The 288,358-nt window shown below is 40.6% G+C and overlaps 1 protein-coding gene and 1 pseudogene across 12 annotated transcripts; both read left to right on the plus strand.

The window, feature by feature from the left end:
• The first annotated feature begins 40,078 nt into the window (after positions 1–40,078).
• Positions 40,079–223,468, plus strand: slco4a1 (solute carrier organic anion transporter family, member 4A1). Of its 12 annotated transcripts, none has more exons than XM_087994815.1 (16): positions 40,079–40,150; positions 74,053–74,175; positions 101,974–102,064; positions 116,127–116,262; positions 163,792–163,838; positions 166,318–167,219; positions 178,687–178,777; positions 188,517–188,638; positions 192,921–193,032; positions 198,578–198,732; positions 202,476–202,671; positions 204,449–204,614; positions 207,112–207,284; positions 212,090–212,154; positions 213,108–213,256; positions 214,327–223,468. In XM_087994815.1, exons 6-16 carry the CDS (start codon positions 166,481–166,483, stop codon positions 214,474–214,476), a joined length of 2,118 nt encoding a protein of 705 aa, XP_087850941.1. In that variant the 5' UTR covers positions 40,079–40,150; positions 74,053–74,175; positions 101,974–102,064; positions 116,127–116,262; positions 163,792–163,838; positions 166,318–166,480; the 3' UTR covers positions 214,477–223,468. The 12 variants fall into 12 exon arrangements, with proteins under 12 accessions (XP_087850941.1, XP_043566552.1, XP_087850938.1 ...); XM_043710617.2 differs by lacking the exon at positions 116,127–116,262 and adding an exon at positions 166,105–166,215; XM_087994810.1 differs by lacking the exons at positions 40,079–40,150; positions 116,127–116,262 and adding exons at positions 42,660–42,800; positions 69,518–69,583.
• A 57,761-nt stretch (positions 223,469–281,229) lies between these two features.
• LOC148147629 (syncytin-1-like) lies at positions 281,230–282,641 on the plus strand (annotated as a pseudogene).
• Positions 282,642–288,358: the final 5,717 nt, after the last annotated feature.

Raw genomic sequence — 288,358 nt, forward strand, 5'->3', positions numbered from 1 at the left:
CAGAGGAGACGTTGATCTGTGTGTTTAAGCTTTTGCATCTTCTGCCTGACGGAAGAGGTTGGAAAAGCTTATAACTGGAGTGGAAGGGACCTTTGATGAGGTTGGCTGCCTTTCCATGGCAACAAGAAACATAGATGGAGTGAATGAATGGAAAGTTGGCTTACACGATGCACTGCTGGGTCCACAACCCTCTGTAGCTTCTTACTGTCCTGGGTAGAACTTTTGCCATACCAAGCTGTGATGCATCCAAATAACACGCTTTCTGTACAAGTTGGTGAGAGTATTTATGTCAAATTTCCTTAGCCTCCTGAGGAAGAAGAGACATTGTTCTGTCTTCTTGACTGTTGCATCAATGTAGGAGGCCCAGAACCTATTGTTGCTGATTGTCACTCCTAGGAAATTGACACTCTTGACCCTCTCTACCTCAGCTCCATTGATGTGCTCTCCTCCTTGCTTCATGAAGTCAATGATCAGCTCTTTAGCTTTGCTGACATTGAAGGAGGGGTTGTAATCATTGCGCCACATCAACAAGCACTCTGTCTCTCTCTTGTATTCTGTCTTGTCATTGTATGATATCCAGCCTACAACAGTTGTGTTGTCAGCAAACTTGTAGATTGAGTTCAGATGAAAATTAGCCACACAGTCATTTATGTGTGTTTTATTGTATAGTTAAGTTGATTAAAGAAATTAGGAGCACATATCCTTCCTCAATCCCAGGTAAGAAATTGTGCACACTGAGAGTAAGCTGTTTGTTCTTTGTGAATGCCATATTGCTTATGCTTCCTAGTGGTATTCATGGCATCTGAAAAAGTTCTAGCTTATCTCACCAACTTCATTTCAACATGTGTCCATTTGCTATGTACTTAAAGGTGAAAGCTGGACATAGCAGGCATTAATAAATACAGAGGAACCTCAATTATTGGAAGGACACGGGTGGGGAGTATTTTGTTTGGTTAATCGGATGCCGGATAACATAGATTAGCTGAGCATCAGGACCTTGCGATCTTGCCAGATTAATCCGAAATTCAGATAATCAGATGCCAGATAATCAAGGTTCCTCTGTACATTCAAGAGGGTGTTAACAAACAGAAAAGCCATGACACCCACATAATCAGATAAGCACATAAGATACATATATGTGCTTAAGCAACAACAATATTTAAAAATTCCAAATACTAGATCAAAAGACTACAAGAAATAGGAGTGGAAGTAAGGCCACACCACCATTCAATCATGGCTGATGGGCCCACACTCTTCCCATATCCCTTAATTCCTTGCGAGATAATGAATTTATCAATCTCTGCCTTGGAGATATTTAACGTCCTGGCCTCCACTCCGCTCCATGGCCATGAATTCCACAGACCCATTACTCTCTGGCTGAAGAAATGTCTCCTCATTTCCATTCTAAATTGATCTCCTCTAATTCTAAGGCTGTGCCCATGAGTTCTAGTATCTCTGCCTAATGGAAACAATTTCGCAGCACCCACCTTTTCTAAGCCATGCCATTATCTTCTAAATTTCTATTAGATCTCCCCTCAACTTTCTGAACTCTAATGAATACAATCCCAGGATACTCAGCTGTTCATCATATGTAAGGTCTACCATTCCAGGGATCATCCATGTGAATCTCTGCTGGACACGCTCCAGTGCCAATATGTCCTTCCTGAGGTGTAGGGCCCAAAACTGGACACAGTATTCTAAACAGGGCATAACCAGAGCTTTATAAAGTCTTAGTAGCACCTCACTGCTTTTACATTCCAACCCTCTTGAAATAAATGACAACATTACATTTGCTTTCTTAACCACTGACTCAACCTGCAAGTCAACCTTTAGAGAATCCTGTATGAGCACTCCCATATCCCTTCATACTTTGGCTTTATGAAGTTTCTCACCGTTTATAAAATAGTCCTTGCCTGTGTTCTTTTTTCCAAAGTGTAAGACCTCGCATTTGCTCACATTGAATTTCATCTGCCATTTCTTGGAGCATTCTCCTAAACTATCTAAATCTTTCTTCAGCCTCCCCACCTTCTCAGAACTACCTGCATGTCCACCTAACTTCATATCATCGGCAAACTTTGCCAGAATGCCCCCAGTCTCTTCATCCAGATTTATTTATAAAGTGAATAGCTGGAGCCCCAACACTGAACATTGTGGGACACCACTTGTCACCAGCTGCCATTCTGAAAAAGAACCTTTTATTCCAATTCTCTGCCTTCTGTCAGACAGCCAATCCTCAATCCATGCCAGTAGCTCACCTTGAACACCATGGTCCCTCACTTTACTCAGCAGTTCTCCCAAAGGGCATCTTATCAAAAGCCTTTTGGAAGTCTAGGTAGATAACATCCACTGGGTTTCCCTGGTCTAACCTACTTGTTACCTCTTCAAAACATTCTAACAGGTTTGTCAGGCATGACCTCCCCTTACTAAATCCATGCTGACTTGTTCTAATCTGACCCTGCACTTCCAGGAATTTAGAAAGCTCATCCTTAACGAAGGATTCTAGAATTTTTCCTACAACCGAGGTTAGGCTAGTCAGCCTATAATTTTCTATTTTTTGTCTTAATCTTTTCTTGAACAAGGGGGTTACAACAGTGATTTTTAAATCATCTGGGACTTTCCCTGACTCCAGCGATTTTTGCAAGATTACAATCAACACCTCCGCTATTTCTTCAGGTACCTCTCTTAGAACTCTAGGACGTAGCCCATCTGGACCAGGAGATTTATCAGTTTTTTAGACCTTTTAGCTTATCAAGTACTTTCTCCTTTGTAATGGCCACCATACTCAGCTCTGCCCCTTGACTCTCCTTAATTGTTGGGATATTACTCACGTCTTCCACTGTGAAGACTGACACAAAGTATTTATTAAGTTCTTCAGCTATTTCCTTGTCTCCCACCATTAGCCTTCCTGCATCAATTTTGAGCGGTCCAATCTCTACTATTGCCTCTTGTTTGTTTCTTATGTATTGAAAGAAACTTTTACAATCATTTCTAATATTATTGGCTAGCTTAATTTCTGGGCAGTGAACATTGAAAATCAAACATCAGGAGTTATTTCCAGGGCTAAAAAGGAATCTTGCATTTCAGCACTCACCTGACTGGATTAATTTTACAGGAAGCAGCCAACTAGGACAGCATATGGGCTGCAGAAGTGGGCGGTCTAATCAGAGCACCCAGAGAGACAGTCGGCAGGCAGCCCTGCTGTCAAGGTTTTGGGCTGTGGCCTGCTGATCTGAATGGAGCAGCGAAGGGCAGCACAAGATGGACGCACCATGATGATGACGATGATGTGAACTGGCAGCCAATTACTCCTACTCAACTCTACCTGGTGAATCATCCACTTGAGAGACAAATCCATTTTGCAAGCAGGTAGCCCAAGGCCTCCAAGTTGGATGTGCCAAAGCGAAAAGACACTGAGCATTTGATGGCATTCTGATCTCCAGCCCTAATATCACATCCTGTGATTAGGTGAGCTGCAGACATATTGGCGGGTCCCAAGTGTCTTGGGCAAAATTGCAGCCAGCTCATGAAGTACCCACTAATTACCTCACTCATCACCAGCAGATATGCAAGGCTGCAGCCGGGCTCTTTGCTTGCTAAATTTGCCAGTGCCCCCACCCCTCAAATTTGTCTTCATAGGCCTGGGAAAAGTCTGCTCAATATGTTTGGGCAAAATGACCAAGTCATAAATAAGATTTGTTCAGCTAATTATCTTGTTGTTTGTCCACCAATATTCTACAACATCCACCAGAATTTAAACAATAATTTTGGAGATTTACTGTACACAGGGAAAGTTTTCACTTTAAACTGCATGCTGTGGGAGTATGCTTATATGTTTGCTTACAAAATAGAGAATCAGTAATATGTTTTGCATTAAACTGTTGGCTTGCTATTGATGAACAGTTAAGTCAAAATATTTTCCCAATTGCCCTTGGGAATCACAGAGGAAGCATTTTAACTATTTTTGCAATACTGCCCAAGAGATTAGCATTTCGTGCCAGCTTGGGTCTGTTTTTCCCTTTCTAAGTCAAAAGGTTACAGATTCAAGTCCAATTCTCAGGTTTTGAATACAAAACCTAGGCTGCCACTTTCAGGCCTCATTAAGATGTTCTTCATTCTTTGAAGTGGTGCCTTTTAAGAAAATCATTAAGCCAAGAGCCGGTTCATTAGCCTGTTCAGATGGATATACCTTTCCCACGGTAATTAAGGATAAACAACAAATGCTGATCCATCCAGTAATGTTTACATTGACGAAAGGATAAAACATAGAAATGTAAAAAATAGGAGCATGAGTCCCCCATTTACCTCTTTAAGGTTGTTCCCTCTTTCAATATGATCATGGCTGATCATCCAACTAAGTGCCCTGTTCCTGCTTTTTCTTCTTATTCTTTGATCCATTTAGCTCTAAGATCTATTACGAACTTCTTGAAAGCATTCAATGTTTTGGTCTTAATCACTTTCCATGGCAGAAAACTCCAGGCTGATTACTCTCTGGTTCAAGAAATTTCTCCTCATCTTATCCTAAATTGTTTACTCTATATTCTCAAGTTGTGACCACTAGTTCTGAGCTCCCTGGTCATCAGGAACATCTTTCCTATGTTTACCCTGTCTAATCTTGTTAGAATTTTATAGGTTTTCATAAGACACCCATTCATTCTTCGAAACTCCAATGAACTAGTTGTAACTGATCCACTTTCTCTTCATCAGTCAGTCTTGACATTCCAGGAATCAGTCAGGTAAACCTTTTTGCCCTGCCCCAACAGCCACAACATCCTTCCTCAGCAAAGGAAACCAAAACTGCACATCATAAACTAGGTGTGGTCTCACCAAGGCCCTGTACAACTGCAGCGAGACATTCCTGCTCCTCTCACTATGAAGATCAACATATCATTTGCCTTCTTCTTCACCATCTTAATGTTTATTACTTTAACAAATGATTGTATGGACATAGGACCCCTGAGAGGGAGAGTTAAATAGTTTTTGAGAAAGCTGCACAAGTGGCTGTACAGGAAGAGAGTGATCAGCAGATTATAAAAGGCATGGATGTAGAGGAAGGAAAAGAACTAGCTGAGGTAAACTGTGGAAGTGACAAGAGCAAGGTAAAGGTTGCATCAGATAAGATAGGATGTTTGCTGAAACGAATAGAATGTTATGAGATGATCATGAACAGTGTTATGTGCAGCTGTGCTGACATGAACGGAAATGGTCATTGGAGGCTTTGTTCAGAGTTGAACCAGTTTACTAACTGATTCGTTTTATAGAATTAACAATAATAAATAGGTGATGAGTGCATGCAGCATGTCACTCAATATACTGATGGTGGTGGCAGTAGTGAGGAGTTCAACTAGCATTCATTGAAGGAATCTCCAGGGAAAGATATTGGCCCCATATTCCAGCCACAGACAAATGACAGAAACATATCACAATGTCCTTAACAAAGTCCTTGGCAGCTTTGCCTGTGAGAACATTAAAACATGACCACACCCATCATCCCAATTGTATTAATGTGTAAGGGAAAGACCCTGGCACTCAACTGATATACCTTGTCTGGCAATAAGCCCAGGACCAGAAACTTGATTGGTGGTGGTAAAGAATTGAAATAATTTATATGATGATGTGCATTATGAGCTAGTACTCATTATTAAAAGCATCTCTAATATTGGCTTGCCTGAGTGGTGGTCAGTTCAGACCCAAGCATTGTTTGGACCTTTGGTAAATGAAGTGACAGCACAGGTGGCTTAGTCTAGCATTGGCTACACCCCTGTTCAGGAATACGGTTAAATGAAATGCAGTCTGGTCAGTGATTGTCACCACAAAATTTGACACAGTGACTTCAGTGGGAAGTTTAATTGATTTGGCAACAGTGGTCCAAAACGTTCTCAACTTTCAAATTTTTAACTTAAGACAACCTGAAAAGAGAACAAGAAATCCAGAAAAAACGTTTTGTACCAATCAAGATCTGATACAGTTCCTTTGGAGCTTGGTCAATATGTGAGGTAAGTTCATGGGTAGACCATTAATAGATTGCTAAATGCTTAGAAAAACCTCTCAAATAATACAGTTAGGAATGATATCTGGAAACCTATAGATCATGGATGTTTGAGCAGACAAGGGAAAACCTAAAATAATTCATTAGGGAGTGGAACCCTGTGGATAATAAATGCACACTTGTTTAACCAGTTACAACACAGAGAGCGTGACCTCACTGGCAGCCATGTCAGATGTTTAACATGTATATACAAAACAGATATAGAATGTGTTATAAGTAGTTATATGATAAATGGCATTATGATGATGATCCCAGTTACACCATAATCATCACCTATCATGATAGTTTATATACAGTCATGAACATTGAGGTAATGAGAGTGAATATTATGCACAGTCTCATAATGTACCACAATTTGCAGTTGAGATAGTAGGTTATATAGTTTCATGCCGCGCAAAAGCTTCTGCAGTGATGTGGCCATATCCAATATATAAAACAAAAGAAGCAAGATATGAGTTTAGTACAACAGCTAGTTGTATACTGAAAGCTAAATGAAAGCTCTCTAGGCTGCAATGAAACCAACTCACATTTGCACATCTGGATGCATGAAGATATTACATTACCACATCATTGAAAGTGGAGCAATATGGGAGCAATTGATTCTGTCCTATCAGCAGCCATGCAATGTATATGCACAAGTGTCAGCCATGGTAGGAAAGGCAGAACTGGTGCAAATCTACTGGAGAGAGACAGTTAACATACTGATTAAGGAAAATATTAAGAAAAAATCTAACACAGCATCTTAGGCAGTTCCCCTATGTAGTCCCACTGTTACCAAATGAGGCTGGGGATTTAATAATAGGGAACCAGGAACTAACAGAACAGCTGAATAAATACTTTGTAACAGTCATCACAGTAAAAGATGCTAGTAGCATTCCGAAATTACTAAATTATCAAGGGGTGTAATAAGCTGAGGAAATAAATACAATAATTGTTACTGCAGAAAATGTGCTGGAGAAATTAATGAGACTAAAGATCAGTCAGTCCCCTGCATCTGATGAGTTTTAGGATATTAAAAGAAGTGGCTATTGAGAAAGTGAATGTAATATTGGTCGTAATATTTCCAGAATCCTTAGAGTCTAGAGAAATCCTAGAGAGATCAGGAAACTGTTAATATAGCACTTTTATTTAAAAAGGAAAAGAGACAAAATATAGTATGGCAGTTTGCCTAACATCTGTTATTATTAAAATGTTACAGTTTATTAGAAAAGATGTAATAGAAGAGTGTTTAGAAGTGCATAACATAATCAAGCAGAGTCAGTATAGCTTCATGAAGTGGGAATCATGCCTGACAAATTTACCAGAATTCTTTGAGGAAGTGACAAGCAGCATAGTGAAAGGGGAAACAATGAATATAATATGTTTGGATTTTCAGAGGGTGTTTGATAATGTACCATTACGCTACTTAATAAAATTCCTGGGTTTTGGAAATAATCGATTGGAATGGATTGACAATTGGCTAACTAATAGAAAACACAAAGTTGGGTCAAGGGTGGGACTGTCAGGATGACAACTTGCATGCTGCACAGATTACAAATATGTACAATATACTTCTATTACTTGGGTGAGGAAAGTGACTGTACAATGATGAAATTTGTAGTTTACACAAAAATAGGTGGGAATGCAAGGGATGAGGATGACACAAAGTGGGGATGACTCTGCAAAGGGATAAGGACAGGTTAAGTGAGTAGGCAAAAAACTTGGTAGATGGGATAGAATGAGGGAAAATTTGAGGTTATGCACTTTGGCAGGAAGAATAGATAAGTTGAATATTAAATGGAAAAGACTGTGGAATGCTACAGAGGGATTTAGGATTCCTTGTCCATAAATCACAAAAAAGCTGGCATCCACATTCAGTAGATAATAGGGAAGGCAAATAGAATGTTGGCCTTTATTTCAAAGGGAATGCAACATAAGAATAGGGAGGTTTTGCTAAAATTTTACAAGGCATTAATTGACCATAGCGGGAATACTGTGAGCTGTTTTGGGCCCTTATAATTGGAATGATATACTGCTATGGGATATAGTCCAGAGAAAGTCCACTAGATTGATACTAGATACAGAGGGATGAACTTATGAAGAGCAGTTGAATATGTTGCACATGTACTCATTGGAATTTCGAAGAATGAGAAACATACAGGATAGTTAGGGGACTTAACAGGGTGGATGCAAGAGGTTGTTTTCACTTGTGGTAGAGTCTACTAACAGAGAGCATCATCTCAGAAAAAAAGTTAAAACATTTGAGACAGAGCTGAGGAGGAATTTCTTCTCTCAGAGGTAACGAATCTCTGAAATTCTTTACCATGGAGGGCTGTCAAGACTGGACCACTAAATATAAACAAGACTAAAATAGACAGACTTTAATTGATAAAGAAACAGGGGAAATGCAGAAAGGTCAAGTTGAGGATTATCAGATCAGCCATGATCTTATTGAATGATTGAGCAGACTCGATGGGTTGAATGATCTGTTTCCACTTCTATGCCCCTATGGTCTTATGTTTTAAGCCAGGGCAATGGCAGACAATATTGAACAAGTAGCTGCTACCACTTAGTGGAAGGATCTTTGGAATTTGAAATTGCATGTACAGAAACATCCATGGATCAGGATCATCTCCCATGTTTTGGTTGTTGTCCAGTTAGTATTGGTTCCATACTTGGTTCACCACACCAGAAAGACACACAAGTGATGGCAAGGAAACTGGATTCAAAGATTGTGCAGCCATCGCACATTAGGCAAGAGTCCATATTGCTGGGCCAACTTGTATAGATGATATAACAAAATACCTTTAAAATCCTAAACTCAACACCTGATCAGTATCTATGGGTCATGGAACAAAAGAAGAAAGGGAAATGCCACCAAATTGGCTATCCTGGACTAGGCCGAGAACCAAAAGGTAGGATTCAGAATGGGTTAAAGTTAAAATAAAACTTTAATAAAATAAAATTGAACAGTATATTAGCAGGTGTACTCTAGACAGGATGGCAAAGAACCAGGCCAGGGAATGAGTGAGAGAAAAAAGCCTAGACTGCACAATCAACAGGATAAGGAAAGCATTGTGTGGACCCAAAGAATGCCTGATGTATTTACTGTTGGAAGTAAGTGACATCTGGTTAACAAGTAGTTACAAGTTGATCAGGTTACAAATGGAGTACATTATGTACAAGGGATGGGAACCTCTAGGGTTTTTTTGTCAGGGTTCAGCCTTCAAACATTTATGATCACATTCTTTGTGTCCAAGTGAACAAACAATCAAAGCTCAACCTGCATCTCCTGATGATTTGTCAAGTTGAACCACAACAGCAGTAGAAAGATTTATTATGTAATAGTAAGATACCATGTTACAGCAGAGTGAAATTAGATATCTATATAACACTGAAAAAAGATATGAATATCTCCTAAAAGATACCAAGCTAATTTCAGTTACATGGTTGTGAACAGTACAAGTAAGACTAACAGACACACAAAACATGAACAAAAGTGAGGACTGCAGATGCTGGAGATTAGAGTCAAGAGTGTGGTGCTGGAAAAGCACAGCAGGTCAGGCAGCTGAAGGGCTTGTACCCAAAACATCAATTCTTCTGCTCCTCAGATGCTGCCTGACCTGCTGTGCTTTTCCAGCACCACATTCTTGACAAACAAAACATACTGACTAACCTCCCCGCACACCCCCCCCCCCCCCCCTCCGAGACTGCCTTATATAAAATATAAAGCAATATAAAGGCTTCATACTAAACAATTCAGGCAGTTGGCTTGTACAAAATAGTGTGAATCCAAAGTGATGGTACAATTTAAGTCATTCTCTAAAGTGAATTTTTCTGTTATGAACTGACTGCCTTGAACTCCATGTATCCACTCCAGTAGAATTTCCACATATAAAATTGCACTTGTTAGCTTATAGTTCATCTTTTCACTAAAATGTAATTGGATAGCTACAAGCATGAGACTTTCTACAAATCAAACATGAGAATGTAAACATTTCATTTTTTTCCATTAAGAAGTGTTCCTTCAAACATTTAAAATGATAACCAAGCTTTGCTTTGTTAATACAGCCAAGATTGGTTTACCAGAAAAAAAATTACAAAGCTTACCTGATCTCCAACTCCAATTAAACTGATCTAAAATCACTGAAGCTAGTATTTTAAAAATATATACCGCACTGTATAATTGTTTCATTGGTGTACACTAGCTACTTTCTTAACAGATAGGTATGTTTTGATACACCAACATAGCTGTATATCTAAGAGAATGTAAGGGACCTTCCTGAAAAGTATGATAATCACACCTGGTGATGTGGTTAATTTTGTGGTAAAGCCTGTTTCTGATTATTTAAGTCTTGAAGCAATGTAAAAATAAGATTTTAATAGCCTGAAAGTTTGCATTTTTAAGCATCACTCATGTTTAAAATCCTCTAATAGTTGTACGGGTTTGTCCTATTCTACATTGCTATATATTTATAGAGTCATAGTCATAGATATGTACAGCATGGAAACAGACCCTTCAGTCCAACTTATCCATGTCAACCAGATATTCTAACCCAGTCTAGTCCCATTTTGCCAGCACTTGACCCAAATCCTTCTAAACCCTTCCTATTCATACACCCATCCAGATGCCTTTTAAATGTAATAATTGAACCAGCCTCCACCACTTCCTCTGGCAGCTCATTCCATACATGTATCACAGTCTACATGGAAAAGTTGCCCCTCATGTCCCTTTTAAATTTTTCCCCTCTCACCCTAAACCTTTGCTCTCTAGTTCTGGACTCCCCCACCCAAGGGAAAAGACATTGTCCACTTACCCTATCCACGCCCCTCATGATTTTATATACCTCTATAAGGTCACCCACGGTTACCTCCTCAGCCCCATTTAGTCACACAAATGAGCAAGACTCTATCCTAATGATGTAAAGTTGGAATGAAGTGAAATCAATTTAACACATCCCAATATTATACAACTGGAAAGCTTTAAGGCATTGATTTACTATCACTTTTGTTTGAAATAATAATTATTTGCAATCTTAATGATAGTATGAAAAGCAAAATGTTTAAACTTTCTAATAATGCCAAGTTGTGTGCATGATGTGAAGCTGTCAAAAAAAATTCATGTCATTTATGTCTCGTTTGTCTGACTTGTGGAACTCTCAGTCCTGCCTTCTTTACTGTTAATTAATCACAGATAATGAACAAAAATACTCCCTCATTAACTTCATAGAAAGATAGCCATATATAGCAATACCAATCTTAATAATGTTTTAAAACAATTTTCATTTCAGGCGTATGTATCTAGTAATCAAGAGTGTGGTGCTGGAAAAGCACAGCTGGTCAGGCAGCATCTGAGGAGCAGAAGAATCGACGTTTTGGGGACAAGCTCTTCATCAGGACTCTTATGCCTGAAACGTCGATTCTCCTGCTCCTCGGATGCTGCCTGACCTGCTGTGATTTTCCAGCACCACACTCTCGACTCTGATCTCCAGCATCGGCAGTTCTCACTTGCTCTTATTATATATCCATAGCTATGTGACTTAAAAACAATTATTTGTCAATTAAAAATGATGTCATTATATGTTCTGTATCCATCTCTGAATCTCAGTGTCCATGACATGAATGCTTCAGAAAGCTGGAATAAAGCATGGATATTAAATAAACATACGGCCTCACCTACTTTGCAAAGGGATGCAAGCAATAAACTATTGCTTTTTTGACAAAGCTTAACAAAACAGATACTTCCTGCAATGACTAGAGAAGTGGCATAATAGGTAAAGCCACTACAGACCATGTGGCTGTTCTCCATCAGAGAGAGGAATGACTGACAGTTGGCAAGGAAATGGTTGAGAAGCAAAGTCCTTCCAAGTAACCTCAGCCATGGTGGAAATTTAACCCATACATCTCACATTACTCTGCATCACAAAACAGCTATCCAGCCAACAGGACTAATTGACTCCTAGAGTCAAAGTGCATGAAATCTACACCACACATTCCGATAGTATTGAATTATGGAGGCAGATTAAATTTCACTAGTGCTGACAAAGTTCTACCAATCATGGAAGAACATTCATTTTGAAAAATGTGGCTCAACGAGAGAATGGTCTATCTGTCTCCTACCCATGATTGTGCATATCAGTGCACAGAACAGCCTGCATGCTCCAGCAATCTGAGCTACAGCAGTATTTTTTAAAAATAGTTGAGGCACCATCCCAGGAAAGTGGGAGTGACTCCAAGGAAGACAAATTAATTGTGCACCACTGTCATGCCACCAGCTGCCTCTCAGGTATTAAGCCCAGACTGCTGTTATCCATTGAAATGGTGGTGCAATCTGAAGTTGGCAGTTTAGGATTCAATGCTGATGATGCCTTCCTGCAAAGTTAGCTGCACTGAAACCTGCATCCATCAGCCAGTCATGCAGCTAATGGTTTTGGAGTGGAAGGAAGTTAATGACATATCAGGGGATAGTTCAAATGATTATGTATTATTGGATGCTTTGTTGAACACTCTCAACATGGTGTTTTCTTAAATTCAGGATTTTTGCTTACGGAACTGGCAAGGTCAGCAACATTAGGATTGGTTGGGGGGAGCCATGGTAACGCTGGGATGCGATCTCAGGGAAACTGGAGTCTGAGTTCCTTGTAATAGACAGTCTTGAGTGATATAGTCATAGAATCATAGAAGTCTGCAGCACAGAAACAGGCTCTTTGGTCCATCAATTCTGCACTGGTCAATAACAAGCACCCAAACTATATTAATCCCATTTTCCAGCACTTGACACATAGCCTTCTTTGCTTTGATATCAGAAGTGTACATCTGAATACTTCTTACTTGTCACGAAGACTTCTACCTCCACCAACCTTACAGGAAGTGAGTTTCAGATTCCCTTTGCTCCCGATTGGCCCATCTGACCACCCGTCTGTCTCCTCCTGTCCCACTAATTCTCATATCATTCACAAACGAACTGTTCCACCCACCTATATTCAAGTTTAACTTGTTTATATCCATATATATAATATGTATATGACACAAGCAACAAAGGCTTTAACACTGTGAAACATCACTGGACAGAGTTACCAGTTACAATAACATGCCTTGACCCATACCCTTTGCTTCCTGCCACTCAGCCAATTCAGGATCCAATTAGCCAAATTTCCTTGGATCTCATGGAGTCTTACCATCACTATCAGGTCTCTCATATGCAGCCTTATCAAAAGCCTTGCTGAAGTCCATTTGGTAGTGAGAAATGCCAAACCATATGCTTCCTCCCTTCTTCTTCCTCCTCGCCCTGTGTTGCTTTCCAATAGAGCTGCATTCTCATATAATCTGTTTAGAGGCTGTAGCAAACCATCATGAACTTGAGGGCATGCTCAGGAGTGCACTGGAAGGCTCCCTACTGTGTGGTCAAAGCAAAAAAACTGTTTATTTCAGTAGCACAAACCATTAGCTCCACCGCATTCTTGATAACAAGATGGTTCTCATTGTAACAGCACTACCCACATGTGGAGAGTGAGTCATGAGCCAGCTGTAGACCACCTTGCACTTGTCATCAAGCAGTCAGCTTTGGGTTCATTATGTTGCTGACCTGAAGATGGCAAACAATGCTCACTGTATGATGCATTGTGGCCGCTGCCAGAATAAGTGGGTATTTATTGACTTGAGGGATTGCACCAAGTGCATTTTCATGAGACGGTGAACTGGAAAAGTGTTATCAGCTGCTTCTAACTGGAAGGTCCGCTGGTGCTGAAGCTTGGTGATGCCATCCTGGCCTGGTATGTGACTGTAAATCTGGCAGAAGTGGCACATTGCTCAGAAACAGGAGCTACCTCAGCTATTGCTCCTGGCTGAAGTCAAGGTAGGACAAATGCTCCTGGAATACCCTTGATGGATACAATAGCCAAGAGGAAAGGCAAACACTCTCCCCTTTATGGAAACAAGCATTCTGTGGATGGGTTTGCTAACTGTTCCAATGAGTCCTACTCACTGACTTACTGGCTTTGAATTTAGCTGACAGTCATGTCTCCATTAGCAGCACTTCCACTCTAAATCCAAAGGATAAGGCTCCTGTTCCACTCCAAGAAACATCGTGCAAAAATCTCGGCTGAAAATTCAGTTCAATACTGAGGTTTGCTAGATTGTCAAAGGTGCTATCGTTCAATCACACTTTTAACCAAGGGTCCTATCCATTCTCTGTTACGTGGATGTATAAAAATTCGACAGCAATATTTTAAAGAAGAGTTTGGTAGTGTCTGTATTTAGTCCCTCAATTAATATCATAAAACAATTGAGCTTAGCACATTGCTGTTTCTTGGAGATTGCTGCGTTTAGTTAACTGCTATGTATCCTAAGCTATAACAGTGACTACTTTCAAAGTACAAAGTCTCAAAGTGGTTCTAGTATTTAAGAAGGGTTGTAGAGATAAGCCAGAGAACAACAAACCAGTGAGTCTCACTTCAGAGGTAGGGAAACTATTGGAGAAAATTCTGAAGGAGATCATTTACCTCCATTTGGAGAGGTAAGGCTTGATTAGGAATAGTCAGTAAAAACCGAAAGAAGTGTAGATGCTGGAAATCAAAAACAAAAGCAGAAGTTGCTGGAAAAGCGCAGCAGGTCTGACAGCATCTGTGAAGAGAAATCAGAGTTAACGTTTTGGATTCTGAGGATTTTGAGGTAGTGTCACCGGACCTGAAATTTTAACTCTGATTTGTCTGTACAGATGCTGGCCGAACTGCTAAGCTTTTTCAGCAATTTCTGTTTTTGTTTCAGGAATAGTCATCATGGCTTCAAGTGGGACATCATACATAGCAAATGTGAATTTTTTGAGGAGTTGACCAGGTGTGTAGGTGAGTGTTGTGCATTTGGTGTAATTTATATGGATTTCAGCAAAGCCTTTGATAAGATCCCACATAGAACACTTATCAAGAAGGCAAATGCACATAGGATAAAGGATAATTTGATAAAGTGGATTGAAAATTAGTTCAGTTGTAGGAGACAGAGAGTGATGACAGAAAACCACTTTAGTGACGAGAAGCCAGTGTCTAAGTGGTATACCACAGGAATTTGTGCTAGGTTTCCTATTATTCATCATTTGTATAAATTGCATAGATGATTGAGTGGGCAGTTGGATTAATAAGTTTGTGGATGACAAAGATTGGTCAGGCAGTTAACAGTGAGCTTGAGTGTCTTGGGATACAAGAAGATATAAACAGGATTGTCAAATGGGCAGATAAGTGGGAAATGGAACTTCACCCTGAAAGGTGTAAGGTGAGACATTTTGGAAGGAGTAATTTGACAAGGATGGTTTTAATGAATGGCATGGCACTAGGCAATTCTGTGAAACAAAGAGACCTTAGCGTGTTTATCCATAGATCTCTGAAAGTGGAAGGGCATATTAATACGGTGTTGAAAAGGAATATGGGACACCTGCCTTTAACAATTGAGGCATAGATTACAAAAGTAGGGAATTCATGATGGAATTGTATAGAACTTTGGTGAGACCACAGTTAGAGTACTGTGTGCAGTTCTAGTCATCATATTATAGGAAGGCTGTGAGTATATTGGAGGGAATGCAGAGGAGATTCACCAGGATGCTGCCTGGGATAGAAAAACTTAAGACATGAGGAAAGATTGGATAGGCTTGGATGGTTTTCATTAGACCAGAGAAAACTGACGAGTGGTCTGGTTGAAGTGTACAAGATTATGAGGGGCATGGACAAAGTGGATAAGGAGCGGCTGTTCCCCTTAGCTGAAGGATCAATCACAAGGGGACACAGGTTCAAGGTGAGGAGCACAACGGGACTCAATAGATTGAAGGGCCTTTTCCGCATTGCATGATTCTATGACTCTGCTTCATTGACTGAGTGACTTTAAGTAAATGAACAGCAATCAGTGTGAGAAGATGTTTGCTATGGGGTTTTCTAGCTTGAGTTTTACAACCCAGGGAGGAAGAGAAATGGGAGACCAGAAGCAAATTCACTTTGACAGCCAAGAAGACAATTCAGATAAATTAAGTTGTTAACAGTTCTGGTGCTGTTATTCACTGTCTAAGTAATAGGGCTGGTGATGGGGATCTTGTAGCACAGTGGTAGGTCCCTATCTCTGAGCCAAAAGGTCCATGTTCAAGTTCTACGTGTTCCAGAGATGGGCCATAATATGTTTGAACATGATGATTTAAAAAATCTTCAAGGACTGGGAGAAAATTCCTGAGTTGCTTACCGAAAAACCAAAAAACAAAGTTTAAAGAGGTGCCAGAGAGAAAAAAACTATTTGACAAGGTTGTTGAAGACATGAGGATAAGGAACCCATGTTCACTACTAATTAATTGATTGAAGAGTCCAAGGAAAAGACATTGACTAGACATGAACTAATTAACTTCATTAGCCTGGGCCCAGAATTTAAGAGCAAGGACTTCTTGTTACTATTTTATAAAACTTAGGCCACAGATGAAACACTGTGCATAGTTACAGTGATACAGTCATAGAGTCATAAGGTACAGAAACAGACCCTTTGTCTAACTAGTCCATGCTGACCAAGTTTCCCAAACTAAACTAGTCCAATTTCCTTGTGTTTAGTTCTTATCTCTCTAAACCTTTCCTGTTCATGTAGTTGACTGAATGTATTTTAAATATTGCAGCTGTACCTGGATCCACCACTTTCTCTGTCAATTCATTCCACTTTCGAACCAATTTGTCCCTCCTATTTGTTGATTCTATCTTTTTGTGTAAGATATTTGTGTGTAAGATTACCCTAACCTCCTGACAATAATATTCAATAATTTCTCACCATTTTAAATCCAAACATTCTGTTTATTTCTCTCTTCTTCTACAAATGTGAATCACATTTCACCGTGTTATGTTTCACCTGCCAATGTTTTAAATATAATTAATATGAAACAGACAGCAAAGTAGATAATATGATATGATATAGCAGATCCTGTTACAGTCATTACACTATAGGAAGGACATAATTGCACTGAAGTGGGTGCAGAGGAGATTCACCAGGATGTTAAGTCTCAGTTGTATTGGGATAATAAGTCTCAGTTATAAGGGAAGTCTGGATAGGCCGAGTTTATTTTCCTGGAGCAGAGCAGGCTGAGGAGAAGGAATGATTGAGATATATTCAACTATGAGAGGCATAAACAAGGTAGATCATGAGAATCTTTTCCCCATAGGAGATATGTTTAAGGACAGGAATAAGTGTTTTAGAGAAAATTTGAGGAAAAGCTTTTTTTTTCACCGAGAGAATGGTAGAAGAATGGAACACACGGCCTGAGAGGGTGGTGGAGTTAGGTACTCTTGCAACAATTAAGAAGCATCCCGAATGAGCACTTAAAATACTAGGGCTTAATAGGCTGTGGGCCAAGTGCAGATAAATGTCATAGTATAGTTTGGTATTTATTAGTCAGCTTATGATTGGGGGTTCGAGGTGTGTTTCTATGCTGTATGACTCTCTGACCAAAGAAAAGAGTATCGAGTGAATGTAGAAATTTGACAAAAATTAATTGATCACTGCTGTATTAGCTGATAAAGAAGATAGGGTGGACTTACACTGAAAAATAATTGTCTTTTGGATGCTATTTGGTAATTTCCACAGTTCCTGAGTCGTGTAATTTAGACCATTTTTCTTTAGTATAATAAACTGGTATGTGAATAGAGATATAAAGATGATGGAGGCAGCAGGTTGGGGAGTGTTTTGGCTCCTGGGCCTGTCCACTCCTTCTTGCATGACCAGCCGCATATTTAATGTTATTTTCTTCATTTAACTTTTGAATCAAACTCATCATTTCTTTTTCTCTGCAGCTGCAGTGATGGAGAAAGGTTACAGATAGCTGTTGAACGGCAGATCTGGTCCATTCCTCGTGGTTATGGCAGTCGCAGTTTGAGCAATGAATTGGGTTCTGTTCCTTTCCTCTGATATTTTGGCAGCTTCCACAGCGGTGGCAGAATGAATGATCTCTCGGTCCTCAGGAGCTGATTTGGACGGTCGGTCAGCTCTTGGAGTTTGAGATGGGCCCCAATGTCGAGAGTTGGGACAGTCTCCTGGCTATTGTGGTGGCTGGAGTCTCGGCGATGCTGAGGTGGCTTTGGCAGAGGTGACGTTCTGCGTCTGGTTGAGTGGCGATGGGGGCTGCTTCAGCATGCTTCCTCCTTGGTGTTGCCGCCTTGAGGAATGGTTTGGCAGCTGTGAAGTGTGGCAGAACACCATAGCCACTTAGGAAATCAAGAAGCCATGGATGGAACAAAAACATGAAATTTGTCCCAACTTTATCTGATTTATTTCTTTTTATAATTTCTGTAATTAAAATGGCACCAGATTATGGTGATTTATACACATTTTACTGTTTTTATGAATGCCTGCAACAATAAATTACATTCTTTTGTTCAAAATAAATTCACAGCATCTTGTGAATATATTTACTGGCTGACTTTCATGATAAACTAAAAGAAAAATAAAACTCACTGTTTATCCAGCCAGGTTTTACTTTGGGATTTGGTTTTTCATTTGGGATAATGACAGCATGTATTAAACTGTTAGTCTTTGATTTATGGAGTGTGCATCTTTGATTTCTGAGCCTGGTATTCAGCTGGTATTGTTAATAAAACATAAATATTCCAAAAGTGTCTGACCTCACCTATTTGGTGCCAAGACATGAGGTCATAATTGCGAAATTTTGGCGGACACATATGGATTGGAGCGAGTGGGCAGACAAATTATAGGTAGTGATTAAACCTTAAATATGAAAATTTCTCACTGGTATCAATGACTGCAAACATTACGCAATAAAACTATGTTATATAATTAAGGATCTATCACAGGAACCAAGGTCAATACTTTTGCAAAATAATTAAGTAAATATTGAATTAATTAGGATAGAATAAAATAGTTATTGTGAAGATTAGTAAATGTGCTATGATGAAACACTTTTGCACTTTCGATAAAATTTATTGCAATAGGGTTTCTAATCTCTCTCATAATGGTAATTATGAACTTAACACTGCTAAACAAATTTGGCAATTTAGATTGCAGTATTCACACGATTTCCAATTCTTGAAGATGATGCAACTCAATCATCATCAGTTGCACATATTTTTTCTCATTGGTTGTTTTTGTTTGAATGCTGTGGCTTGGAGTTTTAGAATGTGGCTTTTGATCCCAGTTGTTTGATTAAAGGGTGGGATTTTAAATCCTATTGTCACTATATAAGTCTTTCAGTCAACAACTTGAAGATCCTACTAAAGAGGAGGCAGTGGCGTAATGATAATGTGGCTGGACTAGCAATCCAGAACTCCAGGTTAATATTCTAGGAAGATGTGTTTGATTAGCAGATGGTGAAATTTGAATTCAATAAAAATCTGGACTAGAAAATAGCTAACCTCGTGATAACCATGTAACCAATGTTGATTGTTGTAAAAACCCACCTAGCTCACTAGTGTCCTTTAAGGAAGAAAATCTTGCCATCCTTACCTGGTCTGGCCGACATGTGACTCATTAATTCTGGGTAATTAGGAATGGGTAATAAATGCTGGCCTGACTAGTCATGGCCAAATCCTGTGAATGAATAAAAAAAGAAACTGATGGGACGTGGAGTTAAACTCTATATTTCCTCCTGTGAAGCTTTCTGTGGCCCACATTGACAAACAGTTAAATATTTACCTCCCTAAATTTGGTTAAAACAATTATGCATGATTATCATTCTTCCTGCCACCCTTAACATTATTGATAAAAGAAATAAGGAAGTTGTATGGAGGGAGAGCAATTTCAACCATGTGCATGCCCACACTCCTGACAGGAAGACTGAACCATTCAAATAACCATAAGTTGGGCCTTCTTTTGTGGAAGCCTCTGGTTCCCCTTTAACCATTACTGATTTGATCACTCACAAACTGCAAGGGCAGCATTGGCACGTTCGTCTCTTTCAAATTTGCATTCAGAGTTCAGCAACAGGAAAGATGTAGGATAATGATTTGCATAAACAATGCCTTTGCATTGCTGTGGGGGTAGGACTGCTTGGAACCTAATTATGGGTTTAGCTGAAATTTGAATCAGGCAGTCAAATTAGCACACAATGACGCTCCACCAGATTATCTTTTGCAGAATGAAAGTTTTTAAGGCAAAAATAATAGCAACCAGCAATTGAAAGTTTTCTCCAGGATGATTCTTTGCAGTGTGAATTTAATCCTTCAAAAGTACGTGGCATGCATGTGGTGTGGATTGTTTAAGATACTTCAAATAACATTTATTGTTTGAAACTGAGTTTCAGGATGTTACATTTTAGCTTTTTCAATCTTCAAGACCAATCATGTGGTCAAATGATGCATTAGTATTGTGGTTTCAGAGCAATGATCTGGTAATGCTGTGTACCAAATCACGTGCACTGGAAACAAGCCACTGACTTTTCACCATAATATAAGGTTAGCATATTGTTTAATTATATTTGTGGTGCTCCCAGCTCTCAATATATGTCCTGCAGGGACAGCATAATGCTGGATATTTTATAGACAAAAAAAATGGGTGTCCAATGTTCCAACATTGTCTTTAGGAAATTTATGTTCATTGCTTCACTGACCATATTGATCTAGAAAAAAGGTTAGGCATTCAAAGCCGTCACCGGAAATGGGTGAGACTCTTCACAAATGTATCGAGAGAGTGTGGAGTTGACCCTCTGGGGTGGAATAAATCAGCTACGAAGAGTGACCACATGAGCTGCAGTTCTAATCCTTTGAGTAGAGAAGGCTGAGAAGGGATCTGATCGAAATGTGTAAAGTGATCAGGGGCATAGATCCCACATTAATATTAAACTTTTCCCCTGAGTGGTAGATCAATATCCAGAGGACATAATTTTAAAGTAAAGAGAGGAAGGTTTACTTGGGATTTGATGGAAAGGTTTCACCCAGAGGTGAACTCAGTGCCTGAAAGGGTGGTAGAGGAGGGAAGCTTCTAGATATTTAAGTAGTACTTAGATGAAATCTTGAAACTGAAAGCATACAAGACTATGGGCCAAGTGCTGGAAATTGGGATTAGAATAGATAGATGTTTGATGACAGGGGCAAACATGATGGTCTGAAGAGCCTCTTTCAGTGCTGTAAAAACTCCATAATTCCATGACTCTATATGTGATTAAGAGGCCAGAAGCCTGTTTGAGATTGCCAGTAAAAGATTGGATGTTCTAAATGCAATCTAGACCTAGAGTCTGGAATGCAATATAGACAGCATCCTTATGTTCCAACAGATCCCATCCACACTATCCCTCAGCCTGATGCCCTATTAAACACAGTATTCAAATTGGCCCTACAATCCCACTTTCCCCAATTCCAAAAAATGTCCTCTTGTATTGCAGTGCCGGAGTTCAAAGCAGTTTCCACAGAGGCTGGCGATGAGGTGTAGGTATCTACTGAAGTAGGATCTGAATTCCAATGTTGGGTAAAAACCAAAAGACCTGTGGATGCTGTAAATCAGAAACAAAAACAGAAATTGCTGGAAAAGCTCAGCAGGTCCATCAGCAGCTGTGAAGAGATAGGCTCACCGAACCTGAAACGTAAACTCTGATTTCTCCATTATTGGGTATGCTTGGGACAACCAGCTCAGGCACAGGGAACATTTCCTGCACCCGCTTTGTCCTGGCTGGTTAGCAATGCTCCTTCCAATATGTTTTTCAGTATGCAGGCCTCAAAGTCCTTGTGAAATTGGAGGCACATGTGTTGGCACAACAATCATGCTGATTGGTGTCTACAGAGCCTCAGAGTGGCTGCATGGTTGCACAATTTAGAGGGAATGTTGCTGGCCAGTATGAATGCAGTTATTGGTCACAGATTGGAATTTTCTGCACTAATTGTGGTATGTGCTATTGAACTGAGTCTGTGCATTCCATTCTCTTTAAGTGGAAGGAACTACAGGGTCTGCTTGGTCTAAAGTAACAGGGGAAAACCACTTCCTCGTCCAATTAGAAATTGCATTTAGAGTGAGCAAGGAGTAGGTTATTTTTAGCAACTACTTACAGGTTACATTGATATTAGAGCGATTGTTACAGAGACCACATTGAGGACCCAAATATTACATCTTATTTCTCCAAGATCCTAAGGTGTTCTGCTAATTAAGCCATATGACATCATCATTGTGAATGGTGCTTCAGGCACTGTTCAATACTAACACTTCAGACCATAACGCTCCAACACTAACAGTTTCTGAAAGTGATGTAGTCTGCATTGAATGAGCTGCAGTGTCTGAGGTGAAAGAAACCTGAGAAGACTGGTTCCATTCAGCAGTCAGACTTTGGGAATTCTTTTAAAGAAGATCAAGAAAGTAATCACTGGGGAAGTGGAGAGATCTGTAATTAGTTTTGGTGTAAAGGGTTAACTACAGAATTTGTACATAGGAAGCCATATCATTGATGATGTTATGACCAAATAAGGATAGACACAATGAAAATCTGCTAGCAATGGAACATTAGCCGAGACCACATTCAGAGTTTTATGTAAAAACCCTAACTCTGTCACCACATCAAATGGCTGGCCTTTTTGCCTTTGAACTAAACACAATTTTAATGTTGCATGCATACATACAGTACTTTAAAAAAGTTGTTTAGTCCATCATAGCACGCATCTATGCATGCATGTGAGTCATTTTGTATTCTGGATGATCACTAATATTTATTTTGCAAAATTTTGCACGACAAGGCAAAGGGATTACCGTCAGCACAGAAAGGAATATGGGAATTTTTAAAGCCTTTAGCTTGTTACGAGAAGAAGATCACAAGTTTAGGTGTGGGTGCAAAAGAAGGGATTTGGTAAAACAATGTTACAGCTCTCTCTGGGCTAGTAAATATTATTGTATATTCCCTCCTTAACTGAGATATGGGAAGAAGAAAAGACTTGTAATTATATCGCAACTTTCATGATCATTAGTCAATCAAACATGATCCAGATTTCGAACATCCATTGCAGTGATTGGAACAAGGTCAGCCGGGTGGACCTCCTAGAATATGAGTTTCCTGATTAGAGCTGTTAACCTGGGACAATCAGGGACTCCTGGCTAACTGATATGAACAGAAGATTTCCAGGCAGCGGGCCGTGGAGGGGGTTGTTAGGGCTGACTGCCTGCCCCTCTTCTGCGGTTACGTTAGAGCCCGGAGTCTCTGGAAAAGGAGCATGCAGTGTCCACCGACACCCTGGAGTTGTTCAGGGAGAGGTGGGCACTGCAGGGAGTGAAGTGCAATATTTCCTCATCCAACTCTATTTTGATTTAACCCCTGCCCTGCCCTTCACTGCCTGATCACACAGTGTTGCCCTTTGATGTGAAGGGCACTGCTTGTCACTGGCCACTCGCGTGTTTCCTTTCTTCCTGGTGGTGGAAATTGAATAAAGATTCATACACCTTGTGTCTTTCACTGTGTCTCACACCTGCACACACATACAACATGGGTGCTGGGGAAAAAATAAGCACTGAAAGAAAAACAGGAGTGTCAAAAAAGAACAGAAGTAATAGAGGTCCTATTCGCTCTGAGAGCTGGCTCTGAAGAAGATGGACCAGTGTCAAGCACATGTAAATAAAGGATGATGGGATACTGACTTCTTGTGGTGTTATTTCAGGGGAGAATGATTTTCAAAAAAACAAAAAAAAAATGAACAGGAGATTTCGTGGGCGGCACGGTGGCACAGTGGTTAGCACTGCTGCCTCACAGCGCCAGAGACCCGGGTTCAATTCCCGACTCAGGCGACTGACTGTGTGGAGTTTGCACGTTCTCCCCGTGTCTGTGTGGGTTTCCTCCGGGTGCTCCGGTTTCCTCCCACAGTCTAAAGATGTGCAGGTCAGGTGAATTGGCTATGCTGAATTGCCCGTAGCGTTGGGTAAGGGGTGGATGTGGGGGTGTGGGTGGGTTGCGCTTCGGCGGGTCGGTGTGGACTTGTTGGGCCGAAGAGCCTGTTTCCACACTGTAATGTAATCTAAATCTAAATTTCCAGGCAGCGGGCTGTGGAGGGGGTTGACTACCTGCCCCTCTTCCGCGGTTACGTTAGAACCCGGGTGTCTCTGGAAAAGGAGCATGCGGTGTCCGCTGACACCCTGGAGCTGTTCAGGGAGAGGTGGGTGCTGCAGGGAATGGAATGCATTATTTCTCCCTCCAACTCTATTTTGATTTAATCCCTGCCCTCCCCTTCACTGCCTGATCATGCAGCATTGCCCTTTGATGTGAAGGACACTGCTTGTCACTGGCCACTTGGGTGTTTCCTTTCTTCCTGGTGGTGGAAATTTGAATAAAGATTCATGCACCTTATGTCTTTCACTATGTCTCACACCTGCACACACACCACATGGGTGCTGGGGAAAAAATAAGCACTACCGTAGTTAGGCGGTAGTGTGGGGGAAAGAGGAAAAGAAAATAAAATAAAAATGAACAGGAGATCCACAGTCTCCTCAGTTTAGGGGACTGACTCTGTGCTGGCTGGGCCACAGTCCGTGTGTTACTGTTGGTTTCTGTTTCTCTTTTTTTGGAGGGGGAAACCTGATTCCTGAACTGGCTGAATTATTTAGCCAATTTGTTAACTGGCATTCCTTTTAGTGAGGACTGATTACTAAACTTCTGATGCACACAATGTGTTTCAGGTGTAACTCAGTTTTCATTAGGAGATTGTTGTTTCACTGGCTGGTGACAATCTGTGTGTTACTTTTTTTCACTTTTGAGAAAAGGACAATGTTAATTTTGTGGTAGGGCTGAGCCCTTGGACTCTAGTTTTCTTAGTTTTTTGTATGTATCCTCACTGTTTTTGGTGTTTGGACTGAGCCCTTGTGGAAGACATACATTTTACCAGAGGAGCTGTTCCTGTGGGGAGGCCTAGCCCTGGGACTAAAGCCTCTGAAGATTGAACACCTGTGTGTGTGCTGGGAGGTGAGCAGTTGCTGTATCCTGGAGTTTGAGAAGATGTTGCCTTCAGGAGTGGACCAAAACCCCTGTGAGTTAACTGCACCTTTAAAATGTACTGTGTTCCTGTGAGTGGCCCTGGCTCTCCAAGGATGTGCCAGGACTCCATGGAGACTGAACACCTATGTGCTGTGCATTTGCTGCCTTTGGGAGTGGGCTCTGCCCTTGGTTGTGGACTCTGTTTTTAGCAGCAGACTCTGCAGTTTGGAATGGACTCTATTTCTGACAAAGCACATTGTATACTGGAGTGGACTCTGTTCCTGGAAATGGACTCTACATTGAAGAAAAATGTCTGTGCTAATGGACTCTGTATTACAAAGGACTTTGTTTGTTAGTAATTAACTGTCATATAGTTTGCTGGGGTTATCACCTGCACTGTCTTGCGTGTCCCTGGGTCTGGCAGGCCTTACCATGAGCTGGGAGGCTCATGGGTCGCCCTGAAAGCTGTCACCCCGAGAGCCGGAGGGTGGGTTGGCCATCCTGTGAACCTGAAGGTTGGCAGGCTGTCCTGAAAGCCGGAGGGTGGTTAGGCCACCCTGATGCCAGTCGCCCCAAGAGCCAGATGGTGGGTAGGCCATTCTGAGCGCTGTCGTCCTGAGAAGGGGTAATTGGGATGGGCTGTCCTAGAGGTGGTTGAAAGGTGTCAGAGCAGCCGAGAGCCAGAAGGCGCGTAGGGGTATGCTGAGATCCGGAAGGCTTGTGTTCTACCCTGCATGCTGTTGTCCCAGGGGAAAGTTGATTTTTGTGGCAGAGCTTAGCCCTTGGACTCTAGTTTTCTTTGTTTTTTTCGTATGTGTCTTCACTGTTTGTTTGTTTTTTGGTGTTTAGACTGAGCCCTTGTGAGAAATTACAACCTTCCAGATGAGCTGTTCCAGTGGGGAGGCATAGCCCTGGGACTAGGCCTCTGAAGATTGAACACCTGTGTGTGCTGGGAAGCAAGCACTTGCTGTATCCTAGATTTTGGGAGAAGACCTTCAGGAGTAGACCAAACCCCTGTGAGTTAACTGCACCACTGCATTATATGGTGTTCCTGGGAGTGGGCCTAGTTCTCAAAGGATGAGCCAGGACTCCATGGAGATTGAATACCTGTGTGTTGTGGAGTGTGCATTTGCTGCCTTCGGGAGTGGAAGAGTGGACTCTGCCCTCTGTTGTGGACTGTCTTTAACAACGGACTCTGCAGTTTGGAGTGGACTCCATTTCTGATAATGCACTTTGTATATTGGAGTGGACTCTGTTCCTGGGTTGCATTCTACATTTTGAAGAGAACTGTCTATGCTAATGGACCCTGTGTATCAGAAAGCACTCTGTTTTTTGGTAATTAACTGTCATGTGGTTTGTTGGGGTTATCACCTGCACTGTCTTGTGTGTCCCTGTGTCTGGCAGGCCTTACTGTGAGCTGGGAGGCTCATTGCTTATCCTGAAAGCTGTCACCCTGAGAGCCGGAGGGTGGGTAGGCCGTCCTGATCGCTGTCACCCCATTGGGAACCAGGGTGGGCTGTTCTAGAGGTGGTCGAAAGGTGTGACAGGGCAAACTGAGAACTGGAAGGGGCATGGGATGAACAGAGCCGGAAGGTGTGTAGGGGTAGGCTGCCTTAGAGTGAGAGGGACCGAGAGTCTTGCTGGGTTTTCTGGTAGACTGTATTATGTGCACTGTTTCTTATGTAATTGGACTGTCTTAATGTACAAATGTCATTGTTACTGTTTGTAATGAATGAAACTGGGATTTGGGGTTTGTCCTCATTTCCCTGAAAACTGGTTGAAAGTTAGGGTTTGGGGCCTGGCTTTGCCATTCCCCTCCCTTGTAAAAATTGCAGTTTCTGTGTACAGCTGTAAATGTTAATTGTTTTGTAAACTATTTTTTAAAAAATATTTTTAAAAAGTCTCCTCATTCAAGGGGGTAAATAAGAAAAAAAATAAACAGGGGAGTCAGATCTGCTTACGCAGACTGTGGCTCAGAGGAAGCCAAGACAGTGTCAAGTACTAGAGAAAAATAATAAACAGGCTGTGCCACTTGCATGTTTTTTTTCTTCCTGGTGGTAGAAATTGAATAAAGAAAGAACAGGAGTATCAGATTCTATTCATTCTGAGAGATCTAGATCAGAAGTAAACAGGAGTGTCAGGGCTTCTGTTTACTTGAGGAACTGGCCGAGCGAGCTGGGTCAGTGCCATTTACGATGCACACATAAATAAAGGGTGACTTGGTGATGAGATACCAACCTTTGTGGAGCTATTGCATTCATAATATTTTGTTTTTATTATAAAATACTTTACTTCTGGAATACTTTTGAAGTGTCATCACCACCACAAAGTAGGAAACATGCCAGTCCAGGTGAACAGTGCAAGTTCTTGCAAATACAAATGCGACACTGATCACTGTTTCAAATAGTTTGCGGACTGGCTCATTAAAGTTAAATGGAGCAATGAAGAGTATTTGAATTGTGCTCAAAAACATGCCTGGGTGATTTGGTTGTTAAAGGATAAAGGGAAGCCCAGGATTACTTATTTTTAGCAGCAGACTCTGCAGTTTGGAATGGACTCTATTTCTGACAAAGCACATTGTATACTGGAGTGGACTCTGTTCCTGGAAATGGACTCTACATTGATTTCCACATCTAATGACAATATCAAGAGCAGTTGTGTTGCCTCTGGTTAGACTGTCAATGTCCAACTGTCATGCAGAGCTGTTTAATAAATACTTATACTTTCAACTGATGGTTTATTTGTAGGATAAAATGGAAGTTTGAGATCTAGAAGATAATTACAAAGCCTGTTTCATTCACCCTGATATGAAGATAAACTCTGTGAGAGGAAAGTCATTGTAGTATTAGCTTGTAGGAGTTTCCTAAAATTTCATTGAACTTGCGTATTGCTGAAAAGACACATGTACCGTTGATGCTTTTCACCTTGCACTCATCAGGATAGATGCAAGAGTGCCAAATTTCAAACGGAAATAACAACCTTTCTGCAGCCAGAGTATACAAAGACTTACACTAACAATCAATTTAAGATTATTAGTTGAGATTATAGGGATCTCATTTAAACTTGCTAGAAGCTACATCTATTTATAAACAGCACCCTGCACTCTGAAAACAGGAGTGTCCAGGCATTGTCTTTTTCAATTAAACAAAACCACAAGGGACAACTATTCTCTGATGCATTCTGCAAGACAAGGTCTCAACCGGTCAGGATCAACATGCATTTTTAAAAATTTAAATTTGAGCAATAATCTGCACTCTAGGGATTCTAAAATGAAATGAGTAATAATTGTTTCCAGGTGCAGTTCAGTTCGTCAAGACAATGACACATCAGAAACCAAAAGAGAAAATGCTGGAAAATAGTCTCTTTTGGTTTCAGATTCCAGCATCCGCAGTAATTTGCTTTTATTTAATGCCACATCAGAGTCCGGTTGCCAACCAATTTCTCATGTTGCCACTTTTGAGAGCCTGATGACTCTATTCTGGTGATGAGTGTCCTTCTTTTTGTAAAAAATTAACCATGGTTATATGGGTCTGTCACTGAGCTCCTCCTCCTGCTCTGTTTCAAGTCCATGAGTCTGCCTACATGGTGCCATTGTCATTTTTCAGCTTTTTAACCATGATGTCCACTCTCTCCTTATTTAGCAGCCTCTGCTTCTTTCCACCAGGGTGCCTGAGTCAGAAGAGGCATAAATATCTGTCTATCCAAGACCAGAGGCTCCATGCTCCAACTCATGTGAATAGCAACCAGACACCTTTGTTTGAATTTGTTAACATCTGTGGTACTTGGTGAAAACTTTTCAAATTGTTGAAAGGGATACTCTTCCAAAGACCTCTGGTAGATTCAGACCATTACCTCAAACTTGTAAAATTCAGAAGCTGTGTTTCAGATAGATAGGTGACAAAATTTGCTTCTTGGCCAGCCACACTTTCACAGGTGCCCCTGCCTCTGTGAATTGTATATGCATGGAATATGGCAAAGCCCATTTTCCCCCTTGCGCTGGTTAAACTGGTAGGTGCTGAATACAGGGGAGATGGGACTTTCAGGTCGAGGGCTCCAGCATTATTTTGGTTAAGGTGTGTGACCACAGAAGGTTGGTCTGGAAGTACAACAAGTAATTAGGAGAAAGTGAGGACTGCAGATGCTGGAAATCAGAGTCGAGAGTGTGGTGCTGGAAAAACACAGCAGGTCAGGCAGCATCTGAGGAGCAGGAGAGTCGACGTTACGGAGATTCCTGATGAAGGGCTTATGCCCCAAACATCGATTCTCCTGCTCCTCGGATGTTGCCTGATCTGCTGTGTTTTTCCAGCACCACACACTCGACAACAAGTAATTAGGAAGGCAAATGGAATTTTGTCCTTCAGAGCTAAAGGGGTTGAGTTTAAAAGCAGAGAGGTTATGTTGCAGCTGTACAAGATGTTGGTGAGGCCACACCCGGAGTACTGTATGCAGTTTTGTTCTCCTTACTTGAGAAATGCGGCACTGGCACTGGAGGTGGTGGAGAGGAGGTTCACTAGGTTGATTCTGGAGTTGAAGGGCTTGGTTAATGAGGAGACACTGAGTAGATTGGGATTATATTAATTGGAGTGCAGAAGATTAAAGGGGGAATCTTATAGAAACATATAAAGTTATGAAGGAAATAGATAAGATAAAAGTAGAAAAGATCTTTCCACTGACATGAAGCTAGGATTAGAGGACATAGCCTCAAGATGAGAGGAAGCAGATTTAGGACTGAATCGAGAAGGAACTTCTTCACCCAGAGGATTGTTAATCTGTGGAATTCCTTGTCCATTGAAGTAGTTGATGCTACTTCAGTAAATGTTTTTAAGGCTAAGGTGGATTTTTGTTTTGAACAATAAAAGAATTAAGGGATACAGTGAGAACGTGGGTAAGCAGATCTGAGTCCACAAAAAGATCAGCCGTGATTTTATTGAATGGCGAAGCAGGCTCGAAGGGCCGGACGGCCTACTCCTGCTCCTTTTTATGGTCTTATGTCTGCAGCCCCTCTGTTTGGGTCTTGGTGACCAAATTCTTAAAATTTGATTTTGCAAATTCAGTAAACAAAATAATTCATAATTGCAGACAGAATGTTAACTATTTCTATACATAGTGCAAAGAAACCATAGACACTGCTTGTTAAGTTAAACCTTACATTAAACTTGACGTTATTACTAGTGTCTAGATTAGTGGTGCTGGAAAAGCACAGCAGGTCAGGCAGCATCCGATCTGACCTGCTGTGCTTCTCCAACACCACTCTAATCTAGACTCTGGTTTCCAGCATCTGCAGTCCTTGTTTTTACCTAGTTGATTATTACTAGCGTTATTGCAGCAAGTTCCAAAGCTGGTCATGATATCTGCATCAAAGATCATTTTCAACACATTGCATCACTCACAAATGAATTAGCCTGAAAAACATGTTTGGATTGCTTCCCAAATTAGCTTCTGTCTCACTAATAAATAAACTACAGCAATATTTAATTAATGTAAATAGGCCGATGGGAGCTTGATTTCTGGATGATTGGAATTTTATCCAATACTCATCAATGTTACAGTACCACTGCACCAAGTGGCACCAAAACTATTAAGTGTGGTTATGTTGCCTGTTCATATTGCCCATGAGTAGGGGAAGGCATAACTCCTACCACTGTACTCAAACATATGTGTCAAGCAATTAAAATGGGAAAACTGCAGAGGATTATGGAGCTCAGAAATAAACACTGACAGTGCTCAAAAAAACTCAATCCTAGGAAGAACAACTGGACTCAGAACACTCTTTTTTTTCTCTCTACTGAGATTGTGTAGCATTTTTCTGTTTTTTATTTGCATCAAGCAGTGTTAATCAGCCTATGACTGATGTTGAGATTTATAATGATAGACTAGAACTGACTGGGTAGCCAGCTCCATTTAGTCATGAGAAATCAAGCAGCAGAATAGCTGGACAACAGAGTCATTTTCAAGCAATTTCAAAGTACGAGTATATAAAGCTGGTTCCCCAGCATAGGCTGTCCATTTTAAACCCTTCCACACTTATTCACCCTTTCCAAGTGGACACATTATCAGTGTATTATACATCATGTTTGGATTACAACAAAAGATGGATCAAAGGAATATATAATCATGAAGTGACAGTCAATTTTCAGTTTGGGCGTATTGTATATATGTACACTTCAGTATTGGATATTAATTGAACATTAACATAGGACTGACAATATTTATGCGCCTTTGTTTTCAACTATGGATGTTTCGGTTCACGATAGAAAGCTGCCTCTATTTGCATGTGAAAGAAAACAATTGATTATTTATTAAAGCCTAATTCTCTCTAGAGTGTAAGCATGTCACACAGTCTTCCTTGTTCTGTGAATACTTGGCACACTTACACAAGTAGTGAAATACTGCTGTGAAATGTTCAATCTTTGTTAACTCCAACTATCGTGGAAGAAACTAAAAGTATGACAAGTTTATTGCATGGGGCATTTGCTGTCTGGCATATGTACCTCAAAGCAAATTACCAAGCCTGTAAACAAAATCTGTCCAATTAGATTACTGGATCAACAATCAAATCGGATACTAAATATTTTGGTCATTGGGGCATGGAAGACAACAACATCAAGGACGTGACAATGAACTTGTACAGGAAACTCGTTAAACTTCAGCTGGCGTATTGTGTACACTTCTGTGCGTCACACTGTGGAAAGGAAGTGAAAGCATGAGTGAGACTGCAGAAATGATTTACAAGAATGGTTCCAAGGACAAAGCAATTCGGATTTGATGAAGGATTCAAGAAATTAGGGCAGTTTCCCCGAAGAGAAGAAGGCTATGAGGTGTTTTGAGAGCAGTTTTCAAAATCACCAGGGGTCTGGACAGAGGTGATAATGTGAAACTGTCCCCTCTTCTAAAAATGTCAAGAACCATAAAGCTCAGTTGTAAAAACGCTTTGGGAAAAAAAAGGAAATGCGAGTGAGAGAAAAAAAATCAGTGAGTATCTAGAGTAGGGAATGCAATAACTGGAAGTTGTAAGGGAGGCATGTTCAATTGAGGCATTCATAAGTGCATTAGATGATTATTTAAATTGAAATAAATGAGTAAGGCTATGAGGAAAAGGCAGGATATTGGCACTATGTTAAAATGCTCAGAGAGACAGTGTATACACAATAGGCTGAGTGGCCTCTTTCTGCACCGTAGCAATATTGTGATTCTAATATTTAAGCCTAATTAATTTTTGGTAGCTTTATTGTCTGATGCACAGTGAAAAATATTTCATAGTTTCATAGAAGAGCTTTTTAATTAATCCTACTACTCTGCTCTTCCCATTGCCTTGAAATTTTGAGCCTTTCAGAACGCATTCAGAATTTATTTAAACTGCTTCTTCCATCTTTTCAAGTAATGCATTCCAAATTATTACACCTCATGCACAACATTAATTCTTCCTCATATCACGTCTAATTTTTTGCCAATTGTCATATATGTGGAGAGAAATCAGAATTAATGTTTCAGTCCTCAGAACAGGTCATTCAACCTGAAACCCAGAATTCAATTCTGATTTCTCTCCACAGATGCTGCCAGACCTACTGAGCTTTTCCAGCAATTTCTGTTTTTGTTTCTGATTTACTGCATCTGCACTTCTTTCAGTTTTTATTTTGTTTTATATTTGCATCTGGTTACTGATATTTCTGCCAATGGGAATAACTTTACCTCATTTACTCCATCAAAATCTTTCATGATTTCGAACACCACTATTAAATAACCAGGTAAAAACATTGACTGCAGATGCTGGAAACCAGATTCTGGATTAGTGGTGCTGGAAGAGCACAGCAGTTCAGGCAGCATCCGGGGACAGGCAAAATCGACGTTTCGGGCAAAAGCCTTCATCAGGAATAAAGGCAGAGAGCCTGAAGCGTGGAGAGATAAGCTAGAGGAGGGTGGGGGTGGGGATAGAGTAGCATAGAGTACAATAGGTCAGTGGGGGAGGAGATGAAGGTGATAGGTCAGGGAGGAGAGGGTGGAGTGGATAGGTGGAAAAGGAGCTGGTCAGGTCGGACAAGTCCGGACAAGACAAGGGGACAGTGTTGAGCTGGAGGTTAGAAACTAGGATGAGGTGGGGGAAGGGGAAATGAGGAAGCTTTCCTACTTTAAAGAGAACAATCATAACTTCTCCAGTGTGTCCGAGAGACTAAAGTTGATCATTCCAATATCATTATAGTAAATTTCCTCTGCTACCTTTCATAAGTGTTGACATCCTTCTTAAAGTTTTCTGTAGAGACCTAGGTACTCCAGGTGAGAGCTAAACAGTGAAATATGAGTCTTGTTTGGTAAGGTTTGATTTGATCCTTTAGCTGCCTTTACAGTTCTATAATATATGAAAGTAGTTATTGCTGTTTAGCAGTACCTCCTTACTTCTGTGTTCTAAATCCTTTTGCATAAAGTTAAGAATTCTGAATGCTTTTAGCAACCTTATCAATGTTTCCGATAATTTGTCCAGCTAGTAAGAGTTCTTGTGCTTATGTTCTAAGAGTTCTAAGTGCCTGAAGAAAGGATCACTTGATCAGCACATATTAAAATTGCCATTTTATTCAACATCTCTCTATATTCCCTCACTTTTTAAAATATCTTTCTTTGTAAATTGCATTCTGTTCTGACAGATTATGAGTCATTATCTGCTATTGGCAAATTCAATAGCACAAGTGATGGTTAATCAAGCTGAGGTGAAAGAAATCACTGAAATATATTGACTCTGTTTTTTCAGGTTTCTGCAGGTGGTTTATACTCCGGACCTTCAATGGAAACTGAATCTGTTTCCTTTATAAAGTTTTCAGTTCATTTACATTCAGGTTCATTTGATTAATAGCCTGTATAGCACATTCTAAGCAGCTTGGTGATAAGTAGGCCAACTTTTTAACTTCCGAATTCCAATTCACGTACTGCAGTAGCTTTCTAGGTATTGTTACAAAAAGTAATAAGTTTGCGCTCAAAAGCAGACAGGACCAGATTTGATGATAATTTATTTTTGGTGTTAATGATACAATTACTACTTATTTTCTTAACACTTTGTGTGGAATTTCTGCAGGGTTTCTTGCTATCAGCTCCTGTAAATATAGTGTCAAATTGCTGCAATATCATGAAGTTATGTAATAAAATGATGGAAGAAAATGCCTATTTTCATATGATAATATGATAATACATATTAGATATCTAACTCACACCTATTGAGCATGTGTCTATGAACCTATGTGATCTGCTGACACAACTTGGAAGCTGATCCATTAGACACCTTCAAAGTACAGAAATGATCCTACTGCACATTATTTTTTGCTGAGTTCATCCATTCACTGGACTGTTAAAATTTCTGGTTTTCTCTCAAAATTTTTATCATAAAAGTAATGTTATTTATTTTTTTAAAAATCCTTTAAATAAATATATATTACGTACATTAATGGATGTTTGGAATCACGAGTCTTGAAATTACAAGTAGTATTTTAAAACACATTCTTGGTAGATTGAATTAACTGTACCACTCTCTGTCTTCTAGGTGTGGACGGTGCAAATATTCCTGCTAATGTGACTTGTATTATATTGTGAGTCTTTGCAATTTACCCCAGAGTTGTGCAGACTGTTCCTGATTGTGGCTCACCTTTTTCTGCAAGAGCAGGGGAAACGTGTCACTGACTATGTGCAATGGAACTGTCACAGTTGAATAGCTAGAGACAAAAATACTGCAGATGCTGGAATCCAAAGTAGACAAGCAGGAGGCTGGAGGAACACAGCAAACCAGGTGGTATCAGGAGGTGGAGAAGTTGATGTTTCAGGTATAACCCTTCTTCAGGAATGACTGAAGAAGGGTTGTACCCAAAACATTGACTTCTCCACCTCCTTATGGTTGAATAGCTAGCAACATGACTGAGCAATAAGTTGTGGGTGTGACGCTTAAGGCATTAGTAAGTAGTGAATTGATGGTTGATTGATGGAGATAAATAGTAAGTGAATGATGAGGGTGTGGTGAATAGAGAAATATTTAAGACTGATGATGCTGTTGATTGAATATGGCATGTGAAGATGCATTTCCAAATACTTATTTCAAAACATTTAATTTCTGGCAGCTGCCATCAGGATTAATGGTCTTGATTTCAGGCATTGTTCTCTTGGGCAAACTGCTTCCACTGCCTTCTAAGCATATACTTTGAGTGCCTCCTGCCCTCTGAAAATAAAGCTCAACTTTTCTATTTTCTACTTCTTCTACTAAGACCTCCAGCGAAGTGTCCAATACACTTAGAATTCTCTCTGTCCCAGGTCATGCAATCTTTCACTGTTTCTCCAGTCAGATTCACCTCCTAGGTGACTGCCAGCATCTGATCAAGCCAAGATGCATCCTCTCTTTAAAAAGGTACAAACTAGCTTTAAGTAGTTAAAAATCACACAACACCAGGTTATAGTCCAACAGGTTTAATTGGAAGTACACTAGCTTTCGGAGCGACGCTCCTTCATCTTCACCTGATGAAGGAGCTTCGCTCCGAAAGCTAGTGTACTTCTAATTAAACCTGTTGGACTATAACCTGGTGTTGGGTGATTTTTAACTTTGTACACCCCAGTCCAACACCGGAATCTCCAAATCATGAGCTTTAAGTAGAGCAGGCTCACTTCAAGTGGTGCTGGCAGGTTACAATTCTGGGCTGGCATACAGCAATTATTAAAATGATCAAACAAGCATGAAGTTGATATCCTGGCCATGTTACATTGTACCATCTTGGGTTAATCATGTACCTCCATCCCAATCCCCATTTCCCTGGGTTATTCAAATTCGACCCTGCAATATCTGAAAATAGAAAGTGAAAGTGAGCCTGGTAGCGCAAGACATTTCTTTTATACGTAAGCTTCAACAAAAACATGTTATAATTCACTGTAAAATTATGTAAAATATGAGGAAGGACATAGGTATTGGACATTTCATTGGCTGTAATATGATACTAGGAAGAGTTGGACTGAGATGTTTGATTAGTAACTGAATAAGAATCTTTCTTCAGTAGTGGCTCCCAACACAAAAAAAAACTTCTGTCTGGATTTTCAGAAATGATTTTGAGGTATTTAATTTCCCAACAAGTCTGCATTGCTGTAGATTTGTTTTTTTATGTTCTGGATGCTGAAATGTTACCAGACGAGACAGATTTGAGGTGCTTAGTTAAAAAGAGAACATGAGGAAAAACTTTTTCCGTAATGAGTGGTTAGGATCAGAAATTCTCTGCCTGAGAGTGTGGTGTAGGGAGTTTCAAATGTGGTTTCAACTGAGAATTCTGGATCTGATGAAGGACATTTTGCAGAGCAAAAGTGTTGTCCCACAAGTCAACTGTGGCTCATTTTATAGCAATCTTGCCTCTGGATCAGAATGCTATTGGTTGAAGTCATTTTCAGGAACTTTGAAGAAAACTGCATGCTGGTACATTGTGTTGCAGAGTAGGATTTCTGCTCTGCCCTTTTTCAGGTGAGGTGCTGGACTGAGATCCTGTCTACTTTCTTACATAACAATAACATATCTCATTGTTTTGAAGAACAGTGGGGGGGAATTATCCATGGTGTCTGGTTAATACTTATCCCTGGATCAACCAAACAGATCATCTGGTCATTATTATATTGCTCTGTGTAGGAGATTACTGTCTGTAGATTGGCTGCCATATTTAAACATGATACCAGTGACCATACTCCATGTTTCACACACTGTAGAGCATTTTGGTGTTTCATGTTTGTGAAAGGTGCTGTGTAAATATTAATCCTGCTGGTTGTCTTTGTGATTTTTAATACCTCCTCTCAACATCATTCCATCTCTCCACCACCACTTTACTTAGAAGAAGACCAGTTTCAGCTTCTCCAAGCTTTCTATGAAACTGAAGTTCTTCATTCCCATGAAGCTTTAGAAACAGAAAACAAGAGCAGGAGCAGCCTTTTGAACCTGCCCCAACACTCAATATGATCATGGCTGATTATATGATTCAATCCTCTGTTCCCGCTTTCTTCCTTTATTTCCTTTAGCATTAAATACTCCATCTAACTCCTTCCCAAAGATGCTCACCATTTTGGCCTGTACTGCTTTCTGTGACAGTGAATTTCACAAACTCACCTCTCTCTGGTGAAAAAATTTCTCAATCCCAAAAACCCAGCTACATATCCTTAAATTGTAACTCTTGGTTTTGGACTCCAGTATCATTGGGAACATCTTTCCTGTGCTTACGCTGTCTAGCCCTGTGAGAATTTTATAGGTTTCTATGAGATTCCTCTTAATTCCTGTAAACAGCTGTGAACATATTCTGAGCCGTCCCGGACTATTCAGAAACCAATCCTGCCATCTCAGGAATTAATCTGGTTAAACTTTGTTGCATTCAGTCCATAGCCAAAACACTCTTCTTCAGGTAAGGAGACTAAAACTGCACAGAATACTCCAGGTGGGCCCCTCAAGGCGCTGTACACTTTCAACAAGACAAATTGTGCTAATGAGTTTTGAGAAGATTTGTAGCTCAAGTTGAAGTTCTGGATGTAGGTTTGCTGACCAGAGCTTCATTCAGAGGCTCACTGAAGATGTTACCTGGTATGGTGATGAAACATCTGAAAACGAACCTTCCAGCTCAGCGAGCAAACCTACATCCACAAATTGTGCATTTGAATCCTCTTGTTATGAAGCCCCTTTTCACTGCTTGCTGCACCTGCAAGTTTACTTTCAGCAATTGGCGCATAAATGCACCCAGGTCTTGGAGCATCTCCCGTTTTCCGAACCTATCATGATTCAGATAATAGTCTGTCTACCTGTTATTGCAATTAAAGTGGATAGCCTTACATTTATCCACATTATACTTGATTTGCCATGCATTTAGGAGAAAGTGAGGACTGCAGATGCTGGAGATCATAGTTGAGAATGTGGTGCTGGAAAAGCACAACAAGCCAGGTAGCATCCGAGGAGCAGGAGAAAAGTCTTGGCGTTTCGGGCATAAGCCCTTCATCAATTCTCCTGCTGCTCGGATGCTGCCTGAGCTGCTGTGCTTTACCAGCACTACACTCTTGACTCTGCCATGCATTGCCCATCATTCAATTGGTCCAATCACACTGAACCTCTGCATCCTCCTCACAGCTCATCTTCCCCATGCTCAGCCTTCTGTCATCAGCAAACTGGGATATTACATTTAGTTCCCTCATCTAAATGATTGCCAATAGCTGAGGCCTAAGCACGGATCCCTGTGATATCCTACTAATCACTGAGTACCATTTTGAAAAGGCCTGTTTATTCTTACACTTTGTTTTCTATCTGCCAACCATATTTTTATCCATGGGGTAAAAACAATTACTGCAGATGCTGGAAACCAGATTTTGGATTAGTGGTGCTGGAAGAGCACAGCAGTTCAGGCAGCATCCAAGTAGCTTCAAAATCGACGTTTCGGGCAAAAGCCCTTCATAGGAATGAGGGCAGTGAGCCTGGAGCGTGGAGATTATCCATGTCAATACACTACCCTAATTCCATATGCTTTAATTGTACATGCTCATCTCTTAAGTGGGATCTTTTTGGAGATGGACATCTGACAGTCCATGTAAACCATATCCTCTGGCCCTCCTTTCTCAACTTTACTAGTTAAGTCCTTGAAAAATTCCTGTTGATATGTCAAGCATAAGTTCCTTTTTGTAAATCCATACCAACTCTATTCAATCCTGTCACTGACTTCTGTGTTATTAAACCTTTTATAATGGACTCTAGCATGTTCCAATGTAAGGCCAACTAGTCAATAATTCTGTTTTTTCTCGCCCTCCTTTCTTAACTAATGGGGTTATATTAGCTACTCTGCAGTTTATAGAAACTGTTCCAGAGTTTATAAAATATTGAAAGATGACCACAAATACATCTATTATTTCTACAGCCACTCCCTTAAATACTCTTTGATGTAAGTTATTAGGCCATTGGGATTTATCAGCCTTTCATGCCATCAATCTTCCCAACACCATTTCCATACTAATTCTGATTTCCTTCAGTTGCTCCTTCTCGCTAGACCCTGTGTTCACCAATATTTCGGGACAATATTTGTATCCTCCTTTGTGAAGACAGACCAAACTATGTATTCAATTGTAATTGTAATGGCATTATAAATTCCGTTGTGACTATAAGGGGCATGCATTTGACTTCACCAAATGTTTCTCGGCACATACCTGTAGAAGCTTTTATAATCAGTTTGCACGTTTCCTGCAAGCCTTCTCTCATACTCAATTATCTCCCTCTTAACAAGTTTCATTGCCCTTCTTTTCTGAATTGTAAACTGCTCCCAATCCTCAGATCAGCTGCCTTTTTTTGGTCAACTCGTATGCCCTCCCTTGCATCTAATACTATCCCTAATTTCCTTCATTAGCTATGGTTGGGTAACCTTTCCCATCTTACTTTGGTGCCTTTGTTGCGCCCTCTCTAATACTTTCACATCTGAAAATATGGTGCCCAGAATGGGACACTTGCCTTCAGTTGAGACCTATTCAGTGTTTTATACATATCATAACAATAACCTTGTATAACAGACTGAGTCAATGTCAGCATTGCCCTTATTGGGCTTTGCTTGGTACTGGTTCACTGGCCACATTGGGGTTTTTGCTGGTGGTGAAAATATTGAATAAAATCTTTTGCACAATGGTGGTCTTTACTAAGTCCCTGCATTTACACATACACACACGTCCAGGTGCTGTGGGGAAATACAAGCACCTCCTGTTGTAAAAAGAACAAAAAACTGAACTAGCCTCAGCTATAGACCTGCGTGCAGCCCTGGCACATCAAGCAATCATACTGGGCACAATATAAATGCAAGTCTTTCTTTCACTGAAAGGATGGCAGGATACAGAATGTGGTTGAAATCAACGGTGTGAATTTCTTGGCTGTTGCAGATTTATAAACAATTTCGGGTGAAACAAAGGTAAATAAAATCAATTACATTAAACGCTGCGATTGTATCACAAAAAAAGTAACAATTTCAGTTATGTACTGATCATCTTCGCCCAGCGTGGGCTACAGTGAGGAGATGTGGATGTATCTTATTCGGGATCCGCTTGTGATTGGACCATATTCATGTCATTCAGTCAGCCACAGCCTCTCTGATTGGTGCACAGACGTAACGCCATATACTGGCGTGGTCATTAGCCGAGCCGGCTGCCAGTCACTATCTGCTCCCTTGCTTCATGAATGAGAGATTGGACCTGGACTTGGACGAGCGTGAAGCTAATAGTCAGCGCTACATGTGAGTCTCTTTTCACTTTTCCAGACTGGAAAGGCTAGGGATTCCCCTTAACTCGCCTCCGAGAAAAAAACATACACATCCTGGAATGGAAACTGCTAAATCAACTCAATTACAAGCAATGGAGATAAAGATGATTAATGACAATTTGAAACGTGCTGTTATCATGCGGGCTACCTCTGATCCTTTGTTTGCTTGGCTTTCGAGACTTGGTTTATTTTAAACTCATCGTGTGCCCTGTGTTCATATTTTACACAGAATGTGGTTGTAAACATGTGGCTGACAGTTTGCCGTAAAGACAATTTAATATATTTCCTTCCAGATGGATCCTGAGTCCTCTATTAGCAATGTTAGCTTGTGATCCTCAGGAAGGTTTTGCCACATAAAATGTAAGATATTGCTATTTATGTGGGGGGTGGGAGGAACAGGAGCTGTGAAATGCGATCTGAAAACTAGCGGCATCAGAGTCACTCAGCGCCTTGAACAAAACGATTGTTGTTGCTGTGTGGTACAGAAGGCAGTCACTGGGGTTACTGTCGGTCACACCTGCCGTGTTCCTCTCAATGCAGTTTAACAGGTGTCTGGAAGCGCCGCAAACAGTGGGGAACAGTTTCTGATAAAATTCTTCTGCAGTGATAGAAGCAATAATCTTACTACACACTCCACGTGTTTCTCTGGTCATGAGTTTGCGGAGTCATTATCTGGTTTCCTTCAAATAATTTTGTGAAACCACGTTGACGTTGCAAGAAATAAGTCATCGTCGATCGAGGATAAAGTGCAACGTAGTTTCACACAACTTATTTTTTTTCTCTCTCATGTATAAAACAGCCTTAATGATTTCTTTAAATGGTTTATTATCTTGGCATGACTCGATTTTTTTTTTATTTAGCTAACGAATGTCTCTCCCATCTCAAATGTCAGCGTTAACCTTTAGAGATATCTTGCATCTTTATGCAGGAGTGGCTATGAATCTATCCTATTCAGCTTCAAGATTCTTGTTATACTTGCATCTCTAGTTTGAAGTTGTACAAGATTCAAATACCCAATTCAGGTCTCGTTGGAAAGTTTCATATTATCTAGCTATTTCAATGTAGACTTACAAAGCAAAATGTGAGATGGGGAAATAAATCGATTCGTTTCTGAACGATAAGCATCATCCAGTGAAGAATTAAACACGATTGCAGTTGATGAATTGAGAACCAAACAGAAATTGCTGGAAAAGCTCAACATGTCTGGCAGCATCTGTGGAGAGAAATCAGAGTTCACATTTCTGATCCAGTGATCCTTCCTCAGAACTTCCTGGACCCAAAACATTAACTCTGATTTCTCTCTACAGATGCTGCCAGACATGCTGAGCTTTTACAGCAATATGTGTTTTTGTTTCTGATTTTTAGCATCCACAATTTTTTCGGTTGAGTAGAGAATCCATTCTATGTACATAATATGTACATTCTTTGATATTGTGGAACTAAATTCAGTCAGGTTTGGATGTTAAGAAAACAAACGCTCTTTTGGATATAAGCCAATGTGACTTTGTATTGTACAACACCTTTGTCACCGCTTTCTACTGACGTGGTGTTCTCTGCTAGACCTGTGCTATTGCTTACTTCTGAGACTCAGTTTTCTTCTGTTAGAAATATTCACTCTGTTCAATTATCTCTGAATTGTTCTTGCTGCTTCTGACCTAATCTAGATTTTGCTATCATGTTGTTGAGTGATCTTCGCTTTGCCACAATCTGTTTGTTTCCTGACCTCGACTGAAATTCGCCTTCCAGGTGTTGACACCTTGGCCTAAACAGAGGCTTCCTTTTCCACTTGCTCTGTCTGAACCTGCACAGTAGCGGTGTACCCCTTTTTACCCAGTCACATTTTGGTCTCTCTCCGCTACTACTCTTCTTCAACCTGTCTTTGCCACTCCTTTCAAAACTTGTTGCAAACCGACACAAGTTTACCCTGCCAAGTTCCAACCTTTCATAACACAAAAACAGAAATTGCTGGAGAAACTCAGCAGTTCTGGCAGCATCCGTGGAGAGAAAGTAGAGTTGATGTTTTGAGTCCAGTGACTCTTCAAGGGTGCAGGACTTCCTTTTTTTTAGATTAGATTACTTACAGTGTGGAAATAGGCCCTTTGGCCCAACAAGTCCACACTGACCCTCCAAAGAGCAACCCACCCAGACCCATTCCCCTACATTTTCCCCTTTACCTAACACTACGGGCAATTTAGCATGACCAATTCACCTAACCTGCACACATTTTTTTGGACTGTGGGAGGAAACCCACGCAGACACTGGGAGAATGTGCAAACTCCACACAGATAGTTGCCTGAGGCAGGAATTGAACCCGGTGCTAACCACTATGCCACCGTGCCGCCCAATGTTTGTTTCAGATCTCTAGCATCTGTAGTTCTTGGTTTTATTTTCAACCTAATATGGCCTTCTTCCTTCTCTCTGTCATATTCAGCCTGTGATTTCCTCATTCTCTGATTGTTATCTTCATTTCAGCTGCCCACACTCCATCAATTCACTGTTCGAAACCTCTTCCTCTGTTATAACCTCGCCTACCCTAATCCATACTCAGTCTTCGAATCTCCTATGGTCCTGAGCAGTGACATTCTGTCATGACTTTATCAAAACAAAAGATAGACCAACATTGAGTAAGTATATCTGGGAATTTGATTTAAAGTTGGTTTTCGATGCAGAGGGGGAAGAGGTGTTTTAAGTGAGGTTTACTGCGAAATGTGTAACGCGAAATGGGAACTTTGGTGAAGGCTGGAGAGGTTTTTGTTCCTACTCTTCTACAATAAGTTCAGTGTTTAGTAAGAATTTGCTATTAGGGGCTGTCTTTCAGTTGCTGTAAAGTACTAAAGTATTATTTTTAAAGAAGTGGCTATACTTGGATTTAACTGAGAATCACCAGGAATAGGGAAATGCCAGTGCCAATATAATAAAGAGTTTGAAGCAGAGTAAAGTTGATGCATGGTCGCATAGCTCAGTTGAATGGAATATGTGGCTGTAATACTTGAGAACTCATGGACCCTCCGATGTCTGAAGAGACCTGTACAGGAAGTGCTGTCAACTGCAGAAACCTGAGCTCTAGGTTTCTGAGTTCGAGCAGTGACTGCACTCACTGTGATGCATTCATTAGACTGAGAACTATGTGGATAACATGTTCGGTGAGGAAGTCACACTATAACTTAAGAAACCAGAGGCAGAAAGGGAATAGGTGACCACCAGGCAGTCCAAGAGAAACAAGCAGGTAGTGCAGGAGTCCCCTGGGGTTCCGCTTCCAAATTGTTTTCTGCTTTGGAAGTTGATGAGGGTGCTAGTTCTTCAAGGGAATGCAGTCAGAGCTGTATTTGTGGCACTGTAAGCAGCTCAGGTGTACAGGAGGGAAAGAAGAAGCAAGAAAGAGCAATAGGGGTTGGGGATTCATCTGTTTTGTGGCTATAGATATGACTCCAGGATAATATGTTGCCTTCCTGGTGACAAGGTTCAGGATGTAACAGAACAACTGCAGGACATTCGTCTGGGGAAGGCAAACAGCCAGAGGTTCTAGTCCATATCGATATTAATGACTTGGGTAGGAAGGCACATGTGGTTCTGTAATTCGAAGTAAAGAATAAAATTATCAGGCAGTACATCAAATGTTGTAATCTCTGAATTACTGTCAGTGCCATATGCAAGTGAGCACAGACATAGAAGCATAAGGCAGATGAATAAGGTTGGTAGATAAGATGGTGCAAGAGGGAGCATTTTAGATTCCTGCAACACTGGAACTGGGACTGTGGAAGACAGCACCTACAGAAGTAGTAGTAGACAGAGGATGTCCATAGATGTGAAGTGGACCGGGACATCTTTATGGATCTGTAGTGAATATGGGTTTGTATATAGATGTTGTTTATGTGGACCTCCAGAAGGTATTTGATAAAGTCCCACAAATTAGATTATTAACTAAAGCAGAACTCTACAGAACTGATGGCAAAATACAGACATGGCTCAGAATCTGCAACCTTATGGCCTGGCATATCCTCCACTCAACCATTACCATCAAGGCAGGGGATCAACCCTGGTTCAATGGAGAGTGCAAGAGAGCATGCCAGGAGCAGCATAAGGTGTACCTGAAAGTGAGGTGTCAACCTGGTGAAGCTACCAAACAGGACTACTTGCATGCCAAAAGGATAAACAGTAAGTGATAGACAGAGCTAAGTGGTCCCACAACCTACGGATCAGATCTCAGCTCTGCAGTCCTTCCACATCCAGTCATGAATGGTTGTGGACAATTAAACAACTCACTGGAGGAGGACGCTCCACAAATATCCCCATCCTCAATGATGGAGGAGCCCAGCACATCAGAGCAAAAGATAAGGCTGACACATGCAATTTTCAGTCAGACATGCCGAATGGATGATCCATCTTGGGCTCCTCCAGTGGTTCCTGACATCACAGATACCAGTCTCCAGCCAATTTGATTCACTCCACGTGATATCAAGAAATGGCTGGAGGCACTGGATAGTACAAATGGGCCCTGATAACATTCTGGCAATGGTACTGAAGATGTGTGCTCCAGAACTTGCAGCTCCCCTAGCCAAGCTCTTCCAGTACAGTTACAGCACTGGCATCTACCCAACAATGTGGGAAATTGCCCAGGTATGTCCTGTACATAAAAAGCAGGACAAATTCAACTCAGCCAATTACCGCCCAATCAATTTATCCTACATCATCAGTAAAGTGATGGAAGAGGTCATCAACACTGCTTTCAGTCAGCACCTGCTCAGCAACAATTTGCTCAGGGTTTCGCCAGGGTCACTGAGCTCCTGAACTCATTACAGCCTTGTTGGTTCAAGAGCTGAATTCCAGAGGTGAGGTTAGAGTGACAGCCCTTGATATCAAGGCTGCATTTGATGGAGTATGGCATCAAGGAGCCCTGGCAAAACTGGAATCAATGGATATCAGGGGGCAAATACTCCGCTGGTTAGAGTCATACCTGGCACAAAGGAAGATGGTTGTGGTTGTGGATGGTCGGTCATCTCAGTTCCAGGACATCTCTGCAGGAGCCCATCAGGGTAGTGTCCTAGGCCCAACCATCTTTAGCTGCGTCATGAATGACCTTCCCTCTGTCATAAGGTCATAAGTGGGACGTTCGCTGATGATTGCACAATGTTCAGCACCATTTGCGACTCCTCAGATACGGAAGCAATCTGTGTTCAAATGCAACAAGATCTGGACAATATCCAGGCTTGGGCCGACAAGGGGCAAGTAACATTTGTGCCACACAAATGCCAGACAATGATCATTACCAATAAGAGACACTGTAACTGTCCTTGATATTCAACGGTATTACCATCACTGAATCCCCCACTGTCAACATCCTTTGGGTTACCATTGACCAGAAACTTACCTGGACTCACTGGATAAACACAGTGGCTACAAGAGCAGGTCAGATACTAGGGATACTGTGGAGCGTAACTCGCCTCCTGACACCCCAAAGTCTATCCACCATCTACAAGGCACAAGTCAGGTGTGTGATGGAGTACTCCCCACTTGCCTGGATGGATGCAGCTCCAACAACACTCAAGAAGCTTGACACCATCCAAGACAAAGCAACCCGTTGATTGGCACCACATCTACAAACATTCAAACCCTCCACCACCAGCGCTTAGTAGCAGCAGTCTGTACTATCTACAAGATACACTGCAGAAATTCACCAAAGACCCTTAGTCAGCACCTTCCAAACCCATGACCACTTTCACCTAGAAGGACAAGGGCAGCAGGTACTTGGGAACACCACCACCTGCAAGTTCCCCTCCAAGCTACTCACCACCCTGTCTTGGAAATATACTGCCATTCCTTCACAGTCATTGGGTCAAAATCCTGAAATTCCTTCCCTGCCAGCATTGTGGGTCAACCCATAGAAAGTGGACTGCAGTGATTCAAGAAGGCAGCTCACTACCATCTTCTGAACAGGAAATAAGGATGGGCTATCAATGTTGGCCAATCAGTGATGCTCAAGACCCACAAATAAATTAAAAAAAAAGTGGTTGAGTGGCAGGCAACAGAAAGAAGGGATAATGGGTCGTTACTCACATTGGCAGTATGTAACCAGTGGTGTCCCACAGGGAGCTGTGTTAGGGACTTAATTATTCACGTTATTTATTAATGACTTGGATAATAGCATAGTAAGTTATATATCCAAATTTGCCAATGGCACAAAGTGGCATTACAGACAGTGGAGATGATATCATAAAATTACAAAGTGATATTAATGGACTAAGTGAGTGGACAAAACTGTAGCAATGGAGTTCAAAGTAAGCAAGACTGAAAAATGATAAATCGATACTTTCTAGATGGTCTGAAGTAAATTATTGTGAATGTCCAAAGAAGGGCTGAAGAAGGGCTTATGCCCGAAACGTCGATTCTCCTGTTCCCTGGATGCTGCCTGACCTGCTGCGCTTTTCCAGCAACACATTTTCAGCTCTGATCTCCAGCATCTGCAGACCTCACTTTCTCCTGAATGTCCAAAGAGACTTGGAGATTCAAGTGTATAAATCTTTAAAATTTCACAAACAGGTGCAGAATATAATCAAGAAATCTGTTGGAATGTTGCTTTTTATATTGAGAAGACTGAAGTAAAAGGATGCAGAAGTTATCCTGCTGCATCCTTATAACCCTGGTTAGATTCCTGTGAGTAGGTCTGGGCATCACATCTTAGGAAGGATCTTGTGGCTTTGGAGAGAGTACAACATAAGTTTTATAAGAATAATACTTGGACTTCAGTGGTTACGTTATGAGGAGAAATAACTGGCCTAATTCGTGTTTTCTCTAGAATTTAGATAGTTAAAAGGCGATCTGATTGAAGTCTTCAAGGTATAAACAGGAAATGACAGAATGGATAAATATAAACTATTCTCATTAGTTGGAGATTGTCGAACTTGGGGGCAGAGCCTGAGAATTAGGGCCAGACCATTAGGAGAGATGTTAGAAAACACATACACGCAAAGAGTTGTGAGTGTTTGGAACTCTGTTCCACATTTGGCAGTAGATGCAGGATCAATTGATAATTTAAAATCTGAGATAGTTAATTTTTTGTTAAACGCAAGTGTTAAGGGATATTGGCCAAAGGCAGGTATATTGAGTTGAGCCAACGGATCAGCTATGATCTTACTGTATGGTGGACCAGGTTCAAGGCGCTAAACCTGCTATTCCTATGTTCCAATATAAGTTGAATTGATTGTTCCTGACCAGATTTGGAACTGAACATCTTGCAGAACATTTTACTAGTTCTGTTGAACCAAAAGAGTGACAGAAAGAATACCAGGGAACTTCACAACTTTGTAATATGAAATGGATTACTGGTAGTGTAAGGGGAAGTGAGGGACAAGTGTTCCTAAATTCCGTTGAGAAGAATTTACCACAGTTGTTACGTGTCCAGTCCAACAAGGAAAGATCTACTATTAGACATTGTTCTTTGAAATGAGATGGGCCAAGGAGATCAAATGTCAGTGGGGGGACAATTTAGGAGACCATAATTATTGTATCAGAAAGATTAGGATAATGGTGGGTGCAGAACATAAGAACTGGGAGCAGGACTAGGCAATTCAGACCCTATATCCTACTCCACCATTTAATACAAAGATGGCTAATCTCATCTTGACCTCAACTCCAGTTTCCTATCTGCTCTCCATAACCCTTCAACCCATTAGTAATTAAAAATATGTCTAACTCCTCCATAAATTTTTTCAATGTCTCAGCATCCACCACAATCTGCTGGATTCAGAACCCTTTGGGAGAAGTGATTTGTCCTCACCTCTGCTTTAAATCTGCTGTCCCTTATAATAAAACCATGACCTGTCATTCTAGTTTGCCCCACATGAAGAAATATCCTTTCTATAATTATTTCGTCGATCTCCTTTAGAATTTTTTATCATTCAATTAGATCTCCTCTCATTCTTCTGAACTCCAGAGAGTATAGGCCTAAACTGCTCAGTCTTTCTTCATAATTCAAACCGTTCATCTCTGGACTCAATCTGGTGAATCTCCTCTGAAAAGCCTTCAGTGTAGCTACATTCCTCCTCAAGTAAGAGAACCAAAATTGCAAGCAATACTCCAGGTGTGGTCTCACTAATTGCAGCAACACTTCACTACTTTTATGTTAATGATGGTCAGTCCAGAATTTTCAAAGATCTATTGGCGCAGAGCCAATGAGGCAAGCATGGAGCTGGGCCAATTAGTCAAAAGGCTGGCAGGAAAACTGTAACTGTGAAATGAGCCACCTTCAAAGAGAAGGTTCCGGTAAGTATATTCCCTCAAAAGGAGAACGGAGGGCAAACAATTCCTGGATGACAATGGAGATGGAAATTATGATAAAGAAAATAATGTGTGCTTTTGAGCGGTTTCGGATACAGAATAACAATTGAGAACCAAGAAGAATACATAAGGTTCAGAGAGGAAATGAAAAAAAATCATTCGAGAAGCAAAGGTGAATCATGAAAGATTAGCCACAAAAAGGTGAATCCCACTGTCTTCTATTGGCACACAAATAGCAAAAGGCATGTAAATAATAAAGTGTGGTTAAAAGGAATAGTAAATTAATACTTTGCATCTGTATTTACCAAGCAATTAGTCACCCAGGATATGGTGAGAGGAAATTCTAACTTTATAAGGGTTCAAAATTGATAGTGAAGAAGTATTTGGATAGATTGTTTGTACTTAAAGCTGACAGGGCACAGGGACTGGATGAGATTCATCCAAGGGTATTAAACGATATGACAGTGAAAATTGTTGGAGCATCTTACAGGCCTCCCCAGTCTCAGAAGTGCCAGAAGAAGGGGAAATTGCAAAAATCATACCCTAGATCAGAAAAAGTTTATAAGGATAAGGCCATCAACTACTGATGAAGTTAGTTTAACTGCTTTGGTGAGGAAGCTTTCAGAAACAATTATTCAGCAGAGAATCCATACCCACGTGGAAAAAAGTGGGTTGATTAGAAAGAACTAGTATGGATTTCTAAAGAGTAAATGGTGTTTAACTGCCTTGTTGACATTCAATACAGTGCCACACAACAGACTTGAGAAAAGTTATAGCTAACAAAATAAAAGAGATGGTAACAACATGAATACATATTGTCTCACCAATAGGAAATGGTCAATGACTGATGGACTTTTTTCAGACTGGAGAAATGTTTGTAGTGGAGTTCCCCAGCGGTCGTATTGAAATGCTTGTTTTTGCTAATGTGTGTGAGTATATATAATAAATTATCTAGGTCTTGGAGTGCAGAGGACAATTCCTAAGTTTGTGGATTATACAAAATTTAAACTGTGAAGACTCAGTTTAGAACCTCAAAAGAACAAAGACAAGTTGTTGGTGTGGGAAGATAAATGGAATATGACGTTCAATGCAGAGAAGTGTGAGGTGATGCATTTTGGTAGGAAGAACATGGACTGACAATATAAAATAAGGATTACAATTTTAGCGGGGGTGCAGGAGAAGACTGCGAATGTGCGTGGATCATTGAAGGTGGCAGAACAGGTGGAGTGAGCATTTAATAAAGCAGACAGAATTCTGGGCTTTATTAATGAATGTATAGAGTACAGGGGCACAGATTAAATTAGCTTACTTACAGTGTGGAAACAGGTCCTTTGCCCCGACAAGTCCACACCAACCCTCTGAAGAGCAACCCACCCAAACACATTCCCCTACATTTACCCCTTCACCTAACACTACAGGCAATTTAGTTTGGCCAATTCACCTAACCTGCACATTTTTGGATTGTGGGAGGAAACCAGAGCACCTGGAGGAAACCCACTCAGACACGGGGAGAATGTGCAAACTCCACACAGAGAGTTGCCTGAGGCGGGAATTGAACCCGGGTCTCTGGTGCTGTGAGGCAGCAGTGCTAACCACTGTGCCTCCATGCTGCCCACACAGTTGATTCAGAACTTGTCTAAAACACTTGTAAGATTTCTTCTACAGAATTGTGCACAGTTCTGGTTACCATATTTTAGGAATAATTGAATGCATTGGGGAGATGCAGAAGGTGTTTACAAGAGTGGTGCCAAAGATGCAAAATGTCAGTTATGAGGAAAGAATGGAAAGATTTGCACTGTTCCCCTTGGAGAGGTGATGGCTAAGGGACCATAATGCCATGCTGTTGACTCGAATGATAATCTTTTGCTGAGTCTCCTTCAACCATTTTGAGGATCATGGCAATTTAAACAAAAACTCCCTTATTTGCACATTTCAGTGCTCATGTGCCAGAGATTTCTACAAATTTAGGCCTTAATAGTCCTAAGTGCTGTACAGTCGAGGCCAATTGTCTTTTCAGCCTGGTTTTGATTAAATTCCACTGTGGACTTAGTCATACAGCACGGCAACAGACCCTTTGGACCAACTTGTCCATGCTAACCAAGTTTCCCAATCTAAACTAATCCCACTTGCCTGCATTTAGCCCATATCCCTCTAAAACTTTCTTATTCATGTACCTATCCAAATGTCTTTTAAGTGTTGTAACTGTACCGGCATCTACCACTTCCTCTGGCAGTTCATTACACACATGAACCACCCTCTGCAGAACCTTCAGAGAAAAAAAGCTCAATGAATTTTCCCATTGTACATATAATACTTCTTGCATAATTCTGGAAAGATATAGCATGAAGGTCTTTACTCTTCGATTTCTGGTTTTGATATGGTTTTTTTAGGCATGTAAAGTTTAGAGCTCCTTGTCTTTAATCCAACTTTGTCCTGCTGCCTGGTTGGAGCCTGCTTTGGCCAGTATCAAGTTTTGCAATATCTGAACTTGGTCCACTGGAACACTTACAAATATACTATTGGTTCCTGGCTAATTAGTTCCTAGCTTTTTACAGGCTTTATAATATTAGAATAATCCTTTTTCTTGAATACCCTCATCACTGTAACTATTCTTGTCATTAGGTTCTCAAAAGTAATCACTGTGTGGGCGGCACGGTGGCACAGTGGTTAGCACTGCTGCCTCACAGCGCCAGAGACCCGGGTTCAATTCCCACCTCAGGCAACTGACTGTGTGGAGTTTGCACATTCTCCCCGTGTCTGCCTGGGTTTCCTCCGGGTGCTCCGGTTTCCTCCCACAGTCCAAAGATGTGCAGGTCAGGTGAATTGACCATGCTAAATTGCCCGTAGTGTTAGGTAAGGGGTAAATGTAGGGGTATGGGTGGGTTACGCTTCGGCGGGACGGTGTGGACTTGTTGGGCCGAAGGGCCTGTTTCCACACTGTAATGTAATCTAATCAATCCAATCTAATGCAATCTAATCTAATCTTTCCAGCACTTTTAAAAATAAGCTGAGCCCCTTTTCGAGTCATCTAAAGCATATATTTTTCTCATAAGTATATTATTTATGATATCGTTTGGGAAGAAAAGTGTTTTAGGTCTTGCATATTTGGCATTTCTCCTTCTCTGTGGTGTGAGTTGACTGCATGGGTGATGTTGTACATGCTGCTCTTGGTATTGCAGGAATCATTCTTTCTGTTGCCCGTAGTGACAGCTGCACAGAGATGATTCTGATGTTTATGATAAGCTTTTCTGGTTTATACATTTCAGCTATATGTTGAATATGGACTTCTTCCTCATTTCTTGCCTGTTTTGGTCTCAGCTTCATCAGCAAATTTTGCTACACGCCAGATTTTTATGATGTAGAGTTTGTCTTTTTTATAGCTCGGGTAGGAACCAAGATTCAGGAAAATCGACGCTTCTGGCAAAAGCCCTTCATCAGGATTTCTAATGAAGGGCTTTTGCCCAAAACGTTGATTTTCCTGCTCCCTGGATGCTGCCTGAGCTGCTGTGCTTTTCCAGCTCCACACTCTTGACTCGAATCTCCAGCATCTGCAGTCCTCACTTTTGCCTAGAGACCAAGATTGCCTGTTGCAATGCAAATCCCTTTCCTGTGTTTCAGTGAGTTATTGTCTCATTTTTTTTTCCTGGCCATTTGAAAGGATGATGAATATTATGGATATAGAGTAGCCTGGTATTTTCATCCACTTAATAGCTGTACGGATGATTTCCTTTTAGGGTCGAGGGGTTTGGATTGGCGTGAGAATAAGACTCTCAGTATTTCACAAGGATTCTTTTGAATGTTCAGATTTGGCTATTCTATAAACCCACTTCCCTGAGGATTCTGGTAATTAAGTGATTGTGTTGAAACCATTTTGCACATCAAACTTGTTAAAATTTTCAGATGTGAACTACATGCCACTGTCATATCGTCTCAAAGGAATTGCTCGTTCAGTAAACAGACCTCATACTGGGAACTGATTGTTGTGGCTCTTGTCTTTCATCTTCTGGATAAAAGGCAACTTTGAATAAATTGGGTCCACCAGTATGCCATGGTCTGGTTGGTACTTTATTCATTATCAATATGTTTCTGTACTACTGGCATGCACTGCATGTCGGTACCAGGTATTTGATTGCTTTGTTGATACCTATCCATTGCACGGCTGATGCATTTCTGCCTTTCCATTCCTATGTAGTCTTTGTGTAGACCTTCACTCCTATCAAAGTTCTTTCTACATTATTTTAAGATAATTCTAGATCTGGCTGTTATATCTCTTTTCAAGATTGTGTTCTGTATTGCAAGCCTGACCTTGCTGTATCTCATCAGCCCAACCCTGAATTTCTTGCTGAGACAGCATATATAGTTCCTCATCTTTGCTGGTTTAATCTCTAAATTAACTCATTTTCAGTATTGCATTCACTGGATGATGAATCTTTATTTCTGGATCTTCTATCTCATGTTTCTTGTGAGGCAACAACTGAGATAATTTATATTCCAGCACTATTTCTCTTCCTGGCTTGTATTTCAGTAATCTCTACAGTCTTGTTAGTTCTTTCTCACATTCTTCTTTTGGATCTGCTCTAGTGGGTGATAGTCACTCTTCTCTACGATCGTTCTCAGGTACAGATACATGTGGGATTTCTCACATTCATGCGTGACTGTCAGAAGCTCTCTATGTTGACCTGTCACCAAGAGTGGAATGGCAGCACCACAACTGACTGAGTTGATCAAGTGCTCTGGGATATTGCTGCTAGACTCGGTGAGGGAACTAACAAGAGGCAAAAATAAACATTGTATTCTCACCAATCAGCCAGCTGTAGAGACAATTTTGGTAGAAGTGACCATCACACTGTCTTATGGAAACAAAGTCCTATCTTCACATTAAGGATATCCTCCATTATATTGTATAGCACAATAATTGCCTAAATGGGATAAACTTCAAACATATCTAGCAATTTAAGACAGGACATCCATGTTGCAATGTGGTCTGTGAACAACCGTAGAATTATACTTCAAAACAATCTGTACATCATGTCCCAACATATACCCTGCTCTTTCATTACAATCAAGCCAGGGATTAATCCTACTTTAATGGCTAATGTAGGAGGGCATGCCAGGAGCACCATGAGGCATATCTTAAAATGAGATGTCAATCTAATTAGCCTTCAGTACAGAACGACTTGCATGCCAAACAGCTTAAGCAACAATAATAGGGATAAGCAATTCCACAACCAACAAATTAGATGAAAGCTTTGCATCCTGCAGCATCGAGTTGCAAATGGTTGTGGACATTTAAACAAAGTTACTGGAGGAGAAGGCTCCAGAAATATCCCCACCCTCAATGGCATGGAAGTCCAGCACATCAAGGCAGAAGATAACACTGAGGTATTTGCAACAATCTTCAGCCGGTAGTGCTGAGTGGATGATGCACCTCAGCGTGCTGCAGGGATTCCAAGCATCACAGTTGCAAGACCTGAGCAAAGTTGGTTCACGCCACATGATATCATGAAATGGCTGAAGGCATTGAATGCTGCTGGGAATTTGGGCCCTGATAAAATTCTGGCAACAATACTGAAGATGTGCTCCAGAATTTGTTGCTCATCTAGCCAAGCTGTTTGAGTACAATTACATCCCTGGCGTCTACCCGACAATGTGGAAAATTGCTGAGATGTGCTATGTACACAAACAGCAGGACGACTCCAACTCTGCCAATTACCATCTACTCAGTCAACTCTCAATTATCAGTAAAATGATGGAAGAAGCCATTGACAGTGTTATCAAGCAACACTTGCTTAGCAATAACCTGGTGAGTGATACTCAGTTTGGGTCCCATCGCAAGGCCACCCTGACCTCTTTATAGACTTGATTCAAACATACAGTAAAAAGAGATGACCTCCATGGAAATGAGGGTGATTGCCCTTGACATCAAGGCTGCATTTGACTATAAATGGCATCAACGGGGTCAAATGGGAAATGGGGGGATAGCTGTCTACTAATTGGAGTTATTACCTGCAGAAATAAAGGTGGTTGTGGTGGTTGGAGGTCAATCATTTCAGTATCATTTCATTTCCGCAGGAGTTCCTCAAGGAGTGTCCTAAGCCCAAATATCTTTAGCTGCTTCATCAATGAATGTCCCCATCATCTTAAAGTCAGATGTGGGGATGTTCATTGATGATTACACAATATTCAGCATAATTTGTTACTCCTTAGGTACTGAAGTAGTCCATATCCAAATCCAGCAAGATGCGGAGATAATAAGGACTGCAGATGCTGGAAATCAGAGTTGAAAAAATGTGGAGCTGGAAAGGTACAGCAGGTCAGACAGCATCAGAGGAGCAGGAAAGGTACAGCAGGTCAGGCAGCATCAGAGGAGCAGGAAAGGTAGAGCAGGTCAGGCAGCATCAGAGGAGCAGGAAAGGTAGAGCAGGTCAGGCAGCATCAGAGGAACAGGAAAGGTACAGCAGGTCAGGCAGCATCAGAGGAGCAGGAAAGGTAGAGCAGGTCAGGCAGCATCAGAGGAGCAGGAAAGGTAGAGCAGGTCAGGCAGCATCAGAGGAGCAGGAAAGGTACAGCAGGTCAGACAGCATCAGAGGAGCAGGAAAGGTAGAGCAGGTCAGGCAGCGTCAGAGGAGCAGGAAAAGTACATCAGGTCTAACAGCATCAGAGGAGCAGGAAAGTCAAGTTCTGATGAGCAGCCAGTAACATTTGCCCCACCCAAGTGCCAGTTCCAACAAGAGAGAATATTACTATTGTCCCATGACATTCAATGGCAACCTTATTAATGAAAGCTCCACGATCAACACCTTGGTGGTTTCCATTGACAGACTGAACTGGACAAAACCATATAAATACTTTGGCTAAGTGAACAGATCAGAGACTAAGAAACTTGCAGCAAGTAACTCACCTCCTGACATCCAAATCTATCCACTATCTACAAGTTACAAGTCAAGAATGTGATGGAATACTCCCCACTTGCCAAGATGTCTGCAACTCAAGCAATACTCATTAAGCTTGAAACCATCCAGGACAAAGTAGCTCACACGATTGGCCCCACATCCACAAACTCTCAGTCGGTATAACTGATGCTCAGTAGTAATAGTGTGTATTATCTACAAGATACACTGCAGGCATTCACCAATAATCCTCAGGCAGTACCTTCCAAACCTATGACCACTTCTCTAGAAGGACAAGAGCAGTAGAGACATGGGAACACCATCTCCACCTGCAATTTCCCCTCCAAGCTATTTGCAATCCTGACTTGGACATATGTCATCGTTCGTTCAGTATCACTTAGACAAAATCCTGTGATACCCTCCCTAATGTGGATACATCAAAATGGATTGCAGCAGTTCAAGAAGGGAGCTCACCATCACCTGCTTAAGGGCAACAGGAATGGTCAAAAAATGCTGGCCCAGCCAATGAAGTCCTCATCCAATGAATTAGTTTAAAAAATAAAAGCAGTTTGATTAACATTTAAAAATTTAAGTGTCTGCACAGAGTCAAAGGAAGTTTTATGGTTCAAATATGTTTCAATAAGGAACTATCTGCCTAACAACGGAATTTGTGGCTTTAAATGACTGTTTCTTGTGCTATGAGGAAGTTGGTGCAATTTTTAAAAGATTACTATTTTTATAAAATAAATGAAAATAAATCAACTTCTTTAAAAAATGACTCTTTTTATAGAATTTTCTCAGCATGCTGTGTCTGTTTTGAGTTATCCTCATAATTTTAGCCATGAAACCCAACTGTAGTATGAGCAATGACAGTGCAGCTGACCACCAGAATGAATGCGGTTAAGTTGATGGTTGACACACTTCACCATAAACTACAACATTAATATGTGATCTTGAATGTTGTAGTTCAATATTTTTTGAAGAATCATTCTGCTTTGTGGGCAGTATTCAGAGACAAAATGTGTTCAGTGGAGTTAGAATTGAATGGATTTGCACAGCTTTGTGGAAGGAAGAGAGCTTGGGTTTATGTGACTGTATTTACATCCTCTAGATGTTTCAAAGTGGGGACCAGCTAGTTAGTAACTTTGCAGCGGTCATTTCTGGTGTTTCACCAGAAATAATGTCAAAGAAAAACAAGGCCGAAGCACTTGCAATTATTTTCAGCAAGAAATGCTGGTTGTATCTTGGCCGCCTCCCCAGTATTATTCAGCAGATCAGGAAAGAGATCCTCAAGCAATACTCATTAAGGTTGAAACCATCCAGGACAAAGTAGCTCACACGATTGGCCCCACATCCACAAACATTCAGTCGGTATAACTGGTGCTCAGTAGCAGTAGTGTGTATTATCTATAAGATACACGGCAGAAATTCACCAATAATCCTCCTCCCCAGTATTATTCAGCAAATTCAGAAGATCAGGAAAGAGGTAAGTATGATCGATACAGAAAGGGCCATGGACCTCACAATGTCCCAGCTATTATACTGAGGGACATATGCACCAGCACTACCCAGTAACTTAACAAAACTGCTTTAGTACCTCGGTTTACCCTCTGCACAAAATGCAGGACAAATCGAATCCAGCATTATAGCCCCTTCCCTCTGTTCTCAACCATCAGCAAAGTAATGGAAAGTGTCACCGATAGTGCTCTAAAGCAATACTTGCTTAGGAATAATCTACTCACTAACGATTAGTTTGGATTCTCCAGACAATGTCCAAACTTGGAAAATAGAACGGAATTCCAGAGGCAAGATAAATGGCTACCTTTTATGTCAACCTTTGATTGAGTGTGGCCTCAAGGATTTCTAGCATAATTGAAGTTAATAGGGTTCTGGATCTGTGAAATCTAGTTGAAGTTATGCTTAGCACAAAGAAGATACTTTGTGATTTTTGCAGGCTAATCATTTCAGTCCCAGCACATTGCAGGACTTCCTCAGGGTAGGGCCCTCGTTCCAACTGTCTTCAGTTGCTTCATCAATGACTTTCATCTAAAAAGGGGTGGTACAGTGACTCGGTGGTTAACATTGCTGTCTCACAACTCCAGGGACCCAGCTTCGATTCAAGCCTTGGGCGACTGTCTGTGTGGAATTTGCACATTCTCCCTCTGTCTGTGTGGGTTTCTTCTGGGTGCTCCAGTTTCCTCCCTCAGTTCAAAGATGTGCAGGTTATGTGAATTGTCCATGCTATAGTGTCCAGAGTGTCCAGGGTTGTGCACACGAGGTGGGTTAGTCATGGGAAATGCAGAATTACAGGGTTTGGATAGGGGAGTGGGTCTGGGTGGATGCTCTTGATGGGGGTTGATGTGCACTTGATGGGCTGAATGGCCTGCTTCCACACTGTGGGAATTCTATAATGTGACTCTATGATAAGATGAAAAGTATTCATCATGCTTGCACCCTAATCAGTATATTCAGATGCCCAGATGCTGTAAGACCTGATAACCATCAGGCTGGGTTGATGCATGTGGCAAATAAAATTAGCACCACACAATTGGGCTGAAGGGCCTGTTTCCGTTCTGTAGACCTCTATGACTGTAATTGTCATCTCTAGCACAAGTGAACATACCATTTCCATAACTCCCCTCAACTCCTACATTCAGTTGCTTCCCTAAGAGCACTTTGTACATCTGATGGACTGCAGCATGTACAGTGCGGCATAATGTATCAAGCTGGACTATGGGCTTTAAACTCTCAGCTTTCTGATCCTTGAGTGAATGTAAACCAGACTAACTTGTGCATTTCTAGTTTCACAACTACTCAGAATTTATTCAATATTGCAAATGTTAAACCTCCACTTTCAATCCCAATAAGGGTTTTTCAGAGCATTGAGAGGATATAGATGCAAACTGGTCAGAAGGGAGAGCTTCATGGGTAAAATTAGGAGTAAAGTTGAGCAATCAAGCAGCTGTAGGGAAAAGGAGAATGGGCTGAATTTTTACAGTGATGTCTGGGAGGGGGGGGAAGGCTGGTCAATAGCCCAAGAAGGCATTGGGATGTGATCCTGACATCATCCTAGTGCCCTGGCTGCATGCCCAAGGTTGCAGTTTAGCAGCATGCTCATTAAGTGGATGACAAATTAAGGATGCAATAAAAGGCTGCATCTTATACCATCAACATTTTCCTAGTATTGGGAAGGGCTGCTGCCATGCGGGGAGACCACCACAAGGCCATTTCACAGTCCGTGGAGGCATCACTACCCCTGTGAGTGCAACATTGCATTGCATGAAAGTGTATCCCCCTCTCCCCAGTCTGATCATCTGGGCTGGCCTATCAGATCTCGACTCTTCGAAGATGCTTCATCAGGCAACCACCTTCTTCCTCATCCTCCAACCTCAAAAGTGACCACAACTGGTAATTGTGCTGCATGTTGGAACAGAATGAGCTTCCACTTTTGGTCCTCACAATGAGACTTCTCCATTGGAAATAAAATTCAGTCCAGTATCAAGAGGAGGAAATAAATTATCACCTCTGCTTTTTAGTGTGATGTGAAACACATCAAAAATGTGCTGAGGGGACCCAATGGTACAAACCTGTTGTTATGTCAGTTGGAAACTCTTTCCTTATTAACCACAGTCACTTGCAAGTATTGTAAAATGTGCAAAATCACATTAAACTAATAAGATCAAGATGAATGCCTCACTGTCTTAGCCTCACTGTCTTAGGATTTTGCTTTCAAAAGAAATGCTGTCTTTAGTTTCCTCCCTTGGAGAAAGGTATAGAGCACTGGAAAGATTTTTCAAGCTGATTAGCAATCTGCTTTGAGCCACTTGAATACTTGCGATATGTTCAGTAAGTTCACAAGTGGAACATGAACGCTTGTCCTACTTGACTAAGTGGCTGGACTGTAATCAACTGAACCAGTTACAATGCTGCAAATGTGCTGTAAAATGAAATGCTAATATGTAGTCAATTTTGTTTTTGAATATCATCTTTGAGGACATTCTGATAAAATTGCGCTAATAGAGATGCCAACTTTTGGATGAGATATTCAACCAACTCTTACACAGATTGATGTTAAAGATCCCACAGCATTATTTGAAGAAGAGCAATGGAATGCTCATCATATGTTGACTAACATCTGTTCCTTAACCATTACTGAGTTTATTTCACAATGGAATGTGGCAGTTTGGTGAATGCTCGTTGGTTGCTGGGCTTCCTATTTCAACAGTGATGACAGTTCAAAAGTAGTTTGCCGTAATTGTTCTGGATGTGGAAAGTCATTCTTTCTTTTTAATGGACTCAAATGTAGATATCTAAAAATAGTGCTGGGGAATTAAAGAGCTAAATTGAGTGGAATAAATGTTCATGTTGGACAGGTCATGTTTTATTTTCCTATGCCTTATAGGGCCTCTATTGACTAGGGAGCATGTACAACATCTTAGTCTGCTGAAAGAAAACATGCATCAAGATCTTCAGCTTGTAACCTAATTTAAGACATTTGGGTAACTGAGTTTAATGTCACCTCTGAATCCCGCAATTACATTATGAATTTGTAAAAGATGTGGATTTACTCATTATTCTAGTATCTGGCTGAAAATAATCCAATTAATTTTGTTATCTGTTCATTCTACTCTTGAAGAAAAGAGTTAATTTTATATTAAAAACGTCTGTATTTTTCCAAAGATATGTATGTGCAATGAAACTTAAATTTAAAAAGACAAGAGTCCAGTAGCCGTTGTGTTCAATTTCCCGTCAGTTGGAAATTCCTGTCTCTAGATGTAGGTTTGCTCACTGAGCTGGAAGGTTCATTTCGAGACGTTTCGTCACCCTACTAGGTAACATCTTCAGTGGGCCTCCAGGCGAAGCACTGTTGATGATTCCTGCTTTCTATTTATATGTTTGGGTTTCTTTGGGTTGGTGATGTCATTTCCTGTGGTGATGTCATTTCCGGTTCTTTTTCTCAGGGGTGGTAGATGGCATCTAACTCGATGTGTTTGTGATAGAGTTCCAGTTTGAATGCCATGCTTCTAGGAATTCTCGTGTGTGTCTCTGTTTGGCTTGTCCTAGGATGGATATGTTGTCCCACTTGAAGCGGTGTCCTTTCTTATCTGTATGTAAGGATACTAGTGAGAGAGGGTCATGTCGTTTGGTGGCTAGTTATGTTCATGTATCTTGGTGGCTAGTTTTCAGCCTGTTTGTCCAATATAGTCTTTGTTACAGTCCTTGCATGGTATTTTGTATATGACATTAGTTTTGCTTGTTGTCTGTATAGGGTCTTGCAAGTTCATTAGCTGCTGTTTTAGTGTGTTGGTGGGTTTGTGGCCCACCATGATGCCAAGGGGTCTGAGTAGTCTGACAATCATTTCCGAGATGTCTTTGATGTAGGGGAGAGTGGCTAGGGTTTCTGGATGTGTTTTGTCTGCTTGTTTGGGTTTGTTGCTGAGAAATCGGCAGACTGTGTCCATTGGGTACCCATTCTTTTTGAATACACAGTATATGTGATTTTCCTCTGCTCTGCGTAGTTTCTCTATCCTGCAGTGTGTTGGCTTATTGAAATAATATTCTGATGCAGCTTCATTTGTGGATTTTGGGATGATTGCTTCAAAGCTCGCTAATTCCTCTCTCTAACCCAAATTGTTTATTGCAGAAAGTCCAAAATCACATTAAGATATTAGGATCAAGGTGAATGTCTCCTTTTCTTCTGGAATTTTGTTTTAAGAGAAATACTGTCTTAAGTTACATCATGTACGCACAATATACTGTACAGTTAACTTTTAACTACTTAGAGGTCAAACTAATTAAGTACAGACAGGCAAAACTCAGTTCACAAAATAAAACAATAAACTACAGATGCTGAAGATCTAAAACAAAAGCAGAAATAGCTGGAGAAACTCACCAAACCTGGCAGCATCTGTGCAGAGAAATCAGAATTAGCATTTCAAGTCCAGTGACTATGCTTCAGAACTTGGTTCATGTTGCTGGCCTTGTTGAAACAATTGATCTTGAGACTTGCAGCTAATTTGATATGTGACTATTTTGTTTTAATTTGATGTGAATGAGATATTTATTGTGCAGCTAATACATTTCTGCAGAGTAAATTCAAGTTGCCATAACCATGAGGTGAATGAGCGGTTATCAAATAGCAGCCCCTCAAAGATGTTACAAGTTGGGGTGATGTTGGTGAGGAGTAGGTACAGTATTTAAATCCTACTGCACTAAAGATAGCTGGGAAGTTGGGAATCCCTGAATGTACTTTTTATATGTACTCAGCTGTGCTGTCTCCTCTTTGCCCAGTTTGAAGATTATGTCATATCCTAGTTTACAATCTCTTTTCTAAATTATGTTGTATTTAGCAGTTTGGTATTTCAGATGTAGATTAAGTTCAGCAAGAACTTCCAAATGAATTTGATCATAATCCGTGTCCATTTTTTCATTTCGCTGATGGAGTGTGCATATTCTCTGGAGTGATAATAACAGTTTGGAAGGGCTGAAATGATGTCCTACGGAAAATGTCCTCAGCAATCTCCTAGAAGTTAGGTGAGAACTGGACTCTGGTGAAGGACAGCTGGTTTAGGACACCACGGTGGCTCAATGGTTAGCGCTGCAGCCTCACGGTGCCAGGGACTGGGGTTCGATTCCACTCACAGTAACCGTGTGGAGTTTACAAATTCACCTCGTGTCTATATGGTTTCTTCCAGGTGCTTCGGTTTCCTCTCACAGTCCAAAGATGTGTAGGTTTGGTAGATTGGCCATAGGAAATGCAGGGTTACAGAGATAAGGAAGGGGGTTGGGTCTGAGTGGGATGCTGTTCAGAAGGTCACTGTAAGGTTGATGGCCTGAATGGCCTGCTTCCACATTGTAGGAATTCTGTAATTTCTGTGTAATTACTGTAATACTTTGAGGTTGTCGACTATGGAACAAGGTATGGGTGTGCACCAGCAGCCAGTTAGAGGAGCAAAGAATTTGAGAAGTCTGTAGGTGGCAGCAGTAATAAGGCTTGAGAATGACAGGAATCAAAGAATAATATAGAATTGGAGACATTTGACTTATCGATATAAACGTAGGTTAGCAAGGTCTGGATTGATGAAAAGGTTTATGCGTGCGATGAGGTCTGAATAACATGATATAAAATTTCATGGAGAGTGTTGGATTGAAGCTTCATAAAGAGACCTTTTCAGAGATGACTGTGACATGTATGGGAATGGAGTTTGCACGTTCTCCCCGTGTCTGCGTGGGTTTCCTCCGGGTGCTCCGGTTTCCTCCCACAGTCCAAAGATGTGCAGGGTCAGGTGAATTGGCCATACTAAATTGCCCGTAGTGTTAGGTAAGGGGTAAATGTAGGGGTATGGGTGGGTTTCGCTTCGGCGGGTCGGTGTGGACTTGTTGGGCCGAAGGGCCTGTTTCCACACTGTAATCTAATCTAATCTAATCAATAGCAGATGGCTGAATGGAGAGAGAGAGGGAGAGACAGAGAGAGATGGGGAGTGATATAGAGATGATAATGACTCTGTGATTAATTGGATATGAACACTTGGCTTAGATTTGATGAAGATTTAAATTGCAAACAACCTGGTTGAGATTGAAGTTGATAATCAGTGGCGAAGGAACTTAATTATTGTCAAAAACTGAAAGGATCACTTCTGTTCATCTGTGGGACAGATTGAGCCATCATGGGGAACAAGCCCAGCATGGCCAAGCACTGAAAAAGGACTGTAATGTTGAATTTTTAACTTTATTTCTTGATTTTTCTATATACTAGAGGACTGCAATGTTTAAATTTTGACTTTATTTCTTTATTTTTCTACCTTGTACCTAAGATTTTGTATCTAGATATCTTGTAACTAAGATGGCATTAGGAATGTGAAATTCTTACACTTTTTACTATACTACTGTACATGAGTACACTTGACAGTAAGTTCTAATTCTAACATTCCTGAGGAAGTTACGCTAATCAGGACTGAATATCAAATATTCAGTTTCAGACCAGAGGCATTAGAGATTCTGGGAAAAGTGACCAGTTGGAGAATTTAGGTTGTCTAAGTCTTTCAGAGTCCAGTCTCCTATTAGATAGGTCAACCTGGAGCCAACTCAGAAAACCTCTAATTGGAAACGATTGACTAGATAAGCCAATGTGAGGAGTTCTTTCCACAAGGCAAATTGAACTGCACAAAGTATGCTTTAAGCGTTGAAGCACATTGCCACTAATTTTTGACTATGTGGGTCCACATTGGCTCCCACTGAGTCATAGCTCCACCAAATTTGTATATATGCAATTCAGTCAATATTGATCGTAAACCTTGGATGATGTTGGGCAATGTCACTTGGAATAATTGTCAGGACCTTCTGGAAGGCATGCCAACAATATTTGGAGACGGTGAACTGTTGGCATTGCTGCTACAAGATGCAGTATATTTTGTCTACCAGTGGGTTAATGAATAAAAAAAGTCAAAAACAAAAATTGCTGGGAAAACTGGTTCTTCAGAAGAATGATCAGTGGACCCAAAATGTTAACTCTTTTTTTTTTCCACAGTTGCTGCTAGACCTGCTGAGTTTTCCCAACAATTTCTGATTTGGTTTCTGATTTCCAGCATTTGCAGTTCTTTTGGTTTTGTTAAAGAAAGATGGATGCCCAGGCATGATTTTGCATGAATCAACACGATTTGGAGAATTGGAGATGGCAGGAAGGAGGAGATGGTGAATGTGTTCCAATTGTCAGTTTACATCTGTATTTGCTCTGATAGATGCCAATGTTAGAACCAAATAATTTGTTTTTTATTGTCTCTCTCCATTGTGTAACAAAGTCTTAATGCAAGTTGTATTTATGACTTATAATCAGAGTAGCAGAACAGTTCTTTAGAATTCAGAACTCCTAAACACAAAATAGACAAGGGTCCTTTAGTCTATGATAAGATCCAAGGTTTGCATAGAAAAGGTGCAGGAAGTTGAGTCTTAAATCTAGCTACCATTTTGCACCTTTAATGTGGAATAGATCATTGCAACTGCAGGGGATAGACACACTTGAAATGTGGAGCTTGTTCAAGGAACAGCTACTGCAGGTCCTTGATAAGGATATACCTATCAGGGAGGGAGGTAGTTGTCGAGAGAGGGACCCGTGGTTTAAAAAAGAAGTTGAAGCTCTCATCAAGACAAAGAAGAAGGTTTATGTGAGGATGAGGTGTGAAGGTTCAGTTAGGGGGGCTTGAGAGTTATAAGTTAGCCAGAAAAGATCTAAGGATAGGGCTAATAAGGGCCGAAGGGAACATGAGAAGTTGTTGGTGGATAGGATCAAGCAAAACCCTAAGGCCTTCAATAGGTATATCGGAATAAAAGAATGATTGGAGTAAGATTAGGTCCAATCAAAGATAGTAGTGAGAAGTTGTTTGTGGAATTTGAGGACATAGAGGAAGGGCTTAATGAATACTTGGAAAAGGCCAATGTTAGTGAGAATACGGAGATACAGGCTACTAGATTAGATAGGATTGCAATTGACAGGAGGTTATAGCAATTTTGGAAGATCTGAAAATAGATAAGACCTCTGAGCTGGATGGGATTTATCCTCAGATTCTCTGGGAAGCCAGAGAGGAGATTGCAGAGAATTTGGCTTTGATCTTGATGTCATAATTGTCGATAGGAGTAGTGCCAGAAGACTGGAGGATAGCAAATGTTCCCTTGTTTAAGAAGGGGAGTCGGGACAACCCTGGTAATTATAGGCCAGTGAGCCTTACTTTGGCCAGTGAGCCTTACTTCGAGCCCTACTGGAAAAGGTTATAAGAGATAGGATTTATAATCATCTGGAAAGGAATAATTTGATGAGGGACAGTCAACACGGTTTTTTGAAGGGTAGGTTGTGCCTCACTAACCTTATTGAGTTCTTCGAGAAGGTGACATAATAGGTAGATGAAGATAAAGCAGTTGATGTGGTGTATATGGACTTCATTAAGGTGTTTGATAAAGTTTCACATGGTAGGCTATTGCACAAAATACGGAGTTTTGGGATTGAAGGTGATTTAGCGGTTTGGATCAGAAATGGCTCGCTGAAAGAAGACAGAGGGTGGTGGTTAATGGGAAATGTTCATCTTGGAGCTGAGTCAGGATCTCTTTTGGGGCCACTGCTGTTTGTCATTTTTATAAATGATCTGGATGTGGGCGTAGAAGGATGGGTTAGTAAATTTGCGGATGACACTAAGGTGGACAGAGTTGTGGATAGTGCCGAAGGATGTTGTGGGTTACACAGGGACATAGATAAGATGCAGAGCTGCGCTGAGAAGTGGCAAATGGAGTTTAATGCGGAAGGGTATGAGGTAGTTCACTTTGGAAGAAGTAACAAGAATTCAGAGTACTGGACTAATGGTAAAATTCTTGGCAGTATAGGTGAACAGAGAGATCTCAGTGTCCAGCTGCATAAATCCCTGAGCGTTGCCATCCAGGTTGATAGGGTTGTTAAGAAGGCATGTGTTGATGTTTATTGGTCGGGGGATTGAGTTTTGGAGTCACGAGGTCAGGCTTCTGCTATAACAAGACACTGGTAAGGCCGCACCTGGAGTATTGCGTGCAGTTCTGGTCACTGCATTAGAGGAAGGATGTGCAGCTTTGGAAAGGGTTCAGAGGAGGTTTACTAACATGTTGTCAGGTAAGGAAGGAAGGTCTTATGAGGAAAGTCTGAAGGAACTGAGGCTGTTTTCATTGGAGAAAGGAAGGTTGAGGGGTGACTTAATTGAGACGTATAAGATAATCAGAGGGTTAGATAGCGTGGACAATGAGAGCCATTTTCCTTGGATGATGAAGGTTAACACGAGGGGACATAGCTTTAAATTGAGTGGTGATAGATTTAGGACAGATATCTGGGTAGTTTCTTTACTCAGTAGTAGGGGCATGAAACGGCCTGCCAAAACAGTAGTAGACTTGCCAATGTTAAGGGCATTTAAATGGGCATTGGACATATATATGGATAATAATGGAACGGTGTAGGTCAGATGGGCATCAGATTAATTACACAGGTCGGCGCAACATCGAGGGCCAAAGGGCCTATACTGCGCTGTAATGTTCTGTGTTCCACGTTCAGAAATCTTTTGGGAGGGCTTGTATTTAGTAGGTGAATGAACTTGGTATATAGCACTATGGCATAACATGTCAAGGAAATCAAGGGAGTGGAAGATCATATGGATTCATCTGTCACACTGAAGACTAATGTTCATCACATTGCTAAATAGGATGCTCTGATAGTTAGGATGTTGGAGACTGGAAGATTCTACCTAGATGGCAGATGCAAAACAGAAGCTTTTAATAGTTATTTGCGCAGGACTTTTTTTTTCTTGAAAATGGTTTCCTCAACCTGTTAGAGCTGTGTCTGAGGCTAAGTATTAACATCTATCCACAACTGCCCTGAAGTCTTTATTTTCATTTTAAAACTGTGTTTGAGAACTAATGTGTACTTTTCAAAAACAAAATGCAAATATGTAGCATCAATTCCATTGACTGACCATTGATGATTTCACAACTGAGTTTGGAACAATCACTCAATTCATTTGCTGAATGCAGTTCAACATGATGTTTAAATTTCTCCACGTATTCCTTATTATTTTCATTCCAGCCAGTGAATATACAGTTTGTATGGCTTTGGGATGGCAAAATTCCACACTATGCTCTGTTTCTACTCGCACAGAAATGCATATGATATTTTTCAGTTATTATATGTTGAAGTTGCTTTGCTTTTCAATGATTGCTATCTCACATGTACTTAATGTGCTTATTTGTATCTAAAATATAGAAATTTACGTGCACGTGTACGTGTTAGGACACAAGTCTTTTCAAAAGGAATGACCTTCAGGATTTTTCAAAGAATTGCGTGGTTTAATTTCCTCTTTTTTAAAAAAAGCTGAACATGCTGAGTAATTAATTGTTCTGAAAGTGTCAGTTGGATGACATTTGATCCCTGTATGTACAGTCACACAGTGGTTAAAATTCTGGATCAATAGTGCAGAAGCCTGACTTCAAATCCCACTAATGCAGCTTGATTGTGTAAAACCAGTTGATTAAACTAATTTTGAAAAAGATAGTATTATTAATAGTGACCATGAAACAGAAAGGTTCTACTAAACACTCATCTGGATCACTAGTTTGCTTGGGAAGGATTTTTGGCAAGTTTATCTATCCGTTATCGTCTCTGGCACATTTTCTTTTCAAGGTGTTTTCACGAAGCGACTCACCAGTACCTTCTCATGGGCATCTATGGACTGGCAATAAATGCTGACCACATTTACATCTATAAATGAATTTTTAAAAAAGCATTTTAATGCATAGTAGAAACTCAATGATTATCTCCTTTTAATTAAAAGGGACAGAAGCCAATTCTGCCCCTGCTGGATTCCTGGCTTAGATTGGCTGTTACAGCAAAACCCAAGATCGGGGCTGGAGACCTTTATTACACATTGCTGTATGAACAAAGCTTTTGAAGAGAGCATTAGGGACAAGTTGTTCTTCTTTGAGGATGCCATTATCAGTTAGTTCCACACATAGTAACCATTTTCACGATGCTGTTGTACATCCTGTGGTGCTTGTTGCCACCTTGATCATGATAGATGTGGGGAACTGCATAAGGGTTTTCTGGTGCAGATGTAGTGTCCCTACCTCTGGGGAAGAAGGTCCAGGTTCAAGCTCCCACCTTGCAGAGTTTCCCTTAATAGATTGACTTGAAAGTAATTAAGAACCAGGAGGCCTGGTTCACGTCCTCTCCGCTGCAGAGGCGTGTCGTAACATTTCTGAACAGGTTCATTAGGAAATACGTGGATGTTAGAATTAGAGAACTGAGAGAAAACTGTTAAGGAGAGGGATGTCAGAGCTGCCAATAGAATTAAATACTGGACAGCTAATATTAGCATGAATATATGTAGCTGACAGACTGGTATAGACCTGTAAACCTTTTCTGTTCTGTTCCTATTAATTTGTCCTCATCTCAAATGCAAACGAACACTGAAAAGATTCTAGCACTGTTATCCTGCTTAATCAAACTTAATGGGGACTATGAAGGAGATTATTATTAATTTGCGCTGACTTTTGAAGGCGTGAGTGCTGTCAATTTGCTTATTGTCGTTAGAAACTGGATCGAGAATGTCTAAATGTCGTCTTCTTATAAATCTGAGCCCTTGAGCTCACGGAGGAGAATGTTTCATTCGATGATTCACAGGTGGTATCTCCAGGTCAGACACTGAAAGAAGTCCATGCATTCTTTGGAGCAGTTCAACCCTTCAAAATGTGCATTCTTTTACATGTATAAATTGCTGTAAACATCATTATTTGAAATACACTGCCAATTATTTTATATTTCTAATGGTTTTTATAGTAGCCAAAATATTTGAGCTTTGAATCAACACAGATAAGAAAAATAAATAAATACATTGCTAACTATTTCTGAACAATGACATTGGGAAGAAACATAGAAACATGAAAAATAAGGAAGAGAGTAGGCTATTCAGCTGATCAAGAGTTGAGAGTGTGGTGCTGGAAAAACACAGCAAGTCTGCCTGACCTGCCGTGCTTTTCCAGCACCACACTCTCGACTCTAATCTTTAGCATCTGGAGTCCTCACTTTCACCAATCAGCTGATCAAATCTCTTTCACCATTCAGCATGATCCGTGCTGATCCTCTACCTTAATGTCATGCTCCTGCCCTCTTCCCATTTCCCATGATGCCTTTAAATCTAGAAATCCATCTGTGAACTGGCCTCCACAGCATTATGTAGGATCGCCACCCTCTGAGTGAAGACAGTTATTTTTCCTTCAGTTCTAAAGGGTGTATCCTGTGTCCTGAGGCTGTGGCCCGTTGTTCTAAACCCCAAAACCAGAGGAAATCTGTATCAATCTATTCAACCCTTTCAGAATTTTGTGCTTCAATGAGATCCCCTCTCATATAGGCCTGGTCAACTGAATGTTTCGCCATATGACAAAACTGCCTTTAGTAAATAGTAGGGTTATGTTTGCAGCTCTTCAATTTGCAAGGTTAGTACCAAAATTCCACAGATTCTAGAAGATGATAATCAATGCATCTATTATTACTATGACCACCTCCTTTAGTACTTGGGAATGTAAATAATACGATTCTGATGATTTATCTGCTTTCAGTCCCATTACTTTTGGCAGCACTTTGTTATTAATACTAACTTCTTTCAATTCATCCTTTTCAGTAGGTGATTCTTCCTTACTATTTCTGGGAAGTTACTTCTGTTGTCTTCTGCAAAGATAGAACTTAGGTATTATTTAATTGCTCTTCCATTTCCTCATTGCCTGTTATTGAAGTTTTCACAATCAGCTCTTACATTCTTTGCAAGTTTGACGTCATACATTTTCTCTTTGTGTCTATTTTGCTGAATTTTAAGTCACTCCCAATCCTCAGGCTTCCTAGTCTTTTGAGCAACTCTATATTACTCTTAGAGTCAAAGACTCATAGAGATGTACAGCATGAAAACAGACCCTTCTGTCCAACTCTCATCCATGCTGACCAGATATCCTAACCTAATCTAGTCCCATTTGCCAGCACTTGGCCCATATCCCTCCAAACCCTTCCTATTCATATACCCATTCAGATGCCTTTTAAATGCTGTAATTGTACCAGCCTCCAGCACTTCCTCTGGCAGCTCATTCCATACATGTACCACCCTCTGGGTGAAAAGGTTGCCACATTGGTCCCTTTTATATTTTTCCCCTCTCACCCTACACCCTCTAGTTCTGGACTCCCCCATCCCAGGGAAAAGATCTTGTCTATTTATCCTATCCATGCTCCTCATGATATTATAAACTTCTATAAGGTCACCCCTCAGCCTTTTCAACCTCTCCCTGTAGCTCAAATCCTCCAGCCCTGGCAACATCCTTGTTAATCTGTTCTGAACCTTTAAAGTTTCACAACATCCTTCTGATAGGACGGAGACCAGAATTACACACAATATTCCAAAACTCCTCTTTAGATCTAATTTAGTTTCTCTGTTTGAGGCCCTTTTCCTGTTCATATTTTTTCACTAAACTGAAACATATAACTGTTTGCATTCATTCCTTAAATATTTGCCATTATCTATCCATCAGCATGTTTTTTAATGAAACTGCCCAATCTATTACTGTCAAATTATGCCTCACAGATTTGTAATTTCCTTTGTCAGATTGGATTACTGAAGAGTTCTCTGATGTTATGGTCATTCTTCTCTAAGTGATCTCATTCAACAAATTTATTAATTAACTCCATCTCAGTTGCATAAAACCAAATCTAAGACAGCCTGTTACCTAGGTGGCCTTCAATATATTATTTTTAAAATCTTGCATATATTCGAAGAAGTCAGCCACACCATATTATTGTCAATGTTTTTTTCCTGTCTAAAATTACCCATAATTACTGTTGCAATCTTGTTACAAAGATTGTAGCAAAGATGCTGGAGACTCATAAGCACTGTGGGGATGTGTTCAGGGCAGTTTAGCCCAAAAACAGTCGGTTGGTTGGGTTTACGATCAGCATCAGTTGTGGATCAGGAGCGCGCAGCCTGACAGCAACTCTGAGTGTGAGCAGGTGGACAATCTGCGGGTGAATAATACAGTGGCAGAAAGCTTCCAGGCTCGAAAAAGACAGTATTCTCTCTTACCTTTCAAAGAGGTAACAAGGAATTGGAACATCGCTAGCTATTCTCACTCACCATTTTTCTATAAGATGTTGTCTCGAACCAGTAAATAAGAGAGTCAACAGTTTAAAATGAGTCACTGGATTTGAAACATTAATGCTGTTTTCTTCCCATGGACGCTGCAAGATCTGTTGAGTTTCATCAGCAATTTCTGTCTTTGTTTCAGATCCCCAGCATCTGCAGTTCTTTGTTTTATTTTAGCAGAAAGTAGGTTTCCGCACTTAACGAAAGATTAGTTATCACAAATGTATTACTCCCGATCATAAAGAAATAAAATATGAATTATCAACATATAAATGATTGACTTCTTAAACCCATGGCACATATTCAGACAAATGCCACCCCTTCTATCTTCCATGTGAATTTACCACTGCTATACTAACTGCTGTGTACATACTGCCACAAGGAAAGGTTGAGGAAGCTCTGGATATGCTGTATTCCATCACTAACACCCTGGAGACAGAACACCCTGAGGCCCTGTTTATTGTCACTGGCGGTTTCAGTCTAGCCTATCTAAGGAAGGTGTTGCCCAAATACCACCAGAACATTCCCTGCCCCATTAGGGGCCTGAACATTTAGACCATTGTGAAAGATGCCTACAGCTCCATCCCCCCGCCCTCATTTCAGGAACTCCGACCACAATGCCGTCTTTCTTCTCCTGGCTTACAGGCAGAAGCTGAAGCAGGAGACCCCCTCACGGATACAGGTCCAGTGCTGGTCGGAGGAAGCAGAGGATCAACTCCGGGTGCTGTCTGGAATCAGCTGATTGGACCATGTTGAAACAGTCCACAGATACCTTGGACGAGTATGCCACCACCATCATAGACTTTATCAGCAAGTGTGTGGAGGACTGCATACTAAGGAAGTCCAATCCGGGTGTTCCCAATAGGAAAGCCTGGATGAATCAGGACATACAGTACCTGCTAAAAACTAGGCGTGAGGCCTTCAGATCAGGAGACCCACTCAAATATAAGGAAGTCAAGTATGACGTTCGCAGAGCCAATAAGACAGCCAAGGACCAATACCGATCTAAACTAGAGACCCAGACAGACACCCGGCGACAATGCAAGGACTGAATGACATCACAGGTTCTAAAAAGAGACAGTACAAGATACAGAAGATGACATATCCCTCCCAGATCGTCTCAACGCCTTTTATGCTCGCTTTGAGCAGAATTTCAGTGGAGAGGTAACACCTATTCTGACAGGTCCTGACGAACCTATCCCAACAGTCACTACATCAGAGGTCAGATTGGTTTTTCTTCGTGTGAATCCAAGGAAAATGATGGGACCAGACGGAGTACAGGCTGTGCACTCAGAGTATGTGCAGATCAACTAGCAGAGGTCTTCTCGACATCATCAACCTCTCTCTGTAGCAGGCCACTGTCCCTGCCTGTTTCAAAAGGGCCAACATCATCCCTGTGCCTAAGAAGGCTCTTGCAGCATGTTTCAATAACTGCTGCCCAGTGGTCCTAACTTCGGTGGTCATGAAGTGCTTTGAAAGGTTGGTCATGGCATTAATCAACTCCAGCCTCCCCACTACTCCCGACCCACTCCAATTTGCCTATCAAACCAACAGATCCAAGTCAGATGCCAGATCACTTGCCCTTCACTCCTCCCTGGAACATCTTGACACTAAGAACAGCTATATAAGAATCCTACTCGTTGACTACAGTTCAGCCTTCAACACTATTATCCCCTCAAGACTGATTACTAAACTTAGTGATCTCGGACTAAGCCCCACTCTCTACAACTGGATTCTCAATCAGGCCATAATCAGCGAAGATTGGGGACAATATTTCATCCTCACTAACACTCAACACTGGAGCCCCTCACATGTACGTACTCCCCCCCCCCCCCGTACGGTACTTACTGTACAGAGGAACCTCGATTATCTGAATGAGATGGGCAGGCACTATTTCATTCGGATAATTGATTATTCGGTAAATCGATTCAGTGCCTTTCATTTGGGGCTCGGAGTTTTCTATTAAGTCTGCTCCCCTGTTCAGGAGACTAGCAGCAGCACAGTTCGCGCGAGCCCTCGCCTACCCCCAACCCCGTCCAACATCGCCCCCTGTTCACCTGCCCCAACACTATCCCCGCCCGCGCCCCCATCCGCCCCCAACACCATCCCCGTCCACCCCCCGCCTGCGCCCCCGTCCACTCCCAACACCATCCCCACCCGCGCCCCCACCCTGGCAATGTTTTTCTAAACCTCTACCATCTGGGAGAAGGTACTGAAGCCTGGACACATGCACCAGCCAGTTTCAAAACTGTTTCTACCCTACTGTTAGAATTCTGAATGGACTCAAAACTCTGAGGATTTGCCTATACCTGTGTTTTTGTTTTTGCTGCTGTTTACCTATTATTTACTATCTATGCTATTTAACTCTGTGTTCTGCCTGTATTGCTTGCAAGACAAAGCTTTTCACTGTGCCTCGGTACACGTGACAATTCAATTCAATTTAATTCAGACAGAAATAAACAAACAGAGAAAAGTGGATGTTAGGAGTAGACAAAAAAAAATAGGGAAAAACTATTCAATAGCACCAGTCCAGAGGATTCAACAAAGTACCCTTATTTTTCTTCCAAGTTCTTCGGATCTTCTTTGATTCAAATCCCCTCAATTCTTTACTGAAGATTCAGGGTAGTTTGTACCTCTAATTATTGAGTCTCTCTTTTATGGTTCAAGACAACAGTTTCTAACCAAATGGTGAGTGAGAATTGCTAGCTGTCTTCCAATTCCTTGTTACTTCTTTACCAGGCAAGGGAGCATTTTTCTATTTAGAGCTTGGAAGCTTTCTGCTTGTGTATTCATCTCTCACAGATTGTCCACCTGCCCACCAGCCAATCAGAGCATTGTTGCCATGCTGAGCACGCCTGACTCACAACTGGTCCTGTGGAAAAGGCAAGTATCTGTCTGTTTTGGGGCAAAGCTGCCCTGAACACACAGCCACAGAGTCTCCAGCATCTTTCCCTACTGCTTGAACAAGGCAACAGTATAAATACATGACAAAGAATTATCGCATTCAAAACATTAACTCTGCTTTCTTCCTACAGATGCTGCCGAACATGCTTTTTGTTAATCTGAGTTCAACAGCCAGGAAAACTGGGGATTTTGAGTAATTTGATTCAAGTGTTACCCTTTGTGATGACCTCAGGAGTATCAGAACACTTTTCCAGGTGAGTCATGACATCTCTTAAACTTTAATCATATATCTACATTCTCACATTCTGCTTGTGCTTACATAGAAACATAAAACACTGCAGTAGGAGTAGCCTATTCGGCTGTTCTACTTTGCTTCATAGGTTGAATATCCTACTTTCTCTCCTATTTTTGATGTTAGCTTCCCAATCTGAAGAACAACATTTCCCTTTGCCACTCGTAATATTTGAAACCATCTGCAATCAAGAAGATTTAAGATGTGATGTGTCACTGACATGACTAGTTTTATGTTAATTGGCTCATGTGGGATTGGAACTTTAGTATTCATTTCTCTAGATGTCATGGTTTAGATATTTTATTTGCCTGTGAAACATTCTTGACTTTAGTTACAATGTAGTACTTAACTCCACTATGCTAAAACTAGTATCTAATCCAGTTTGATTGCCCAACCAGCTTAACAGGCCAATCAGGCTTCACAAGTGCTGCTTGTTTAAATATAACATCATCCTTCTGTTATGACAGAGGACAATGAACCAGTAACAAATAAGATTATCGATTTAACATTCTTCCAGCTGTATTCTGGTTAATATTGATGCCAATGTTCTATTTGCCAGCACAACGAGCCTAGGGCCCAATTTTAAGAACCACCCTAATCTTTATTCATAACCCATTGCTTAAAAATTCTGCAGTACCACCCCATTAGTGCTCACCATCCATCATGAAGACAGCTGAAAGCTTGCCTTTTGAATGCTACCAATAAAAACACTGTGGTATTTACTTGTAGTTGTACACAACCTGTTTCTGTAAGGTAAATTTCGCTGAAATACAACCACACCCAGAAACATCTTTTCAAAGATGCACTTGTTTAGTTTGTGTAGTTTTTCTTCTTCATCTACTGTCTCTTTGGCTGGTTTCAGAAATATTCTTTAAAAAATATTACCCACACGGCTTTTATGTTGATTGATCCAACGTCAGAAATGGCCAAAGGAATTCAAACGTTTGTCGAGGTTACTTTTCCAGATGTGGGAGAGTTCACGCAAATATCTGTACCACCCAGTTGCTCTTTAAAACCCCTCGCAACTAGTTTGCTTTAAACTTTCCAAGTTCTGTCTGCTAATACTTTCAATGCAAGTCCATATCTGTGAAGACCAGTTGTCCCTTACTTGGTGCCTCCAGAATTATAAACTCTAATTTTCCAATTCCATTATGTTTTGCCCCTTTATTAGTTTATCCTCAAGTTTATTGACTGCCACCAACATTTCACTATCTGAAGAATTGTGCTCTTATTCAATTTATGGGCTCATTAGTTGGGACTAGTACTGCACAACCTCCTTCTTGCACTATTGGGGAGACATCCTCTAGTTTGTGACTGTTTTCTGATGCAAGCATTATTTCCAGATTTACTGTGAATACAAACTGCGTTTTCTTATTCTCTGCTCTTACACCCCATTATGCAAGTGCATGGACTTTGTTGCTTGCCTATCATCGTCAACATTTAACCAGTATTTAAATTTGCCAGTACTTGTTCTGTATGTCCCACAGATGCCACTCCCCTTCTTTCACGAGACCTCTCTGGAATATATCACCTGTCAATCCACCACAGGCCGTTAGAAGTGGATAGCTCTGTCATGTGAATCAACATCACTTACATTTCCACTATCCAGCTATTGAGTTACAGCATTTTACTCTTCACAATCTTCACCACAAAATATGATATTTGAGATGAAAGCATAATTCTATGAACTGTTCAGAATTTGATATTGTTGTGATTACATAATCCTAATGAATGCCAAGCAATTTTGTTATCATTTTTGATAAGTACTACCTTATTATCATTGTGCTTACCAGGGCCTTCCTGCTCCTCACAACCCCCTTTTATAGTGCACCGAGTCTCCTGACGTTCCATCTTGAATGGTATTAATTTAGGCTTAAGAGCTCTAAGTTTTCGGAGATCTCAGCCTCCATTAAAGCATTTGCATGTGCAGAAAAAAAATGTTCACTCGTTATAATGCTTTCTTGCGCAGGAAGATTATAGCACAGAAGACATTTTTTTCTCTCAAACTATTAGATGGAAACATTTCCTCCAACCATTGGGAGCGATTTCTTTGCATGAATAAATTTCATTTGTACTCTTTCTCATAAATGATTCATTCAACAGAATAAGTATCTCATTCGAAACTCCATGAGTACTAATAACATGGCTTGCTCCAGCTATTTTATGTGGAATTACAACTCACTTTAATGATCTCAGTAAGTTTCATTCTCACTTTCATCGTCTTTTTCAGATTTTCTGTGTCATTTTGACCCTGTCTTTATTCTGTCGGAAGATAATTCACATAATGATACTCTGAAACACATCTGAAGCCCTTGTTAACTATTGTTGGGCATCCGTGTGATTAATTTGTTCATTATTGCTGTCCAGCTCTGTTATCTGTTTTCCTGGCCCAAGCTGCACATTCTGCTTTCCTTTAACTCTTTCATTGTTTAGACACCTGCGTTCATGTCAGGGATAATTCTGAAGCCTCCTTTCTTTGTGTTACTGTAAAAAAAAGCCTATGTGTGCCACTGAAGGACTAACACAAATGTTATACTTTTAGGATTTTTTTTTAAGCTCTTAGATTCCAAAGGGTGACTATCTCCAAAGCTGTAAACCCATTCGAGCTAGGAAATTATCCATAGCACAATTACTTTTGATTTATTCATTGGATAAATTTATTTATTAATTGCTGTCCGAGCCAACATTTATTTCCCATGGAGGGGAGCTGGGTTTGGACCAGGATTTTGAACTAATGACACTGAAGGAATGGTGATATATTTCCAACTTAGTCTACTGAGTGGCTTAGAGAGAACTTGCAGATGTTGGTATTATCATGTATCCCCTGCCCTTGTCCTTCCAGATGGGTTGTGGGTGGGTGCTGTCTAAAAAGTCCTGGTGAATTTCCACAATGCATCTTACAGATGGTACACCTTAGAACATAGAACATAGAAAAATACAGCGCAGTACAGGCCCTTTGGCCCTCGATGTTGCGCCGATCCAAGCCCACCTAACCTACACTAGCCCACTATCCTCCATATGCCTATCCAATCCCCATTTAAATGCCCATAAAGAGGGAGAGTCCACCACTGCTACTGGCAGGGCATTCCATGAACTCATGACTTGCTGAGTAAAGAATCTACCCCTAACATCTGTCCTATACCTACCACCCCTTAATTTAAAGCTATGCCCCCTCGTAATAGCTGACTCTATACGTGGAAAAAGGTTCTCATGGTCAACCCTATCTAAACCCCTAATCATCTTGTACACCTCTATCAAGTCACCCTTAAACCTTCTTTTCTCCAATGAAAACAACCCCAAGTGTCTCAGCCTTTCCTCATACGATCTTCCTACCATACCAGGCAACATCCTGGTAAACCTCCTCTGCACCCGTTCCAGTGCCTCCTCATCCTTCCTATAGTATGGTGACCAAAACTGCACATAATACTCCAGATGCAGCCGCACCAGAGTCTTATACAACTGCAACGTGACCTCAGGACTCCGGAACTCAATTCCTCTACCAATAAAAGCCAGTACGCCATATGCCTTCTTCACCGTACTATTTACCTGGGTGGCAAATTTCAGAGATCTGTGTACACGGACACCAAGATCCCTCTGCTCATCCACACTACCAAGTATCCGACCATTAGCCCAGTACCCCATCTTTTTGTTACTCATACCAAAGTGAATCACCTCACACTTAGCTACATTGAACTCCATTTGCCACCTTTCTGCCCAGCTCTGCAGCTTATCTATATCCCGCTGTAACCTGACACATCCTTCCTCACTGTCAACAACTCCACCGACTTTCGTATCATCCGTAAACTTGCTCACCCAACCTTCTAGCCCCTCCTCCAGGTCATTTATAAAAATGACAAACAGCAATGGTCCCAAAACAAATCCTTGTGGAACACCGCTAGTAACTGCATTCCAAGATGAATGTTTACCATCAACTACTACCCTCTGTCTTCTTCCAGCCAGCCAATTCCTAATCCAAACCTCCAACTGCCCCTCAATGCCATACCTCCGTATTTTTTGCAGTAGCCTACCATGGGGAATCTTATCAAACGCCTTACTAAAATCCATATACACCACATCTACCGCTTTACCCTCGTCCAACTCCTTAGTCACCTTCTCAAAGAATTCAATAATGTTTGTGAGGCACGACCTGCCCTTCACAAAATCATGCTGACTATCCTTGATCACATTATTCCTAACCAGATGTTCATAAATCCTATCCCTTACAATTCTCTCTAAGACTTTGCCTACAACAGAAGTGAGACTCACCGGCCTATAGTTCCTAGGGTTATCCCTACTCCCCTTCTTGAACAAGGGAACCACATTTGCTATCCTCCAGTCTTCTGGCACTATTCCTGTAGACAACGAGGACATAAAAATCAAGGCCAATGGCTCTGCAATCTCCTCCCTTGCTTCCCAGAGATTCCTAGGATAAATGCCATCAGGCCCAGGGGACTTATCTATTTTCACCCTTTCCAGAATTTCCAACACCTCTTCCCTGCATACCTCAAAGCCATCCATTCTAATTAATTGTGACTCAGTATTCACATCGGCAACAATGTCCTATTCCTGAGTGAATACTGACGAAAAGTATTCATTCAGTGTCTCCCCAATCTCTTCAGCCTCCACACGCAACTTCCCACGACTATCCTTGACTGGACCTATTCCTACCCTAGTCATTCTTTTATTCCTGACATACCTATAGAAAGCCTTTGGATTTTCCCTAATCCTACCAACTAAGGACTTTTCATGTCCCCTCCTTGCTGCTCTTAGCTCTCTCTTCAGATCCTTCCTGGCTATCTTTTAACTCTCAATTGCCCCAATTGAACCTTCACGCCTCATCTTTACATAGGCCGCCCTCTTCCATTTAACAAGGGATTCCAATTCCTTATTAAACCACAGCTCCCTCACACGACCCTTTCCTCCCTGCCTGACAGGTACGTACTTATCAAGGACACTCAATAGTTGCTCCTTGAACAAGCTCCATATATCAATTGCGCCCTTGCCTTGAAGCCTACTTTTCCAAGCCACGCATCCTAAGTCATGCCTCACCGCATCATAATTTCCCCGACCCCAGCTATAACTCTTGTCCTGCAGTGCACACTTATCCCTCTCCATTACTAGAGTAAAAGTCACCGAATTGTGGTCACTGTCCCCAAAGTGCTCACCTACCTCCAATTCTAACACCTGGCCTGGTTCGTTACCCAGAACCAAATCCAGTATGGCCTCACCTCTTGTTGGCCTGTCTCCATATTGTGTCAGGAAACCCTCCTGCACACATTGGATAAACACCGACCCATCTAACGAACTCGAGCTATAGCTTTCCCAGTCAATATCAGAAAAGTTAAAGGCCCCCATAACAACCACCCTATTACTTTCACTCTTCTCCTGAATCATCCTCGCAATCCTTTCTTCTACGTCTCTAGGACTATTAGGAGGCCTGTAGAAAACTCCTAACAGGGTGACCTCACCTTTCCTATTTCTAACCTCAGCCCAAACTACCTCAGATGACGAGTCTTCATCCATCGTCCTTTCCACCGCTGTAATACTATCTTTGACAAGCAATGCCACACCTCCCCCTCTTTTACCCCCACCTCTGACCCTACTAAAACATTTACACCCTGGAAACTGCAACAGCCAATCCTGTCCCTGTTCTACCCATGTCTCCATAATAGCCACAACATCGAAATCCCAGGTACCAACCCACGCTGCAAATTCACCTACCTTATTTCGTATACTTCTTGCATTGAAGTATACACACTTCAAGCCACTTTCCTGTTTACAGGCACCCTCCTTTGAGATTGATGCCATGTTCCTAACCTCCCTACACTCCAGGTCCTGCACCCTAAAGCTACAGTCTAGGTTCCCATGCCCCTGCAGAGTTAGTTTAAACACCCCCCAAGAGCACTAGCAAACCTCCCCCCAAGGATACTGGTGCCCCTCAGGTTCAGGTGTAGACCATCCTGTTTATAGAGGTCCCACCTTCCCCAGGAAGAACCCCAGTTATACAGATACCAGAATCCCTCCCTCCTGCACCATCCCTGTAGCCACGCATTTAACTGTTCTCTCTCCCAATTCCTCAACTCTCTATCACGTGGTACGTGTAACAAACCAGAGACAACAACTCTGTTTGTTCTAACTCTGAGCTTCCATCCTAGCTCCCTGAAAGCCTGCCTAACATCCTCAGCCCTCCTCCTACCTATGTCGTTGGTGCCAATGTGGACCACGACTTCAGGCTGCTCTCCCTCCCCCTTAAGGACGCAGAAAATACGATCGGAGACGTCACATACCCTTGCACCTGGGAGGCAACATACCAAACGTGAATCTCTCTCGCCCCCACAAAACCACCTATCTGTGCCCCGAACTATCGAGTCCCCAATAACTATTGCTCTGCTCTTCTCCACCCTTCCCTTCTGAGCAACGGGGACAGGCTCCATGCCAGAGGCCTGAACCCCATTGCTTACCCCTGGTAAGTCGTCCCCCCCCCACAAGTATCCAAAACGGTATACTTGTTCTTGAGGGGAACGGCCGCAGGGGGTCCCTGCACTGGATGCTTCCTCCCAGTCCCCCTCACTGTCATCCATCTGTCTGCAATCTTTGGAGTTACTACTTCCCTAAAGCTCCGATCTATGACCTCCTCTGCCTCCCGAATGATCCTAAGTTCATCCAACTCCAGCTCCAGTTCCCTAACACGGTCTTGGAGGAGCTGGAGATGGGTGCACTTCCTGCAAGTGTAATCAGCAGGGACGACCATGGCATCCCTCACCTCAAACATGTTGCAAGAGGAACATTGCACTGCCTTCACTGCCATCCCTCTAAAAGTAACCTTTTAAAAAAAAAACTAGGTCTAAAGAATCGAACAAGCAAAATGCAGCACTTACCTCCTTACCACAACGGGTCTTATTATTAGGTTAGAGGAGGAGGGCGGGTGGGAGGCACTACCTCTGTAGTGCCTCGGGTTCCTCTCCTGCGCGCTTTTATAGGGGAAAAAAAACCTGCCTAGGTAGGTTGCTGGCACTGAGCTTTGATGGTGGAGAGAATGGATGTCTATGGATATATTGCCATTCAAATAGGGTCCTTTTACTGGATAGTGTCAAGTTTCCTGTGTATTGTTGGAACTGCCCTCATCCAGGCAAGTAGGGAGTATTTCATCACACTCCTGATGTGTGCTTTGTTGCTGATAGATCAGCTCTGGGGAGTCAGGAAGTAACATATTCACTGCAGACATCCTGGCTACTGTCCTGTTCTTGGAACCATAACATTGATATGGCTATCATTGTTTGATTTCTGATCAGTAGTAATTCCCCAGGATGATGATAATAGATGATTCAGTAATGATGATGCCATTGAAAGCTAAGGGACAATGACTGACTAAATTCTCTTTTGTTGAAAATGGTTGCGGCCAATAACATAAACACTAGTTCCAATCCAGTAATCTCTAAATTAAATTCATCAGTCTTTGATACAGTCTGTTAAAAACTACAGTGAAGTAAAGAGATCCTGTGGGTCAATGGTAACGTCCTTACCTTTGAATTCAGATTCCACAACAAGATTTGTTGGCCAAAGATACTGTGCTTGTAACCTGACCAACCAAGCTGATTGTCAGACTGCAAATCCTTCCAATGTGCCTGACAATGAGCGGGAAGAGTAAGAGAGTTTCCTGGTCTGCCATCCTGTAAGGGGCAACACCAAACCAATATAGCATTTTGCTGATAAAGATGGATCAATCCAATGGAGGTCCATGACCTAACCCCTGAAAATGATGACAAAACACTGGACAGAAATGACGATCTGAGTCTAGAGTATGGTGCTGGAAAAGCACAGCAGGTCAGGCAGAATCTGAGGAGTAGGCGATTCGACATTTCAGGCATAAGCCCTTCATCAGGAAATGCCCGAAATGTCAATTCTCCTGCTCCTTGGATGCTGCCTGACTGGCTTTGCTTTTCCAGTACTATACTCTCAACTCTGATCTCCAGCAGCTGTAGTCCTCACATTCACCTCCATGAAGTGACTATCAGTACTTTTTCGAAATCTATTGAATTCTTGTCATGCCTCAGGAATTTAACTGATCATTATTCTTGTAAAGAATCCTGATAGAAGGCGCACATATTCTTTACTATTCAATTGACAAACATCCTAACCTGAAAACACTTTATTTTTGTTTCTGTTGGAACATAGTACATATTATCTACCCACTTTGTTCTTCCATTAGTCATATAGTTCATACTTGGAGAACCTCAAAGAGCCACCAAACCCTGCTGTTGCCACCTGCCATTTTTCTACTAGGATTGCAAGTTTTCTGACCGAATTACTTTCTTCATTTCCAATCTTCACTCTTAATTGAACTCCCACTCCCCCGCCCTGCTAATGTAATAGAAACAAAAAAAACTACAGATGCTTAAGATTTGAAACAAAAACAGAAAGTGCTGGAGACACTGAGCGGGTCTGGCAGCATCTGTGGAGAGAAAAACAGAGTTAACATTTCCAGTCCAAAATGATTCCTCTTTGGAACTGGTGAGGACTGGGAAGGGACTTTTTCCTATGCTGTTGATAAAGGACAAGATGGAGTAAGTGGAACAAATTGTGAGCGAGCACAGAGCAAAAGGAAAAGGGAGTGCTAATGGATGTAGAAGAGGAATATAAATGAAAACTGGCTGTTAACAGTAGGTATGAATATGACAAACTGACCTCGCATTTAAAACTCACTGCTGCAGTGTTCAGCAATTTTATTACTAGCAGAGAAACAGCTTCTGTTAAAAATGTAGAATCTTTAACTGAGCCTTGCACAATGCAGCTTTCACAACCTCAGAGTATAAACAGTAGAAAATAGGTCAGCTCTGATGAGAGCAAAGCCATGCAAACGAGACGAGGGAATGAGTGAAGTGTGGGGGGAAGTGGAGGTGTAATGAAAACGGTGGACAACGGTCAAGCTCTGAAGTCATTGAATTCAATTTTGAGTCCTGAAGGCTCTAAAGAGCCAAAGTGGAAAATTAGCTGCTATTCCTTCACCTTGCATTGGTCTTTAATGGAACACTACACAGGCCTTTACAACCTTAGGGACTCAACATTGAATTTAACAGTATCAGAGCAGGAGCACTGTCCTTCATTTTGATTAACCCTCAAGCTCAGTGTCTTGTTTACATAGTTTCTCCCTCGTCAGAGCAGGCTTATTTTCTGCTATTCACCCTTATACCCCCATTATACCCCCATTTTGCATTAGCATATCCTTTGTCTTTTATTAAGGGCACCTTCACCATCTGTTCCACTCAATTCTTTTCCTCCTTTGTTAACCACCTAAACTCCACCATTTTCCAGCCTCACTCAATTTCGATGGAGAGTCATAATGGACTCAAAATGTTCACTTTGTTTCTGTTTCCACAGGTGTTGTAGAGTAGAGGGACCTAGGGGTTCAGGTACATATGGATAGTGTAGTTAAAAAGGTATTTAGCACACTTGCCTTCATTGCTCAGTCTTTTGAGTATAGGAGTTGGGAACTCATGTTGAGGTTGTACAGGACATTGATGATGCCTGTTATGAAGTACTATGTCCAGTTCTATTTTGGAAGGATATTATAAAGCTTGAGAGAGTACAGAAGATATATACCAGGATGTTGCTAGGTATGGAAGGTTTGAATTATAAAGAAAGACTGGGATTTTTTTCATTGGAGCATAGGAGGTTGAGAGGTGACCTCATAGAGGTTAATAAAAAATTGAGGAGTATAAATAAGGTAAATGGAAGGTGTCTTTTCCCTAAAGTGTGGGATTTCAAGACTGCGGGGCATATTTTTCAGGAGGAGGAGAGAGATTTTAAAAAGCTATGAGGGGCAAATCTTTTACACAGAGGCTGGTTCATGTGTGGAATGAACATCCTGAGGAAGTGTTGGGTGTGGGCACAGTTACAACCTTTATAAGACACATATAAATACATGAATAAGAACTGTTTGGAGGGATATGGACCAGGAGCAGGCAGGTGGGACTAGTTTAGTTTTGGATTATGGTTGGCATGGATTGGTTGGACCGAATAGTCTGCATCTGTGCTGTAATACTCTATGACTCTTTGCTGCCAGATCTGCTAACTCCTGTATTATGTTACAGAAAACAGATTTGATAAAACATGAGGCAATTTTTTAATGAACTGATCCAGTTACACAAGCCTACACCTCTCAACCCAGTGACCATAGTTTTAATGGGTGTTTATTTCCCAAGCTCAGGTGAATCTCTATTGATGTCCACCACCTAAATGCAAATGAATACAACTAACATTTAGTTAGCAAACTTGTGCTGTCTAGGTAAGTGATAGACACAACAGTGAGTTGCTGGCAATGTGCAGTAAAGCATCAGGAGAAATTGCCCAGGAAGTCAGCAGTTGTTGTTTCCTTCAGATTAAAATCTCTGATATCTCAGATGCAATGAATCTAGCAAAGGACTAAAATAGAGTCTTAGAGACATAGAGATGTACAGCACGAAAACAGACCCTTCAGTCTAACTGGTCCATGCTGACCAGATATCCCAACCCAATCTAGTCCTACCTGCCAGCACCTGGCCCATTTCCCTCCAAATCCTTCCTATTCATATACCCATCCAGATGCCTTTTAAATGTTGCAATTGTACTGGCCTCCACCACTTCCTCTGGCAGCTCATTCCATACACGTACCACCCTCTGCGTGAAAACGCTACCACTTAGGTTTCTTTTATATCTTTCCCCACTCACCCTAAACTATGCCCTCTAGTTCTGGACTCCCCCACCCCAGGGAAAAGGCCTTGTTTATTTATCCTATCCATGCCCCTCATGATTTTATAATTTGGAGATGCGGGTGTTGGACTGGGGTGTACAACATTAAAAATCACAACACCAGGTTATAGTCCAACAGGTTTAATTGGAAGCACTAGCTTTCAGAGCGCTGCTCCTTCATCAGGTGGTTGTCAACTCCCTGAGGAAGGAGCAACGCTCCACAAGTTAGTGCTTCCAATTAAACCTGTTGGACAAGAACCTGGTGTTGCATGAGTTTATAAACCTCTATAAAGTCACCCCTCAGCTTTCAACGCTCCAGGGAAAACAGCCCCAGCCTATTCAACATCTCCCTATAGCTTAAATTCTCCAACCCTGGCAACATCCTTGTAAATCTTTTTCTGAACCCTTTCATGTTTCACAATATCCTTCCGATAGAAAGGAGACCAGAGTTGCATGCAGTATGCCAAAAGTGGCCTAACCAATGTCTTGTACAACCGCAACATATGGGCGGTACGGTGGCACAGTGGTTAGCACTGCTGCCTCACAGCGCCAGAGACCCGGGTTCAATTCCCACCTCAGGCGACTGACTGTGTGGAGTTTGCACATTCTCCCCGTGTCTGCGTGGGTTTCCTCCGGGTGCTCCGGTTTCCTCCCACTGTCCAGGTGAATTGACCATGCTAAATTGCCCGTAGTGTTAGGTAAGGGGTAAAGGTAGGAGTATGGGTGGGTTGCGCTTCGGCGGGCGGTGTGGACTTGTTGGGCCGAAGGGCCTGTTTCCACACTGTAAGTAATCTAATCTAATCTAATCTAAACATGATTTCCCAACTCCTGTACTCAATACTCTGACCAAAGACAATATCTTCCTTTGCGTTGACATGATGGCTGGTGAAATCTGTATTCAATTTCCAACCTAAACAACTTAATCAATCCTGAAAAGTACTTATCTCCATCTCTACTTGGCATCATATTATTTAAATTATATTCACACACATTACACTCAATATTAGAAATGGTAAATGGCCAGCTTGCAAGTTTGTAACGTGCAATGCTAAGGAAGATAATGATGATTATATATTTTTCAATATGTTTACATAACTTTTGTTTTATAGCTCATTTCAGTTTGATGGGCAAGTTTACAGAGTTGTAATTTTGTAGTATGCCTGTATTTGGAAAATGCTAGAACGCAGTGGAATATAATGCACAGTACAAGATAAAACTTTGCTAATTTTACAGTTAGCCTGTGTGCATAAACATTGCCATTCTGCTGTGTTTTTGATAATATTTTGCTGTTGTAATGTTTGTTGAATATTACTGTAGTGTCACGGTCTGTCAATGCAAGAAACACAGAAAACACAATTTCTGAGAAGCAAGAGTATGATAAACTCAAAAGTGTCATTTGCACATTATTACAACACAAAGTTAACTTCATTGTGGTACAATTGCTGGTCTTATCAGCTGAAGTTCAGTAAGTAACACTAATGGTTGTCAACAAGTTTATTTAGTTAATTTTCATTGTTAACCTTGAAACAACACCAAAATGAGCTACAATCTGCATGAGACATGAGATGTATAGTCATCATGAATGCCTCTGTATTAGCTTGGTGAACCACATAGAATTGTAAACAATTGCAGCAAATTTCAGTAGTAAGAAAATTAGATCACTGACCTAAGCAATGATGATCAGCTCATTCTGTTAGCTTTACCTCATTGTCATTTGAGGCCTGGTCTCATATTGGGAAAGCTGTCTCAAAGATTCATTAAATTCCCTCCCTAAAAGCATTGTGGGTCTACCTACAGCAGTGGTTCGAGAAGGCAACTCACCACTACCTTCTCAAGAGCAACTTAGGATAGGCAATAAATACTGGCTAACCCGTGATACCCACATCCTATGACTGAATAAACAAAACAAAATATGACTACACACCCAATCTAATCTATAAATCAAAATGTTTGGTTTCACTATTAATGTTTGTTGTTCCATGAAAAACATATACTAACTCTGTGAGGTGGGAGTATGGTGATAGGAATTAGAAAGACATTCTTGACATTCCTTGACATTGATTGTGATTTGCAATAAGCCACTTAACTTCAGTTCAGTAAAGACCAAGAAATTCCCATCTTGATCTCTGCCCACTACCCTTCCCCTTCAACTGAGATTTCTCAGACAAAACCTCCTTTGTCCACTCATGCTGCTGACTGCTTGAGTGAAATTCTGGCAGTAGATCTTTCCCAAATAACCTTGACTGTAAGAGTAAATCAAACATATATAAGCCAGCTGGAGTGCAATAATGTGAAAGTTTTACTTTTCTGCAAAAGACACCTACATGCATTTTTAAAGATGAGAAGTGAGAAGTGAGAGTCTTTTTACCTCAAAACATAACATTGAGGGCAGAGGGAACTGTTTTAAGCAAAGCATCAAAAATCATCTGCCCATTTCTTATTGTGGCTATGTTATTTACTAAGTGGTATTATGAACTGCAGTTATATTGTACTATAATTTGAATTACAGGTCATTTTGTCAGTCACTTGACTTTCATTTGTTGCATTGATGTTTAAACCAGGTGTCATGATCATTTGTGCTTCTGCTGAGAACATCTGCCACTAAACATGTTTTGTGACCCAGGCACCTGGGTGAAACCAGTAAATACTCCAACTGAACCCAGGACAAAACCGGTTCATGGTAATGTGGTATACAAGACATATGAAGCAAAAGTTGTGGTGTTGCTTTGTTCAAGAACTCCTTGAGCTATTACATTGTAGCATGATGTTAGATTAGACTAAGTTCAGTATTTCAACATGTATAAAAAGATAATTAAAATAAAATAGATACGTATATAAATAAAACTGTCGTGTTCATGCATGGTATGTTTAGAATATCTTTAGAAACATGCAGAAAAACGCCCATATGTTACTTAATGTTGTGTCTTACAGCTAGAATGCAGTAAACCCTTCAGAGACATGCTTGTAATATCATCACTGCATCATGGCATGTAACCTGACAGTAGAAACATCTCCACTCCATCTTAGCCAGGGCCATTTGAAGAATGACACACACTGATGGAAGCACACTACTGCTTATAATCGAACAGCTTAACATTAGCTCGGACACTGAAGTGCCTGTAACTGTAACATATGCATATATCAGGAACTGCAATAAACATCTATTAACCCAGTACTGTTGCCCAGATTTAGTTTTTGTGTAATCAAAGTTAACATAAGTAATTGCTGACTGAGGAATAAATACCCTGCCCAGGGCAAAAGCCCACATTGCAGTGACAGGTCAATTACAACGTTTTACAAATTCATGTTCTGAGTGCAATACTTTAATTGCCCCTGAAATTGATAATTAAGTTACTGATCTGTAGTCTCTCTTGCTTCATTTCAACAGAGCTATGTTAGTTATTTCCTAAGACATCTAGAATCTGTTTATGAATTTGCTGCATGCTTATATGTATAGGAGAAAACTTCACTGATGTCACTCTGGAACTCTTTTAACATTCTTGGATGGAACTTTTTAGGCAAGGTGTTTTTCTTCAGTTTAAGAGCAATTAATCTATTTCTTACCCTTACAGTAATTGCTTGCCTGCCACTTCCTCTGGCTTTCCTGTAACCTTGTATGTGGAGAAATGGTGAGGAAAGTCCCAGTATTTTCTCTTGTCTCTTTGTCTGCTGTCAGTGTTGATTCCTAATGAGGCAGAGACAGCTTCTGGGCCAATTAATAGAGGACATTTCACGTGCACCAGGGAGGATAGTGAGTACAAAAGTAAAATACTGCGGACACTGAAGACCTGAAATAGAAACAGAAAGGGCTGTAGAAACACAGCAGGTCTGGCAACATCTGTGGAGAGAAAGCAGAGGTAACGGTTCAAGTCCTATGGCTTTTCTTTCGAACAAAAGAAGAGGAGGTATGGAACATGAAATATTATCTTTGATTCTCTCTCCACAGATGATGCCAAACCTGCTGAGTTTCTGTAATACTGTCTGTTTTCTGCTGAATGTATTCCATTTGAGCAGCATTCTTGACAATGGAGAAGGTTGTCAAAGTTAAGGTTGGGCTGATCTCTTCCAGTAACACCAGTGCATTTTTAACATTGATGAAACAGCAATTCAAAGTTCATAATGGACTAGTTTTCCATTACACCTTATGGTCCAACAATGCGAAGACCTATTTGTGGGTGGCACAGTGGTTAGCACTGCTGCCTCACAGCGCCAGAGACCCGGGTTCAATTCCCGACTCAGGCGACTGACTGTGTGGAGTTTGCACATTCTCCCCGTGTCTGCGTGGGTTTCCTCCGGGTGCTCCGGTTTCCTCCCACAGTCCAACGATGTGCACGTCAGGGGAATTGGCCATGCTAAATTGCCCGTAGTGTTAGGTAAAGGGGTAAATGTACAGGAATGGGTGGGTTATGCTTCGGCGGATCAGTGTGAACTTGTTGGGCCGAAGGGCCTGTTTCCACTCTGTAAGTAATCTAATCTAATCTAAACACCTGCACTGCTAGTTTTCCAGAGATCAGATAACTCAGTATAGAGTGGGTATGAAACATAAGACGTTCTGGTGTGTAGGACTTAATGTGCACAATATCTTTACCAGTTGTTTTGATGAGGGAACTGGAAATTAATTTTGCGTGTACTTAGAGTGTAAGTAAAGGCATGTCTGGGCAATGCCCGAAACGTCGATGCTCCTGCTCCTCGGATGCTGCCTGGCCTGCTGTGTTTTTCCAGCATCACATTTTTCAACTCTGGTCTCCAGCATCTGCAGTCCTCACTTTCTCCAAATTATGTCCAGAGTTTGTTTTGTCAAGCTCTAGAACTAAGAGAACATTTACCACTTATGTATTCAGCAAGCTCTCTTGAAATGCATTTAAATCTAAAGAGTACTGTGCCGGTATACTGAACGGTGTGAAACCCTTTCCAACATGAAAGTTCTCTCCATTCTGCAATCTGATTGAGGCTGGAACTGCAGTGTTCACTAGGCATTGTCATTGAGGGCTCTTAAGACTGGTAACTGATGTTGGAATATTTCCTGACTTGACAGGGAGACCCAATTTTCATTCCAGGAGGTGGGTGTGGAATTGAGTCAGGTCCAGCAATCCTGGAAGCTGATTCCTGGTGGCTACAGTGGTGGTGGTGGTGGACTGAATTAGTTAGCCTCCCTCGGTCTTCTGGGACTTTGCACTGGTTGTTAGAGAAACATGTGACTGTTTGGTTCTGGTCCTTCAAATCTGTACATCCCCTGCCCCCAAGGTACCTACATCAAGTCAACTCAATACTCGCATCCATTTGAGAAATTTAATCCACATGCACATTTCCATTCCAGTAGGCGGGTGAACTATAAAATGCTTTACCTTTGTGCAACATTTGATGCAATTCCATAAGTAAAATAAAAACCTTGTGGGAGTCTGACATATTGTGTTTTTGATTCACTGGTGTTAAGCACAGTAGTATTTATGAGTATTTTGGTTAGTGACGCAAGGACCTAGAAAATTATTTGTCTTTAAAATACATGATTAATGGCTTTGAGCCACTGATTAGTACTTCGTTTCACAAATGAGCAGGTTAATGATTGCACTCGACCAAGATCTGTGTATTGAAACCTACCATCTCCCAGCAGTTTACAGTCTATTGCTTAGTTTAAAACATATTAGCAGATAATGCATTTTGACTAGTAGCTTCTCAAATTAATTTCAGGAAAACATAACTAAATCACAAGGCAGAAAATGAATTATACCCAAAATTGCAATGTAACTGTTCTGCAGTATTGCATTCATTACTATCTTGCATTACGTTTAATCTGAACCTGGCATCATATGAAGCTTCTAACTGACAACACAGATTTATATAACATAGAAGGAAGCCATTCAGCCCATCGCATCTGCTGCAACACTCTAAATAAGCATTTCACTTAGCACCATTTGCCCCCCACTTCTCTTCATAAGCCTATGCAACTTTCCTTTTCACAGTCCAATTACTTTTTGAATGCCTCGATTGAAGCAGCCTCATCAGGCATTCTCCACAGTGCATTCCAGAATTGTGGGCGGCACGGTGGCACAGTGGTTAGTACTGCTGCCTCACAGTGCCAGAGACCTGGGTTCAATTCCTGCTTCAGGCGACTGACTGTGAGGAGTTTGCACATTCTCCCTGTGTCTGCATGGGTTTCCTCCGGGTGCTGCAGTTTCCTCCCACAGTCCAAAAATGTGCAGGTTAGGTAAATTGGCCATGCTAAATTGCCCATAGTATTAGGTGAAGGGGTAAATACAGGGGAATGGGGCTGGATGGGTATGCTTCGGCATGTCGGTGTGGACTTGTTGGACCGAAGGGCCTGTTTCCACTGTAAGTAATCTAATCTTAACCTCTTGCTGCATGAACACGATTATTTATTTTGCAAATGCATCTTTCTCTGATCACGTTACATCTGTTCCCTCTGGTTCTGGAGTAGGGATGGCTTTCACAAGCAAGAACAGGTTCTCCCTTTCAGCTGTGTTGGTACACCTCACAGGATCAGGACGATGGGGGAAATACCTCAACCGAATTCCCTGCCCACCTTCTCTTCCCAGAGGAAAATAATCCCAGCTTCTCCAATCGATCTGAATAACTGAAGTCTTTTATTGCTGGAACCATTCCTGTAGAGCTTTTCTGCACTATCTCAAATACCTGCACATCATTTCTGAGTGGAAAAAGACAAGAGAAGTTGTGAGTATTTTGTATAAGGTTAAGTGAAGATTTAATAAAGGCATTTAAAACTATGTAGTGTTTTAGTAGCCTAAATAGAACACATAACTGTAGGAGATGTGGGACCTCAGGATGGTTACTGCCCAGGAGGAAGTCATTGTTCAGGCCTTTTTGAAAGTGTACTGATATTTCTTTCCTTGAGAAATTTCTCAAAAGTCAAAGGGGTGATTTCCTTATTCCACTCTCAATTTCAACAAAAAATTGTTGAAATTGAGAGTGGAATAAGGAAATCACCCCTTTGACTTCTGAGAAACAAAAAATGAATAAAAAACCAAATTCTACCTCCCTTACAGTGCCCTTCCATAAAAACACCAAAGGGGTACACCACAAAAGACAGTCAATCAACTCATCATTTCTGTGCTGCAGGCTAAACAGCCATACAACCAGGCCTCACTCTCCAGCTCTTGGTCAGGAGCCTATCAAGATGCTTTACTTTAAGTGCAATAAGGGTTTCTGCCTCTATCAGCCTTTCAAAGTGGGTTCGAAGACTTCACCTGCAATTTTGTGAAATAAAAAAAAATCACTACACTCACATTGTGGATTTTCTAACACTCTTTGGAAAATATTCTGTTAATTGTACCACATTAATAATTAGGACTGCAATATGAGCTCCCAACTCCCGTACTCAATATTCTGACCAATAAAGGAAAGCATACCAAACGCCGCCTTCACTATCCTATCTACCTGTGACTTCACTTTTAATGAACCTGCACTCCAAGGTCTCTTTGTTCAGCAACACTCCCTAGGACCTTACCATTAAGTGTATAAGTCCTGCTAAGATTTGCTTTCCCAAAATGCAGCACCTCGCATTTATCTGAATTAAACTCCATCTGCCACTTCTCAGCCCATTGGCCCATCTGGTCCAGAGCTGAAAATGTGTTGCTGGAACAGCGCAGCAGGTCAGGCAGCATCCAGGAAACAGGAGAATCGAAGTTTCGGGCAAAGGCCCTCCTTCCTGAAGAAGGGCTTATGCCCGAAATGTCGGTTCTCCTGTTCCCTGGATGCTGCCTGACCTGCTGCGCTGTTCCAGAAACACATTTTCAGCTCTGATCTCCAGCATCTGCAGACCTCACTTTCTCCATCTGGTCCAGATCCTGTTGTAATCTGAGGTAACTCTCTTCACTGTCCACTACACCTCCAATTTTGGTGTCATCTGCAAACTTACTAACTGTACCTCTTATGCTCACATCCAAATGATTTATGTAAATGACAAAAAGTAGAGGACCCAGCACCAATCCTTGTGGCACTCCACTGGTCACCGGCCTCTAGTCTGAAAAATAACCCTCCACCACCACCCTTTGTCTTCTATCTCTGAGACAGTTCTGTATCCAAATGGCTAGTTCTCCCCGTATTCCATGAGATCTAACCTTGCAAATCAGTCTCCCATGCGGAACCTTGTCAAACGCCTTACTAACGTCCATATAGATCACATCTACCACTCTACCCTCATCAATCTTCTTTGTTACTTCCTTATGTATAGGACATTGGTTAGGCCACTGTTGGAATATTGTGTGCAATTCTGGTCTCCTTCCTATCGGAAAGATATTGTGAAACTTTAAAGGGTTCAGAAAAGGTTTACAAGGATGTTGCCAGGGTTGGAAGATTTGAGCTATAGGGAGAGGCTGAACAGGCTGGGGCTGTTTTCCCTGGAGTGTTGGAGGCTGAGGGGTGACCTTATAGAGGTTTACAAAATTATGAGGGGCATTGATAGGGTAAATAGGTAAAGTCTTTTCCCTTGCGTCAGGGAGTCCAGAACTAGAGGGCATAGGTTTAGGGTGAAAGGGGAAAGATATAAAAGAGACCTAAGGGGCAACTTTTTCACACAGAGGGTGGTACATGTATGGAATGAGCTGCCAGATGAAGTGGTGGAGGCTGGTACAATTGCAACATTTAAGAGGGTATATGAATAGGAAGGGTTTGGAGGGATATGGGCCGGGTGCTGGCAGGTGGGTCTAGATTGGGTTGGGAAATCTGGTCAGCATGGACGCGTTGGACCGAAGGGTCTGTTTCCATGCTGTACATCTCTATGACTCTATGAGGAAGATGTACATACAACACTATAAATGCATTTTTGATCATCTGAAGATCTGTGGTTCCACCATAATGTACCATCAGTCAGGACTGCGTAAATTGTGCTTGATTTTTCATCCTCATTTTGCAGGAGTTCAGCTCAATTTGAGATATTTAGTAAGTCACATTCTGTCTGCATGTCAGAATGTCATGATGCTTTTAATGGGCAGGAAGTAGTTTGGTTGGGTGCTTGTTCATTATGAGCTGTCTGCTACACATGAATTCTATTAGATTTCAGGTCCTACACCATTGAAAATGTCAATTTTCTGACATTCTTTTCATTGAATCATTCACCTTCAGCAAACCTGTTCACTGAATTAGATTAGCTGTATTTTAACATTTTTTTTGTCCAAAACTTCTCATCTGGTTTGAATTTCCCTATTTCTTACGGAGATCAGATATAAAGGTGCTGCTGTGTGTCCTGGCCCATTCCACTTGGGACCTTTTACAATGAAAAAGGTGCAGCAGTCCTCATGGGAGCTGTGAAAGCCATGCCTCTTTTTATAACACTTGCTGCAGTATTCCAGAAAATGCACAGTTATAGAGTTATAGAGATGTATAGCATGGTCCAACTCATCTATGCTGACCAGATATCCTAAATTAATCTAGTTACATTTGCCAGCACTTGGCCCAAATCCCTCTAAACCCTTCCTATTCATATACCCATCCAAAACTTCATTGAGAAGTTATGAAAGAAGGTCAGGGAGGTCGGGTGGGGGTAAGGGGCTTCAGGGTATCGATAGTACATTTACCTAAGGATTAGAATTGTTTTTAACCCTTCAAATATTTTCTGAGTAACTGTCCAGGTAAGTGAGCTGGATCCATCCTATTAAGTCTATGATTCTAGCTCAGATCTGGAGACTTTCTCAAAGGATACAGGGTAACTGCCTCTCAAGCCTAAGCTGCCTCAGAAATGACCATAGTCAGTACATCAGGACTTCCACGGGATCCTGAAGAACATCTTTTGGGGCAAGCCTGACCTCTGATTTTTCTGAAGACCAGAAAATCTGGGCCTTTGTGATTTTCAATGCAGCCTGTCTGAATTTCTTGGGATTTGTTTGGTTTTACATTAACTCAAAGCATTTACTTTGATATTGGGTGGTGAACTTTCACAAGTAGGCGTATGTGTTAGCATCAGAAATCAAAATTGTGCTTTTTAGACTGCCATCTGGGAGAAAATGTGAAACAGATTATTACTGTAGGCGAAGGGACAAATTTCAGTCTTTGTTTGATATATAGGAATATGCTGACCAGGCTACAGAAATGTAGCTTTGCTCTTTAAAACTAATCCATCTGGTTAACTGCCTACATGAAAACAAAAACAAAATCATATATATGTCAAGACCACTGGATATTTCAAAGCAATTTAGAGCTGATGAAGTGACTATAAACATACAGGAAAGCTGACTGAAAGTTGTGGCCTGCAAACTCCTACATACAATAATGTGATAATGACCAAGTAATTGTTGTGGGGTGTACATTATGGGATAAATAATGGCCATGGCAAAAGGTGAAACCTCCATGCTCTTTGTGAAAATAGTGCCCTGGGATCTTCTACATCCAACCAAACAGACAAATAGTGCCCTGGTATGTGTCACCCACAAGCTAGCCTCTCCAACAATGCAGTGCTCCTTCACTCGAGTGTCAGCTTTGATTAGATTCTCTATAGTGTGGAAACAGGCCCTTCGGCCCAACAAGTCCACACCGCCCCTCCGAAGAGAAACCCACCCAAACCCATTCCCCTACCCTATATTTACCCCTGACTAACACTGTGGGCAATTTAGCATGGCCAATTCACCTGACCTACACATCTTTGGATTGTGGGAGGAAACCAGAGCACCCAGAGGAAGCCCATGCAGACACAGGAAGAATGTGCAAACTCCACACAGACAGGCAGGAATCGAACCCAGGACCCTGGTGCTGTGAGGCAGCAGTGCTAACCACTGAGCCACCGTGCCACCTCTTTGTGCTCAAGTCCCAAAGTGGGACTCAAACCCAGAACATTGTGACAGTAAGTAGCTCTAATTAGATTAGATTACCTACAGTGTGGAAGCAGACCCTTCGGCCCAACAAGTCCACACCGACCCTCCGAAGAGAAACCCACACCCCTGACTAATCCACCTAACACTATGGGCAATTTAGCACAACCAATTCACATAACTTGCACATCTTTGGACTGTGGGAGGAAACCGGAGCACCCGGAGGAAACCCACGCAGACACGTGGAGAATGTGCAAACTCCACACAGACAGTTGCCCAAGGCGGGAATTGAACCTGGGTCTCTGGCACTGTTAGGCAGCAGTGCTAACCACTGAGCCACCATGCAGCCCGTGCTCTGTAAATAGATAACCTTTTGAAAATTGCTTTTGTCCAATCATGATCCCACTAAAGAATATATGGCTCCATTTTTGCCCAGGGGATCTCCAGAACTTGCTGAATTTGGCTCGGGGTTTTGGAAACCCACCCTATGGAAGAGCTGTGTTGTGTTTCTTACATAACTCAACAATGTTGACCATGACATCCCCAGGGGGATGTTGCTGAATAACAAAAACACTCATTAGCATTGAAGTAGTGGCATTTTGTATCCAACTGAGTTTGAGGATGCTGTGATATTGGATAACGATCTAAGCAATGAGTTCTGATGAGAGGGTTTTGGTACCCAGGTATAATCAGTATTACAACATTATTAGAAATGACCGGTGTTAAGTTCTATGTAAAGCAAGGTCAGGTTATACCCCTTCCCATTTACTGATATAACCACTGATTCTGTAACATTGAACTCCCCTCTGGCAGGAACTTTCAGTTTTATTCTTCAAATGAGCGTCAGCAACTTCATTCCATTATGTTGTATTTCCTGGAGTCAGAACTAGGTCACCATTTCTGTTTTACAGGTAATTGCAGAGTTTTTACGTTTCCTGGCCCAGAACAGTTCAGGAAATTGCATATGATTAATGAATAGATGAATGAACCTTTACTTAGTTGCCATTTCCCAGACAACAGTCATTCCATGAAAATTCACTAGGCATTGTTCCAAATAAAATTAATAACCAGGCTTCTTCATGAAGCAATTAATATTAGTGCCCAGATTTAACTGCAATGTGCACGCAATGCCTTTGATGGGTTGATTGTTATAGATGCTGTTATGACATTTTCTCCAACTCTGCTCCTAATTTGTTTTCTGTTGATTAACTCTTTAAGCATTGTAGTTCATGGAAAAGAGAAGACATATAGTATGTGTCTCTTGCACTCCAGTATCACCAATCTATTCCTGCAATTCCATGTGGAATTTTGTTTTAGAGGATAATTTTTGGTTTGTCTCAATGTGAACTAATGTATTGCAGCTTGGGTTAGAAATAATTCAGGTGATTGTGGGTATGAAAGAACATATTTATTTGGATTGTAAGAATGTTTTGAAATCAAATAATTAGAAATGAAATAATTTATCAGAATCAGAGAATGGTGACTGCGGAGCAGGAGGCCATTCAGCCCATTGTGTGGCCTCCTGAGGGAGCAATTCAGTTAATACACTCCACTGCCTTTTCTCTATTGTTGTGTAAATACTTCCTTTGCAGATAATAATCAAATTCCCTTTTGAACGTTTTGATTGACCCTGCTTCTATCATGCTTTAACAACTTGTTCTATAAAACAGTTTTTCTTCATGTTGCTTTTTTTTTTGACAAATTGTCTTAAATCTGTGACATCTGGCTCTTGACACTTCCACAAATGAGAAGGAATACCCTCTATTTTCTCTCTCCGGATCTTGACTGTTGTTATCAAGTCTCCTTATCCTCATTACCTTCTTCAAGAAGAACAGTCCTAACTTCTTCAGTCTATCAACATAATAGAAGTACCTCATCCCTGAAACCATTTTTGTCTTTGTCAATTTGGCAAAATCAGGCAAAATTGTTTTGTCCTGCAATCTCTCTGATGCCTTCACATCCTTCTAAAAGTGTGGTGCTGAGAACTAGACGCAATACTGCTGTTAAGACCAGTTCAGTGTTTTATAGAGCCTGAACATAAAATTGTGCTTTTATACTCTATCCCCTGTTAATGAAACCAAGGATAATGTATGGTTTATTAACATTCTTGCAACATGCGCTGCCAACTTCAGTAATTTATGCACATAAACACCCAGGTTTCTCAGCTCCCATTACTCTCCTACCTTTGGTATTGAACCACTTAGTTTGTATTATTTCTGTGTTCTTCCTACAAAATAAATCAGTTGGCATTTTTCACATAAAATTTCCCCTACCACATGTCTACCATTCCATCATCGTATGTCCTTTTGAAGGTCTCCAGTATCCCCTCCTCATTATTCACAACCCTTCCAAATTTTGTATAATCTGCATTTTTTTAAGTTGTGCACTGTATACCAAGATTGTGGTCATTAATATATATCAGGCAGATCAGAGTCCGAATGCCAACTGCTGGAGAGCACCGCCACATCTCTTCCTTCAGCCTGAAAAACAACTGTTCCCCAACATTCTCTGTTTCCTAATACTTAGTAAATTTCTTATCCATATGGCAACTGTCTGTTATTTTCCAGGAGGTATAACTTTGATCACAGCTCTGTTGTGCCTTATGAAAGTCCATGTATATTACGTCAAGGACATTACCCTCATCAACGCTCTCTGTTACCTCCTCCAGGGAGTGAAGTGCAGGTAATGTCACCTTAATGAGTTGCTCAAGTGCATCTGGCAGATTCACCAAGATTATGTATATGTTTGTCATGGAAGTAGTCAATATATTAAGCAAAATTGTTTTGTCCTAGACAGTACAGAATTTGCCATTGCTACCTCTGGGTCATATATGGTTTGAGAATGCCTCATCACATTTATGAGTTGAACTTTGTTGATCGTGCATTCAGGAAGTGAGTCATCCAATAGAATAAACCCTTCATCTAGTTTGCTGGTGGGAAGGTGGAGGTGGTTGAAAAAAATTGGTGCATTGTAACAATAGAACAACTGCTGCTACAGGAGCTGGTAAACGTTCACAACCATATCCCAGACTATGCACGAGTAATGTTCCAGATGAGCAGCTTTAACATGGATTTAACAAACTCAAGGAGGATATCTTATATAGTAAAAGCAAAAAAAGTGCTGGATATATTCAGCAGAACAGGACAGCATCTGTGGGGAGAAGCTCACTTCAATTGCACCTTGCAGGTAGAAATGTGGGTTGAGGAGGATATGAATAACTGAAGAGCAAGTTCATTCTTCACCTCATCTCGACCCAATTTATTTTTTTCTGTACAATGTCCATTATTGGTCCCATTGGCTGTGGTGTTGTGAAAAGTGTTATTTTATCTCTCTTGTCCTCTACCTTATGGTCACCATGTTGTCTTCCTGCATCTTTCTTCCCTTGCAGTAAAGGGTATAGAATCTGATAAGGATTTTCAGCATTTTTTTTAATTGTACTATCCGAATTTAGTGTGAGGGTTTTGAACCATGACAGCTTACTTTTGTTGCTTGTTCAAACTCCAATCAGCTTCCATTTTCAGCTACGCTCTTAGGCGCAAAAATATTGTTCTGTGCATAACAGTTCTCAAATTCTTCATTTTGCTTCTTCACATGAATGTAGGGATAATTGTTATAAAACCTTTACTTAAACTTTTAAATTATAAGTATTATACTGTACGGATCTAATGTCGGTAGACTAAACATCAGTCGATTGACAAATTTAAGTACAGTGGTTTCTGCCTGTGACTCATTGAATTTTTGAATCAAATGCTTTTTGTTCAAAACATTTGCAAAAGAACGTTTGCAGTTTTGTAAGTGAAAAACAATGAAGTATGATAGGAGTGGAAAGCTGTCATAGAGAGCTGACACAAGAGTGGGTAGATGATGTCATAGAGTCATCTGTATCAGAAGCTTTATATTTCATTACCTTGTAACCTGGCATCGTTGAATCATTGGTTTTATTCAAACATGGTACATTTTGGTCAAACTACCACTGATATGTTGGAGGTTGCTGTCAGTATATTAGCAAACTTAGAAGAGAATCATTCTGTAGAGAATCAGTTTCATTTTGAGTATTAATTATTGGATTAGTTGCATTTTGCAGAAGAATACAGAAATAGCAGCCGAGTGGACCATCCCACATGCATGCTCAACCATTCAAGCTGATGTTGTCTGATATTCTGCCTCAGTACTTTGTTACCTGCTGCCCTTATCCCTTGAAAGCCCAACAGACCAAAGCCTGGTTTATCCCAGCCTTGAGTGCACTCAACAATGGAGCATCCACTTCTGAGGTTAAAAAATTGCACAATATTTTGAGTAAAGGAATTTCACTGATTTTCAGAGCTAAATAATCACACTCTTACTGAAACAAAAAAAACACATACACACACACACAGTTATAATTTAGAGAAACAACATTTCAGTGTCTAACCTGTAACATCTCATTACAGATATGAACCTTGGCAGTAAAGCTATTATTTTATATTATCTCCAACCAGTTGCAGTAGTTGGAGGGATGGTAGAAGTTTGAAATACGAACCTGCTTTTATCTGAAGTGTCCAGATTCAAATATGACAGGATTCCAGTAATTTCTCACAGTCAGCATTACTATTTACAATTTCATTTAAAGGAGAAAAGAAAATGTAAATTGTTTATATGGAGGGAGAGTCACTTGCGAATTCAACAATGTTTCAGTTTGATTTTAGTAACTTGATAATGTTACACAATTTGCTACATATCGATAAAACACTCAGAAAACTCTAAGTATGAAGGTACAGTGCTTAAAATAAATGGTCTTGTGGTGCTGTTTTGTGACTGCACTCATGCTGGTGCCCACTGTCTCATTTACGTTTCATCTGAACATATGTAGTTAAAATGTGCTTTTCCTTCTATTGCATTCATCAGCAAGCAATTTTCCACCCAGTACCTTTATGCTTTTAAAAGCATAGGCTGGCAAGGGCAGATTGGTACAAAGTATTAGCATAACTTTCAAAGTAGGATGTTTTATGGCTCAGCATGGTCATGGTCCGTACATACATTTTTCATCTGAATGATAGTAATTGCAAATACTAGCTGAGGAAAGTTATAACTAATTATAACACCACCTGAGATCTGTTAATCAGCACTGATAGCATAATAAACCTAGGGTTTTGAAGCTTATACCTTAATCTTTTAAAACACAGTGTGCAATTGTTAACTGAGCCATCGAGTGTGAACTGAACAAGGGATTCATATAATGATTAATTAGAGTAATTTTCTTTGTAAATATCTGTCCTGTGGCCTAGTAAAAAAATTGTGATGTAAAACAGAAGCCTAAGTCTCCGAGAAATGTATAAATTTTAAGAAATAGGCATTTGACTTTTTTTGTTACCAGAACATTAAATTGATTTTGAAAGTAACCGCCCCACACCTCTCTGACAGCCCTTTGCTCCGTTACAAAAACAGGACTGAATCATTCTGTTATAATAATGGGTGATTGACCTACCATGTCAGTCTAGATGACAAGTTAAAAGTTTCGCTGATATTTACATAAATCTTCTTCAATCTTTGGCCAGCAAGCTGCTGTTCTTCTGCTTAACAGAAATTGTCCATTTTTTACATTTTTCCCCAGCTCTGTTTGGAGTACAGTTTATATTGGCTTGATGATTAATAATTGTTCAGCACTTAGTGGTAGCAGAGACAGTCTAACTATTTAGTTTAATTTAGAACACATATACAATAGTACTTTGGGATTAGTACCTCAAAATGTTACTGTTGAGTAATCTTGCAATAACTGAGAGCAGTTGTTCTTATCAGAAATGAATCAAGTGCAAATTCAATTGTAATTTTTCCTCACCCATTAAGCTAGTATCCAGTGTATTTTGTAAATATTACAAAACATTGTTTTCTTGCTGCATTCACCTCTGAACAGGCATTCTTAATTAATTATGCATATTTTTCACCAAATTAGTAATCATGTTTGCCTACAATTCAATTTTTTACTTTGCTTGAAAGAACTCTTAGGTTTACAACAACAACAAAATGCATTCTTATAATGCCTTTGAGGGATATGCTTAATGGACATCAAGCCAAAAGAGGAGCTGTTTTATGTTGGTCAAAGAGGTGAGTTTGAAATCAAGTGCAATACAGTAGATGAGTCATTGAAGTATCTACCAGTGTACTTGTTAGCTAAGTTTTGAAACAGTTGGAGCGTAACCTTCAGAAATGTTGCAACATTTTTTATTAAATTAAGAGTTCATCTAAACATGAAGCCTCATGTGATGTTTCTCTTTTAGGTGCAATGATGCTGTTTTCCAAATTTGACAAATTTCAATCAACTGGTCCCAATGAGTGTCTTGCATTGTCTGGAACTACCGGCAAAGCATAGTAAGTATGAAACTTTACTCTAGTTTTACCCCAAGTGTTTCAGCACATGGTGTATATGCATGTCAGTTCAGCAAAATTACCTGAACTTGACGATGAAATTACTAATAATAGGTTAACAACTAGCTTTTAAATTATTTCTGATGCTTACATATAATATAGCATTACTTAGAAAATTGTAATTTTTCCTAACCCATTAAGCTAGTATCCAGTGTATTTTATAAATATTTTACAAAACATTGTTTTCTTGCTGCATTCACCTCTGAACAGGCATTCTTAATTAATTATGCATATTTTTCACCAAATTAGTAATCATGTTTGCCTACAATTCAATTTTTTCCTTTGCTTGAAAGAACTCTTAGGTTTACAACAACAACAAAATGCATTCTTATAATGCCTTTGAGGGATATGCTTAATGGACATCAAGCCAAAAGAGTTGTTTTATGTTGGTCAAAGAGGTGAGTTTGAAGTAAAATCTTAAATGAAGAAAGAGAGCTGGAAGGGCAGAGGCTTCAGGAAAGAGAATTCAGTGAGAGGTGGGTGATGAAAAAATGCAGTGACTCTGGGCATTGTCAGCATCCTTGAGAGAGGTGGGTGCTGCTGCAGCAACTTCAAAAAATACAAAGGCAACAGAAAGTGTCGTGGCTCTCAGAGGGTTAGATGTGACTTTATTGTTCAAAACAACAAGTAGGCAGACCTCTACAGTTGGAGGAGAAGCCTTGCCATTGCAGTGTTGCAGCCAAGGGAGTGTCTCCAGTGACACTCAAGAAACTGCAGGGAGGTTGCCCCCATGTGGCTTGAGGATTACTACATGGTGAGGGCCTCTTTACTGTTGGCAAATGTCAAACTAGCCAGGAAAGTCACCCTTGATTCACCCTTTAATTATTCACCTCCCTGGCATTAGGACTGAGATGGAGAGCTGTCCCTATGCACCCGTTCATCATTATTCTGGCTCCCTGTCTCTCAGGCCATTTCCGTGGTGCCAGGTAACATTCAGCCCATAGGGTCAGTAATTTAGCGTCAGGTTGATTAGGAGGGCAAAGTTGTAACCAGTCTGAAGTGACATTGGAAGACAGTGGAGGTTTCTGGTGTCAGGCTTGGTTAGGTGAGAGTAGACAAAATGAGGGCAGTCATAGAGAGGAAATTTCAAATCTGATGGTTCTTAATGTCATCCAGTCAAACTTGCTGACAGATAACAAAACCAAAAACTTTCTGGATTATGTTCCTTGTATTTGAAGAAATGAAGATGGGACTTGTACTGGGGAAATGGCCAGGATGATTGAGGGCTTTGTATCACATTTGTAGGTGAGTTCAATGTGTAAAAAATTATGATCACATGCAAAATAGTGTGTAAGCATTTGGAAGTGTGTTGCAAGTAACTTCATAAAGAATTTCTTTTCAGTGACAATTGATTTCAAGATCACGAGAGAGGAAAGGGAATTGTGTTTGATGAATAATGTGTGGAAGTGATTGGCGATAACCTGATTCGAGGTCAAGATCATGGGAAATACTGAGGCAAAAAGTCATCGCTACGAATATGTGTGGAAGGAATTATGGGGAGGAAGAAGGTTTCACTCAAGACTTTTTTAGCGATAGTAGAAATAATGTATTAGTTTATTTGTGGAAATTGTTTTTTGTCAAAATGTAGAATATTTATTCAAATTTTTTCACTAATCTTTGTAGAGTCATAGAAGTGTGCAGTGCAAACAAGGCCCTATGGTCCATTGAGTCAGTGCTGATCAAACACAATCAGCTAACTATTCCGATCACATTTTCCTGCACTTGGCCCATTGCCTTGTATACCTTGATATCACAAGGGTATATCCATATGCTTCTTTTAAACTTGTAGTTCTGTTGCTCTCAATTTTCTGGCTAATGGTCATGGAAAGGACTTTTGAAAATCTATCCTTAAAATTCAAAATCTTTACTAATCATGTAATTCAACACAAGGCAAATTATACCCCAGTCAATTTTTTGTAACCCTGAATGAATTATTGAGGCAGGCAAAAACAGCTTAAAAGGATGCTACCATGTCAATCGGTCCTCTATATTTTATTTTGTCATATCTCTTGAAATCATCATGTTTGAAACATCCTAAAGTACTTCATGTACATTGAATTTTTGGAGCATGGGAGTGACATGCAAGAATATGGCGCTGATCATGTTGATAAAATATCGTTATCATCATGCAAGGAAGGTCAAAGCATGAGAAAGACATTTTTTCATAATCTTATTTTGCTTTATTATCACGCCCCTCTAAGGTACATTTGCTAGACATTCAGGGTCAGTTTCAATTTTCTACTCTAACTTTATTACCAATAATGGAGAACAGCCTATATGACAAGTAGTTGTCATTGTCAGCTGGCTATTAACTATATGAAGAGTAAATTTAGGTTGATCTTACATGATTATTTGAATCACTTTGGAATATATGAAGTCTAAAAAGAGTTGAGTGAAAATGAAATAATTCATATGAGATACAGTGAAGATTTTGAAAATGCAAAGCTTCATCAGCAAGGAAATCAGAAATTATTGCAGAAGCAGTTTGATGCGGAGATGATGGAAACATAGGTGTACAGACAAACTAAGATAAAAATATGCAGTGGATAATGATTCCAAAGAATTGCAACTCATTTGGCTAATATAAAATAAAGATGATAACTTCGAGATTTTCTCATTGAATTTGAAAGATGAGAGCAAAGCAGCTCAAAATTCAGAAACTTTGCTTTTCTAATAGGAAAAAGCAAACTTTCCAAAGGGTTTAGTTTTCTGTCTGCATTAATCAGTCCCGGATATATTTGGCTGAGATTTTTGAGTTATGAGTTGTGATTAATCTATAATGGAATTCCCCATTGGAAAGTAATTGGAATTAAATGGGTCAACATTTATAAAAGAGGCTAATACTGAACAAACTCTCAATTTGTTCAGGAGCCACCAGGACAGAACCCCACTGGTCCTCACCTACCACCCCACCAACCTCCATATACAGCGTATCATCCGCCGTCATTTCCGCCACCTCCAAACGGACCCCACTACCAGGGATATATTTCCCTCCCCTCCCCTATCAGCATTCCGAAAAGACCACTCCCTCCATGACTCCCTCGTCAGGTCCACACCCCCCACCAACCCAACCTGCACCCCCAACACCTTCCCCTGCAACCGCAAGAAATGCAAAACTTGCGCCCACACCTCCCCCCTTACTTCCCTCCAAGGCCCCAAGGGACACTTCCATATCCGCCACAAATTCACCTGCACCTCCACACACATCATCTATTGCATCCGCTGCACCCGATGTGGCCTCCTCTATATTGGGGAGACAGGCCGCCTACTTGCGGAACGTTTCAGAGAACACCTCTGGGACACCCGGACCAACCAACACAACCACCCCGTGGCACAACACTTCAACTCCCCCTCCCACTCCACCAAGGACATGCAGGTCCTTGGACTCCTCCATCGCCAGACCATAGCAACACGACGGTTGGAGGAAGAGCGCTTCATCTTCCGCCTAGGAACCCTCCAACCACAAGGGATGAACTCAGATTTCTCCAGTTTCTTCATTTCCCCTCCCCCCACCTTGTCTCAGTCAAATCCCTTGAACTCAGCACCGCCTTCCTAACCTGCAATCTTCTTCCTGACCTCTCCGCCCCCACCCCCACTCCGGCCTATCACCCTCACCTTGACCTCCTTCCACCTATCGCATTTCCAACACCCCTCCCCCAAGTCCCTCCTCCCTACCTTTTATCTTAGCCTGTTGGATACACTTTCCTCATTCCTGAAGAAGGGCTCATGCCCGAAACGTCGATTCTCCTGTTCCTTGGATGCTGCCTGACCTGCTGCGCTTTTCCAGCAACACATTTTCTGGTACCTTTCATTAAGGTAGCCTGCAGTATAAAGAGACGATGCAATTTGGTTGCAGTAGCTGCTGGAGCACATTTATGCAGAAGTTATTATCAGAGAAGGATGAAGAGAAGCAATGGAGCAGCAAGCCAGAGAATTAGCTCCCGGGTTCTCTGATGCAGCACTTATCCACAAGCTTTTAATGCACTTCTCGCAGTCTCATATATTTTTAGTTATTAAAAGTGCATCACCCATACACTCAATAACACTCTTCCATCCCTTATGTAGCACAAGATCAGGTCAGGAGGCAACTGTAGAGAATTGGCAGGGACATACCTGACTGCACATCCTAAGACCTTCAGATAGGATGGTGCTGGTGAAAACATCGAGGTTGATGGTATGCTCCAGCTTGATGGCGGTTTGCAAATCCAAGTTCATTCTAGTCCTGCAATCTGCAATGAAGCACAAACTGCATCCCATGCCTGTTCCTCTCCCCCCCCCCACCCCCCCCCCCCCAGTCCTTCCTTTCTGCACTTCTTCTTCCAGATATGAAAAACAGCTGCAAAGTGTTAAGGAAGAAAGGCTGAAAAACACTGGGAGACCATCACAGAGCATGTTGTCAGTGTAAAAAATCATTGACGAGCCCAGCTCCAACTTGGCACAGGATTTTATGCAAAGCATGGAAGTGTGGCCAATTCATGACAGAACTTGTGGATTTGGCCATGATGCAGTGGGTGGACAATGTCTTGGCTTCTACTACAGTATAGAAAGAAGCTGTCCGATATTTCAGTGTTACTATGAAAAGTCAGACTGAGGTCATGTCATCTATGGCAACTGTGATGCAAACTCAACACGTAATGCGGGTTCAGACCGTGGTCATTATGTCTCCACCTGGCAGTGTCCAAGAAGGGCTGAAAACAAAAGATGCTAGAGATTACAGCTGGTCAGGCAGCATGCGTGGATAGAGAGCAAGCTAACATTTCAAGACTAGATGACTCGACATCAGAGCTGCCCAAAAAAAGGCTTGTGAGCACTTGCAGCAGTCCGGAAATCTGTGACAGTAGATCACTAGGATTGTTGAGGCACGCTTTGGGGTTCAGAGTCTGGTGCATGAATGTGTTATCGTCTCTCAGGAGGACAGATTTGTTCCCTGTCAGTTTGTCAATGCGCCTTTTGATGTCTGTCAGTTTGTTAACCAGTCCAGACTGCTGCTGCCCATGCCACCCTGGTGCAGTATGAAGTTGGGTATTCAAAGCCTAGAGTCATTAAAACAAAAATGACCTATCAGTCCATTTTCAGTGCTTGCCAGTGAAAGATGGCGGGTTTTCACTAGGGCTTCTGCAACTAACAAGGTAACACTTTACGAGAGCACTCAGTCAACAAAGTACCTTGCAATTATAGTTCAGAAGGGAATGCACAATGATGCAAAGTTCCATTTTGCATTGTTAGTTTTTTTATGGAATGCTATTTGTGGTATTTTTGTTTTGGAATTTTGGCCAGGAAGACTCTGTGATGATTTGTAACAAAAGGGTGGGAAATATTGCAACAACAGTGATACGGGATTTAAGGGAACCACAGACTGCTCATGGATAGCTAGCTTTCTTCTTGCTTTTGAGGTGTTTTCTGAAGGCATAATTGGAACGGCTGTACCCTCATGAGAACCAAATTGCAGCATATTCATTGGACACCAGCAATGGTGAAATATTCGGCCCCTCCTGATGAGTCCCCTCCCATGCTCAAGCTGCTCAGGCAGAATAACTGTTGATTCAGGCTGCTGATGGTCTGCCCCTTTGCAATATCTTGTGGCAATATGGCTTTCATAGTAAGTGTGCTGACTCTGATTGGGTAAGAGAATGAAATCTGGAGCCACCACATATAGAACACTAGCCCTTGTCACCATGCAGCTACCTTCAATATTGACATGGTGCCTTGAACTTGGCAGAAGGGTTAATCAGGCCAGAATAAAAAAAATGATACCACCAACAGGCTAACAGCTTGATTGTCTGTACATGGTTGGACACATTTAGCTGAATGATGGCCCTTGAGATTGCCATTCGTCTGTGCATACCCAATCAAATGCTACTAAGAAATTAGAAAAGAGATAAAAGGATAGGGAATCAAATACATTTTGGATTGCATTAATTATATTTTCTGAAGGAACATTGCAGTGAAGTTGAATGTTAATCATAAGCCAGGACTCTAGGTAAAGTTCTACATGTATGCATGGCTTATACTTTGGTGCAGAAATTCTCCAGTGGCTGGAGTTTAGTGCTTCTGGGCATGATGCTGGCATCAAATGGGGAATTAAGTCAGTATTTGCTGAAGGTGCCCCTCTGGTGTATTCTTCTTGGAAGTGGCCTCTTATTTGGTTACAATCTAAGAATTAGAATTAAGTTTATTGTCACACGTACCTCAGTACAGGAGTGCAGTGAAAAGTGTACAAAGTCACCATTCCCATGCAGTTTACAATGAAATGCTGATCAATTAGGTCAATAGGCTGAGGAGTAGCAGATTCAGTTTAATTTGGATAAATAGGAGGTATTGTACGTTGATAATACAAGCAAAAACAAGAGTTGTACAATAAATGGTAGGGCCCTAGGTAGTGTTGTAGAACAGAGAGACCTAGAGGTTCAGGTACATAATGCTTTGAAATTTGGGTCACAGATAGACAAGGTGGTTAAGAAAGCATTTAACATGCTTGCTTTCATTGTTTACACCTGTGAGTATAGGAGTTGGGATGTCATGTTGAGGTTGTACAGGACATTGGTGAGGCCTCTCCTGGTGTACTGTGTGCAGTTCTGGTTGCCCTGTTGTAAGAAAGATATTACTAAATTGGAAATGGTTCAGAAAAGATTTACGAGGATGTTGCCAGAAATGGAAGGTTGAGGTATAAAAACAGACTGCTAAAACCGTGACAGTTTTTTTGTCGGAGTGTAGGAAGTGGAGAGATGACCATATTGAGGTTTATAAAATCATGAGGGGCAGAGATAAGATGAACTTGAGGGCATATTTTTAAGGTGAAAAGAGAAAGATTTAAAAGGACACAATGAGTAACTTTTTCACATAGAGAGTGGTTAGTGTTTAGAATAAACTGCCAAAGAAAGTGGTGGGTGCAGGTACAGTTACTGTGTTTAAAAATTATCTAACTAGTAAAAGGTTTGGAAGGATATGGGCCATGTGCAGGCAGGTGGGACTAGTTTAGTCTGAGAACAGCACAGACTGGTTGGACTGAAGGGTCTATTACCATGCTGTATGACTCTATGCCTACATATCTGGTAATCTCTTCGAAAAATGCAATCAAATTGGTCAGATGTAACCACCCTTAACAAAATCATGCTAACTGTTATTGGTTAATCCCTGCCTCTCCAAGTTTAGATTATTTCTGACCCTCTGAATTGCTTCCTCACCATTGAGATTAATCTGACTGGCATGTAGTTCTTGGACTTTTCTCTCATTCCTTTCATGAATAACAGTATCACATTGGCTCTCCTTCAGTCTCTCACACCTCGCATGTGGCCAGAGAGGAAGTGAAAATTATTGCCTGTGTCCCTGTTATTTCGCCCCTTGCCTGACTCAACAACCTGAAATACATTTCATCTGCCCGGGAGATTTATTTACTTCTAAGCCACTCAGAAGCTCCCCTGTGTCTACACTAATTTCTGTAACTGGATTACAATTCATCCCCTTGACTTCTGTACCTACATTGTCCCTCTCACTCATAAATTCCGACACAAATTATCACTGTGGTCCTTAATGGGCCCTTTTCTTACCCTAGTTATTCTTTTACCTTTAATGGTGAAATAACTTGGTATTATCCATTATTTATCATTCATTATTTATCCTCCATTATCAATGCCTCCTTTTTACTCTTCTTTGTGAGTTGCTCCTTGCACAATCTGCACTCCTCTAGGGCTTCTGATATTTCGAGCATAAGCCTCCCTTTTTGTCATTATCAAATCCTGTGTATCTGTCGATAGCCAGGCTTTGCTGGGTTTATTGTACCATCATTTATTTTTGTTGGAACATGTTGGCCCTGAACTCTCCCTAATTCTTTCTTGAGTGAGTCTTACAGCTCTGTCACAGACTTACCTAAATGTATCTGTTCCCAGTCCAGTTCAGCAAATCATAAGCCTTCCCCAATTTTAACTTCAATTTCAGGCCCATCCTTGCTCTTTTCTGTAACAATCTTGAATCTAACGGAGTTACGAGCATTGTTTACAAATGCTCACCAACTGATACTTCAATCACAAGCCCAGCTTCATGACCTAAAATTAAGTCTAGGACCTCTCCCTGTCTTGCAGAGCCTTTTGTGTACTGGCTTAAAAAGCTCTCCTGGTTGCATTTTAAGAATTCTGCTTCTTCTAAACCTTTCACTCTGTGACTACCCCACTTAATATTAGGGAAGGTGAAAAATTGTGACCAACTTATTCCTTTGACATTTCTCTGAAATTTGCCAAGGTGTGTGCTCTTCTATTTCTCTTGGACTGGTGGAGGTTGAATAGTACACTCCCAGCAATGTGATTATTCCTTTTTGCTTTTTAAGCTCTACCAATATAGCTTCATTTGAACAGCCTTCTAAGATGTCATCTCTCCCTATGCTATAATTGATTCCTTGATCAATATTGCAACACCCTCTTTTTTACAGCTTCCTCTGTCTTGCCTGAGGACCGTATGCCCTGGAATATTGAGCTGTTAGTCCTGCCCCTCACTCAATCATGTCTCAGTGACAGCAATGACCCCATGTTTTAATTTGAGTCTTCAACGCATCTGCCTTGTTCATCCTAGCATTAAAATAAATACCACCCAACCTTGCCAAACGCCCTTGGGTCTTCCATGGCCTATAATTTCCATGTCTTCCCGACTCACTGCTGTCTCTTCTAATTTTGGCCATTCATCGCCTCCTGAAGAACCTTGCGTCAGGATCCAACCCCTCTATCAAGTTACTTTAAGCCTTTGCCAGCAGCATGAGAAAACTTCCCAGCCTGGGATGATAGTCCCATTCTGGCAATGCCATATTCCTACTTGTTCCCCACCCTCCTTGATGCTTTAAGATCTAAAGATGTATCTATCACTTTCTTAAATATATTCAGCAACTTGGCCTTCACAGCCTTCTTTGGTAGAGAATTCCACTGGTTCACAACTCTGTGGGTGAAGAAATCATTGCTTATCTTAATGCGAAATGGCTTTCTGTATATCCTGAGACTGTGTCACCTGTTTCTAGACTTTCCAACCAGGAAACCAGCAGTGGTTAGCACTGCTGCCTCACAGCGCCAGAGACCCGGGTTCAATTCCCAACTCAGGCGATTGACTGTGTGGAGTTTGCACATTCTCCCCGTGTCTGCGTGGATTTCCTCCGGGTGCTCCGGTTTCCTCCCACAGTCCAAAGATGTGCAGGTCAGGTGAATTGGCGATGCTAAATTGCCCGTAGTGTTAGGTAAAGGGGTAAATGTAGGGGAATGGGTGGGTTGTGCTTCGGTGGGTCGGTGTGGACCTTGTTGGACCAAAGGGCCTGTTTCCACACTGTAAGTAATCTAATCTAATCAAAACAAAATTCTCCCCACATCTACTCTGTCCAGCCCTCTGGAAATTCATACATTTCAATCAGTTCTTCTAAATTCTAGTGAATACAGGCTCAAGAGAAAGTGAGGACTGCAGATACTGGAGATCAGAGTCGAAAAGTGTGGCGCTGGAAAAGCACAGCAGGTCAGGCAGCATCAGAGGAGCAGGAGAATCGATGCTTGGGGCTAAGAGATAAATAGGAGTGGGAGGAGCGGTGGTTGGGGCTAGGGGGGAATGTAGCTGGGAATACAATAGATAGATGCAAGTGGGGTATGCTGGTGGTAGGTCAGAGCGGAGGGTGAAGAGGATAGATGGGGAGGAAGATGGACAGGTAGGACAATTCAAGAGGGTGATGCCGAGTTGGAGGGTTGGTTCTGGGATGAGACGAGAGGAGTGGAGATACGGAAACTGGTGAAATCAATATTGATGCCATGTCGTTGGAAGGTGCCAAGTTAGAAGCTGAGGCATTCTTCCTCCATGAGTCATGTGGCTCGGATTTGACAGTGGAGGAAATCTCCTTTCCCACCTACCAGCACCACCCTCCACTCCAACCTATCACCATCACCTCCACTGCCTACCCATCTCCTTCCCAGCTACCCCCAGCCCTAACTAAACCCCCCCTCCTATTTATCTCTCAGCCACCTTCACCCCCCCCACCCCCACATTCTCGATTCTCCTGCTCCTCAGATGATGCCTGACCTGCTGTACTTTTCCAGCGCCACACTTTTCGACTGTACATACAGGCTCAGCCAAACCATCTCTCCTCCCAGGACAATCCTGCTGTCCCCAGTTATCAGCTAAATGAACTTCTTCTGCACTCCCTCTGTTGGAAAGTGTATCTTTTTTTTCCAGTTGGGAGACCAAAACTGCAGGGAATTAGACTGGTTTAAGAAGGTAGCTCACCACCGGCTCCTCAAGGGCAGTTAGGGAGGAGAAAAATTGTTGGCTTTTCAAGTTACATTTACTTCACGTGATTGACTGAAAAGGAAGTTACTGTATTCCCAAGTTTTTCCTCTTAGTCTTCCATGATCTGCACTTCCTCACCTTTTCCATCACCTCTCATATTTGCATTTTTTTTGTGTTAATTTTGGCATTTACAATAAGGCAAAAAGGCACAAAAAGAATCATAAGTTTGTATTAATATAGCATATTGAACATGATAAAATGTTCAAAATGCTTCACAAGAGTGTTATAGAGTTTAAATTTGATATTACGTTACATGTATCAGAACAGGTAATTAGTAGTTTGATCAAATAGATGTTGAATTGAATTGAATTTTTTGTCACGTGTACTGAGACACAGTGAAAAGCATTGTCTTGTGAGCAATACAGGCAGATCGCAGAGTTAAGTAGCATAGATAAGTAAATAATAGGTAAACAGTGGCAAATACAAAAACACAGGCACAGGCAAATGTTGAGAGTTTGTGAGTCCATTCAGTGTTCTAACAAAAATACGGTAGAAACTGTTTCAAATCCGGCTGGTGCATGTGATCAGGCTTCTGTACCTCCTCCCCGATGGTAGAGGTTGTAGAAAACATTGCCAGGGTGGGATAGATCTTTGAGAATGCTGGCGGGCTTTACTTGACAGTGGGCCTGGTAGATGGATTGTATAGATGGGAGGTTGGCCTTTGTCATTGTCTGGGCTGAGTTCACCACTCTCTGTAACTGTCTCCGATCTTCAATGGTACAGTTGCTATACCAGGTAGTGATACATCCAGTCAGAATGCTCTCGATGGTGCACCTATGAACGTTGGCAAGGGTATTCACCGTCATGCCAAATTTCCTCAGCTGCCTGAGGAAGAAGAGACATTGTTAGGCCTTTGTAACCAGTGCATCCATATGAAGAGTCCAAGAAAGCTTGTTGTTGATGACCACTCCCGGGAGCTTGACACTCTTCACTCTTTCCACCTCTGTACTGTTAATGTGTAGGGGAGCATGAGTAACATCCCACCGAAAGTCAGTAATGAGTTCCTTGGTTTTGCTGGCATTGAGAGCTATGTTGTTCTCAGTGCACCATTTTTCCAGGTCTTCCACCTCCTGTCCGTAGTCTGTTTCGCCACAATCTGAGATTCAACCAACTATGGTGGTGTCATCAGCAAACTTGTAAATGGCATTAGTCTGGTATTTGGCAACGCAATCATGGGCATATAGTGAATACAGTAGGGGGCTGAGTACACACCCCTGGGGGCGCCAGTTTTGAGTGTTAGTGAGGATGAAATATTGTCCCCATCTTCACTGATTTTGGCCTGTGGGTTAGGAAACTGAGGATCCAGTTGCAGAGAGTAGGGCTTAATCCAAGATCACTAAGTTTAGTAATCAGTCTCGAGGGGATAATAGTGTTGAAGGCTGAATTGTAGTCAATGAGTAGGATTCTTACATTGCTGTTCTTGGTAGGGTCTTTTAAGGATTGCCAAAAGAAAGAAAGAGATGTGTAAAGATGAAGAATTGTAAGAGGGAGTTGCAGAGCTTTGATCCAGTCATCTGAAGGCACAGCTACCAATAGTGGAGTGATTAAAATCAGGATGTTCAAAATGCCAGAATTAGATAAAGAGAGATACTTCGGAAAATTGAAGGACTGGAGGAGATTACAAAGACAGAAGGAGCAGTGTGGGGTCATGGTGAAGCATGTGCATAGAGGCATTTAAAAATGAGGAGAACTTCAAAATCATTTGTTAACCTGAGAGCTATTACAGATCAGCAAGCACAGGAATGGTAAGTAAATTGAATTGAATATGAGCCAGGCCAATGAACAGTTGAATTTAACAGTTCCTTGCTTCTTTTAACAAGCGGTTTGCAGGGTCATTGCACCTGTTAACTTGTCTTATGCTGCAATTATGTAGCATCTGGCAGTATTGGCTGAATCTTTGCTCAATACGTTGTTCTCGGCTAGAGTTCAAAAGTTTTGAGACGTAATCTATTTTTAGCAATTGCTGTTGTGGGTAGATTTATGTAAAAGCTGAACATGCAATCGGAGTTTTATAGAAAATAGACTAAGCCAAAAGCATAGTCACTTAACGTGAAACTACATTTAATCATTGAAATTTTATTTAACAGAAATCACTAAGTTCACTGAGTGAAGGTACATGGTAACATGGTAACATGGTTAGAGACACACAGACTAACTGATATCTCTGTACTTTCATTTCTAATCAATTCAAAGTGAAGATGGTAGAATGTTGCTCGAGAACTGTTGTCCTGTGATTTAAAATGGAGCAGCTTGTGTTAAAATTTTATACATTGTTACAAAGGCATCAAGAGGTACTTAACGGAGGCATAACTTAAATGTTATGGTTCAGACTCAATAAGTGCCTGAGCTGAAGCTAGACTTTAAATTTGGAAATTTACTGTCTCTCTCCCGCCCTGATCAGCATTGGAGGGTTTGGGTGGAGTCTTCTCGTCCATGAGGAGATGAGGTGGAAGGCTGGAAGGGTACGTAATTAGTCAGGGCGGAGACGTTTCCAATCCCTGATACCTTCCTGCCTTCACCAGAATTAATTTCTGAATTTGGAAAGTCCCAGGTTGACCTCATTGTCCTACAGACACAGAAGCCTTTTGGTGAACAATTAACCACTTAATATCTCAGCGCACCATTGCTGGGATTATTCCAGTTCAAAATGGGCCTTCCATTAGCAGCCTTCCTGGAAAGAAGCAATGTGTGAGCTACTTGGTGTCTGGGGCTACAGGGATGGTTGAGTCTCACCCATACCATTGTCTTTCAGTTTCGCTGACCAAACCATAAAGTTTTCAGCAACTTGACATTGTCGTTGAGCACAATGGAAGTCTGTGTCACAAAATACTTCTTTCCTTGCTTTGACATAACATGTCACAATGGCACAGGGTGTACTCTGAGTGGGGCACGTAAGTGCCGTTCACAAAGAGTCACGCAGTGGCAACGTGACTGACTGACTGATTGTATTTGCGATGGCCTGAAGGACATGTCTCCCAGACTGGACCTGCAGAGAGTCGTGAGAATCAACAGTGGTAAAGAATTTATTGGACGAATTCTGGACAGTTAATGTGAACCATGACCAATGTTAATTCTGCAATGAGAATGTATTGCCATTGCACCAAAACCTAACCACTTAAAGAATTTCTGCAACACTGACGTAAAGCATGTTGTAATGGTAAATTGTCAGAACTAAACTAATTGGGAGCCAAAGGGAACTTCACGTTGCTAGATCGAGTAGAGAACAGAAAAATAGGCTGTTCAGACAATGAAGCCTTTTTCAGGTGTTTACTGTTAACTGTAGTTAGCCATACTATCTTGACTCTCTCTCATTATTCAACTTGGGAAAACATATATATAAAACTCCCTTTAAAAGGAACTTATAGATTTTGACTTAACATTAGTTTGTGTTCTTCTAGATAACCTGCACCATGTAACAGATTGAAAGTTGCAAAATATGGGTTGCACCATATTTTTCAATGGATAGTCCCAGGCAGCTGGCATGTCAGAGATTGTACTATGTGGCATTGTAGCAATCAAAAGACAAATTTGTTAAAACCAGATGTTGGATGAGCCTCAACAATTTGTTTTGGTTCCAGCTAAGATACCCCAAACCATTAAGCTCCTGTATATGATGGGGTGAACTGACTCCCTTTCTTTATTCACCTGCACTCTCAGTTGATTGCAACAAGATTAATTTTAAAAAGCATCATTTTTCTTCTAGATACCTTTCTCCCAGACCAGATGAACATAGGATTTGACAGAAATTAATTTAACCAGGCTTTCTTCAGTTACCAAGCAATGAGTTTATTGATTACTTAACACAAGAATAATCAGTAAAACAATGCACATACACAGAGGTGAGTTCAAAAGATAAAAGTTAATAAACAGTTTTAAGAATCAATCAATCAGTCTCTTGACTGTTCATGAAGAATGGCTAGTTGCATGTTGAGGCCATTGAAGTGAAGATTGTGGGGAACATTGACATTGGTAGTTGACAGTTGGTTTCATGATCCTGAGATTTGCAGTTTGTTTGAGAATACTTTCAGCAGTAATTGAGTTCCAGCATTTAGGGTGTGTGAGAGAGAGAGACCTTTCGTTATCCTGTTTTCTTTTTAACTGATCTGTAGCATTTCGAATCAGAGATGGTCTTTATCTCCCACATGGGGGTAACTAGGGGATAGTTTTTTGACTGTGACCATCAGAGCATTTCACAATCAAGTCCACTCTGGTACACCCAAGAATGTTCGGTCCCACTAGAACTGGAACTAGCTTTTTGATTCCTGTCCTTGTGCATTCTTCAAAGGGAAAGTTACAGTGTTTGAGACATAATCTCAAGGGCTACTTATTTTTGAGCAGGGTGTCACCAATCTCCCACTATCTTGCACAAGCAATCATAGTCCAGTCTGTTTTGTCTTAACTGTTCCAAGCCCCCTCGTTGGAAGAATATTGTTTGATGTTCCCTTTGCATCATAGGTGTGAAATTTTGAGTCTCTGTCTCTGTCTCTCTCTCTCTTCCCAGATAGTTGTTTAATTTACATCCACAGCTTTTTGGCTGTGCTCTTCTTCCAAAAGTCATATTTTGAGCTTACATATTAAAAATGTCCTCAGTACTTTAGACAAGTTCTCTCCTTTTGCTCTCTTGCAAGAATTACGCTTAGAAGGAACTTGGAATTTCAAAGGAGAGTCATTGGATTCACAAGATTCACTCTGTTTCTCGCTCCTCAGATCCTGCCAGACCTGCTGAGTTTCTTCAGCAGCTTCTGTTTGTATTTCATTTAGTAATTACTGTCCATTATTTTCCAAACTGTAATCCAAGTCAGACAGCTGACCTTGGGCTTGACGCAAACTAATGAAGTCACATCCAAAAGTATGTAATATCTTTATTTGGATAGTCCCTTTTTATTCCCATACATCTGGCAATAATTTATTGCCTAACAAGAATGTCTTTTTGCTTGGAAGGAGCATTTTATGTCTTATTTTACACATTGAAATGTCACTACTGAACATTTTGTACATTGACTTGCCGTGGAGGAGGAATCTCAGCAAATCTGATTCATTTTTTTAAAAAAGGAAAGGATAACAGAAGATTTCAATAATCTGAAAGCAGTCAATCTCAGAACATAGTGACCACAGCAATTAGCTAAAATGGAATCCTGATTTTTGGGGAGTCAGCTATGATCATGGGCACAGGGAGAGAAATTGTCAGATGCCAGAGATAGACCATAATTGGCAGAAGGGAAGACAGAAGAGCAATCCTGGCAGCAATCCTTGCTTCCATTTCTCTGTCCAGTTTTCTGAGCTCAGGAAATCGCAAACAGCAGCAGTTGAATTTAAATCAGGTATCCAAGCACTGTGGGCATCTGCTTTTACATTAATCCAAGAAGAGCTCTTGTGATGCAACAGTAGTGTTCCCACCTCTGAGCCAGGAGACCTGGATTCAAATTCTACCTGCTCCAGAAGGGTATTCTAACATCCCTGAATGGGTTGATTGGGGAAATCTCTATCCTTTGCAAAATGGCACACTTCACATTGCTGTAAATGAGAGTAAGCGTACAGTCTTTGGTTTGGGCATTTTGGCTCTTTTCTAGGGGTTTAACAACTCCACTGACTCCTTCCAACCTCTACTGAGGAATTAATATCAAGGCTTTAATGTTCAGATCAGTTCCGATACATCCCAGAGATTGTGTATGAGAGTGTTTGACTTTATAAAATAATAAGGTTTGTTCAAACAAAACCAAATCAAAGATTCATAATGACTACAAGTGGAGCTAGTTTTAATTTAAATTCTGAGGTGGTTTATATGTCATAGAGTCATAGAAATATACAGCATGGAAACAGACTCTTCGGTCCAACTCGTCCATGCCAACCAGATATCCTAAATTAATCTACTTCCATTGCCAGCACTTAGCCCATAACCCTCAAAATCCTTCCTATTCATGTTCCCATCCAAATGCCTTTTAAATGTTGTATTTGTACCAGCCTCCACTGCTCTCTCTGGGAGCTCATTCCATTCACCCACCAACCTTTGTGTGAAAACGTTGCCCCTTAGGTCCCCTTTAAACCTTTCCCCTCTTAAACCTATGCCATCTAGTTCTGGACTCCCCCATCCCGGTGGGGGAGGGGAGGAGTCTATTTACCCTATTGATGCCCCTCATGATTTTATGAATATGTTGGAATAAACATGTATTAATCTATAGAAATGATAGAATCTACTTCTGTTTCAGCCAGAAGGTACTCGTCCTACTTTTGATATAATCTCTGATATATTTTATTACAAATAGTCATTTGGTAGTACAGACCTTGAATGCTGCTTAAAAAAGAATACAATTTGTCAAAGTTTTTCATCTTGCTCTCACGAGAATATTGATTCAAGGAGAAAACAAACATTTATATCACCACGTTCCTCTCATAAAGTATAAATGTTGGGTTTACTGCTGAATTGGTATTGTCATGAATTGTTCTGATGAGTGTAACACAAGATGCTTTGATAAAATGTGTCCTTCACCAGCAGCACAATTTGTTTTTTCTTTTTATGTTCCATTTCTGATCCAACTATTGCACTTACCTTTTGAAGTTCATCCTCTTTACTGACACTTGGAATGTATTTGATTTATTCCTAGTCCACTTGTATTTAAAATAATTCTGCTGTCATCCTGCCATTTGATCCACCATGTATTTTCAACTAATTTGGGCTTGACCCTTCGCATGTCGATGAAACAGGCTCACTTCTCACCCAACTTGACTATTTGAAGATGGAATACCAATCAGAATATTCCTGTTTCTCCCAGACCATTTAAGGATAGCCTAAGTTGCCATTAGATCAATTCTAAATGGTTTCAAAACTCCACCTCATTATTCAGTCATCTGTTAAAATGTTCCTAAATGGAAACAAAGCCATGAATATTCTATGTTTAGAAATGGAGCAATAATTAATTTTAAAAGCTTAATTCTCAATGACTGTAAATATCATTTCCTAATTTATAAAGTGAATCCTCCCTTCTTCTCGTCACTAGCTTTTAGGATTGCTGATACATTTAGTTGCTTGCCTTGTATTATTGGATAAAAACCTTCAAAGCTAATATTATCCATTTCAAATTGGGCAAATGGTTCCATGACAATTTCTAATGTCTTTCTGACCTCATATACTGTTGTCCTTTCTATTCCTTTTCTGTATCTTTCTTCCTAACCGCTCCTTCAGTGTATCACCCCTTAGTTCTGTTTTGGCCTTACCATTACAGATTCATTTATTCACCTGTGAAGTAGTTGGTTGTAATCTCTCTTGTAAACTCCCAAGATTTGGGATACCAAAGGTATGTTACTGAGGCATTCAAACAATCATTAAGCCATCCTTTCAGCAGTTTTGAGCAAAAGTAAATTTTAAAATAATGCAAAATTTCCATTGTTTTATGTCTTCTTCATGAATCCCTTGGTTTGATTTGATGGGTCATGAGATGGCCAGACAAAGATGCCATCTGCAGACTATCACATGTGGCTGTTCATGCTTGGAAGGCAGGGTATAGAGATATTTTGGGGCTTTGCCTACTCTTTCTGACACATTGATTTCACCTCTAGACATTGCTGACAAAATTTCTCATCAGTGCCTTCTGCATTTTGGTCAATAACAAGTCAAGGTCTCCCACGAATTGATGAATATATTTGATCTTTTTACAGATGCATTGAAGATATCCCTGAAGCATTCCCCTTTCTCTCCTGTTGTGACCAAGGTCTGAGTGGTGTAATTGATATCAGGCATCTCACTGACATTTTTTTCTCACGGAATGTAAGGACCAGTGGGGGTATATGCTATCCATAGATTTTATAACATGAACCGTAATCAACTTGGAACCTTTGGCAACCACACTTTTGTTTTAAACGTGAACATTAGAATGCTGTGAAAGACCATGACCTGGTATAATCTGATTTGAGTGCTGGATTCAAACTGCCACCTATTTCAATTGGGTAAAAAGACAGCTTGCAGACTAAGTCCATACTCATGTTCTTAGACCAACCAGGTGAGATTTCTTGACTTGACTGGCTGCTTTCAGGACACAGTGATTGTCTCAGACACCCAAGGTGTATATCTGACCACAAATATCTAGGATGTGTTAATTAACTTAAAGTCCATGTTTGGAAGGGAGGTGTGAGAGACCTGTTGGTTTCACTTTTTAAAAAAAATTAAGCGCTGTCTGTAGAATGCAGAACATCAACTGCAGAACTGACAGCAGCAGCAGAAACGGCAACACAATCAGTATCATTAGAAAGTGGTGCCTGCTAAACAGTTTTCAAGTCCAGGATACAGAAAGTTGATCTCCTAGTAATAAGATTACCAGTGACTATATTTAGCTTAAGTGACCTGATGAAATTCCAGCTCTTTGAAAATCACTGATGAGCTTTGGTGTTGCCAGGGTCGGAGGAGTTGAACTATAGGGAGAGGTTGAATAGGCTGGGGCTGTTTTCCCTGGAGCGCGGAGGCAGAGGGGTGACCTTATAGAGGTGTATAAAATCATGAGGGGCATGGTTAGGATAAATAAACAAAGTCTTTTCCCTGGGGTAGGGGAGTCCGGAACTAAGGTGAGAGGGGAAAGATATAAAAGAGACCTAAGGGGCAACTTTTTCACGCAGAGGGTGGTACATGTATGGAATGGGCTGCCAGAGGAAGTGGTGGAGGCTGGTACAATTGCAATATTTAAAAGGCATCTGGATGGGTATATGAATAGAAGGGGTTTGGAGGGATTTGGGTTGGGTGCTGGCAAGTTGGACAAGATTAGGTTGGGATTTCTGGTCGGCATGGACGAGTTGGACCAAACGATCTCTTTCCATGCTGTACATCTCCATGACTCTATAATTGCTGGATCTGCTGAAGTCTGCCAATAGCTGCTGACGGTGAGACTGCCTTCTGCTGAGAATTGGTATTCTGCTGTGAGGTTGTTTAACCTATTTCCGGCATGTAATAGCTGTGAGGTAGTTTTTTCCAGGTGTGTTGGCTCCTGGCTTCTCAGGGGACCAGCAGTACAATCACAGTAAAATCCAGCCAAGTATAGCAAATAAGGCTGTAGCTGATCTTTGCTTCACTCCAATTCATATTAAATTGTGAAATGGCTCAGGTTTATTGCTGGACCATGTTAAAGCTTGACCAATCATTCATTTTGTGGAATTCCATTCATTTTTTGGGAGTGCTTAGGGAGAATGTTGTCATAGCTAAGACTATTCTGCTACTTTAATTTTGCGAACAGTAGAATTTTTAAAGTCCCACTTTCTTAACTTATTCGACAAGGTTATTCCCTGCATAGCCATCAGTGCTGCTGGAAAAGATTAAAGTTGCACAAACATGTCATTATAGTCATCTGACTTTGAAATATTTTAATATCAATTAGCTTTTCTACAGGGTTTCTTCTGTGTAAGTGGCTGAGTTTTTGTTGTACACTTTTAGTCATCGTTCATTGATTTGGGCAAGTTTAAGGTCTTGTTCCTGTTTGTCCTATTGTCCTTTTAGTCTTCCTGACATTATGCATTGCCAAGACGCATGCAGGTAGCTGCAATAGTGGTGCTGTGCAACTGGAAAAATACTAAGACCATCTTGACTTGATTGCCTTTTGTTTATTTTATTTTGCTCCCTGTGAGTATGCTAATTAGTGTATCAGTATTTAGCTGGCTATTCTCAATATTGCTATATATGTATATATATATATATTTATATAGGAGAAAATAATATTATTTTTAAAAAGTAATTTTCTATGCCACTTCCCAGTTATTTTACATCCCAAGCAAGCTGCTATCTTGCTGGTGCTAAATTGTATATTCTTTTAAAAAGCCTATTTTAGTTGGAAGTTGTTCAAGAGGAGACTTGTTGGCTGATAGATGGCCCAAGTAGGATGTTTTCGATTCTGAGTTTCATTACAACATTCATCTGTTGTTGATCAGTTCACAGTTCTCATAAATGCATCATTTATAGGAATTGAATTTCAGAAATATAAAAGATAATAGAGTAATTACATTTTCTTTCCACTGTCTTATTAAATGCCCTTTTTCAGTTTCCAAGTTCCTTCAAACATTTATGTCTTTATTAACTTACTTTGCAAAAGTTTTGTTCTGTTTTTAAGATTGCAAAATAGAATATTAGACTAAGCATTTAGTTTTATTGGACATGTGCCACCTGTAAAGCAATGCTACAAGGATAATTGGCTTGTGTATGGAAGATGCTTAAAGTTGGTAATGTCAGCAGATATCCAGTTGCATTGCTCATGGCGAGTAGGAGGATGTTATTAAAGAATGAGATTATGGGGGGATCCAAGATGGCGGCGACCCAGTAAGACTGAGTCTATAGTGCTCCTCCCAAGACTTGGGCACAGTGGGTCACCTACCCCCTACCAAGCTCACCAAATTATTTATAATAGTTTTGTAATTTAATTAGTTGTGTAATATTACATTTAAACAATTTAATCCTAAGTTAAAATGACTAAAGGGAAGGGAGCCCGCAGCTCTCAGCAAGCAGGAACCCCTCCCCCACCCTCTCCAGCTGCAGCAGAGGCGTCCACAGCCGCACCGGGGGGACTTACCAACAGTAACAAGCCTTGCAGAAATGATTTCTAAGCTTGACTCGAAGATCGATGCCTTTATTGTCGAATCCAGAAACCGTTGGGAGTCGCTCTCGGCCGCGCTGCAGAAGCAAGACCGAGACATTGAAGAAATTCAACGCCGAGTCGGAGGGGCGGAGCTAAAGGCCGCGACCTCCGAGACAACCGCTCAATCGGCCGTGGATCAGGTCCGGACTCTGGAGCAGCGAGTCCGGACCTTGGAAAATCATATTGACGACCTCGATAATCGAGGTCGCCAAAAAAATATTTGTTTGCTGGGCCTTCCCGAACGGGAAAAGGAAGGCCAGCTTACAGCATTCCTGGAGCAGTGGCTGCCACAACTTTTAAATCTGCAAACTGGATCAGGCCAGGTAAGGGTGGAATGGGCCTACCGGGTAGCAATACGCGGGCCCGGCTCGAACCAGCGCCCGCGCCCGGTCCTGTTCCGGCTGCAGAGCTACAGGGAGAGGCAGGTACTCCTAGAAGCCTCTAGAAATCTCGGAAAAGACCCCCAAGCTATGATCTACAAAGGATCCAAGATCATGCTATTTCAGGACTTTTCCCCGGCTCTGGTTCGAAAGAGGAAGGCATTCGACGAGGTGAAGAAGCGTTTAAGGGACTTAAATGTTCAGTACTCCTTACGCTACCCAGCGATGCTACGCTTTAACCATGAAGGATCCGTATATAACTTTGGATCACCAGAAAAGGCTAAGGAATTCTTGGACTCTCTTAGATAAACTGTAGGACATAATGGATGTTGGTCTGCCTTTCCCCCCCGCTTTGGTTTATATCCCCTCCTTTTTTTTTCTTTCTCTTACCTTACTGCTTAATATTATCATGGGGGGTGGGGAGAGGGATTTGATTTTCTCCCCCCCCCCCCCTTGGAGTTGTTTTCTGTTATTATTTTATGTATATATGAAGGATGTATGTATATGTGTGTGTATGTGTGTATGTATATGTGTGTATATATATATATATATATATATATATATATATGTGTATGTATGTGTATATATATATATATATATATATATATAAGCTGGGGGATTTGGTTAATGTTGGTGGGGGGAGGTGGTTACCTTATTCAATTTTACTTCTGTCTTTAGGAGCGGGGTTGTTTTCCCTTCGTTATTTTGTATTATCATATTTAATTATTATTTGTTGAAGTGGTAATTTTATAGTTATATGTTTATATATGGTATTAACATTACCAAATATACCCAGGTGTTGGTATGGGTGGGGGTGGGGTGCTCACTGTTAACTCTAGCTTTGTATTATATTTGAATTCTCCTCATTTTATTGAGGAGTGCCTGGGTCAAGGGTGGGGCATTGGTTGGGAGAGGATATGAGGGACTTTTGGAGAGGAAGTGACGCCCCCTGGGAACAAGGGGGAAAGTCTCCACTTAGATACGTTTTATATTTTTTTAATTTAGAAATAGTTTTTTACTGTATTATTGTGGGTGTATTAAAGAGGCTTTATTTTTGTAAATTTTACATGTTCCACGCTCGGGATGTTCTGGATAGGGTTCCCCCTCCCGAGGGGTCTCGGATTGGCCCAGAGGATTATGGTTGATCAGTCGGTTAAGTGGTGCACCTGGAATGTCAAGGGGAGTAATTTGCCACTCAAAAGGAAGAAAATATTATCAAATCTTAAGAAGGAAAGAGTTGATATAGCTCTCCTACAGGAGACACACCTGTCAGATAAAGAACACTTGAAATTACGACAGGGCGGATTTGATCAGGCCTTTTTTTCTTCTTTTAGCTCAAAAAGCAGGGGAGTTGTTATTCTTGTTCGGAAGAATTTCCCTTTCAAAATCCTAAAGCAGATAAAAGACGAATCTGGACGATATATCTTGATTAAAGCCCTCATAAATGGAGAGGAATATGGGATTTTAAATTTGTACTGCCCCCCCGGCACACCCCTTTAAATTTATAACGGAAGCCTTTTCAAAATTGATGGCTTTTGATGCCCGTCATATAATTATAGGGGGAGACTTTAATTGTATTATGGATCCGGAAATAGATAGGATTCCCAAGAGTACTGCAGGAGTATCTCCCAGATCTAGACAATTGATGGATCTGAACAAAGAATTAGGATTAGTAGATGTATGGAGATGTCTTCATCCACAGGGTAGAGATTTTTCTTTCTACTCTAATCCACATAAATGTCATACCAGAATTGATATGTTTTTTGCCCCCTCGATTTTTTTAAATTCCATATCATCCTGTAAAATAGGTAATATAGCAATTTCTGACCACGCTGCTGTATATATGGAAACTAAGGCGAGGAACAGTGGGACATCCCCTCGGCATTGGCGTATGGACCCATTCCTAATGAAAGATAGTAAATTTGTAAAGTACTTCTCTCAAGAATTTAAAACTTTTTTAGAAATTAATTCAGGTACAGCTAGCAACCCGTCAATGATGTGGGAGACCATCAAAGCTTACACGCGAGGCTTGATCATCTCCTACTCAGCGACCCAGAAGAAATTAAAGGGAGAACAACAGCGTCTGCTTGAAGCCCGCTTAAAAGCGGCTGAAACAGCATACACTGATAGACCTTCTATTATTAAATTGCAAAGGATTACAGCTCTTAGGACAGCTCTAAACACTACACTTACTCAAACGGCTAAGAGGGAAATATTATTTGCAAAGCAAAGGTTATATGAATATGGCAACAAACCGGGTAGATACTTAGCATTTCTTGCAAAGAAAAAAAAGGCCTCTCAGACTATTATGTCTATCAAGGAAAGTACGGGTATTTTGACTCATGATCATAAAAAGATTAATGCGACCTTTAGAGAATTCTATTCTGAGTTATATAAATCACAGGATTGTGAAGATAGGACGAAGAGGATGCAGTCATTTTTTAAAAATTTGACTTTTCCAGACCTAACTCCGGAACAAGTATCGGTCCTAAATGCTCCTCTTACACCCCAAGAAATAGTTGATGCAATTAGGCACCTTCAAAATGGTAAGGCGCCGGGCCCAGATGGCTTTCAAGCTGAATTCTATAAAGAATTTACAGAAATACTGGCTGGTCCACTTATGGACATGTATAACTATGCATATAGTCAGGGCTGTCTCCCGCCTTCGCTGAAAGAGGCAAATATCTCTCTTATCCTTAAAAAAGGAAAGGACCCAGAAGATTGTACATCATACAGACCAATATCCTTGCTAAATGTAGATTTTAAAATCCTCTCTAAAACGTTAGCACTGAGACTAGAAAGGATACTGCCACATATTATAAAGGAGGATCAGACGGGGTTTATTAAGGGCCGTAGATCATCCAATAATGTTAGAAGGGCTCTGAATATGATTCAAGCTTGTCATCAGGGAAAGATACCAGGAGTAGTAGTTTCATTAGACGCGGAAAAGGCATTTGATAGGGTCGAATGGTCATATTTGTTTTACACATTGGAGAGGTTTGGCGTTGGACAGGTGTTTACCAAATGGGTCTCAACATTGTATAGTGATCCCAAAGCAGTTGTGGTTACCAATGGGTTAGGTTCGGATAGCTTCAGTGTGGGTAGGGGCTGCCGTCAGGGATGTCCCCTCTCGCCATTGTTATTCACGCTAATAATTGAACCACTAGCAGAAGCTATACGAGCTGATCCTAATATAGCGGCCCCAAGGATTGGTACAGGTAAACATAAAAGTACCCTTTATGCAGATGATGTTCTTCTATTCCTCAGTAACCCTTTGATGTCCATACCTCGCTTAATCCAAGTTATTAATACATTTAGTGCATTCTCAGGCTATAAAATTAATTTTTCAAAATCGGAGGCTATGCCAATGGGTGGCCTTGCTGTGATACCCCGCTTAGCGGACGGTTCCCTTTTTCCCTTTCGCTGGTCCCTGGAGGGTTTCTTATATTTAGGCATTTTTATTACTCCAGTATTTGGTCAGTTGTATAAGGCTAATTTTGTGTATTTATTGGAAAGGATAAGGCAGGACCTCCAGCGATGGGGAGACCTACCAATTTCCTGGTTGGGTAGAATAGCATTAATCAAAATGAATATCCTGCCCCGTCTCCTTTATCCTATGAGAATGCTTCCGGTGATGCTGCCGAGGACAGCTTTATGTAAATTATACGGCTGGCTGAGTTCCTTTATCTGGAATCATAGGCGGCCCCTCATTAAGCTGAAGAAGCTACAGCTTCCACAGGCAAGGGGTGGATTGGACTTCCCAGACTTTAGGAAATATCAGTTAAGTTCCCTATTAAGTTACATAGCTGATTGGGTCTTGTCTGATCCACAATCAATCTGGTTGGACATCGAGGCTTCTCAAGTAAAATACCCACTTATTAACCTTTTATTCTCAGACAAGAGGAAAATCATTACAAATCACTGTAAAAACCCTATAATACTAAATACAATCAAGGCTTGGAATATAATGCGGCAAAATGAGGGTAATTCACATAAAACATCCCCCTATGCACCGATAGTGGGAGCATGGCGATTCCAACCGGGATTAACAGATGCCACTTTTAAACTCTGGAGATCCAGGGGTATCTCATGTCTAGGGGATTTATTTAAAGATGGGGTCCTGATGTCTTTCGGACAGCTGCGTCAGAAATTCGGATTACCCAATGGAGACCTCTTTCGATACTTCCAAATTCGAGATTATATACAGAAGAAGACTACGTTATTAGATAGTCTTTATAAATCCGATAGAGAATGTAGTGTCCTACGACCAGTGGGGGTATCTTCCGTCAGTAATATTTATCATTTACTACATGATGAAGTATCGGGAGATATGGATAATCTGCTTAAAACATGGGATCAGGATCTGGGACTAGAAATCTCCACAGAAACGTGGAATGATATCTGGGAAAATGCTAGAAGAATTACTATTTGTAACAGAACCCAGGCTATCCAGCTGAAGATACTTCATAGGGCCCATATAGCACCGGTTCGATTGGCAAAATTTAAGGCAGGAGCATCTCCATTGTGTCCTAAATGCAAAATAGAGGTGGGCACTTTTGTACATTGCTTATGGACCTGTCATAAGATCCGTAGATATTGGACTAAAGTAGCAAGTACCCTGACAGAAATTTTAGGAACGGAAATAAAAGTGGACCGTGTATCTCTCCTCTTGGGCTTTTCGAACTTTCCCTCCCTGGACACGTACGGGAAGAGACTATTTTCTATTCTTTCTTTCTGTGCAAGGAAAAATATTTTGGTGAACTGGGCGGCTGAGGGCCCCCCTGGACTTTCAAATTGGCACAGACTAATTATGGAATGTATTCCCCTTGACTTCCTTACAAATATGGTGCACCGAAAGACCGAATTATTTTATAAAATATGGCAGCCCTTTTTGAATTACATAAATACAGATATTTCGGCTATCCTAACAAGGGCTTTTATTTAATTGAGATTACAAACCTGGCTGGTCCGCGGCCCCTCGGGGGAGGAATCCCGCACGAATATGGGTTTTATTATATCTGATGCTTACACATCCCGAGCATGTAAGAGACTTAAATATACACCCTGGTTAGTTGTAGGTTAGATTAGTAGATAGTTGAGTTTTGTTTGTTTGTTTTTTTTTTCTTTTCGGTTTTTTTTTTGTTGTTTTTTTTTGTCAAATTTTGGCTGTTGTATATTTGAGTTAATTGTATATCAATGTTTATATCTGAGAGTTTTGTTTATTTTTGTAAATTTGTAAAAATGTTAAATTTCTAATAAAAATATCTATTAAAAAAAAGAATGAGATTATAGCACGCAGAGTACATGTGATATAATAATTACATCCTGTAGAATTGTACATGGACAAAAATCATGAACACAATCTCAGTGTAGTGTTGGATTGGTACACAACAGAATTAATAGAACTTAGAAATTCCTGGGAGATTTTATAATTTATGAGGACTTGGGAAAGGTATCTCTGATCAAGTATAATATTCAGATAAAACTTGCAACCTCTTGCTGAAAGAAAATGGAAAAGCCAATTTACAGGATCTGAGATTTTTTATCTGGGCCATAAAACACAGAATAAGGTTGAACGGGAAAGGACAGCTAGGATAGGTTGCATAAATATGCAGAAAGGCTGGAACAATGCATGAAAGTCCTTGATGCATGAAAATAAAGTATTGATGTTAGACATTTCATGACGTATAAATGCTAAAGGATTGCCACTGATTAATGGGTGTTTGGACAAAGCTCAAGTGGGAAAGGCTGAAGCTGGTGCAAAAATACATCGATTAGACATTTAAATTAAGGAATGGAATAATAAAACAAACGAATCAATCAACAGAGAAGTAGTTTTGCGAAGGTGAAAGATTATTCAAAATATTGTAAGTTTATGTTTTTATTGAGTGAATTTTAGATATGGATTTAAATCCTATGGGAAAACATAGCAAAATGTATTTCGGTGTTACTCCCATCTGCTTTGTCCCTTCTGCTGCTTCTACATTGGTGTCATTTTAAGTCATTTTTGCAACTTGCACATTCATATCTGAAACAATGTGTTCCTGCTTGACTGCGGAGTAACAATTTCCTGACTAGTGACCCATGCATTATGTTGCATTGTATGTTTGTCTTGTAATAATCTCTGATATAAAACTTTGTGGTCTGATGGTAGAATTATTCAATTAAATCTATTTTTGTGGAAACTCTTTACAAACCAAGGGCAGAAAAGGAATGCTAAACAGTTTTGTTTTGATTACTCAGAATGTGGAATTAATTGGACATGGATCAGTAACTATGTATTGTGTGGTCATAGAGTCATACAGCATGGAAACAGATCTTTCGGTCCAACTAGTCCACGCCGGCTTTGTTCCCATACTAAACTAGTCCCACCTGTCTGCATATCGCTCCAAACCTTTCCCCTCCATGTACTTATCCAGATGACTTTTAAATGTTGCAACTGCACCTGCATAACGTATACTTCGGGGTCTGCTTGAAATACATAAAGAAACAAGTTAGTTTGGATTTTATTGAAAACTGCTTAAAGTTGTGTGTCTCTGGAAGCAATTCTAATGGAGTGATTATTCTTAAGTGATTGCCATTGCAAAAAACGAGCCAGGGACAGATGAATGTTTTGGAATTTCGTCCATTCTCAGCTGAGAACCTAAACACCGTTTAGAGCGCTGAAACAGCTGGGCACAAGGGAAAACATTGGGTAATTGATAGCTGTCAATTTCATATTGTTTACTTACACAAGGTTAAGAGATTTCAACTGCTTGAAGTTTCGGCTACTGGTAATTTAGAATTCTGGATGATTGATATTTTTGTTGGATTGTAATCAGAGCAAGTTTTGTGATGAAATTAATCTTTCAAGTATTTGTTTAAACACATACAATTAACACTAAGGTTCATTTGTCCTATACAGTATTTAGTTGGTGAATTGGCATGGAAGGGGCATAGCTTGACTTGGAGAATATGAGGTGCCATGAGGGTGCTGATGGAGGGGCACAGTTTGACAGAGAGAATATGGGGTGTGTGGTTGAAGGACATAGTGAACATCGTCCAAGACTTCAGTGTGGAGGGAGGAGTGACGGAGGAGGCCTAGGACTCGCATGTCCTTGGTGTCTGGTGGAAGAACACCTCATCTTCTGCTTGGGACCCTCCAACCACATGGGATCAATGTCGATTTCACCAGTTTCCTCATTTCCCCTTCCCCCACCTTATCCCAGATCCAACCGTCCAACTCGGCACTGCCCTCTTGAACTGTCCAACCTGTCCATCTTCCTTCCCACCCATCTGCTCCACCCTCCACTCCGACCTATCACCTTCACCCCTCCCTTCATCCACCTATCGCATTCCCCCCAGCGCCAACCCCCCACTCCCCATTTATGTCAAAGACACCTTGGGCCATCCCCTCGTTCCTGATGAAGAGCTTATGCTCAAAACATGGACTCTCCAGCTCCTCAGATGCTGCCTGACTGCCTGTGCTTTTCCAGCACCGCACTTTTCAACCACGTCTCCAACATCCCCATTCCTGGGTATATCTTGTCCCACAAACAGGATAAACCCACCTGAAGTAGTGGCACTTGTATATATTTAGGAGAGAATTGCCCTAGGAATCTTCAACATTGAGTTCAAACCCCATGATGTCTCATGACATCAGTTGAAATGTGTGCAAGAAAACCTAAACATGAGATAGCAAACTGGTCAAGCCAGAACACAGGATTACTTTCATACCCAAACCACACAAAGAACATCTTATAAGGCTGCTTAATCCCACAAGCAAGAGATCAGATCTGAGTTCTGTAGTCCTGCCTCATCTAGACATGATGATGGTAAATAGCCAAATAAATCAGTAGCGGGAGATATTCCACAGATATCCTCTTTGTTACTGTTGAGGAAGCCCAACTCATCAATGCAAAAGACAAAACTGAATCATTTAAAGGCCAGAAGGATGCCAGAAGGATAATTCATCTCAGCCTCCTTTTCAAGTCCTCAGCATCACAGATTCCAGCCTTTAGCTAATTGATAACCACTTCACATGGTATCAAGAAAAAGCTGAAGGCAACGGATACTAACAACATTGTGGAATAGTGCTAAAGATTTGTCCTCCAGAACTGGCCATGCCCCCATCTGAGCTGTTTCATTATGGCAACAATACCACCATCTATCTGGTAATATGGAATATAGCCCAGGTATGTTCTGTGCACAGAAGGCAAGTCCAACCTGGCCAATTATCACCTCAGGAATCAGCAAAATAATGGAAGGTGTCATTCACAGTGCTATTGGGTAATTTGCAAAGAGATAACCTGCTCACTAATATAGGTGCTGCCTAGCCCACTCAGCGCGTGACCCCCTCAAAGCCTCTGTCCTGACATTGACAAAAGATATGAACTCCAGAGGGGAAGTAAGAGTGATAGCCTTTGACATAAAGGTGTAATCAAGTGTGATGTCTATGAACCCAGCAGCGATTCAAGAAGGATACTTACTTCCAACAACTCAAGGGCAATCGAGGATGGACAATAAATGCTGGTCTGAGCAGTGGCAACCACATTCCTCGACTGAATAGAAAATAACTTGGCATAGAGGATTTGTGGGGCCATATGTGTGAATATTGAGGTCCATTACTTGGTGTGGAGGATATGAGGAGCCATGGGGGAGTGTGGTAGATGGCAGATGTTACCTCATTATGGAGCACAGCTAAGACATTTTAAATGTACCTTTCAAAATAGTCCCTCATCCAGACCATCATTCATGACAGCTCTGAAGTGCCATAAACAAATGTTTTAAAAGATGCATTGACATACATGTCCCTTAATGGAGCCAACCAGCTCAGGAATCTAGGGTACACAGTTATGACCCAAACCAGCCTTAGCCTTCGGAAGGGACTGGTGAAAAATTGGGATGCGAGAAATGGGGTCAGAAGTCAGGGTGTATTGCATAAAATATAACAGAAACAGATTACATCCAATTACTTTGGTCTAATACTTACACTCCACATTAGAATCCACCCATTCCAACCTTTCACCTTATATTTGCATTTGGTTTCCTCATGTCAGTGTCTGGTTTCCTTTTGAAAGCATCTTAGCTGCAGCTCTCGACCACTTCTTGTGGTGAGCCCAACATTCTAACCATTCCCTGCTTATTTACCTGTTGGATTCATTAGTTACTCTTTTGTATTTATGTCTCATAGTTCTAGATTTTCTTACGAATGGAAAACTTTCTTTCCATATCTACCACATCCAACCGATTCATAATGTCAGGTCCCCTCTCAATCTTCGCTTTTAAAAAAATCCAATCTGTTCAACCTTTCCAAATAGCTGTAATTTTTGTTTGAATATCATCATTGTAAATATTATTTGTCATACTTTTTCCAGAGCTTCCTTATCATTTTAATAGTGCGGAGACCAGAACTGCACACAACACTCTTAGTAAATCATGACCAAAGTTCGACACAAATTTAACATATTATTGCTACTTTTCAATTCTATAGCCCTAGTAATAAATTCCAGTGTTTTGCTAGTGTCTTAGTTGATTCCGAGTCCTAGAATGCTGCTTTACATGATCATTTTGCTTGTCTCTGGATCCTTTTGCTTATCATACTCAATTATTTAAGGTTAAATCTGTTTTTCTGCCAAAGTGCTTCACCCATTTTTGTTTAGAATTCACTTGTCACTTAACTGTTCAATCTGCAAATTTTCAATAGTAAACAATTCTGTCTGGAGGAGGAATAAAATACTGAAGGGTTTGGCAACACTGACTGCAATTTTGTTAACAACACAGAAAGGAAATATAATGTATGGGCCAAATTCAACACTGCTTTTCTAAAGAAGTGTTCTTGGATTCCAAAAAAGCTAGTTCTCATTAGCCAATACTTGGCAGAGTCTGCAGAAGGCCAATACCAAAATGCTGGAGTGACTCAAACCTCACATGCTTGACCATGTCGATTTAAAAGTCTGCAAGGTGGAACCATAAGTTCTGTGTTTCTTAAGCTTATGGTAAGTGCACAGCAGCCATTCTCTTAGACTATGTAAGGAGCACTGCTAATAGTTACTTTTTACAAAAATACTTACTTCCAGTACTGACTGTAATAGATTTGTGATGTTGTGACTGCTTTTGTTCTGCTTAATCTGTGTTCAATTATGTGATTGTTTTAGTTTTAACTGAACAGTCTGACTTAACCTTGCTAAATTAATATCGATTTTAAGACAACACTAAGAATTTTATTTAAAACTCTGTCTCTGAGATTATTGCGCAGTGTTTGATTTTATCGAGTTGTGTTAGTGTTATAAAGTGACTCCATTGTAAATCTTCTGAGGACAATACAACGATAAAAATTTTGGTTTTGTTAAATTGAAAGATAATGTTACTTACTCATGGTAAAAGGGGAGTGACAAGACAAAGGCAAGGAACAGTGTAGATTTAGTTCCTTGGTGACATTAAATGTACAATGTATTGGATATGGAAGGGAGCTGAATTTTTACTGCACAATTTAATCTTGCACTTGTCAGTCAAATCCTGGCTGGCTGTTTATAACCTACTTTGGCTTCCTTTCGGGCAAATCAATAATCCACAAAGGACATAGAACAGGCGTTGGGTCCCTTGTTCCACATGTAAACTATCCAGTGCCTGTTTTGTGTATATCTGACACTTCAAGCCTTCTTTTCCCTACTAATAATAAAGTAAGATTCACACTACCAGCTTAATATTGACTTTACCATCCTACCTACCGTACTCTCGGCTTAGTTTTCTAATGCTTCAAAAAATAGGAGCTGTGAGAATAAATGTCTAAATTATTGACCTTTATTTTAAAGTGAGACATTACATCTCTAAAATATTTTCAAAGCAACTAGATCACCCTCCTTTGCTAAATTTTGTAATCTTTTGAATTTTAATTTGTGATCTCAGGGTCCTTTTTATAACATTGCAAATATCCCTCTTTTGATCTTTATATATTCGGGACCTTTATAATTTCAATTTACAAAGTTAATAAGAAGGACCACATATACATACCTATATGTGTATATATATATGTATATATAATATATCATGACCATTGAATGTCTCAAGACTCTTACAATCTTTGAACTTCTTTTGAACTGTGTCACTGTTGTAATGGAAGGAATAATTACATTCTCGGTATTTTTATCACATGGTTTTGAGATATGATTGGCAAAATTTCACAGGCTACCTGTTGTGAAAGGTACACAAGGGACATAGTTTTAATATGGGAGGCTGTATGCATTCCGGTGTTATTGAGAAGCAGGGCTTGGTTAAAAAAAAAGGGGCAGCAGTCTCCAGAAGTCAGCACTAACCTGCTGATTTTAACTCTGGTTGTTTAGACAGGCTATACGTAGTCCTATTTGGGGAGAGGAGTGACCAATTTAAAATGGTCCAATTTAGTAATATACTGACATTATTTCATATGTAATTATTTTTGGACTCGTTTCTTGTACTTCCTGAAACTTGTAACCAAGGCACAACCACAAACTTGTGAGGTTTATTAAGATCAGGGAAAACACTCACTGCTCAGAGTTGTTTTTTTACCTTTCCCTGAGGAACTATGCTGACTGCTTGTTACTTTATGCATTTTGGACATTTTGAGATTCCAGTCAGGATGGGTGGCACTTTTCCAACCTTAGTTTGGACCTTGAGCAAGGATCAAAGTGATTATCAGAAGAAAGAGGTTTCAGTGTGCAAATGATGTGTAACCACTTGGAAAGGTTTTTGCAATTGTGCACCAAATGCTTAGGAAGATGTCATGTTGCTTTCACTCCATGGTTCCTCAACGTGATGAACCTGGAAGCAGATTTAAGTAGCGATTACTAGATAAAGGTTAACCCCTTCAAGCTTGGATGGTGATAATCAAGCTGACTCCAACCAAGCTGTGATACTAACTCAATCATCAGCCTGCTCAAGGTGCCAAGATAATTCTGGAGGAGTACTTTAGCATTAGGGATCTAAAAATTCATTGCGAATTGCTGTGCTCTTGAACAGAAAGTGTGGGAGCTGAAGGAAGAGCAATAGACATCATTTGTGGATGGTTCCAAAGAGAAAGGGGAGGAATGCTGTTACAGCGCCTGCTACTCACATTGGTTCTCATATCTGTAATGTTCAGTTAGTTGCCATCACCTATTCCATCTAAAAGGCCACACTCAGCAACGTCCCTGAACCCCATCCTCACACCCTCATCTCACTAACATGAAGCAGTCTGAATGCTAACCAACCATTCATTCTATACCACACCACCCCTCCTGTCTCACAGTGAATCCTGTCCATCACATCATCAAGTAACTGAAAAAGCAACTTGCAACCATGAATGGACAACACAGGGAAAGTGACAAATTTTGTGATTCTGCTAAATCATCACACGGTCATACCTGCAGACCCTTGTGCAATGACACAGCTTTACTCCTCTTGTTGCTAGCAATCCTGTATGGTTCAGCTGAAGTAGAGGAGGTTACATAAGTCACTGCTCTGATTAATGTGATGAACTTTGTGAACAGCCTCTGTATTTTGTACCCCAAATGGACTTTCATAAAGACTGTTCCAACTAGTAGGGATAGATTTAATCATTATGAAAGCAAGCAGAACAACAGGTACTGACTAATGGACAATGTGACAGAAACTGAAGAACCTCCTTCCTATCTGTAGTCACGGACAGAGAGCTCATTGGTACATCATTCTCTTTAATATATCCTTGTCCTCCTTCCACTCAGCATGTGTTTTCTAGCTTTCAAACATTTTTTAAAATTTGTTCACAGGATGAGAGCATTGCTGGCTAGGTCAGGATTTATTGCCCATCTAAGAAAGGAGTTCAGAGTCAACCACATTGCTGTGGAGTCACATATTGTCCAGACCAGGTAAGGATGGCAGTTTCCTTCCCTAAAGGACATTAATGAACCAAAAGGATCTTTCTGACAATCAATTCATAGTTATCAAATCCCAGGTTTGTTTAAAATTTAAATTCCATCATCTGCCATCCCCGGTCCCCACAGCATTACCTGGATCAACAGTCCAGTGACATTCCCTCTAAGTCAATGCCTCCCCTTATCCCGAATTAGAGCTTGGAGAGACTGCAGCCTCTGACATGGATTCTCTACAGCTGTTCCCTTCTATTGCTATCTGATTTTACTCAATTGTAAAGTGAGAGCCATTAGAGGACGTCCTAACAGCAGTTTAACTGAACCCACCAAACTCTGCATATCTAAGCAAATGCACTATAAACTTGTGTGACAATATAATCGTTTTAAGAGGCATATTTTATCCTGGTCTTTTTTGAAGAGCCATAGGTGTAGAACTGTCTCCACCAAGCTAATAAACATCTTTTGAGGACTTGGTTTTTTTTTAAGTTGGGACAATAGAATCAGCATGAATGGGTGGAGACAGACTACCATAGAACCAGGGTTTTAGTTAAGCTTCGGCAGTTGCTGGGCTTTTGAAGCTGGTTGTGGAAGCTGATACATCTTTCTCTCTGTTACAGCTAAAAGCTTGGGTTTTCTTCCTGTTGTCAGAATCGCATGTGAGATAGTCTGTTTTACTGAATTTGCATTTGACAAGGGTATGTTTATAGCATGTTGCTATTCTGAAACAGTCACTGCTTAGTAGTGAAATAATCTACTATTCAATTGATTTTTTTCAATAGATTTAAGTTAATAAAATACAAACAAAAGAAAGGACAATTGTAACTGTAGGATAAGAATAAAGTGTGTTTTGCTTCAAGCCGAATAGTGTAACCAATTGAATTCTATCTCGAACACAGCACCTTACGCTTGCCTTTAAATAAGGTAAAAGTTGGGGTCTAGGCTATCTCCATGTTATGTTTGAAGGTGATTGGTCTGGTCCATAATACTTGAATCTAATAATGGTGCATCTACAGAGAGTACAATCCCCTTTGCATCATCCAGCAAATATTTACATGAAAAGCTCTGGTGAGGAAAGAAATTATTGGCTAGGTAAGAATGTTGCTGCTTATCTATATGATCGTGTTTCAATTGATATTTGAAATCATGTCAAAATTATTGCTTATTGTATGACATTTGGGAAATAGAAACATAAAATGTAGGAGTGGGAGTCGGTCATTTGGCCCTGCCCCACCATTCATATCATCAAGGCTGATCATCAAACTCTCTACCCTGCTCCCACTTTCTCCCCAAACCATTGATCCTTTAGCTCTCATAATTATACCTAACTCCTTCTTGAAAAACATTCAATGTTTTAGCCTCACCTGCTTTGTGGCAGAAAACTCCACAGGCTCATCACTCCCTGGGTGAATAAATTTCTCCTCATCTCAGTCCTAAATTAACCACCCTATATCCTTAGACAATGACCATAAGGCTGTGGGGATTTGGTTTGCTCATTGGCTAGATGGCTGGTTTGAGATGCAGAGTGATACCAACAATGTGGATTCAATTCCTGACTCTCCTTCTCGACATCTCACCTCGCTTGAGGTGTGGTGACCCTCAGATTAAATTGCCACGAGTCATCTCTCTCTCTCTACTGAGAGAGCAGCCTTTTGATCTGGTGGCCTATGGTGACATCTTAGATTGTGACACCTAGTTCTGGACTCGTTGGTCATTAGGAACATTCTTCCTGTGTTAATCCTATTTGTGCAACTGGAATTTTACAAATTCCTGTAGATCACCCTCATTCTTTCAAAGTCCAGAGAACATAGTCCTAACCAATGTCAAATGTTATTACCAAGTAGCTGGAAGCTTCCCATCTATCTTGAGACACCTCTGATCTCCAATGCAGACCAATGTGCAGTTGTCAACAGAAATCCGTGGAGGATCATTTCCATATCCTTGCTCTTAGCTCCCATCACCTTCTGAAGGAAGGGGAACAAGAGATTTCAGAATCACAGGAAAGGCATATTTGTATTTACCTGATAGATGGAGTGCATTTGCTGCAGTTGACAATGAGGGGGAGGCATCAAATTATGTAAAAGTGATGTTTGTGGTAGGTGGATAGATGGGTGTTCTATAGAAAGTAAATGGTTATATTTTTAAGGTGAGTGGTTGGAGGAAATACTAGGGTAGACGTGATAGGCAGATAAAGAGGGGAGGAAGTTGTGTAATCAGTAGGAAAATCCGTCTGGTTTGCTGATGCGCTTTTGGGGAAGGAAAATGTGTCATTCTCACCTGATCTGCCTTACCTGTGACTTCAGACCTACAAGAATGTAGTTGGCTTTGTGCCTTTTGAAATGGCCTAGCAAGACTCAGTTGTACTTAACTCCTACAATTTCCGATAAAAGGGCCAAAATAACGTGGATTGTTCTCATTCAAACAGGCAGTTTACCACTACCTTCTCAGTACTTAGCCATTACTTAGTTACTGATGTCCATAACCCTTGAATGAAAATAAATTCTATACTTCCTTTCCCAACCTGGTTAGGTCACTAATGCACCTCTACCATAGAGCACAGGAGCTAGGCATACTATTCCTGTTGCTGACAACCCGAGCCATTTCTAGGCTTATCGCTTTTGGCATCACCAATCGATTTCTTTCTTCTGTTACTGGGGAAAGGCATTGTTGTCTGGCTCCATACTGCCCCCAGCAGTACATCAAGTGATTTGTCATTATTCAAGACTCCAGTTGTGAGCCAACCAGAGTCCATATTCTACGTACAAACGTGAACCCTTCGTGCCTGCTCTGCCATTTTGATTTTCACCTCAATTCTACATTCCTGGATATCCCAATAATTTTTCATCCCACCGGTAATCAAGAATCTATCTACCTCTGCCTTAAAAATGTTTAAAAGTTCTACGTTCAGTATTCCAGAATATCTGTGTATCAAAATAGATCTGCCCTTGAAATACTGGAATTATTTTGTCCCCAATCATGCTACTGCCCTGCATTTGATGCCAAACTGGAGTAAAATGATGACAAGGTGGCTGCTTTAAATTGGCACATGTACATGTGTTGCAATTATTTCTGGGCTTCTGATGTGCCTCATAGTTAGGCAAGAACAAAATAGTGTGAATGCTGGAAATCTAAAAGAAATCTTAAATGCTGTAAATACTCAACTTCTCATGTGCCATCAGAGGCATGAGAAATGGAGTTTACAGGTAGAATATTCACAGCTTCTGAAGGATTGTGGGAAAATTGGGAGAATGATGTGAGTTGGCCAGTGAGGAGCTGCCTGACGTTAAGAGCAAAATGTTCATCTTTCCGACAAAGTGTTGAACTGCGAGACAAGATTCTTCCGAGCAAGTGACAAAAGGCCGAATGCACATTTTGACATCATCTCACCTGACCGAGGTGCAGACTTTCCATTTTTCCATCCAACTCATTGGTGACAATTCCCAACATGGAGGTTGAAGCAGTAGCATGCCAACTCCAGCTCTCCACTGCCTGCAGTACTGGTCCTCCTCAGTTACCAGCATTTCCAGGCACACTGCATGGGCAAGAAAGTGAATGCAACCTCCATTCACAAGGATCTCCAGGTTCCTGTTAGCAAAGCAAGTTCTAATTTGCCTCTACCCAACACGTCCGGAGCAATATTACATGAACCATGCAAGGCAGCTGCAGACTGCCAGCACTTGACTGGGTGCATATATGAAGGTGCCTTTAGCACACTTCCCATCAGGTTCCCACAACAGCCAGACCTCCATCTGCGGCGAGTGGGAGAATAGGTCAAGCATTGAGCCACAGGGACATGGTGTGTAGGATAATGAAATGCATTTGATGAGCAAATTTGCTCAGATTTGTGGAGGGAAACTCTGCTGGAAACTCACCTAAATTGACACACAGCCAATTTCAGGTAAAATTCAGCCCAAACTTTCAGATCAATGATTCTTCATCCGAACTGTGAATTGGTAGAAATCTAATAGGTTTCAAGCAGGTTAAATGGGGAAACGTGGACAACTGAACAAAGGCAAGAATCATGATGGTGGAAGCAAATGACTGTGGATGCCAAAGATCTGAAAATTTTAAAAAAAACAAGCAAAGTGCTGGAGAAACTCAGCAAATCTGGCAGCTTCTGTGGAGAGAGAAACTGCGTTTACATTTCCAGTCCAATTTGACTTTTTTTTTATATTGAAGGGGGATGAAAAATGTTTTTTTACGCTGCTCACAAAAGGGGAAGAGGAGTAAGCAGAATAGATAGTGCTAATGTGACTGGAGGAGGGATATATATTGAGAGTAAGTGTCAAAAGTAGGCATTAATAGCAGAAGATAAGTCAACTCAGCTGAGACCAAATCAATGCAAATGAGACATGGGGGGAGGGGCTTAACAAAATGGGGCAGTGTTCATGGTCTGAAGTTTCTGAACTCACTGTTGAGTCCTGAAGGCTGCAATGTGTTTACATGGAAAGTAAGGTGCTGTCCCTCCAGTTTGCATAACACTTCACTGGAATATTTTAAAAGGCCTAGGACAGAAATGCTAACATGAGAGAAATTTGGTATATTGAAATTGCACCTAACTGGAAGGTCTGAGAAACTCAGAGACTTGACAGAGTGGAAGGAGAGAGGGAATATGCAACAAAAGAGTTCATCATGCAGGGCCAAAAGGAATAACATTTGGATAATAAAGAAAATGCTACGATGATGCAATATTTAATTTCATTTTGTTTTTATTATGGAGCAAAATCATGACAAATCAAATTTAGATAGCACAAAACTCTGGTGCTGGTGAACTAGTCAACAATTCACACTGACAGATGACTAAATCTGAAAATTTGATGCACGTGGTAATTTGGAATTCAGGACATGAACATTGCACTTGTCCAAAGACAACACACTAAAGATCAAGGTCATTAGAAATCTGCTGGAGCTAATATTTTTCAATTAATTTTTATAGGGTCAGGTGTGAACAAATTGAATAAGGATTTTAGTTCGCATATTTTCAATTTTACTTGTTTTCATCTTACATTCTTGTGACAGAGTGTGTTTGTAGGAGCCCCCTTTGTTATCTCAAAGCTCCATGAATCTGTGGGTGAACCTCTTAGATTGTGCTTATTGGGATTTTGCTGCGTGACTATAAAAGAACTGTATATGGTTTACTTTGGTCACGAATGAACTTCGGGAAATTTGAGTAACTTGGACTTTAACATCTGAATTTACCAAAACAACAATGGGCGGTGCTTTGCTTAGAAGCCAAACTTCTTAGGATTGGGAAAGAAAAGTGGGTGTGACCTTTGTTCCCACTAATTACTCAAAAACATTGGCAGTTGAAAGTAAATAAAAACCTTGACACATCCATTAACTGTTTGTGGGTATGCATGGTACTGACAGACATTTGGCTTGTTTTATTGATAGCACTTAGAGAACTAATTAGCTATTGATGCTTCTGCTTTTGGTTTTATCAGCTCCACAGACTAACACTCATATTTCACCCATGTTTCTAGTTAACAAGATGAAACTGACCACAATCTGTTTTTGCAATGTTGTCTGAGGGATAAATATTGCTCAGAACTGCACTAATTTTCTTTGAAATAATGCCACGGGGTCATTTACATTCACATGAACAAGCAAGTCTGGCTTAACTTTTCAGCAGCTCATCTGAAAGATGCCACCTCTTGCAATGCATCCCTCCCTTAGTACAATACAGAATTGTCACTGTTGATCTTCTTTAAATACTCAAGCCCTGGAATGGGACTTAATCTTGGCATTCAGAGCAGTTCCAACTAAGCCACAGTGGACAGTGATGAAGGCAATGAATCAGTCTTTTTCACCATCATGGTACATACCACTGAAGCTTATTTATGAAATTAATCTATTTCTATTAAGTTTCCTGCAGCTATCAACAGATCTTAAAGTTTCAATTTATGATTCGTCTACAAGTGAAAGAATGATGCTAAAACTAGCCTCTTCCAGGTCTACAAAAGTAGACCTCAAACAAAAACAGCAAAATGTGTTCATTAGCAAAATAGGATTACTGTTGGGTTTAATGACAACATGTCCCAGGTCGGCATTCAATTATTTAATTTATTGTTGCAAAGAATAGAAGCTTATTAAATTAGTAGACTCGTGAAATATTATTGTAGATAGCAAGCACAGGCTCAATTGGTTGAAAAGCCATTGTCTGTGCTGTAACCATTCTGTGCTGATTCTCTCTTTTTCTTTCTGGTCAATTTGACTCCTTATCACTGTCTTGGCTTGGTTCCACTGTTCCAGTCTAATTTTAGCCAAAGATCTCTCTCAATCTTTGCAAACTACAGATCTATGCTATCAGCTCAGGGGGCACTCAAGGTTCATTCTATAATCTATTCTTCTTCCATGTTTATATGTGTGTTCTTGGCAATAAATATCGATTCAGCTTTTTTTTAATGTATGTGCTTCCTAGTTCTTTCTCACTAACGACATGCCTCTGCCCACTATATCTGTTGTCCAATTGCATATTAGATATTTACTTTGGTTCATATTTAACTTCTTTCACCTAAACATTTGGGAAGATTAAACATAGTCTTGATCCTCGTGATAAACTCCAACTACACATTATGCCCTCTTCTGCACTACTATTTCCTGATCAGTGCCTCAGACTTAACCCAGACTGTAAGCTTGGGGTCATGTTTGATTTCATATTTAGTATCGGACTTTGAAACCTTCATAAAGACAACCTACACTTATGTTTCATTATATTGTCTGCCTTTCCTCTTGTCATAGGCCATCTGCCATTGAAATCCTCTTGTGATTTTTAATTCAGTCAAAATCTGACTTTCCCAATGTCCTTCTATCCTTAATATTCCAAAGGAGCACTCACATTTTATTGCACACCAACTCTTGCTCAGTACCCCATTGTGTGTTCCATTTATCCTATCATCAATACGTTCCATTGGCTGGTAACCAAAGCATAAAACAGTGCAGAACTTTAGGTGGTCTTTAGGCCTATAATGCCTAGGCCTTTGGTGCCCAGGCCAACTCTTTGAAAGGCCTATCCAAGTAGTCTCACTTGCACACTCTTTTCCGACAGTCCTGAAATTATTTCTCTTTCAAGTGTGAAGTAATTTGTTAAAGTTATCTGAATCAGGATCGACAGTCCCTTCCAGCAATGCGCTGTTTCTCATGAAGGCTCAAGAGGCCGAATAGCCAATATCTGTTTCTAGTTCACATATTAAATTGATACAGCTATTAAAATAGACTCATGCTTTTGGCATTTATCTTAATTCCATGTCCTCTTGTTATTGATCCTCCAGTATGAAAGGTTTCTCCCTACGTATTCTATCAAAATTTCATAAGCTACAATTTAAAATCCTTATCTTTATAAATCTCACAATGGCCTCTTTACTGATCACTTTCCCAACTTGCTGTCCCGAATAAGTATGGAGCATGATTAGTAGGTAGCCATCTTGCTGCCTGAGGCCAGTTGACATTCTTGAGTACCCATGTAGCAGCATCATCCCACCGCCACTGATAGGATGCAACTAGTCCTTGTTTAAAGTTGCCTGTTTTATCTTTACTTCACTTTAACATCAGTCATGAATCTCATTGAAGGCATTGCGAGATTCATTATAATTGATGCTATTTTGACTCGGCCTTTGCAACTCTCTAACTTGCTTTTAGATTAGATTAGATTACTTACAGTGTGGAAACAGGCCCTTCAGCCCAACAAGTCCACACTGCCCCGCCGAAGCGCAACCCACCCATACCCCTACCTTTACCCCTTACCTAACACTATGGGCAATTTAGCATGGCCAATTCACCTGACCTGCACATCTTTGGACTGTGGGAGGAAACCGGAGCACCCGGAGGAAACCCACGCAGACATGGGGAGAATGTGCAAACTCCACACAGTCAGTCGCCTGAGGCGGGAATTGAACCCGGGTCTCTGGTGCTGTGAGGCAGCAGTGCTAACCACTGTGCCACCGTGCCGCCCACCGTGCTGATTTGAGATCACTCCCATGGCCTACTTTCCAATGTTTGGCTTCTTTCTGATGCTTCACCTTCTGACTGGTGGCTTCTCCCAGTCTTGTGTTTCTAGCTTCGGGTCTCTCCTGTCACTGACCGTGTGAGAGTGGAGTGTTAGATACTGGTCCTTGAGGTCTGCACCAGGGAACCCCTACACATCAGGCTCTGGGCTGCCTGTTTGAGTTGTAGCTTCTTCTCCCCTGCACATCTCAGTCATTGCAGCCAGGAGCAGGAGGTGGTCTAGGCCCTGAAACCAGCCAAAAGAAGCTGTTCCACTGTGTCCAAGCAGATCCTAGAGCTGGCATCAACCAATAAGAGGGGGTCCTGAAGCCTCTCCCAAACAAACTATCAGCAGTGTCTATGATGTGGCTATAGGCTACAGAGACTACAAACTGAAAGGTCCAGAAAGGGAAGTTTTTTCAATGACCAGGTGTATCAGGGCATGGGAAGTAGGAATACTGGTGAACAGGAGGTCATTTAAGTAAACAGTTACATCGTTGTTTTGGTTTTATTCTGTTTTTAAAAATTACTCCATTTACCAATGTAAGAATTTAACAATGTAAAGTATAATATTACAGTGTCTTTCTCTGACCAGGATGGCTGAACAGAGCCTAAATCCAGGTTTATCATTGATTCATGTGGAAACCCAGGTTTCAGTTAAAGTCATTTCTCTTAGTGTTTTTCAGGAGAATAACTTTAAACAAGGACTTCCTGTTGGGGGCCATGTCATGTAGTCTGATGGGGAAGGGACCCCACCTTCTCGGACAGTAGGGTTGTTCAAGTATAAATATCTGCTACCTTCCCCTTAAACACATGCCACACACTCCCTTACAGGCCCCAGCAATCCTGCTTACCTACGTTTCTTCCATTGTTCAACAAGCAATGAACAAATAGCAATGGCCACTTCACTGGGTAATGCTACTGGAACTGCAAAGCTACCAGCCTCTCAAGCACACCGTATTCTAGGTTTCATTATGTGTAGTCTCATAGAACCAGCTCCAGAAGATGGGAATTACCCCTGAAAGATGCTGAGGAAGCCATCACTGACCAGCTAACTGTTTGATTCATAAAACACCAATTTGATGGATGGGTCTGGAATGGATGAGCCACAGCCACAGTGATTGAATTTGATCTGCTTTTCATGTTAGTGGTGCTCCTTTAATAAACCTTCTCGTTTGTGGTTTGCAGTCTGCTGCTGTTGCTCCTCCCCCTCTCTGTGGCCCAAGAGTTTTTTTTCATGAATCTTTTGTTCAATCTGTCTTAAATTGCAGTGTTTTTATTTTCTTCTATATGTATCTGAGTGATTTGGTATCTTCCTGTAGAAAGAGTGCCTGCAGGGTGTGGCTCACCACCATGCAGAAAGGGAGGATTTGCCAAGTATTGAGGATTGTGCCAAACAACGAGACTGCAACTAATAACAAGAGTCACATGTTCACATGCCACAGTAATCATGAAGGAATTAAGTCAAATATACTGAGCTGGGAGCACATCAAAGGAATGTTGACCTTTAGTTCATTGGTTACTGTCACAATCAATTATGCTCCATGTGAAGGTCTTCTTTGTTCTTATGTCTGTAGCTTGCTCCCACACTCTGGCATTGTGCTCAGCTTCTGGAAGCAGTGCCCACTGTATTGGTCTTAGCCACAATGTGAACTGTAGTCTCCCCTTAGGTTAAGCCACTATCAGCCATCCCTTTCTCTAATGAGAGAGAGCCCCTGTGTTTCTCTGGGACTATGGGACTACACCCATACTAAACTTAGAATACTGTGTGCTTCATAAATAGTACTTTCTACCTGCCCTGCCACCTTTCATGACTTATGCACATATACCCCCAGGTCTCTCTGTTCCTGCACACCTCTTGGAATAGTGATATAGTGATTGGAATGAGCACCAGGTAGATCTCATTGACAACGAGATCCTTGATTGGGGTTGTTTATCTAGGCCTATCAGGGATCCCTGGATTACGGGTGTAAACAGGAGATTCAGAGCATCTCCTTATTCCACTGTCAGAGCCAGTGTACTCTGCACATGTACATAAAGGGTGACTTGACAGGATACCAGCCTCTGTGCAGTTATTTCAGGTACTCTTTATCTTACACTGTTTCTCCATGTTCTTCATATTAAAGTGCTACCTCAGTTCTCCACATTTAACCATCTGCCACTTATCCAACTACTTCACGAACTTGGCACTGTCCTCCAGCAAGTTAGCTTAAAACAATCATCCCTTAATAAATCTATGCTTATCTCTGTTTCCATCTATCTCCACAGATATTGTCGGACTTGCTCATTTTCTCCAGCCACTTTCTGTTTTTATATTGTTCTGAAGACATTTCTTATTTCTCCACACAGAGCTTACTACACTATTTGAATACACCCCTCTGTGTTAGCTGTTCTTGACATACATTCTAATCCAGTCATCTAAATGGTTCCCAACACCTCTTTTCCTTGTTACCTTTCATTCCAAGGTATCCAGCATCTAAGTAATAACAAACTTAGATGGTAACATCTTCCACCAGTGAGATCCTCATGTCACCTCCTTTAAAGAAGGCCCACCATGGTAAGCATCAGTCAGGCACATAAAGAGACAAGAGCAGCCTTATCAGACCCCAGGAGTGGAAAAGCTGCCTCCTGAGAGCGACTGGCCAATCAACAGGCTAGCAGCTCATCATTCCAACCAATAAAGTAACTACAGTCCCAGGATTACTGGGAGATCTAGGATGCAGGTGACTGAGGTTAGGATAGAACTCAGGTTTGAGGCTTGGAGGAATGGTGAATGTCAGTATGTAGGGGGAGAGATGCCGAGAGGCACCGTCAGGCATTTGGCTTTCAGCAGGGTTACCTTCCCCTTTGCCATTTTGCTTCCCTCTTCCTTCAATCAGGGATTGATCGCCTGTCAGTGAGAGAAAAAACATCCCAGGAATCCATAAGCAAGCATGGCCGGGTTTGCTTTCTCAGGCCCTGCCTGCTGCTGGTTGTAAATTAACAGTTATGGGATGACACTTTCAACTAGACATGAATTGTTCATTAAGGGTGACAATTGGTGAGGGGTTGTGGGGGGCAGCCTTCTTGCTTTGGTCTTAATTGAGGCAACAGGTGGAAGGTGCTTTGATCCCAACCCAGCACCTTCCTACCCCTACCTCTAAACCTGCCAGAGGGCAGGCATTACATTCTACCCTTAGGAGGGATGTAACTTTTTGAATATGTTCTGAAGAAAATATCACTGAAAATTTTTATTTTCAGTATAAAACTGTGGTGGAATTTGGTCCTCTGAATGTGTAGAGTCTCTGGGGGCTTATGTGAGCCTGTAAGGTACAAGTTTTCCATAAGGACTATTGGAGTGTGATTGGGAATCTTGGGGTTATACTATTTATTCTTTCCCAATCCAATGATATTTTCTATTATCCTCATCAAGACTATTTCATTATTGTTTAACACTCTGCACAGGGAGGAAAAGACAATTGTGCTCATATATTTGTGTCTATTGCAAAATTTTGATACTTTTTCATTAGCCAGCAAGTGACCTGTTACCTGGTGTCTTGTCAAGTGTTTTTCAGCTTTGTGCACCAGGTTTTAAAAGTGTACGTTAAACACATCCAAAGCTGGTAAAAACAGCATCTCATTTGCCACTTGGAAACTCTGCAATCTTCTGAACTTAATATTGAGTTCCATGATTTTAGGGTCTGAACACCTCCCATCTCCTTACCCCAACTCCCACACAGCAGGCCCTGTCGTCACATGAGCTGTTACCACATAAAACCCATTGTAGCTATTAATGGTCCCCATTAGCAGACATTCATCCTTATAGGGTGACCTTTACCCAGTCCTTTATCTGCCCAGCTGTTTTTTTTTTCTCTTTCTCTCTCTCTGGGCACCATCTCTACCTATCATTTATTCTTAACCCGTCTCCTCACCCCTTCTCTATCATATATGCCAACTTTTTCTTAGCTACAGTGAGCTCTGAAGAAGGGCCACTGGACTCAAAATGTTGACTCTTCTCTCTCCACAGATGCTGCTCGACCTACTGAGTTTTTCCAACAATTTATGATTTTGTCTCTGAAGCATTTACTAAATGCTGTCTCTTAAAGTAACTTGTGTTTCTTTAACGCAGCTGAATCTCTTTTGATAGGCTTTCAAACTTCACAAAAAGAATTATATTAAGTTTTTTTGAAGAAGTAACAAAGAGGATTGATGAGGGCAGAGCAGTGGACATAATCTATATGGACTTCAGTAAGGCGTTCGACAAGGTTCCCCATGGGAGACTGGTTAGCATGATTAGATCTCATGGAAAACAAGGAGAACTAGCCATTTGGATACAGAACTGGCTCAAAGGTAGAAGACAGAGGGTGTTGGTGGAGGGTTGTTTTTCAGACTGGAGGCCTGTGACCAGTGGAGTGCCACAAGGATCAGTGCTGGCTCCACTACTTTTTGTCATTTATATAAATGCTTTGGATGTGATCATAAGAGGTACAGTTAGTAAGTTTGCAGATGACACCAAAATTGGAGACATAGTGGACAGTGATGAGGGTTTCCTCAGATTACAGATCTTGATCAGATGGGCCAATGAGCTGAGAAGTGGCAGATGGAGTTTAATTTAGATAAATGCGAGGTGCTGCATTTTGAGAAAGCAAATCTTAGCAGGACATATACACTTAATGGTAAGGTCTTAGGGAGGGTTGCTGAACAAAGAGACCTTGGAGTGCAGGTTCATAGTTCCTTGAAAGTAGAGTCGCAGGTAGATAGGATAGTGAAGAAGGTGCTTGGTACGCTTTCGTTTATTGGTCAGAGTATTGAGTACAGGAGTTGGGAGGTCATGTTGTGGCTGTACAGGACATTGATTAGGCCACTTTTGGAATATTGCATGCAATTCTGGTCTCCTTCTATCGGAAGGATGTTGTGAAATTTGAAAAGATTTAGAAGAAGAGATTTATAAGGATGTTGCCAGGTTTGGACGATTTGAGCTATAGAAAGAGGTTGAATAGGCTGGGGCTGTTTTCTCTGGAGCATCGGAGGCTGAGGGGTGACGTTATAGAGGTTTAAAAAATCATGAGGGGCGTGGATAGGATAAATAGTCAAAGTCTCTTCCTTGGGGTAGGGGGAGTCCAAAACTAGAGGGCATAGGTTTAGGGTGAGAGGAGAAAGATATAAAAGAGACCTAAGGGGCAACTTTTTCACGTAGAGGGTGGTACATATATGGAATGAGCTGCAAGAGGAAGTGGTGGAGGGTAGTACAATTTCAACATTTAAAAGGCATCTGGATGGGTATATGAATAGGAAGGGTTTGGAGGGATATGGGCTGGGTGCTGGCAAGTGGGACTAGATTTGGGTTGGGATATCTGGTCAGCATGGACAAGTTGAACTGAATGGTCTGTTTTCATGCTGTACATCTCTATGACTCTGTGAGATCTGACCTTGCTGACTTGGACTTTTTACAAAGGAAAATCATTTTCACATTGTTGCATTCTCACAAATCTTGATTGTTGACTTACAGAACACCTTTAATGAAAGCATCATTTGGACAAATGTAAAAACCTTTATGAATTGACAGGTTTTTAAAATGCTCGTGATATGTTGTTACTTATATAGCAGATCACTTCAACAGTTCAGGGAAGTAAAGGTAAAAAGTTTTAAGTCCAAATAAAAGGTTGGAAGTCTTAATTGAATACTTAAAGCTAATTGACTGTATTTTTTGTGTACTATACATTAGTCATAATCAGTGATTCATCTTAACAACAAGATTTTCACCCAGGATGTAGTGGGGATACATCTTTTATGCTATTACTGCTGCTGCTGACAGAACCAACTGCTTGGAACAACACAAAGAAACAAATAAAATATCAGATTGGTTTTTACTTCTGGTTAAGCAAAAGCCCATTTCCAGTGTTGAAATAGGCCATTCAGCCCATCAAGACCACAACAACCCTCTATATCCCGTGGCTAACACTATGGGCAATTTAGCATGGCCAATGTACCTAACCTGCAAATTTAAGACTGTGGGAGGGAATCAGAGAACCCGTCAGAAACCCACACAAACAAGAACATGCAAACTGCACACATACAGTCACCTGAGGTCTATAGCCCTGTAAGGCTGCAGTGCTAACCACTGAGCCCACCATGCCACACAAGTCAATATACCTCCAAAGTTTTAATTAGCCTTTCAGGTGCTAACCACATTGAAACCAAAAGCATAATTAAAATATGTTTTTAAAAAGTACAAGTGGCATTTGTATTCTTTCAGGAGATGTTGCAATACTTTAGCTAGAGATTCGGCTCATGTCATCAAAAAATATACATGGTCTTAGAATAAAATGTTTAAAGGTGTTCCCTTGGTCAAACAACTGCAAAAACAAACTTGAGAATAAGCATCATATGTGTATTATATGTACAGTCATGTCTTTTGGGTGTGACAAGATTGATTTTTTTTTTAAATGAAGTCTGTGACTGGTGTGTTTTTGTGCTGACACCACAGAACTTGTTTTGGGACGGTGCTGTGGAAAGATTGTGATGATCCAATCATTTTGATCAACCTGATCTTCCTTCTAAATATTTTTAATGTTGCTAAGAAATACAAAGGTGGTGTTAAGTCGGTAATATCTGGATATTCGTTTCTATTAAAAGTGGTCAATATTTAGGTTAGAGCTTGGAGCCCAGCTTGTTCAACTTGCATTGCTTGAGCAACTTCTCCTTGGGATGCTCTGCCTGGGACATTAAGTGATAGCCTTGAGACCAAGATGAGGGCATTATTGATAACATGCTGTAGGGTGCGGCAGGGTGGTGGTGACAGAGTCCGAAGCTGATGTGGACATGCCACTGGCCAATTTTCATGGAGAGGGTATGGCAGTTGGACTGAGTAGAGTGTGCATTGGTTGTTTGCAGGGCATTATTGAGACACCTATTGTCTCACCCCATTTTGGGGTGCTTTTGCAAATTCTGCAAGGGTGGGGGGAAGCGTGTGCGCATGTCATTGGCCATTTCTGTGACCTCCAAGGCAGTGAGCTTGGTGTTGTGAATTCCATTCACCAGCTTGCAGCACTGCCTCCCGCATTCAGATAACCATTGAGGAGCTGCTCAGCTTTTCTGTGACCTCCAACCATGCCTCCTGAGCAATGTTTATTGAACTTCTTCACCTCTCATCATCTGGGAAAAAGCATCTCTCAGGCTCCATGACCTTGCTGGCAGAAGGGGCATCTCCAGACAGGCAACATTTAACCTGAAGATATCCTTTGAGTGCAGCTTCGTTTGTTTACCTACCAGTTACCTCAACACATGAGAACTTTGATCTGTTTGGAATCAAATCACCTCTGATTTGTGCAGCCTGCATTTCAGCTGCGAGGACTTCTTCCCACCCAACAGCAGTTATTAACTTTTTTTTAAAATCAACCTGTTCAGACCTCTTATAGCACACCTCTGGAGTGGGACTTGAACCCAGTCCTCCTAGCTTAGAGATATGCACACTACCATCATGCCATAGAAGCCATCAAGTGTAGTAGTATTGAAGGAAACAGTACACCACGTTGCCGTGAGCAGGGCTGAATGGCTCTTGTGTCTGTCAGCAATTGATTGGACACTGGCAGCAAGAATTGTTTACACCTCCTGCTGCCCACGTGTGCTACTATGCAGACCGATTTGGATCCTGACATCGAAACCGCCAATAAAGTTAGCCACATTGGCATAGGTTTCTGATTATTTTAATCCACTGCGAGCTTCAGTGACTAATTTACTGCAGGTGTAATTATCATCTCCCTTTGGGCATATTACGTAAATGGAATTCCATAACTTTCAAATTCTGGCTTTAATTGTTCATCATTGTTTACTGGCCAGGCAGAAAACACTTTGTTAATAAAGTTGGCATGTGAAACTTGGGTAGATTCCCAAAGATGTCTTATCTTTCCACGGAAATATTACAATTATGAACATGCAAAATAGGAGCAGCAATGGACCACATTCAGCTCTCTCAAAACTGTTCCCTCATTCAGTAAGATCACAACTGATCCATTTATGTTTCAAATTCCATGTCCATCTACCCCGAAAACTGTATGATTCCCATGCCCAAGAAAATCTTCCTCCTCCTTGAGAGTATTTGATGACCCTGCCTCCACTGCCTTCTGAGGAAGAGAGTTCCAATGTCACACAACATTCTGAGAGAAAAACAATCCCTCCTCATCTGTCTTAAAAGGATGATGTCTAATTTTAAAACAGTGCCCCCTTGTTCTGGACTCACAAAAGGAAGCATAATTTACTTATCCATGCTGCTTAACTCTGTAAACAGCCTGTATTGCTCACGAGACAAAAGCTTTTCACTGCCTCAGTACATATGACAATAAATTCAATTCAATAATTTTCATGTACATCTTGTCAATACCATTTAGGATCTTATACATTTCAGTCAAGTCACCTCTCACTGTTCTAAACTCTAGTAGAACCAAATCCAGCCTGTCCAAACTATCCTCATGAAACACGCCATTCATTCTAGGTATTGATCAAGTAAACCACCTCAGAGCCACCTCTTATACATTTACATTCGTCTGTAAATAAGCTCAAACCTGAGCACAGTACTCCGAGTGCTTTCACCTTTGCCTGTACAACTAAAGGATTATATCCATTATGTGCAATTTGTCAGACAATATTTGTAATATTGATTGTATTGACAGCCTTCTTGGTAACATTCCATACCTGCATACTAATGTTTTGTGACCCATTCACTAGAATACCAAATCTCTCTGCACTTTGGAATTCTGTAGTTGTTCTCTACTTAAAGAATACTCTGTCTTCATGAATTCGGTCAAAAATCAACAGAAATTATTTCCAAACAGATTTGTTTTTTCAGACTGAAAATATGCATAATGTCTGTCATTCAAACAGTTTTTACATTGGAACAGATAAAATCATATTGAGGGCTTTTTTTTGTTTTGCATTGAAGATGGTAAACTGAAGATGGGTCAGGTTGTTGTGCCAGAGACATGCCTCTAAGGGAATCTGACCTGGTTCCAGATTTTCTTGGGATGGAAATGGATTTCTGAGTTGAGCTTTGTCTAATTTGAGTTAGTGCAAGCTGAAATGGAGAAAAATTTCAGACTCTCAAGTCAACCACCTCTACTTGTCATACAGGATAAACTTTGCACTAAAATCTCACACTGCCACGTGGACCTGAGATGGCACAGAGACACTGGAGCACTGGAGGCAACCATGAGGGGTAGAAAAGGGTGGTCCTTTCATGGAGGATGTTGGGAGGAAACCATTTTGCCTTACAATAATAGTAACTCTTCCTTCAAGGTCATCTTCTTTACCTAAAGGTTTGCAGGGGATCATTTGACCATTTCAGTCACTGAACAGAGTGCTTTCTGTGTCTCTGATGCCCAATCAATTGTGATTTAGATGAGCCTCCAACTTTTAAGCAAAACACTGTCATTAATAGCTGCCTATTCAATATATTGAGATTCTTTTAAGTACTTATTCTGTCACAAACAAAAATTGCATTCATATCTTCATATCAAAACAGCTAAATCCTTTATATCCAGTCGAAACTGCCAATCTAACTATGAATTTACAGGTCACCCACTATGGTAATGTTAGGTTATGGAAGCTACCAAACAACACTAATCCCAAAATGAAAAAAGTTCATAAAACCATAGGACGTAGGAACTGAATTAGGCTTTCCAGTCCATTCGATCTTCTTTATCTGCATTCAGTGAGATTATGGTTAATCTAATAATCCTCAACTCCACTTTCCTGCCTTTTCCCCAAAATGGTTTATTCCCTTACTGATTGAAAACCTATTGATCTCAGTCTTGAATATAGATAATAATTTAACCTCTGCAGTAAAAGGATTACACAGATTCACTACCATCTGAGAGAATAAACTCCTCCTCATTTCCAAATTAACTTGGTGAGCCTTAGATTCTACTCACTAGCCTTAGACTCTCTGACAAGGGGCAACAACATCATAGAAACCCTACAGTGTGAACCAAGCTATTTGGCCCATCCAGTTCATACCAACTCACTGAAGAGCATTCCACCCAGGCCCACCCTTATAGCCCTTTATTTCCCATGGCTAACCCACTTGTCCCTGGACACTATGGGCAATTTAGCATGGCCAATCCAGCAAACCTTCACATCTTTGCACTGTGGGAGGAAACTGGAGCACCTGGAGAAAACCCCATGCAGATACAAGGAGAATGTGTGAATTCTACACAGAAAGTTGCCTGAGGCTGGAAACAGTTCAACCAAGGCCTGATGTACACTCAGCCTTGCATTTTTACCTCCAGGAATTTGACAAAGGCTCTGAAGGTAAGTTTTTATTTTTACTCACCTTATAAGATGAAAACTCATTCAACTGGAGAAATGTCTGAGAATGATGAAAACAGCTATGCTTGGGATTAACTATGTATTTTATTACATCCACAGAAAAGATTGTTTTTATGATTACACTGATCTGTCAATTATGAACTAAATGCCACCTTAATGTGCTCTCTTGTCTAAATCGCCCTAAGAAGTTGTTAATTTTCCAAAGTAGAATTCAGCTGCACAGTAAATTGTACAGGAAAGGAAATACTTGCATTTATATAGTGCCTTTCATGACCTTAGAAGGACACAAAGCCCTCAGAATCCATTGATCATGAATGGTACTGCATTTTGTTGCATTCTTCCTTGGTCTAAGAATGTGCATTGTCCAACTAATATACTTTAAAATTCTTTCTTGGGTGTGGACATCACTGCCTACACCAGCATTTTCCATGTCTCTAATTGCCCAGAGAGCAGTTAAGAGTCAATCACATTGGTGTGGGACTAGAATCGCATTAAAGCCAGATCCAGTAAGGATGGCAGATTCCCTTCCCTAGAAGACATTAGTGAACTAGGTATTTCTTTTTCTGACAGTTGCCATAGTTATGCAGTTGCCATTGGGCTAGCTTTCTATTTCAGATTTTTATTTGCATTTGACCACCAGACATATTTTCTGGCAGATGCAAGTTGGAATAAAAACAAAGCTTGCATTGAGCTGCTGTGCCAGTCCTGTCAATGTGGCCAATGTACTGAGAAATGATTGCAACCAGATCCCACAAACTACAAGATTAAATAAAACAGAAAATGTTGGAAATACTCAGCAGGTCTGGTAGGATCTATAGAGGGGGAAACTGAGTTAATGTTTCACATCTGTGATCTTTCATCTTAACTGCTTACTCACTCCCTTTAGCGAGTTTGGAGAAGATTTGTACTCACTCCCCTTCTCTCTGCAGCTCCCGAAAGTGGCTTTGTGTGCATTTAAGCATTGTGTTTGCTGGAACACAGCAACCAGTGCTATACTGGCTTGAAGGAGATGGGGCTTGTACTCTGCCCACAATCTCATGTAGAGTGAATGGGCACTGAGTACACTCTGCCATTTGTAAGGAGGCCCAGTTCAGAATTCTGAGGAATGAAGAACTCCGTTGGAGAATTAAAAGAAATCTGAGTGGCGTTTTACTGCTATAGTGATTGCTACTCCTCGGAGGTTTTGGAACTCCATTTCACGTCAGATCAAAGATGTAATAAGGACTATCCTTGCTGAGCACCCAGACAATGAACTATTGTTAGTGATGGATAACTGGCTTAAGCCAATGTACCTAGACTGCATGGAACCAATTATTCTATTCAATTTCATCAATAGACTTCTCTGTTGTTGTGGAAAGTGTAATTCCTGATGTGCCATATCATGTGGCAGGTAAATAAGGTTACTGACATTGACACATTGTGAATGTGGAAATAAAGCTTGCCTTGTCTTGATATCTAATGCTGAAAATGCAGCAGTGTTTCTTGTATGAGTTAGACCTTGAACAAAATCTACATTGTGTAGAAAAATCTATTAACCTTAAATAGAAAAGATAGCAGGTAACTTCCACACTGTCATTTGAAGAAAAGCAGTCCAAAATGATGTATTAATTATTCAAGGCAAATATTCATGCTTAAAAAAATCAAAATCAAATGTACCTATAAATTTATGATACGAGATGGCACTTAATTTCCATCTATCTCCTTATCCACATAAACTTTAATTCAGAGGAGTTCACTCTTCTGGTCACTTGTACCAGTCATCTGGCTGTATTATATTTTCTTTTAATATATTGTATATAGGATATCATAGCAATTACGAAACATGGCTCAGGAATGGAGAGGACTGGCAGCTTAATATTCCAGGATACAAATGCTACAGGAAAGATAGAAAGGGAGGCAAGAGAGGAGGGGGAGCGGCATTTTTGATTAGGGATAGCATTACAGCTGAACTGAGGGAGGATATTCCCGGAATTACATCCAGGGAAGTTATTTGGGTGGAACTGAGAAATAAGAAAGGGATGATCACCTTATTGGGATTGTGTTATAGACTTCCTAATAGTCAGAGGGAAATTGAGAAACAAATTTGGAAGGAGATCTCAGTTATCTGTAAGAATAATAGGGTGGTTATGGTAGGGGATTTTAACTTTCCAAACATAGCCTGGGACTGTCATAGTGTTTAAGGGTTTAGATGGAGAAGAATTTGTTAAGTGGGTACAAGAAAATTTTCTGATTCAGTATGTGTGGATGTACCTAGTAGAGGAGGTGCAAAACTTGACCTACTCTTGGGAAATAAGGCAGGGCAGGTGACTGAGGTGTCAGTGGGGAGCACTTTGGGGTCAGCGACCATAATTCCATTAGATTTAAAATAGTGATGGAAAAAGATAGACCACATCTAAAAGTTGAAGTTCTAAATCGGAAAATTTGACAGTATTAGGCAAGAACTTTCAAAAGCTGATTGGGGACAGATGTCCGCAGGTAAAGGGAGAGCTGGAAAATGGGAAGCCTTCAGAAATGAGATAACGAGAATCCAGAAAAAATATATTCCTGTTAGGGTGAAAGGAAAGGCTGATAGGTATAGGGAATGCTGGATGACTAAAGAAATTGAGGGTTTGGTTAAGAAAAAGGAGTCATATGTCAGGTATAGACAGGATAGATCAAGTGAATCCTTAGAAGAGTATAAATACATTAGGAGCATACTTAAGAGGGAAATCAGGAGGGCAAAAAGGGGACATGAGATAGCTTTGGCAAATAGAATTAAGGAGAATCCAAAGGGTTTTTAGAAATACATGAAGGACAAAAGGGTAACTAGGGAGAGAATAGGGCCCCTCAAAGATTGGAGTGCTGGTTCATAGCTCCTTGAAAGTGGAGTCACGGGTAGGTAGGATAGTGAAGAAGGCGTTTGGTATGCTTTCCTTTATTGGTCAGAGTATTGAGTACAGGAGTTGGGAGGTCATATTGCAGCTGTGGTGAGGCCACGGTTGGAATATTGCGTGCAATGCTGGTCTCCTTCCGATAGGAAGGACGTTGTGAAACTTGAAAGGGTTCAGAAAAGATCTGCAAGCATGTTGCCAGGGTTGGAGGATTTGAGCTAGAGGGAGAGGCTGAACTGGCTGGGGATTTTTTCCCTGGAGAGTCGGAGGCTGAGGGGTGACCTTATAGAGGTTTATAAAACTATGAGGGGCATGGATAGGATAAATAGACAAAGTTTTTTCCCTGGGGTCAGGAAGTCCAGAACTAGAGGGTATAGGTTTAGGGTGAGAGGGGAAAGATATAAAAGAGACCTAAGGGGCAACGTTTTCATGCAGAGGGTGGTACATGTATGGAATGAGCTGCCAGAGGAAGTGATGGAGAATGGTACAATTTCAAAATATGCCTTAAATGTTGCTGATGTTCCTGCTTCCACCACCTGCACTGGCAGTATGTTCCAGGCAAACAGAACACTAAAACATTTTCTCCACACTTTTCCCCTAAACTTTCTGCCTCTCATCTTAAACCTGTGCCCTCTTGTAGTTGTTCTTTCCACCCTTGAAAAAAGCATCTGACTATCCACCCCATCTACGCCTCTCAATTTTGTCAACCTCTATCAGGCCTCCCCTCAGCCCCCACCTTTCCAGTGAAAACAATCTGAGTTTATCCAATCTCTCCTCATTAAAACCTCCAGACAAGGCGACATCCTGGTAAACATTCTCTGCACCCTCTCCAAAGCATCCACATTCCTCCTGGTAGTGTGGCAACCTGAACTGAAGGCAATATTCCAAATGCAGCCGATCTTAAATTTTGTATAGCTTCAACATAACAGGCTGACTTTTATATTCAATACCCCAGCTGATGAAGGCAAGAGTACTGTATGCCTTCTTGACCACCTTATTGATCTGTGTTGCCACTTTCCAGGATCTGTGGACCAGCACGCCCAGATCCGTCTGCAATGCTCCTAAGGGTTCTGTAATTTATTGTACAATTTGTACCTGAATTTGATCTTTCAATACTTTTCATTTTCTAATTTTGTACATCTAACATGTGGAGTGATACATTTCTCAGTAATACCATCTCAGTGTTTTACAAAGCAGATGCTGCTGATATTGAGACCTTGTATTTTGGTTAAGGAACTTCGGTTCCCATTACAAATGGTTTTCCAGTGATAGGCAAGTATCATTCTCCAGCAAATGGACAAAAAGGGACACAAAGAGCAAAACTAAAGAACAGACAGTCTTTCAGGGGTATTCTCAATATTCCTGCTCTCAGGTTAGATAGTAAAACAAATATTCTGCCTCTGTACTATGCTGAAGTGACCCAGATTCACCTTATCAAATTATGTTCTCTTCTAAAGGTTAGACTATTCCATGGACAGTAGAATGTTTTGTTAACAGACAGGTTCAGAACTAATTTCTACCCCTCGGCCATTCAAACATAGCAATGAAGGTCTGACTTAAAAGAAAAATAGTTGAACCTTTGTTTGAAGCTATAAATATTTCCCAGGTTTCAAACTGAATGACTCATCTGACTTCATGTTATGCATCCACTTCTGACTCACCGTGCCTATTTGTAATTTGTAGCTCTTTATAAAAAATGCCAATCACAGCTCTGGCTGGTAGAACATGACACATTCATTGCATTTCTGGTTTTTGCTCATATTCTGTTCATCAGAATTGGTCTCCTGGAAGGTTTGAAATCTACCATCTTAACCACATCATGATCCTGTTGTATCTCTCGTTCTAAGAAAAATGCAGGGCAAAAGTCTCAGTTGGTACAGATTTATAGTTCATGCAGCCCTAAAATGGTTCAAAATATAGCATGTCCTCTGTAGACAGAAATCTTGGAATTTGAATACATGTCACACCTTTTGACCATTGTAACAGTGGTATGGCCGACCATCAAAAGCAAATGATGGAATGTCCCTTCCTCCAAGTCTTTGTAATTGACGTACTGAATGTCTAACGCTCATCTAATTGAATGTCACTGAAATGGGCGGCATGGTGGCTCAGTGGTTAGCACTGCTGCCTCACAGCATTAGGTGACCATATGTGTGGAGTTTGCACATTCTCCCCATGTCGGTTTCCTCTGGGTGCTCTGGTTTCCTCCCACAATCCAAAGATGTGCAGGTTAGGTGAATTGGCCATGCTAAATTGCCCATAGTGTTCAGGGATGTGTAGGTTAGGTGCATTAGTCAGGGGTAAATGTAGAGTAATAGGGTAGAGGAATGAATCTAGTTGGGATACACTTCAGAGGATATGGGTGGACTTGTTGGACCGAAGGTCCTGTTTCCACACTGTAGGGATTCTATGAACATTTCCTACTACATGAATGCCTCGATTATAACTTTAAAAATAGCATCAAGTTATTGTCCAAGAGATTTATTTGGAAGCAGTAGCATTCAGGACGCTGCTCCTTCGTCAGGTAGCAGGACCATAAGACACAGAATTTATAGCAAAAGATTACAGTGTCTGCAACTGAAGTGATATATTGAACAAACCTAGATTACTGTTAAGTCTTTCATCTTTTAGAACGGGTTTGTTCAATATATCATTTCAGTTGTATGATACTGTAATCTTTTGCTACCTATTCTGTGCCCTCTGATCCTGCTCCACAGCTACCTGAAGAAGGAGCAGCACCCCAAAAGCGAGTGTTTCCAAATAAACCTCTTGGATTATAACCTAGTGTTGTGAGATTTTTAACTTTGTCTACCCCAGTCCAACACCCGCACCTCAACATCATAGATTATAACTTGTTCGTTTTTGACTCCGTGACATCTACAAGTGTTCAAAGTATGGGAAAATCTCAAAGTCTCCTCGATAAATTAATCAACCTACGGTTGGAAGCTCAAATCGCCCTAAAGGACATTAGTGAACCAGATGGGTTTTTCCGACAATCAACATGGTCATCATTCGACTCTTAATTCCAGATTTTACTGAGTTTAAATTACATCATCTGCCGTGGCAGGATTCAAACCCAGATTCCCCTAACATTACCTAGGTTTCTAGATTAACAGTCTAGTGATTCTATTGTCTCCCCATGTATTCAGTCTGTTCAAATTGTTGAGTTCATTCTGTGCTACTTGACTGCCTGATCTCTTTCAAAACATTCTGAGCATTATCATTTGTAGGCACCCTCTTGTTGTCACTTTTGGGAGGCTGAAAAGTTAATTTCCCTTTCATGTTCATACCTTATATGCTGATTTTTACTGAGAAAAATCTACACTTATTTCCGCAATCAGTTGTCTATTAGATTGAATGGTACTTTGGTTTTGTTCACCTGATCTGAGCACTGGGAAGATATGTTACTCTCAGGTATTTTGTTGTTACACTGCACCATTCAAAACTATTTTTGTTAACTTCAGGAGGTGTTGTTATTGTTGTTTGTGAATATTCTTGTGGAATGGGGAAAGTACAGTACATAATCAAATGCATGTCAAACAGTCCATTTGACAAGAATAGCCACGCTGATTGACAGTGAAGGTTTATGTTTTTTTTAATAGAAGGGAAACAGACAATCTGGTTGATGATTGTCTCTAAACACTACCCCCAGTGCTTTACAATAATTATCCAGCTCTATTCTTGAAGATTTATTTGCACATGCATAGACACACCACAACGCCACACACCTCATTGAATCACACACGCACCACACACATACCTACACCACACACAAACAGTTGTACCCCCCACGCTCAATGATGTATTAGATGTCAGTCATTGAATTGCTTCCTTTGTTCAGAGTTCAGTCACCTTACACCAAATGCTTTCATTTTCAGAATCATTGAACTCATAATGGGTAGACAACACAAGCTCTTTGCAAAATCCCCTTTTTGACAGAAAAGACATTCAATATGTTTTGGAAGTATATTGTTTTTAAGGGAGCAATTTAATGTAGCCAAAATTACTGACATTACAGATTCCATGTTCATTGTCTTGGCAGTAATCTGACAGAACAGATCACCGCCCATTGTGGAACTATGCAATGAAATGTAACCAATTTGAATAACAACAACTTGCATTTATGGAGCACCTTTGGTTATAAAAGAAAAATCTGCCCATTTATTATTCAAAGCAAAATGTTTCGACACTCATGTAGATGAAATGATTTACAGTAATAATTGCCAATATCAGCTAACTACAACACTGCATTTACCCACTATGTGGAAAACTGTCCAGGTATTCCCTGTCCATAAAGAGTAGGACATTTTCAACTTGTCCAATTACCATCATGTCAGTCTACTCTCAATTGTGAGCAAAATGATGGGAATGTTCATTGACAGTGTTGTCGAATGGCACTTGCAAAAGAATGACCAGCTTACTGACGCCCAATTTGGATTCTGCCAGGATCACTAGTTCCTGATCTCATTATACCCTTTTTCCAAACATGGAGAAAAAGATGCTGATCTCCAGAGGTGAGACAAGAGTGACTGCACTTCATAGAAATACAGCTTTTAACCCAATACGACATGAAGGAACCCTTTCAAAACTGATAAACCATGGAGAAAACTATCTGCTGGATGGAGTCAGACCTACCACAAAGCAAAATACTTATGGTTGTTGGTGGTCAATTATCTCAGTGCCTGGTCCTATCTATAGAAGCTCATCAGGGTTTTTTCATCTACTTCATCAATTCTGAAAAGTTCGAGGAGCAAGAAAATCGACGTTTCCTGATGAAGGGCTTTTGCCCGAAACGTTGATTTTTTTGCTCCTCAGATGCTGCCTGACCCACTGTGCTTTTCCAGCACCATTCTGATTTCCAGTATCTGCAGTCCTCACTTTTGCCTAATTCTGAAAAGTTGTCTCTAGGTGACCAAAGAGAGTTGATGTCATTAGAAAGGTGTTTGCCAGGTCCTATGAGACCACTGGAAGGCAAAACTTCAAGGCAGTGGAAACCTCACTGGGCAATGTTTTCGAATGCTGAACTTTGAGTTATCTTCCAGGAAGAAGGTGAATGACCCAGAGATGGTTATACAATTGCAGGTTGCAGCTTTGCAGAGATCAGTGATGTTTGAGTAGCCAGAGGAAGCCATTGGGGGTGAATGAGGAGAGTGCAGGGCACAACTAGGGCAGCTTGGTTGTAGAAGGCACTCTCCAACTCAGTGGGTGTACTGAGAGAGGCAGAGCTACAGGCAAGATGTCTGACCATCAACGCTAATGCTAATGCTCGTCTTTCTATGGACATACCAGCAGAGCATTGTGGAATAACAGAGCTGGAGTTGTCACCACTGGGAAGTGACTGCCACTTTATGCCTTAAGGACAATATTGACACTCAAATTCTCTGGGCCAATCAGGGTTTCTCTGGAAATCCATGTAATTTCCCTCAGACAGTAGCCATCGCTGCCTAGAGGAGATTGTGGATGCCATTTATTGTTGGGCTGCCACCTACAGAGCTGTAACTGAGTTTCTCTAGGTGAAGGGGGTCATGGACTGTATAGTGTGGATACTGAAGCTCTCTAACAGCTGTGTGTGTGTGTGTGTGTGTGTCTGTCTGTCTGTCTGTCTGTGTGCGCGCACAGCTCTCAGGAAGCTGCCAGGACTCAAACTCAGCCAGGATTGGCTGATCAAGCCAGTCAAGTACCTGAATCCCGGTGTCTACTCTCACTGACAGTCTGTTAATTGGCTGTTAATGGTGAAAAAGCAAGGGGGTGTTCCACCATCCTTCTGATGTGCATTACTTCCCGACATAGGATCTTGACACAACCAGTAAAATCCTGCCCAAGATATGCTTATTAGTCATTATTATACAAGAATTAATTATCTGTTTATTGTCTATGGATGGACAGAAATTCCTAACCCAGACTTTGTCATTTTTAGTGTCTATATTATTCATATTGCTCTGTGTACCTGATCATTCAGAAAGCTGACAACAGAAGGTATTGTTTTTATTTTGTGGTTGTCAAGGTGAGAAATTGCATGGTGATGAGGAATGAGCACGATTCCAATTTTGGCACCCTCCCAAATTTAATATCAAGCACTCCCATGTCGAATATAACAATGACAAGGTTCAGAATGAAGTTCCTCCTATTGAGATCTGCCAATGGAACTACAGCACTCTTATAACTGCTGGTATCATATTTTATTGAGTACTGTTTGAAAGTTGAGTGGAAGATTAACATTCTCGCCGTTGGTTTGACTTACTCTGAGACAACTTTCTCTTATAAAGTTTATAATTATTTTCTAGCGTACACTACAGAAGTGGCATTTATATTTTGAAGAAAGATTTATCAACTTGCATTTCGTCAGTACTTTTGGATTTGATTATTGTTATTTGCTGCTTCACTTAGATGCAGTACATTCTCAACTGAAGTCCAAAGGCATTCAATTAACTTTGGTAAGTTCAGTCATTATATTTGAACTACTTTGTTACATATTATTTTATGACCATGTATAAATATATGTATACATATATCATCTTTTACATTAATGCTATGACAATAAATCTATAAAAATTTTAAATAAGTCTATGACATAAATCTGATGTTGAAGGAAGCTTTAAAAGCACATATGCTATCTGTTATTGCTTCTTCTCAATGTGGTTTTGAGAGAAAAAATGGTTTAAGGTTTCTGAGGAATTGACATTTGCATTTCTACTTTAATGTACAACATACTCTTTCATTTTTTCAAATTTTGTGTCCAAACTTTCATGTGTGCATGTTTATCCACAAGGTGATTGATACTCAAGCTTGTTCTGGCCTAAAACACCAGAATGTTGTCTTCTCTTCTACTCTTTAACTTCAGTGCTCTGACAGATTTTTTTTGTCATGTGAGTATTTGATTAATACCTTTTTAGTCTCACTCCACTTTCTTTGGGCAGATTTCAAATTGGCTTCTGCTCTATGGGAAGGTTGCACTGTTTCCAAATGTGGATGTCAATTTGACATGCATTTTCATTTGACATGCATTTTTATTTGATGTGTATTTTTATTTGATGTGTATTTGTAATTTGAATCCTACAAAGTTTGGAGTCAATCCTTGTTCCTAACACAAAGTTTCTGCTAAATAATTAACAAACAAATCGATAACAAAACTTAATTTTCCAATTCAATATTCCTGGTTAATTCAGCTGAGATTTAGAGAGGAAAGGACTCCTGAGTCAGCGGTTTGTCGTTCTCTGCTGTACAATTTTTCACTTTCATCTATTCTAGGTTTAGATAAGAAGAGACTTAGCGAAAAAGAGAACCAGTCTGGTAAAAATTGTTAATATTTTTGTTACGGTAGGATGTGATTTTTTTATCATTAAACAATTAACCGTAATACAATATCCCTTTTATAGCACACTCAGTTCATGAGCAAGTTATGAAATGTTTTATTTGAACTCAAGCCATTAACGTGATTGTGACCATCAATTTTCCATATTCTGTTTTTGTCTTTGTTTCAACCGATCCTAGCTTTCCCTATTTCCTTATCTAATAGTGACTTAGATGCTGTTGGCTTCTTATAGATAACCAGTACAAAGTACATTCGTCTTTACTATCAGTAACCTTTGTGGTGATTTACTTTCTCATGTGCCAGTTAAACATTTATTCCAATTACTTCATAGATTGGATTATGAAATTGAGTGGTTCAAAATAATAAATATGCATATAAAATTGATTCCAATTCAATGGGATAGGGTTTTTTCTTCACTACCCAGGAAGTACTTAACCAGTTTCTATAAAGGCCCAAGATTACCCATTTAGATGGTGAAGGTCAAAGTGTACTTTCATGACTGAGGGAATGTACCCTTTATCGACACACTAAGTTCCAAGCTGTTGTTATCACCCTTATAATGGATCTTGGCCCAAATCACTTCAGTTTTGGAATAAAGCAAAAATGAATGCATAGATATGCTGCACAGTTACTGTTTAATAGTCATGTTCAGGCTGGCTGGCCTCTACTGTCCATTCTCAGTTTCCTTGCAATAGTGGTTTTAGGCCTGAAATAACTCCACAAAGGCCAGTATCCTGTCACCAAGTCACCCTTTATTAACACATGCACAGTATATGACACACATCCAGTTATCACAGAACCTCTCACGTGAACAGAAAACCTGACATTCCTGGTTATATCTGTCAGCCAGGGGTCCCTGATTAGATAAGATTAACAGCTCTGATCAGGGAAGTGATTCTCATTCAAGTCACTACAGGACCGTCTTGAGCAAGTGGTTTCCAATATTACTTTAAAGGCCAATTCAGTTAATCATAGTTCACTAGTAACCTTCAGGAAAGGAAATCTGCCATCCTCACCTGGTTTGGCCTGCATGTGAATCCAGACCTACACAATATGTATAACTGTTAACTGCTCTCCAGGAAATTAGAGATGAGCAATAAATGCTGGCCCAGCCAACAACACTTGTAAATGAATAAAAATAAATGTCAGGTTAAATAAGAAGGACATTTGTGAACCAGTTTTTAATTAATCCAATGTTTTCATGGCCATTTTTACTGACACTTCAGTTGTATAATCGCAAAACGTTTTAGTTTTTTTCTGTCAAGTGTAAAACACAATAAATGTGTATACATTATAAATAAATATATTAGACACAAAGTTATGATATAATGCAGAAGATATTCATAAATAGAAAAACAACATGTTTAAATCAATGTTTGTTGTTATAGGAAAAGCATTAGCAAATCCTGCAATGAAGGATTATCTTCTTCAACACTGATCCCATAAATTGAATTTGAATCACATACGTCAATGGGTGAAGTAGTGCTAATCAGACAATGGTGAATTATTTTTTCAAAGTGAACAATATAGAGGCTTAAAATATTCCTATTAACAACACACACAACTGATGGTAATTACTATGTTTCTTTTACATAATGAAGAAAATAAGATTGACATCAGAAGACACTAAGGATATATCATCATTCAACACAATGAACTATCAAGTGGAATTCCGAAAGTGATCATTCTCATATTTCTCACCTACAAGAATCACACATTCTGGGAACTCTTTGAACATTGGTAACATTTGCAGCTTATCTGGAAATGTCAAACCATTTAACAGGAGATGCTTCATTCAGCTCCAGACAGGAGCTGCTGAATTTAAATGAACCCTGCTCAAGTATTAATAACTTAGACACTCAGACGTCTTCAGAAGCCAACAATAAAATACAGTGCAATGGGACAAGGTTAGATGAAAGCTCTCGCCAGTTCACAATAATTCCAAGCAAAACTGAAGATATGTGTGGCTGGGGCTTCCTGAAGCCCAAATGTTTGCAAATGTTCAATACACCGAAAGGAGTGCTCTTCTTCCTCTGCAGTGCTTCTTTTCTCCAAGGAATGATCGTGAATGGATTTATTAATACAGTGATTACCTCAATTGAACGGAGATTTGATCTACGCAGCTATCACAGTGGAATGATTGCCAGTTCCTATGACATTGCAGCATGTGTCTGCTTGATTTTTGTCAGTTACTTTGGCGGCAGCGGTCACAAGCCACGTTGGCTTGGCTGGGGGGTTCTAATCATGGCTTTGGGGTCAATAGTGTTTGCCATGCCGCACTTTCTGTCTGGTCATTATGTAGTCACTATATCTGAGAGTACTGGATTGTGCCAGTTGAATCAGTCTACATTGTGTGACAAAGGTTCATCCAGTTATTCCAACTACCGATTTCTCTTTATGCTTGGACAGTTCCTCCATGGCATTGGAGCAACTCCACTCTACACCTTGGGCGTGACCTACTTAGATGAAAATGTCAAGTCAAATTATGCTCCTGTTTACATTGGTGAGTTTAAGGCAAAATGATGATAGGAGGTTTTGTTATGCTGTACTTCCTGATGCTATTGTGAGCCATTGGTACGACCATCATGAAAGCAATTAGACTAGGAAAGGGTCATGCTTGTAAGATTTCATGTTGAGGTTGTGTGACTTCATTTCTTCAAAAAGCTACTAGCGCCTCTTTGGGAAACAAATAAATGTGCAGAGCGTTTCTTTAGGATTTTTCCTACTCTGTGGCAAAATGTTTGGTGCAAATAATAATTCTGCCTCATTATGCTGACATTTTACCTGTAACCTGATGAAATTCTTGCCAGTTCTGTCAACTAGTGTGTGAAAATTGTTAGCTGGAAATTCTGCTTCCAACTTTATGACTGACTCGTTAGATATAAAGGACCCAAACTGAAAACCCAGCCCAATCTTCAATAGCTACTTTGTGAAAATGGTCCACTGTTTTGATCATTTTGCACATGTTTGGGAACATTTCTGAAAGAGAATCCCACACTCCACTCCACTCCACTCCAACCCACAGTTTGGAAACTTGTTACTGTTCCAAATGGATACACCAAATTGTTAAGCTCCTGGGTGAGGAGTGATGATCTGCATCCCCTTCTTTTTTCATCCGACCTTCATTTGGTTATGACAAGGGGGTTTATAAAATCATGAGGAGCATAGATAAGATGAATGGCCAATGTCTTTTCCTCAGAGTTGGGGAGTCCAAAACTAGGGAAAGATTGAAAAGGGGCCTGAGGGTTTACGTGTTCACACGGAGAGAAGTGCTAATCTGAAATGAGCTGCCAGAGGAAGTGGTAAAAGCGGGTGCAGTTATAATATTTAAAAAACATTTGGACAGGTACATGGATAAGAAAGGTTTAGAGTGAGATGTGCCAAATGCAGAAAAATGGGACGAGTTACGTTGAGGAAACTTGACCGCCATGGATGAGTTGGGCTGAAAGGCCTGTTTCTGTGCTGTATAATTCTGAGGTTAATTTACAAAGAATCCATCCTTTGAGGATGCCTGTCTCACAGACACAATGAATTTGTGTTTTAGAAGGAGCCACGTTAACTAGGCATTCTTGAGTTAACAAATGAATGACTTCATTAGTTATTGAATGCGAAAAGAAATCCGAACACAACACATGGCTTTCTGCTGAAAGGAGCTTAAGTAGCCAGCTTCTTAGTTATCTTTTGCAGTCATGTCTTTCTAATGCTTTCCTGTGGTATTCCATGGGTCCCACACAGATAGCAGTGAATTTCCATCAACTGTCTTTTTTTTATGTCTATGGCCCTCCTCTTTTTTAAAGAATATATGTAGGGATTGAATGATTAAAATGTTCATAGCACTTTGGGGTTCTGATCCATCATCATGACAGTTATTACGCCTTTACAATTGCACAGGAAATTTGATCTTATGGGGCTGCAAGGTTTTTAAAAATGAAATAACTTTATTTTGTTGCCAGCATATAAAGATCATTAATTTGTACAAATCATTGCACAGGTTTGCTTAATTGCACATTCCCCAGACAAAACCTGCTTTCCTGTAGCACTACCTCCTCCCCCGTAAATGTATATGTTCTGTCTAAGGGCTGGAGATCCCGGCTGAAAGAGTGCCACATGAGTCATCAGTCTATGAAGAATGCTCACTTTTATGGGAAATACAGGGTTGGAAACTTCTATAATTTTGTCATGTAACAGTAAATTGTTATTTATTGATGTGACAACAGAGGGGGATTGACGGAATGGGGACTGAAAATCTACTGTGGCTAACTAAAAAGTAACAGTGGTTCACTTGGGCACTGCTACCACGAGCTAGGTAAATGGGCAGAAATTTTCTTTATCATACTTGTAAGTCACTTAAATATTATTTTTAAAAATACATTGTAGTAACTAGAATTGTAGGACTTAATCATAATGAATCAAATTCCTAACAACTTAATTGAATCAAATGGTTTTTCAATATTGCCATGCCCTGGAATCCTGTCAGAAATTGTTTTTGCGACATGACCCTTAACAAATTAATGCTGTTGGAAGCATCCATCATTTATGTGCACACTTGTTTCCTTGTCCAAAGATATCATCATCCTAATTTTTTTCTATTGACAGTAAATTGGTCTTAAATTGAACTTCTCTAAGGCGACATTTTGCTGCTAACTAAGTGAGGTTTTACATCATTCCAACATCAATTTGACTTTACTAATCATTTGGCCAATGTGTCAGTAATTACAGGAACAGTTTGTTTTCAGTCGTCCCAATGTTCTTTCCAATATGAATAATCTGAGATCTGTGTAGGTAATTTCTGACTAAAGTACATGTCACTTTACAGGCTACAACTCTACTTACTTGGCTTTTCCTAGCATGCTCAGAACCTCACCCTATTGTGCAATTGGTGCCTTGTTTTACAACAAACATATTCCAGTTTTATCATATCAGGGTCATATCAGACATGGTTTCTCTCTCCACAGATTGTGCCAGACTTGCTGAGTTTTTTCCAGGGCACTCTGTTTTTATTTTAGGTTTTCAGCATCTGCAGTATTTTATTTTTGATTAGAAGAGTGCTCATTGATCATGCATTGATGACCCCAAAAAAGATGTTCCCTTTATTCTTATTTGGCATTAGTGTCGCTGACAAAGTCAGCATTTTTGCCCATCCTTAATTGCCCTTTGGACTGAGTGGTGTAAAGAGCACTTTCAGTCAGTTGGATAAAGATTGACATGCAGTGCAAGTGATGTTATGTTGTATCCCTTTAATATAATCAACATTAATTGGGTGAAGAAATTGCTGCTGAAGTTCAAGATCCTGACAGTCTCTCTTTAAAATTATCAATTCACAGAATCTCAATCGTTTCATCCAAATGATTTGTCATGTTTTTTGTGTACATGGTATGCAGTATGACACTTAAAATATGATGAACAATGAATATCTGTTAGCTGTGCCATTTTTGTAAGAGGTAGATATATTTTACATGTCTGGAATCACACAAGTGCATGAAATTTCCTCTGCAGGCATTAGACCTGAAAATGCTTCTATTTCCCTGTCCAATCTACTAAAATCAAGTTGCATTCAAATTCTTTGCAAATCTATTTTGGAGTATGTATGACATCAAGTGGTGATAAATCAGCAAAATGACACTTAAAGAGTTGCAACCCAAGAAACAGCAGAAAATGATAAGTTATTTGCGACCTAAAAATCTGATTGTGAATTGAAGAATGCCTGAACAAAAACACAATTGCAGGAAACATATGTTTCAGGCTCCTTAACTTAGAAGCAGAGCAATTATTACAGCAGTCGTCCATTCATGCTGAAGATTGATAGGAAATCAAAATACCAGGATTGTTGGAGACGATTTATTTATAATACCAATAAAGAAAGATGCATATAGAATAAGAACAGTGTTAACATTTGTTTAGTAGATTCAGTTTCATTTGCAGCTCCTCAGATAACAAAGTGAAGTGATCTTTCCCTTCATGCAGGAAGACATGCATAATATTCAGGTCTGAATGGAAGACTGGTAAGGAGCATTTGTAACCAAACCCCTACCCCATCATTTCCTTCAACTCCCTTATAGATCACAAATCTGTCTAGCACAGCCTTGAATATATTCAATCACGTGCTCTTCGCTGCTGTCCGGGCTGGAGAATTTCAAAAGTTCACTAGAGAGGAATTCTCAGGAGTAGAAATTCCTTATCTTTCTCTTCAGTGGGAGTTCCTAACTTGTGAAACAACCCACTATTTTAAGGTTACTCCCTAAGGGGAGATAGCTTCTCAGTATCTACCCAATCAAGCCTCTTCAAAATCTCAGATCTTTTAATAGAATGCTCTCAATCTTCTAGTCTCCAATGCATGGAGGCCCACCCTGCTTCATCTTACCCCTCAAGACAACCCTTCATTTGTGAACATTCTTTGAACTGCTTTCAGTATCAGTAAATCCTTCTTTAAATAGGATAATGAAGTCCTATTTAAATCCGCTGTAGCGCCTCATATCTTGGTATTTAGACAATGCACACCCTCTTTTAACTAAGGAAGCAATTTTTGAGAAAAAGTATTATGTGTCACATAAAATAATGGGCAGGATTCGAGAAAGTGGCGTGCTGCAACGCCCTCCTCCCCCCCACCAAATCTCCCAAAAAGAAAAATGATTCCAAATCAAATGGACTTTAAGAGGCCTATCTCCTGGTGATAGCACAAATGGCAATTAGTTCAGCAGCTCAATAGCACCACTCACAGTGGGGACTGCTGCTGGAACAGAATCAGGTCCATGAAGATCAGTGATAGTGCCTGGATTCTGGTAAGTTGCAAAATTTTGGGATGGAAATGGTTCAGACATCCTGGGGATAAGATTCTGAACGAGGGGGATAGGTATTGGAGGCCAAGCAGGGCAGTGCATAGGGGAGAAACATCTTGTGAATTGCGCCCAGAGAAGTCCTTCCAAATGAAGTATACCCCACACCACCCTTATTTTTGTAGTTGAGAGCAAAATGGCCTTAATACTTTAACCTGCCTGCCATTGTTGCCAGCCTTTAATGGGTGTGAGGACAGGTTGCTACCCGTAATTGCTGCGTATTTAGGTTTAGGATCTCAGTAGGTCTAAGGATAGGCATGCTATTGGACATTCTTCTAACCCTGATTTTATGGGGATAGGTCATCAGAACGGCAGTGGGCTGGCCACTTGACCTATTTTATATATTTCCTGTGCAAAAAACACCCCCAGCTAATAAAATGCATCAAATCCAGAAATGTGTGCAAAGTTTATCCCTAGACCATAGCCTGATTTTTTAAATAAACTGATATGAATGACAGATAAAATGACTTCATTAGATGACATCTATCAGACTGCTTTTGGGGGGGTGGGGAAGACGCATTTTGTGGAAACTCGATGCCTTTCACTCATTGAGACATTGTACAAGAGTATCAAGAGGAAAACCAGCATTTTTTTTTTATTAACCCCCACACTACCACCTAAGTGCGATAGTGCTTATTTTTTCCCCAGCATCCATGGTGTGTGTGTGCAGGTGTGAGACACAGTGAAAGACACAAGGTGCACAAATCTTTATTCAATTTCCACCACCAGGAAGATAGGAAAACTCCCGGGTGGCCAGTGACAAACACTGCCATTCACATCAAAGGGCAGTGCTGTGTGATTAAAACAGTGAAGGGGAGGGTAGGGACTAAATCAAAATAGAGTTGGAGGGAGAAATGATGCACTCCACTCCCCGCGGCGCCCACCTCTCCCTGAACAACTCCAGGGTGTTGGTGGACACCGCGTGCTCCTTCTCCAAGGACACCCGGGCTCTAATGTAACTGTGGAAGAGGGGCAGGCAGTCGGCCCTAACGAACCCCTCCACGGCCCACTACCTGGACCTGTTAATGGCCAGTTTGGCCAGGCCCAGCAGCAGACCCACGAGGAGGTCTTCAAACCTGCCCTCCTTCCTCCATACCGGGTGCCCATAGATCAGGAGCGTGGGACTGAAGTGCAACCAAAAGCAGAGGAGGAGGTTTTTCAGAAAATCAAAAAGGGAGTGCAAACGCCCACACCCAATATACACGTGGTCCACAGAACAAGCAGTTGGGCTGGGAGTCCGTGAACCACCGCAACCTGCGGTTGCAGGGGATTACTGCGTGCAGCACCCTCCACCCCAGATCCCCGAGAAAAACCAGCATTTATATTGTATGTGAATAGAAAGCTGATTGGTTGGCAAGTGGGCTGTGATTGATAGAAGCATTGTCATTGCACAGCCAAGAGTGAAGGATGATTAGGCTTTGTTTAAGAATTTAAACCAGGCAGATTACCTCTGATAGATCAAGGCATGGCCTGAGAAATGAACCAATGAATCATTGGAACCGTTGACTATGAGATTCTTGAAAGGGGTTGTTAACCTGGGCAAATCAGGAAGTCTTGGCTAACCGATATAAACAGGGCTTTTTATTTACACACCCCACACTAATGCCTAACTGTAGTAGTGCTTGTGGTGTGGGTGTGGGTCAGTGAAAAAGAAAAAAAATACATAGACAGGGGTTTTAGAATCTCCTCAGTTCAGGTGACTGACTCTGACCTTGCTGGCCATACTCTGTGCACTAGTTAAATAAAGGGAGATGGGATACTGGCCCCTATTCAATTATTTGAGTTGTCATCTGTTTTTTTGAGATGAAACAGGTACACTACATGTCCTAAATAGCCTCCCTCATTTCCTGTAAAGAACAGGGCCCTGTGCATTAGTCTATATAGTATCTAGTACCTGCAAGTGTGCTTCAGGGGTGGCGCAGTGGTTCAGTGATTCAGTGGTGAGCACTGCTACCTCACTGTGCCAAGGACCTTGGTTGAATGAAAAAAATCTAATTAACGTGGAGACATAGACTGTATGAGTAGAGGCAGGCCTTTCGGCCCTTTAAGCCTGTTCTGCTATTCAGTATGATCATGGTTGATCATTCAACTCCGTACCCTGTTCCTCCTTTCTCCCCATACACTTAGATCCTTTTAGCCGTAAGAACTCATTGAAATCATTCAATATTTTGGCCTCTTCCGCTTACTGTGGCAGGGAATTTTACAGGTTTACCACTCTCTGACTAAAAAAACCTTTCCTCATCTCAATCTAAAATGGCCTCCCCATATTGTCAAACTTTGATCACTTTTTCTGGACTCCCCTGTCATCAGGAGCATTCTTCCTGTCATTAACCTGTCTAGTCTGGTTAAAATGTAATCGGTTCCTATGAGAACTCCCTTCCCTTCCAAACTCCAATGAACATTGTCCAGAACAATCTAGTTTCTCTTCAGTCTTGCCATCCCAGGAATCAGTCTGGTAAACTTTTGTCATACTCTGACCATGGCCAGAACATTCTTCCTCAGATAAGGAGATCAAATTTGCACACAGTACTACTGGTGTGGTCTTACTAAGGCCCTGCCCATTTGTAGCAAAGCCATCCCTGCTTCTGCACTTGAAGCCTCTTATTATGAAGGCCAACATACCATTTGTCATATTCACTGTCTGGTGCACCTGTATGCTTACTTTGAGCGACTGATATACAAGGACACCCAACTCTCATTGCACCTCTGCCTTTCCCAATTATATAATAATCTGCTTTCCTGTTTTTGCTACCAAAGTGGATAACCTCATATCTATCCACATTATACTTAATCTGCCGTATACTTGGCTATTTGCTCAATTTGACCAGATTAAATTGAAATCCATAACAGACTGATTTGGAGATGCCGGTGTTGGACTGGGGTGTACAAAGTTGAAAATCACACACCACCTGATGCAGTGCTCTGAAGGCTCCTGCTTCCAATTAAACCTGTTGGACTATAACCTGGTGTTGTATGATTTTTAACTTTATAACCAGACTGATTGACCTTGATGTATTCGGATGAGTTGTAGTCCTACACTGGAGATGAGTTAACCTGATCACATAACACAGAATTCAAATAAGCCACAACTATTCCTTCAGTTCTACTGTGGCCTCTGACACTAAAGTAAACAGGCTAGGAGCACCAAAGTGTTTGTTCCCTTTTAAAACCACCCACCAGGATGTAGCAAGGTCTTTCGCACATGCATCTGCCACACACAGCGTAGAACCCCAAACTTGGAAGGCATTAAAATTGTTTCCTTGTTTCCTCCAATAATCAAAGAGATGACCCTGAGAGGAAACATTGGGGATTTTCCATCCAAATTGGTTTTGAACCATCTCATTTTATGTTAGAGCTGTGTGATTTGATTGAAATCTGTACCATATTGAGAGCAGTTATGTTCGGTTTAAATTGGACGCCTGCGGCTAAATCATTGCTATGCCTCTCACTGAAGCCGTGAACACTATCATTTCAGTGCTACCACTATCAAACCTCCCCTGAGGTTATTCCATAAACTCTGCCAGATAAAGACGCTGCCTCTCAGCCCCTTGGCCAGCTTTTTTGTTTGAACTTCTAAAGCTTCAGCTGCACCGTCCCATTTAGAAAAGCAGCTGAGATTTCATGAAGTATGTTCAACACAATAGTTGCACTGAAAGCCAAGTTATATTCTTTATTCACTTTGCATCTCAAAGCAAAATAAAAGAGCTTTATCAAGCACTCTAACAAGTTTTTCAGTATTTTGAAGAGGCCATATTACAGAGAAAGAGATGGGAAAACGGCAGTTTGTTAACTCTAGGTAACAGAACATTTTCCCAATTCAAACTCTCAGTCCCATTGTCAAGTATTGCCTGATCAGATATAGTATAGTCAATGAAAGTTAAAACGCTTCACTTATTACAGCCACAATATATTCCAGATGCCAGCAAACCACAAGCTGTGAGAGTGGCAACTAGCACCAAATTATAGACAATTTCATGCCGTGCCGATACCTACTGGAAACTGGATTGTGGTTTCTTAAAGTCCTTTCATTTGGTCGAGACTAGAGGCTGTCATTCTATTTGTCCTTACTGGTAGAAAGAGAATGTGCAAAGTCACTTGTCCTTTGACTTATTGTTAGTCAGAAAGAGTTCCAAGAGTGGAAACTGGAGAAAAATGGTTTCAACATGGATGGGCATGATCTCTGCCGCGACAGTAAAAAACAACAAGAAAGAACATACTTCAGCAATCTGTTTCTAAAATTAAACCCTCATGCTTCCTCTGGGAACTTTAGCATTATTTTGCAATGGATAGTCATTTTATGTTTGACAGACTTATTGAGGTCTCTATTGTAGAGTGTTAGCACAAGTTAGGTAGATGAAGTACACTTTAATTATAGCAATCCTTCTGAATTGAGCTCCTAAAAGGCCAGTGGACCTTATACTTTTCTTAACAAGACTGGATAGATTCAGAGTTTAAAAAGCACACACCACCAAATTATAGTACAACAGGTGCACAAGCTTTCGGAGCACTGCTCTTTTCTGGTGTTGTCTGCTTTTTAACTTTGTTCATCCGAGTCCAACACTGGCACCTCCAAGTCATATATGGATTCAAAATGTGAGCCATCAACCATTGTTGTAATGTGTAACCAATAGTCTCCCCCACCTTCCATCCTCATAGACTTGTCTATTTCAATCCTGTTCAGTGAGGACTGGGACAGAATAGACAAGTCATGATGGGATCCAAAATAATCAGGCAGTGTGTAGCTGATGGTATGTTTGGCATCACAGACTACCTACATGTTTTTTCAAGCAGTGTCTTTAACAAATCAACAAAGGGGTTTGATTTCTGAAGGCACACTCAGTTCTCTTTGTTTCCTATAAATTGTCATTCAGACCTTGGGAAAATACGCAATGATAGAATACTGTGTTCTCCTTGTTCTCCTCTTCAATTACCATTGAGAGTAAATGAATAATCTACATAGCACAATAGTCTGACTGGCATGTCTACAGACAAGCACAAGCATGGAGAAGTCTCTACCTGGTCACTGAAACTGATTTGCAGTAAGAAACTGAGAAGCAATGAGAATCTCAAATTACAGATAATATAGTTTGAAATGTTAGCTCTCAGTCCCTTTATAAAATGCTGCTGAATCAAGCCTTTCTCATGGTGCATTTAAACTCCACCGATTCACATAGAGCCAAAATCACTTTGTGACTCTGTTTATCTGGAAATTGAGTGTCAACTCCAGAGCAAAGTGGATTGAAACTTCTCTACAGAACCTCACTCTGCATTGTTCTGGAATCAGGTTGTGTTGTGATGCCAGATTTAGATTCTGCACATGCTTCAGCCATAGTGTGAAGTCAAACTGCTTTTCAACAAAGCTACACTTGCATTTCTCACAAATCCTGGGAAATACAAAGAGATTACTAACCTTTCTGGAGGCAAACACGAGTTTGACAATACCTCTTCTTTCTTTGTTTTTGCCACAGCATCTTTGCTTCTGGACTTTATTCTTGGCTGACCTCCCAGTTTATATCATCTACAAATAAAGCAGCAGTGAGACATTTAGAAAATTATAATACTATCAGGGAGAGTCAACATGAGCTCATGGAGGGGAAATCATTTTTGACAAAATTATTGGCCTTCTTTGATAATGTAACCAAAAGTGGATTAAACAAAGCCAGGAGATTTGGTGTATTTGGACATCAAAAAGCATTCAGAAGCATAGTCCTTAGAAGGTTTCTGCACAATACAAGAGCTAATGATGCTGTGGGTAATACATTTCCATCGATGAAAGCCTCTCCTCTAAGGAGAGGCAATATGGGAAATGCTCATTAGGTTGATTCCTGAGATGGCAGGATTGTCTCATGAGGAAAGATTAAGCAGGTTGAGACTATATTGGAGTTTAGAAAAATGAGAGGTAATAATATTGAAAAGCAGTAGATTCTGAGGAGATTGACAGACTAAATTCTTGAGAGGAATTTCCATCACTTGGGAATCTAGGACTCAGCAACACAGTTTCAGAATAAGAGATTGGTTTGAGGAGCAAATTCTTCACTGGGAGGTGTGAATCGTTGGACTTCTGTTTTCTAGACAGCTGTCAAGACAGAATCAATCTAATTGGATGACAGAGCAGGCTCTAGGGACAATGTTCTGGATTAGTGGTGCTGGAAGAGCACAGCAGTTCAGGCAGCATCCGAGGAGCAGTAAAATCGACGTTTCGGGCAAAAGCCCTTCCTGATGAAGGGCTTTTGCCCGAAACGTCGATTTTACTGCTCCTTGGATGCTGCCTGAACTGCTGTGCTCTTCCAGCACCACTAATCCAGAATCTGGTTTCCAGCATCTGCAGTCATTGTTTTTACCCCGTTTTTATCTAGGGACAATGTGACCTCCAGCTGCTCCTATTACTTATTTTTTATGAACGTGTGACAGCAACTGGACATCATCCATTTTAAAGTTGGAAGCTTGACAAAAAGTCCTGGCAGTGAATAGTTTGAGACACAAATGACCTGTTCATGCACCTTTTACCTTTTATTTATGATGGAATTTGTGAACTACAGGCGACAAAGTACAGGCTTTGTCAATTATTGCCTGAAAACCCATGCAGTGTGATCCTATTCACAATCTGTAGGCCTCGGCATTTATAATGCGCTGTTCACAACATTGTTCATTTAGCAGTTTTAAATGTATATAAATTAATGGGAATGTGGGTTTTTGTTTTTGTTTTCGTGTAACCCCAAATGTTGTGTGGAATGAATGTGTTGTCCAGAAGACTCAAATCTTGGGTAATGCTGGGAATAGAGGTTGGTATTGTTCACAGCTGATGATCATGATAGTGAAAATGTGATGTCATTGAAAATTGCAGAACAAAGTTTGGAGAGTTATGCAATCAGAAGTAGCATTTGCAGCCAGTGCACTATTTGAGTTTCCTTTGAACTTTGTGCAGAAAGTTGCAGACAAGATTACATTCCGTTGGTCTAATGTTGTGTTTTTTTCCGGAAAAGAGCTTCTTCTTGAAGTGGTTAATAAAAAGAGACTTGAAACAGAAGCAGACCTGGCAAATACATGAGAGGTTTTTGCTTGAGCAATAAAATGTATATCTGTACAAACTAAGTACAGCACAATTTTTGAAATGAACACTTCTGTTGTTATTTCCAGGTATTTTCTACACAGCAGCAATTATTGGACCAGCTGCTGGTTACTTACTTGGAGGCAATTTCCTGAAAATCTATACCGAACTCAACACTAAGTGAGTTACAGCCTTTCCTTTTTACTCTTTGCCAATACTGTTGTACGTAAGATGCTGCTTATACTCAGAACCTCTTTGAGAATTTGATTTTGTCTTTCCAAGAGCAATGCGTTGATTTAGTTTTAATTCCTGAAGGCTGCTTTACCACTCCCTAGAGGTGTACCTTTTCTGATTGTATTCAAATATACTGGAGCCTTGCGTGCCAGTGCAAGACAACATTTTGATTTGCAAGCAATTGAAAAATAACCTGCATCATAATATTTGGGGAGTGTTTTTTAGGGGGGAAGGGAGCATGAATGGGGCTTCCTGACCAGAAAATTTTCTTTTATTTCTCCTTTTTTTGTAAACCTGTTTACATCTTTCATTCGATTTTTCTCTTCTCTACTCTTCAAGGTTTTGTCTCATAATCGTGGTTCAGTTCAGTTCAGTTCCAAAGGTGCTTGCAATAGCCCATTTATGTTTGTATAAAATCCTGAATCCACTACTCACCTTACATCCAGAGATGGACACTTCCACCAACCAAATTGCCAGAGTTTAGATGCGGACACTGTATACCTGTATACACAGCATAGTTCCCAAACGGGAGCAAATATTAATCACTGCCATAATTAACATTATGGTTAACATTAACATTATGGAACATGATTAAGTTCCCTGCCAAAAAAAACACTCTGAAGTCAAATTTGTGTACTTGAAATGGCAGAAAAACATACTTTTTTATAGTTTTAACTTGTGTCAGTATAAAAAGCCTCCAGGGACCAACAGCATGATTAGAAGCTGAGTAAAGCTCCCATCATCTGCTTCAGTGACTCACTTCCACCTCGCACCCTGAAGTCCACCATTGTTAATATTTTTGTTTCCTGCACCATCCAACGTCAGGCTTTGTACAAGATCGTCAATGTTTAAGCCGTTTTGATCTTAGCAATTGCATCCTCCTCAGTTGGGAGACACAAACAAGGAGTTTTGGCAGGCGACCCAATCAATCACCTGACTAAGCCTGTGAATATTTGATCCATAAATGAAGGTTTTTGCCCCATTTCAATATCCATTCCACAGCAGATTTATTTCTCTGGGGGCAGGGCAGTAATATAGTGGTGAATAGTGGATGGTTGTCAAAAATAGTTCTGCACAAAAAGCAGTCAATTTGTAAAATGGATCGAGTTGATATTGGAGACAGAAAATTGCAATTTGTGAAAGTTCATTAGTGTGAGATGGAGTGTTTTGGAGACAAAGATGAAAAAGAACATAAGTGCAATGACACAACTTTGTTTCCCTCTAGCTTATACATAGCAATGGACCCACTGCAGACCTGTTATAAGTATCATGGATTACATGTTTTGAGTTCCAAACCAGGTTGATGTGTTCACTGAGGGATGTGAAAGAATAGGCCTTGGTCTAAAGACCCATGAGTAAATAGGTCCTTTACAAGTGTTCTCCTGCCTTCCCATTCTCAGGATCCATGGAGAGCCACTGGACAATGTTGATTGATTTTTCTTAAAGTAGGACCCTTCTTTAGTGAGGCCAAACATCAGTGATGAAATTAAACATGGCCTCCACTGGATCTTGGTCATTTAAGGAGCAATGGTTGATGACAGCGCCCTCAGATCTGGTGGGGCAATATTGTTAGCTGTTCTTCTAGATGCATCAAGAGATATGGACAATGCAGAGCAGACATCTCAAACCCCTAGAGAAGGATTAACAGTTGAATTCTACAAATTGAATGACAGCATATGTACTCCAATAACAGTGTCATCTCTCAGGCTGATATCTCCACATCGAGGTATTTATTACTGTCAATCAACTGCATTGGGTGGGCCCCATCCACCACATGCCCGACACACAACCAGCATTCTCTCCTGCATAGCAACTGCTCCGACATTCCAAACACAACACTGGCGTGCAGTTCCCAAAGTGTGGTTGCCACACTCAGACTTCACAGGCACTAGGGAAGAAAGTTAGAGGCAAGTCTATCTGAACAAACCCAATGGTCTGAGCTTTGTCATTGTAAATGGTTATCAGGAGGCTAGAGAAAACACTTTAAGGATGTCTTCCAAGCCTCCTGGTGCCCAGAAGGTTTGGTATCTCTGACTGACCCAGAAGAAGGCCATGCTTAAACAGCATGTGTGAAGCCAAACATCCCAGTTCTTCAAGTCACTCATTGATCTAACTATTGTTGGTGTGTAGATCCAGCATAGTAGCTATTGTTACTCACCTCGAGAGCCACAACTCCATAATGGAAGAAAACCATCCTTGGTCTCAAGGGACTGCTTAGGATAAAAAGAATGAAACCCATGTGCTCAGAGTATTAGCCTAAGTCTTCAGATCACAAGTCCAGTGTTATTACTACTGCAATACAATTTCCCCAAAAGAAACATTAGATTCTGCAATGGCCAGATGATAATGATCATTCATTGTGGATGAATTAATTGAAAATCAATTCCTTAAAAATTAATTGAAACAAAGACCTTCCTTATCTGAAGTTATATTTGTGAATACGGATTTTATCCTGGTTTTTTTTATCCCAGTAGATTCTTTTATGAGATGAAACCTTAAAATTTATTCGGTAGTAAGCTTGTCATATCAAATATTTACATTTTGTCGATGGAATTCTATTCCCTTTTATGGTTCTCCATTCCCTTTCCCCGGACCATGCATGTCACATGGACAGATGACCTTCTGTTGGGCTTTGGGCGACATTATAATGAGTTACCCATGGTGAGGTCAGAGAACGACTAATCAATATGGTTCTCATTATTTATTTTCCTTCTCAGTCAATAATAATGAAAGCAGCCTGGGAAAGAGTTCAATGGTTACCACCCACTTCTTGGTGCAGCTGTTAGCATTCCACCTTGAATGTTAAGTATATTTGAAAGCGAGCAGCCTTCTTTCTTTCCAGCTCAATTTCCCCCCTTTCAACAGATCTGTTTGAAAATGTCGAAAAAACTCCTTGGTCATGTGGTTAAGACTGGCAAAGTTACGAACAAGACTGCCCTCTTGTGGAAACAAAATATGCACACACAATGCCAGCAAGTTCCCACTTCCAGACCAGATTCCATTTCCTCTTCTTTCAGCCTGTGTCTGACCACAGCCAGAATATCATGCAGGTCAATAGCTACTATGCTGGCAGCATTCATGATGTTTTAATTCTGCAGAAATGTGGTTAAATAAAGTTGAAAAGTTGTTTCTTCAAGTGCCTTGGCATTGATAAAGGTTGTCTAGCATGCTTTACAATGCACCAACAATTTCCATGTTGATACCCATCAGCCTTTTTCTATAGTCTACCAACCAAAGTCCTCATCTGCGTGAATGGGCATTATGTCCTGAGGAAGGGCCTGTGCCCGAAACGTCGAATCTCCTGTTCCCTGGATGCTGCCTGACCTGCTGTGCTGTTCCAGCAATAAAGTTTCAACATCAATTATGTCCTGTCCTTGTCTGTGCCTGGTGTCTCAGCCCATACAGAATTTGTTTCCAATATATCCTGGCAGTGTCAATATCTGAGCAACTGTGAAATTAAGTGCTTTAATCTTTCGGGGTGTTTCTGTGTTGCAATTACAGCTCAAGTATCTGAAAGGAAAAAATGCGCAAGAGTAAGGTCGTGGTGCAGGGAGTGGAGGAATGTAAGAGGCACATGGTTACATCATGCACAGTTTTGTAGTCAGAAACCAACCTGTCGTGGCATTAACTTGTACAGCTATCAGCTCCCACTACTTCAGGTCAATTTGTCATCATCTGTGACTTCTAGCATCTCTTCCAATGGCAATGGACTTCCCCTCCAAGAGGTGTAAGTGCTGTTAGCCAATCACAAACATTTCTGCAGTAATTGGTGTGCTCAACGCCAGCTGGACAGAGGTTATCAAAAGAGAAGCAGGAGGTGAGAAGAACACAGCAAGCCAAGCAGCATCAGGAGGTGGAGGAGTCAAAGTTTTGGGTCTAATGCTTCTTTAGAAATGAAATGGCAGCATGAAGTTAGTGTGCAGATTGCATTATAACCAACAGACATTTGTCAATGCTTCATTCCAGTCCCCAGATACCTTTTTGGGAGCTATCCAATTTATTCCTCTTTAACAGATTATGACTCCACTGGTCATGAATAGAAAGTATTTTTAATAGAAGTATTATGTGAGGGAAATGATTCCTCACTGACACATTCTTCTGGAACAGAGGTACTTCAGAAACTGCCTTTGATTCTTCACATAATTATTTCCCAGATGCAAGCACTGCTGGCAAGGCCAGCAATTGTTGGCCACATTAATTCCAGTTGTATTGAATGATCTGCTGGGATAATTCAGTGGGCAGTTCAGAATAAGCCATATTGCATCCAGAGTCAACATGTGAGCTAAATGAGGTAATGATTGAAGATTTTCTTAGTTAAACCACACAATTTTTAGTTTTTAATGACAATCAACGTTAGCTACCTTGGTTATCATTATTATTGATAGGATAACTAAATATATATTCCACTAGTTGGTAGGATTTGAATCAATATCCCCAGACCATTAGCTTAGTCCTCTAGATTACTAGAATCCCTACAGTGTGGAAGCAGGCTATTTTGCTCATCAAGACCCCACCGACACCCCCCACCCAAGAGCCTCCTGCCCAGGCCTATCCTATTACCCTATCCCTGTAACCCTGCATTTTCCCATGGCTAATCCTCCTAACCTGCAAACCCCCTGATACTATGGGACAATTTAGCATGGCCAATTCACCTAACCTGCACATCTTTGGACCATGGGCAGAAACCAGAGGCATCTGGAGGGAACCCATGCAGACATGGGGAGAATGTGCAAACTCCACACAGATAGTTGCCTGAGGGTGAATTGAACCTGGGCTCCTGTGAGGCAGCAGTGCTAACCACTGAGCTATCCTGCCACCCTGTACTAATCCAATAACAACTCAGGGTCACGTGGGGCTTTGAGAGGAGCTTCAAGGTGGTATTCCTATGCACCTGCAGCCCATCTCCTTCCAAATGGTGGACATCGTGAAAGATGCCATCAAAGGCCCAGAGTCTATAACCGTCTTGAGTACTGCTACCAGTTAGGTTTGCCCCCATACTGATCTGATCTCACCAACTCTCCTCATCACACTGAGGGTAGGGCAGGCAGAGCTAGTAGCTGGGAGTTGGGTGAGCTTCCTGCAAATGTGCAACACAGCTATCACTCCTCAGATTTACTAAAATTGAGGCAGCAGTGCCAGTTCTGATGATGCCAAAGACTATCTTTTCTACCCTTCTGTTTTTTCACACCTTCCCTTGTGCACCCAAACTCAAGTGCTGCAGTGATTCACATAGGAAGCTCACCACTAACGTCCTTCCTAACAAGGAAAGTTGTGATACATTTTAATCTCAACTTTCTGCTGTGAGTCTTCAAGTGACTTCTGACCCCTTGATCTTTGGGCAGATGCGGCTACGAGGTAGCGGGAGCTGCTGACAAGATTCATCTCCTTTCCTTTCCTTCCCTGCCTCATCTTTAAACCACTGGGATTCGAAGCAATGTGTGGTTCTATGAGGAAGTCATTTTCATGTTGAATAAGGAATGGCATAATTCCTCCCAGTCATTAAGATCATTGTTATCAAACTTCAAGGAGAGTATTTTCTTTGTCCTCTTCTAGAATGTTAGCCATTTGAGAGTTGGTGAGCTGGTTTTCAGTCATTTGGCCACCAAATCTAGTTCCTCAAGATTGATTTAATAGCAGGTTTGCCTAAATGCTTGTGGAACCATCTTGAAGAAAGACACCACCATTCGTTAGAAAGTCTTCACATTGAGTCCATTTGTAAGCAAGAAGGGCTGAGCAGCCAGACCATTTGATAAAACAAGGATCACAGCAGCATCCTTACTGCACTGCTGATGGTTTATGCTTCTGAACTAGCTGTACCTTTCAGCTAATGCTGTTCAAGTAAAGCCGCAACACTGGCATCTACTGCACAAAGTTAATACATTCTGCTTTCTGTGAATAGGGCATGCTTGGGCAATTTTTCAATAAAGCTCATTTCTGCCTCATCAGCTCACTCTCAAATCATCAACAAAATAGCAGAAGATGCTGTTGCCAATGTTATTAAACAGAATTTACTCACCAATGACTTCTCACTAATGCAAAGTCGTTTTTGTCAGGACTGCTGAACTCCAAATCTCATTATAGCATTGTTCCAAACGCAGAAAAAATACCTGAATTCCAGAGATGAGGTAATAGTTATTGCCCTTGACATCAAGTCAACACTTGTCCAAGTCTGGTGTCAAAGATAAAAATCATACAATACCAGATTATAGACCAACAGGTTTATTTGAACCGTAGCCTGGTGTTATGCGATTTCTACCCCAGTCCAACACTGGCACCTCCACATCATGGTGTCAAAGAGTAAAATTAAAGCCAATGGAAATCTGTGGCAACATTGTTCCCTGGCTGGGTTTATATGTAACATAAAGGCAGATAGTTGTTTGAACCTGAAGAAGAGTCCTGGGGACCAACCATCTTTAGTTTCTTCATCAGTCCTCTTCTGTCCAGCATAAAGTCAGAGATGCGATCTTCAACAATAATTGCAGGGTGTTCATTTCTATTCCAAGCTCCTTAACTCCCATGCTCATGTGAAACAAACTCTCAACAACACTAAGGCTCAGACTGATAATTGGCAAGTAATATTCACACCAAGTGCTAATAAGAGAGCATATAACCATGTCTCCTTGACATTCAACGGCATTATCATCATCTATTCCCTTACCTCCAATATCCTGGAAATCACCGTTAAACAGATACATTTACTGTGGCTATGAGAGCAGACCAGAGGCTGGATGTTCTGTGACTCAGCTCCTGACTCCACCATCCACAAGACAGACATCAAGAGTGTGATGGATTACCCTCCTGGATGAGTGCACTCCAAAAAAGTGAAGAAGTTGAGCACCATCCAGGAAAGAGAGGGTTCCATCGTACTCCTAAATTAGCAAAATTTTTCCAGGCCTTCACTGTTGCTGAGACAACATCCCAGAGCTCTGTCTCTTAAAGCATTAGGGAAACACCTTCATCACATGGACTGCCACAGCCTGAGAAAGCAGCTCATTGCCAAATTCTCAAGGGGAATTTGTATTAGACAATACATGCTAGTCTTGCCAGTGATGTCCACTTACTAAGACCGACTATAAGAAAAGTTAACATACAAAATAACTGTGAAGAAAATTCCATTTGCTGATTCGCATTGCCATCCTCAAAACAACAGGGTGTGAACGGAAGAGGTTAAAGAATAAATCTTGACCTTTTGTGGTAAGACTTCTCATGAGAATGTTTTGGTTAGTCATTCTTGGATCCAAGTTGGATGACGCTAACCATTCCCCACATTGAATTCCATCTATCCCACCAATCTTGTCTGTCTCTGTCCCCATGCCATTCCTTATTACTAATTGCACAATGTATTCTGGCTCCTAAACTGGGATCATCTGCAAACATAGATTTACAGGTTCTTCAGGCAAGATTCAGAAGTCTGTCGTGAGAAGCTCAAGTCCGAGCAGACATCTCTGGGGATCACCAGTTGTTACATCCTGCCAGTAAGAAAATGCTCCTGTAATCCCTGTTCTCTATCTTATATCTCCCAACCCATATCATTAGACTCTTCACTCTTGGCCCTTCTTACACATCATATTTTCTTTTCTGTGACTAAGAGGGGTGGTATTTTAAAGAGAAATATTTAGGATTGAAATGATTAAACACTGATAATCCTCTGGCTAAGGTGCACTCCTTAGATTTCTTCTTATTTTCTCACAAAATGTGTGCACTATTGGCGAGACTAGCATTTATTCCATTTCCCCAATTGAAGTTCATCTGAGTGGCTTGCTGGGCCAATGTAGAGGGTGTTGAAGAGTCAATTACTGTATCGGGGTGTAGAATCACATGGAGGGCCACGCCAGGGAAGGACGGCAGGGAGCGAGATGCGTTTTTACACGAATGATAGTTGTCATAGACACTATCACTGACACTAGCAATGCATTCCAGATTTATTAATTGAATTTAAATTGCACCAGCTGCCATTTTTGGACTCGAGCCCATATTTCCAGAGCATTACCCTCAGCCGCTGGATTGCAAGTCCCTCAACATTGTATAGCTGTGTAGGACTTTAGTTAGGCCCCTTTTAGAATATGGTGTGCTGTCTGGTTGGCACACTTCCAGAGGATGTGGAGGCTTTGAAGAGGGTACAGCAACCCAGTTTACCAGGAAGTTGCATGTTTGGAGAATATTAGCTATGAGGAGAAATTGGACAAACCTGTTTTGTGTTCACTTGAACATTGAAGGATGAGGGGCAACCTGATGGAAATATATAAAATTATGAGAGGCATGAATAGAATGGATAATCTGAGTCTTTTTTTTTCCCAGAGTAGAAATGCCAATTACTAGGGGACATACGTTTAAGAGAAATGGGAGTAAGTTTAAAGCAGATGTGAGAGGCATATATTTTACATGTTGCTATTTTATCTGCCTCCACAACCACCTTTGGCAGGCCTGCCAGAAGAGGTGGTGGAGTCAGATACAATACCAATGTTTAGGAGCATCTTGACAAATGTCTGAATAGGTAGGGATTAGTGGGGTATGGACAACGTGCAGGTAATCCAAGGTAATTAGTTTGGAAAGGCACCATGTGTTAATGCAGGAGCCTGTTCCTCTGCTGTACTGTTTGTTGTTCTGCATCTGTTACTGCTACACCATTATCTCCCCAAAAGTGGCATCCAATTCCAAACAATCCAATTTTTTTGCCAATAATTACTTGTGTGCAGCGAGATTGAAGTCTGTATTGGCACCAGTGTAGTCCACTACCCACCATGATAGTGATCTCCTCAAAATATTCAACTAGGTTAGTCAGACATGAACTGCTATTCATAAATCCATGCTAATATTAATAGGTGAGCTTATATTTGTTTGGATACACCATTGCTGTGTTCCATATGATACAAATTTCACTTTGTTTAAAAGTACATCCAATCTCAACTCAATTGCAAAATACTCTCCTTTGAAAAAGAATAATCAAAAATCTTGAAAGGTATTAATGTATAGAACATTAAGATAATGGACAGGTACATGGATGATAGGTATGGAGGGACATGTACCCATCACAAGCAAATGGAACCAGATTAATTTTGAAAACTGTGCGGCATGGACAAGTAGAGGCAAATGACCTGTTCTCATGTTGAAAACCTCTATGACTCTGAGACTGCCCTTTAACAAGAGACTGTTTAGATACAGTTTATGACATTGTTTCAGAAAAAATTGAATTAGTTTGAAAAGAAAATGGAAAAAATGTGTGATTGACATCAGGACAAAGAGCTAGCACCAACTCCTGTATGATAAACAAATTAATCATACCGTCATTTCCAAGATTCTGACCGCTGCACAAAAGTCCTAACACTGTGTATTTTATGATGATGAGTGGTTATAGTTACAATATCTAGAATTTGAGGAGTGCTAAACTGAGAGGTGATCAATAATTTGACAATTGACTCCTCATTTCTTGGATTACATATTTCTTCACCAGCTGCCATTGTATAAGATGCTGCATTGGTAAGTGTGCATTCACATTTGTTCAAAGGGTCACGCTATCAGTTAATTCTTAAATATTGAATTTGATTGAATTTATGCAGTGACTTATCCTTTGATTGAGTTGGAATACATTTCAAACAATGTCTGTAACTGTCCGTGTTCCCTAAATGTTTTGTCCACCATGAAAATGTTCTCTCCCAAAACTAATTGGTAAACTTTCTCATTGCAGGGTTAACCTTACCTCTGAAAACCCCTTATGGGTTGGAGCATGGTGGATTGGATTCCTTGGAGCTGGAGCAGCTGCATTCCTCATATCTGTCCCAATCCTTGGTTATCCTCGACAGCTTCCAGGTACTGAGTCTGTAGCTAAAGCTAGAATTCATGTTGTAAAATATTAGTTCATTACATTTCTACAAAAGTAACTTGTGATTATTTCAGGCTGTTAATCTTTGAAAACTGATCAACTTACAGAATAGCGCTGAACTTTGGCATTGAGAGAACACAGTTAAAAATGAGGTAGAAATTTTTTAAATGACTGCCAAGGTCATGTGACCTGAAAATAGCAAACTTGTAGGAATATGCTTAATAGCTGAGACAGGCTACCACACCCAGAAAAGATTACCTTCGGGCATTATTATCCAGAACATTTGTTCAATTTCAGAAAATCTGTTTTCTAACTCACAACGAAACATTCGAACGTCTCTGAGGGGTGATGCCCCTCGACCACAGACTTGAAGGCAAAACTCATTAAAGTGAGGAGGAGTGAACCCTCTCACCATACATATTAAAAAATCAAAGAAAAACAGGGAAACTTAGACAATGGAGCATGAAATTCTTTGCAAAAGTAAATTGTCCTCATTATGGTTTTTCCACACATCAGACCCACCACTTGTGAGCAGTCAGAAGAGAGAGATGTCAAGAAATGTTTGTTAATATCCAGGGACGTGCAGTTACATCAAGAGAATGAAGCCTCTCCATCTGCTTAGAAGTGGAGCCAGGTTCTGGAAAAGGTGATCAGTCATGAGAAAGAACAGGCTGTGCTCCTACATCTATAAGATTCTGCCCAACATTTCAAATTCTTGATCTTTGCTGAAGCTTTCTAGCAATTTTTCTTTTTAATTCTTTTAGATTTCCAGCATCTGCAGTTGTTTATTTTTTGTATTTCTCTGTTGGGCTTCTTATTAGCTTACTACAGTCAGGCTTAATGCTTTGGCAATGTGAAATCTCCCAGCCTCTTTCTGAAAACATGTGCTGACCAGGATCATGGTTCCTGTATGTACTCTGTAAATTAAAATTCTGGCTGTCAGGGGAGAATGCAGTTTATAGCTTCACACCTCTGTTTATTGAGAATCTTGACAAGATAACTGTAGTTTCCAGACAGATTAAAATAACTGCATTGTGTACATGGTTGAAAAACTGGGCAAGAATTAACATGCAAAATTATACCTTGTTCCTTTTGTAGTATTTGAAGTTAGACTTTTGGATACAGACCAGTTCCTGTTCCCTATATCCGCATAATGGTTCCACATGATCAGTATTACTGGCACACATAATTTTCAGTAATCATTGTGCTGTTGGCTCAGCTTTGATCAGAAACTGGAATTATTTGAATTGAAAACAAAACTTTGAAAGTTGTTAACTAAATTAAAATCATCAACTTATGCAGGAGACCTGAAATAATAGTATGAAGTATTAACCCATAAAAGCATATTTATCTGAATATTTCTCTCTGCTAGTAAAATGGAATTATGAACCACATTAAAATCAATGGGTGAAGTCATCTTCTAAGATCATGGAGAGGGGAGTTTTAAATAAATGTTAAGCATTGATGTCTCAACAGTGTAACATCTGTTCATTGTGTTTGTGCAAGGTCAGCAGATACAGTTTTTCAGCAGTGTCGTTCCTCTGATCTGTTATGCCAGAAGTAAAATTGAGTGAGTGATATAGATGTAATGGCACTGTTCATCTCTATCGACAAAACCCTAGCCAGAGAAACAATAGCCAACCTGCTGGACATACAGAATGGACAACAGGACGGTGAACCTATCAACAAAGACGGCATACTCAAACTACTGGAGCTGTGCCTCACAACACACTTCACATTCAACAACCAAATATATGAACAAATCAATGGCTCTCTGGACTCATAGCAGAAGCGGTCATGCAAAGATTAGAACAACAGTCTTAACGCAAATTCAACCCAAACTCTGGGTCAGATATGTGGATGACACCTTTGTAATCATTAAAAATACAGAAATAGAGAACACACACCGGATCATCAACGCCACACTAACAGGAATCCGATTCACTAGAGAGGAAGAAAAGGACAACCAACTCCCATTCCTACACGTGATGGTACAGAGAACACCGAACGGAGAATTCACCACAAAGGTATACAGGAAAGCCACACACACAGACCAAGTCCTAAACTACGAAAGCAACCACCCCAACACACACAAAAAAGTTGCATCAAGACACTATTCAAAAGGGCCACAACACACTGCAGTACACCAGAACTGCAAAAAGAGGAAGAAGAACACCTCTACAACGTATTCGCCAAAAACGGATACCCGCGCAATTTCATCAACAGATGCCTAAGGGAAAGACAACGGAACGAGGACATGCCCAAAGGACTAGCCACACTACCATACATCAAGAGCATTTCCGAACTGACAGCCAGACTACTGCAACCACTAGGACTCAACAGCACACAAACCAACAGCCACTCTCCGACAACAACTCACCAGAACGAAGGACCCGATACCCAGCATGAGCAAAACCAATGCAGTGTACAAAATCCCATGCAACGACTGCACAAAACACTATATAGGACAAACAGGAAGACAGCTAACGATCCGCATCCATGAACACCAACTAGTCACGAAACGACTCGACCAGCTTTCCTTAGTAGCCACAGATGACAAGCAACATGAGTTCGACTGGGACAACACTACTATTACAGGACAAGCCAAACAGAGAACAGCCAGGGAATTCCTAGAGGCATGGCACTCATCCACAGATTCAATCAATAAGCACATCGACCTGGACCCAATATACTGACCACTGCAATGGACAGCTGGAACTGACAACCGGAGGCGGCAGAGACAAACCACTATAAATGCCGGAGGAAACATCACAGAAGCGCTTCCCAGGAGGCGCCCAAGCACTGAAGATGTCACCTAGACAGGGGACGAAACGTCTGCAACACAAATTCCCAGCTCGGCAAACAGAACCACAACAACGAGCACCCGAGCTACAAATCTTCTCACAAACTTTGAATAAGATGTATCATTTTTGCAAAATAATCATCTTGTATAATATGACATGGATTACATGTGAAATCTGTGTCCTTGCAAAATTTAAGAAAGGCTGGTATCATTACTTGTGTTTAGATCAGAGTGATGCTGGAAAAGCACAGCAAGTCAGGCAGCATCCGAGGAGCAGGAAAATCGACATTTCAGGCAAAAGCTCTTCATCAGGAATCATCAGGCTTTTGCCCGAAACGTCGATTTTCCTGCTCCTCAGACACTGCCTGACTTGCTGTGCTTTTCCAGCACCACTCTGATCTAAACTCTGGTTTTCAGCATCTGCAGTCCTCACTTTTGCCTCATTACTTGTGTTGCTCAGAGAAACAACAGAATGTGTTACAATTATTTCTTAGCAGCAGTGTACCTCAATGTAGAAGTGCATTGACACACTGAAACACAACATCACTGTATCTGCTGCACTTTGATCATGGTATTAGTCAGTTGAACAGTATCAATTGCCGGCTGAGTTCCTGTTCAAAATCCATTAAACTGAGCTCTTCTGGAAGAACGGTGGTAGCCTCAGGGTTTTTTTAGCCATGTTGAACATGGAAATCAGTTCATTGGGATATCCTAAATCTGTATAGTACCTAAGTAAAATGTTCGTGACCCCTCAAAACTTTCTTTGTGCTAGTGCAGATAGTAAAAATAATGATACAAGTGTTAATGCACAAACCTCACCAGCATTTCCCTGCTTCCACATGGTTTAGAAATGTATTTATGCAAAACAGATGGGTCCCTTTTTATTTCAGTTTGACCAAAGTTAGTGCGATTGGTTTTAATTGTCTTTGGCACCCTGGGATTTCTACTCGTCTCTTACTGGAAGATTCAAAATTGCCGATTTAAATTTCAAACAGCAATTACTAAACAGTTGAGGTTTGCAGCTTCCTAAAGCTAGGTTGTTTTCCTGAAGCTGGGACTAGTTAAATTAGGCTAGTCGTCTATCCACGTCTCTTCAAATCAAATAAACAGAACTTTTTCAGGTGACGGCTTGGCTTTCATTCAGTCACCTGTTATGCTTATCAAATCATCTTCACTGTTTCTGGGAATGGGAATAAAAATCCTGATGCTATGCATTTTGCGGCCACAGGGTGTCATCATATTTGTGTTCCAACATCAATGCATGCGATTTGAAAATGTTTGATCCCATGTTTATATCAGCTACTCAACATCTCTACAGTAGACTAGAAGCTCTAATGAATTCTTAACAGTTCATTGTGGATGTTCCAATAGTTTTACCCATGTAGCAAAACAGTAAAAGTGATTCTAAACTGTAACTGTGTGTAGTCTTGATAAAATCCCAGCTGAGCAACTTTTCTGTAATTTAGGGTCGCAGCGTTATGTGACAATGAGAGTCTCTGAAGCTCATCAGTTGAAGGATGGAAGCAACCAATCAGCATTGGAACCAGACTTTGGGAAGACATTAAAGGACTTGCCGAGGTAATGTGCACAATGTAGTTATTGTTATCTAATCATGTCTGTGCAAGGGAGTCTCTACAAAGGAGACCATGTTGTGCAGTGGTCATCTCTCTGCTTCAGGACTTGGCAAATGTGTTTGTAACATGAATGGACAGCTTGATTGTGACCCTGTAAATCCATCCTACAGTAGGCAATAACAGCCAGAGTGTTTCCTGGTCAGCCACACCACTGTTTCCAGACACAGATAAATATAGCAGGAAGGTGCATTCAGCTGTAAAAAACAGAAACAGCTGTCAAATTCAAAAATAATGTTTGAAATCAAGGTGATCCCATGTAACATGGAAATGCTGATAGAAAAATACTTGTATCCGAAACGAATACTTGTTTATCAAAAAGGAAATCTACAACCTCTTTTTGCAAAGATTCTGCTAACTTAACTAATTCCAAATCACTCGCTCAGTGATTCCTGTCTGTATTGGTCAGTCTATAAGTGCAAATCATCAGGAGTCTCTAAAGTAAACAGATTGACAGTTACTTTGGTATTGATTTTAACATAAGCCAACTCAGTGATAAGCTAAGTCAGTGGAAGGACAACTCTAAGGTTGTCCTTCTCATTACCTGTTCACTCTTCAGAAAACATTGAGACCAGATTTCCTATGTTCGACTTCTTAAGTACGGACCTGGGGAGAGTGTATGATCATTTTGTTTCCATTATCCTGGTGTCACTTGTGGTACATATCATTGAGCTATGCACAGCCAACCCATAATTCTTATCAATTAACCAGGATTCCTTCTGGTACCTGAGTTTCCATTGGAGTTCCTGGAAATCAGTTCGACTTTAACTCACACAAAATCCATTCACTCAGAGTTAAAAATTCAGCCTGAGAGAACTGCAGATGTAAATCAGAAACAAAAGCAGGAGTTGCTGGAAAAGCTCAGCAAGTCTGGCAACATCTGTGAAGAGAAATCCGAGTTAATGGTGCGGGTCCGGTGACCTTTGCTCAGAACAATTCTCTTCACAGTTGCTGCCAGTCCTGCTGAGCTTTTCCAGGAACTTTTGCTTTTGTTTAAAATTCAGCCCATTTAGCAAAACATTCAATCTTGGCAAACTATCTCCTGTCCAGGTGACTGGACGACTGTTTTGCCAGGTGGCCTCGTTATTAATGCTTATCCGAGCTCCACGATTACAGCAAGTTTTGCTTACACACTTCTATTGGTGGATGGGGGGGGAGGTTTGCTTAGCTTTGGTTGGTTGATCTTCCTTTGAATCAGTTTTTCAATGTCTACGAGTTAATTTGAGCAAGATGGTTGCTTTCTTTATGGCAAATTTCACTGCTTGTGTTTGTTTGGCTCCTTATTACCTGGTCATTACATGTTTGTTTTTAGAAAATCGAACCTTGGGCATTGAAAAATCACTTCAAGGTGGAATGTTACATCTTTCTTGAGTTTTTGGTTCCTGACTTCATACTAGGATACTGTCATGGTTCACAACCTCTCTGAGAAGTCACGAGCTACATCTTCTATAAAAGCATATACATCCATCAAAACTAAAGGTGTGGGAGGATGGAGGAAATGTCCACCTCAACAATGGAGCAGGTATGGGGTGTGTGGGCTCGTTACCCACATCCTTACCCCAGAGTGAGTCACAACGCCAGTGATAAGTCTTTTTCAGGAATCCTGGAGTTGAGTCCTCTCTGCCATTTCTATTCAATACAAGGAGGCATGGAAACCTGAGCAGACAGATTAACCTTTCCCCATAATTCACCGTGTTTCTGAAAACTTCATGAAGCTCCCTTATAGGAAATAATATAAGGATGACACTCCAGCAGTTTCTTAGCGTCATGTTTGACACTCTACAAGCTAGATTTCAAAAGTAACACACAAAATACCTTGAGGCAAAAGTAAGTATCTATGTTTACTTGGAAAAATACTTTTATGTTTTTAAAAGTAAGATTTTATTTGCCATCAGCTGGAAAGAAATGTCAAACTGTGAAAGTAGAAAAATGTCAGTGTTCTTAAAATTTCACAGTTAAAGTTATTCACATTTATATATTAAAATAAAAAAAATTGCAGATGCTGGAGATCTGAAACGAAAACAAAAATTGCTGGTGAAACTCAGCAGTTCTGGCAGTATCTGTGCTTTCGGAAGAATGTAATGATACAATTGACACAAAGCCTAAGACACACAAGTTAGAATGGGGTAAAAGCAATAACTCCAGATGCTGGAAACCAGATTCTGGATCATTAGTGCTGGAAGAGCACAGCAATTCAGGCAGCATCCAACGAGCAGCGAAATCGTTGGATGCTGCCTGAATTGCTGTGCTCTTCCAGCACCACTGATCCAGACACAAGTTAGAATGGCTACTGTAAAACATTGCTAAAGAGGCTTTAAGGTGGATCATAGTGGAAAAGGGTAAGAATTCGTAAGGTTAGAGTTTAAGGAATGGTCACCAATTGTGGTGAGAAGATATGTATTGGAGGCTAGGATTAGATGAGCAGAGAATCCCTAGGAGGTTGGAGGAGTTCCTAGTGATCGGGAGCATTGAGTCATTGGAGAGATCACCAGGATGAGAATTTTGAAGATTATTGTGCGATTATATTTCTCTGAACCATCTTGAGTGACTTTCCCAAATTACAAGTGCTTTATAAATGCAAGTTAGCTTTGCTGTGAGTTTTTAATTTTCGGAATTCTGCTGTTTCTCTACTTCGACAGTTTGATATTTCATTCCAGCTGCTAGCAAATATATACTGACTACAGTAAAGAGGACAGAGATGAGGAGAAACTTCTTCACCCAGAGAGTGGTGGCTGTGTGGAATGCTCTGCCCCAGAGGGCAGTGGAGGCCCAGTCTCTGGATTCATTTGAGAAAGAGTTGGATAGAGCTCTCAGGGATAGTGGAATCAAGGGTTATGGAGATAAGGCAGGAACAGGATACTGATTAAGGGTGATCAGCCATGATCATATTGAATGGTGGAGCAGGCTCAAAGGGCAGAATGGCCTACTCCTGCACCTATTGTCTATTATCCGGCATTCCATTATCTGAAGATCAGATTATCCAGCAAGACCGCAAGGTCCTGATGCTTGGCTAAACTATTTATCCAGCATTCAATTATCCAGAATTCAATTAACTGAACGAAATACTTCCCGCCCGTGTCCTTCAGATAATCAAAGTTCCTCTGTACTTAGAACATGCATCACTGTTCCAGTTACACTCTAGAGGTCACACTCACACAGATATTTCTTATAACTTAAGTTATTATATGTGTTGTTTTTGAAATCTGGCTGGTGGAGAGTTAAATGTGACAGCTAGAAATGTACCGGAGTGTCATGCGTTACTTCCTACACTCGAGGCTAATGAAGTTTTTTAAACATTAGTGAATCGGAAATCAATATTGAGCATCAAGACAGTGTCATGGACAAAAGGCACTTGGCAAGAGTCAAACAACAGTATTTCAGATGAGCTAAAATTGGTGAAAGATAAAGAAGTGGAGAACAGCCAGAAAAGAATTGGCATATGCAACTCTGACAGTAGCAGAAGAATAGGTGAGGGATCAAGTCAACAGATGGGTTGAAGCCAAGGCTAAGATGTGAAATGCTATGGAAGTAGAATTGAGCAATTTTTGTGACGGTGAAGATATTGAAACAAGGTGCTCAGTTCAGGGTCAAGTGTCATGTTGAGATTGCAGAATGATTGCTCCATTTTGATGAGAGAGAGGGGAATGGAATCAATGGCATCTAACTTTATGGGATGTGGGTGTCATTGGTTGATCAGTATTTATTGCCCAGTCGTAGTAGCTGTTGAGTAGGTGGTGGTGAGCTGCCTTCTTGAACAACTTCGGCCCACATGCTATGGGTAAATCCACAATGCCATAAGGGAGGGAGTTTCAGGATTTTAACTTAGCGACAGTGGAAGAACGGCGATATGTTTACAAGTCAGGATGGTGAATGGCTTGGGGTGGAGCTTGCAAGTGGTGGTGTTCCCAAGTATCTGCTCCCTTGTCTTTCTAGATGGAAGTAGTTGTGGCTTTGGAAGGTGCTGTCTAGAGATCTTTGGTGAATTTCTGTGGTGCATCTGATAGGTAATGCACACTGCTGCTACTGAGCATTATTGCTATTAATTCAAAAACTGCTGCAACTGAGAATCAGTGGTGGAATTTTGTGGATGTGGTGCTAATCAAGTAGGTTGCTTTGACCTGGATGGGGTCAAGCTTTTTCAGTGTTGTTGGAGCTGCACCCATCCAGGCAAGTGGGGAATATTCCATCACACTCCTGACTTGTGCCTTGTAAGGCTTTAAGAGTCAGGAGGTGATTTACTTGCCACAGTACTCTATTCCTCTGATCCGTTCTTGTAGCTACCATATTTATATAGTGAGTCTAATTGAGATTCTGGTCAATGGTAACCCCCAGAATGTTGAAGAGGGCAACTTCATCCTGACTGTATAGCAATGTGCTACTACCCCTGTCCTGCTTGTGGGACAGGACATATCCAGGAATGGTGATGATGATACTTGGGACACTGTGTCTGTAAGGTATGATTGCATGAGTATGACTAGGTCATCCTGTTGTTTGACTCTTCAGTGAGACAGCTCTCTCAGTTTTGGCTCAAGCTCAGAGATGTTAGTGAGGAGGACTTTGCAGTGTTGACAGGGCCGTTTCTGCCGTTGGCTTTTTCGGTGTCTGGGTTGATGGTCTGTCCAGTTTCATTTCTCTGTTGAGATTTCATAGAGACTGATTCAACTGAGTGGCTTGCTAGGCCATTTGAGAATGCACTTGAAAGTCAGCCACATTGCTGTGGATCTGGAGTCACATGTAGTCTATACCCAGGTGAGGGTTAGATTTCCTTCCCTGAATCCAGATGGGTTTTTCCAACAATCGGCAAAGATTTCATGGTCATAGTAGATTCTTAATTCCAGATGTTTTTCATTGAATTCAAATTTCATCACCTACCCTGTTGGAATTTGAACCTGGGTCCCCAGGACATTAGCTGAGTTTTTGAATTAATAGCAATAATAACCCCCACTAATGGAATTGGTTTCCCCAATGTTTAATTGAAGAAAAATGTGTCTCATCCATGATTTTCAAGGTGATTGGAATTGAAAAATGAAAAACTAATGCATCAACTGCATACATTCTCGGCCAGACCCAATCTGGAATATTGGTCCAGATTTTCAGAGTTAGGGAGGCTACAGGGATCTTTATAAATGACATAGATGTCCTGGATTCAGAGTTCTTATTACTATTGCTGGTAATTCCCATTTTCACTGGTAGGAGAAAGAGTGTGATTTTCTCACAAGGAAAGTCGGATTCAACTTGGACTCCAACTCCTAGCCAGAACATATATGACTGAGAACTTAAAGAAAGCCAAGGATAAATCCTAAATCGTTGTGTCTCCGTTTAATGTTGCCTTCATCATTACACGTGATATCTTAATTTTAATGGCTTTCTATTTCATTTGTTTTGGTGCACTGCAGAAAACAAGAAGGAATGAGGAAGAAAACGTGACAGGATTTGACACTTATACTGTTGATGCATCTCTTAACAGCATGACCGTATCTTTCTGTCCACAGGTCAGCATTGCTATTGCTGAGGAATCCAACCTTCATCTTTCTCTGTCTGTCAGGAGCAACAGAGGCCACTCTAATAGCTGGCATGTCTACATTCGGTCCCAAGTTCCTTGAATCCCAGTTTAGTCTGAGTGCCTCACAAGCTGCAACCCTATTTGGTAAGAATAGAATACATGAGTTATTTAGATTTATTTTGCAACAGTTTTAATAATGGAGTCCAGTGCAGCCAGTGAGTATCCACATTATGTTTTATTCACCTGAGCCACTTAACTTAATAGTGAAAAATGGTAGTGAGATGGTCATATTGCTGCTATCATCTGATATATTTACTCAGGTGCAACATTTTTAACATTCACCCTTTGAAGCTGTTGAAGGACCTTCCTGCTATGGGCATGTGATGAAACACTCTCACTTTGTTAGAGAGCAAATTCCAGAATATCCATCAGTAATTGTGAAGAAATAGAAGTTCAGTTTGGGATTGTGTGTGATTTAATCAAGAATTCAGAGGCAAGACAGTACATATGGACTTGTTGCTCTTATTCTTTCTGTGGAATGTGTCACAGGGCAAGACAAAACTTGAGAATTCCTAGTTGCCTTCAGGAAGTCGTACATGCTAATGAGGTACTTTGCTTTGGCAGTTGTGGTATTTCATCGTGCTTCTGATCTACCCTTGTAGGTTGCAATGAAAAATTGAGGGGACAGGAGATAAAGCACTTGGCTGTGAAGTTCTATTCCAACCCATTCATTGCAGCAGTGCATTGCTATATAATCTGCTGCTTATGGTACTTAGCATGCAGGTAGTTGTATCCTCATTAGGGCAGTTTGTCATTCCAATGGATGAATGATGCTGCAGTATAACTGACTCTTCGACACTCTCTGTTGAAGTTAATCTTCTGATTTTATGATGGTTAAAATGCATTGGACCATGATACAGATTAATGGTTGTGTACAATCTTGTTGCTTCTGGTACACAGTGAATTATGGCTGTTCATATTCTTAGTTGTTAAATGTGGTCTTGGTCTATTCCAGTGAGAACTTTAATAGCAAAATATAATTTCGAATGAGGTCACATCTGGTTCTAAAGATGCACTTCGGCATATGCTTTCGTAAATCTCTTGTTATTGCCAGTGTTTTTCTCTTCATTTAGTATGGCCCTGTAATTTTAGTCTGTGCATTAACTCATCAAGCCTAACCCAGGCATCACTGCAAGTTGATGGGTCGAGTTAATGTGGGATGTTATTCTTTGGTACCAGATATGTCATTATGTATTGTGGATATATCCAGGCCTGCTGTTTTGCACTTTTACTTTGTCTGAACTACATGCGTCCAATTCCAAGCAATCTAACCTACAAATTATGTTCACACTTGGCCATACACCAACACAATATACTGGTTTGAATTAATTCCATTCTACATTCCTCCATCGTGTGCAAGAGATCTGATATCTTTTTCCTCTTTGTACATTTCCTATATTATGTAGTCTGTAATTATACTTTCAGTGTCTGGCCTACATTTTATTTAATGTTATTGGCATTTATTAGCAAACAGAGATCCAGGAAAATATAAATCATCAAACTCATAGTGAAACCATCATAAAGATATGAGAATAAGAGCCCAAAATCAGAGATTCAATATAAATATTAACAAACCAGACCATTTCTAAATTGTAGTGACTGATTCTTGAAACTGTTATGTCACTGATAAGGCATACTGCCATAAATGTAATGTTTTTATGTTGCACAAGTTACATTAGAATTGAAGCTGGGCCCCTCGAGCTGTGAGGCAGCAGCGCTAACCGCTGAGCCACCATGCTGCCCTTTATACTTTGGAGGTATAGACAATAGACAATTCTGGTTAGCGCTGCTGCCTCACAGCGCAGGGGGCCCAGCTTCAATTCCACCCCCGGGTGTCTGTCTGAGTGGAGTTTGTACATTCTCCTTGTATCTAGATGGGTTTCCTCTCCCAATCCAAAGATGTGCAGGTTAGGTGGATTAGATAAAAAAAATGACTGCAGATGCTGGAAACCAGATTCTGGATTAGAGTGGTGCTGGAAAAGCACAGCAGTTCAGGCAGCATCCGAGGAGCAGGAAAGTCGATGTTTCGGGCAAAAGCCCTTCATCAGGAAAGAGGCAGAATGCCTGAAGGGTGGAGCGATAAATGAGAGGAGGGTGTTGGTGGGGAGAAAGTAGCATAGAGTACAATAGGTGAGTGGGGGTGGGGATGAAGTTGATAGGTCAGGGAGGAGGGTAGGGGAAGGTAGCAAAGAGTAGATGTATTGGCTGTGCTAAATTGCCCATAGTATCCAGGGTTGGTTTTCAATGGGATGTTCTTTAGAAGGTTGGAGTGGACTTGATGGACTGAATGGCCTGCTTCCACACAATAGGGATTCCATTCTATGATAATTGTGTGACAGATTTTCTTTTGCTGTCAAAAACAGTGGACTTGTTCATTAAACAGTAGATCACAGTTTATAATTACAACTAATTACACGATAATTTCTATATTGATAACTAATTATGTGTATTTTGTATCAAATAATGGAAATGACATTTTTATACTTAAAAAGACAATGAAACCCTGGTATAATGGTTGATTTCCTTATTCATCTTGTGTAGTGCCTTATTTCATTATGTTTTGACATGTATGTTAATGAATAAATCTATGTCTCTGAGCAGGAACTGTCTCATAGAGTAATAGAGTCAAACAGAAACAGACCTTTCAATCCATCCCAGTCAATACTGAGCATAATTCCAAACTAAACTAGTCCCACCTGCCTGCTCCTGGGTCACATCCCTCCAAATCTTTCCTATTCATGTGCTTGCCCATATCCATCAGTTCCTCAGGAAATTCATTGCACACCCGAACCACCCTTTGTATAAGCAAATTGTCCCTCTTGTCTTTTTTAAATCTCTCTCTCTTCTCCCCTTTAAAATGTGCCTCCTCATCTTGAAAGTCTTATCCCAGGGAAAAGATACCTACCATGAACTCTATCTATTCTCCTCATGATTTTATAAACCTCTGTCAGATCTGTAATCTCTCAACCTCCTACCTTCCAGTGAATAAAGTCCAAGCCTTACCAATCTTTCTTTATATCTCAAACCTTCCATATTCTGCAACATCTTGGGTAAATCTCTTCCGAGTCTTCTCCTCACGACTCAGCAATTTAGACGTACCAACCTTACCTGCTTTTCCCTGGGAGAATTGCAGATTTTCTCCAACCTGCCTTGGCTCTATTTCAGGGCCCAGCTGAAAAAAATGTCAATTTTTTTCCCTTTTGTTGGTCCATTTCCACAGTTGCTCCTTGTGGGTGCTCTGTGGAATTAAGTAGAAGGGTGCAGTATGTCAATTCCAGATTCGGAAATTAATGTTGTACTGAGCTCAGGTTTTAAATTGTGCTTGAACTGTCCTTGATCATTGTCTGGGAACTTTAATCAGACCTTTTTTGAGCTCCCAAAAAAAAATCCAAAACAATTTATACCATTAAACATGACTTAGGTTGCAGCTGATGCCTCAATTAAATGAATATTTATGATTTATATTTCAAAGAGTGAGGTCTAATTCCATATTGGTGAATAATCCAATTGCTTTGTCATCATGTACTTGGTGAAGTTTGATTAAGGAGGATATATTCCCAGGGCTGACAGACCTGCTGAGCATTTGCAGTAATTTCTATTTTAGTTTCTGATTTCCTCCATCCATTGTTCTTTCTTTTTTTATTAAGTATATATGCTCATCTGTGCCTATAAGGAATGTTAAATTATTTGAATGATTGTTAGCAACCACATATCATTTACTGCAAAGACACATAATGGTCAAAAACTGAGAGTACATAGGTGATCACTTGCTGAATCTAAATTAAATCGATTTGTAATGGCCTTTTTGTTGCTTTCCCCAATTTTAGGCTACCTTGTAGTCCCAGCAGGTGGAGGTGGTACTTTCCTTGGCGGATTTATTGTGAATAAATTAAAACTCCGTTGTGCTGGGATCATCAAGTTTTGTCTGCTTTGCACGTTCTTTGGTTTGCTAGCTATTTTCATAGTCTGCATTCACTGCCCGAACGTGCCTGTGGCTGGAATCACTTCTACTTTCAACGGCAGGTATGAGCACATATCTAATTATAAACTTGGTAATTTTAAAACTTTTACATAGTTTTGGTATTCAATCATTAATGCAAGGAAGTATCTATTTTCTAATGGTCAACAAGATTAGTAAATAATACACCTTTGAAAATTAAGTCAAGATTTCACAATTTATTTACTTTGGAATCTGAGAAATTAGTGGAACTACATATGCTCTCTTATTTCAGACAAAATGCCTAACTGAACTATCTTAGTACTTGTACAAAAACAGTTTGTCAATTTGAAAGTTGTTCAGACATTTTCTTACCACTTCTTCTCTGGTGCATACAGAGTTTCATTTCTCACCTCCTCTGCATACTTATTCATTATCTGCTTCTTTTTAACTTGTGTATCTTATGTCTTGTGGGGCTAACCATGATCAGCTACTGGTTGTTTGGGTGTTGCAAATCCTTCTTTCTATACAGAGTGTGTGGGGTCTGTTTAGTTTAAGTGGCAGAGAATGAACCATTTATGAAGTTCAGCAAGAAGAGGCATTGTCATTTGATGAGAGGTCATAGGTTTAGGATCAGGAATAGCAGATTTAAAACAGAGCTGAGGGGAGATTACTTCTCTCAAATCGTCGTAAACCTGTCGAATTAATTATCCCAGACTGTGGTGGATGCTGGGACATTGAGTAAATTTAAGGAGGAGATACATTTTTAATTAGCTATGGAGAGTTGAAGGGTTCTGGAGAACAGGCAGGTAAGTAGAGTTGAGGCTCAGATGAGATCAGCCATGATCATATCAAATAGAGGGGCTAAATTGCCTACTCCTGCTCCTAGTTCTAAGTCCTTATGTTCTTAATAACAGGATGCAATTTATTGCATGACAGCATGTTACAGGTTATGTTGCAGAGTTAGCCATTATCACTAAATCTATCAGGAGTAAGGAGACATGCATGACCCCACTAGGGTTTAGAGATGGACTCCCTGATTTTCCATATAGGACTATATGACATCATCAAATTGGTTTTGGAGTCTTCAACATTAAACCTTAAGCAATCTTGTAAATCTGCTGAAAAATGGCACATTTTGTGTAAAAAGTTTCATCTTGCAATGACTTCGTTAATTCAAAACACTACCAATTTAAGGAGAAAACCAACATTTATGCTGCATAAGAGTTTTGAATGGATGACAAGTGGACACTTATGAAGGCAGTGCCATGGGAAAATGCATCAATTAATGATGATTGACAATTAATTGCCAGGCTTTAAGCTTCAAACAAAGTAAATTATCGCCTTAAGAAATAACCCGTGAAAGACTGTCTCTCATTCTGTTGAGATGAAATCAGTACAATGAATGTGTATGTTCTTTCTGTCTGCAAAGAACATGGCCCTGTGTATCAATATGCACAGCTTTCTGATACATTTCAGTAAGTTGGGTGATGTAAGCAGCTCACACTTTCTCACGGGATTCAAGAATCTTCAATATCTGTGTTTTTAGTTTCAATATTTAGTGCATAATTTGCAGAAATCTTCCATGTTATTACGGATTGCATAATATTGGTATGTATAAATAGGTATGAACGGATAGGAATACTTTATTCTGTTAACCCCGTTCAATATTCTATTGAGTAGATGTGAAGATTGTTACAACTTTCTAGGGTAGTATAATGGAAATGATATCCCACTACTGTTAAGATGAAATGTGGAAGATGCATAAATACGTTAATTGTTTGATTTATACTTTTTTAAGGCTTCAGTGATGCAATTAACCAGGGAATGTGCTGATTGATGCTGAGACATTGCTTTCCACAGTTTTTATAATGGTCCAGTTAATGTGACTGCAGCTTGCAATACTGAGTGTAACTGTTCAATGGAAGTATATCACCCAGTTTGTGGAGAAAATGGTTTAATGTACTACTCCCCATGCCATGCTGGATGTACAGAACTGAATACAACATTGTTGGACAATGGCAGAAAGGTATTTTTTTCTAGTTTCTACTTTGTGTATTAGTTGACAGCCTTTGTAAAGGACTGGAATTCTTTTTTAACTGCATGTACTTACAGCCTTTAAACAGAATGAACAAATTCTCTTTTTAACTAATTAAACAAAAAATGCATGATGGATATTTAACTATATCATATCAAAAGTTATGGAGAATGTTACAGATCACTTGGGTAGTGTAATGGAAATCAAGCCCACTATTCCTGGAGTCACCACAAAAGTTAAAGATTTTTAAAAGTATGCAAAATTTCCCCATTTGCTTGATTGAAACTGCAGACTAGGTTTTTGCACAGCAGAAGAATTACTATATATTAAAGATAATTAGACTTTATTACCAGTAAACAGGGCCAGATAACAGTACTAATTAAAATTGTAATCCCCTTATAAACTTTCCCTTATACAGACAGTAAAACCGGTTATGGACAGAGAGGGGAAACTGGAAAGACAATTCAGTAATCGTTGTTCACAGATATTGTTGTTGAGATTATCTTTATAACTCTGGTTGGCCAGCACATTGCTTCAGTTATCTTTCTTTGAGAGCTTCCATTGGTTGCTGAGAGATACAAAATGGTCGGTTTACTTATAAAAGGTCTCTGACTTACCAGTCAAAAGTCAGAGCTACTATAATCTTTGCAGGAACGATGAACTGATTTTCCTCAGGTTTATGTTGAACTTTGACTGCAGATAACAGAGACCGTGCCTGAGTTGGGGTAGAAATAAATATTTCTGTCTCTCTCACTCTTTCTGAAACTTATTCACAGCTCCAAGCCTGTTCAGTTATGTGAGAACCAACCAAACAGTTGTTGACAAGCAAGAAGGTCTACTGATAGCTGGTCACTAGTCCATAGACCAATCAACATATTGTTACCAGCAAAAGCTGCATAAATATACCTCTATAGCTTCAAATCATCTCCAGTCAAACTTTAATTGCTGCTTGTTCAAGTAGTTGTTTCCACAATGTCCACCATAAGTGTCAGGTTACTTGCTTAAAATTCTACCACTGCCCTATCAAACACTTATTTTTAAAACAGAAATTTCTCATTTCAATACCTAGTTTTATTAAAACACAAAGTAAAAAGACCTGGTCCTTAAAAGAGAAAAAAGAGCCCATTTGACAATCCCAACATGTCATTTTAATTAATTAATATTGTTTTGCTTCCATTCATGTTCAGTCTGTTCAGACAAATGCTAATAAACCTTTGACAAATCACACTCCAACCCAGATCTACTGGCTCAACGATAGGAATGGTACCACTGTACCACATGAACCCTCCATGCATTCTCCATGTCCACCAAACTATTTGTCTTTTCATTATGGTCAGAGATTAAGTATTTACTTGCTATAGTTTAGTACATTTTTACAGAGGTGAAGTCATCTTCACACTGTGTTCAGGAAGGCTGGAACCTACTGCCTGAATTGCTGCTGAAGCTAGACCAATTGAATGTTTGAAAATCAATTTTCCTCATAAATTAACCTCTGACACTGGACTACTCACAAGGTTTTATGAATCCAAGCACTAACCCTTAACGCACTCTTGTCTCCCTAGTTTTTGCCAGCACCCAGTTTTCTTTATTTTAGTGACTTTCTTCTTCACTGCTTTGGATTCAGATTGCTTATAAATATAATAGCAACAGGATGGCTCAGTGTTTATCACCGCTACCTCACAGCACCAAGGACCTCGGTTCAATTCTAGCCTGGGGTGATTGTCTATTTGGCGTTTGCAAGTTCTCCCTTTGTCTGCATGAGTTTCCTCCCACAGTCCAAAGATATGCAGGTTAGGTGGATTGGCCATGTTAAATTCCCCAGAGTGTCCAGGGATGTGCAGATTAGATGGATGGCCATGGGAGATGCAGAGTTATCGGGTAGGGGGAGTATGTCTGGAATGGGGTGCTCTTTGGAGAGTCGGTGTGGACTCCGTAGGCCAAATGGCCTGCTTCCACCCTGCAGGAATCCTACGACTCCTTAATTTAAAGGCTTCTTTGTTTTTGTCAAAGCAAGATAAATGAGATTAAGCAAGGTAGGATATTTCCTCATTATGAACCTGTGGTAAATGTCATCTAATAACCATCTAGTCTGCACATTATAATGTCAATGGAAAAATACCTTTTATGGATAGTAATAATTATTTACCAAAAAAATCTTAAATTGGTATTTTGAATATATAATTTGAGATCGTTTATAGGCTTGTAATTCTTCACTTTCTTGATGCATGCAATTTGTTAGAGTGCTGAGATTTAATGGGAGTGATGATGTCTTTAAGTGATTGAGATCTTCTGAGTCTCGGTGTATGTATGTACTGGTTGGACTAACCTGAATTCCAGCACTAACTCCAGTTTCAGGCAAAATGAATAGGTATACAGTGTATTTGTGGTGGTGCAAGTTCCTTTTCTTCTAATCAATGAATTGAACATGAGCAATGCACACGCAACCTGAGACTTTATGTAATTATTATTTGCATTGTTTTATTTTTAGGTTTACCACAATTGTCTCTGTGTTATGGAGAACCTTCAATCTGGGCAGGGTACTGCACAATCTGGAAAGTGTAATTCCTCGTGTTCCCACATGCCTCTCTTCCTGGTGCTATTTTTCGTTGTGATTTTGTTCACATTTCTGGGTAGTATTCCTGCACTCACCGCAACTCTGAGGTAATAAGGTTATTTAGCAGCCCATTATGCTTACTTTTTCTATCCTAATGCAAATTCTTTTTCTTTTTAAAAAAAAAATCTACAAATTCATTTCAGTTTTATTGTAATTTTTCAGGTTTGGTTAGCAGCATTGCCAAATGAGTAATTTATTAGAGAGTATAATAAATGTGTACAGCAGCAAAGATATGCTATAAATTTAATTTGTTATAGAATTGGCTATTTATTTTGGCAGGTCAGGCAGCACTTGTGGAGCCAAACTGCCTGACTTGGTAAACACTTCTAGCATTTCCCAGCATCTGCAAACTTCAGCCTTTTACAATAATTGCATATTTTGGGTTAGACTGTAATATAAGTTGGAACAGAGTCAGAGTCTCTGACATTCTGCCTTTATGGTAGTTGGTTACTAGCCATTAAGAGAGTCATTCTTGCCTATCTTTGTAATTACTTTAGAAGATCTTTTCAATTTAAGCATAATGAAGTGAAAAGTTATTTTTACATTTACTTTTTGCTGGAGTTCCGATGCATGAAGGGAGATCTCATAGAGACTGATAAAATTCTAATAGGACTAGCAGGGTAGATACAGGGAGGATGTTCCCAATGGTTGGTGTGTCCAGACCAGGGGTCACAGTGTGAGGATTCAGAATGGACCATTTAAGACGGCGATAAGGAGACATTTCTTCATCCATAGAGTGGAGAGCCGGTGAAATTCGTTACCATAGGAATGTATTGATGCCCAAACATTGAATGTATTCAAGAGGCAGCTAGATACAGCACTTGGGGTGAATGGAATCAAAGATTATGGGGAGAAAGCAGGATTAGGCTATGGAGTTGGATGATCAGCCATGAACATGATGAATGATGGGCAGGCTTGCAGGGCTGAATGGCCTCCTCCTGCTCCTATCTTCTATGTTGCTATCTTTCTAAATACTTTTTAAGTTTAGAGTTAGCAAACAAACATAGATGCAAATAAAGTAACAACCTGAATAATGTAATGCCCCTAATGTTGTTGCACATCTTGAGGTGCTTTGCAGAAATGTTATTGAACATATTTGGTTCTAAGCCACGCAAGAAATATTAGGACAGGCAAGCAAAAGTTAAAGCTTAAGATGTGTCTTGAAGGAGGAGGGGGAGTAAAATGGCAGAAATAATGAGGGCATCTGCAGATCCTGTGCCTCTATATTTCGAGCAAGTTCTGAATTTCTGACACCATCGAGCCAGGCCTCCAACAGTCCTGCAAGTGCCAAGGACCCGGGCATTCCTTCCTTGGCTAGCTGCGAAAACACGGGCAGTGCTGTGTTACCAGCACCTGCTGCTGACTTTAACCTACCACTAGTTCCTACTAAGATGGCAGTGCTGAAGGGTAAAGGAGGCAATCCTCTGAGGGATCTGTGGCTCCTTCCTCAGAGGTGGAAGAATAGTAGTGTTGCAGGACCTGCCTCTTGGCTGCTGAGAACATGCAGATCCACTCATACCTACATGAAACAAATAAGAATCCATTGTGAACAAACAGTAGAAGTTCAGGCATGTCACAAGTACATTCAAAGTAATGGGAGCGCAACATAGCGATGGGCAATGATCCTTACTGGTTAGCAGGACATGGGGGTTTATGCCTCACCACAGGAACAGCCTGTCCTGACTGTCACGTCCTAGCATGAGATATTTTCCCCTGGAATGAGACAATTTGAGGGAATTGAGAGATGAAAGTATCTGGCCCAGTTTTAGTGCTGGTGCAGGTTGGGAATAGGTGGTGACTGAGTGAGTAGGCAGCTCTAAGGCCTGATAGGATATGTAGTGTGGGTTGTTAGGACGAGTGAAAATGACTGAGGAAAGATGTTACAAGCAATAGAGAAAGTGGTAGAACACAAGCCTTGTTGGGAGGTTGCTGCAGTGACAAAGAGAGGCTGTGAGGAGAGAAGATGGTTACACTTACCCGGGTGGAGCAGAGAAAATTGTTGATGTTTTACAGTGTTACTGGATCTTCCTTCAGAATGTGGATGCCACAGTGAACTGGGTGGCAGTCGCTGATCAATCTGTCAGGGTCTGGTATCATAGTCTCTGCTTTAACACCCCATCCATCATATACCCCAGGTCCCTGACCTTTATGAGACAGGGACCTGGGATAAGTGACAGGAGCTGTGCAAGACACCTCCAGACTGACAACACTTGGCCTGCTGCATACCATCTTTTAATTCATTCATAGAATGTGAGCAGCGATGGCTGGGCTCGCATTTATTGCCATCTCTAGTTGCTCTTGGGAAGCTGGCTCTTGAACTGCTCCAATCCATTTGTTGTAGGTTCACCCACAATGCCATCAGGGAGGGAGGGAGCTCCACCCTGTGACACTGAGGGAACAAGGATATATTTCCAAGTCAAGATGGTAAGACTTAGAGGAGAAATTGCAAGTGATGGTGTGCCCATGTATGTGCTGCCCTTGTCCATAAGAACATAAGATACAGGACTAGAATTAGGCCATTTGGCCCATCAGGTTTGCTCCTCTATTCAATCAAGGTTCAACCCCATTCTCCTGCCTTTTCCGCATAATCCTTGATCCCCTTACTAATTGAGAATCTATCTATCTATAAAGACATTCAATAACATGACCTCCAGAGCCTTCTGCAGCAATGGATTCAACAGATTCCCCACTCATAACTGAAGAAATTCCTTCTCATCTCAGTTTTAAAGGGTCTTCCCTTCACTCTGAGGCTGTGTCTTCAGGTCCTGGTCTCTCCTATTTGTAGAAACATCTTCTCCATGTTCACTGTATCCAGGTCTTTCCGTATTCTATAAGTTTCAATGAAACTCCCTTGAGTAGAGACCCAGAATCCTCAACTGCTCCTCATTTGACAAGCCCTTTATTCCTGGGATCATTCTTGTGAACCTTCGAGGCCAGCACATTCTTCCTTAGATACGGGACCAAGCACTGCTCACAATATTCCAAATGTCGTCTGACCAGAGCCTTCTACAACCTCAATAGTACACCCTTGCTCTTGTATTCTCGTGCTCTCAAAATGAATGCTAACATTGCATTTGCCTTCCTAACAGCCAACTGAATCTGCATGTTAACCTCAGGAGAATCCTGAACTAGTACTTGCAAGTCCCTTTGTGCTTAAGATTTCTGGAGCCTTTCCCTATTTAGAAAATAATCCACACCTCTATTCTTCCTACCAAATACATAGCCTTGGACTTCACTATATTGTATTCCATCTGCATCTTCCCATACTCTGCTAGCCTGTTCAAGTTCTTCAGCAGTCTCCGTGCTTCCTCAACACTACCTGTCTCTCCACCTATCTTTGTGTCCTTCTAGATGGTAAATTTGTAAGAGTGAAATATGGCATCAGTGCCAGATATCCAGGCAGTGGTGAGTATTTCTGTGAGAATGCAGTGAAGGTTCACTAGACTGATATTCAGAAGGCAGGACAGTTATATGACGGAGAGAGTTGAACTGGGCCTGGATTCACTTGTGTTTCGAATGATGAGTGGGGATCTGATTGAAATTTATAAAATTCTAACAGGTTTGGACAGATTAGATGCAGAGAGGAGGTTTTGCCTGGCTGGGGAGTCTAGAACCTGGGGATACAGTCTAGGCATACTGGGTAAACAGTAGGACTGAGATGAGGAAAATTGAGGGAAATGAACCTGTGGAATTTTCTAAAACAGGAGGCTGTGGAGGCTGTGTCAGTAAATGTAATCAAGGAAGAGAGAATTTTAAAAATGATTTTTGAAAGCATCGAGGAGCACGATGCAGAGGTAGAAATATGACATTGAGATAGAGGATCAACCATGATCGTGTTAAATGGCAGAGAAGGCTTGAAGGACCAAAAGGCCCATACCTGCTTCTAGTTTCTATGAAGCTCACCAAAATGGATATTTAGCTGATTTCTGGTCAAATTCAGCCCTATAAATCACTGGATAGACATAAGTTAGAATATTGTGGGCCGTACTTTTCGGAAAAAGTCTTAGAACAATGCAGCAGGATTTTTACTAGAATGCTACCCGGAAACAAGGATTTATAAAGAGAGGTTGGAAAGCTTACTGTTGTTCTTGCAAAAGAGAAAACTAAGATTATCAGAGGATTTTTTTTAAAAATAAGGATGATTTTGCAATCTTTACTCTCGATTACATCAACAACCAGAGGCTGTCGCACCACAAGATCTGGAGAGCTGAGGAGATGTATTTTTTCACTTGAGTTGTCAGTGTCTGGAATGTTCCGCCTAAAAGGTGGTGACGTAGGACAGGTATTTAAGTACAAGGCTTTTTTGGGATTATGACCCCCAAAAGCAGCTCAATGATGAAGCACAACTACTCTTTCAAAGCCAATGCAAACACAACAGGAAACTGGTGTTTCTGAATTAAAAGCTTCTATGTCTCTGATATAAAGAAAAATGCTTCACTTCATTCACACACAAAATATGTGTTTCAACGTAACACAGGTACAGGAACAGTGCATCTCTGTACTGGCCAGTCACTTCTAAACAGATTTCTGTTAAGAGTGGTAAAATCCGATAATGCTAACGAGACACATCTTTAAAGACAATTAATGGTCACCAATTTTCCATTTTCAAGAATGTTTCAAAAGATAAAAATGTAATTGATTTGTAAATATAAGAGAAGTTCCCAGCACATGTATCAGTGCTCACCACAAGCCATTTATTTCCTCCTAATATAAACAAAATCTATCTACGAGTTGCTGGATTGCAAGTATGTTCCCCAAATTGGATAATGGCCTAACCAGAATTACTGAAGGGGTTGAAAACAATGTTCTGCAATAATTATGTGTAACAAAGGTTTTTATTTTCATTAATTAGGTGTGTCCCTGATAGTCAACGATCATTTGCACTTGGTATTCAATGGATCTTGGTCCGTACTTTAGGTAAGGATACTTCAATAGCCATTAGTGGTAAAGCAACAGCTTAAATCAAAATGCATTTCTCTAATTGTTTAACGGAGACACTCACAATATAAGCTTACTTGAATAATTCAAAGCCTTGATATTATATTCTTTCAATTTATTATTGTTATTTATAAACAATTTCATGTAGAATAAACCAAAATAATAGCATCTGAATACATTTTAATCTACAAATTTAACTGAACCTTGACTAACTTATTTCTTATATTTTATTTTTTGGATCAAGAACCGAATTTCAGAAAAAGCACTAAAGATTAATTTTTCAGAAATACAAAACTAAATTGTGCATTTGATGGCGTAGCACTGTGTTACAAAAAAAACTTTAAATAATTAGTAGCTTCTTAGGAGCATTTGTTTCTATTCAATTTTAAGAATCTATATTTGAACCAAGTGCAGTACAAATAAGAGTAGCTGGGTGGACTATGTGTTTGACCTTGAATTTTGCTCAGTTTACATTATTGAAGTATTTCTATTCTTATTCAAATGTTTCTACTTTTCACTATTTAGCACAAGTTAGTTTCAACAGTAATAATCAACAACTAGATAGGAATGTTAAATCAACTAACCTTTCTTGTTGATGTTAAAATGCCATAGGAAAAAGTGAGGACTGCAGATGCTGGAGATCAGAGCTGAAAATGTGTTGCTGGAAAAGCGCAGCAGGTCAGGCAGCATCCAAGGAGCAGGAGAATCGACGTTTCGGGCATGAGCCCTTCCTGAAGAAGGACTCATGCCTGAAACGTCAATTCTCCTGCTCCTTGGATGCTGCCTGACCTGCTGCGCTTTTCCAGCAACACATTTTCAGCAGCTAAAATGCCATAGTCAATAATATGATTTCAAGTTCTAACAATCTAAGACAACTGTCAATTAACTTTGTCTGTAATTGGATCAACTTTCCATCGTATATATTTCAACAGGTGGAATTCCCGGCCCAATTGCCTTTGGCTCAGTTATCGACATTTCTTGCTTGTTATGGCAGGATCAGTGTGGTGATAGGGGTTCGTGTTATATCTACCAAAATTCAGCTATGAGCATGTACCTCCTGATTGCGGGAGTAACTTACAAGGTAACATATATGATCATATATAGTTAGAAAAAAGGTTTTCCAATGCAATCGAATATATTAACACCCAATCTCTAACTCCATTACCTATTTGGCAAAAAAACATTGAGTGAACATATGGTTTAATAACTTTTTTTAAAAATTCTGTGCAGTCAAAAAAGATGAAATCGAGTAAGTAGTCCCAGTGGCCTAATGGATAAGGCACTGGTCTTCTAAGCCAGGGATTGTGGGTTCGAGTCTCATCTGGGGTGTCTGCCCCTTCATGGTTTGTCCTTCCTCAACTTTATGGTGGCACATTGGCTCAGTGGTTAGCACTGCTGCTTCGCAGTGCCAGAGACCTGGGTTCAGTTCCAACTTCAGGCCACTGTCTGCGTGGAGTTTGCACAATCTCCCTGTGTCTGTGTGGGTTTCCTTTGGGTGCTCCAGTTTCCTCCCACAGTCCAAAGATGTGCAGGTTAGGTGAATTGGCCATGCTAAATTACCCCCCAGTGATAGGTGCATGAGTGGGGGAATGGCTCTGGGTGGGTTACACTTCGGAGGGTTGGTGTGGACTTGTTGAGCCAGAGGCCCTGTTTCCACACTGTAGGGAATCTAATTTAATATTGTCCAGCTTTTCAGACAAGATTATGTACTTACTGCAGGTCAGACTTGGAGTTAGTGATATAGCAATTGTCTTGTGCTTATTGTGTTTTACATCATGAACATGAAAAAACAGAGTAGGACTGATTAATGAAATATCTCCTCAGAGGGCTGTCACAAGCATATTGAGTGAAATGGTATTCTGCATTATTCTATGATTACGTAGCCCACAATAGGATATTTACAATAGCATTAATATGGATTCTCACTTTTCCAATAATAAATATTATTTTACATGCCAGTTGCATAGAGTGGAGGCTTTGGAGCAACTAACTGGATGACCTGAGTCCAAACTCTAGTCAGTATAGATACATAGATTTTAGAAAATAGATCAGTAAACAGTTCTCTGATAAAATGAAATTAATATTGTTTCACCAAAGTATAACTATTTTGATGCTAGCTCCAATGACGATTACTTTATTTTCTTTTTTCAGGTACTGGGAACACTGTTCTTTCTGATAGCCTTATGTCTTTACAAGCCACCAAATTCTGCACTGAGTAGTTCAAACGTGGACAATGGAGAGCCAGATCTGCCAGCAAAAGATATGCCGCAAATGACAGTAAACAGAGTAATTACTTTGTAGGAAGTACATTCCACTCAAACCACATTCATATCTTCCATGAAAGTGGATACTTGTCACCTTGCACCATCGCACATCACCTGTCACTCATCTAGTTATAAAACAGAATTATAAAACAGTCTTTGAAATATTCAGTTCATCCAGTTCCCTTCATGGGTCGGTGGTGTTGAGACTGTGAAAACCTGTTAAGTTACAGGCTTGCAATGAATCATACACCTGCAGAAGGTTTAAATCTGGAATCAAAACCGACTACCAAGCATCAATAAAGTACATAGATCAGTCACAGAGCATTCTATGTCTACACAAGAATTCAACATTACTTTAGCCAATGGAATGGACTGCTTTTAATTTAGGCCTCTAAGCAAGCCCCAAGAAGGTGAAAGTTGGGACAAATTTCCACATCATATGAACTTCTGAATTCAGAAAAGAGCTACTCAAGCCGTCACTAACTATTATTGCTATAGTTACGATATTTTGCTTTGTCTTTGTCAGATTTTTAGAAAACAGTTTATTATTCTATTTATTCCCAGATACTTGTTCCTGGGATAACTTTTTTTTAGATAAAGGCTGTGATTTTGTTTCTGAGTCAGGTGCGCAGAAGCAGGAGAGCTCTTGGTTCTGTGAACTTGACCTTTAAAAATGACATGCACACTCCAGATTATTGGTCCAAGAGAGCAAGCTTGATTTGAAAGCCAGGTCGGGAAAGCTTCCTGAGTCTGCCAATTTCTTAGAGGTTGCTGTTTACCCATGGGCTCCAGCAGCAAATATTGAAATAATATAAACCCTCCAGCCTTCTCATGCTCTCGCTCTCTCGTTTTCTCTCTCACAATCTCACTCTCTCTCTCACACACACACACACACACACACACACACCTCCATGCCATCCCAAGCCACTTAATGCCCAAAGTTTGATTTCAGGTGTGAAAAGCTATGGGGGATGAATAGAAGCCATTAGGTGGCATGGATAAAGGTGAGTGTATGAGATTTGGCAGGGTGAAGACTTAAGGCTTGGAGAATATTTTATGTTTCTCCCCTTTCAGAGAAGTAAGGTACCTTTTAGATCTCATTATCCATGTTTGGTTATGCTTTTGCAAAACTAAGGCAAAAGTTCTCAACCTTTTCAGTATCAAGGCACACTTCCATGCAAAAAACAATTCTACAGCATACCTACCTTCTATTTATCACGTGTACAGTATCAAAACGTTATCCTACTGCAGCTCTGTGCTGTTTGACCATGTGCTGTCTATAGGGGGCGCATGGTGTCAACAGATACTGCTTTCAGTAATGGATACCAGCTTCGAGAGAAGATCAGAAGCAACACATGGGCTGATACACTGCAGTGAAATGGCTCTGCTTCCCAAAGTTTTCCGATACAATTCTCACCTTGTTGCGGTGCAGTGGTTGAAAATCACTACACTAAAATAGTCTTTTAGGAAATTAAAAGAACCCATTGATGGAAGTGAGACATGCTGTGGAATTGTGAAAAGGCATGATTTATGTAAAAAGTGTACAAACTCATTCAGACTAGCAAGTTGTTGAAAAACTGTCCAACAAAATTGTGGAGTTTAAAAATAATGGTGCTCACTAGTTCAGAGTGCATGTTTACATGAAACCATAATGGGATTTGTGTTGCATGATGGATTTCTCAAACTTTTATTTCCATATTGAGGTGCCTATAGATGGACAGCTCCAAATACTGACTGGATGGAAATAGTTGTTGACATAAGGGATTAAGCACTTGAGTGAATGTATGTTTACATAAGACATTGACCATTCAAATGAAATGTTTGTTTTTGTACAAGATTATTTGAAGCAATTTCAATGTAAATTTTTGGTATTAATGGGAGTGTGTTTTATTTTGATAGTGAGATTATAATTTAGACTGATTACTTTATTTCTTAAAGAATACTTCCTGAGTTATGCATATGTTGAAAAATGGCTAAGTTGACGTGGAAAGGACATGGTAAAGGGTGGTGGGACTGTGTCAGCATATGGCCTATAAAGGGCTGTAAAGGGCTTTGGGGCTGTATGGAGGCATATGGAACATGAGTGGTTGCAGGAAATAAGTATATTGGCATCTGGGTATCAAGGAGCCATGGAGAATATGTCAACAGTTGGCAAAGATTACAAGAGAGGCCATGATCGTTGGATAGATGAGAATAGGGTACCATAGGGGATATAAGGGAGCATGACGGCAGACACCCATCCTTGAACAGAAATAGTGGCCTTTGGATTCTACAATAAGGGAAGCCAAAACCCGACTTCAGTGGAGGCAACAGGTAGTTTCAATGGCAGTTGCTGCAATAGAACATACATGAGTCCCTGGCATAGTGGTAATATTGCTAGCCTCGTAATCTAGAAGACCAAGTTAATACACTTAGGATGTAGCTTTTAATCCCATAAAGGGAATTGGTGAAAATTTAATTAAAACATGTATTCACAAGACCCTACATAATTTGGAGGGGGATATAACTTATGATTTTAAGTTATTTTAGCCATGGCAGAGAGGGTCTCTGTCATGGTTAAAATTTGGGCCAAAGTCTCAACTAGAGGCTGAACTTGAGTCTCAAACATGTTGTGACATATATATGTATATTTGATATATTTAATAGCTTATTATGCTTCATGTTCAGCCGGAAATAAATAGATTTTTCAATCTAGATTATGGAATCAAAATTGAAACATCTTTTTTAAAAATTTCTACTTAATCGCTCCTTATATCTAACTCCATTCATGGTGTAGCTTAATCCTGAGGACTTCAGTGAATCTACTAACCATGCTTGAAGCCTTTTAGAGGATAGAATGATCCCTCTAGTTTTCCCAGGTTACTTTTTTTTTGCACTATGTCACTGTAGAGGCAGAAATGAAGAAGATGGTCACTGAACCATGAATTTTAAAAAAAAATGTAGATGCTCAAGAATTAGAAACTCTGCTGGATGAATTACTTATTTATAGGTATTTGACAGTGCTGCAAGCTGCTAGAATGCCCTTTTATATTTATAAAAAAACACCGATCAAACATCTGAAAGCAAATTCTAAAACAATACTTGCAGAAAAATGAGGTGGGGAGCCTGTGTAGTTTTTTAAGGTACAATTGTCGATATATCTTCACAGAGTATTTGATGGCCAGCGCTTCTGAAGGTGGTGAGAAGATGGGTCAGGGGAGTTGACAGTAGCAAATATTTTGCACCACCTGTATAAGTAATTAACAGATTGATATATTGGAATGATACCTGGCAGCGGGGTGAAGAATACCCAGTTTCACATGAGACAGTAGAGTTTTGTAAAACTGTCATTGCTGTCTGAATGATATTGATTATTTGCACTCGGATCTACTGGACAGGGACATATTACAGGAAAGAAAGAGTTCGCATTGTGTTTTTGCTTGCAAGTAAAATGAAGTATTCAATCTCAATGCACTATTTATTGTTATTTGTCATTATATGTGGCAAAAAATCACCTTTATCATATATTTATCATCTTGAACTGATGCCAAGATAAAAAAAACTTCATTTGAAAAGCAGAGCTATTTAAAATAAATGTGATATCCCTGCTATAATAACAGGTGATGTTTATGTTTGCACAGCTGTATCCAATGGCATAACTTCAGTGTTAATGCACTTACACAGAGGAAATGAAATTTGGGTAATTTTGGCTCAAGGTATGATTTACCATTTATAACATAATCAAATCAGTTTGTAACTGTGATCAAAGTTACCTAAATTTATTATTTTCTGTATATAACAATAAATAAGCTTTATGTTACTATAGTTTTATGTAATTTTTGGCTTGTTCTTCATTTAAAAGGCACCATTCTATGAATGCAGTGGTTCAGATTTACTTTATCATTGCACAATTAATGGTGATGTCACTTTTAATGTCACAATGTTCAATATTCAATAATACATTGAATTTTCAAAACAAAATCTGAATTAAGATCAATATGCTGTTCCACTTTCTTGACTTATTATAGATGCTACATTGCATTCAAAACCTCTGAAGCTATGTCTTGGCAGTGTAATTATCTCTTAATTGATTCATGCAAACCATTCAGATACTTAGCTGGTAGATCTTAAAAAGCAATTTTAGCAAATTCTCTCGGCTATCTTCAGATTTGTCCTTTCAGAACTGTTCTGTCACTGGACTCAAAATATTTACTCTGTTTTCTGTGTACAGATGCTGCAAGATCTGCTGTGTGTCCCCAGCACACTGAGTTCTTGTTTCAGATTTCCAGCGCCCACAGTTCTTTATGTTTATTTTAGTATAATTATCGAATCTGGTTTCCACTTTCTAACCCTATTGGTAAGTAACTTGAGGTCCTGTGGAGGAGCCATGTCTTGTCATTTGAAATTATGAATTAATTAATCTGTACTCTTAATTCGATTCAAAGGTTTGTCTAGTATTTAATAAATTCCCCACTTTGCTCAATTCAGATTGTTGAACATTTCAAAAGTAACTTGAAATTGGTATGCATAAATTATGAAGTTTGATGTCAATTTGTGTTTAAAATGCTTAGGGATCCTCGATCTCTGGATATTTCACAAACTGCAGTAGAATTCCTCAATTTATTTTTTTTTTAAATCATGGGTTCCCTAATGTAGAAACACTTAACAATTAAATCCAAGAACTTGGATGTACACGTTCTAGTCCAATTCAAAGGCTGAAAGAATAAATTAAGCACTGTCAGCTGCAACTTTTGTCTTTATTATTCATTCAGGGAATTTGGGTGTTGCTGGTTTAAATTTTCTTTCCTAATTGCACTTGAGAAGGTGGTAATGAGCTGCCTGCTTGATCTGCTGCAGTCTATTTTGGTGTAAATAGTGCTGTCACGATTTTGATCCAGCAATGCTGAGGGAACAGCAATATACTTCCAAATCAGCATGGAGAGAAACTTGAAAGTGGTGATGTTTCCATGTTTCTGCTGCCCTTGTCCTTCTAGATGTTAGTGTTTGTGGGTTTGAAAGGTGCATTCTGAGGAACCTTGGTAAATGTCTGTAGTACATCTAGTAGATGGTGTACAGTGCTGCTGCTGAGCATTGTCGGAGGGAGTAAATGTTTGCAGTTGTCATTGTGATGCTAATCAACTTGGCTGCTTTATCCTGGATGTTGTCAAGCTTCTTATGTGCCCTCATCCAGGCAAGTGGGAACTATTCCATCACATTCCTGACTTGTGCATTGTGGAGCCTTCCACATCCATCAAAGTTTCACCTGCACATCCACCAATGTCATTTATTGTATCCGTTGCTCCCGATGCGGTCTCCTCTACATTGGGGAGACTAGACACCTCCTCGCAGAGCACTTCAGGGAACATCTCCGGGACACCCGCACCAATCAACCCCACCTCCCCGTGGCCTAACATTTCAACTCCCCCGCCCACTCTGCCAAGGACATGCAGGTCCTGGGCCTCCTTCACCGCCGCTCTGTCACCACCCAACACCTGGAGGAAGAACGCCTCATCTTCCGCCTCGGAACACTTCAACCCAGGGCATCAATGTGGACTTCACCTCCCCCCATCTTACCCCTGTTCCAACCTTCCAGTTCAGCACTGTCCCTATGACCTGTCCTACCTGCCAATCTCTCTTCCCACCTATCCACTCCACCCTCCCTTCTGGCGTATCACCTCCATCCCCACCCCCATTCACCTATTGTACTCTTTGCTACCTTCTCCCCAGCTCCTCAGATGCTGCCTGACTTGCTGTGCTTTTCCAGCACCACTCTGATCTAAACTCATTGTAGATGGTGGGCAGGCTTTGGGAGTCAGGGGTAAGTTACATGCTGCAAGGATCCTAGCCTCTGACCTCCTCTTATAGTGACTATATTTATGTAGTCACTAATAACCTACAGGATGTTGATTGTTGGGGATTTAGCAATGGTAATGTCATTGAGAGCAATGGAGAAATGGTTAGTTTTTCTCTCCTCTCTCACAATTGTCCCATTTCTAATCAACCTGAAGTTAACCTCACTGTGGTTAGTTCTCCCAGCTAAATGCGTGATAGAAAAGCACGATTTTTAAAATATATTTTATGCAGACCAGCCACCCTGTAAAGGAGACTTGTCCATGTTTCCTTATTTGATGAATGGACATGAGAAGTACAATATCAATATAAGCTGCAAACCTTTTGACATTTCAAGCGTTTGAAACATAACTGAGAAATTTATTTTGACACTAACAAATATAGGTTCAATATATCTGTATATCATCCCTTAGCCTCAATTTTAAACTTGGATATGTAGCTACTCAAAATAATGGTTAATTTATCTGCTAATATTGTGACTTACTGGATATACCTACAAAAGATACAAACAAACTAGGTGTAAAAATAACACAAAATATAAAATACCTATTATGCCTAATTTCAAATTTCTGATAGCCATTTTACTTTGGTACTAGGTATATTTACATTCTTATCTATATAGTCAGGAAATAGTGTATATTTCTGCAAGTAAATCACCAGTCTTCATCACAGGGTGTCTGTAACCACTTCACCCATTTTCAAAATAGTGTTGGAAAATTAATTGGCTTTATTCCACTCAATTGAGTATGACATATAACACCTTTTTAAAATGTATTCTACACCTATTAAGAATTTACAAATAGGCCTGAATTTAATGAGATCAGTGTTCCATTAAGTACTCAACTAATGGCAAAGATACAATCTAAATAAATCTGGGATTAAAGAAAAGGATAAAAATTGGATATAACTGAATTTGAGCCTAACTCTGTTGGCATGTGGTGACAGTATACCTGATTAGAGAGGCACACAGAACATTTTAGATTGATCCTCTGACCTCATTGCCATTATTTTGGTGATCTATAGGTTTCTGTTTACAGGAGCAACTTGCAGTTTGATAGTCAGGACCTAATCGGTTTCATCCAGCAGCACTCATTGCTATGTAAATTCCCAGCGTTGTAAGTGTACATGGAGACCTTAATGTTAATGTTGAAATTAAAATCTCCACACAAACGTGTCTGCCAGGGCCACCTAAAAAGGGGAGTCGAGACTGTGGTCCTGAAAACACACAGCAGGTCAGACAGCATCCGAGAAGCAGGAGAATCGACATTTCGGGCAAAATCCCTTCACCTAAAAAGAGGACCCAATCAAACATCCAAATTGACTCCTGACCCCGTACTTTGCTAGATTGATTATCACTGCACTTGTCTAAAAATATAAAACGGAAGAGAAATATTCAATTTATTTCCCCACAGTATAATAGTGTTGGATTATTAATTGCTGCAAGACATTAATGCAGGTGTACAAAAAATGTCAATAGATTTTCAGCAACACTTTACCATTGCTGATTGGTTTCATCATGGTGCAAGACCTGAAATATCTTCAGTTACATACAGTCACATAACATTAAATGCACAGATATTTTGTATAAATATTGAAAGTTATAATGTATGAGTCTCACATGACAAAAGTATTTTAGAAGGCATAACGATATGCTCAGATAAATTGAAGGAGAAAATATTTATTGACTTAAATTCAAAATTGAAGTATTTATCAGAATCTTGAGCTGTGTTTCATGTGGTAAAGTATTTTTTCTCTCCTACTTTAATTAGCCTTTGCCCAGTGCTTCCTGATTATAAACGATTGATGTTGTACCGTTGACATCAATTACTGACCACCACAGCCACAAACTGTTGTCACTCAACAGACTACAATAAAACTATTCATTTCTAAAGCTTTAGTTAGCTTGACAGAAGAGTAGTGGTCTACAAAAAGAACAGTATTATTCTTGGCTAACTTTTTAACCTTTTGTTATATTGCTCACTATTGTTAGTTTTTCCCTGATGTTATCAGCAAACCAGCTTTGTGAAGCTGTGCTTACAGTTGAATAAATAAGGACACTAAGTAAATCGCTCATTCAAAGAATTGGTGCAGATAAGATAGCTAAATAGCCTCCTCCTGTATTATAATAATTCTACAGTTCTGTGAAATGATCAATAACATGCTATAAATGGGAAAGTAAAGACCATTGAGTCATAAAACTGCACACTATTCGTTTAGTTTTTCAGCATATTTGTTCAGCTTTAAACTATGATAGTAGCACAACATATTTTTAAAAAGTGAAAAAAAACAGATTTTAAAAAGGCTTAAGATTATTTCCAAAAATACAAAGTAGATGGTCAATGACACCTTTTAAAAATGTTTATTCTAAATACATGGCAAAGATTACTTAAAACAACTAAAAATTATCTTTTTCAGAAAGCGTAGTCTGTTTCTTTCTAAATGTTCCTGTGCAAATGAATTGCAGTTTCTTTTTAAAATACCTAAATTTTAAAATAATTTTGTGTGATGAGCTGAATTAGCTTTTGCAAGCAGGTGTTTGTAAATGGAAAAATAAATTTAGATGTCAAGCAGAATATTAATTTAATTTTGCAGCACTACATATGTGGTGTTTAACTATTTATCAAATTGCATAAAATATACTATGTGTAATTATACCAGTAAGTTGAGGGTCAAGAGTGTGTCCTGCTGAATTAACATTCCCACTAAAATAAGCACAATCTATTGTAATTCACTGAACCATGAGTTAACTTGTAAATTAATTTACTGAATTATATTTAAATTCATTGGCAATTAAAACCAAATGATGGTAGCAGAGTGATGGCATTTATATCTATTGCACTTTTTCAGTTGTATTTTCATAATTTGAGTTTACAAATTTCATCATTAACCGTGCCAAAGTAACAATGCTCAACATAAGATATTTACTTACAAAATCTGTTGATTTCTTTGGTGTGGATTTCCCTTTTTGGCTGTCAGTTTAAATCTGACCCCGAGTCAAAGAGATCTTGGAACATTAATATCATGAACCAGAATAACCAAATAATCACTTTGAAATACAAACCAGCAAGTAATAAGTGTAGTTTTCAATGTAACTTTTTAATCATGATTTGGAGATGCCGGTGTTGGACTGGGGTATACAAAGTTAAAAATCACACAACACCAGGTTATATTCCAACAGGTTTAATTGGAAGTACACTAGCTTTCGGAGTGCTGCTCCTTCATCAGGTGGTAGTTGAGGGCTCAATCCTAACAGAGAATTTATAGCAAAAATTTACAGTGTGATGTAACTGAAATTATACATTGAAAAATTGTCTGTTAAGCCTTTCATCTGTTAGATTACCATGATAGTTTCACTTCTTTCATGTTTATAAATTCTGTGTTAGGATTGAGCCCTCCACTACCACCTGATGAAGGAGCGATGCTCCGAAAGCTAGTGTGCCTCCAGTTAAACCTGCTGGACTATAACCTGGTGTTGTGTGATTTTTAACTTTTTAATGATTGCAATCTTTTATGAGATTAACATTGAGACTAAAATATGCTAAAACTACATCAAAAAATGAAAGTTTGTATGTATTTTAATCCTAATTTTAATAAAGCAGATGGAGCATAATGTAGGAAAATATGTTTTTCCCCCTTTTTGGCACTATATTATTTAAATAGAAAGAAATTGCTGAATTTGGTGGTACAAATGCATCTGAGAGTTCTAGTGTATGAATCATAAATAGTTGGTTCAGAAAATGATTCGGAAGATAAATGGAATGTTGACTCTTAATGTTGGGAATTGGAATTTAAAAGTTAGAAAGTTTTACTGCAGCGGTTTTGACTTTCAGTAAAACCATATATGGAGTGCTGTGTACAGTTTTGCTGTACCTGATGAAGGAGCAGCACTCCGAAAGCTAGTGCTTCCAATTAAACCTGTTGGACTATAACCTGATGTTGCGTGATTTTAACTTTGTACAGTTTTGCTGTCCTTATTTGAAAGAAAAATTATAATTGTACTAGAAACAGTTCTGTGACGGAACACTTAACTCAGTCCTGAGATTAAGGGATTATGACAAAAGATTGAACAGGTGTATTCATATCCAATAGAGTTTAGAAGAATGAGTGGCAACTTTGTTGAAACATATAAGGCATTGAAGGAATTTGAGAGTGTAAACGCTGGGAAGATGTGTTTGCTGTTGAGGGAGAGACTAGAGTTGGGGCTCACCATTTACAAATAAGAGGTCTTCTTTTTAAAAACTGAAGTGAGACTTTGCTTTTTCTCAAAGGGTTGTTAGTCGGAACACTTTTCCTGAGAAAGGAATGGAGGCTGGGTTATTGACGACAGAGTTAAATAAATAAATCAACAAATAAGACTAGGGTTACAGGGATCAAATAAGGAAGTGGAATTGAGATCACTGCCAGTTCATAATAATGACCTTATTAAATGGCAACAGTTTCGAAGAGTCGAATGGCCTACCTGTTTTCCTAAATTCTATGTTCCTAAAATATTATTTATTCCACAGATATAACATTATTCTTTTCAAAGCCATTGAGGCTGTTTAGTAATTTTAATGGTCTTAGTACACCGCTAGAAGTCCAGTTACATCTCTTTCAACATGGTATAACATTTTCAAGGATCTTTACAGCAAGATTATTAGTTTACAAGTGGGACTTCCCATCAGTGTCAGTGATTTCTACTTGATTGCAGTCTGGAGGGGTCTTCGACCACATGCTTCTCTGGTGATGTGGAGATTCATGGACAGCAAGTTCCGGTTGTTCATATGCCGACTCCGGAAGTTACAGTCAGTGCAGAGGAGCCATGACAAAAAATAGTGACAGTTCTGCCATGGCTATTGCAGCATTGAGGCTGTGGAGTACCCCTTAGTAAAAATGAGCATTGGAGAAATAAAAAATTGCATTGTATTTATAGATATTTGTTATGAGTTAGTTATCCAGAAACATATCTATTTCTAATTTTTTATATGTATAAAAGAGGCTTCTTTTAAATGTCTGCAAAGCAAAGGCCAGTTTGCAAGTTATTGATAAACAGTAGACAATGAAGATGATAAATATTTTATAAAGCTTTTGTAACCCATGTAAATATTATATTAAAAGCTCTGGAAGGGTTGCTTATAATTTTTTCAAATGTATGATTAGAGCATATTCAGGGAATATGGAAAACTGAATTTCAAGCTAAAAAGTAGATATGGAAATAATGAGCATTTACATTATTGTTAGCATTTAAAATTTCTGAAGTTACCACAACAGACAACATTGCTTAAGATATTTCAAACCTTCAGAATAACTTGGATCTTGTTTTTAATTTTGGAGATTGATTTTAACCAAATTAAATAGGTGAACTAAAATATTGACTGTTGGGTTAAGTGGCTTTTCACCTTAACTGGAGATAATATTTAGTTTAGATAACATCCTAATACATAACAATACCTTCAATATATTAATTTCTCTCTCTCTTTTCCTTTGCTGCCTTGAATACAGTAGAGGTATACAGCTTCTCACTATGTTGCTGTTCAAAATCACATCACAACTGTGTAAGGGATAAAGAACAATCAGTTGAAATGCATATCCATGCCTGAGTTGTTCTTTTAGCACAAAGTAAACCCAAGTGCCACATGTACACTGCTAGTTCATTCTTGGTTATCAATTACTATGCTGTACCAAGATAACTGCAGCACAGTTGCTGATTTCACAGCAAGCTGTGCTGATACAACAGCACAATTAATATTATTGGTGTAAAGTAAAAGTTATGTTCCAATATCCTGATGTATGAATATCCACACTAGCCTACTGTTATCAGAGAAGTATTTTATAACCTATCACAGAGTTGTGTAAGTATTTTTCATGATGCTACCAGTAAAGTTTTGGTCATATATTGGAACAAAAAATTTGCCCATTTGCTATGCACTCACACTATGTGCTCACCTGTTCGTAAAGTGTTTCTATTTAAAGTGATTTGACTTATAATTGTGCTTTTATACAATTGGAAGTTGGCTTGCCTAAAATGAGAAGTGGACTTTGAGCTTTAAATGGAAGGGTTTATAGTGGAATAGATAGACATGCAAGTACTGTATACTGCTAATGCCAATGTAATATAATGTTCACGTTCTCCGTATTTAATATATTTAAATAAAAAAGTTGAATATCACATTTTACGTGTGTGTGTGTGTGTGTGGTTCATAATCTTAACTTCTACTCTTATTAGGTTGTTCGGCATTTTTGTGCCTTCCTTTCTGATAAGTGGCACTGCACACATTTCTGTAGCCCTAGGGGTTAGTGTTCCGCTATGGTTAAACATATAGGTAACTTGCAGCATTCGAATACAGATACAACCTACTTGTTCATTTTGTTCTTTACTCAGCTCAGGTATGCTGGTTAACAAGTTAAATACCAGAAATCCAATTAAAATGCTGTGAGGACATTGTTAAAAGTCACACAATACCACGTTATAGTCCAACAGTTTTACTTGGAAGCAATAGCTTTTGGAGCGCTGCTGGCGGTTGTGGAGTATAACATCGTAAGACACAGAATTTATAGCTAAAGTTTTGCTATAAACTTTTGCTATCAGTTCTGTGTCTTACAAACTTATACTCCACAGCCACCCAATGAAGGAACAGCACCCCAAACGCTAGTGCTTCCAAGTAAACCTGTTAGCCTATAACCTGGTGTTGTGTGATTTTTAACTTTGTCCAGCACCAGCATCTCCAAATCATGTGGACATCAATCTTCAGAAATTTGAGACAACAGGTTCCTATCATTGTCAGTGGGCCATCTAGTATTATGATTGCAAAAGAGAAAATGCTGGAAAATCTCAGCAGGTCTGGCAGCATATGTAAGGAGAGAAAAGAGCTGATGTTTCGAGTCTAACTGACCCTTTGTCAAAGCTTTGACAAAGGGTCAGTTAGACTCGAAACGTCAGCTCTTTTCTCTCCTTACAGATGCTGCCAGACCTGCTGAGATTTTCCAGCATTTTCTCTTTTGGTTTCAGATTCCAGCATCCGCAGTAATTTGCTTTTATCTAATATTATGATTGCATTGGAGTAGCAGCTTTTCTGACTTATTTTAACTGATTTCTTCTTGATTTTCCCAGGAGGGTTACTTGCTTTCAGTTGACATGATTATAATTAATTACGTTTTGATTACATCTCCTTCTCATTAGCATGTTCACTGTCCATTCAACTTTGCAATTCATCCCATTACAACCAGACCCTTGGCAAGGTTTCCCAATTTGTCACAGTTCCAGACAGGATACCGACAGAGCTGTCCACTTGGTTGGTCACAGCAAGACAGTTTAAAGAATAAATCTCCTCATCATGGATACTTTTCTCCCAGACCAAATGAATTTATTTTTTATTAGAAGGAACTAATTTAACCAGGTTTGAGTTAACAAAAGAGATTAGAAGTTGAAAAATAGATCAGTTCTGAATGTTTCTCAAATACTGAACAGCAGAAGTTTGCTGCTGTTACAGTGACAGTTCTCAGTAACATTGTGCAACTACCAACGTCAGTCATTTGAGATTCTTGACTTTGTAGCTTGATTGAAATTTTTTGGTCTTGGTTCTTTTAGCCTGTAACACTTACAGTTGGAAAGTCTTTTCAACTTCCGTACTTTCAATCCAGCAGTGTTAAATAGCTAGTAAAAATTGAAAGAACTGCAGATGCTATAAATCCAAAACGAAAACAGAAGTTGCTGGAAAGGCTGAGCAGGTCTGCCAGCATCTGTGAAGAGAAATCAGAGTTAACGTTTCGGGTCCAGTGACCCTTCCTCAGTTGTTGTTGGCGCTAAATAGCTGTTCTCAAGCCTGTACCCTTCCCGGCACACTAGCCCACACACAAAGGTGACACAGATCATGGTTGAAGCTCATTATTCAGCCCTTTTTTGCATATCCCTGGAAGGTAATACAAAGGCATGCCTTCAGGAAACAGTCCTCTGCTGAGACACATTTGGGCAGTCTTAATTTAAAAGGCATCCAGATGAAAAGGAAGGGTTTAGAGGGATATGGGGCAAATGCTGGCAAATAGGACTAGATTAATTTAGAATATCTGGTCAGCATGACAAGTTGGACCAAAGGGTCTGTTTCCGTGCTGTACATCTCTATGACTTCTCCTGGGTAGTCGTTATGTTTGAAGTTTCCCTAACTCTGATATTTCAGAAATTCACTTCAGAGGACACGTGGCAGATAGCTAAGCCAATTTAAGGTCATGAATCCAATCCATATTCTAGTTATGTAGCTGCTGTTACCTCAGTTATGTCTTTCTCACCTTATAAAGGAGGGATATGTGTTGGGATATGGTGTGCAGAATTAATTTTGGATGATGTGGTTATCACAGTTAAATAGCTTGCCTGTGAGATTAAGTTTGAGCATTAGAGTATTATGAAATATGCAAGGGTGATTGAGAAGAAGTTTTCATGTGAGGTGTGAGTCACATTTGATAGAATTGTTACTGAATGAGAGTTGTACTTCTCTGTCACTTCTCGTCACCACCCACCATATCAAAGCACTTTACAGCCAATTAATTATTTTTTGAATAGCAACTATTATAATGGAAGATGAACAGCATCTTGTGGCCAGATAATCAGGTTTTCTGATGTCATTTGCAGAGTAATAATTAGCCAGGGCATTGACCAACCATATCGGGTCTCAGTTTAAGATCTCATCGAAAAAATGGCAATTCCAACACTGCGGCTTTCCCTTACAATAACACTGAAGATTCAGCTTTGAGGAGAGAAAGAGATGTGGCATTGCATCCAGGTCTCCAAAGCTTTAACTTGTGTTGAATGTGACATGATATCTAGTACCACCTGCCAAGTTTAATAACATCCTTCCTATAGAAGGGTGACCAGAACTGTATACAGTATTCTATAAGTGGCCTCACCAATATCCTGTACAGCCACAAAATGACATCCCAACTCTTATCATGTGTTCTAACCAATGAAGGCAAGCATGCCAAACACCTTCTTCACCATCCTGTCTATCTGCGACTCCACTTTCAAAGAAATATGAACCTACATCTCTAGGTCTCTTTGTGCAGCAACATTCCCCAGCGCTCTGCCACTAACTGTAGATGTCTTGCGCTGGTTTGCCTTACCAAAATGCAGCACCTCACAATTATCTAAATTAAACTCCATCTGGTACTCCTCAACCCTTTGGCCCATCTGATAAAAGACCTGTTGTAATCTGAGATATTCTTCTTCACTGTCCACTACACCACTTATTTTGGTGTCATCTGCAAACTTACTAACCATATTTCTGATATTCAATCAAAATCATTAATATAGGGTCATAGAGAAATACAGAACAGAAACTTGTCCATGCCAACCAGATATCCTAAATAAATGTAAATAACAAAAAGCAGTGGACCCCCTTGTGACACACCACTGGTTAGAGGCCCCCAATCTGAAAAGCAATCCTCTACCACCACCCTCTGTCACCAACCTTCAAAGCAATTTTGTATCCAATTGGCTAGCTCTCCCAGGATCTCATGTGATGTGACCTTACTGATTGGTCTTTCATGCGGAACTTTGTTGAACACTTCACTGATGTCTATATAGAGCATCGCCCACTGTTCTGCTTTCATTAATCTTCTTTGTCACCTCCTCAAAAACATCAAATTAGTGAGACATGATTTCCTAAGAACAAAGCCATGTTGACTACCCCTAATCTGTTCTTGCTTTTCCAAACGTATGTAAATTCTGTCCCTCAGAATCCCCTCCAACAGCTTACTCACCACTGACGTAAGGCTCACCATTCTAAAGTTCCCTTTTGATAGGACCCACATCCTTGCATATTTAGTTCCCAACCCTAATTCCCCTTGCAGCCACATCTGTGATTCTCACAACTTCATAACTGGCAATTTCAATCTGAGAAGTTCATCTATCTTGTTTCACACACTGTGTGCATTTAAGTACAAAACCCTTAATCACACATTGACCACCACCATAGTTGTCTCCTCATCTGCTGTGCCTGAAGTTAGATTCCTGGCCCTGCCCTTTGTATACTCTTGGTCCTATTACTTGTTCTGGAAACTTTAATAACCTTTCCTCAGGACAATACCTCCCCATCCTGCACCAAATCTCTTTAACTAATTTAGAGTCCTTGTGACCACTCTATTTAGCCTTTCCCCTAGGATCCTCGTCCCAGGTCGGTTCTGGAGGAGCACATCCCAACAGTACACTTTCCTCCTGTACAAATACTGATGTCAGTGACCCATAAAATGGAACCCTTCTTCCCCCTTTGCATTTCCTTCCTTAATTTTCTTATCTCTGTGCCAATTTGCATGTGGCTTGTATAACAAGCCAATGGTTAGAATTCTTGAGAGCCTGTGTATTTAAAAATCCTCCAATTCCCCAAACAAGACTATTTACCCATATTCTTGGTGCTAGTGTGGGCTACAACAACTGAATCATCACCCACCACTCCAATATCCTTTCAAGTCAGCTTGAGATGTCCCTTACCTTGGTACCAGGCAGGCAACACATCATGCAGGACTCTCAATCCAGCCCTAAAAGGCTTCTATCTGTACCTATAATTATAGAATCCTCTACCACTAACATTGTTTTTTCCGCTTTAATGGTCTCCTGCACCATAGCCTAGTGGTCAGTTTGCCCACCCTCCCAACAGACCTTTTTCTCATCCACAGAGATCAAATACCTTATACTTGTTCAGCAAGGTCAAGAGCTGAGGTTCATCCAATGCTTAATTCAGAATCTCTCTACTTCTCTCTCTTGTAGTCACACCCTCCTATCCCTGATCACTGGCCAAATTTGAAATGCTAACCTACACAGTGAGTACTGCCTGAAACACTGCATGCAGGTAAATCTCCCCCTTCCCGCTGTGCCACAGTATTCAAAATTCTGAGATTCTCAGTCACCAACACTTGCAATAGAAGTGGTCACTATGAACCACAACGGGGTCCACCAGCTCCCACATCTTTAGGTATAACTCATTACCTGGCCTCCATCATCAAACTAATTAAATTTAATCTGTATTTTTAAATTTCCTACTGGACTTTAGTCTTTACATTTGTAAAATACATCTCCAATTTACCTTTAATCTGAAAATAATTTAGAATAGGTATTCAGATTAGCAAAAAAAAATCCAAAGAACTATGGATGCTGGAAATCAGAAATAGGAATTGCTTGAGAAACTCAGCAGGTCTGGCACATCTGTGGAGAGAAAGCAGAGTTAATATTTCGGGTACAGTGACCCTTCTTCAAAACAGTTCCCAACATAATATGAGCTGACTTTGAGCCTGTACCAGTTGCTGACATTGCCAATTCAAAATCTCACTTTAGCACTCCAGGGAACACAAATAATATTCTAATGTTGATTTATGAGCTTTTTCTCTGAGCTGCAGTTTCATGTGTATTTTCATGATGAGGAAGGCGGTATTGTTCAGGTCTCTAGAGAAAATGATATTGAAGGCCACAGCAATACAATCTGAGCATGACCTGTGCATTGTGATGCAGACTGTGATTGATATATTTTTAATAATACTTATTCTAAGTTTGGAGTTTTGCTTTGTGAGTCAGTAACATAAGGGTTTTCTGTGTTGTTAGTGGTAATAATTAATGTTTATGTATTTATGTAGTCATGGTGATTTCTTTTAAAGCTTTTGAGGTCACAGGTTAGAATTAATGGATTTTTGTTAACATTGGTAGGGTTTTATAATCAAACAAAATATACAAGCTCCAATTTAGGAGGTCAGGAATGTTTTTAGGTTCAAGGGGAACAACATTGCTTAGAGAGAGGAAGTTTTTTTTAAATTTTACTTGTGTTTTGGGCAGTATTGTGAAGTCCTTCAATGAAGATGTTTGTATAAGGCAATGCTCCTGAGAAGATGAAGATGTAGTGAAACTATTTTAGAGCAAAGAGTTAATGATATTCCCAGACCAGAAATGTTTGGGAAAAACTCTGAAGAGGTTACATAAAGCTGAGTATGTTTAAGCCCAGGTGCATATTAACAACAAGAAAAAGCTGTCAACAATGCCAGTCTATAAGTTAAATTTATAAGTGACATGAGTCTGTCAGAATATTAGAGGCAATGTCTCCTTGAGAGTACTGTATGAGTGGTGTTTTGGGGCACTGTACAAAATGTGTTTTGGGTACTATTCAAAAGCTGTTATTTCCTTTCAATTTATAAAAGAGTGTTTAGGGATTAGCACGATTATACTTTTACTGTCTGCTTAAAAACGTTTGAATTTGTGTAATAGAAAGTTTGGTTTATTCTATTTTATCTTCATTTCTTTTGTTAATACACTTCTGTTTTACTGTTAAATTGAAATCTGCATCATTGCATACTTATGTTTCAGTGACAGGCTACTTTATTAAAATCAAAACAAAACAAAACAAAATATGACCTGTTAAGTCAATTTTCAGTCTGGAATCTGAATTATCGAATGATAGCATCAGCTGTGATCATAATAACATTTAAAGGAATTACACCAACTTTACATAGGTGTCCTTGCTAGTCAAAATAATAAATTGTGGTCAGCCTGATATTGATTGCCTCATGCACGAGTCACTCACTAAGGGAATTAAAATTTGGAACTTGGATGGTGGGAAAGGTCAGAAAGGTGGATGAGGGTCAGGTGCTCATAGAAGGGGCAAGTATGAGAGAAGTAACTGAAAATGCCAAGGTGGCTGGTGACGCTTTGGAAGATTGGGTGGTAGAAATCATAGTCACAGTATAGGCCAACCAAATCTCAACCAGTGCCACAATAAGAAATTATTCATGTACAGTCGGATCATGGATAACCAGAGCCTTGCTTACAGTTGAGTAGAAATTGTTAAAAGCTCCGTAGAGTGAAAATGGTCCAGTAGGGATCAAAAACTGGGTTTTAATACCACGTGTCAGGTAGTTGAATAGGAGTAATCCAGTAGATAATACAATAGCCATGGAAAAACACGATAAAGATTAAGGGCACAGTGCATTAATAAGCTAATGAAACTCAACAAGGGATCATGCAGATTTATGAGCAGAACAGGAGAGACAGCAATATGAAGTTGAAAAGTCAGTGAGAGGAGCAAGAGAAAGTGACTAGTATGTGAGTGGAAGAAAGGTTCCTTTCCATGTTGTACAGGAATAATTTTGATCATGGTAACTCATAACTTCTGAAAACAGTTGGCTGGACCATCCTATTTGAATATACAGATCCTGTGGAGAATTAAGAATGTTAAGGGAGAATTATCAAATACAGGATATTTCTAAAATATTGCAAGATTAATAGGATTTGGGAGCAAATGTGAACAAATTGTTGATGGAGATTTGGCAGGTTCAGAAATCGGTTAACTGTAATTTTCATGGGATGCATTCGAATGCTATGTTAAACGTTTATTTGAATACTTTCACAATGTCAAACAAACAAATAGTCAATCCTTGGAAGATTTTAAGAGTACCTTTGAGACCAGCATGTAGCTCTAACTAATGTCTAATTTGTATGTATGCCAGTGATGTATTGGGCAACTAAACTAGACAAATACTGTAAATCTTTTACCTGCATTCACTTTCAGATAAATATGATTGCATTAAGTAGTCTTAAATTGCATTGAGTGAAAACACTTGAACCTAAACATTTGCTCCCAAGGCAGGAGAGCCGAGTAAGGAAAATTCCTGGCTTCACAAACCTGACTCAGAAGAAAGATGGCTGGATTTTTGTTTGGGGGTGGCAGGAAGGCTATTAGCTGGAATTAGGTTGCCATCCTTATAAAGACTTCAGAGGATGTCAAAACGATTGTTGAGTTGGGCTGGGCCAAGAAAATGACTTATCACTTAGTTGCAACTGTTTTAAAAAAAAACACAAGAAAATAGACCTTCAGCGCCATTCCCCAACCTTCATACACAGTCCCTATTGCCTAGACATGTCAGCTTATTCTCCCCCCCATTCACTTCCATGTCCCCTCTTACCTTTCATGCCAATCTACAGCCTTCAATGGCCTCTCATGCTCTCAACAACAAACTTTACACCTTTACTCATTTGCAATTGCTCATTATATATGCACCATGTCAACTCAAGACAGCCCTTGCCTCCTATTCACCAGCCTTTTCCCTTAACGTTTTCCAAATCGACTCACTTATTATCAATCAGGGGTCAAGTTGAGATGAAATTAAAATTCTTAAGTCTATTAATGAGATAAGAATTTGTTTTAAAACAAACACTCATTAATAAAGGCCCATTTAATGTCCTCAATGTCCTTTGATGACTTAATGTCTTATAAACATAAGTATTTGTATCCATAGCGCAACTTCAAAGACTTTATAAGTAGTTGGAGCTGTCAATCTGGACTGACAAAGTCCCAGAGTGTTCATGAAAGGTTGTGAAATCAATCATGCCGCTCAAATCTTTTAATGACAACCTTCTGGTTTACGTCAACAGAATGAAGTATCTCCGGGTGCTCCCGTTTCCTCCCACAGTCCAAAGATGTGCAGGTCAGGTGAATTGGCCATGTTAAATTGCCCGTAGTGTTAGGTAAAGGGGTAAATGTAGGGGAATGGGTGGGTTGCACTTTGGCGGGTCGGTGTGGACTTGTTGGGCCGAAGGGCCTGTTTCCACACTGTAAGTAATCTAATCTAATCTAATCTACGGCCAAAGTACAAATTTGATTTTTTTTCTCTAACACCAGACAGTTTTCTAAAAAAAAATCAAAGGCCAAGAAGTTTAAATTCCTTGACAAATTGACAGTTCTCTTGACAGTTAGATTTTTCCATTGAGTTTGACAGCTCCAATCCTACTTTTTGCACACATTAGTATCTAATGAGATTCGAAGGCCACTTGATCTCTCCCAAAGGCACTTAACTTCTCCAAGGAGATGTCTTGGCATCCAAAAGTGCCTCTGCTCCTACTGAAGATGGTATCCCTGCTCTCTAAGTAACTCCTGCAACATTAGACTTTCTTCTGATAAGTGAGATGCGAACAAAGTTGCATTTCCATATCCCATTTGCAAATACTGTGCAGCTGCAAAATGATAAATTGTCCCTAATCTTCCGTGGCAAAACTAGTAGGCATCTGGTTCAGGAATGAGAATCCCAAGGCACATCTCCAGCTGAAGACCTTCTCCATCTTTACAAAAATTCAGTTCTTAGGTTCATTTTGCAGTGAATGTGAGATTAATGGAAAATTTTTAAATGAATTAAAGTATGTCACAGGAGTGGGAATACTACCTAATTGAAGTTGAATACAATTTCAGTATTAGTAATCATATTGAAAGGTTTCTTATTTTTGTAATCATGTACATAATACCTCCACCATTACTTAGTAGCACCATACACAGCATAGATTTCAGCCTGCGCATTCAAATATACTTATTCCTAGAAATAAGTTGCTTTACTCAGCAATTTTTTCCCTCTGCGCTCACATGTACTCAAACACACAATTTCATATCAGAAAATATGAAGAAGGCTCATGTGCTAACTGTATTTACTGAATTAGAATTGTTGACTTTTTTTAGCATACATAGTCAATGAGGGAAATAAAATGATTATACAGCAACTTCAAGAGGTTTTAGATGGACTAGTTCACCACATAGAGATGAAACTAATGAAAAGAAGTGCAAAGGATTACAGTTTGGCAGCAAGAATGAGGAAAGTTAACATAAACTAACGTAATTATAAAAGCAGGTACTGGAAGGGAGAATCCTTACAGTAAATGGGCAGAGATGATTGAATGACGACAGGGCAGGTTAGGAAATGTGTTTAGAAGACACACTGAATCTGGCCATCATAAATCGAGGTGTAACATACTATTTCATTGGACAGCCAGAGAGAAGGCCCTCCAGGTGAGGAACTTCAGTGATGGGGGCAGTTGGCGAACCTGGGATAATTCTTTCTGTAGAATAAAAAAATTGAAGCATGATTTGACAGAGACTTCCATACTGAATAGTTGGAGAGAAATCATTTCCATTTCTAACACTGAAGTGGGCAATGCCAAGCTTTCCCTTGGATGAAAGACCCAAAGACAGATTTCTATCCCTTGAGATCTGTCAGCCAATCAAGGACTGGTATGTATGCATTGGGAGCACCAATGGGAGTAGTGGCTTCTGATGGCAATGTGTCTACTAGGGGCTGAAGATGAGTGTCGGTGAGATGGTAAGTCATGAGGAAATGGGATCAGCAACAAAAGAAGGGGGTGGCTTTCAGCAGCCGCACTCCCTGTTTCCCAGTATCCCTCGATAAGGCATGACATGTCTTTGAGCATTGGTTCCTCCTTCAACTCCCCAACTCTTACACCAGAAGCCCTCTCTTTTCAAGCTTCTCAAATGGTGAGCCCCCAGTTTTTCATTGGTTGAGTGCTAACAGCAGTAGGATAGGGCTATTATCTGAGCATTAGTGCCCCTTTAGTTTCTCAATTAGAGGTGGAGTGGAAGGGTCATGACCCTCCCTGCTTTCAACTTAATCAGGGCAGAGACAGGAATGTTGTGAGATCCCCATGAACCACATTCTCATACAATTAAACATCCTGTACCTCCAAATTCACCTCAGGGATGCGAACGTAAAGTTACTCCAAAAGAGTACAAATGCAAGAAAATTGTGATAAACTTTTACAAAACATTAATTTAGCATCACTTGGAGCATTATGTCAAATTGGGGCATCACATTTTAAGAAAAATGTTCCAGAAAGGTTTTATGAGAATGGTTCCAGAGGTGAGAAACTTAGTTGTGTGGACAGTTGGAGAACCTGGGATAATTCTTTCTATAGAATAAAAAAGCGGGGCGAGATTTGATAGAGACTTCCATACTTAATAGTTGGAGAGAAATCATTTCCATTGGAAGAACATGAGATTAAAGGGAGACAGATTTAAGGTGATTGGTGAAAGGAGCAAAGGTGACTGGAAGAAAAATCTTCATTTGGTGAATAGTCATGACCTGGAGGGCATTGCCTATGAGTTTGGTGGAGGTTTTCCAAGGGAATTGGCAAGCAATTGAATGAAAAGGAACTCCAGGGCTATGGAGAAAGAACAGGTTGTTGAACAAGGTAAACAGTTTTGCAGAGAGCCAGCATGAACCAGATGGAAAAAACAACCTTCTGCTGCACTGTGTAACCATTCTACAATTCTATGGGAAATTCCCCAGTACCTGAATAATGTGGGAAAATGGGATGAGATCAGCAGAAATTAGACTATTGACATCAAGAGAAAATGTCTGATTCATCCATGAAGTTTTAATTAGCAAGATGTGAATCTTGCCAGTGAACAGCTCCTCCCACCTCCCCAGAATAAAGTAGACAGCAACAATTCCCAACACGAAAGCCAGAGTGGGTACTTGGCAATTTCAGCTCATTGCTTGGTATTCTGGACCTCTATCTTGGACAGCAATCACCAACATTTTGAGATTGCTCCATGAGCAGTGGCCATCCACAGTTTTGCCTGCAGATGTTGGCACCAGACACATACCAGCTTCACTGCATCCCCTTGACACATCTCTGCTACACTCACACTACAGTTCTGCCCTTCAGTGATGCACTTGGGATCACACTGGTACCTTTTATTGCAATGCCGCTGTCAGGATGCTTTGCACACAGAGAGGACAAGCCAACTCAGACTGGACCAAGGTACATCTCAGAACACCTTGCTTACTCTCTGAACACTCACTTTACTTTGATGCTCACAGCATCCCTGACTTAGTTTTCCTTACCTTTTGCACTTTGCTGCCTCAGCCAGAGCTTAAAAGTTCAAAATAGTTATGTCTTGCTGTTTAGCGCAGACACAATGCCAGGCAGCTTAACATGATTGTCAGCAGTCAAGGGGTGGACACGTTGCTGCTTGATGCCATGCTATGTCAATGTTATACTGCACTATGGTACAAACTGCATGTGCTATAAGCAAATGGCCATGCTTCAGAGTCTAAAGCCGTCAGTCCTCAGTAAAGTCTCACGGGAGACAGCTTTCAGTCAGGGGCATATGGCACAGTAAGTTAAGGGCAGCATTCAACCAGGTATTCGGTCAAGATCAGTCAGCTGCTTGAGTTAGTCAGAGTCAGGGAGTCTGTAAAATAACCTAACAGAGAGTGGGCCACAGTCAGCCCTGAGGCCCAGTGTAACCTCACTTTCAATGTAGATGGTGATGGAAGGAAACAGCAGCTGCTGTGTACCGAGTATGTTGGAGACTCAACCCCCACAGCTCAAAATCTTCTCATTCCCTTCATCCTTGTACGCTCCCTTTCAATCCCATTGTTTTGATCTTCCCCATGTTCCTGCTGGCCCATTTATTTTTTCAATTTTTCATCTTCCCACTTCATCCCCAGAGCCCCACACATACCAGTTTTCTGTGCGAGATACAGTTGCATTCTGTTCCCTCGCCCCACAATGAAATCTGGTGTTGACTGTCAATGACAAACCTCTCTACTCCTACCCTACCCTGCCACATTACTCCTTTCCTCTATCACCTCACCATGATCCCCCCCCCCCCCCACCCCCGCTCGCTCCCCTCCCCAACCACTCCCCCACCCACCATGTTCCCTTACACAGTATAAAAACTGAAACAGCAGCGGATGCTGGAAATCAGAAACAAAACCAGAACTTACTGGAAAAGCTCAGTAGATTTGGCAGCATCTGAAGAGAGAAATCAGAGTTAATGTTTCAGGTCCAGCAACCCTTTCCTCAGAGGAAGGATTCTCAAGAAGGGTCACTGGACCCGAAACATTAACTCTGATTTCACTCACAGGTGCTGCCAGACCTCCTGTGCTTTTCCAGCATCACTCTGATCTAAACTCCAATTGTAGTTTGTCTAGTGCCTCACGTACATTTAGCAAGACTCCACATTTTTATCCTCCATTCCCTTTGAAATATAGGCCAACTTTCCATTTGCCTTCCCTAGTATCTGCTGAACATTTATGCCAGCTTTTTGTGATTTATGCATGAGGACTCCCAAATCCCTCTGTGTTGTAGAGTCCTGAAGTCTTTCTCCATTTAAATAATAATCAGTTCCTCTATCTTGAGAAAGTGCATAGCTTCATGTTTCCCATCGCTATATTCCATCTACCAACTCTTTGACCAATAGACAATAGACAATAGGTGCAGGAGTAGGCCATTCAGCCCTTCAAGCCAGCACCGCCATTCAATATGATCATGGATGATCATTCCTAATCAGTATCCTGTTCCTGCCTTATCTCCATAACCCTTGATTCCACTATCTTTGAGAGCTCTATCCAACTCTTTCTTAAATGAATCCAGAGACTGGGCCTCCACTGCCCTCTGGGGCAGAGCATTCCACACAGCCACCACTCTGGGTGAAGAAGTTTCTCCTCATCTCTGTTCTAAATGGTCTACCCCGTATTTTTAAACTGTGTCCTCTGGTGCGGCACTCACCCATCAGCGGAAACATGTTTCCTGCTGCCAGAGTGTCCAATCCTTTCATAATCTTATACGTTTCAATCAGATCCCCTCTCAGTCTTCTAAACTCAAGGGTATACAAGCCCAGTCGCTTCAGTCTTTCAGTGTAAGGTAATCCCGCCATTCCAGGAATTGACCTCGTGAACCTACGCTGCACTCCCTCAATAGCCAGAATGTCTTTCCTCAAATTTGGAGACCAGAACTGCACACAGTACTCCAGGTGTGGTCTCACCAGGGACCTTTACAGCTGCAGAAGAACCTCTTTGCTTCTATACTCAATTCCTCTTGTTATGAAGGCCAGCATGCTATTAGCCTTCTTCACTACCTGCTGTACCTGCATGCTTGCCTTCATTGACTGGTGTACAAGAACACCCAGATCTCTCTGTACTGCCCCTTTACCTAAATTGATTCCATTGAGGTCGTAATCTGCCTTCCTGTTCTTGCCACCAAAGTGGATAACTATACATTTATCCACATTAAACTGCATCTGCCATGCATCTGCCCACTCACATAACTTGTCCAGGTCACCCTGTAATCTCCTAACATCCTCATCACATTTCACCCTGCCACCCAGCTTTGTATCATCAGCAAATTTGCTAATGTTATTGCTGATATCATCTTCTATATCATTAACATATATTGTAAAAACCTGTGGTACCCCACTGGTCACTGCCTGCCATTCAGAAATGAAGCCGTTTATCACTACCCTATCAGCCAACCAATTTTCAATCCAATCTAGTACTTTGCCCCCAGTACTATGCGCCCTACTTTTACTCACTAACCTCCTGTGTGCGACTTTATCAAAAGCTTTCTGAAAGTCCAGGTGCACTACATCTACTGGATCTCCCTCGTCCATCTTCAGAGTTACATCCTCAAAAGATTCAAGAAGATTAGTCAAGCATGATTTCCCCTTCATAAATCCATGCTGACTCTGTCCTTCCTGTTACTACTATCCAGATGTGCCGTAATTTCATCCTTTATAATAGACTCCCGCATCTTTCCCACCACTGAGGTCAGACTAACTGGTCTATAATTTCCTGCTTTCTCTCTCCCACCTTTCTTAAAAAGTGGTATAACATTAGCCACCTTCCAATCCTCAGGAACCAACCCCGAATTTATCGAACTCTGGAAAATAATCACCAACGCATCCACGATTTCCCGAGCCACCTCCTTCAGTACCCTGGGATGCAGACCATCAGGCCCCGGAGACTTATCAACCTTCAGACCTAACAGTCTCTCCAAAACCAAATCCTGGCAAATATAAATTCCCTTAAGTTCAGGTCCTTCAGCCACTGTCACCTCAGGGAGATTGCTTGTGTCTTCCCCAGTGAACACAGATCTGAAGTACCCATTTAATTCCTCTGCCATTTCTTTGTTCCCAGTAATATATTCCCCTGTTTCTGTCTTCAAGGGCCCAATTTTAGTCCTAACCATTTTTTTGCCTTGCACATACCTAAAAAAGCTTTTACTATCCTCCTTTATATTATTGGCCAGTTTACCTTCGTACCTCATTTTTCCTCTGCATATTTCCTTCATAGTAATCCTCTGTTGCTCTTTAAAAGCTTCCCAGTCCTCAGTTTTCCCACTTATCTTTGCTATGTTATACTTTTTCTCTTTTAACTTTATATGTTTCTTAACTTCCCTCATCAGCCACGGCCGCCTATGCCTCCTCCTGGGATCTTTCTTCCTTTTAGGAATGAACTGATCCTGCAACTTCTGCATTATACACAGAAATATCTGCCATTGTTCCTCCACGGTCATCCCTGCTAAGTTATTGCACCATTGAACTTTGGCCAGCTCCTCCCTCATAGCTCCATAGTTCCCTTTATTCAACAGAAGTACTGTCACTTCCGACTATACCCTCTCCCTCTCATATTGCAGATTGAAGCTTAATGTATTATGATCACTACTTCCCAATGGCTCCTTCACCTCGAGGTCTCTGACCAATTCGGGTTCATTACACAATACCAGATCCAGAATTGCCTTCTCCCTGGTCAGCTCCAGCACCAGCTGCTCTAAGAATCCATCTCAGAGGCACTCCACAAAGTCTCTTTCTTGAGGTCCAATACCATCCTGATTCTCCCAGTCTACCTGCATGTTAAAATCTCCCATAATAACTGTAGTAACATCTTTGCAACAGGCCAATTTCAGCTCTTGATTCAACTTACATCCGACATCCAGACTACTGTTTGGGGGCCTGTAGGTGACTCCCAAGAGGGTCTTTTTACCCTTAGTATTTCGTAGCTCTATCCACACTGACTCTACATCCCCTGACTCTAGGTCCCCCCGCGCAAGGGACTGAATATCCTCCCTTACCAACAAGGCCACCCCACCCCCTCTGCCCGTCAGTCTGTCCTTACGATAGCACGTGTAGCCTTGAATATTCATTTCCCAGGCCCTGTCCACTTGAAGCCACGTCTCAGTTATCCCCACAATATCGTATCTGCCAATTTCCAAAAGAGACTCAAACTCATCCATCTTATGTCTAATGCTTCGTGTATAGTATTTTTAATTTGTTACTGCTCTCACCCTTCCCATCAACCCCTATTTCACTCAACCTTACAGCATGATCCCTTTCCGACTTTTCTGCCTCATTGATACAGTTGTCTTTCTTGACTTCTCTTGTTCTAACTTTCCCTTCAATTTCCTTTTTAAACATCCAGTTTGTCCCCTCCCCCCCGCGACTTAGTTTAAATGTAGTGATGCTGCAGTAGAAAACCTGCCTGCCAGAATGCTGGTCCCTAACCTATTAAGGTGAAAACCGTCTCTCTTGTAGAATTTATGTTTACCACAAAATATACCCCCGTGATCCAAGAACTTAAATCCTTGCTTCCTGCACCAGTTCCCCAACCGCACGTTCAAGTCCATTATCTCCCTGTTTCTGGCCACACTAGCCCGAGGAACTGGAAACAAATCGGAGATAACCACCTTGGACGTCCTGCTTTTCAGCCTTTTTCCTAGTTCTCCGAAGTCCCGCTGTAGTATGTTCCTCCTCTTCTTCCCGACATCATTTGTGCCGACATGTACCACCACCTCTGGCTCTTCACCCTTGTCCTTGAGGATTTCCTGCACTCTGATGCGATGTCTTTCACCCTGGCACCAGGAAGGCAGCACACCATCCTTAAGTCCCGTCTACTGCCACAAAAACCCCGGTCAGTTCCTCTCACGATGGAGTCCCCTATTACCATGGCTCTGTGCGATGTCTGACTCTTCCGCTCTGCCTCTGCGCCAACTTTTGATTGACAGACCTGGCCGCCTTGCGAACTGTCAGTGTCATCAGTCTCTACTGTTTCGAAAAGTTTCAACTTGTTCCTGACAGGTACTTCTCCCGGGGTCTCTTGCACCTGTCTCCTCTCTGCCTTCCTCATCGTCTGCTCTCTTCTGGTATGATTGGTGTAATAACCTCGCTGAAGGTCTTGTCCAGAAAGATCTCGTTCTCTCGGATGAGCCTAAGATCCTCGAGTTCTTTCATCAGCGCTGCAATATGCTCGGTCAATAGCTGAATGTGCACACACTTTCCACACTTATATGAGCCAGACACACCAGAGTCGTTGACCTCCCACATCAAGCACGTAGCGCACTGAATCAGCTGGGCAGTCATGTCTTCACCCTCTTCAACTGTGGTGTAATCACTTCACTCAACCTCCTTGTCAAAGAGTCCTGAGCTGAAGCCTCACTCTTCGATCCAAACTTCCTTAGACCCTCTTTTTGTGGCAAGTCTGTGGACTCTTAATTTAGGTTAGAGGAGGAGGGAGGGAGGGAGACCCTACTTTGTAGGACCTGGGGTTTAGAACTCACCCACTCTAATAGCAATCACTTACCTTCCCGACTGGCTTTGCGCTCCGCCTGAACTTCTGCCCAGCTCCCGCCGCTCTCTGCTGCGAAAAAGGAACTGACAAAGGAACTGTTCAGGGCAACTCTGTACTGACAACAGTTGAGCTGGTGTACAACTGCATTTTAAATATAGCAAGAGCACTGGGGATACTGGGAGGTTTCAGCAACAATGACTACTTCTGCCTGGAGAGATGGGACATGCAGGACACTATAGTGGTGTGATGCACAGATAACAAGGCAAGCTTCCAAAAATAGAATCATAGAATCCCTACAATGTGGAAGCAGGCAATTCAGCCCGATGGGTCCGCACCGACCCTCCAAAAAGCATCCCACCCAGAGCCACTCTCCTACCCTATCCCTGCATTTTCTATGGCTAATCCACCTAGTCTGCACACTCTGGACACCAAGTGTAATTTAGCATGGCCAATCCACCTAACCTGCACATCTTTGGACTGTGGAAGTTACCCAGAGGAAACCTACACAGATACAAGGAGAAAATGCAAACACCACACAGACAGTCGTCTGAGGGTGGAATTGAACCAGGGTCCTGGTTGCTGTGAGGCAGCAGTGCTAACCACTGAACAACTCTGCTGCCCCACAATTGTGTGAGAAGTCTCACCAGCTCACTGAGTGAAGCCTCCATGATTCTTGCCAAAACTGATTTCTTAGCTAATTTCTGGTAAAAATCAGTCCTATAGTTCTGGCGTGTTACCTTTGAACTTCTGACTATTCTTTCAAATTCACCGTTGCACAATAGATACATGTAGAGGTAGCACAATAAGGAAATACCCAGGACAAGACGTAACAGACAGAATTTGCCTTAGAGGTGCTGGAAAAGCACAGCAATTCAGGCAGCATCCGAGGAGCAGTAAAATCAAAATTTCGGGCAAAGGTCCTTCATCAGGAATACAGGCAGAGTGCCTGAAGGGTGGAGAGATAATAATTAGTTCCTTCAGGCACTCTGCCTGTATTCCTGATGAAGGGCTTTTGCCCGAAACTTCGATTTTACTGCTCCTCGGATGCTGCCTGAACTGCTGTGCTTTTCCAGCACCAATCTAATCCAGAATCTGGTTTCCAGCATCTGCAGTCATTGTTTTTACCTAGAATGTGCCTTGACAAAGCTTGTCTTTGCACCATAAAGCAAAGTCGCAAGGAAGTTACTGCATCAGTCTGAACAATTACACAATGGGATCCAGAGAAATTGAGAGAAGGTGAGGTTCCTTTGAGATGCCATGATGGAACCAGACGAAATGTGATTTAAATGTTTATTTCATGGGAGTGTTCAACATCTGAAATCTTCTACAGGCAGGCAAGATCCATAATGGAACCTCTATAATTTCCATCATTTTTATATTTAATGAGCCACAGGAAAATGTATGCATAAGCTCTGGGGAACATTGAAGCAAACATTGAGTCGCAAATCTGCAGGCACCAGGAAGCCTCTTGTCAATTTTGATTACATGCAACTGATTAATCAAAATTTTCTTCAGTTTTCTATCGAATGTCAAAATTAATTTTCTGCCCTTAACTTACACAACATTATTTTTAATCCGTTTCTGTAGACCATCAAAAGTGAATGCTATATATAGTGGGTATACTGGCCACTGTTATAATTGTCTTAAAATGACCCATGCCGCAAATAGATATAAATAAGATTATAGTGCCATAAAATCAATCTGCTCAAGATGCTTGGCTGTGGAAATGAAATATTGCAAAAGCCACTTCTATTTTCTAAGAATCAACCAGAAAATAGGACGCCGAACAAAACAATCTTAAGAAATTTAATATAATCTTTCTCAATGACACTTCATCCTCCTGAGTATAATGCACAGCTTTTCAAGAAACAGAGGCTAGTTATATTTAAAGAAAAACAATGGAAACCTTATTAGAAATTTCAAATACTGTAGTTCTAAATATGCGGGAAATAGGAATCCTGCCTATCATAAAATATATTATTTCATTCTTCATATCCAACTACTTTTGCTGGAAGAACAAAACTTTTGAAAAGGCTGGTATCCTGTCACCAAGTCACCCTTTATTTACATGTGGAGAGTCCTGAACACTGATCCATCTTCCTCACAGCTCCCTCTCAGAGTGGACAGGATGTCTGACACTCCTGTTCTTTTTTTTTCTTGTTTATAATATTTTATTAAACAATACACAGTTTACAAAATAAATAACAGCTGTATGCAAAGAAACAGCAATTTTACAAGGGAGAGGAATGGCAAAGCTAAGCCCCAAACCCTAACGTTCAACCAATTTTCAGGGAAATGAGGATAAGCCTCAAATCCTGACACTCCTGTTCTTTTTTTTTCTTTGTGTGTGTGTGTGCAGGTGTGAGACACAGTGAAAGACACAAAGTGCACAAATCTTTATTCAATTTCCACCACCAGGAAGATAGGAAAACTCCCGGGTGGCCAGTGACAAACACTGCCCTTCACATCAAAGGGCAGTGCTGTGTGATCAAAACAGTGAAGGGGAGGGTAGACACTCCTGTTCTTTTTTTTTATTCTTTTCTTTTCTTTTCTTTTTTTTTCCCCCACACTACCACCTAAGTGTGGTAGTGCTTATTTTTTCCCCCAGCACCCATGGTGTGTGTGTGTGCAGGAGTGAGACACAGTGAAAGACACAAAGTGCACGAATCTTTATTCAAATTCCACCACCAGGAAGATAGGAAAACACCCGGGTGGCCAGTGACAAACACTGCCCTTCACATCAAAGGGCAGTGCTGTGTGATCAAAACAGTGAAGGGGAGGGTAGACACTCCTGTTCTTTTTTTTTATTCTTTTTTTTTCTTTTCTTTTTTTTCCCCCACACTACCACCTAAGTGTGGTAGTGCTTATTTTTTCCCCCAGCACCCATGGTGTGTGTGTGCAGGTGGGAGACACAGTGAAAGACACAAAGTGCACGAATCTTTATTCAAATTCCACCACCAGGAAGATAGGAAAACACCCGGGTGGCCAGTGACAAACACTGCCCTTCACATCAAAGGGCAGTGCTGTGTGATCAAAACAGTGAAGGGGAGGGTAGACACTCCTGTTCTTTTTTTTTTCTTTTTTTTTTTACGAATCTTTATTCAAATTCCACCACCAGGAAGATAGGAAAACACCGGGTGGCCAGTGACAAACACTGCCCTTCACATCAAAGGGCAATGCTGTGTGATCAAAACAGTGAAGGGGAGGGTAGGGAGGGACATTCATTTTTTTTTTCTTATTTTATCCCCAGCACCCATGGTGTGTGTGTGCAGGTGGGAGACACAGTGAAGACACTCCTGTTCTTATATTTTATTAAACAAATTACAAACAAACAGTTTACAAAAAACATTTACAGCTGTACATAAGAGACAGCAATGTTACAAGGGAGAGGAGCAGCAAAGCTAGGCCCCAAACCCTACCATTCAACCATTTTACAGGGAGATGAGGACAAACCTCAAATCCCAGTTCCACATATGACAAGACAGTGACAATGACATTTGTACATTAGACAATACCGTTACATACAAAAGTGCAGACAATACAGACCCAGCAAGCCCCCAACCCTCCCACCTTCCGACCACTCTAAGGCAGCCCGCCCCTACCCACCTTCCGGTTCTCGGTCCACCCCATGCCCCTTCCAGTTGACACTCCTGTTCTTATCTGTCTGCAAGGGCTCCCTGATTGGACCAGATAAACAGCTCCAATCAGAGAACCCATAAGGTCTACCTGGCTGACCTTGTTACAGTCATCACAACTTTATCCTGTTCCTAGCATTTTTGAGCTGCAGTTTTCTTTTCAACATTGACTTGTTTTTTATTTGTAAGAATGTCATTTACTGCCTGGAAACTATCCTCCATAATAGGATGATGAGGAAGGCAGAACGTGCATGAAGACAGTGTCTTTGGACACCTTACTATCCAACTATTTTTCCTATTACCTAAAACCTTTATCCATCACGTTGATAACAATGGGAGAAATTTTACATTTCCCCAGCAGATGGAAGAGGATTGAGGAGCAATAAAATAATAGTAATGTGAAAGCTGGCCCTAACTTGTCATTAATGTTTAGCTTTAGCAAATTTGAACAGACCAAGTAATCCATTGGCACAGACAAGTCTATAATTACAGGTTTTCAATGAGATGTCAGCTCTCAAACCTTCAGAGCCATCTAATTTATATAGTTGCAGGTCTAAATTCCTGGTGTTCAGAAAGCACGGCAGCTGAATGGAAATGAAAGAACTGCATTTTACAGCTCAGGAATTTTCCAGCACTGCTTGATAGTAAGCAGGAGCAAGAGTGGTAAGGGATCAAATGTTACAAGGAGAAAGCTGGAGAATGGGATTGAGAAACATCATCAGCCATGGAGGAGATTCGATGGGCTGAATGGCCTAATTGTGCTCCTATATCTTATCGAGTGTGCTCCTTCACTCTTTCAAGCAAACCTCATTCTACCACCTTCTCCTTCCCATAATTGTTCCCTTGACTTCTTCATCATGACCCCTCAACTCACAATCGTGCAATAATTTTTCCAATCTAATTGTGATGCTTCCCCAGCGACCTCTCCTCTCTGCAGTTTGTCCTTCCTTCCTCCTTTGCCTCTTGCCATTGTGCACCACACTCATTCCATTATCAGACACAGACTTGTCCTCTGGGGATGGTTGACTTTCCCATTAAAGAACCTGGCCAGTCTATAAAGCTGACCAGCTGTCTCATGTAAGTCAAATAACAAGAACCTGATGTTAACTTCAGTCAGATCTTCACCTTCTGGTATTTCTGGCATAAAAAAATGCTTCCATATTTTCCATGCCTTCTGGTAAATATAAGAATCACTATCAATATAATTCCTACTTTTCAAATCTACTTTAAATGGACAGTCAGTATCATTGATGCTTCCTCTTTTCTTCCCTCCAGTAGCCTCTGCCTTAAATGATTAATCATCCTCTCAGTCTCCTTTTATATAATTACATTTTTTCTGTTGTCATTCAATCTCACCCTAACCAATATGCATCCATTATACCAGTAGCGACTGTTATGTGACTTCTGCATCTCAATGATCTCGAGCAAAGTTGAAGCTACTTTAACAATTTGCCTCCCATATTCCATTCAATCTTCCTTCAACTCCAACACCTTCACCCTTAGAAAAGCAACTCTCGAGCACACACCTTCATTTATTCTGTTATACTATGCTTCATAGTCAGTACACCTTTCAGAGATATGGTTATGATGTCATCACTGTACCATAGAATGTGACTTGAGGGGATAAATGTCTCAAACTCCAACTTAACATGGGGTCCCTTGAAGCATGACACAGTATTGGAAACCTTCCCTCTCTTTTTAACAGAACAGTTAATATGAACCCAAACTCTGATGTGCATGTGAATGTAATATTTGTACACATTAATGAACTGTAATAAACATATGTTGGATTTTTTCAATACCACTTATCCATGCCTAGTTTCATATGTTACAAGGACTAATGTAAGCACTAGTGTATTTGGTAGAATATGCTGCTGGAGACAAACTTAAATTATTCTGGGCCCTCCCTGATCACAATATCTCTGCTGTCGTATATTTATTCTTACTAAAATCACTCACTATCTTCTATCACTACTACTCTTCCTTACAACATCAGCTTTACATATTTAATTGAATGGATTTTGAGAGAGTCAAATTGTAATCTAGCTGCATTTGAATATCCATCAGTAAATCAAAACCACAAGGACTGTGATGCTTGGGTTACAAGTAAAGCACTTCATTTTCTTCTGCAATAAATATCTATTTATTCCACCTATGTGTGGTGCATTTCCCAATAGAGAAAAAAAAGCAAATACTTCTAAGGAGTAACCAAATGAGTTCCCAGTGCTTAAGGAAGCCTTCCATATTCATGACAGAAATGTCAGAGTTTGTGCAACTTACATTCTTCACCAATCCATAACGTCTGCTTTGAATGTTCACACGAATACTCAGTAAAGCTTTGCATAAAATACTTGAAGTCAGATAGAGTCATAGAGATGTACAGCGTGGAAACAAACCCTTCGGTCCAACCCGTCCATGCCAACCAGATATCCCAACCCAATCTAGTCCCACCTGCCAGCACCCGGCCCATATCCCTCTGAACCCTTCCTATTCATATACCCATCCAAATGCCTCTTAAATGTTACAACTGTACCAGCCTCCACCACATCCTCTGGCAGCCCATTCCATACACGTACCATCCTCTGCATGAAAAAGTTGCCCATTAAGTCTCTTTTATATCTTTCCCCTCTCACCCTAAACCTATGCCCTCTAGTTCTAGACTCCCTGACCCCAGGGAAAAGACTGGCTATTTATCTTGAAATGATCTTGAAATGTGGAGAATAATATTATTTGACAAGCTAGATTGTCTTACATTTTTTACTCTACTTTGTGAACAAATGCAATTTATCAAAGAAATCAAATTTATAGAAGTCATTTTTGTAGCAAAATAATTACAAGATCAGATTTGGGAGACATCTATTAATTGAACTGCACAATGTTTCATGTAAAAACATGTTGCAGTTCTCTTTACAAAAAACCTTTTCAAAAGTATTTTGGTTGATTGGTATATGACTCAATTGAGTTTTTTTTATAGTGAATGCATAGCTTTAGCAAAAGACCATGCATTATTTATGCCAAGATAGCAATGAACTATAGCTCCTAGTTCAACAGACACATTTGCTTCCAGTTGTAGGTTATATCTTTGGGCATTGATCGATTTCAGAATTGTAATTTTTAAATTATTAAATTCACCTATAATGAATATCCAAGTGATGAAAGACAATTATGTTTGCAAAATAGGTAGAGTGTTTCATTTCAGTCACATACAGGAGAGATGAGGTCACAGCAGACTAGAGATAAATTTGGTTGAATTACTCCTTTTGAAATTAAAGAATGACATGGAGCATGTTGAATGGCGTTATATCCACCAATATCCAGGATGGGTTACCTCCCCCTGCTCCTCAGCTCATGGTTTATGAAAACATGGTGTTTTCATATCTTTCCTCCACTGGCAGAACATTCTGGGTTCAAACAGTCTGGTGCTATATTTTTTTTTATATAGATATTTTTATTAGAAATTTAACATTTTTACAAGTTTACAAAAATAAACAAAACTCTCAGATATAAACATTGATATACAATTAGCTCAAATATACAATAGCCAAGATTTGACAACAAAAAAAAACAAAACAAAACAAAACAACAACAAAAAAAAAACCCCCCAAAAAAAAAACAACAAAAAAAAACAAACAGACAAAACTCAACTATCTACTAATCTAACCTACAACTAACCAGGGTGTATATTTAAGTCTCTTACATGCTCGGGATGTGTTAACATCAGATATGATAAAACCCGTATTCGTGCGGGATTCCTCCCCCGAGGGGCCGCGGACCAGCCAGGTTCGTAGTCTCAATTAAATAAAAGCCCTTGTTAGGATAGCCGAAATATCTGTATTTATGTAATTCAAAAAGGGCTGCCATATTTTATAAAATAATTCGGTCTTTCGGTGCACCATATTTGTAAGGAAGTCAAGGGGAATACATTCCATAATTAGTCTGTGCCAATTTGAAAGTCCAGGGGGGCCCTCCGCCACCCAGTTCATCAGAATATTTTTCCTTGCACAGAAAGAAAGAATAGAAAATAGTCTCTTCCCGTACGTGTCCAGGGAGGGAAAGTTCGAAAAGCCCAAGAGGAGAGATACGGGGTCCACTTTTATTTCCGTTCCTAAAATTTCTGTCAGGGTACTTGCTACTTTAGTCCAATATCCACGGATCTTATGACAGGTCCATAAGCAATGTACAAGAGTGCCCACCTCTATTTTGCATTTAGGACACATTGGAGATGCTCCTGCCTTAAATTTTGCCAATCGAACCGGTGCTATATGGGCCCTATGAAGTATCTTCAGCTGGATAGCCTGGGTTCTGTTACAAATAGTAATTCTTCTAGCATTTTCCCAGATATCATTCCACGTTTCTGTGGAGATTTCTAGTCCCAGATCCTGATCCCATGTTTTAAGCAGATTATCCATATCTCCCGATACTTCATCATGTAGCAAATGATAAATATTACTGACGGAAGATACCCCCACTGGTCGTAGGACACTACATTCTCTATCGGATTTATAAAGACTATCTAATAACGTAGTCTTCTTCTGTATAAAATCTCGAATTTGGAAGTATCGAAAGAGGTCTCCATTGGGTAATCCGAATTTCTGACGCAGCTGTCCGAAAGACATCAGGACCCCATCTTTAAATAAATCCCCAAGACATGAGATACCCCTGGCTCTCCAGAGTTTAAAAGTGGCATCTGTTAACCCCGGTTGGAATCCCCATGCTCCCACTATCGGTGCATAGGGGGATGTTTTATGTGAATTACCCTCATTTTGCCGCATTATATTCCAAGCCTTGATTGTATTCAGTATTATAGGGTTTTTACAGTGATCTGTAATGATTTTCCTCTTGTCTGAGAATAAAAGGTTAATAAGTGGGTATTTTACTTGAGAAGCCTCGATGTCCAACCAGATTGATTGTGGATCAGACAAGACCCAATCAGCTATATAACTTAATAGGGAACTTAATTGATATTTCCTAAAATCTGGGAAGTCCAATCCACCCCTTGCCTGTGGAAGCTGTAGCTTCTTCAGCTTAATGAGGGGTCGCCTATGGTTCCAGATAAAGGAACTCAGCCAGCCGTATAATTTACATAAAGCTGTCCTCGGCAGCATCACCGGAAGCATTCTCATAGGATATAGGAGACGGGGCAGGATATTCATTTTGATTAATGCTATTCTACCCAGCCAGGAAATTGGCAGGTCTCCCCATCGCTGGAGGTCCTGCCTTATCCTTTCCAATAAATACACAAAATTAGCCTTATACAACTGACCAAATACTGGAGTAATAAAAATGCCTAAATATAAGAAACCCTCCAGGGACCAGCGAAAGGGAAAAAGGGAACCGTCCGCTAAGCGGGGTATCACAGCAAGGCCACCCATTGGCATAGCTTCCGATTTTGAAAAATTAATTTTATAGCCTGAGAATGCACTAAATGTATTAATAACTTGGATTAAGCGAGGTATGGACATCAAAGGGTTACTGAGGAATAGAAGAACATCATCTGCATAAAGGGTAATTTTATGTTTACCTGTACCAATCCTTGGGGCCACTATGTTAGGATCAGCTCGTATAGCTTCTGCTAGTGGTTCAATTATTAGCGTGAATAACAATGGCGAGAGGGGACATCCCTGACGGCAGCCCCTACCCACACTGAAGCTATCCGAGCCTAATCCATTGGTAACCACAACTGCTTTGGGATCACTATACAATGTTGAGATCCATTTGGTAAACACCTGTCCAACACCAAACCTCTCCAATGTGTAAAACAAATATGACCATTCGACCCTATCAAATGCCTTTTCCGCGTCTAATGAAACCACTACTCCTGGTATCTTTCCCTGATGACAAGCTTGAATCATATTCAGAGCCCTTCTAACATTATTGGATGATCTACGGCCCTTAATAAACCCCGTCTGATCCTCCTTTATAATATGTGGCAGTATCCTTTCTAATCTCAGTGCTAACGTTTTAGAGAGGATTTTAAAATCTACATTTAGCAAGGATATTGGTCTGTATGATGTACAATCTTCTGGGTCCTTTCCTTTTTTGAGGATAAGAGAGATATTTGCCTCTTTCAGCGAAGGTGGGAGACAGCCCTGACTATATGCATAGTTATACATGTCCATAAGTGGACCAACCAGTATTTCTGTAAATTCTTTATAGAATTCAGCTTGAAAGCCATCTGGGCCCGGCGTCTTGCCATTTTGAAGGTGCCTAATTGCATCAACTATTTCTTGGGGTGTAAGAGGAGCATTTAGGACCGATACTTGTTCCGGAGTTAGGTCTGGAAAAGTCAAATTTTTAAAAAATGACTGCATCCTCTTCGCCCTATCTTCACAATCCTGTGATTTATATAACTCAGAATAGAATTTTCTAAAGGTCGCATTAATCTTTTTATGATCATGAGTCAAAATACCCGTACTTTCCTTAATAGACATAATCGTCTGAGGGGCCTTTTTTTTCTTTGCAAGAAATGCTAAGTATCTACCCGGTTTGTCGCCATATTCATATAATCTTTGCTTTGCAAATAATATTTCCCTCTTAGCCGTTTGAGTAAGTGTAGTATTTAGAGCTGTCCTAAGAGCTGTAATCCTTTGCAATTTAATAATAGAGGGTCTATCAGTGTATGCTGTTTCAGCCGCTTTTAAGCGGGCTTCAAGCAAACGCTGTTGTTCTCCTTTTAATTTCTTCTGGGTCGCTGAGTAGGAGATGATCAAGCCTCGCGTGTAAGCTTTGATGGTCTCCCACATCATTGACGGGTTGCTAGCTGTACCTGAATTAATTTCTAAAAAAGTTTTAAATTCTTGAGAGAAGTACTTTACAAATTTACTATCTTTCATTAAGAAGGGGTCCATACGCCAATGCCGAGGGGATGTCCCACTGTTCCTCGCCTTAGTTTCCATATATACAGCAGCGTGGTCAGAAATTGCTATATTACCTATTTTACAGGATGATATAGAATTTAAAAAAATTGAGGGGGCAAAAAACATATCAATTCTGGTATGACATTTATGTGGATTAGAGTAGAAAGAAAAATCTCTACCCTGTGGATGAAGACATCTCCATACATCTACTAATCCTAATTCTTTGTTCAGATCCATCAATTGTCTAGATCTGGGAGATACTCCTGCAGTACTCTTGGGAATCCTGTCTATTTCCGGATCCATAATACAATTAAAGTCTCCCCCTATAATTATATGACGGGCATCAAAAGCCATCAATTTTGAGAAGGCTTCTGTTATAAATTTAAAGGGGTGTGCCGGGGGGCAGTACAAATTTAAAATCCCATATTCCTCTCCATTTATGAGAGCTTTAATCAAGATATATCGTCCAGATCCGTCTTTTATCTGCTTTAGGATTTTGAAAGGGAAATTCTTCCGAACAAGAATAACAACTCCCCTGCTTTTTGAGCTAAAAGAAGAAAAAAAGGTCTGATCAAATCCGCCCTGTCGTAATTTCAAGTGTTCTTTATCTGACAGATGCGTCTCCTGTAGGAGAGCTATATCAACTCTTTCCTTCTTAAGATTTGATAATATTTTCTTCCTTTTAAGTGGCGAATTACTCCCTTTGACATTCCAGGTGCACCACTTAACCGATTGATCAACCATAATCCTCTGGGCCAATCCGAGACCCCTCGGGAGGGGGAACCCTATCCAGAACATCCCGAGCATGGAACATGTAAAATTTACAAAAATAAACCCTCTTTAATACACCCACAACAATACAGTAAAAAACTATTTCTAAATAAAAAAAATATAAAACGTATCTAAGTGGAGACTTTCCCCCTTGTTCCCAGGGGGCATCACTTCCTCTCCAAAAATCCCTCATATCCTCTCCCAACCAATGCCCCACCCTTGACCCAGGCACTCCTCAATAAAGTGAGGAAAATTCAAATATAATACAAAGCTAGAGTTAACAGTGAGCACCCCACCCCCACCCCTACCAACACCTGGGTATATTTGGTAATGTTAATACCATATATAAACATATAACTATAAAATTACCAGTTCAACAAATAATAATTAAATATGATAATACAAAATAACGAAGGGAAAAACAACCCCGCTCCTAAAGACAGAGGTAAAATCGAATAAGGTAACCACCTCCCCCCACCAACATTAACCAAATCCCCCAACTTATATATACATATATATACATACACATACATATATATATATATATATATATATATATATACATACACACACATATACATACACCCCTCATATATACATAAAATAATAACAGAAAACAACTCCAAGGGGGGGGCGGGGGGGAGAAAATCAAATCCCTCTCCCCTCCCCCCATAATAATATTAAGCAATAAGGTAAGAAAAAAAAAGGGAGGGGATATAAACCAAAACGGGGGGGGGGAGGCAGACCAACATCCATTATGTCCTACAGTTTATCTAAGAGAGTCCAAGAATTCCTTAGCCTTTTCTGGTGATCCAAAGTTATATACAGAACCTTCATGGTTAAAGCGTAACATCGCTGGGTAGCGTAAGGAGTACTGAACATTTAAGTCCCTTAAACGCTTCTTCGCCTCGTCGAATGCCTTCCTCTTTCGAACCAGAGCCGGGGAAAAGTCCTGAAATAGCATGATCTTGGATCCTTTGTAGATCATAGCTTGGGGGTCTTTTCCGAGATTTCTAGAGGCTTCTAGGAGTATCTGCCTCTCCCTGTAGCTCTGCAGCCGGAACAGGACCAGGCGTGGGCGCTGGTTCGAGCCGGGCCCGCGTATTGCTACCCAGTAGGCCCATTCCACCCTTACCTGGCCTGATCCAGCTTGCAGATTTAAAAGTTGTGGCAGCCACTGCTCCAGGAATGCTGTAAGCTGGCCTTCCTCTTCCTGCTCGGGAAGGCCCAGCTGGTGCTATATTTAAAGACCGGTGGAACACCACTTCAGACTCTGCAAGCCAGGAGCCTCCTCTCAACAAAACAGCCTCTGTGGCTCCCCACTGCATAGAGTGACCTTGTTGACATTGAATTGGGTCACAGAAAGATGGAACTTCTTTTCTTGGCTAATAGAATCAAGAGACCATGGCTCATACCCATCCAACTGGGTGTAGTTAACAGTGTTCATCAGTGTTTTGAAGCCCATGAAAGGCTTAACAGTGCTGGAGAAATCTTAACAATCTCCTGCTGTCCTCAAGGTGAACTGGTACCATGTTCTATCTGCAACCTCAAGTCAATAGGACCATTACTTTGTCTAAATCTGCCACTGCATGTGTTTCACACAAAGCCTCATAGCCTGCATCCTCAGTGTCATATGTCGCCCGCTCAACAGTTCACATCCTGGCCTGTGAACTGTCTACTTACACACTGGGAATGCACCATCATTCAGCATGGGTATAAATCCTCTCAAACTTCTCCAATGCACTCCTGTGGTTGGGGAGGAGGGATTGACCAGATTGATTCCTATGGTGACAATGAGACAACAAATGTCCAAAACATTGCACTCTGCACTCTGAGGTAGTGGATGTGCTAACTGTATCACAACTACTTTAATGCTTACTTTGAACTTGAGCAAGTGTTGCACAGGCACTGAAAGGATTGGAGAAATGAGGATTTCAGAACCATTAGTTGAAAGAAAAGATCAACATTTTATTACTTGCATCAATCAAATAGTAAAAACAAGTCAAGCCTCAAGGGATATACTTATATTGGGCAGAGAGTTTTCCCCAAACTGAATAAATCAAAACATTATTTGCAAGTTTAAAGTCTTGACCCAGCTCAGTCATCCTGAAAGTGGATAATTACAAGGTTATCTCAGGCATGGCAGACCATTGCTCTTTCTTCCTCTCATTGGCAGTCATCCTTCCCTACCTTCGGATCCTCATCCTCATCTTCCTCAAATGTCTCCGCCTCAGCCAACACACTCCCACTATGGGGATTTAGATTCTAGAGTATGCAAGACATCACTGTGCTGTAAGGCAACCTATTTGGAGTATATTCCATGACACCATGTGATTGGTCCAGACATTGGATCCTCAAATTCAGGATATTCAGAGTCTGTTTGACAATGGACATGGTGGAAGCACGAACACCATTGTGTCTTTCCTCAGTAAAAGTCTGCAGCTGGTTTCTTCGAGGTGCCATCAGACAGGTATGGAGAGTGTATTGCTTGTCATCCAGCAACCATCCCTGAATGGGGCAAGTGTCTTTTAAAGAGACTGCTGGCACTTGTGAGTGCTGCAGTATGTATGTGTTATGCCAGCTGACTGGATATCTAGTGCAAACCTGCAATATCAGATAATCATAGTCATATATTATTTCAATATTAATGGACAGGAATCACCTGTTGACAAACTCTGTTAGTTGATGATAGGGCAGTCTGATTGCTGTGTGGGTGCAGCTAATCGCACCCTGTATCTGCGTGATACTAGAAATCGCTGTGAATCGTAATGCCTGCACAGCTTATCCAGCCACACCAAGGAGAATCAGATGCATAGATGGGCTGTGTGAAGAGAGCATCAATGGCACCCTGGATGGACTTAAGAATAGAGAACTGTAAAATGTCACTGAAGTCCCCCAAATGCTGCATAAAATATCCTGCTCGGGCTGCCAGGGTGGCACTGCAATCCAGTCAATGTGACTGCAAGTTCTCATCCAACAGCAGGCACATACTTCAGGACATTTTTAGGTTTCTTCTCCACTAGGAGTCATTTGCTGTAAACTGCACCTCAGTCTGCAGATTGTGTTCCACACCAGAATTCTACCTTGGAACAGCTAATCAGTGGTAGTCAACATATGTCTTATCTTTTTAAGTATTTCAATAGAGTTACAGTTAAACTAATTTATTTTTAATTCTTATTTTATCTATATTTTAGCTATAGTATAAGAATAAAGTGTGTTTTGGTTCTAGCTTGGTAGTTTGATCAATCAAATTGCATCCTGGACACAATGCCTTACACTTGCCTTTAAAATTAGGAAAAAATTGGGGTCTTGGTTATCTTCCTAGTATATTTTGAGGATGTTTAGTCTGATCCATAAGAAATTGGGGGCTATTGCAACAAGATCACGGAATAAATATCTCTAATTCCAGGTTGGGTTTAGAGTTATTAGACCGAAAGACAGTGAGCGGTGAGTGCTGATCTTCTCTTTATGGATGTTGCATTCACTTGGTTTAAATAGGGAGGGCCTTGTGTTGTCATGGCTCTTTCAGTCACTAAGAGATTCCTGGGGTTGGAAGAAGTCACTTCGGGAGTTTTACAGAAAGTGAGCAAGGCAAAGCTTTTGGAATTGGCAGACAAGCTGGAATTGGGATTGCCTTTGTCCGTATGAAAAAGGGAGATAATAGCAGCAATAGCTCAACATTTACGATGGCCAGACATGCCATCGAAATCTTTGGAAATGGCTAAAATTCAATGGCAATTGAAGCAGCTTAAATGAGAGGCAATAGCAAGTGAAAAAAGAAAGAGAGGAAAAGGATAAAAAAAAAGAAAAAAACAGTTCTGGCAGAAGGAAAAGAGAAAGAGAGAGAGAAGAAAGGAAGAAAGAGATAGATTTTGAGCTTCAAACTGGCGAGGATCTGCTTAAATATGTTCAAGCATTGCCTAAGTTCAACAAGAAGGACATAGAAGCATTTTTCATTTCTTTTGAGAAAGTGGCTAAGTAAATGAAGTGGTCGGTGACCATGTGGGTATTGTTGATCCAAACAAAACTAGTACGTACTGAGATAATTGCTAGTGAGGTATTTGCATCACTCTCAGAGAAGGAATTTGGGGAGAATTAGGAGATGAAGAAAAACCTGGACAAAATGCACCTCTGAGTGACCTACGTCTGCTTTGCTGCCTTATTCTGTTCTGGCTCTCCTTGCCCTTAACAATGCAACCTCTGAACTTGACAATGCTGGCTGTCTCCGTCTGTGAGGCTGCTACCTCTGAAAGAAAAGCTGCTGCCCAAGTTTATCCTTGAATATGCAAGCTGATATTCTGACATTGGGGTGTAACTCACTGGGTGGTTTAGGATACAAGGAGGCATTCTGCCTAATGACTAGAAAGGTATCTATAACAGGTAGTGTCAAAAAGTGTGGTACTGGAAAAGCACAGCCAGTCAGGCGGCATCCAAGGAACAGGAAAGTTGACGTTTCGAGTATAAGCCCTTCATCAGGAATGTATCTATATGTATCTATAACATAGCCAGGCTTTCAACAAACCGGAGGCTGAGGAACCAACCAAATGCGTAGCTGCTTAGTATTTTCCTACCAACGCTCTGAAGTCTCAAATTTGTCATGAAAGAGGAGTTAATACAGTAAGTTGTTTCATTAACAGGATACAACTTTATGTTTGTCGACATCTTGCCGACTTATTGCAAGATTTTGGCCCCGATATCCCAGGAGGGAGATCGTACTTTGTGACAGTTTCTCTTGACGGGCAAGAATCTAACTTTCAGACTCACTCAATTAAGTCATCACACTTGCCATTATTCTCACCACCTCAGACAGGGAAAGATTGCAACTGTGACGGAAGTGTAATCAATTCAGTTAGACTTGACAATTTATCAGAATACCTTCAAATTATAACAATGTAGTTCACTAACACTCCATTGTAAAGCATTGGCACATTAAAGTCCCTGATGTGGTGAAATTTTATTTGGGAAATTTATCAACTTCATATATATTGTATAATTGCTTGAGATATGATTACTAAACAAGATAAAAGAACAGTTGGCATAGTTCATTCTGATCACATTAAGTTATGATATAATTATTTTTTCATTTGGATTGATGCTTTGATTAAATATAATTCGTGCTCACAGGAAGCAATTTTAGGGTCAATATAAAACTAAAAATGGAGGGATTTTTAACCCCCAAAGTGTTTGGTTTTAGGCTAGGTGGAGTGTGAATATTGTAATGGAATGAACTAAAACTCCTCAAAATATATTTAGAAGATAGCTTAGACCCCAATTTTTTTCTTATTTTTAAAGGTTTTGTGTTTCAGTTGCAATTTGATTGGCAAAATACACTTTATTCTTACACTACAGTTAAAATACAAACAAAAGAAAGAAGAATAGGAATGACTTAACTTTACTTGAAGACATAACAGACCAGTAGATTATTTAGCTATGAAACAGCAACTGTTCCAATATAATAACATCCCATAAACACACCCTCGGCAAAGGCAAATTCAGTAAAATAGATTGGCTCACACGCAGTTGTCCAGTCCAGGAGGGTAGAACATCAATAGAAGACTGTGATAGAGAAATAACTCAAGTGTTTTGCTGGAGCATGGATAGATGTATTGCAGCTTTAAAATCCCAACAGCTACAGAAAGCTAAACTAAACTTCTGGCTCTATGGGAGCTCGACCCCAATCCTTTCATGCTGCTTCTAGCATTCCAACTTTAAAAAAATCCACCAAATCTTCACAAACTGTTTATTTTATTGGCTTGGAAAAGATGCTCATACCTCTGGCTCAACCTCTCTTCATAAACAAAACCAGGACAAAATATACCTCTTAAAGCTGTAATACTGTCACAGAACTAAAAATTGGGATTCCAGCCTCAGCCTGCCTCCCCACTCTGAAGTTGAATTTTTAAAAGAAGGAGGGTAGATGGATGGATAACCAACAAGTTCACTGGAGGTTGGCATGTAATTCGAATATTATATTGAAACTGCATCCTCATATTTATCCACCATTTCAAGATTGGGATTCCTCAGCCTTGGAAACCAGACCTAAAGGTGAAGGCTGCTGAATGCCATGAGCCTGCCTCATTCCCTTCCCACGATTAGATACTTCACCCTTGTTCTGTGATAAGACTCCGATATAATCAGAGCACAAATAACCAGCACTTGCACTCACCATGACAACTTCATAAATCAGAGTTTGCATAGACCTGGGCTTGTTTGTGGCCACTGCTCCAGCATTGTCCACCCAATCTGAAGCCAATCACAGCAATATTTGAGGGGCAGGGGGAAAACCTGTCAAACATACGACTTTTACATATACATCATTGGTTTAAAATGCCTCAGAATGCAGCAAAGCAATTTTCAGGTTTCCCTTGTGCTTGCAATTCCCTTTTCTCTATAACCCCCCTTGTCCAAACACATCAAAAAGTTAAAATTCTCTCTGCATTGATTGATTTTCTTCCCAATATTTAACGGATTGAAGATTTAGTCACTAACTTCTTGACTTGTGAGAGACTGGAGTACTTAATATGAAATTTACATCCTACTACAATATATCATATTCATGGTCTTGCTGTGCTGCTAAAGAACATTTACAGAATTTGCTGAGGGAAGGAAAACATTAAGTTTATTTAAGAAATAGTTTGCTATGGCTTTATCTTGCTAGAAATCTTTGACAGAGAGCACCATTATGTGACACTGTATCTATTCCTGTGATGTTGTATGCTATATCACTTAACATTATGTAACATTTAACATTTTAATAGCTTCTTTTCTCAGATTTTATATCCAGAATAGTAGGGATGCTAATTGCGGAACCCAAGAAGCTGCTTTCTAATTTAACCTGTCTCTCAACAGGCTATAGCATAATATTATATCAATATTACCTGGCAATTAACACAATGCAAAGCTATGAATTTGCAGCACCAAAACACCTAAGTGTGACTTTTCTGCAGATGAGCAGTCAGAAATGTTCATTGAATTGGTCATCATCTTTACAAAAAAAAAAGCCTTTAGAGAGAATTGTTATGGTAAGAGAAAGGGCCATACCATTGAAGCATTACTTAAGAATGGCTGCAAGTATGAAGCCATAGTATAACCAGGGACAATTACAGCAAACTTTGTTTTAACTGGCACCTTATGAAGTGGCACTCTTGATATACCAACAAAAGTTATCTACCTCAAATACTGCAAAGTTTACTGTATAATTCTGTCAAATTATTATAGTTTTTAAATTTATTTACCTCAATGTAAATATATTTGTTGGTCAATCGAACAGCCACATGACATATCAACAATTGATTCATTTCCCAGTAAATTTCTCCTCAAATATTATAATGTCTGAGAATCAGTTGAGGGTGTGACTGAGAGAGTTCGCTGCTGCTAAGTTTTATTTAAGGAAAAGTTGCATTGTTATTTAGTTATGTATGCTGTAAATAAAGTGTAACAGCGATGTGTATACCCATACATTATGTTTCTATTGCTTAGTATGTGTGTTTTTACTTTGATTACGTAGACCTCTTGATTATCCAGATTGTTTGATTAAACAGGACACTCTGGTCCTACAGGTGCCAGTTAATGTAAAGTTTGCTGTCCATGTTTTGATACAACCAACACTAATGATGCAGCAAACGAGTGGCAAGACATCAAAATCTGTAGCAAATGTGTCTGTCACTTTTACTCAAGAGATTTCACCCTTATCATTCACACTGAGAACCTGTTCAGTTTCCAGGAACCAGTCACAGTGTGGTCTCCAGGCTGATGGCATTTGGCATTCATAACTGGCCAAAACTGAACACAATCCAATCAGCTACATATTGCTGATGAAATCTCACTCTACTGCAACCTCTACAACAGGTAAGAGCATCATGCCAGGCAACCACTGAATGCTAACCATGCTGAGCTACCTGCAGCACTTCAAAGCCATTCGATCAATTACATTGCTCATGCCAAGAGTGAGAAGAATGCCTATTATTCATTTACTCCAATGCAATTCTAATAACACTCAATAGGTTCAGCACTTTTACAGATGACTTGTGCAGATGACATCTGCATGACTTGTGCCATCAAAGGGGCTCCTAACCAACTGTCCATCATCTATGCAGTGTGGCTGCAATATCTCTCTGTACGATGCACTGCAGCAACTCCTCAGTTTCCCAGCTTTGCAAATTTTATTAATAAGAAGTCAAGAGAGGCAATGTCATGGTATTACAAGTTTGTGTCTGTTATTAGCATCTTTTAGGATTGAGTTGCCCCTGCAAGGGATTAGAGTGACAGTCTTTTTAAAGAATATTGACACATAGTATTGATATTTATTCACAAATGTAATACCACCTTATGATTCAAAATGATATTTGTGTCTTTTTGCAAGTGCATGACTTGAAGATTACTAAAATCAGATCAAATGAACGTTAGATAAGACAAGGCTGGATGCAAATCAATAGACTGTTTTACTTCACAGTAGCATAGACAGGTCAGATTGAATTAGTTCAGTATTTTCCACTTTAAAGGAATGCTGTGTGCCCTCACTCAGGAGATAATTCTACTTGACTTGAATAAGAGAGATCTTCCACTCGGACTCCCTATTCATCCACTGTACCTTCAGCAGTAGTTTCTGAAAGCCCCAGAAAAATTCATCAATGGCTATTTATCATCTTATATACTGTAGTTAGACTTGAATAATGGAGGGAGATGATGTATGGTGAGACAGTTACATAGTACATAGAACATAGAACGTTATAGCGCAGTACAGGCCCTTCAGCCCGCGGTGTTGCACCAACCTGTGAAATTAATCTGATGCCCATCTAACCTACACCGTTTCATTATTATCCATATCTTTATCCAATGCCCGTTTAAATGCCCTTAACGTCGGTGAGTCTATCACAGTTGCAGGCAGGCCATTCCATGCTCCTCCAGAAACTACACTAGATATCTGTTCTAAACCTATCACTCCTCAATTTAAAGCTATTGCCCCTCATGTTAGCTTTCACCATCCGAGGAAACAGTGTCTCTCTGTCCACCCTATCTAACCTTCTGATTATCTTGTACGTCTCGATTAAGTCACCTCTCAATCTTCCTTTCTCCAACAAAAACAGCCTCAGTTCCCTCAGCCTTTCCTCGTAAGACCTTCCTTCCATACCAGGCAACATCCTAGTAAATCTCCTCTGAACTCTTTCCAAAGCTTCCACATCCTTCCGAGACGCGATGACCAGAACTGTACACAATACTCCTGGTGTGGTCTTAACAATGCTGAAGCATGACCTCGTAGTTCTGAAACTCAATCCCCCTACCAATAAACGCCAACACATCATATGCCTTCTTAACAACCCTATCAACCTGGTGGCAACTCTCAGGGATTTATGCACCTGAATGCTGAGATCTCTCTGTTCATCTACACTGCCAAGAATTTTACCGTTAGCCCAATACTCTGCATTCCTGTTACTTCTTCTGAAGTGAACTATCTCACACCTTTCCACATTAAATTCCATTTGCCACTTCTCCACCCAGCTCTGCATCTTATCTATGTCCCTCTGTAACCCACAACATCCTTCGGCACTATCAACAACTCTGCCTATCTTACTGTCATCTGCAAATTTACTAACCCAGCCTTCTATGCCCACCTCCAGATCATTTATAAACATAACCAACAGCAGTGGCCCCAAAGCAGATCTTTGCGGCACTGGTTACTGAGCTCCAGGATGAACATTTCCCATCAACCACCACCCTCTGTCTTCTCTCAGCCAGCCAATTTCTGAGCCAAACCGCCAAATCACCTTCAATCCCAAAACTCCTTATTTTGTGCAATAGCCACCCATGTCGAACCTTATCAAATGCCTTACTGAAGTATATATACACAACATCAATGGCTTTACATTTATCCACCTGTTTTGTCACCTTCTCAAAGAACTTAATAAGGTTCTTGTGGCATGACCTACCCTTCACAAAACCATGTTGACTATCCCTAATTAAATTATTCTTTTCCAGATGATTATAAATCCCATCTCTTCCAACCTTTTCTAACACTTTACCCACAACCGAAGTAAGGCTCACTGGCCTATAATTACCAGGGTTGTTCCGACTCCCCTTCTTAAACAAGGGAGCAACGTTTGCTATCCTCCAGTCTTCTGGCACTACTCCTGTCGACAGTTATGACATAAAGATCGAAGCCAACGAATCTGCAATCTCCTCCCTGGCTTCCCAGAGAATCTGAGGATAAATCCCATTCAGCCCCAGGATCTTATCTATTTTCAAATCTTCCAAAATTGCTAAAACCTCCTCTTTGTCAACTTCAGTCCCATCTACTCTTGTAGACTGTATCTCCATATTCTCACTAACATTGCTCTTTCCCAATGTGAATATTGATGAAAAATATTCATTAAGCGCTTCACCTATGCCCTCAGATTCCACACACAACTTCCCACTACTATCTTTGATTGGCCCTATTCTTACTCTAGTCATTCTTTTATTCATGATATACCTATAGAAGACCTTAGGGTTTTCCTTGATCCTATCCGCCAACAACTTCTCATGTTCCCTCTTGGCTCTTCTTAGCCCTCTCTTTAGATCTTTTCTGGCTAATTGAATCTCACTCAACTTCACATCTAGAATCTCATTCAACTAGCACAATGGTACTTCGACAATTTTGATTCCTCATTCTTCCTTGTTCTCCCCTCAATTCTGATCACTCTGTCTGAGTCCAATGTGTCTGCCAATGTTGCTCTCTTAGCTCAGTGCAAAACCTAGCCCCAAACCCCAGCCTTTAGAAAAGTCTGAGTTTTTCAAGTAAAAGCTATGGATAATTTAGTTTATAACTTTAATGACCTTATTGTGAAGTATGCATTTTTCCCTTATTTTAAATTCTTATATTGAATATTATACATTTCCGTAACTAGTAAACATGTAAGAATGGGAAACAATGATTGAGAAGATACCTGAAAGATTTGTAAGCTCTGGAAGTCAGAATGCAGGATCACAGATAAAACTCATTATAAATTTGAAATGGGAAAAAACTGAGACAAAAAAATGACAGAAACAATTTGCCATAGATCAAAATGACAGTTTGTCATCTGAATATTTATAGCGACCAAGTATGGTGTATTCATTTTTCTAAAACAAACACAATGATCACTTCAAATGATGCAATTGTTTTGAGTATATTGTCATTTATCTCTTTACAATTATATAATTATTTCAAATCTTACCAAGCAAGTGTAGGTTATGCAAATATGTAAACAGAAAACTCTGAAGATGCAAAGTGGTGTGCACTTACAAGAATATCTTTAAAAATGAATCAATGCTGCTGTTATAAATTTGGTTTCTATAAATGTCACATCTGATATCTGAAAGCTATTTCAAAATATTGGTGATCTGTAAATTCAAGGTATGTTATTTATAGTTCATCATAGTTCTCTGCTCTTTTCTATATCACATAGATAAGCCTTGCAACATTTATAATTTATAAACATGCAGTTTCTTACTTTGAATACTAATAATTTCAAAAATATTGATAAAAATAGGAATTCAGTCTTTTATTTCATGAAGTTTTAAAAGAATTTCAGATAAAATTGCTTGCTAAATTTCAACATGTAGACAAAACCAGTTTGAAGAATTTAGTAGAGGGTAAGATTTGCAATATAAATCACAGTCAAGGATTTAACAGATGTTTAAAATCAAATGGCGTGATCACCTATCCATTTCTATTTTGTATAACAAACCCTATAACTTTTCCTGCACAAAAGGAGGCCAGTTGGCTCATTGTGTCTACATTTTGTCTTTGGATGAGCTACTTACTAGAATCATAAAGTTTTACAGTACAGGTAGAGGTCATTCACTCCATCGTATCTATACTGGCTCCAGAAAGAATTACCCAGCTTGTTTCACTTTCCAGCCCTATTTCTCTAGACTTGTAACCTCATCATTTTCAAATATATATCCAGCTATTTTTTGAAATCTCTTTTGGAATCCATCTCCATCACTCTCCCAGACAGAATATTCCAAATCCTAACAACTCTCTGAGTTAAGATGTTTCTCCTCATCTCGCTCCTAACTCTGTTGCTGATGAACTTGCAGTTGAGATCCCAAATTTCTGACATATCAAACTAGTGGATACAGAATATCCTTCTTTACCCCCTGTTAAAATTGTTCATAGTTTTGAACACCCCAATAACATTACCTCTTAATCTTCTCTGTTCCAAGGAGAATAAGCCCAATCTCTCTAATCTTTCCTTGTATCTAAACTCCCTCATTCCTGATATCAATCTAGTTAATCTCTTTTGCATTCTCTACAGGGCTTTAACACTTTCTTAAATATGCTCTACTTCCCTTCTCTTTCCCAATGATTCCTCTATAGGCAATTATCTAATTTACTTTAGAAAGTTGTTGGTTAATATGTTTCTATCCCTCCTTTTAAGATCTTACACCATGCTGAAACTTTTGCTTCATTTCATATACGGTTCTTTTGTCAAATATTAAAATCTGTGACCTCTGAATAACTCTGCGACAACTGGGAATATTTTCCCTTTATTGACTGCATGAAAACCCTTCATGGCTTTGAATAGCTGTACCAAACATTTCCTTAAACTTCTTCCCTCTATGAAGAACAATCCCAATTTCTCTAGTCTTTTCCACATTACTGAAGTCCTTCATCCTTGATGTCAATCTAATAAATTTCCTCTGCATCCATTCATTGTGTTATATAAAGGTTATTGTAATGTTGTTTTTTTCTGCATCACGTCTCTATTCATAAAGCCAAAGGTCTCATAAGGTTCTCAACTTGTCTTAACAATTACAAAAAGAATTCCCATTCCCAACCCACCTTTATAAATTGGACAATTTTGTCTTTTTTGCCTCTTCTTCTTCAATCAAAATCAGTCATGTCACACATCTCTGCATTAAATTTCATCCACCAAGTGTCTGCCTTTTATACCAGTCTATGTCTTCCTGAAATCTGTTACTACTCTGTTTACATTAAAAGTCTTGTTGCAGCTGCAAACTGAAGTTGAGGTCTGTATACCCAAGTCTATATCATTAACATTTCAAAAAGATATATCAAACACTGAACCGTGGGGAACATGGCTGTGAATTTCCCATCAGTCTATAAAAACAATCATTCATCACCAGTCTCTGCATTCTGTCCATTAGAAACTATTGACTCCAGACTGTAACTGTATCTGGACATGGGTCACATCAGTATCTGAGGAGCACCTGAACAACTAAGTTCATGTCCAAATGGCAGCAAGACCTGGACAATGTCCAGGCTTGGACTAAGAAGTTGCAAGTGATATTTGCACAACACAAATGCAAGGTAATGACAATCTCCAATAAGAGACATTCTAACCACTACTTCTTGACATTCATTGGCAGCACCATCACTGAATCCCCTTCCCCATCCCTATAAAAATACTGGGGGTTACCACTGACCAGAAATTGAACTGGATGAGCCATATAAATACACTGACTGAATACAGAGGCTAGAACTGCTTTAGTGAGTAACTCCCCTCCTGACTCCTTAAAGCTTTTCCATTATCTACAAGGTACAAGTCAGGTGTGTGATGGAATACTCCCCACTTGCCTGGATGGGTGCAACTCCAACAACACTCAAGAAGCTTGCCACCATCCAGAACAAAGCAGCCTGCTTGATTGGCACCAATCCATAAACATCCACTCCTTGCACACGAACACCTAGTAGCTGCACTGTATACCATCCACAAGATGCACTGCAGAATTTCCTCAATAACCTTTAGATCGCACCTTCTGAACCCAACACCACTTCTATCTAGAAAGACAAGGGCAGCAGATACATGGGGACACCACCATTTGCAAGTTCCCTTTCAAGCCACTCAGCATCCTGACGTGGAAGTATATTGCTGTTCCTTCAAAGTTTTTGGGTCAAAAATTAGAATTCCCTTCCGAAGGGTGTTGTGGGTCTACCTACAGCACATTGACTGGAGTAGCTCAAGAAGGCAGAGCATCACCTTCTCAAGGGCAACTAGGGACAGTCAAGAAATGCTGGCCCAATCAGTGGCACCATGTCCCATGAGTGTTTTTTTTTAAAACCGCCCCTTTATCCCATGGTCCTCATAGTTACTGTGCCTTTCCAGAATCCTTGATCTATGCAAGAATGGCTGCAGGGAGACAAACAGTCGTCTCATCAAATATGGCTCATACCTTTACATAGCACTCAGACTGTTACAGACTTAAGATACAACTCTGTTTGTGCTATGACCAGAGCCACAATGAGACTGACCATGAGCTTGCTGATAGTGATGTCTCCATTCTTGGATCACTGCGACAGAGGCTTGCAATGTAGTCCAGAAAGGGCTTCCTGCATTATTATGGAATCCTGTGCCCTTGACAACAGGAGGCCATTAAATTGGAATGTCATAGGTGCAGAGGAAATGAGGTAGCAGCATTTTGAAATTAAATATGAGGATGAGGATCTGGACACTAACCAGCAGGGCATCCAAGACAGCATGATGACAAATGTATGTGAACTCTAGAAGCCAGAGGGAACCTAACTGAAACCCAGTTCCAGGATGAATGAGCTGCATTTAGATTTTATTTAATTGTCTAACATTCTATTGATCATGTGGTAAGCAGTCATTGCTGAATGCAAAGGACATGTGGACCTGATGCAGTTCTTGACTTTTCTCTCTTGTCCAGCTATGATCAAGTATTCCCTGCTTGTAAGACTGCCCTCCTCTCCACTATCCTAACCAAGATTTCCAGGTCTCTGTCTGAAAAGCTGGTGGGGATGTCAGGTGCTGGAGAGTAAACTTTCCTTTCTTTTGGGCCTATCCCCTGATGATAATAATAGCACACCATTGTATGAGGGGTTATGCCAGCCTGCAGTATCTGAAATGATATATAACTTTAATATGCCTCCAGAGTGTAAATACTGGAAGATCCCAACTTCCAGTAAGCACTTCTGGCTCTTCAGTCATGTTATTCCCCTAGAAAGGCTCCTGAGAGCCCAGTTAATGAGGTGAAAAATGGAAGTTTGTCTGTGAAATTTGTTCCAAGCCATGGTGGACTATGCACCATGAATCTACCTTAACAAATCTTCAACTGGCAAGGGGAAAACATGGCCTGTGGAAATTGATGGCACAAAAGAAAGCCATTCTGTCCATCAAATATTCTTTGCTAAAGGAAATAGTTCCTTTCTATCCATTCTACCCAGTGCATTAGAAACAAAATAAGATGATTTTCTTTTGTATTTGGGTAAGAAGAATCGACCTATGAAGAAGGAATTGATTTAATTTTAATTTAGATCACTCCATATCCTTAAAACACAATTAAAATGAATCGTACTCTAATATGAAGTAAATGACGGACAGTGTTTTAATTGTATTTAATTGCTTTTTATTCCAATTGTGTTATAGCCAAGAACACAGAATAATAAAGCTGTTAGAAACAATGGACATAATTTCATGGCCATGGCATTAATACCAGTCCTTGTTAGACTGGTGGAGACCCTGGAACAGCTACCAAGTGTCATTAAGGGATGTGTTCCACATATTTGTCTTTATAAGAGTATGTGGACTCTTATAAACATATCTTGAACTTTTAAGGAAAGGACACTTTGCGAAGTAAAGGCATAAGGTACAACAACGACAATGTTGGACCTGAAAAAAGCAGGGAGCTTGGATGTAGTTGTACAGTCTGGAGAGCTTTCAGAGAGCAGTATGGGGCACAGTTTGTAAATGAGTTCATATTATTGCATTTTGAACTAAGAAGACAAAACGAGACCTGTCTTAGCCCATTTCCATTCATTGAAACTCCATTCAGCAAAAATGAGTGAAAATCCACTGAAAGTCATATTTACCAATCAGGGAGAATTCCTAGAGGATTTTCCTGGACTCTACATTACTGCCTGAAACAAAGGGATTTAGAGTCATAGAGATGTACAGCATGGAAACAGACCCTTCGGTCCAACCTGTCCATGCCGACCAGATATCCCAACCCAATCTGGTCTCACTTGCCACATCCCTCCAAACCCTTCCTATTCATATACCCATCCAAATGCCTCTTAAATGTTGCAATTGTACCAGCCTCCACCACTTCCTCTGGCAGCTCATTCCATACACATACCACTCTCTGTGTGAAAAAGTTGCCCTTTAGGAATCTTTTATATCTTTCCCTTCTCACCCTATGCCCTCTAGTTCTGGACTCCCTGACCCCAGGGAAAAGACTTTGTCTATTTACCCTATCCATGCCCCTCATAATTTTGTAAACCTCTATAAGGTCACCCCTCAGCCTCCAACACTCCAGGGAAAACAGCCCCAGCCTGTTCAACCTCTCCCTATAGCTCAAATCCTCCAACCCTGGCCACATCCTTGTAAATCTTTTCTGAACCCTTTCAAGTTTCACAACATCTTTCCAATAGGAAAGAAACCAGAATTGCAAGCAATATTCCAACAGTGGCCTAACCAATGTCCTGTACAGCTGCAACATGACCTCCCAACTCCTGTACTCAATACTCTGACCAATAAACGACAGCTTATCAAATGCCTTCTTCACTATCCTATCTACCTGCGACTCCACTTTCAAGGAGCTATGAACCTGCACTCCAAGGAGTCTTTTTCAGCAACACTCCCTAGGACCTTACCATTAAGTGTATAAGTCCTGCTAAGATTTGCTTTCCCAAAATGCAGCACCTCGCATTTATCTGAATTAAACTCCATCTGCCACTTCTCAGCCCATTGGCCCATCTGATCAAGATCCTGTTGTAATCTGAGGTAACCCTCTTCGCTATCCACTACACCTCCAATTTTGGTGTCCTCTGCAAACTTACTAACTGTACCTCTTATGCTCGCATCCAAATGATTTATGTAAATGAGAAAAAGTAAAGGACCCAGCACCAATCCTGTGGCACCCCATTGGTCACAGGCCTCCAGTCTGAAAAACAACCCTCCATCATGACCCTCTGTCTTCTACCTTTGAGCCAGTTCTGTCTCCAAATGGCTACTTCTCCCTGTATTCCGTGAGATCTAACCTTACTAATCAGTCTCCCATGGGGAACCTTGTTGAACGCCTTACTAAAATCCATATAGATCACATCGACCGCTCTGCCCTCATCAATCCTCTTTGTTACTTCTTCAAAAAACTCAATCAAGTTTGTGAGACATGATTTCCCACGCACAAAGCCACGTTGACTATCACTAATCATTCCTTGCCTTTCCAAATACATGTACATCCTGTCCCTCAGGATTCCCTCCAACAACCTGCCCACCACCGAGGTCAGGCTCACCGGTCTATAGTTCCCTGGCTTGTCCTTACCGCCCTTCTTAAACAGTGGCACCATGTTTGCCAACCTCCAGTCTTCCGGTACCTCACCTGTGACTATCGATGATTCAAATATCTCAGCAATGACCCAGCAATCACTTCCCTAACTTCCCACAGTGTTCTAGGGTACACCTGATCATGTCCTGGGCATTTATCCACCTTTATGCGGATTTCAATCCATGATAACTAGTTCAGGAAGACAACCCACAACAGCCTGTCTGCGCATAATACCTTCAGAATGAGAACATCATTGTGACAATCCGTGACAAATTCTTTTTTTAAAAGTTTAACTGTTCAGTGAACCAAATACTTTATAGCTAACTCTCATCAGAGTTTTCATATCTTTTGTTTCTCCTCAGACTTGTGTGCATTATTGTTTTTTATAGTGGAAATATGTTCAGATATCTATTTACATGATCTAAACCGTTTGAGAATATTCTTTGCTTTGATAATAAAATAATTAATTGTTTATGAACTGAACCTGGCTGAATTGTTCATAATATTGAATTCGCACAGTCTGAGCCCCCATATAATTGATCATATTGTCGATCTGGTTAAATGTAAAATTTACTTTGATCAGTGAACAAGTACGACCAGAAGTAAATCAATGTACTCATCCAACCTCAGTCATAACATATGAAGAAAGCCTCAGAAGACAGGTGAGGAGGCAGGTTCACTTGTGACAGCCTGACAAGTCCAGCAAATGGAAGGGGAGTCACTATGAAGGGCAAAAATGGGCTTTTTCATGTGTGGTGGCTTTTGTTACTAAGAGAGCCCATAATGGAACACAGAGTGGTCCCTGAGGAAGGCCCACTCCATGTTGGTGTCCTGCCAATAGAATGTATCTGGCAGGCATGCCGATTGTTGACATTTCAAACCTGGCAACCCTCACAGTGGGCATGATGCCCATAAGTGGCCTCTTGTGGTCTCAATTTCTCTCATTGTTTATCTTTCCTGACTAAAAAGTTGCATGTTTAAAAGTAAACTGAGTACAACGAACGCCCCTGCCACCTACTGTTCCGACAATAACCTTCATGCATGGCAACATGACTATCAATGAAAGCTAGTTCATAGGCTGTGGAGGTCGTGATAGCACCATGAAAATGCATGCTGTTTCTTCTTATTTACCTTAAAAGCTTTTCACCTGCAGAGTGCAGGAACACTGAGCTAAAAGATCAGTTGAAAAAGTCAGGACCTAATTAATGGAAAGTCTGATTCCTACAGAGGAGATTTATCTACATTGCATCATCTTGAAAAGGCCAATAAGAAATAGAAACATGAGTAGGCCCATTGAGCCTAATCCACCATCATGACTGATCTGACATTCTTCAATCTACTTTGTTGCTTTCTCCCCATAACCCTTGATTCCTCTACTGATCAAAAAAATTATCTATCTCAACCTTAATTATACATAAGGGTTTATCGTTTCTGGTAAGGGGTTCCAAAGACTCACAACTCTCTAAGAGAAGAAATTCTTCCTCATCTGATTCTTAAATTGATGCTCCTTTATTCTGGGACTATGCCCTCTGGCCCTAGACCTTTCTATGAGGCAAAACATTCTTTACCTGGACCATCTCTGACACCTCCCTCCCCTTCTGACCTCTCCATCTCCATTAATGACGACCGACTGACACTGACATTTTATACAAACCCACAATTCCCACAGCTACCTGGATTACACCCCTTCCCATCCTACCTCCTGCAAAAATGCCATCCTGTGTTCTCAATTCCTCCGCCTCCGCCGTATCTGCTCCCAGGAGGACCAGTTCCACCACAGAACACACCAGATGGCCACCTTCTTTAGAGACAGCAATTTCCCTTCCCACGTGGTTAAATATGCCCTCCAACGCATCGTGTCCACATCCCGCACCTCCGCCCTCAGACCCCATCCCTTCAACTATAACAAGGACAGAACGCCCCTGGTGCTCACCTTCCACCCTACCAACCTTTGCATAAACCAAATCATCCGCCGACATTTCTGCCACCTCCAAACGGACCCCACCACCAGGGATATATTTCCCTCCCCACCCATTTCCACCTTCCGCAAAGACTGTTCCCTCCGTGACTACCTGGTCAGGTCCACGCCCCCCTACAACCCACCATCCCATCCTGGCACCTTCCCCTGCCAGCACAGGAATTGCAAAACCTGCGCCTACACTTCCTCCCTTACCTCCATTCAAGGCCCTAAAGGAGCCTTCCACATCCATTAAAGTTTTACCTGCACATATACCAATATCATTTATTGTATCCGTTGCTCCCGATGCTGTCTCCTCTACATTGGGGAGACTGGACGCCTCCTAGCAGAGCGCTTTAGGGAAAATCTCTGGGACACCCGCACCAATCAACCCCACTGCCCTGTGGCCCAATATTTCAACTCCCCCTCCCACTCTGCCGAGGACATGGAGGTCCTGGGCCTCCTTCACCGCCACTCCCTCACCACCCGCGCCTGGAGGAAGAACGCCTCATCTTCCGCCTCGGAACACTTCAACCCCAGGGCATCAATGTGGACTTCAACAGTTTTCTCATTTCCCCTTCCCCCACCTCACCCTAGTTCCAAACTTCCAGCTCGGCACTGTCCCCATGACTTGTCCTATCCACTCCACCCTCCTCCCCCTGACCTATCACCTCCATCCCCGCCCCCACTCACCTATTATACTCTATGCTACGTTCTCCCACCACCACCCTCCTCTCATTTATCTCTCCACCCTTCAGGCGCTCTGGCTGTATTCCTGATTAAGGGCTTTTGCCCAAAACGTCGATTTTACTGCTCCTCGGATGCTGCCTGAACTACCAACAAGAAAAGATTGTTGGCTCTATTGGAATTGCTTAATATATTGATGCCGGCTGGTGAAAAACAATGACCATTTCATAGAAAAAAATCATTGAGTCCCTAGAGTGCAGATAGATGTCATTTGGTCCATTGAGTCTGCACCAACCCTCCAAAGAGCATCACATACAGACTCACCCTATCCCTTTTACTCACATTTACCTATGGCTAACCTGCCCTTCACATTTCTGGACATTGCAGGGCAATTTAGCATGGCCAATCCACCTAATCTACACATCTTTGAACTGTGGGGGAAATTAGAACACGTGGTAGAAACCCCTACAGACACAGGGAGAACATGCAAACTCCACACAGACAATCAACCAAAACTGGAATTGAACCCAAATCCCTGGTGCTGTGATGCAGCAATGCTAACCACTGTGCCACTGCGCTGCCTAAAAGTTGTCATTTTCAAATTTTAAAATGAGATTTTTAAAACAGGTACCATACCATACAAGTACATTATATTAACATTTGGTTTCTTTGGTATGACTACTTGTGCCTTAGTAACTGAACGACGGTGTCAAGATTTTCTCTGCCTACAAAGCATGATCCAACAGTTAACGATTTAATTGTTCACTAAAGTGAAGATCAAAAGTCTTAACATACCAAAAATATAAACCATTACATCTGTAGACTTCAAGTAGAACTTAGAGAAAGTTAGAATTAAAGGACGAACATAAGCTTAAGATTGCAACGGATACAGTCAATTACTAAAGTAATAATATAGCAGGATCCAATTAATTAAATGGACCAGTGGAGACCTTAATAAATCAATAAATGAATGGAGCTGTGGACATCATTGACTAAATAAAGTCATGGAGCAGTGCGCATAACTGCAACCACTGGAGCAAAAGCAGCAATTGAATTATTGAATTTCTAGATTTAGATGTTTTCTGGCAATATAATATTAAATGAAAATCAGTGAAACAATACAATGAGAAAGGAAAGGATCTGTGATAGCAACCTGAACAATCCAAGTCTGACATGATGATCATAAAGATGTTTGACAGTACTACCAGCAGAAATAGTATTGCGTCTCCTTCAAACTGACAATGTTGCAGATAATGAAATATCACAGGGCTCAAGCTGCAGAGGCTGCCAACTGAGCTCCTCTGAGGGGTTGTTTACAGTTAAAGATGCAAATAAGTAGCTTTACCATGTCAAAACCAGACAAGTTGTCAATCCATGCTCAGAAAGGTAACCAAACCTCTAACAAGTAAACATAGAAGCAATTTTTAAGAAGTTACAATAATAAATAACTTAGTAGTCTTGCACAAAATAAATACAGTTGAGCTTCCACGGTGATGCACATGAGGAATCATAAACACATTAAAAAATATAAGCAAGCTGGGGTATACAGATATAATTTAATCCTTGTTTTAAATTCATTTATTCAGTTTTATTGTAAATTCTAATGCCCATTTTTATTATGGAAATTAACGATATAAACCTTCATGCTGTAATTACACCCATCCATCCCTACTGATGCAACAAAACTAAACATTGATTTGAGGGTATTATTGAAGTGTGACGGGTTTACAGTCTCCATCATAGTGATGGAGAAAAGAAAACTAAGAGGAAGTTTCTGCTGGCAGTGTTACTTAAGGGGCTTATCTTTGTAGATGAGTTACATGTTTGTTGTTTTAGGCTGTTGGTTAATATCTGTGTGTCATATTTTCTGCTTTCAACAACAAAAATCTATAATTTCTGCTCACAGCACTTTTCTGATACTATGCCGAGGTGCACTCAAATAGATTTTATTGCAAACATGGAAGATCTGCTATGTTTGCCTTTGAGGCTGGAGGACTTTGAAACTGTGGGAGATTAGAAATGTTTTTGCAGATGGGTGAGGGGGTGTTGTGGGGGGAGGGGAAGGGGACATTATACAAACAGTCGCGGAATTCTTGTAGTATGTAGCATGTAGCATACTTAAGGCTAAGACTTTAATGAATATAGAGGGTCTTTTAAAGAAAATAGTTTTAAGCTAGGAAATAACTTTAAAGTGTTGTAGTTGACCACAAAAACAAGCAGCAAGGGCATTTCGCTATTAAGCTTATAGTATGATAAGAGAAACTGGATAAAAGAACAAGCTGTAACAAAAAAGGAACAAAGAATGCAGACAAGGACAGCAGAATGGCCCGATAAGAAAATAACTAACAAGTGAGGTAATCGGCTTATGATAGGATGGGAAAAGGGAGGCGTGATTCCGCAACTTGTAAACTAAATAAGAATGCTAACAGGCTCTGTTTTCGCGCGCATTTCTACTTGATTGCAGAAGCGTCCGGTTCTTGCAAGGCTGTAATAAATTGTTCTTGTTTCCAAAGCTTTGTCTCAGGCTGATTGATTTGTGAGTGAGTTTTGTTTCTCACAATTTGAGAGCCTCGTTCCGGGATCCAAAACTCCAACTGCTCGACACTCTTGGGATAATGGGGGAGGTGCACCTCGCCGATTTTAGTGATCTCCGACTCCATTGCTTGTCGTTCGCGGTTTGGGCGAGTACGATCAGGACTGGGAAATAAGGCGGGCAGACGCGGCAGGTTCGGTCAGGCAACTTTGTGCACAAGACCCGGGTAGAGAAAGATCTTAAAGGATATATCCGGGCAACTGGGGGCAGCGGTATTTGCTGCAGGAATTGCTGCGGGACGGGGCACACCAAAATGACCAGGTAACTCTGTGCACAGACCAAGGTAAGAAAAGAGACCTTTAAGTATTGCCATGGTGGTCGGGACGTATGCAAGTACGGAGAATTGGCGATATATAAAATTAAGCATATGTCAATGGAAAACAGCCCGTGTCAGAAGGGCTAGTAGCTGAAGGGCTACTAAGGGTGCACTTCGTAACTAACTTATGGTCAGACATCCAGAAAAATATACAAAAGCTAGAGGAGTCGTTGCGGGAAGCTCAAAGTGTCTGTGAGACATGGTGCCTGTGTGTGTGTGAGAGAGAGAGAGAGAGGGAGAGAGAGAAAGAGCTGTACAGCAAGTAGAAAGTTTAACCTTTTGTGATTCGGTTTGAATGCACATTTGTTTGTTGGTGATTGAATGTTTGTGCTTTGTTTCCCTGGAGCTTGAGATCCGGGATTGTTTTGAATCTGATTTCTACGATGGAAATTTTAACATAATTTCTTTTAAGGTGAAGGATTTTACAGATTATGAAATAAAGTGTTAACTCCTGTTCTTTTTACAGGTCATGACTGCCTTACTATCAATTTCTAACTAATCTCTTTTATCCTTACATAAAAGTGATTTATGGAGAACAGTTGAAGTCTCAAAAAAAAAGCATATAATTGGTCAGATTAATCAGACGAGTAAGGTGTCTAGTCAGGACCCTGAAGGGGGTGTGGAAGAAGGTGACACCGGTCCTCATGAAGATTAATTAAATTAGCAGCAATGGGAGGCACGGGGAGTTGCCTGTGTAACGATCGATCTGTAAATAACGTTAAAGGGGATATATCCTGCCCGACAGTTCTTTGGGAGAATGTTGGGTAATTGGGAACACAACTCCAGGACTGGGGAGAAAGATAAGGCTACAATGATAAACTATTGTTGTTTTGTCTGGACTAGAGAAAGTATTAAGGCGCCTGGTATTTTGTGGCCCAAATATGGGTCCGATGAGGATTGGCTGTGCCAAGATCTAAATATACACATCAATTGGAAAGAAACATACAGTCAAGAAGAGTCAGAATATGCGGCTTGTTGGATAGGGAGCGCGGGAGTAAAATTATGTCCCATGAATACGGAGGAATCAGGAAAAAAAAATGAAAAGGGGAAGCCACAATGGGATCCCTTAACATGTTTGCCGCCCCCATATACTACTCCCCAGAACGAGCCTACAGCTCCCGAAGTAGAACCGAGTCCAGACACAGAAAGGGGAACGGACTCTGAACTAAAAGATGCAGAACCGGGGGCGGGGGGGGGCAGAAGTAATGGAAAATATAAAATTATGTCCCTTACGAGAGGTTCCGATTGGGGAAGGTACAATCGGATATGTAAACGCTCCCTTAACTAGCAGTGAAGTTAGGGTCTTTAAAAAGGAAATGAAAAGTTTAATAGAGGATCCAGTTGGACTAGCCGAACAATTAGATCAATTGCTAGGGCCTAATTTATATACCTGGGGAGAACTGATGGCAATTTTAGGAACGTTATTTTCAGGGGAAGAACGAGGTATGATTAGGAGAGCGGCTTTACAGGAATGGGAAAAGAAGCACCCAGTTGGGGAAGAAGGGACCCCAGCAGAACAGAAATTCCCAAATGTTGACCCTCATTGGGAAAATAATGACAGAGAAGATAGGGAGTCAATGCGGGATCTACGAGAAATGGTAACATTAGGAATTAAAGAGGCGGCACCTAGATCACAAAACTTTGTTAAGGCCTTTGAAGTATGACAAGAGAAGGATGAAACCCCTTCTGCATTTCTTAAAAGGCTCAAGGAGGCCACAAGGAAGCATTCGGGAATGGATCCCGATAATCCGATAACACAGAGACTCTTAATGGCCCAGTTTGTTACCAAATCATGGCCGGACATACAAAAGAAATTACAGAAATTAGATGGGTGGAGTGAAAGTCAGATGGAAGAACTGTTATGTGAGGCACAGAAAGTGTATGTGAAAAGGGAAGATGAGAAGCAGAAACAGAAAGCCAAAATGATGGTGGCGGCAGTAGAAGAAATAACAAAAAGAAGAATGGGATCAAGGGATAACAGGAAGGGTAGGGGAGGACACGAAAGACAAAGGTCGGACACCCGGGAAAGGAGGCAACAGGCAGGGTGTTACCGTTGCGGGAAAGTGGGGCATTTTAAACGGGAATGCCCGGAATTAGCACGAGAAAGGGAAGCCGTTTCCCTAATGACCTTAGATGAAGATTAGGGGAGTCAGGGGTTCCTTCCTCCTGAGACCCACCGGGAACCCTTGATAAATTTAAAGGTGGGACCTGAAGGGGAGGAGGCAGTATTTTTGGTGGACACGGGAGCGGCACAGTCATCCCTAAGTTTTAGACCGACCGGTGTTAAATTGACTAACAAGAATCTCAGGGTTTTTGGAGTAAAAGGCGAGGAATTCTTGATGCCTATTTTTGAACCAACCCTAATTAGAAGAAATGATGAGGAAGTGATAGGACAATTACTATATATTCCTGACATTGGAAGTAATCTATTAGGTAGGGATTTGATTATATTGCTGGGCTTAAAAATTAGGGTGGAGGATAGTGCAGTAACTGTAATGATGGCTAAGACAACCCAAGGAAGATGGATCCTCCTGGATAGAAGAGAGTTTTTAAACAAACCAGTTATGAGAAACATCCTAACCACCTTGCACCAAAGCAGTCACTGGGGCTCCCAAGCCATGTGTGACATAGTGTTAAGGAAGTACGGATATAAAGGGATATACACATTAGCCAAGCAGGTATGCGTAGGATGCCCAATTTGCCAAAAGATTAATAAGAAAGTAACGAGAGGGGGGCCAAGAGGTGGATGAAACCCTGGGGTAAGACCTTTTCAAAGAATACAGGTAGATTGCACAGAATTACCCCCAGTAGGGAAACAAAAGTACTTATTAGTCCTAATGGATCGCCTAACTGGTGGAGGCATTTCCAATGTCCTCAGTTACCTCGAAGGGAGTAGTGAAAACTCTTTTAGAACATATAATTCCTCGATATGGAGTGGTGGAAAGTATAGATTCAGACCAAGGTAGCCATTTTACCTCTAAGATCCTACAAGAAGTAATGGTGGGATTAGAAATCTCTTGGGAGTTCCACACTCCTTGGCACCCGCCTTTCTCTGGACAGGTGGAACAAATGAATCAAACCTTAAAGAAGCAATTGTCTAAGCTAGTCCTAGAGACTCAATTACCATGGACAAAATGTTTACCTATCGCGTTGCTACGCATTAGGACTGCCCCTAGACGTGATATAGGCCTCTCTCCTTATGAGATGATGTTTGGATTACCTTTCTTGGGTGGAAGAGGGGAATTACCAACTGTAGAGTTCAATGATAAGTTTTTAAGGAACTATATTGTGGCACTCAGCTCTTCTTTGTCTGTCCTTAGGAAGAAGGGTCTGTTGACCCAGACACCTCCACTTGAGTTCGCCGTACATCGAATACAACCGGGTGATTGGGTCCTGATAAAGACCTGGAAAGATACCAAACTGCACCCAAGCTGGGAGGGACAGTTCCTAACCCTCCTGAATACTGAAACAGCCGTCCGAACTGCTGAAAAAGGGTGGAGTCATCACACTTGTGCTAAGGGCCCGGTGGACGTTCCTTCCCCTCCGGCAGAGTGGCAAACACATCCTACAGACAACCCTCTGAAAATCAAGCTGAGCAAAAAGAATGGACTGAGATAAGAGACTATTAAGAATTGGTTAAAAAAACTGTATCCCAAAACAATTGTAAGTGTTGCATGGACTCAATCCTCCCTTGTATTTAAAGGGTTAGGGAATAGACAGATAGGGTTGTGAGCTGAAATGAATGGTCAGCTTTATGTTGTCACAATAATATTGGCGCTAGCTGCCCGGGGCGGTGGGAAAAAATCATTTTACCACTTTATGTCAGAATTATGCTAAACTAAAGGGACATACCGACTATTGGGTATGTGCGGAGATCCCACACCATGGGGAATCTGGAATTCCTCTCACGATAATACCACTTACCAAAGAAGTGTACGATGTACAACAATTTGACTCGGGCTCAAATGATACAACTTGGAGATTTGAACAGGGTAATTATAACTTTGCAGGATGGTTCCCCCGACCAGCCCCAAAAACTCTGGGTGTTATTGATGGCCTTAGAGTTCCCCCCCACCCCCGAAAAGAGCAGTAAATACCACTTCTTTCTGTAACCAGAATGATACCGCACCCTTCCGATTAGGAAAATCATCTTGTGTCTACACCGGCCAAGCCACTACCACGATCATTCCCCAAATATTAAATGGGACATATTGCGTGTGTGGCTTAAAGGCCTACCCATTTATCCCCGGCAAGAAGTACGTTTGGAGTGGCGGATGTAACGGGAATGGGTGCTGGGACCATCCAGTTCAAACACTGCCTCAAAGCCAGGAAGGCTGGAGTGGCTGCTGCTATCTCGCCTATATAATTCCCCACTTGAGGCTGCTAAAGGGAGCCCCAGAAATACCTCGGACTAAACAGAGAGGAAGGCGAGTAACCCGGAAAGTAACCAAAGGAGATCGCCTCCTCTGGACTTTGATACCTATGTATGGGACCGCTCGAGCAGGAGTAGAAATACAAAAGTTGGCGGCTTCCCTGGAAGAGTTGGCCAACAATACTGCTGATGTGTTGGCTGAAACCCAATCCCAAGAAGCAGCCATAACGACCGAAATGATTGCCACTAGGCTAACGACCTTTCAGAACAGGATGGCTCTGGATTATATTCTAGCAGAGAAGGGTGGTACCTGTGCACTAATTGGAGAGGAAAGTTGTACATACATACCTGAGATCTCCTCTAACATTACTGATATCTCCAAACATATACGAGACAAAATCACCAAGATAAGGGAGGCCGGTAATCGGTACCGGAACGAAAAAGGATGGGAATGGGGGAATTGGGGATTGACTGGTTGGAGAAGGTGGTTAGTCAATCTAGCTATCTATGGATTATTGATATTAGTGGGTCTGGTGGAAGGGTTCAATGTCCTAAAATGGGTAATGAGCCGACTGATGACATCCCTTGGGGAAGGAACCCAAATAAAACATTAGATGCTTTTACAATCAGCAGGTGATATGCAACAAAGAGAAAGTCAAAGAATGTTTCTAGATTTCGAGGGACGAACAACACTAATGTAAAATGTAAGATTGTGAACCTCATCGCCAAAAGGCATAAGAGGGAAGAACATAAGAAAATGAATTAAAGGAGACTTAATAAGTGCAAAAACAATAGTTAGAGAAAAAGAAAAAGGGGGAATTGTGGGAGATTAGAAATGTTGTTTTTGCAGATGTTGTTGTGGGGGGAGGGGAAGGGGACATTATACAAACGGTCGTGGAATTCTTGTAGCATGTAGCATGTAGCATACTTAAGGCTAAGACTTTAATGAATATAGAGGGTCTTTTAAAGAAAATAGTTTTAAGCTAGGAAATAACTTTAAAGTGTTGTAGTTGACCACAAAAAGAAGCAGCAAGGGCATTTCATTATTAAGCTTATAGTATGATAAGAGAAACTGGATAAAAGAACAAGCTGTAACAAACAAGGAACAAAGAATGCAGACAAGGACAGCAGAATGGCCAGATAAGGAAGTAACTAACAAGTGAGGTAATTGGCTTATGATAGGATGGGAAAAGGGAGGCGTGATTCCGCAACTTGTAAACTAAATAAGAATGCTAACAGGCTCTGTTTTCGCGTGCATCTCTGCTTGATTGCAGAAGCGTCCGGTTCTTGAAAGGCAGTAATAAATTGTTCTTGTTTCCAAAGCTTTGTCTCAGGCTGATTGATTTGTGAGTGAGTTCTGTTTCTCACTAAACTAACAACTCCCAACATCCAACAGGAAGCTTCAGAGCTGGGCCACAATGAGAGCCATGCAAATATCAGAAATATCATTGAGCAGACTTTCAAAATGATCAAGCAGTGATTTCAATGAATGTTTCCACTGGGACAGGATCTGCACGACAGACCTGTTACATTTCCAGATTGATGGTCATGTGCTACATACTGTAAAACTTGTGAATAATGAGGAGACAGCCCTAAAACATTATCATAGGATCCCTACAGTGTGGAAACAGGCCATTCAGTCCATCAAGTTCACACCAACACTGCACCCAGACCTCCATCTCTGTAACCCTGCATTTCCCATGGCTAATCCACCTCGCCTGTACATCCCTGGTCACTATGTTCAATTCAGCATGGCAAAGCCACCTAACTTGCACATCTTTGAACTGTGAAAGGAAACTGGAGCACACAGAGGAAACCCCACAGATATGGGAAGAAGGTGCAAATGCCACACAGTCAGTCAAGGGTAGAATAAAACCCGGGTCCCTGGTGCAGTGAGGGAGGAGTACTAACCAGTCAGCCATCATGCTGACCCCAAGCAGCAAGCAAGATTGGAGGAAGAGAACGGCCAAAGGCAGATAGAATCTGATTTTTTAAAATGTACTCTTAGAAGTTTAAGAATATAGTTTCCTTCACACAATGTGCTTTCAGAAACAATTAATGTCCTAAAACACTGCAAGCAATGAAGTACTTTGAAGTGTAGTCATTGTCATAACTCATTTGAAGACCAAAGGACCATAAGTGGATATCGGTAAGATAGGGAATGGATTAAAAAGGGACTGATGGAATTCCATGCCAGGCAGTGTGAGGTGATTCATTCTGATAAAAGAAGTTATAACAGTAATTATGCTTCAAATGGAGTGAGGCTCAGTTTTGTGAAGAGCAGAGGGACTCAGGTCTTAAGTTCACAGCAAATTAAAGGCAGTACCTCAGGCTGAACAGGCTGTGCAAAAAAGACTAATATCAATTAGCATTTTATGCTAAGAGGTACATAATATAAAAGCTAGAATGTTAATGTGATCTTATGCCATGCCACAGGGAGGATAATATGTCTTTAGAGAGCATATAATGAGAATGGAATTGATGAATGGAATGAGGGAATATGAAGACTGAAGGAAGTCTTGGAAAACTAGGCATTTGGTTGTTCTTTTGCAAAAAAAAATAAAGTTGACTTCATTGATTATTCAGCACTGAAGGAAGTCATTGGACTCTTGTATTAGCCTTACATTATGAGCTAAATCCTTTGATTCCCGTTCCCACCTTACCTAAATCCCACTCAAATGTTGTAAGCAACAGCTTGCAATATCTACTTCTTCCTTGTTCTACATTTTAATAGCCTTCTCAGGAAAAAAAAAGTTCCTTTGCTTTCTCCTCTTTGCTTGTAGCACAGATTTTAAGTTTAGGTTCTTTAATATTGAAATGATAACAAAAAGTCAAGGTTTCAGCAAGTAAACACTATGGAAATGGAAATGTATAAGTTGAACATCCAAATAAACAGATACTTAAATTGTTCTTTGTTACAAATATTAATTACTTACATTACGCTGTTCTTTTGACAGATCCAGATGTTTTAACAGATGTGAATTTTAAGTGAAACACTTCAGTACTCTTTTGATAAAGCACCAACTATAACATCCATGAGAATATATTCAGGCACATATGCTATTAACAATATGGATGAGTTACTGGCATGAATGAATCAACACTGACAGCTTGAAACTTGATTACTATCCTACAGTACGTACGAACATTCTTTCCTTGAGCATGACGTCATTTGAATTCTGAGTGATTTCTGTAGGAGTGTTTCGTCACCAAATGAATAAAACGTCATAGGTGGTGTGGTGGGAACAAGCAGGAAAGTGGAGTTAAAGTCACAATTATGTCATGTTCTCATTGAATGGAGCAGCTGACTTGACATGGCCTACTCATGCTTATATTTCTTATGTTCATATGAACACTTAGAGAAATATTACTTTTGATGATCAATCTTCAACCAAACAACAATCTGTTCAAGAAATGAGCAAAACAAAACTAAGAGCACACATACACACAGGATAATAAAGAGAATTACTTATAAAGTGCTTTAGATGATTAAATGACTGGAGTGCTTTAAGCAAAGGGTAGACATAATGAGAGAAATAAAAGACATGTACAAAACTCAGATGGTGATATTAGTTTTTGGTGGTGACACTAAACACTCCCATAAATCAGGCAGGAAAAGTGAGCTGCCAATTTGCTGTCTGTTACCACCAATTTATTTCACACTCAGAGTAAAATTTTACAGAAGCTGAGATAGGCAGACTGAAAGGAAAACATAAAAACTAAAACAAAAACAGAAATTGCTGGAGAAACACAACAGGTCCAGTCGAGTTAATGTTTCAGGTCCAGTGGCCCTTCTTCTGAATATACAAAAGCTGGGTTTTTTTTCACTTTTGTATATATTTTTCCCTCACCATCCCTTTGTTAAATATTGTTTGTCGATACTGACATCTTCCAGTTTTCAAAAAAGGTCTGCAGGCTTGAAATCTGTCTATTGATCTGACTTCCAATGTGTGTTTCTAACATTTTATACACATTTGAAAAATCCGTACATTTTCTTTAAATTTCATTGGATTATTCGGAACTCAAGCAATGAAATAACATTGCATAAATAACAATGCATTAATTTTACTTGACTGGTTTATATGATAAAAATCAATGATAAACAGCCGTGCTCATAAATAACAGTTTGATTTATTTAAAAGTGCTTCAGACCACAAACATTTTCTGTTTGAAAGCACAGAATGTCAATTTTGCAGACATTTCACACAACTGAATTTTAGCTGAAAGTGCAGTGCATGCTGATACTTTTTATTTGTGGATGAGATGTAGGCATTGTTGGCTAAGCCAGCTTTTATTGCCCATAACCAATTACCCTGGAGATGGTGGCAAAGTGTTACTTTCTTCAAGCACTGCATTTCTTGGATGTCATCGCACCCACTGTACTGTTTGGATGATGTTCCAGGATTCTGACTCAGTGACTCAGTGATAGTAAATTATACAATTCCAGGTCACACTGAGGGATACTTGAACATGGTGGTGTCCCCATCCACCTGCTGAACCTTGTCACCCAGGTAGTAGATGTCGCATGTTTGGAAGGTGCCTTTGGAGGAGCCTTGGTGAGTTACTGAAGTGCATTTGCAGATGGTACACCCTGCTGCACTGTGTCATGGTGGTGAAGGGGTGGACACTTAAGGTGATGGATGGGGTGCCAATTAAGTGGGATGATGTGTCCTGGATGGTGTTAAGATTCTTGAGTATTGTTGGAACTGTATCTATGCAGGCAAGTGGAGATTATCCCATTTCGTTCCTGACTTGTGCCTTGTAGATTAGATTATATTAGATTCCCAACAGTGTGAAAACAGACCCTTCGGCTCAACCAGTCCATTAGATGGTAGGCAGAAAATGCAGAGATGGGAGGTGAGTTACCTATTTCTTTTAACAACAACCTAATCTGCTGTTGTAGGCACAGTATTTTTAAAAATTCATTCATAGGATGTAGGTATCATGATCAAGACCAGCATTTGTTGCTCTTTCCTAATTACCCAGAGGGCAGTTGAGAGCCAATCACATTGATGTGAATTAGAGTCACATGTAGGCCAGACCAGGTATGGTTGGCAGTTTCCTTCCCTAAAGTGCGTTAATGAACCATTTTTTCCCCAATAATCTATAATGCACTCATGCTCAACTTTAGGTTCTTAATGCCAGATTTGTTTTTGTTCAAATTCTACCATTTGCCACGGCAGGATTTAAACCTGGGTTAACGAAACATGTCTCTGAATTAACAGTCCAGTGAATATCTCACTGGGTCGTTGCCGCTCTGGCTGGTCCAGTTCAGTTTCTGATCAGCCATAATCTCCAGCATCTTGACAGTGGAGGGTTCAGTGCTGGTAATACAATTGAATGTTAAGGGGCGGTGGTTCAGTTCTCTCTTTTTCCTCATTCATTCATGGAATGGTCATTACCTGGTAATTGTGAAATTCGAACATTACTTGTTACTGGTTAGCCAAAGCCTAGGTGTTCTCCATGTTTTGCCGCATATAGACACCAACTGCTTCAGCATCTGAGGACACAGACCTCTTGTGGATAGATTGATGGTGAGATGGTGCAATACCTTCTTGGTGGTTCCCTAAAAACCTGCAGCAGAGTCAATCCAACAGCATGTCCTTTAGGCCTCAGCCATCTCAATCAACAGTTGTGATATACACCACTCTTGGTGATGGAATTGGAGGTTCCCCCATTCAGAATGCATTCGCATCCTTGCCACCCTCAGTGCTACCTCCAAATGGTGCTTGATTTCGAAGAGTACATGTTTATTTGCCAAAGTGGGGAGTGTGTGGTACATGGTAATCAGAAGGATGTTCCCTTGCCCTTGTTTGACCTGATGTCATGAGATGGGGTCCAGGTTTAATATTGAGGATTCCGAGGGCAACCCCTCCCTAACTATATATCACCCTGGATGCCTGTGTTTTCTGCTGTTGACATTGGGCTTAACCAGGTATGGTGTTACTGTTGTCTGAGACATCAGCTGTAATGGAGAAAGTGAGGTCTGCAGATGCTGGAGATCAGAGATGGAAATGTGTTGCTGGAAAAGCGCAGCAGGTCAGGCAGCATCTAGGGAACAGGAGAATCGACGTTTCGGGCATTAGCCCTTCTTCAGGAATGAGGAAAGTTGGTCCAGCAGGCTAAGATAAAAGATAGGGAGGAGGGACTTGGGGGAGGGGCGTCGGAAATGTGATAGGTGGAAAGAGGTCAAGGTGAGGGTGATAGGTCAGACTGGGGTGGGGGCGGAGAGGTCGGGAAGAAGATTGCAGGTTAGGAAGGCGGTGCTGAATTTGATGGATTTGACTGAGACAGGCTGGGGGGAGGGGAAATGAGAAAACTGGTGAAATCTGAGTTCATCCCTTGTGGTTGGAGGGTTCCTAGCCGGAAGATGAGGCGTTCTTCCTCAAACCGTCGTTTCGCTGTGGTCTGACGATGGAGGAGTCCAAAGACCTGCATATCCTTGGTGGAGTGGGAGGAGGAATTGAAATGTTGAGCTACAGGGTGGTTGGGTTG

This window comes from Chiloscyllium plagiosum, unplaced genomic scaffold (genome assembly GCF_037043375.1).
Source record: "Chiloscyllium plagiosum isolate Xiang-an unplaced genomic scaffold, Cpla_swu_hap1 HiC_scaffold_15, whole genome shotgun sequence".
Taxonomy (NCBI): domain Eukaryota; kingdom Metazoa; phylum Chordata; class Chondrichthyes; order Orectolobiformes; family Hemiscylliidae; genus Chiloscyllium; species Chiloscyllium plagiosum.

Bases quoted from the DNA above. Each gene is read 5' to 3' on its own strand.
- slco4a1 (XM_087994815.1), top strand. From the start codon at position 166,481: ATGTCAAACCATTTAACAGGAGATGCTTCATTCAGCTCCAGACAGGAG. The intron at 188,639-192,920 runs GTACTGAGTCTG...TCTGTAATTTAG, and splicing joins TTATCCTCGACAGCTTCCAG to GGTCGCAGCGTTATGTGACA. The intron at 213,257-214,326 runs GTAACATATATG...TTCTTTTTTCAG, and splicing joins TTGCGGGAGTAACTTACAAG to GTACTGGGAACACTGTTCTT.